Source organism: Mauremys mutica, chromosome 1 (genome assembly GCF_020497125.1).
Source record: "Mauremys mutica isolate MM-2020 ecotype Southern chromosome 1, ASM2049712v1, whole genome shotgun sequence".
Lineage (NCBI taxonomy): Eukaryota > Metazoa > Chordata > Testudines > Geoemydidae > Mauremys > Mauremys mutica.
The window spans coordinates 324818425-325077528 of record NC_059072.1 but is presented as its reverse complement, the minus strand read 5'-3'; the positions used below and the strand labels follow the sequence as shown (position 1 = coordinate 325077528).

General features: G+C 42.9%; 1 protein-coding gene and 1 long non-coding RNA gene across 8 annotated transcripts; one reads left to right on the top strand and one right to left on the bottom strand.

The window, feature by feature from the left end:
* Positions 1 to 43103: 43103 nt before the first annotated feature.
* Positions 43104 to 222545, top strand: ZMYM2 (zinc finger MYM-type containing 2). 7 transcript variants are annotated; one of them, XM_045017911.1, is made up of 26 exons: positions 43115 to 43254; positions 44180 to 44236; positions 82939 to 83020; positions 84385 to 84886; positions 85148 to 85241; positions 92535 to 92820; positions 106784 to 106949; positions 108410 to 108622; positions 135117 to 135267; positions 136261 to 136376; positions 147382 to 147498; positions 154517 to 154667; positions 178553 to 178725; positions 184802 to 184967; positions 186349 to 186383; positions 188192 to 188321; positions 188456 to 188571; positions 191431 to 191602; positions 193595 to 193702; positions 199028 to 199122; positions 205300 to 205468; positions 206754 to 206905; positions 215799 to 215913; positions 217382 to 217633; positions 218025 to 218145; positions 221703 to 222545. In XM_045017911.1, exons 4-26 carry the CDS (start codon positions 84395 to 84397, stop codon positions 221893 to 221895), a joined length of 3783 nt encoding a protein of 1260 aa, XP_044873846.1. In that variant the 5' UTR covers positions 43115 to 43254; positions 44180 to 44236; positions 82939 to 83020; positions 84385 to 84394; the 3' UTR covers positions 221896 to 222545. The 7 variants fall into 7 exon arrangements, 6 of the variants coding, with proteins under 6 accessions (XP_044873846.1, XP_044873808.1, XP_044873816.1 ...); XM_045017873.1 differs by having other exon boundaries at positions 84385 to 85241; XM_045017881.1 differs by having other exon boundaries at positions 82939 to 83050; positions 84385 to 85241.
* Positions 44607 to 70080, bottom strand: LOC123370948. The gene is made up of 3 exons (XR_006579653.1): positions 69878 to 70080; positions 54520 to 54606; positions 44607 to 45223 (listed from the first exon to the last, which is right to left on the bottom strand). It is a non-coding gene; the product is annotated as an uncharacterized LOC123370948 (long non-coding RNA).
* Positions 222546 to 259104: the final 36559 nt, after the last annotated feature.

Sequence of the window (259104 nt, the reverse complement as noted above, 5' to 3'; positions counted from 1 at the left end):
CTGTCCTGTCTCCAGCATTGTCCAATACCAGATGCTTTTGAGGAAGGGATAAAAACACGCTAGTAGGCAGATGTCTGATAAACTGAGAAGAACGTCCTTCTTTACACAGTGAAGGTCAAAAAAAAAAAAGTCAGATGTGTGTTAAGGTTAGAACACCAAGGTGGCCAAGTTAAAGTTCCTGCCAGTATATATATATTTGCATTTTAAATTGTAACCATTTAAAATTTGCATTAACAAACCTTTTTCCATTTCTAATAGTTATCACTTTCTATAGATTTAAAAAAATACATTGCATATCTGATAACTTAAGATAAACATTTCATGTGTTGTTATGGATGTAAACCAGTGGTCTGAATTAGCTCTCTCTTACCATCTAGTGATGAACTAGAGTAAAAGACCCCATGTGTATAGACATACCTACTTTGCCAAGGTGATCAATTTTGCCCATTTTGGATTAAAATTCACCTAAGTGTGGGATGCAAAGCTAATGAAATGTTATCTTTGTTGTGTGACTAAAGGGCATCAGAACTGTACTTAATATGCCCTAAATGAGAGGTCACAATGTCTACACTGCAAGCAAAAAGCAAAAACAAAAACTACTTCTGGCAGAGAGTCTCAGAACTCATGTCTACAAACTCAGGCTCATGGGGCTCATACTATGGTGCTAAAAATAGCGGCGTAGATGCTCTTGCTTGGGCTCTGAAACCCTGTGAGGGAAGGGTGGGTCTCAGAGCCCAAGCTTCAGCCTGAGTGGATGCACCTACACTGCTATTTTATACAGTGCCATAGTGCAAGCCAAAGAGTGTAGATCTGGGTACTGAGACTTGCTGCTGCAACTTTTTTTTCCCCCCAGACGTACACTTAATCATCATTCACTAAGTGTGGGGTACTGAGCCAAATCCAAGTTAAAGTCACAAAGGGTGGAATAGATGTTCCTATTTGGGGGAGAGAGGCTATTTTAGATGCTGTTTGACTCTTTCCAGTGTTTAAAGGAAGAGCTAAATAGACTTAATTGAGAGTCTTTTTTTCATTGACCACTGGAGCTGAAGTCACTGATTAGCCTTAGACCTAGTATGGAGATAGTGTTTTGGTGGAAGACAATGCAGAGGTGGCAATGAGGTACTCTGGGAAATACTGCACCAAAAAAATTAAAAATTCAGTACACGATATTTTAAAATTCTGTAAAATTCTGCAAATTTTATTTGTCAAAATAACACTACATAATCACGCCAGTTTCAATTATTTTAGTAATTTATTTCAAAATACCAGTCAGCAAATATGTCTGTAACAATACAGACACATACAAAAATTCCCCCAGGAGTAGAGAGTTAAAGAAATCCCTATGACAACCCAATTCCTGTTTCTCTGCCCCATCCCTCCACAGAGCTCAGCCGGGAGGCCAGACACCACAATCCCTTATCCCCCACCCCAGTCTTTCCCCAGCGAATACACTTGAACTCCCCCCCCCCCGAGCCCAGCCATGGGGTCCCCCAGCCCAGATACCTGCACCCGGTGACATTGCACCCCATAAGACTTTATGGAAATATGCTTATGAATGTATATAAGACATAACTGGAATATGTTTTATGCTACATATGCCATGTAACATATTTCTGCAAAGGTTATGATCTACTGAATATATTCGTCCTATTTATATGCATGTATAATTTTTGTATTTGAGGTTATGAATATTGGCTGTGTACATGTTTGATTTTAAGTAGCCTTAGTAAGGCATTTGGTCTGCTTCTTAAGAAAGGAATTTGCAAGTTAAGTGCCCAATCAAGAAACACTTAGACAAGGGAACCTTGGAAGACTTAAATCCACATAAGAAGTCTACCTGGGGACGTTCAAGGTAGCATGTAAGCAATGGCTGCCACTTGTAAGGAATTGAGTCATGCATGGCCATGTGACTTGCCAATGTGACTCCAAAACTCCATCTTGGAGCTGGATTCTGCATAGGAGAGAGGAGGGGGTCTCCACCCACAAAAGAAAGTCTATTTAAGCCCTTGGGAGACCCCTCCATTTTGTCTTCAGCTGGCTCAAGACATAGCCTCTCCACCCCCAAAGGATACCTGAAAGAAACTGGACCAAAGGACAGTAACCACAGGGATGTGAGTGATTGCTGGACCCAGACTAGAAAAAGGTAGTCTGTAAAAGAAACTTATTGGAACATCCCTGAGGCTGAAATTTCATCTGTAATCATTTTCTTACTGTATTAGGTTTACACTTGCATGTTTTATTTTGCTTGGTAATTCACTTTGTTCTGTCTGATACTTGGAACCACTTAAATCCTACTTTTTGTATTTAATAAAATAACTTTTTACTTATTAATTAACCCAGAATATACTGAGGGGGGGGGGGGTAGACAGCTGTGCATCTCTCTCTAACAGTGTTATAGAAGGCAAACAATTTATACCCTGTATAAGCTTTATACAGGATAAAACAGATTTATTTGGGGTTTGGACCCTATTGGGAACTGGGTACCTGGGTGTTGGAGACAGGAACACTTCTTAAATTGTTTTCAGTTAAGCCTGCAGCTTTTAGAGATGTGATTCAGACCTGGGTCTGTGTTTGCAGCAGGCAAGCATATCTGGCTCAAACAAGGCAAGGTTCTGGAGTCCCAAGCTGGCAGGGAAAATGGGCTTCGGGGTAGTCTCAGCACATCAGTTGGCAGTCCCAAGGGGGTTTCTGTGATCCAACCGATCACAACCTCCTCTCCCTCCAGAGCCCAGCCATGCCCCACCCCCAGCCCAGACACCCGCCCCCTACTCCTCAGAGCCCAAGGATCCAGAGGGAGAAATAGCCTGATGCTCGATCCCAGGCTTGTGTGGAGTTTCCTGCGCACCACCATCTCCTTCCCTGAGGGCATGTGGGGAATGGCAGCTGCCAGAATCCCTCTAGCTCCCTCCTCTTCGCCCCACAGCAGTCTCTTCTATATGCAAGCTGGGCTCTGCTGGATCCAGTGGCCCCTAGTGGCAGTTAGCAGCACTGCAGTCCATTTCTGTGGGGGAAAGAAAATTCTGCGTGCATAACATTAATTTCTGTAAAATTCTGCATTGCACAGTGGTGCAGAATTCCCCCAGGAGTAAGGAGGTACTCTGCTACCCAGTGAAATTATTAAAACTGAAATCACTAAGAGCTGGACTAGATAGTGGAACCTCAGGACAGGGCATTGTAGCTGAAAGAGGCATGATGAGAGATGCAGCAGCACAAGTGCCTCCTACCCTGCAAATCCTACAGCTGTGATTATTAATAGCTGGGCTAGGTGATCATGGCGCAGTGGAACTGGACTACAAAAAAAGACACAGCAGAGCAACAGCAGAGGTGACAACGGTGAGAGGTGGCAGTAGCAGCAACATCCCTCCCCGAAAGGGGCTGGATGTGAACCCTCCTGAAAGCATCACTGGACTCTGGGACTTTGCTGACCTCAGACAAACCATGAATGAGGTGAGGGAAAGGGGGAGTGGTGTATTAAAGAGGCATTTGTCCATTGGACTTTCACATTGCAAGGTGGAAAATTGAGGCAAGATACTGTAAGGTGGGTGTTTTACTTATGGTTTGCATACTTTTGAATCATTGTTGCTATGTCAAGTATCAGGTGGTAGCCGGGTTAGTCTGTATCCACAAAAACAACAAGCAGTCCAGTGGCACCTTAAAGACTAACAGATTTATTTGGGCATGAGCTTTAGTGGGTAAAAAAACCACTTCTTCAGATGCATGGAGTGAAAGTTACAGATGCAGGCATTATATAATGACACATGAAGCGAAGGGAGTTACCTCACAAGTGGAGAACCAGTGTTGACAGGGCCAAGTCAATCAGGGTGGATGTAGTCCACTCCCAATAATAGATGAGGTGGTGTCAATTCCAGGAGAGGCAAAGCTGCTTCTGTAATGAGCCAGCCACTCCCAGTCCCCATTCAAGCCCAAATTAATCGTGTTAAATTTGCAAATGAATTTTAGTTCTGCTGTTTCTCTTTGAAATCGGGGGGGGGAAGAGGGGGGACTTTGTTTTGTCTGTTCTTTGTCTGTCTGTTGTGTGCTTGTCAGAGTCAGATCAAGAAAGCAAGCAATCCAACTCCATTAGAATTAGATGTCTCCAGCATCAAGGGAACAGTTCCAGGCTGAGCAGGAAGCAGATGACAATCTCCAGGGAGCTTGGATGGCAGCATGGAGTAACCCACCGCCTTCAGCTCTTCTAATCGATCCAGGTTTGTTGTAGAAAGAGGACTTTCATACAAGGAAACTCTTTCTGGTGGACACCAGGAAGACTGGCATCCTCAAAGACAGTTGGTAGTTCCAACTAAGTATCGGGTAAAACTTTTGAGCTTAGCCCACGATCATCTTAGTGGCCATGCTGGGGTGAACAGAATCAAAGACCATTTGGGGAAGTCCTTCCACTGGGAGGGAATGGGCAAGGATGTTTCTATCTATGTCCGGTCTTGTGAGGTGTGCCAAACAATGGGAAAACCCCAAGACTAGGTCAAAGCTCCTCTCCAGCCACTCCCCATAATTGAGGTTCCATTTCAGTGAGTAGCTATGGATATTCTGGGTCCTTTCCCGAAAAAGACACCCAGAGGGAAAGCAGTACATACTGACTTTCATGGATTTTGCCACCCGATGGCCAGAAGCAGTAGCTCTAAGCAATACCAGGGCTAAAAGTGTGTGCCAGGCATTAACAGACATTTTTGCCAGAATGCCAGGGTAGGTTGGCCCTCTGACATCCTTACAGATTCGGGAACTAATTTCCTGGCCGGGACCATGAAAAGCCTGTGGGAACCTCATGGGGTGAACCACTTGGTTGCCCCCCTTTACCACCATCAAACCAATGGCATGGTGGAGAGGTTTAATGGAACTTTGGGGGCCATGATACGTAAATTCGTAAATGAACACTCCAATGATTGGGACCTAGTGTTACAGCAGTTGCTTTTTGTCTACAGGGCTGTACCACATCCCAGTTTAGGGTTTTCACCATTTGAACTTTTGTATGGCTGCGAGGTTAAGGGGCCATTACAGTTGGTGAAACAGCAATGGAAGGGGTTTACGCCTTATCCAGGAACTAACATTCTGGACTTTGTAAACAACCTACAAAATACCCTCCAAACCTCTTTAGCCCTTGCTAGAGAAAACCTACAAGATGCTCAGGAAGAGCAAAAAGTCTGGTATGATAAACATGTCAGAGAGCGTTCCTTCAAAGTAGGGGACCTGGTCATGGTCTTGAAGGCACCTAAGGCCCATAAGATGGAAGCGTTGGGGAAGGGCCATTCACGGTCCAGGAGCGCCTGGGAGCTGTTAACTATCTCATAGCACCCCCACACCTCAAACCTCAAGCCTAAAGTGTATCATGTTAATTCTCTAAAGCCCTTCTATTCCAGAGTGTTAAAGGTTTGTCAGTTTACAGCCCAGGGAGAAGATGATGCTGACTGGCCTGAAGGTGTCTACTACGAAGGAAAAAGTGATGATGGCATGGAAGAGGTGAACCTCTCCATGACCCTTGGACGTATGCAGCGACAGCAGATCAAGGAGCTGCGCACTAGTTTCGCACCGATGTTCTCAGCCACCCCAGGATGGACCGAAGGGGCATACCACTCCATTGACACAGGTGATGCTCGCCCAATTAGAGCCCAATCCTACCGGGTGTCTCCTCAAGCCAAAACTGCTATAGAATGAGAGATCCAGGACATGCTACAGATGGATGTAATCTGCCCCTCTAACAGTGCATGGGCATCTCCAGTGGTTCTAGTTCCCAAACCACCAGATGGGGAGATACGCTTTTGCGTGGACTATCATAAACTAAATGCTGTAACTTGGCCAGACAACTATCCAATGCCACACACAGAGGAGCTATTGGAGAAATTGGGATGTGCCCAGTTCATCTCTACCTTAGATTTAACCAAGGGGTACTGGCAAGTACTGCTAGATGGGCCTGCCAAGGAAAGGTCAGTCTTCATCACCCATGCAGGAATGTATGAATTTAATGTGCTCCCTTTCGGGCTGCGAAATACACCTGCCACCTTCCAAAAACTTGTAGATGGTCTCCTAGCTGGATTGGGAGAATCTGCAGTCTCCTACGTTGATGATGTGGCCATCTTTTCTGATTCATGGGCAGAACACCTCAAGCATCTATAAAAAGTCTTCGAGCGCATAAGGGGCTAACTGTTAAGGCTAAAAAGTGTCAAATAGGCCTAAACAGAGTGGCTTACCTTGGACACCAGATCGGTCAAGGAACTATCAACCCCCTACAGGCCAAAGTGGATGCTATCCAAAAGTGGCCTGTCCCAAAGTCAAAGAAACAGGTCCAATCCTTCATAGGCTTGGCCAGATATTACAGGTGATTTGTATCGCACAACAGCCAAATCGCTGCCCCACTGACAGACCTAACCAAAAAGAAACAGCCAAATGCAGTTCAGTGGACTAAAGAATGTCAGAAGGTGTTTAACCATCTTAAAGCAACACTCATGTCTGATCCTGTGCTAAGGGCCCTAGACTTTGACAAACCCTTCGTAGTAACCACAGATGCATCCAAGCGTGGTGTGGGAGCAGTTTTAATGCAGGAAAGACCAGATCAAAAATTCCATCCTGTCGTGTTTCTCAACAAAAAACTGTCTGAAAGGAAAAGCCACTGGTCAATCAGTAAAAAGGAATGCTACGCCATTGTGTACGTGCTGGAAAAGCTACGCCCATACGTTTGGGGACGGCGTTTCCAACTACAAACCGACCATGTTGCAGTGAAGTGGCTTCACATCGTCAAGGACAATAACAAAAAACTTCTTTGGTGGAGTTTAACTCTCCAAGATTTTGATTTTGAAATACAACACATTTTGGGAGCTTCTAACAAAGTGGCTGATGCACTCTCCCGTGAAAGTTTCCCAGAATCAACTGGTTAAAATCATCCTTGAAATGTGGAAAATACTGTTAGTTTTTATATAGTCAGTAGGATATCTAAAGGTACAGGTGTCTTATTAACTCTGTTTTCTCCTAGAGCTCCAGGAAGAAATCACAGCCAGTGTGGAACCGGCTGCCCAACACTATCTGTGATTTGGGGAGCGTGTCATAAATATAAAGGGAAGGGTAACAACCTTCCTGTATATAGTACTATAAAATCCCTCCTGGACAGAGGCACAAAATCCTTTCACCTGTAAAGGGTTAAGCAGCTCAGGTAACCTAGCTGGCACCTGACCAAAAGGACCAATAAGGGGACAAGATACTTTCAAATCTGGGGTGGGGCAGGAGGAGGAAGGTGTTGTTTTGTCTGTTCTTTATCTGTCTGTTCTATGTGCTTGCTGGAGTCAGATCAAGAAAGCAAGCAATTCAACTCCATTAGAATTAGTAAGTACTAGCGAGGGAATGCGTTAGCTTACTTTTATTTTGGCTTGTGATTTTTCTCTGTGTTGAGAGGAAGATGTATTCCTGGTTTTCTTTTTGTAACTTTAAAGTTTTGCCCAGAGGGAAATCCTCTGTGTTTTGAATCTGACTGCCCTGTGAGATTATCTTCCATTCTAATTTCACAGAGGTGCTTCTTTTAACTTCTTTCTAATAAAGTTCTGTTGGTTTTTTTTAAACCTGATTGGGTTTTTTTAAGTGGTCTAAAAAAACCCCAAAACACACCCAAGGTTAGTTTGTGCTCATCTTGTTTATTCTCAGGCCTCCCCAGGAAAGGGGGTGTAAGGCTTGGGGGAATATTAGGGGAAAGTAGGAACTCCAAGTGGTCCTTTCCCTGAGTTTTGTCTAATCACTTGGTGGTGGCAGCATTACCTAATCCAAGGTACAAGGGAGAATTTATGCCTTGGAGTTTTTAACCTAAAGTAGTAGAAATAAGCTTAGGGGGTCTTTCATGCAGGTCCCCACATCTGTACCCTAGAGTTCAGTGTGGGGAGGGAACCCTGACAGGAGCCAACCTACTTCCCTATAGCTTTCCTTCCCAAGTGAGCTTTTTCAATCTTTATAGATGTTGTGTGTAAGCCAGTGGTCTGAATGAGCTGTCCCCTGCCATCTATTGATGAATTGGGGGGGGGAAGACTTAAGGAGCAGACTGTATTTGCATAGATACAACTACTTTGCCTAGGTAATCAGCAACCATACCTGCTTTGCCAAAGTCATCAATTTTGGCTGCTTTGGGTTAAAAATCATTTAAGCCTCAGCTGCAGGGGTTATGAAATGTTATCTTTACCATATAACTAAAGGACAGCAGAATGGTACTTAACATTCCCTAATTGAGGTAAGTCACCCTAAATGGAACCTCGTTCACTAAACAGGGTAGTGATGCCAGATTCAAGTGAAAAATCAGAAGGAGATTGTTGTTACCTGGTGCTGTGAACTTGTTTAAATGTGTGGGACTTGGTAGAGCTCCTTCCCTACATAGCACAACCAAACCTGCCTGAGGGTTGGGGTGCTACTCCAAAACAAGGATACAGAATTGGCTACAGACTGTTTGGGAGGATTTGAACCACTGAGCAGGTCAGGGGATTAGGCAGGGAACTGGCCTGCTAAGTTTGCAGAGGGAACAAAGAAGCTGTAGTCACTGCAGCAGGATCAGCAACACTGAGATGGGGGCAGAGACAGTCTGTACTAGGAGGTGCTTGAAGGAGAACCAGCTGCTGCAGTGGTGATTGCAAAGGGGACCCCTGCAGACATACAGCCTGGAGCCAACAGGTCAGCTGGGACCATGAAGCTGGAACCACTATTTTTTGCTCAAAGCACACTCCAACATCAGAGTGCCTGGATGGGTTGGACTGACCCAAGGAGATTTGCATTGACACAGGGCAAAGAGTCTGTGTGTGTCCAGCTGGCATGGAGGGATGCATGCTGTGCCAGCATAAGGGAGTCTGTAACCAAAATACTCACCTGGGTTTACTCCTGGCTTTGCCCGAGTTAGATAAAAGTGGTGTTGTATTGTTAAGCATGGTACTTGTTCCAGGAGTTAACTCTGACCCCTAGGGGGAAGGATCGTGTTTGTGCAGAGGTGCAGTGGTTGGGACTTGGGGGATGTGGTCTCAAGTGACAAGTGTCATCACAAACAGGATTTGGGGAGTTAAGGCAAGGCTGGGACAATGTCTGAGGCACAAGTAGTTGGAGGGTCAGGGACACCTTTTAATAGTATGAACTCCAACACTTCTCCCCTCCTAGTGGCCTGCTCTGCCCTGTCCCAATGTTGATGGCATACCACATGGGGACCTGTGCTTACCCTGGTTTACTGGGGATAGCCAGACCAGCTTTCCAGGTAGGGCTGGAATCCACATTTAATATGTACTGCCTCCTTGAGTCAGTGGCAGATTAGCCACTGGTCCAATGCAGTCTGTGCCCGGGGCCCTGGACAACTGGGGGGCCCAGAAAAATGGGTGGCCCCTGCCCCAACCTGCTCCACCCACCTGGCACTCCACTTGCTTTGGCCCAGGACTCCACAAAACAGTAACCCACCTCTGCCCTGAGTACCAGAAGGTGGGGATCCTGTTGGGACAGCTGTGGGGAGCCAGTGTGTGAACCTGGACAGGCAACCAGAATGGTAGAGTCCAAAATATTTTTAAGAGACTGGATTGGATTTATGGACCCATGACCTCTGCCCCTCCCCTAACAGATTAAAGAATTCTTTGCTCAAGCTCAAAAAAGTCTACCAGAGACACTCAGGGACTTTGCCAATAGCCTCCACGTGATCCTCTGCTCCATCAAAAAGATGATACCCTTCCTGGGCCTAGAACAGGACCTGGCATGATGATTGGCAGAAAGGGCCTGTGACCCTGTTGCTGGGAGCCTTTGCACTCCCTATGCATCAAATACCCAAATATGGACTTTGAGGAATTTAAGGAAAAGGCTGTGGAGGCAGCTGGGTTATAAACACCTGAGAGAGAGGGCTGGACAGCCACCCACATGCTAGGCTTTAGTTACTCACACCCAACACTTGGGGCCTGGCTCAGGGTGGACTGAAGCATCTCAGCCAGCATGGAGATCCACAGTATCACCCAAGTTGTCCAGATGCATGATTGAGCTGAGTATGAGATGGAGAGGCAGGAGACACAAATGTAGAGACTGCATTAGGCACATAAACAAATCCAGCAGGGAGGAGGGAAAATGCTCAGTTTGACCAAGATGGCCAACCCATCTGCTGGGAACGTGGGGAAGCAAGCCACCACACAAAGAGCTGCTCCCACCAGGTGATGATGTAAAACAGGGGGTCCTTCGGGCATGGAACTGAACCCTGAAGGAATAACCACTAGGACACCTGAATGAGAACAATCTAGATTCAACAGCAGGTGCCCAATAGTTCTCATTGTCCTCAATGGTGTGCGGATGAATGCCATAGTGGACACTGGCTCCCAGGTGACTACTATCCATAAGAGGACATTTCTCCTGCACTGGTGGCCAGAGGATTTATCAATGCTCCCTACAGCTGGATTCAGCTAGTTGCTAGGACTGAGCTCAGCATCCCTTATGTGGGATACATGCTTGTTGACATACAGCTAGACTCCCAGATGCTTCATCAACAGGGAATCACTAAGGCCTGGTCTACACTAGGACTTTAATTCGAATTTAGCAGCGTTAATTCGAACTAACCGCTCAACCGTCCACACCAGGAAGCCATTTAATTCGAACTAGAGGGCTCTTAAGTTCGAATTCGGTACTCCACCCCGACAGGTGGAGTAACGCTAAATTCGACATGGCTAGCTCGAATTAGGCTAGGTGTGGATGCAAATCGAACTTAGTAGCTCCGGGAGCTATCCCACAGTGCACCACTCTGTTGACACTCTGGACAGCAGTCGGAGATTGGATTCTCTGACCAGCCACACAGGAAATGACCCGGGAAAATTTGAATTCCTTTTCCTGTCTGGGCACTTTGAATCTGAGGTCCTGGCTGGACATCGGGGCGAGCTCCGCAGCACCTGCAACGATGCAGAGCTCTCCAGCAGAGGAGTCCGGCCAATCCAAGAATAGAAAGAGGTCCCCAGCATGGACTGACCGGGAAGTCCTGGATCTGATCGGTGTGTGGGGCGAGGAGTCTGTGCTGTCGGAGCTGCGCTCCAGCAAGCGGAATGCAAAGACCTTCGAGAAGGTCTCCAAAGCAATGATAGAGAAAGGATACAGCCGGGATGCAATGCAGTGCCGCGTGAAAATCAAGGACCTGAGACAAGGCTACCAAAAAGTCAGAGCGGCAAACCGACGCTCTGGAGCCCTTCCCCAGACATGCCGCTTCTACGAGGCACTGCATGCCATTCTAGGTGGGTCTGCCACCACTGCCCCACCAGTGACCGTGGACTCAGTGGATGGCATAGTGAACCTGGACAGTTCCTCCTCGATGTTCGCCGATGGGGAAGATGAGGAAGGGTCTGTGGAGGACGGCGCAGGCGACAGCGAACACAATACCGCTTTCCCTGACAGCCAGGATCTCTTCACCACCCTCACAGAGATCCCCTACCAACCCTCCCCGGCCGTTAACCCGGACTCTGAATCAGGGGAAGGATCAGGCGGTAAGTGCTATAAACATGTAAACATTTATTTTTTATAAAACAGGTATAAAAAAATAGAAATACTATATATAACATTTTCAATGAAAAACTATATGAAAAGTAGGTCCACACATATAGGGATTGAACAATAATCCTCCAGGGACAATTCAAGAAAGGTCTCATTTAGGTCCTCGAAAAGCCTCCGCAGGAGGTTCCTGGGGAGAGGTGCCTTGTTGGGTGCTCCGTGGAAGCACACTCTTCCGCACCAGGACATCCTTATGTAGATGGGAATCATCGCCTCCACAAGCATGGCCGCATATGGTCCTGGTCTCTGCAGGGCTTCCCTTAGCATCCGCTCTTTGTGACTCCGAGGGACCCGCATCAGGGTGATCTCGTTCATGAAATGCTGCATCTAATTAGGGCAATTAGTGTATTGTTACTGTTGTGAATGGTTGACTTTTACTTTGCATAACAATGACCCTCGCTTAACAGCCACGTGTTGTAGGCCACATAGGAAAAGCATACATTGATCTTTCCCGTGCACTGGCGGGAGTGGCTGGAAAAGGGTCAGAGTATATGATTTCCAGATTGCCTTTAGCGGGAGGGCACAGCTATCCATTAACTGATAAGCAGAATGTACTGTAAGGCTTACCAGGACTGTCTGCTAGACGGATTCAGCTGTCTCTCCCCACTTGTCCGCTCTCCTGTGCAATGCCGCAGCCAATGAGAGCGTATTCCGAAATCTCGAACTTGTCCTGAGATCTCGTGAGACTTGTTGCCCTGTATGGTCTTGTTCAGAGAAACTGACTAGACTGTGTTCACTGTTCGTAAACATGTATCTGTTCAAGGAAATCAGTTACTTTTCCCATCACACAGCTGCGGCTCTTTCCCGGACTGCCCCGGCATCCCCCTCGCAGAGGCTGGCGCAGATTAGACGGCGAAAGAAAAAGACTAGGGACGAGATGTTCGCGGAACTGATGGCCTGCTCCAGAGCCGAGGCGGCAGAGCAGAGACAGTGGAGGGAGACCCTATGTCAACAGCATCGCACACACATCGAACGGGAGGACAGGTGGCGGCAGGAAGACCAGCAGGCGACTCAAACGCTGCTTGGGCTAATGAGGGAGCAAACGGACACGCTCCGGCGCCTTGTTGATGTTCTGCAGGACTGCAGGCAGGAGGACAGAGCCCCCCTGCAGTGTATCTGCAACCGCCCTCCCCCGCCAAGAAGTCCTGCCCCCCCCCACCCAAAAGTACAAGACGGAGGGGCGGTAGGGGCCGTGAGAACTGTCACTGCACCACTGCATAGCGCTAATGTACCACACACCTCTCACGCTATAAATTTGTAGAAGTGCTTCCCTTACAGGCTCACCCAGTCCCAAATCCAAGTTTCATTATTAAAAGCTGTTTCCTGTTATTCACTGTTTCGGTCATGTCTTTCGTGTCAGAGGATTTTTTTGTGTATGGGGGGGGATGGGGATTTATAATTGCACGGTATAGCCTACATTACCAGGGTACAGACTTGGGGCCATGATCAACTGCAGGGCACACACACACACTGCAGTCAGTAGGCACCAGGGTCACTCTGTGTGGTGTATGCTGCCCCGGGTCATTCTGTGATGTGTATGCTTGTCCAGGGTCCTAGCGCCTGCCACCCCCTTAATGTTAAGGCACGCTGCCCTTACCATGCACTTCCACCGTAGCAACGAGCCTCTCCGCTGCCCTGAGCCCCAACATGAGCCCTCATCCACGGACAGATACTCACCCTTCCCCCACACCCCTTCCTATGCCCAAACCCGCAGCCCACTGCCGTCATCCAAACCCCTATCCAAAGAAGGCACCACTCGCCCCTTCCTGCAAACCCACCCCTTCCTGCAATCCCTCCCCTTCATGCACAACCACTTGCAACCGTCCCCCACCCCAGAGACCTATGTAGGAGCAGGAGGATGTCATTCCTCTATGGAACAAGCGGTCTGTACATCAGTGCACACCGTGCCCAGCACAGTATGCGTCCATGTTTCAACACCTGAACAGAAATGCAAAGTAAAACAAAGATTTATTAATAATTAGTGTAACAATTAATTTGCTTTAAAACGTGCTTTGGAAGTGGGGGAAACTTTGAGAACGGGGTATGTAACCGCAGATCGAAATCGACACATACAGACACAGGCCCAGGGTCAGTTTCTCTTGAAAGCAAGTGGAGAGTCATAGGTTACCCTGCTCTCCGAGGAAACTTGCTTTCAAAGCCTCCTGGATACACAGCGCTTCCCGCTGGGATATTCTCTCGGCACGGGTGTCTGGCTGAGCGTAAACTGCAGCCAGGCAATTTGCCTCAACCTCCCATCCGGACAAAAAGGTCTCGCCCTTGCTCTCACAGAGATTGTGTAGCACACAGCAAGCAGCAATAACTACGGGGATATTCTTTTCGCTGATGTCCGAGCGAGTCAGTAAGCTCCGCCATCTCCCCTTGAGACGTCCGAAAGCACACTCCACCACCATTCTGCACTTGCTCAGCCGGTAGTTGAAGAGTTCCTTCTCTCTGTCCAAGGCGCCTGTATAGGGCTTCATGAGCCAGGGCATTAGCGGGTAGGCTGGGTCCCCGAGGATCACTGTAGGCATCTGCACATCCCCAACCGTTACTTTGTGGTCCGGGAAGAAAGTACCTGCCTGGAGGCGTTTAAACAGACCAGAGTTCCTGAACACACGCGCGTCATGAACCTTGCCCGCCCACCCAACGAAGATGTTGGTAAAATGTCCCCTATGGTCTACCAGTGCTTGCAGCACCATTGAAAAGTAGCCCTTTCGGTTAATGTACTCGCTGGCCTGGTGGGCTGGTGCCAGGATAGGGATGTGAGTCCCATCTATAGCCCCACCGCAGTTTGGGAATCCCATCGCGGCGAAGCCATCTATGATGTCCTGGACGTTTCCGAGAGTCACTACCTTTGAGAGAAGTTGCTCAACAATTGCGTGGGCTACTTCAATCACAGCAACCCCCACGGTAGATTTGCCCACGCCAAAGTGGTTCGCTACTGACCGGTAGCTGTCTGGCGTTGCAAGTTTCCAGAGGGCTATGGCCACTCGCTTCTGCACAGTCAGGGCTGCTCGCATCCGGGTGTCCTGGCGCTTCAGGGCAGGGGACAGCAAGTCACAGAGTTCAAGGAAAGTGCCCTTACGCATCCTGAAGTTTCGCAGCCACTGAGATTCATCCCAGACCTGCAGCACTATGCGGTCCCACCAGTCCGTGCTTGTTTCCCGGGCCCAGAATCGCCGTTCCACACCATGAACTTGACCCATTGCCACCATGATCTCCACGGCGCAGCATACCCTGCTTTGTGAGAGGTCTGCGCCACTCTGTGAATTCCTGTCCTCACCGCGCTGCCGGAGCCTCCTCGCCCGATTTCTCAGCAGCTGACTGTGGAAGAGGTGGACGATAAGGTACGAGGAGTTGACAACGGCCATAAGTGCAGCGATGATCGCAGCGGGCTCCATGCTCGCAGTGCTGTGGCGTCCGCGCTGTAACCGACCAGAGAAGGGCGCGAACAGATTTCCCGCTGGAGCTTTCAGGGATGGAGGGCGTGATTGACGGTTCAATGACAACAGTTACCCAAAAGCACCCTCGACACATTTTTCCCCCAGGAGGCATTGGGAGCTCTACCCAGCATTCCAATGGGCAGCGGGGACTGCGGGAACTGTGGGATAGCTTCCCACAGTGCACCGCTTCCAAAGTCGACGCCAGCCCCGTTACTGTGGACTCAGAAATTCAAATTAGTGTATTTACTGTGGATACACAAATTCGACTTCATAAGGTCGAATCCACAAATTCGACTTAAGTAGATTCGAAATAGTCTTGTAGTGTAGACAAGGCCTAATAGACACTGATAACTACGCCCTACCCCCTGTTGTTCTAGGCATGAACCTGATCCAGCACTGCTTTGACAAAATGCTAGAGGCACTGAGGGCACATGAGCTTCAGCTACCTCTCTAGGGGAGAAGGGTGTGGTAAAATACCATTAGAAAAAAGATGGAACTAACAGCATCTTGCTGACACCTATGATGAAATTCAAAAAGCTAAGATCCAGGACATCCCCTCTCTGTGTATAGGACTGAACATAGAGACCATTCTCCTGTGCAAGACAAAGACTGGTGTAGGTGGCATTGATTATATCACCCAAGTGAAGCCATACCCTGACACCAGTGAAAACCTGAGCACGGTTGCCCACATCCAGAATGGAAGAATTATTCCACTGATTTAGGTTGATCTACTCTCCACTGTAGATGCAGTTAACTATGTCACACAGGGCAGGACATTTTTCACAGCCCTGAGCAATGTATCTAGGTCCAGCTAAGTTTTAAGTGTAGACTAGACGGTGTGAACAGTGTTGTGGGGAATACAATGCCAAAGGAGGCAGCAGCAGAGAGGTTCCCTACTACCCAGTGAAATCACTGAGAATTGGGCTAGGTGGAGGAAGCTCACAACAGGGCAGAGCAGCAGCAGAGGTAACAGCGACAGCGATGATTCTGAGCAGTGGCAGTGACAGCAGTGGTGAATAGAGAAAAAGATATCATGTGACCATCTCTTCCCCAGGGTGGGAGATGAATTCATCGGAATGCTCACCTGGACTCTGGGACTTTGATGACCTCAGTCAACAAACCATGATTGGAGTGTTAAAAGGACATTTATTAGCTGCAAGGTGGGAAACTGAGGCAAAGGACTACTGCCCAAGATACTGTAAGGAGGGTTTCTTATTGTAATCTTGTACCCTTACCACTTATGAATGAGCTGTTTGAAACAGGGCTTTGGAGCTGTGCTCCGGCTCCACTCCAGCTTCAGGCAAAAACCTGCAGCTCCACTGCTCCAGAGCTGCTCCGCGTCCAGCTCCGGGCTCCGCTCCAAAGCCCTGGTTTGAAAGACTCCACTTTGCCACGGTCTTCACAAAGTTGGACCTCCGTGGAGCTTATAACCTGGTGAAGAGCCAGGAAGGCAATAAATGGAAAGACCACCTTCCATACCATTTTGTGGCCACTGAGTATTTGGTCATGCTGTTTGGACCGCACAACACCCTGACGAGGGCATTCAGTTTGGAACCTATCCTGATTCATCCAGATCGCACTAAACCATTTATGATCGAGGCCAATGCCTCAAACTTTGCCATAGATGCTGTACTTTCTTGTGATGTGGGCCCCCACAACCAGCTCCACCTCCGTACTTTTTATTCTTGGAAGCTAACCCTGACCACAAAAAATTATATTTGCTAAAAGAAACTATTGGCCATCAAGGTGGCTTTCGAGGAGTAGCGCCATCTCCTAGAAGGAGTTTGATTCTTGGTCCATGTCCTGATGGACCACAAGAACCTGAAATACCTATGGACTGTCAGATCCACTGGTTCCTCTTCTTTGCTTGTTTTGATTTTGTTGTAACCTATTGACCAGGGACGAGAAATGGAAAGGCAGATGATCTATCCTGCAAAGATGAATATCTCAAACCTGGCGTGCTCAAGGCATCCAACTTTATCAATGGGACTGTGGACAGCAGTCTGATGGCCTCCATCCACTCCCTGTACCTTGACAACTCATTTGCAACCCAGATCTGCAAGATCCTTAATGAGGCAGGTACTTGACCCAACTCCAAGTTCCAATTACAGAATTGCCTCCACTATCACAAAGCTTGTCTTTATGTTTGGAAGGGGCAACATAAGCTTCAGATATTGAATCTATGCCATGATTTGCTGCTTGCAGGCCATTTTGGCCTATTCAAGACCTAGAATCTGGTCTCAATGAGCTTCTGATGGTGGATTATATAAGGTCCTGCGACCTTTATGCTTGTACCAAGAACCTACAGTCAGTGCCCCCAGGTCTCCTCCAGGCCTGCTCACACCTCTGTAGTCTTGGTCTACTATCTCAATGGACTTCATCATACAACTGCCATGCTTCCAAGGACACTTAATAATCCTGGTTGTCAATGACCTCCTAACAAAGATGCACATTTCATCCTGTTTCATACTGTTCCTAAAACATGGAAAGCAGCTCACACTTCCTGGAAAATGCTTTCAAACTACCACAGGTTACCCACAGGCATAGCATCGAACTAGGGTCCCCAGTTCATTTCCCAATTCTGGTGGGAATTTCTCAGACTCCTTGGCATCAAGTCCCTCATCTCATCTGCCTCCCACCTGAAGACTAATGGGTAAACAGAGAGGATAAATCAAATCATGGAGCAGTACCTCACTGCTTTTTGAACTACCACTAGGATGACTGGCTTCCGTTGCAGTGTTGCACTGAATTTGCATATAATAATGCAATCCATCCCCCCCCCCCAAACATAGCCCATTCTTTGCAAAATATGGCTGTCACCCCTGCTTCCACTCAAGCTTGCCTGTGAGTTCCTCAATACCAACTGCTGTGGATTTCACCTCCCACCTATACCAGGTGCACCAGGAGCTCAAGGAACACTTGCAATCCTCCAGAGAAGCCTATAAACAGAATACCATTAGGGTGCTTCCATTCTGGCCATAGGGGACAAAGTGTGGTTCTCCACCTAGAACCTTAGATTGAGCCACCCATTCACCAAATTAGACTACTAATATCTGGGCCCCTTCAAGATTACAGAGCAGGAAAACCCAGTTGCCTTCAGGTTACAGCTGCCTGAGTCCTTGAAGATGCACCTCATCTTTCACATCTCACTTTTAAAGCCCTACACTGAGAACCTATACCCAAACAACTCCAACCTGCCACCATCACCCATAACAGTCCCTGGACAGGGGGAGTACCTGGTCCACCGAATCCTCAACTCTCATCAAGGCTAGGGGAAGGCTCCAGTATCTAGTGCACTGCAAAGGCCATAGTTTGGACAAGTGATCTAGGGAACTGGTAAAGATCATCCATGCGCCGGACCTATTACAAGAGTTCCATCAGAAGCACCCTGAGAAACTGGGCCCCAAATACCCTAGAGCAGTGTTTCTCAAATGCGGCCAGCATGACTGCATGCGGCCACCTGGGCCTTTTCTTGTGGTCACAGCCTCCTGGGCAGTGACAGAGGGTTGGGGGGGAGGGTGGGTGTGCACAGCAGTGGCCCCTCTCCCAGGGCCGCCAGCAGCAGTTGGGCCCTGCCCCGCTCCGGAGACAGAAACACTGAAGGGGCAGGCAGCTGGTGAATTCTCCACTTTCCCCACGGGTAGGGAAGGCAGGAAGGCTTCAGCCATGGGTCTTCGGGCTCTGTCCATGCAGTGGCAGGCTTTGGTTCAGGCTTCGGCCCCAGGATCACTTTCCCGCCCCCCTCCCCCCATTGTCCCTGGGCCCCACTGCTTCCATGCCCATCCAGGGCTTAATTTGTCCCAGGGCTTGCCGGGGCTGAGCAAGTCTACAGTGAAAAGTGATATTAACAAACATACTAATATCACTTTTCACAGCAGAAGACTTACTAGCTATCAAGTCTTAGGGGAAAAAAAAATGCAACCAAAAAACCAAAAGAAAAGGACAAGAACATGCAAAGCACCTTATTTGTGTTTCTGTTCTGTTTATGTCCAGTAAGGAATAGAGACAACTGCAAATTATTTTTATTACTGAGTCTGAAAAAACCTACATAAATAAATTACAATGATTTGGACATGTATATGCACATATATTTGTTTTTCCTAAAGTTAAATATTTTAGGAAAAATTGTCAGCATGGCCACCAGCCAGAGTTGGTGGCTGCACTCTGAGGTCACCAAAAAATTTGTTGTGAGAACCCCTGCCCTAGAGGCACCCTCAGTGAGGGTGGGGGGGGGATACTGTCAGGAAGCAGGAACTGCAGCAGAGCCAGTCTCCAGGCAACCTAATAAGCACAGCTGGCCTGAAGGAAGTTGCCTAATTGGCCATACTGCCTGACTGGCTGGAAGAGTTAGCAAACCAGTTCTTAAGCCCACAACAGCAGCAGTTCAGTGGCTGCTCAAATAATTTGCCCACGGCTGTGATAGCTCCCAGCCTTGCTCCCACCTTGTTCGAGCCTTGGCCCTAGCCCTGCCCCTTCCTTTACCCCACTCCACATAAGCTGGCTCTGACCCTTGGCTCTAATTCCTGACTTCTGTATTTGGCTCTGCACCTTGGCTCTGGCATCTGGCCTCTAACTCTGACCCTAGGCTCCAATTTGGGCTCCTGACTCGCTTTGACCCTTGGGTCTGGCACTTGGCTTCTGACTTAGGCTTCGGTTCTTGGCTACCAGTGTCTACTCTAACCACTAGGCATGAGTGCCCACATCCCAGTCACTGACACCTTCTCCTCTTAATAAAAGTTTTGTTATTTATAGACTGAGTTGCATGGTTATGGGCATTCCAGGTTGGGGTGTTGGTGCTCTCTAGATCAAAATCAAAACTGTTAACCAAGGAGCAGGGACCCTATGCATTAGTATGAAGGATGGGGATAATGAACTATGGAATATACAGGCCTAGGAAAAAAAAGGGGGGGGGGGAAGGGGGAGAAAAACCCAAAGTTTACCATGTGAAATTACTGAACTCTAGGAAAACTGAGAATTTACATACTTTCTGCTAAAAAAAAAAATCTATATTAGAAGAGCATTCAGGTAGAATGTGCAATATTAACTATGCTTCTTTGACCCTGTCTACACTAGGAAAAAAGGTGACTTTTTAATATGTGAGCTAAACACATGAATTAACATGTTAAAATTCTAGTATAGATACAATAAACAAGCTGTAGTTTTGCCACAGGTTAGCTGGATGAGATAAACCTTAGGAGGAAACTATATATTTTGTCTGTTTGAGGTAAATCGTAATGTATTTTACATATTCTTCTGATTTCTAAACAATCAGTAGTGAAACCATGTAATAACTATATAATTAGGATTAAAGCATTTTAGTGTTTGTGGTCCTGAATTAACTGAAATTGATTTTTAGAAGACACATTCAATTGTTTTTACCCTCATGGTGCTGCTACAAGGCAGAGTTTAAGTGCCCTGACTACATTTTCATACCTTAACAAGTTTGGATTTTTTTAAATTTTACCTTAATTCTGAATTTCCTGAGTTTATTTTGCTTGTATTTGGATAATTACACCATAGCTGTAATGTATTTTACTCTAAATCAATCAACTAATTATTGGGGCATGATTTTATTTTGCATGGCTGAATTAAACATTTTGGGTAAAGGCATATATTCTGAACTCTCTGCAAAGTCTAATAGAGTTTGTGTGACTATATCTATTGGCTGTTATACAGTATTTGTATAATTTACATTTTATAACAGACACTGAATGAGCTCATGGAACCAATTTTGGACCACACTACATGATATATAAAGTTCTTCTGAGGTTAAACTGGTTTGTTTAAAATGTAAGCTCTTGGGGGGCACATAAATAATAATATATCTACATAATAAAATTCTAGGATTGTCATTCTGAAGCCTAAAATGGAAACAGATACACTATGGCTGAGGGCACTTGTTCAGAAAGTCACTAGGATGAATCTTCTGGGGCTTTCACAGTCTATTACTGTCCAATTTTAAGTTCTTAACCATTTTGACTTTACATCTGTGTGACATACAGCTATAGTAAAGGTATGTATCTATACCATGCCAAGAGAGTCGAGATCCTTGTGGTATCAGAGGTAACTGAGCCAATCACCACCCTTACTCTACAACTAGTTTACTAGCCCAAACAGCCATCCACCCAGATCAATACAAATCTTTCAGCACAACCCCCTTAGAACAAATCAACGCAGCCACACATGATCAGTACACACAATAACCAGAAACACACACAACCCCTTACTGCAGCACAAACCCCCATTTGCCACCGGCACAAATCCATGCAATTCTCCCAGCACAACTCCCCCGACACAGGGTGGACTGGGCCTTTTCAGAGGGAACTGCTCCAACCTACCAGTGCCCAGCTTTGATGGGGCCTGATAAAGGACAAGTGTTTCCCTATGACAGGCTAGAGGGGAACAGGAAATATGTAAAGGGACAGTTGGCCCCTTACTAAAAGTTAGTGAGGTTTTTGGTTGTCCATCTCCCAGTACCAAAAGAAAGGGGAAGGGTTGATGGGAAAATCAGGACCCTGAGACTGACAGTCCCCAGGGGCAATGGGGAAAGGCCAGTGCTCCAAGTCAGTCTGATTGAAAGGGCAGGCAGGCTAAGAGGGAGTCAGGAGGACAGGGGGGTCCTGTCCTCCATGAGAACTGGAGCTGCCTGGGCCAGAGCAGGGCTGGGCTAAAGAGAGAGCAGAAGCCCAAGCTGATCTGTGGAGTAGAGCCCTGCTGGCCAGAGCCAGAGGAGCAGCGGGTAGAGGGGCCAGAGAAGGAGCAGATCTGTGCTGGGAGTAGAACCATCATAGCCAAAGCCAGAGGAGCAGTCCAGAGAGCTGCACTGAAAGCAGAGCAAAAGCAGTGCTGAGGCAGAGTGGAGCTGGGGCTGGGGCAGTCTGGAGCCAGCTGCGGTGAGCAGCTGGGGAGAGCAAGGGGGGACCCTGGACAGAGGGCCCAGTGCATGGAGATGCCTGCAGGCCAGACATGTGAGGGGGATCATAACCCTGACAGGGGGGCCAACACTGGGCAGAAGGGTCTTGCCATCTAGAGCCTGAAGGTGTGTGCTGCCACCAGACCCACAGCATCCCTGCAGCACAGCCAGGGCCTGGGAAGCAGGCCTGTCACATGTGAGGAACAGACTGTGAACTTCCCTTACATTCCAGAGATGGCTGGTTGTGATGTCCTCATGCCAAAGAGTGGGGTTGTTTTCCTTGAACCTTTCCCATTTTTTCCTGATTTTTTAAATTAATTGTTGTTTAAGAAATTGTATGATCAGTGGGTCAGGGAAACATCCAGAGATGAGTGAGCACCCTGGAGTGAAGACAGCCTTGCCCCTGTCCTAAGCGACCATGACAAGATTGGAGGTTGAGCTCCCCAGGAATCCTGGGCCCAGCCTTGTTGGGGTTACAGGGACTCTGCCACACAGAAGAATGGTCAGGCAGACCTCTGGGTAAAGGAAGTGGGAGCGAGGACTCTGATCCTTTCGCTAGCCAATTCCACCGGGGTCGTGTATAAGCCAGGAAAGTTCCTCACAATAACAGGACCATTCCCTCACTTACAAATAGGAAGAGGAAGACTCCTGCAAGGAAGAGCCGGATGCCAGAGGACTTTGGAAGCCAGAGCCAGAAGACTGAGCCTCAGCCAGGTAAAGCACGGGAGGGGCAGTTGAATCAGAGGAGGGAAGACACATCCCTTGGGATGAAGGGGTTTAAAATGGGTGTAAAGAAAGGCTTTGTTTTGAACTACCAGGGGAGAGACACCATTGACTTCTGTTCATGACAGGCTTTGTTGCCAGCCTGAGCAGAACTGGTGAAGGGAGAGTCACAGGAATCAGGGAGAAGAATGCAAGCCCCAGAAGGAGGGCTGTGGGGTTCCCTTAGTAAAGAAGGAAGGGTTTTGAACTATTGGAGACTGGGAGCAAGACTACATAAACTAGATCCCACCCAGAAGGGGTAATTTTGTTTGAAATATCTAAGACTGTGCAGTTCTTAAGGGAAGACAGGGTGCTGTAAAGTGACCTCTTACGCTGAGGGGCTGCTGAGGAGGTGACTAACCTTGTTACACCCTCTGGACACAAATCAACGCAACCATCATTCACAACACCACCAAACCCACATAGCCCCTTATTCCTCACACAGCCCATATTGGCCATCCACAATCAGCACACACAATAACCTCAAACATCAGTTTGAAGCCTAGAAGATCTGTTGAGTCAGTGTGAAGTTATGGAAACAGCCACAGAGCTCTTTTTGTTTAGAATATCAGGTTCAATCATCACTGGGATTCGCAGTCTGTTACCATCCAGTTCTCAGCAATTTTGCGCCTTTTTTTTTTTAAACACACACACACACAGGTGACTTTATAAATTACACCTGTGCAACAGCATGGCCTTTCAGCTAGTAGTAACAACATACAAAATGGTATAAACTGGTTTCCACTCTCTTACATAGGGCTTCAATACTACTGAGGACAAGGGGTGGTTCTACATTGCATGAGATGTAGATGTAGCCATGTCAGTCTCGAGATATTAGAGAGACAGGTGAGTCAGGTAATATTTTTTATTGGATGAACTTCTGTTGGTGAGAGACAAAAGCTTTCGAGCTACACAGAGCTCTTCTTTAGGTCTGGGAAAGGAACTCCCAGCAGCACAGCAAAATTTAAGGTAGAAGGGATTTGTTTAAGCATAAGTAGCTGTCACATATTGTAAGGGACCATTCCAGGTGGAGTGGATCCACAGATTTTGAAAACTGTGTTGGGGGAGGGGTATTGATCATTGTAGCAATGGAGATATTTCTCCCTGACCACTCCTAGAACCCCTGCCCCTGAGTGCCTCCCAATCCCCCCTCTCCTTCCTGACTGCCCCCCCCCGGGATCCCCACCCTCTGACCACCCTGACCCCAATCCAAACACCCCCCCCCGACCACCACCCCAAACTCCCCTGCCCTCTATCCAACCCCCCTGCTCCCTTACCGCACTGCCTGGAGCACTGGTGGCTAGCAGCACTACAGCCCCGCCACCACACAGCACAAAGCACGGGCTCTGCAGCTGCGCTGCCCCAGGAGCTCACAGCCCCACCACCCAAAGTATTGCGCTGGGGTGAGCTGAAGCTGTGGGAGAAGGGGAATAGTAGGGGAGGGGCTGGGGGCTAGCCTCCCAGGGCAGGAGGGTCCCACAGGCCATAGTTTGCCTACCTCTGCACTAACCCCTTCTTTTTCTCCTAGGACTGCAGAGGTGTAATATTGAATGGTCCCTTCTAATGTGCGCCAACTACTGATGTGGAACAGATTGTTCAGCATTTCATTTTGCTGTGATGCTGGGAGTTCCTTTCCCAGAGCTGCAGAAGAGCTGTGTGTGGCTCAAAAGCTCTCTCACCAACAGAAAGTTCATCCAATAAAAAAAAATATTACCTTACCTGTCTCTAATATCTCGAGACTGACATGGCTACACCTACATCTCATGCAATGTAGAACCACCCCTTGCCCTCAGAAGTTGGTCCAATAAAAGATATTACCTCACCCACATTGTCTCCTACTTCATTTCAGTAAGAACTGCTGGCAGAAATAGGCTCAAAAATGCCAGTTTTCATTTCAAACTTACATTGCTTCCTATATGTAAAGCCTGCAAGCTGACCATGACTTGCAATGTGAACTCTCAGAAGACTGTGCTGTGCCAAATGAGTGATACTTTATTTGAAAAATAAGCATAAATTTGTGAATACAGACTGCAGTCCAACCAGCCAATATGCATATTTAACTCAGAAGAGCTGCCTGTGAGAAGCACTGTGTATGGTCATAAAACAGTACTCACACTTTTGTACTGGTGACTCCTTTCACATAGCAAGCCTCTGAGTGCTACTGCCACCCCGTTATAAATTAAAACTTTTTTATATATTTAACACCATTATAAATGCTGGATGCAAAGTGGGGTTTGGGGTGGAGGATGACAGCTCATGACCCCCCCCCCCATCTAATAACCTTGTGACACCCTGATGGATCCCAACCCCCAGTTTGAGAATCCCTATTTAAAGCTTTCTGTGTGTTTTATGCTCGCTACATTAAGAGTATGACAAAAATTGCCGAGTTGTTCAGGATCTGTGGACAAGCCACTCTAAGATGGATCTAGAATTCAAATATCAATCCCTTACTTCCCACAGCATGGAACCAGGAGAGCTTCAGGACCATACCTGGGTGCAAACAGGATTAGCTATAAAAAGACAGCTGATCACATGTAGAAACATAGGAAAGCCAATATAATACAAAGGAAAGCAATAAGGCAATCAAAGGCATTCACTGTTTAATAGCACGGATAAGAGGCAGAACAGGCAAACTTATTCTTTGAGTAGTTAAAGTGAGAGGGTGGCAACTTACGTATTACAGAGAGAGACACCCAAAATGAATGGAACATCAAAGAAGAAATAACATGCATCTTGGTATGCAAAAATCTTTTGGATTAAACTAAGAGGGTTTATGGTGTCAAAAATGGAAGCCCCAGTGCAGAAGTGACCCTACCCAAATGCAAACTCTGGGAGTGCAGCTGCTGCCCCACCCTGAAAAAAGGCATGCAATTTCTTCTACAGCTAGCCAGTTCTGCTGACCATTGTGGAAGGGCAAGGCATCCATGGACCTGCCTTTCTCTACCACTCTCGGGAGACTTGTGCTACTAATTGTGCTTAGGTGCATACAAGGGCTGCAGTTGTGCTCATCTCCATTTCAGGAGGCTCAAAGCCACTTGTACTGGGACTGGCCACGATCTGTCCCTCCACAAAGAGAATGTTCTTTCCTCTTTTCAGGTGTATTAGATGCAAGAGCAAATAACATTATTGTGGGTTGCATGGGAATAGCTGTGCAGAATTTGGTTCCCTTACCTTATTTTAGTAAAAGGGGAGCTATATTAACCCTTCTGTGCCACCTCATTTTAAGCTGTGATGATCTCCTGGCTCATGATCATTTCAATAGCCCAAACTCATGCTTATTCTAGTTAAGTATGTAACTCAGATCAGTATTAACTATGGAACCTGTGTCCTTATAATATTATGATGAGAGCATATTCTTGTCATAGTTAAGGTTCTAGCTGGGTTTCATAGTAAGCCCCATGTTTAGATCTTTCTAACTTTAGCTAGCAAATTAGTTTGGCCTGAAAATTAAAAAGTTCTCTGAAAGAAGAGAATTTTCTGACATGATTGAAAAAAAAAATTGGTCAAAGTGGTTTAGAGTTACAGGACACTTAAAAAACAAAATGAAACATCACCATACTTTCCAATATTGGCATCTATTTAACATTACTGTAAAAGGGACACTCACTTCTTAAGCACATCCTACCAGATAGGTGTGGTATTGCAGTCCTTTTCTCACCCCTTGTAGACAGAGCTTGGCGGGGCATCAGTGGCTTGGCCTTCTAGCAGACTCAAAATCTAAATTACCCCCTTCTGGGGTATTAAAGAGTCCAACTAATAAGCAGTTTATCCCCCTTCACTAGGGTCTTCAGCCCCAGCTCTAAGCCCTTTAATTCAACATTTTGTTCAGGCTCCCAAATAAGACTTGGCTCCTTCTTGGAGTTTACATCATTACACCTGGGGCCAGTAGGGGAATCTAGGTCCCTCCACTACTCCATGGTCCAATCAGGGACCCTATACACAGCAGCCATGCACTACTTACTCCAGTCCATCACCTCTATTTCCCTAGGCCTCTTCTTACTAGGCCCCTTTTGTCTCCAGCCCTATTTCAGGACCAGCACCCTCAGGGTCTTCTCTAGTGCAGAAACAAACACCCTTCTTCTCTTCTCCAGTCCTAGCCAGGAACTAAACTGGTAAGCCCAAGCAGCTCCTTTTATCTGGGCCAGAAGGTCCCTGGTTGGCTGTTACTAGCCCCTCTAGTTCATGGAGGACCAGGTCTCACTAGCTTCCAAAATGACTGCTCCAGAAAGTCCTCTCTAGGCAAGCTTGGAGGACTTATCAGTACTGCTCTTTTCTTCTCAGCTTGCTGCTTCTTCGGACGGGGTCTGATCTGACCCTAAAATGTGCGTTAGAAATTGCTATTTCAATGGAGATTACTGCTAAAATTGGCAGAGAGTTGCAACAACTGCATGTAATCTCTGCAACAAATAAACTGTGCAGCAAACAGATAGCACAACATGGAGAACATTCAAAGATTGTGTGTTTTCATTGTGGGACATAATCTCACAAAGCTAAAGGTTGTTGGTGTAAAGACAAACCATGGAGATACTGCAAGAAATTGGGGTATACACAGAAGATTTGCATGTCAGTGGAAAAAATACAAACATTATCTCACAAGGGCAATTTCAGAGAGTTTCAAATTAATCAGATTGCAGATAACATGGAATTCTCTGAGACTGTTGTAGCATTTCTACAACTGTTTGGAAGACAGTAAATGAAGTGTTATTTGACTTCCATTACAAATGGAAGGAGTATGATTTACAATGGAGTTTGACACAGGATCTTCTGTTTCAGTCATTTCTCCAGGGCTGCTTGAGGGGGGGAGGGGCAAGTGGGGCAATTTGCCCTGGGCCCTGCAGGGCCCCCCATGAGAATATAGTATTCTATAGTATTGAAACTTTTTTTTATGGAAGGGGCCCCTGAAATTGCTTTGCCCCAGGCCCCCTGAATCCTCTGGGCAGCCCTGAATTTCTCTGCAGAATTATCAGAGAATACTTAAAACGGTGATGTTGCAGAAAACCTCAGTGCTTCTAACAACATATAAAGGAGGAAATCCTCACTCCCCTGAGTGTAATTATGGTGAAGGTAACATGCAGTAAAACTGTAAACTGCTGCTCTGGTAGGGTTCTGGGTGGCTTCTACAATGGAAGATAGGGTGGCCCAGTAGAGGTTTCCCGAACTGTTTAAAGGGATATTATTCCTCAGTTCCTTTACACTGCAGGCAGAGATTCTGCAAAGCTCTTATGAGCCACACTACAGGGAATAGGGAGAGGTGAGCCTGGGGACCCTGTGGAGCTCCTGAACTCTTGATTGGCTCGTACTTAAAAAACAAACAAAACCCACAAGGAAATTAACAAATTAAAAAAAAATTAAGTTATTTTTCTGTATACTAAGAACTATTCCAATTAAAACAAAAAAATTATCTAACAAAGTATGAAAATGCTGTTTTTGTCTCTTAATTTAAGCTATGGAGGCCCATTTCCTCTTTGACTCCCTGCTCCTCCTTATAATGAAATGTGTATATATTAAATTTAGAAGTATTTGTATTGTATTTATTGTAATTTTGATGATGGTTTTCCCAGTAGAGAAAACCTGGATATAGAACTATAGCAAATTTTGGCTGAGACTCTCTGGCATCCATAATTTCACACAAAGTCTTTGAATCTGATTCTCCACTTACGTACTCTAGTTTTACATCAATGTAACTGTACTTACTTAAATGGAATCACTCCACATTTGTGCCAGTGTAAATGTGAGGAGAATCAGGCCCTTTGCTTTGGTTTGTTGGCTTAAAATGAGAATGAAAGACTGAGAGCCTGGGTCAAGAAAAATGAATGGTTGCATCTTGTATCTGTACATTGTAGATACAATGCATGTACAAAATGAATTGTTTCCTATTAAGTTTATATTCTTTGCAGAATTAAATCATCCCTTGAAACAGAATACCTCACAAAGATAAACAACTCATACTATTCAGCCAACAGAAAACTGGAACCATCAACTAGGAAAAAAATACTGTTATCCCTTTTTAACCCAAGCAGCTAGCCAATATTTGGGGTTTTGTGGGTTGTTTCCATTAGGAGAAGAAATTGATGATAGTTGGGTATTTCTTTGATGAAACCCTATTCTTTACAAAGAATGTACACAAAATCCTGTTTCCTGACCACAGTAGGAATCAAACAACACAAGGCAGTTTCTTTGCTCACAGTTCTAAGCCTCTTTCCAGCCAGCAGTCTGCCCCCAAAGCTCTCTTCGTTTTCTCTTAGGACCATTTTACCAGTGATGCTCTTATTACCTCCTGGCTCTCTGCTTGCTTTTCTCACTGCTTCTGTCTGCTTCAGACACACACAGCTCCACACAGAAATTCCTAGCTTGTACTTTTGCATTCAGTCCCCAGGGAAAATCTTCAGACTACATGGCTCAGCTCCTACTCCAGCCTTGCCATGCTGGTGTCTGATTTGAGTGGAGGGCTTCTATTGTTTCAGTTATTACCAACAAAGGGGCATTCAACTGCTCCGTTATTTAGCCTGAATGAAAGGCAACTATCATACCCATCAGTTTCAATGTTTACTGCCCGTAGGTTAAAGACACATTCCCTGAGAACCAGGCAACCTGCAGCATAACAATATTTTAATAGCAAACCTTTAAAATGGGAAATATATAACACTTTCTTACTTGTATACTGCACGATGATTCCAAATAAGTATCCCACCAAACAGAGATGATTTTGGCCAACATACTAGTTACATTATGGCCTATGCTTGGCATTGATATTGTAAGTTTGTAAGAATCTTTTATCTTTTAATCTTTCATTTGTAGTGAAACGACTTATTCTGGGGTCTAAATGCTTCCTTCCTCTTCCTCTTCTTGATGTATCACTCACCTCATAGTGACAACTAAATGTATAGCAACAGGGAACTCAAGTGTTCCTTTGGCAGATAGATAACACATCACTGAAATGCCATACAACGTTTTCCTCTCTGTCTTCCTAAGTTCTTGGTTTTATTTAAAACCATATCAGCAGGCCTCTACCAATGATATGCAGAGTAATAAACAATAGTTTAACTGATCAGTTTTATTCATTATCTAACTTAAAGTCAGACAACAAGGGAGACATTGATTACACTTTATAACTGTACCAATGGATTCTTTATCAAAAGTACATATAAGCCTAATGACCCTGTGACCTCTTGGTGCTGACTGTCAGAGGGCATAGAGGCACATAGGGTTCCAGGGCTCCCCATGGTCTGGTCTCTACATAATAGTTTGTGAAAGGGTGTCATGTAAGGTTTCTATTGAAAGCTTGTGTCACACTGATCATCATGTACATATGGATAATATGTAAGGAGTTATGTTAAGATCCACAGAAGAGACCTCTGCCACTTGAAAATAAACTAACTATGATAAATAGTAAGTTGTCATCCTCTGTGTGGACTAGCCATTAGAGGTACACATTTTGCCAGTGGATTTTACAGCTGTCTGCTGCTAAAAGAGGATTGCTCAACCTCAGAAATCCTGATTCCTATTCCAGATTCTGAGAGGAGTGTGTTTTAGGGATTACAGACCCTTCTTCTTCTGTGCTGCTCAGTCCAATCCCTTCTGCCCCTGCCCCTCCGGCTTGTCCTTGTCCCAGTCTGAGTCTCCCCCTTCCCCTTCCTCCCTCTGCTCCACATCCTAGTCCCATACTAGCAGACCCTGGGCTCCACATCCCAGTCCCCTACCCCTTGACTCCTTGTCCCAGTTCCAGTCCCCCATTGTGATGGGATCCCTGGGGTGCAGCCTGGGACTGTGGGACTGCTGTGCCCCCTTAACTCTCCAGCCTGGGCTGTCTCTCACAACACTTTGCTGGTGACAAGCAGCAAAAACCCCTGCAGATGCTGTGATCACTCAGTACAACAGCACGTGGAGCCCCACACCCAGCTAGATTGCATGAACCCTCCCAGAGCCACTTATGAATCACATAGAGTAAGACATCAGTCAAATCCCCCCAGCTCCCAGCCTTGTATCTCAAGAATATACCGTCTTGCACTGCTCAAGACTAGCCGTTCAAATTTATTAATGGTTCACTACTTCATCAATGGAAAGTGGATATACACCAGCCTTTGTAAACTTGACCAAACACTTCAGGCAAACTCACTGGTAAAGATAAACAGTTAAACAAATGTATTGACTACAAAAGGTAGATTTTAAGTGATTATAAGCAGTAAGCAAAATGTCAGAGTTAGTTACCAAAAGAAAATATAAGCACGCAGTCTAAACTCTCAATTCTATTAGACTGAGCAACATTTAGATTAAGCAGTTTTTCTCACCCCACTGGATATTGCACTCCTTAATATACAGGTTTATCCCTTAAACCTGGGCCAGTCTCCAATGTTGGAATCTTCAGTCTTCTTCTGAGTGTCTTTGTTGCTTGCAGCATAGGTGGGGGCGTGAGAAAGGGCAAGCATGTGGCCACTGTGTTCTGTTTTATACCCTTAGTCCACGTGCCTAGAGAACACAAGTCCAGTCATATCTTGTGGGCATTGCTGAGTCCCCAGGCAAGGTTGAGGAATTCCCCTGCTGTGGCCTTATGCAGATGAATTGTTGCATGTGCAGGTGAGTAATTGTAGCTCCTTGTATGCTGGACAATGGCTGGTGATTTCTGTTCAGCACCAACCCGGTGGTATCTGGGCGCTTCCCAAACCAACAGCATATTTTAGTGACAATCATACAACACATTCTCATAACTTCATATGCATTAATGATATATATATTTAGATAGAAAAATGACTTTCAGCAGATCATAACTTTTCCCCTGATACCTCACACAGCCTGCTTTATACGCAATATCACAATTATATATAAATGAGGAATATGGGGATAGAGGGAGCTCCCCCAAGGTATAGAATGTCACACCCACACCTTGTACCAGTCTCCCCCATTGCCATTCCCTTGCCCCAAGGTCTGGCTCTTCACTCCTCTGCATTCCAGACAGGCTTCTTCCTCCTTACTGCCTGGGGACCAGAAGGGGTAGCACTGAGAGCACAGGAGAGACTGTCTCCCTGCTCTCAGTTCCTGTGCCTGGCACCATATCAGCCCTACTTGCCTGGAGGAGCAATTGCAGCCTGGCCTGCAGTCAGGGGCGGCTCCAGGCACCAGCATGCCAAGCGCATGCTTGGGGCAGCAAGCCGCGGGGGGCACTCTGCCGGTCGCTGTGAGGGCGGCAGGCAGGCTGCCTTCCGCGGCATGCCTGCAGAGGGTCCGCTGGTCCCGCAGACCTCCTGCAGGCTGCTGCCGAATTCGCGGGACCGGGGACCTTCCGCAGGCAAGCTGCCGAAGGCAGCCTGCCTGCCGTGCTTGGGGCGGCAAAATGCCTAGAGCTGCCCCTGCTTGCAGTCCTAGGTTGAAGGATGCTCAGTAGAGACTGAATCTTTGGAGATTTTAGCTGCTCAAAGTCTAACTAGTCTCTACTGAGCATATGCAAACTGAAATTTTTCAGAGACTTATAAATTTGCCAAATTTGGGTGAATTTTCACAGGAACAGGAAGAGGCATATCCCCAACACTAGGTCAAGTTATCTGCCAAATGTAAACTCCTGTCTCCAAAGCATGAAGGTCTAGAACTTCTTAATGAAAGAGCTGTATGAATTTTAAATCTTTTTTTAGTCATTAGTACCACCTAAAATATATGATAGTTGTACATATGATTGTCACCCTATCATCAGTGCTTCATCATATATTGTTAATCTTTTTAGATTGTAAGCACTTTAGGGCACTATGTTTGTATAGTTCCTAGCCCTGTGCAAATATCTCTGCTTGGTGTCTCTATATACAACAGTATATAATAAAATAATAAGCATATGCTTTGTAGACTGCACTATTTTCAGCTGATTTCCAGATGCAATTCATGGTGTTGAATTTCAAGCCTACCTGGCTAGCATAATGGCAGCTTCTCTCTTCCTAGCAATAAAGATTGGCTTAAATGCTCTTGCTAACAGACTTAGCCTCTACATTTATACCTTTGTGTCTGATGGTAGAGGAACTTTTCTCTGGAATTTATTTTCCTCCACTGATCCAACAGAGTCTAAGTTTCATGACCTTCCAAATATGCAGTAAGGCCTATATGTACACTCAGGCCAGTTGTGCACAGCTGAATTTTTGAAATGGTTAAGTGGGATTTTTTAAATTAATTAGTAGACAAATGCTGTCCCAAGTCATCCCCCTTGTGGCTTGCAATGGCCCTACAGGCACCTTGCCTCAGTTTCCTTTTGAGTTCCCCCAGAGCAATCAAGTCACAGCCAAGATCTTTGAAACAATATTTTCCCTCTCCTGGGGTTAGTTTATTCAACAGCATTCAGTCCCCTTTCTGCTTACCCCTCAGATTTAAGGTAATTTAAGGTAACGATTTAAGTCCTCCTCCTTGGGACTATGTCATTAAATCCTGGCCTCCCTAGCCCATAACTTGCCCCTCAAGTATAGGGGTTACACAGCTATCCTTCCTGGGACTGTGGGCTGGTTAACTTCTTTCCTCCAGGAGGTGGCTTCAGCAGCTTTCGCTGACTGGACTTGGAGCTCCTTTTGAGTCATCCACCCAGTCACCTGAACACTACCTTAATTCTTACCAGGTGGATTTAGGTATAAAAACCCCAAACACCGATCTAGGCTTTCTGGGAGGGAGGGAAGCCTTGCCCCACCCCCTTTATACATTGGCTGATTTCTAGTAGGAATTGTGGCAGAAGTGGATTTTGAGAAGGGATTGGAAGGAGGAAGAGACAGTGATAGCTGTACTGATCAGTTCAGGAAGAACATACCATGAATAAGGGTAATGTGGAATAAAATGTGAAAATGTTTGTGTGAAAGGTGGTGGACGATGTCATTTTTAGTGGGATAGAAAAGGCTATGGAGTGAGGGAGCAATAAAATACATCAGCAAGTAAATAAGAAGTGGCAAATTATTGAGAAGCCTTGAAGATAAAGACAAGAAGCTTGAACTTGATTCAGTGATAAAGAGGGAGCCAGGGGAATATTCAAAAGAGGAATGGTCAGAGCAATGAGCACGGAAGTTGATCTTATGAGCTATGTTATGTGTGGGGCAAGTGAGGTGTTGGGGAGGCCAGTGAGAAGGTAGTTACAATAATCAAGATGGGTGGTTAGAAAGCTGAACAAATTCTAGCTTTCTCTACACAAAACCTAGTTTTCAGTAAAGGAAACATTGTTAACTATTTATAACAGTTATAATATTTTTGATAAAAAGGTGATAAAACTTTCTATTTAAAAATCTCATGAAGAATTTTGAAAAACAGCTCTGTTTCAAGTCCTTCAAAATGAAAACAACTTCAAAATTTCATTTTTTGTGTGATTTTTCTCCCCCAACAAGCTTTAACTATTGTTGATAATTGGCATTCTGGGACCAACCAAAAGAACATTGTGAACCTGATTAACAAAAAGCAGGCAGTACTAGCCCTTCAATTAAAGATACTACCTTCTACCATCTCCTACTAATGTTTTCTCCATTATCCAGCTCTTGTCTTCTCCAGACTGAGCCTTAATCAACTGGCTTTCATTCAAGCCCTGTGTACACAGGGTGACCAGATGTTCCAATATTAGGGCTTTGTCTTGTATAGGCAACTATTACCCTCCACTCCTGTCCTGATTTTTCACATTTGCTATCTGGCACAGGTGCTGGGTTCTTCCGGGCCCTGGGAGAGCTCAACCCACCTGCTCTGCCCCAGACCCTGCCCCCACCCCTTCTCCCAAGCCCTCACCCCAGCTCCACCTCTTCCTGCCCAGTTCTACCCCCTCCCCTCAGCGTATCCTGTCCACTGCTCCCCCTCCCCCCAGGGCCTCCTGCACACTGTGGAACAGCTGATTGTTGCGGCAGGAGGCCCTGGGAGGGAGAGGGAGGAATTGATTGGCCGAGCCGCCAGTGGGTGCCAGGTGCTGGGAGAAGGGGGGGAGCTGGCTGCCAGTGGGTACTAAGCCTCCACTAATTTTTTTCCATGGGTCCACTTCCGGGACTGACGTCACTGGCCAATTGCGCTAGCCCGCAGGGCCCCCCAAAGCATGGGGCCCAGAGGGCTCGTGTGCACCTAGCAGCCCTGTGGCCTGCCACAGTAGTGGTGATGGCTGGGTCCCCGTGGCCCTTTTAAATCACCCAGCCCCCTTGGCAATTGTGTACAACAGGCACTGTGAAAGTCAAAACATAGCACAATCTAGGTTTAAGGAAAATAAATGTTCAATATTATCACCATACTGATGTCACTGCCTCTCTTTCCTTGCAGCACTGAACTGAGAAACACTTAAGAAGATACAGTCTTTACTCTGTGAATCTTACAGCCTAATGTAGAAAGAAACAAGAGTGAAAGCAAACAGCATTTTAGAGAATCATCAAGGAAAACCTAGGACGAAATGGGATTTTAAAAAGATCAAGGAGCTCACTTTGTACACAGGAAGAAGGAGGCTATTCCAAGGCTAGGGAACTGTATGAAGAAGATAGTGGGAAAATGAGTTAAATGGAGCACATGGAGGTTGGAGTGGGGAAAAAAGTGGTTACTCTATACTAGCACCTTTCTCAATCCGAGAATCTGCACACAGTCCCAGAAGATATGGATGTTTCTGCTAAACTAACCAACAATTAAATAGTTAATATTAATGTTTTATCAAGAGACTTCAGAGTCACCATGCTGTTGAGCTGAATAAGAGCATTTCACACCTGTCTTAGATCTATTGGCCCTGAATCTTTTCTCATTTATATTAGTTTTACATTGGTATGACTCCATTGACTTAAATTAAGTTGCCGTACTTATGATTTTACATTTGTGTAATGAGACAGAAATTCATTGTTTCTGTCTATCTGAAAACTCAATCGGATAGCCCTGCATTTGTTTTATATTTTGATCTGTTGCAATCATAAGGTTCAGAAACTTCATTTCTTTTAAACTAAAGCATAACTTCTGCAGCAGCTGATGAGGTCAAATGAAAAATGCTGGTACTGTGTACTACTGCATACAAACTCAATCTGACCTGGGGGAGCTCTAAGGAGAGGGAATTGGTCAGAACAAAGGGGGAAAGAAGGGAGAATTAGATGAAATGTAGGCAGTGATGTAACAGTGCAGAGCATTGAAATTTAGCCTCAGAAGCTTGAACTTGAAGCAGAACAGGAGAGTAAACCATAGATACAAGGAAGGGAAAGGGAATATGATTAGAGTGACAGGATAGGAAGATAACTTTAGCATCAGTGTTTTAGATAGACTGGAGAGAGAAGGCAGAGGTAGGGAGACCAGAGAAGAGAAGGTTGCAATAACCAAGGTAAGAGTTGACCAGGATTTCAGTAGTTGGGACACCGAGAAGGTATACTCCAGTTTGCATTTTATTATTACCATTTTATAGTAGTATCTCTTTATTAGTGCCATTTCTGTTATCAATTTCTTCCATTTTCAATGAGGACTACAAGACTTGTCCAACAAACAAAAAAGAAAAGAAGAAAGGAAAAGGTAACAAAACAAAAATGGTAAAGTTTGCATTTTGATTCTATTTCACAAGTAAATGTAATTTTGACCATTGCATAACTGAATAGAAATTATTTAAGAATATTGGATAGGTGTTGCAATATTAGCCTAGACAATATCAGAATATGTACAGTTGCCTTCTTTGAGAAAGGTGTGTATGTTTGGAACTACAGTTTCTAACACACACTTTTCCAAAATTGAAATATGGGATGTAGTGCAAGGTTATTTAAAGGCATATTATACCATGTAATGTATAGTAACCTACTATAGAGTGCATAATGTCACATTATATGATGTTTTGAGAGATCATTTTTGGTTAAATAAGACACATGCAATGAAAACACTTGAATGTAATATATATTTGGATACATATTAATTTGTTTATAAATATCATGAAATATATATGTAGCTTAAAACTAGGCTTGGCATAATTCATTTTTAATGTGTTTGACAGATAATATTGATATTCATTTTTAAGCATTTTTCTCAATTGGTATTTAGTTAAATTTTCACAGTTGCGGGAAGTTATGGTGGGGTTAGACAATGTGTGTAGTCAGATGATAATTATTTAATGACAGTAGAAGCTGAGATTCAAAAAGTTAAAGATTTGTAACCATTAAAACAGAAATTGTCAATGTCAAATGTCAAAATATACGAAGTAAAGACCGTATATACTCGTTCATACGCCAAATATTTTTGGTAAAAAAGTGACGCATCAAAGAGCGGGGGTTGGCTTATAAACAGGTCTACACCAAAATTTGATGATTTTAAACTCTATGGAATAATTGAATTGAATATCTAATACATTGTCGTTTTGTTTACCTGGAGCGTCTGCAGGCATGGAGCCCCGCAGCTCCCTGTGGCTGCAGTTCACTCTTCCCAGCCAGTTCCCGTAGCTCCCATTGGCTGAGGGGCTCCATGCCTGTGAACGCTCCAGGTAAACAAAACATCCCGATCTGCCAGCGGCTTACCCTGACAGGCTGGGAGCCAGTTTTCCAACCCCTGAAATATAGGGTCGGCTCATGAAAGGATCATACAGTTTTTGCTATTTTTACTTATCCATCTTGGGGGGTTGGCTTATAAATGAACGGGCTAATGAACAAGTATATACATCGTCTTAAATCAAACTCTAAGAAGTTTTCAAACAGCATTTTTCTTACTTTGCCTATCTGTAAATTTCTGTTACTATCAATGGAAATATATTTTTTGTCAGTTTGTGAATGTATGGTGAAATTGATGTTTATCAACATTTACTGATAAAAATCTAATCCTTACAGGCCTACTTAAAACTCATAATGAAAAATACAGGTAATGTATTGTTGAAAGCAATTTCAATTTTTTTCAAGATTGTGTTAGTGCCCAGAGACCCCAATCAGGATTGGGGGCCTATTGCTTTAGGTACTGTGTAAATACATACAAACATAAGATGCCTGTCATGAAGAGTTTAAGTCTAAAAAACAGCTCAAAGGCCTAATGCAGCTCAATTAAACAGAGAAGGGTAGAGGAAATGATTACAGCATACAAACAAAGTGATTAAGGTGAGATGGGCCCATATTGTTAATTGTGTATGTGATGGGTTGCCCCACCTTAAGGTGCCACCTGATGTACAAGGATACCACTGAGCCCGCCTGTTCTGCCAGCCTGGGTCCCTTTTGCTCTGTCTTGCTGAGACAGGCTCTTAAGTCTCCTCTAGCACACACACAGGTAGGGCCACACCCAGCTGCAGAAAGACACAGACACTGAGATCAGCTCTGGGAAGACTCAGCTTAAGGGATTTGCCCCAGCACTCAGGTGCTCACCTTCCTTGGAGTGCAGATCCAAAGGTATATTGTCTTGCGTTGTATAGAAAGATGTGCACAGCGCAAGCTCATAAAAATTCACCCTCTCCCTCAATGTGAAGAAAGATATGCACAGCTTCTTGCCCGCCCCCCACCAGATACGGATTGCACAAACTGGGTTTAATAATAAACAAAAACAAGTTTATTAACTATAAAAGGTAGATTTTAAGTGATTATAAGGCAGTGGTGGGCAACCTGCGGCCCACAGGCCACACACGGCCCATCAGGGTAATCCGCTGGCGGGCCACGAGACAGTGTTTACAATGACCGTCCGCAGCTCCCAGTGGCCACAGTTCGCGGCCACCCGGTTTATAGTTTATTTATTATTATCATTAATTGCAGTAACACCTTTTTCTTCTTCTTCGAGTGACATCTCCAATGTGGAGGTTGTCAACCACCACCTTCCATCTTTTGCTGTTGCGAGAGGCACAGCATTGTAAAACTTCCACTCTTCTTTGGATACCAGCCCATCTGGCCATTTTTCCGATATAGCAGGCTTTCTTCCTCTGTGATCTTGCCTGACAGTCTGAGTGCTGGAATCAAGTCGCTCTGCGATTGATGATCAGTGTGTTCACAGAAATATGTTATTCTCCTATCTAGGATCTCAAGCAATTGTGCTATTTTTAAATTTATCCTTCTCATAATCTCATCTATAGTTCTGGTTATTCAGCTATATTATTTTTCCAATTTTCCAGTAATCGATTGTATACAGGATGCCTGGTCACCCACATCAGTGCACCCAGTACTCCATTTTACACTGTCTTGCCTGGGTACAAGGAAGTGCCGATTGCTAGTCAGATTGCAAGTCTTCTTTGCAAGTTTAATTATACTGTACAACTTTCCATGTCAGGTTGTACTAGTGGGTAGTTTCACAGGGAGGCCCCCAAATATCTTCTATGAGCAAATGTCATTGACCTGCTGGGGATCATCAGCCTTTCCAGAATCCCTTCTGGTAGGTCAATTGCATGCCACTTTGGTTAGGATTGGCTGCAGGCTTATTTAATTGCAGCCTACACTTGTCATGTCCAGTACTGTGTTTGGGCTTGGCAGTACTGCATCAGATTGTCTGCAATTGCTTATTTAACCTGTCTCCCTGGTTATATTGCAGATAGCCTTCATAGCTGACAGCTGTTCCACTATCTGCAACCATGGTTATGTTCAGTGGTAGATGCTGCTGCCCCTTGGAATAATTACCCAGGGCACCTAGGGACCCAAATCATAGACCTGTACCCCATTGTGCTAGGCACTGCATGAACACACAAAAAAAGACTGTTCCAGTCCAAAGGAATTTATAAGCTTCTGTTTCTTCTTTCTTTCTTTGTTTTTATGTATGTATGTATGTATGTATTTATGTACTTAGTATAGGATGGGGTTAGGCTGAGGAATGGCAGGAGTTGAGTAAATTGGAGCAAGAAAGTGGGATAAAATAAGGAAGGGAAAAAGAAACTGAGGAAGGAGAAATGGAAATTAGTAAAGGAAATAAGGAGAGGAAGGAAAGAATGGAAGCAAGGATAGTGAGACTGGAAACAGAGGGATTGTGAGGGAGATAGACAGGAGAAGAGGAAAAACAATGACTTAGCACACAGAAAAGAATTATTTTTGTTACAAATTGTACAAGGGGCCAGATTCTATTTTCACTCACACTAGTCAGAGTATGCTTTATTTGGGTTCCAGACAGATGCTTTTCCAAGCCAGCCTTCAAATCAATTGTAATAAATTGTAGGATTGAAGTCTATGTAGTTTAAAACTGCCTGTTCCCTACCACTTTCCAACTGTTAACATATGCCAAATAGTGGTAGACACTTATTTTATCCAAATATTCCCTCTTCCTCCTTGAAAATGGTCATAGTTCTAGGCTCTGGGCCAGATTCTGTCCTCAGTTACAGTGTTATATATCCTGACAGTGTTTAGAGTGAAGAGGGAGTCATTGAATAAATAGAATATTCACTTTCTAATTCTGGAAAAAGAGTCTAACCATTCGTTCACATGTGTGAACACTTGGGAATGTTGGCGGTAGTAGGAGGAAGCTTTAAACTACATACATTCCAATCTCACAATTTATTACACCTGATTTGAAGCTGTCTTGATAAACTAGTCAGGATTCCTGTGAAAGCCTAAACCCTTTAAAAAATATGTCAAATATCTGATTTTGCCTTCTCAGTGAAAATACATTGGCCTTCTAGTTGCCACACTTTTACTTCATGAGACATAGAAGGATATCACTCTTTACATATGTCATTACTTATACTATTGGTTCAGCTTTGATGAATTTATCTACTTCCAGTCAATAAATTAGAACTTTTGTAGTGACGCTGCTGACATCAGACCTGTCCATGAGCACTGTCGTGTGGAGAGTATAAATACATCAGTTTCACATTCATGGTATTTATGCAGATATACACCCTTTTTTTTTTTGGTAGGGTTTTTTTTTTTTTTAGTTTTTGAGCGAGAGCAAGTGCTTTCAAACCATAAGATGGAATTGATTAATTTTAACGGTATTTTTGAATAAGGTCAGCCTCACCATGGATCTGTGGATGACAAGACAGATAAAACGCGATACAACAATGCTTGAATTGGGAAGTATAGGTGTCTATGCCAAACCTTCAGTTTTCACTGCTGTCAGTTGAAAAAATAATTAAAAGATAATTGGTATATGCCATAACTTTTTTCCAAGTTTGAGTAATGAGACAGTTAATTTAAAGCTAGGATTTGTGATCCTTGATTTGTGATCTTTTAGTGGAATTACGATTAGCAAAACTCCAGTAGAAAATACATACATTTCTAAAATTGCAAGCACAAATGTTCAAATTTAAACATAAACTTTACATTCTGGTGTCCTAGTGATAATGATCTGTACTAATGCGTGAGGGACCCACGTGCCATTGCTAGTTCAGATCTCTTGTTGGGACTTTGTAGAGGCAGAGTGCTCAGTTCTTACTCTTTTGACTGATTAAATAGAATTATGGATTCCATCTACAAATCCTGATTCAGAAAAGCACTAAAGGACATACTGAAGTCCATCCCTATTCAAAAAAAGCACTTAAAATCACGTTTACGTCCCATTGACGTCAATAAGACTTAAACACATACTTAAAGTTAAGCATGTACTTAAACACAGTTCCAGAATAAAGATGTTTTAATTAACGGAGACCAGAGTCATGTTTATCCTCTGCAACTAGAAGGGTGGCCAAAGTATGCAGACCATTGAGGATAAATTTGTTTTGATTCTCAGATACAGAGAACCCATAAAACAAAGAAAACAAAACCAAACACTAAATGTAGAAATGGTAGAATATAATTTTTTTTGTTTAATCTTAAACATTTCTCTGGTTTGTATGTATTTATTTAGCTGAACATTTTTCTGTTTTGGTTCAAACTATTTACAATACAAACTCAAAAGAATCCCTCACTGTGGATGGTGATTAACATAATTAAAAATGTCATCTTTTCATAGTAATTTAGACCTTTTTCATTATCACTTCATTTCTTTCTTGCATCCGACACAAAAATGGCATGTACAGTATGACATCTAGGTGCTGTTAACCATAGGACACGTTGTCCCCCATAGCAACAGGTGTTCTCGTCTTTCCAGGGCATCTATAGCTAGGGTGAAGTGTGCTAATCATTCTTTCTTACCACCACCATATAGTAATGGTGTCACAAAAGTGTTTGGCTTGGGCTGTTGACTACAGCCTGAGTCTCAGGGTGGGGCTGTTGGTCGGAAGGAATTAGTTGTAGTGAGCCAAAAGAAGCATTAATATTTCTAGTCTATCTCCCACGTGAAAATTATTAGCCCAACACACTAAGGGCACGCAGGAGAAGAGCCCAGCCCTTCAGTCACTTCTGCTCCTTCTCACCTCCGCACATTACCCGCCCAGATGCCCCGGCATTTGTGGTTGCCCTGCGCGATGCTTGCAGAGGTGGGATGGAAGTGAGGCAAGCAGCTCGACTGACTCGTGCTCCTTACACAGGCATGAGGCTCTCTCCGGGGTTGTACTGCACAGTGTGGTTGACATGAATTGACGCAGGGTGGAGAGGGATGGTGTTTGCTTCCTTTCTTGGCAGGGGGGGAGCAGTTCAGGAGAAAGAGCTGGATTAACTAGCAGTGCGAGAGGCTGAGCTCTCCAGGTCCTCGAAGAAGCGGGCGAGTCCCATGGCTAGAAAGGGGGAAGCAGCCGCGCAAAGGAAGTGCGCAGCCTCCATTTTGGCAGAGGGAGCGAGGAGAGCCTGGCTCTCGGGGTCTTGCCGCCCTGAGCCCCGCGGACCACCCCAGGGCATTGCCTGGGGCGCCCTGCGTGTGTCACTGCAAGGCAGAGGCGCTTCCAACTGGCCCCTATCTGAGCCTCAGCTTGGCTTGAATTGGTCCCAAGTTCCCCGCAGCAGCTTCCGACAAAATGGAGGACGTTACCACCACTACCACTACCACCACCACCAGCAGCTTCTCCAGGAGCCATGGCGACTGCTGACATGGCTCCCTCCCACAGCGTGGGTGGGAGTCCTTAGTGGAGGAGACTCCTGAGTGGGACGTGGGTGTGGAGAGTCTCTGCCCCGGGGGAGGGGACTGTGCGTTCTCTCGCTCTTCTGTGGGGGAGGGTTTCCATTAGCCACACACTGTCCTTCATGGAAATGGCTCCAGCCCAGGTTCATAGCCCTGCCGGGGGGCGGGGCCCAACCAATAAGAAACTGTGGACGAGCTGTGCCCGCCTTGCCCTCGGCGAGCATGGGGTGATTACCCCCGCCCACAACTGGGGCTGTTGCCCATAAGGACACTGGACAAGGATGGGGTAGGGTAATACACTGTACTCTCCCCACCCCAGCAGTTGTCTGGATGAGTGTGGCCAGTCTTGCACCCAAACTTCGGCAAGCTACTGTCAAACAGCTACACTGGGAACTGGAGCAGAGCCCCCATCGCTTCCCAGACCCAATACCCGGGTATTAGAACTGCTGCTCCTGGTGGGCAATGAAATTCGGGTTTCTCTAACCTGATGGATCAAAGTGGGAAGAACTGTGGGCGTGGTTAGAAGAATGATTGGCAGCTTTTAGACCCAATCTGCTGCAGGGTGCTTTGATGGACGGACGGTCCGTCCAATCGGCTTGCCTACCGCTTAAGCTCATCCTCTGTGGGAGCCAATGGGCGGGTTACGGAGGCCGTTCTTCCCCAAGCTCGGTTGGCCCTGCTCCTCCTTCCCCTCGCTAGCAGCTGCGCTTAGCCCGGGACTGGACCGAGTTAGAGTTGAGGCGGCGGAGGAGTAGCGCGGAGTGCGTGTGACCGGGGGGAGGGGGAGACCCGAGCCTGTGAGCGGTGGGGAGCTGGGTAAGGTGGGGATGGGGAGTGCCGCACCCTAGGGGCGGACAGGGGGGCAGCTGGAGGCTCAGAGCTGCCCCTAGGGCGGGGATGGGAGGGGAGCTGCCGTGCCTCACAGCCACCCGGGCTAAGTGCCCCCCTGTGGCGTCGCTGCTGCCGCCTCTCGTCACAGAGCGGAGCGGGTTGGACTGGGGCAGCCCCAGTGACAATCTCGGTGTGGTGGCGGCGAAGGGGGTAAATCGGAGGCGGGCTGGGGCAGAACCGGGGGCGCAGGGGCATTTGGGGGGAGGGATGTTTCAGTTTTAGCGCCTCCTATTTTAACTCTCTCCCTCCCCCTCCGGGCCTTCGGCTGTTGTTGTGCCCCGCTTCCTCGCCCCCTCCCGCCCGCGGGTGTCTCCCTCCTTTGCCCGGCACTGCGCTCCGCGGATCCTGCTGCCGCCGCCGCTGCTCCCCTCCCGTATTGTTTGGCTGGGTGTCTCTAATGGCGGACAGGAGGCGGCAGTGCTGCTGGCCGACTGCAGGGGGGCAAACCCGAGACCCGGGGCAACTGCTTAGGGAGCGTGCGGGGCGCAAGGGCGTTATTCCAGCACAGAGGGGTAGCTACTGAGGGCTCTGTGCCCCCCGCGGCAGGGGGCTCCGCTGAGGGGCTGTTTGGGCAAGTTAGCAGATAATAAGCCCTCTTCTGCTGCCGGGCTGCCTCTTACTTGCACCTTCCCAGGAAAGGCCCCGGGGCAGATCCGTGCAATCCTTCTTCAGCGGAGAGCTGGATGTCTCTTTGGGGCGATACCCCATAACCCACTGGGAAGGCCATGTGTAGGAGTGGGGGGTGAGGGAAGTAGCGGGCAATGCAGGTAATACCTGCCCAGGCAAAGGGGAAGCTGCTGACTCCCCCGCCTCCCCAGGCCGCATGTTAACCCCCATGCCTTTCCCCTAGGCTCCAGCCCAGTTTGGTGCAGCCTTGGCAGAGACCAGAAAGGAGAGGAGCTCCATTGTGAGTGATATTTATGTATCTATTTCTGCCTCAAGTAGCCCTATCTTTGGGGAGGGGTCAACCCCCTTCTCCGTTGTGGTGTGGGGATCGGGGTGAGAGGAGGAGCGTCCGGGATAGGGTGGGGGAGATGCCTGGGTGCAGCAGCTGCTTCCCTGGGGCGAAGCCCCTGTAATGGCTGTGAGACGGCTCCTCCTCGGGGTGGGCGCTGCTGCTGCAGGCATCGCTCCTGCAATACCAACTCCAGCAAGCAGACGACGGGCTCCTGCCGCTCTCACGTTACTCAGCTGGGGTGGGGGGAGGGCATGTTTCGGCTGCCCTCTAGAGTTTTAGATTGTACATTAAAATACACAACGTGACACATTTAGCCATCTTTAATTTTATATCTTTCCTGTAACCTGCCTGTAGGAGTACGGGGGAAGGCAGAGATCTAAACTAATCCAGTAATTCGCAGAGCCTATTCCAGTGTCTGGCCTTTGTGTAGTTGGATCAGTTCTTGCTGCCTGCGGGTTTGCTTGGGTGATTCTGTCGGGTGCCATTGGGGTTTCACGTGTCACAGCAAGGTTCCCGTGTTAAGCAACCATCTGTCTTGCTCTTTCCCCAAAACCGCTGAGGTCACCTGAGAAACCCACACCTTGTCACTGATCCGTTTCAGTGTCTTATCGGTATGGGATTTTCGAAGCAGATTGTGTTCTCTGTTAGGTGTTAGCTCACCCAAGGAGAGACGACTATTGATCCCTTTTCACTTAGGTTCTGGGTGTAACTTGTCGCAGGTTTGCACCTTTTTAGTAATGTTCTTTTCTGCGCCCTGTGGAATCACGAATTCCAAAATTACAAAGTAGCGCAGTGAAGGCGAAAGTAATATTAGTATCTATAGACACAATGTATTTTGAGAGCTCACGAGTCTGGATGCTGTCGGTGTTGTCGGTCCCCACTAGAGGCCGCTGCAACGATCTATTGATTGCACTGAAACATCTCGTTAACAAAGTGCTGGAGACAGAACAAAACAAGAAGTCAGTACATACTTTGGGCAGTAAATTCGATTTTGTGTAGAAGTATTCCAAATCTGAAAATATTCCTAAACATTTACATCTTGTTTGATATCTTAATATTACAGAGCATAGTCAAAGAAAGTAAAAAGAAAGTTCTTTTCCATTAGCATTGGACAATGACTATGTTGCACTTCTTATTATGTACATAGATACAGAGACTAGGTGGCTCCCTAAATAAATCCACAGCACTAATTCTCTGGCATTCATGTTTGGATTTATTCTGAAATTCTAAAATGAGCAGTAACACTGACCATTAGAACTCTCACAGCCTCTAACTATTAAAGAGCTTGTTCTAATATAATCTCTGATTTGTTGCAGTACCTTATTTTTAATTTTTATGTTTGTATTCTGCCTGTGGTATAAGGCTACCTTCCAGCCTCAGCTCTTTATATATTCCAGCATAATAACTATTGTAGAGTTTGTCTGTAGTACATATTGCTGTAATATCTAAGTTCTGAGTAACATAACTTATGTCAGCATTGCAGAATTCTACTAGTTTTCTCACTCAGGGCAAGTAACCTTTTTTAGAATGAGTGAGTAAACATAATTAGGTTGATTTATCATCATAATCATCACTACCACTATCACAATGGCAAAGGGAAGGCAAGTAGATTATTGTGCCTGGACTAGTACATTTTCATGACCGTCTTGCATGGCCGCCTGCTAGAAGACAAGAATAGCTTTATGCAATACTCTTTCTGTATAAAAGTATAGATAAGAACCAAACATCTTGAACCATCATGGTGTTCTAAAGGCAGATGTATAGAGCAAATCCCTTTTTATAAAGCCTCTATTTAACTGTATTAATAAACTAAGTCACTTTTAATTCTTCATTGATCCAAAATCTTTTGTTCCATTCTACTGTTGCTTTTTCTTTGGAATAAAATGTTGGGAGGGATTGTTTTGACAAGTATATACAAACAAAATTAATGTGAAATTCTGTATCTTCTATGAATTGAGCTCGTGCAAAGCACATGTGAAGGCGTATGGGACCAAGGTCTCAGTTGATTTTTTTTTCCAACTCTTTTAGTAGATTTTGTTGACTCGATCTTGGCTATTTGTTGTGCCTTGTCCAGCACTACCATTTTTACATTGCTGTGGCATCTTTCATCCTCAAAACTTTGTATTGTACAGAGAACTACTGAAATCTATCTTACATCTTTTATGGTGGATGGCAATCAAACAGACACAGTGGATAGTAGGGGAAATGGGAAATTTGATCAAGGGCATTAGGGCCAGTACTGCTACTAATGAAAAATGCTACAAAATCTTTGACACTTGTGCAGAGTAGGCATTTTATGTTAGATTTTCTTCCAAAAGGCCTGTTTTCCTCAAATGGCAATGAATTCTATCTAAAGTACCCTAGAATGATAAAGGGTTGTGGTGCAGGCAGCCTAGTCAGATCAAACCTGTTGGGGAGAGAACTTGTCTCGTCCAGGAAGCTGGGTAAAAACTTGTTTAATGTAGACCTTATAACTGTGTGTTTAGAGTCTTCTTGGCTAGCAGAGTTCAGTTTTGTTTCCTGTCAAAAGCAGTTCACTGCAACTTGTTTTATTATTAAAGCCAAATTTTTGCCTCAGTGATTTAGGTTATGTCTACACTAGCACTTGTGTCAGCAAAACTTTTGTTGCTCAGGAGTGTGAAAAAACATCACTGTGAGCTACATAAAGTTTTCCTGGCATAAGCACTCGTGCACAGCGCTCTGTTGGTTGGAGACACTCTCCTGCCAACATAGTTACCGCTGCTCGTTGAGCTGGGTTTATTATGTCGATGTAATATCGCTGTGCCACTGTAAGCTTGTAAGTGTAGACATGGCCTTAGTCATGTTGCCTTCCTGGAGCCTGTGACTTAGTAGCTTTCTTATGGATGGGAGACTAAGTTCTCTTTGAACTCTGTTCCTTACTGCATGTAGGCTGCCTGCTAGTCACAAATGTTGCTGAAAGTGGAAATTAATATGTCTTTCTGTATTGTTGGTTTCTTGTCCTTTGTGCTCTTTGTGCAGGACCAAAGCTCATTTCCTAGTCACTTAAGTTCTAATACTATTAGGAGAAATCTTTCACCTGAATGAAGTTAAGAAATGGGCTAGGAATATAAAGACACCTATGGTGTATAGTTAACTTTTATGTCCCTTTTCACTTGGTACCTTGATATATTGATTAAACTCAACTTGCATGTACTTAAATAGTGATTTTGTGCAGTTTAAGGCCTCTTCTAGTCTCTAGAAGTGATCAGTTACAAGACAAAATTTAATTAATCTGTGAAACTCAGTGCCACTAGATATCACTGAGTCCAAGAGCTTTATAAGATTATATCCAGTTACATGATAGGATTAAATTTTTTAAAAAGAAAGGATAAAAACTTAATGCTTCAGGACTTAACTCTTGTCAGTTAGTGATTGTCTTAAGAGACTTCTTATAGACCATTATTTCATAATTGTCCACTACAGGGTTTCTTGCATCTTCCTCTGAAGCATTTGGTACTGGTCATGGACACAATAGTGGTTTAGGTGAATCACTGTTCTTATCCGATATGGCAGTTTCTGTGGTCATGAAACAACCAGGCTGCTTTCTGCCAGGTATCTAATTTGGGGCTCTTGTTGACAGCCTAACTTGTACTGGTGTTTGTTCAAATTATTTTAACTGGGAAATGTTTACAAAGTTATTTCTGTTAATGTTTATAATTTAGGTTGTGAAAGTCTTACTAATTCAACATATCCAAAATGAATCAAGGTCATCCAATTCTGTACTCCAAATGAGCATTTTCAGACTGATGCATAGTCTGTACAGACTTGACACTAAAACCCTTTTGAAGTAGAATCTTGTGTGGGTGATAGCTCCAAAGTGTGTGTGTGTGTGGTGTTTTTTTTTTTTAAATGTTTAAACTCCCTTCTGTCCCCATCCTGCACCCAGTCACACTGAATGATTATTTAATGATGATCTCATGCTTTGGGTGGTAGTCTCACTTCAAAATTTACATTCAAGATTTTCAGTAACTTAAATTTAAATCTTCCTTTGCTATTGCACTTCAGGTGTGCACTGTTTTAAATCTCAAGAACATTCAGCATTTAAGTGTATTGCCTTTTCATAGAATGCTTAACATATTTTTGCAGACTGATTTATTGCAAGAAACTACATACATGGAATATATATTTGTTCATTTAAATAAATGTAGCACTCCTTCATTTTTGTCCATCCTGAAAAAGCTTTATTGTTGGGTTACCTGGAAATTTTTTTTTTATTGCGATTGCACCAAAGGTGCTAATCCGGGCTAATCCAGGTATCTAGAAAGATATGGTCCCTGCCGCAAAGAATTTATCTTTTCTCATTAGCATGAGAAGTGACAAATGAATATGGAAAAACAATGTTACCCCCTTTTTTTCCTTCCCCAGTCTTGGATATTATGTGAATTAGCTATGTGCACATTTTAACAATACCAAATCACTTAAAATTATTGTCCTTTTGCTCTGTTCCCACCTGACTTAGTTGTCATTAGTTGGACCAGAAGTAGGTCATTAGAAGAGGGTAGTGGCCTTACATTAGTTTAGTGAGGGCATTCTATTTGCATGAGGCATCATAGTGGAAAGCATGAAGATGGCTGTCAGAAAAGGTCAAACTGGCATTTGAGGTTGGCATAATTGTGGCAGAGCAGAAAGGATGGGGGAAAGTTGATAGTTATAATTACGGTTGCAACAGCATACTGAGGCATAAATTGAACCATCTGCCATCTCTCTTCCCTCCCTCCTTCCCCTTCCAATTAAAAAAAAAAAAAAAGGTGCAAGCTTGAGTTGCATGCTGGGAAGGATTTCTTTGATTTGTATAATTTGGGTGTACATTGCCACCATGGTAATGAATGCTATATACATGCCTATTAAAAAATTACTATGCTAACTTCACATACCTTTTACCTCAGTTCAGGATCAATTTTCATAGCGTTTAAGGCCAGAAAGGACCAACAGATCATCTAGTCTGACCTGTATATCACAGGCCAACAGCACCACCCAGCAACTGCTTAAATTAGATCAAAGTATTACAACTCACAAAGACTAGACTTATGTGTCACAGGCAGAGAATAGCGGGGCCCAAGGTACTCCAGTGCCTGAGGCCCTGCAACGGCAGGGAAATTATTGTTAGATATACCCAGATAATCCTGGCAAGTGATCACGATCCATGCACTGCAGAGAAAGGGGATCACAATCCAGTTCACTGCCAGTGTGACCTGGGGCAATATTTCTTCCTGACCCTACATATGGCAATCAGCTAGGCCCTGAGCATGTGGGCAAGAGCCAAATACCTGAGAGAGAATGCTCCGTGCCACTTCTTAGCCGTGGTACACCCTGCCCAATGTCCCAGCTCCAGCTGTGGCCATCCCTGATGCTTCAGAGAAAGGAGACAAAAAAAAGCTCTCCCCGCCCCCAAATACATTGGGGTGCGCGTGTGTGTGTGTTTTGCAGGCTATCCCTTCCTGACCTCTGCAGCTGGCCTGCTGAAATCCTGAAGCATGAGCTTTTAGGAATGTAAGACATAAACCTGAAGTGAGCCCCAGGGCTGCTGAGTCATACCTTTTATCACAAGCAACCCCATCATACAATCACTCCTATAAATATGTCCAGCTCTCTTAAAAAGTTATTGTCCCCCCCCACTCCTATTGGTAGCCTGTTCCAGAATCTCACCCCTTTGATGATTAGAAACTGTCTTCTAATTTCCAGCCTGAATTTGTTCATGGACAATTATATCCATTTGTTCTTGTGTCAGTACTGTCGTTTAGCTTAAATAGGTCTTCACCCTCCCTGGTATTTATCCCCTGATGTATTTATAGAGAGTAATCATATCGCCTCTCTGCCTTCTTTTTTGCTAGACTAAAAAGGCCAAGCTGTTCCATTCTCCCATAAAATACGCCCTCCATTCCCTTGATGATTCTAATAGTTCTCTATACCTGTTCCAGTTTGAATTAATCTTTCTTGAACATGGGTGACCATAATTGTATACAGTATTCCAGATGAGGTCTTATGATGCATTGTACAATTGCATTAATACTACCTTATCTCTACTGGAAATGCCTCATCTGCTGCATCCTAGGATCATGTTTGCCTCTTTTGCAACTGCATGACAATGGTGGCTCATAATCATCCTCTGATCAACCCACGCACTCTGGTTTCTCTCATCCTCTGTCACTTCCAGATGATAAGCCCCCAGCTTGTAGCAGAAATTCTTATTAGGTTCTAAGTGCATGACCTTGCACTTTGTGCTATTGAATTGCATTCCATTTCTGTCACTTCAGTCTTCAAGGTCATTCAGATCTTCCTGTATAACATTCTGATCCTCCTTTATATTGATGATGCCTCCCTACTTTGTGTCATCAGCAAATTTCATTAGCACATTTCTACTTCTTGTGCCAAGGTCATTTATAAAAATATTGAATAAGATTAGTTCCAAGACCGATGCTTAAGGAACTCCACTAGTAACCTCCATCCAGTCTAGTAGTTCATCTTTCAGCACAACCCTTTGCCTTCTCCCCTTTAGTCAGTTCCTTATCTACCTTACAATTTTTGTACTGATCCCCATCTTCCCTAGTTTAGCTAATAATTTCACTGTGATAGCATGTGAAAAGCTTTATTGAGGTCCAAGTATATTAAATCTAATGCTCTTCCCTTAACTATAAAAATAATTTATTTTCTTAAAGAAGGAAATCCGGTTAGTCTGGCATGATCTACCTTTGGTGGTAAACTCATATTCATTAGATTTATTTCCCTCCATGAATTTAATTATTCTTTCCTTCACAGTTTTAAAGTCTCACATACTATGGAGGTCAGACTAACAGGTCTGAAACTGCCTGAATCACTTTTTTCCCTTTTTTGAACATCGGTATGATGTTTGCTATTCTCCAGCATATGGTACTTCCCCTGAATAGCTATTTATTAAAAATCCTTGATACAGGAGTAGCAATCTCATGTGCCTGTTCTTTCAAGATTCTGGGATGGAAATGATCTGGTCCTCCCAGTTTGAGCGCATCAAGCTTCTAAAGCTTTTCTTCCACCTTAGATGTGATGATTTCCATATCTAGACACTCATTTCTATTAGCTGTACTGCCTTAATGCATGTGCTCCCTATTATCATCCTGAACTGAAAATCGAGGCAAAGTACTCATTTAGTTTTTGGGCCATACCTAGATTAAAAATAATCTTCTTCCCACTCACACTGCATTGTGGCCCAACCTCATCCTTCTTTATCCTCTTTTTATTTATATAACTAAAAACCCTCATGTTAATTTTCTTGGCAAGAGCTAATTTAGCTTGACTGTTAGCTATTCTCACATTATTCCTACATTTTCTAACCTCCACAATGTAGCTTTCTTTGCTGATCAACCCCTTTTTCCATTCCCTATATGCTCTCTGCTTACTCCTAATAGCCTTTTTGAGCTGGTTATTCATCTAGCTGGGTCTGGAGGTGAAGACGTTCTTTACAAGCCTCTCCTTCCCCCTCCCTTGATTGGTATGCAAATTTGATAGTTTTTGTATGGTTGGTGTGAAGAAATTCCAAGTCTACTCCACATTTAAGTCCTTGACCTCTTCAGTCCAGTTAACTTCTGTAATTAATTCCCTTAATTTCTCAGTCTGGTCTTTTTGAAATCAAAACCAGGTCATCAACTGATTTTTTTTTTTTTTTTAATTATCCTTCCAATTTTTTTAAACTGAATCAACTCGTGATCACTCAATCCAAGGTTATCCTACATGTGCTCTTCTATGCTGTCTTCACTGCTTTCCGTAACAGTGTAAAATTGCATCACCTCTTGCTGGTTCAGGGACAATTTGATGAAGAAAACTGTCATCTGTCACATCCAGGAATATGTGGGCCCTTCCAGTATTAGTATAATTTATTCTCCAATTTATATCTGGGAAGTTAGTCACTCATTATGCACAATTCCCAGAAGTATCTCTCTCTCTAATAATATTAGAGGTCTCTATCCATAGCCACATCTGACCCTAGAGGGTCCATAGTAGACCACTAATGCTATTCAAATAGAACCTCTTTTACAATCCATCCCTAAAGTGATTTTGACCTGAACAGACCCCACCACTTTTTACCTTTTTCTCTCTCCTAAACAGCACATGCTCTTTGATACCTGTATTCCAGTCATGAGTGCTGTTCCGCCATGTTTCTGTAATCCCTATGTCTGGCTTGATCTCCTGCACCAGTAGTCCCAGTTCCTCCATTTTATTGCCCATATTCCTTGCATTCATGTACAAGCATTTCAGTTGTTTCTCTTGGACCTCGTCCAGTTTTCTAGTCAGATTAGATATAGTCCTTTCACTAAGAATAACACTTGACTACTACTGAAATCAATATTTCACTTTCTTTCTCCTGGCTGTCCATAATCTTATCTCATAAAGGATAGCGGAACATCACTATATCTTCATTTAGCTGATTTCACACTCCCCCCCCTCATATTATGAAGCCAGGCATGGAGATTTCACGAGTCTCTCCAACCTACTCTCCATATCTCAGTTTTAAAGTTTTTTTTTTTTTTTTTTTTTTTCCCTTCCTTCAATCATGCCAGCCTTGATCCCAGAAGGTTAATACCCCTGGTATTCAAAGTTGAATGCATCAGTTGAGAATAATCTTCCATCAGATACCCCTAAAGGATGAAATACATCCTGCAGCTTCTGCATCTGTCCATCTGCATCTCCTCTCCTCTTTGGGTCTCATAGACTTAAGGTCAGAAGGGACCATTATGATCATCTAGTCTGACCTCCTGCACAATGCAGGCCACAGAATCTTACCCACCCACTCCTGTAACAAACCCCTAACCTATGTCTGAGTTACTGAAGTCCTCAAATCATGGTTTAAAGACCTGAAGGTGCAGAGAATCCTCCAGCAAGTGACCCGTGCCCCACGCTGCAGAGGAAAGCGAAAAACCTCCAGGGCCTCTGCCAATCTGCCCTGGAGGAAAATTCCTTCCCGACCCCAAATATGGCGATCAGTTAAACCCTGAGCATGTGGGCCAGCACCCAGGAATGAATTCTCTGTAGTAACTCAGATCCCACCCCATCTAACATCAAATCACAGACCATTGGGCATATTTACCTGTTAATAATCAAAGATCAATTAATTGCCAAAATTAGGCTATCCCATCAGACCATCCCCTCCATAAACTTATCAAGCTTAGTCTTGAAGCCAGATATGTCTTTTGCCCCCACTACTCCCCTTGGAAGGCTGTTCCAGAACTTCCCTTCTCTAATGGTTAGAAACCTTTGTCTAATTTCAAGTCTAAACTTCCTAGTGTCCAGTTTATATCCATTTGTTCTTGTGTCCGCATTGGTACTAAGCTTCAATAATTCCTCTCCCTCCCTGATATTTATCCCTCTGATAGTTATAAAGAGCACTCATATCTCCCCATAGCCTTCTTTTGATTAGGCTAAACAAGCCAAGCTCTTTGAGTCTCCTTTCATAAGACAGGCTTTCCATTCCTTGGATCATCCTAGTAGCCCTTCTCTGTACCTGTTCCAGTTTGAATTCATCCTTCTTAAACATGGGAGACCAGAACTGCATACAATATGCCAGATGAGGTCTCACCAGTGCCTTGTATAACGGTACTAACACCTCCTTATCTTTACTGGAAATACCTTGCCTGATGCATCCCAAGACCGCATTAGCTTTTTTAAGGGCTATATCACATTGGTGGCTCATAGTCATCCTGTGATCAACCAATACTCGGAGGTCCTTCTCCTCTGTTATTTCCAACTGACGTGTCCCCAGTTTATAACCAAAATTCTTGTTGTTAATCCCTAAATGCATGACCTTGCACTTTTCACTATTAAATTTCATCCTATTACTATTACTCCAGTTTACAAGGTCATCCAGATCTTCTTGTATGATATCCCGGTCCTTTTCTGTGTTAGCAATACCTCCCAGCTTTGTGTCATCCGCAAACTTTATTAGCACATTCCCACTTTTTGTGCCAAGGTCAGTAATAAAAAGATTAAATAAGATTGGTCCCAAAACCGATCCCTGAGGAACTCCACTAGTAACCTCCTTCCAGCCTGACAGTTCACCTTTCAGTATGACCTGTTGTAGTGTCCCCTTTAACCAGTTCCTTATCCACCTTTCAATTTTCATATTGATCCCCATCTTTTCCAATTTAACTAATAAATTCCCCATGTGGAACCATATCAAATGCCCTACTGAAATCGAAGTAAATTAGATCCACTGCGTTTCCTTTGTCTAAAAAATCTCTTACCTTCTCAAAGAAGGAGATCAGGTTGGTTTGGCACGATCTACTTCTAATACTGGCTCAGTAGCCATTGTTGACTTCTCTTCCTAGATCCTATGCAGAAAAACAAACAAACAATGTAAGGGGGGATGGAACTTCCACAGCACCACCTCCTCATTAAAGGATTTTAGCAAGCACTGAAACAAGCCACAGACCTGTAAGAAATCACTGGGCCTTCAGAACACAAAGTCATCACTGTTCTCTCAGGCCAAACTGCCACAGAAACTCCAGTGTTAGCGGTCAAGTGACTCCTGATTTTTGGATGCCCAAGTTGAGAGACCTTAAAGGGGCTATAGAAAAAGAGCAGGTGCTCAGAATTTTTTGTATTAGGCCCTTTTTAGGGCTCACAATCACTATGCCCTGACAATGTGGAGCCACTTTTTCTTTTTTTTTGTTAACTCTTTTGTTGAAAATATTACAAAATATTCTTGCTCTCTTTCCTCTGACTCCATATGCCCTCCTCCCCACAATTGCAAGCATGCTTTTGTCTCTCCCATCTTAAAAAGAACCCTCCCTTGACTCCACTTGTGCCTTCAACTACTGCCCTTTCTCCCTTCCATCTCTAAGCTCATTGACTGCGCTGTTTACAGTCACTGTCTGGAGCTCCCTTGATGCTCTCTATTCTGATTTCTGCCCCTTGCACGCCACTGAAACTTGCTGTCTAATGATTTCTACCTAGCCAAATCTGAGAATCAGTACTCCCATCTGCAGCCATCTTCGACACAGTCGTCTGTGCACTTCTTGGTCTTCCTTGGCTTCCATGACTGTCCTCTTCTGGTTCTCGTCCTGCCTTTTTAAATCACTCCTTCAGCATGTCCTTTTGAGGATCCTCCTCATCTCTCTAGCTCCACTAACAAACTTGGGGGTGGTAGTGCTGTTCTTTTGGGATCTGCCCTTGGTCCTCTTCTCTTCTTCCTATACACCTTATCTCTAGGTAATCTCATCTATAAATACAAATTAAACTACCATCTCTATACTGATAATATATAGATCTTTCTCTGCTCCAGACCCATCTCCCTTTTTCCTCAACTAAAATCTGTCTCTGACATCTCCTTGTTGTCAGTTCAAGCTCAGTGTGGCTAATGCAGAGCATTTAATCCCCCCCCCACCAGCTCTCCCCATTACCTCCTTTCTTGATCATTTTGGCCAACACCACTATCCTTCCTGCAGCTCAGACCCATGAGCTCAGTGATATCTTTGACTTGGACCTCTTTCTAGGTTCTCACATCCTGGCTATATCTAAATCTTTCAGGTTTTCTGCATAACAGCTCTAAGATATGGCCTTTCTTATTCATCCACCCAGCTAAAACTCTTATGCATGTTCTCATCACCTTACATCTTTATTACTGCAACATCTTTATCTCTGGCCTTACTTGGCTCATATTCATTTGGAATGCATGTATTGTTTTCTTAGCCCTTTGATCATGTAGCCCATCACTTTGATCATGTCACCCCTCTGTTTGCATCCCTCTACTGGTTCCTCCTTCTCTACCTAATCAGACATAAACTGCTTGTCTTCATTTTCATGGCCAATCCCTACCCTGCCTGTCATCTCATTCACTATCGAGATGTCCACTCCTGCCTCTCCTCCGACCATGATGGCAATCTCCATTGCCCACTTACTACATTTTTCTAACAAATGTCTTTGATTTCTCCTGGGAGATGCTCCCTGCAGACATCTGTAAAGCGCTCTCATGTTCTTCCTTAAAAATTCTCCTTTGCCATGATGCCTACTGAAAACTTGACAATATTGAGGCTGCTGGGCTGAGACGATTGCTTGTCGTGCTGACCAATACTAGTCAATGACTACGGCTTCAAGGGGCTACAATGATGATAATTTGATAAAAATTGTAATATATTGGTAAAGAACCACGATCAGTTAGATCTGTTTTTGGTGGTGCTGGGGAATAGGCCTATTTTTCTGTAAAACATTCTGTATAATCTTTAATCTCAGATTAAATATTTTAACTTTTAATTGAAAAGTAGGATATTAATAGGCTTTATGCTCAAATAAATTTGTTAGTCTCTAAGGTACCACAAGTACTCTTGTTCGTTTTTAGGATATTAATGTGTGTGTGCTTTATGCTCAGACTAATACTCTAGTTAGTAGTGACATGTACCATTTCACATCAGGTGGCCTGGCTTTTATGTAGGCTTCACCATAAATATAAGACTTTTATTTTTATTTAGGTTAAAAGAATGACAGGTTCTTAGAGTGCTTGCTCATGTTCATTCCATATTAGGTGTGTGTACTCGCCACATGCACCGGCGCCGGAAGTTTTTCCTTTAGCAGTATCCATAGGGGACTGGCTCTGGCACCCTCTGGAGTGGTACCTGCATGGTGTGGTATAAGGGGTGCCGCCGGCTCCCACCACCCTCAGTTCCTTCTTGCCGCCAGTGATGGTGCTGGAACTTCTACTGCTTCGGCTAGCTTTTGCTTAGTTCAGTGTGTCTCACGAACGCTTCTTGTAAAATAGTTGTATGTAGTTTAGTTTTACCCTTAGTGTTTGTTCCAGTTAGTTGGTCCCGGATGGGACTCAGCCTAGGGACGGGGTATGCCCCAGTTCCCAGGCTATAAACTCTGCAATCGTTGTAAGCGGCTCAAGCCCATCAGCAACCCTCACATCAGCTGTTGAAGGTGTCTGGGAGGACAGATAAGTGACAAGTGTCACATCTGTAAGTTGTTCAAACCCAGAATGAAAAAGGGGAGAGACAACTGTCTCAGGGCACTCCTGATGGAGTTGGCGCTGACCCCGGCACTGGAGCAGAGGTCCGACTCAGCCCAGAGCACTGCAGCGTTGGTACAGAGCACCCCGCTGGTGCCATCTACAAGCCAGCAGCGATCCCCCTCCCCAGCCAACAAGCCCAAGAGGTCCGCGAGGGGAAGATCTCCATTTCCCATAAGGGAAAGGAGAGGGCCAGAGGAGAGCCAAGACCTACACTGGGCAGCTCAATATCTCTGTCAGGGAGTTGGTCCCCAGCACATGTCAGGCGGTCAAGCCCCTCCCGTACTACGCCTGCCACACCAGACAGTGATGAGGCCCTCTGTCAACTCAAAATCCCATTGATGCCTGAGGCCCTGCAGGCAGCGCAGGAGATCTTGATGCTACCGGTGCCACCCACACCAGCTCCAATGGTATCCAAACTCACCTTGGGACTGTTCTGAGTGTCCCCGCCTCAGCAGCGCCGCTCCCCAGCACAGGGGACATCCCGCCTGCGCTCGCCCACCCGTAGAGCCGTCATGTCTCAGACTTTGGGAGGCAGGCTCAAAGAACCCCTCTTCGGTCTCTGGACCCTTGAGCACTGACAGCAGGATTCGAGGGGTGGCTTGCTGGTAACCTGGCGCAGACCTGCGGAGGCACGTGCTCCCCACCATGAGCGTCAAGGCCGACCTATCATGTTTCCAATGCCTCGGCAGCAGTCCTTTGACCGATGGGCGGAACGTGGTCACTAGTCACCCGGCCGCTGGTGCCCATCGCCAAGATGCGAACCCCTCGATCAGGGAGATTCTACCGGTGACCGGCCTGCTCCGACTCCCGGTCCCACTCTATATGCTGGTACAAGTCAAGCAGTGTGAGGCTTAGATTGCTAGTCTACCGATGCAGATTTGTGAACGTCAAAGTTCCCTGGGGTCCCGTGGGAGGAACTCATTCCAGTTGTGCAAGTTGGCATTGAGGCATAGTGGCTGGGACCGTGGGGAGGAGGGCCACTGGGCCAGCTGGTCATGGTCACTCCGCAGCGTCTGCTCCGCTTAAGACTGGTGCTGATCAGGAGTCTCTGGTAGCAGGACGGGCCTTGGTACCAGTGGTACCATTAATATCATTGGCACTGCAACTGACCCTGTGGCCTCCAGGCTAATAGTGGCAGCTTGGTACCCCTGGAATCCATGGGGGTTCACCCAGCCTTTCAGGCGGCCCGATCAGTGGCGGGGGCTTCAGACCATCGGCCGCAGCATCCTGCCCTCCTTTGGAAGTGGAGGCCCCACAGGGAAAGACCCCCACCCCGGTCCATGAGGACCTAGAGGAGCAGCCAATTGGACCACGGAGGGGGGGGGCGGAATATGGTGGATCCCTCGACACTGGCTTCATCCTCATCATCACCAGACAAAGCGATTACAAGTCTCCCTCACCCAGTTCCACAAGATGACACCAAGGCTCATCAGGAGCCTTTGAAGAGTGTTGCCTCTAACTTGGGGTTCCAGGCAGAGAAACTTGAGGAGCCATTGGACTCCCTGTTCGACATATTTTGCTCAATGGCACCCGCGAGAGTGGCTTTATCCCTACATGAAGGGTATGACAAACCCTCTCTTCCCTGCCACTCATCTCAAAAAGGGCTGAGCCCAAATATTTTCTGCCAGCTAAAGGCAATGAGTATCTCTATACTCACCCAGCCCCAAACTCCCTCATAGAGGAAGAGGCAGGGTCAATCTGGGGCTATGCCCAAGAATAAAGACTCGAAGAGACTAGATCTGTTTGGGTGAAAAATTTTAGTCTTCCAGCCTTCAGTTGAGTGGCCCACCACCAAGCCCTCTTTGGCAGCTATCACTACAATATGTGGCAGTCTATGGCCAAATTCGAGGTCTTGCTGCCCCAAGGGTTCAGGAAGAAATTCAGGGTGATCCTCGAAGAGGATTGGCCTTCCAAGCAGCCTTGGATGCAGCAGACTCTTCAGCTCGCACCATGGCCTGGGTCATCTCCATGCGAAGGGCGGCCTGGCTGCTCTTCTTGGATCTATCAACGGAGACTCAGCAATCAATGCAGGACCTCCCCTTTGATAGCCAGGCCCTGTTTGCAGAGCAGACGGACAGTAAACTGCATGGCCTAAAGGACTCCCGCACTACCCTGAAAACTCAGGGCTATATGTTACTGGTCCAGCCTGTAAGCGGTTCAAACTGCAGCAATCTCAGGGCTAAGAGAGTCAACCCCGCCAGGAGCCCCCTCTCATAAGAAGAGTAGGGGCTACAAGTGCCACCCGAGTCACCCAACTCCACCCTCTTCCCAGTCGGCCTCAACCTGCAATAAGTAGAGGGACAAGTGAGTGTTTTGATGGTGCGTTCGAGGGCAACCTAGAAGACTGTATCCCAGATCCATCTATTCCGCGGTTCTCCAATTGCCTTTCTTTTTTCCTCCCCGCATGGACCGCTATAACTTCAGATGGCTGGGTCCTCAATACTGTGGTGGAATGTTGTACCCTACAGTTTATTTCTATCCCCCTCCCAACCGCCCTTCCCCATCTCTCTTCAGGGACCCTTCTCACGAGACCCTCTTTGCGCAGACGGTAAAGGGGTTGCTGCAATTGGGTGCTGTGGAAGAAGTTCCTTTTGAGTACAGGAACAAGGGGTTCTATTTTATGGTACTTCTTAATCCCAAGGGTGGTCTGTGGCCCATCCTGGACCTGAGGGATCTCAACAAGTATCTAAAGAAGCTAAAGTTCCACATGGTCTTCCTGGCTTCTATCAACTCCCCGGATCCGGGAGACTGGTATGCCGCCCTCAACTTGAAGGACGCATACTTCTACATAGTGACCTTTCAAGGTCACAAATGCTTTCTCCGGTTTACGGTGGGCTCCCACCACTACCAGTTTGTAGTTCTCCCGCTCGGTCTGGCGACAGCACCCAGAGTGTCTACCAAGTGCACGTTGGTGGTGGCTCCTTACCTTAGGCGTCGGGGTATTCAGATCTACTGTACCTTGACAACTGACTAGTCAAGGACAACTCCCAATCTCAGGTCCCAGAGGATGTCATGGTGCTGCAAGCCACATGCTGCTCCCTGCGCCTACTGGTGAATGACAAAAAGTCTACGTGAGTTCCGGTGCAAAGGATAGAGTTCATTGGAACGGTGCTCGACTCGACCGGCACCAGAGTGTTCCTGCTGCTAGAAAGGTTCCAGACATTGACAGACCTCATCGCAGAAGTCTCTGTTCCCCCCCTGTTTATGGCCAGGGTCTTTCTGGGACTGCTGGGTCGCATGGCAGTGTGCACATATGTTGTCTGCCATGCCAGGCTCTGGATGCAGCCCCGGCAGCAGTGGCTGGCGACGATCTAGTCCCAGTCCAGAGATCACCTGGACAAGGTAGTTACCATTTCCCCCGATGGTATTCGCCTCACTGTGATGGTGGACCGATCACATGACGGTCCTAGAGGGGGTTCCATTCAACACCCCCCATCACTCCCTCAAGTTATCGGACACCTCAGATTTCGGATAGGGTGTGCACCTTGGCGACTTCCAGACCCAGGGTATGTGGTCTCCATAAATGTTACACATAAATGTCAGAGAACTCGGGGCGGTCTGCTTGGCATGCAGTGTCTTCCTACATCACCTGTCGGGCAAGGTGGTGAGAGTCCTGACGGACAACATGGCCTCTGTATTCTACATCAACAGGCAAGGGGGAGCACATTCATTGACTCTCTGCAAGAGGCTCTCTGGGACTTCCGCATCAGCCACGAAATCCATCTGGAAGCTTGTCACCTCCTTGGCGTCAAGAACATGCTAGTGGATCACCTCAGCAGGGGCTTCTCCTCTCACCACGAGTGGTCACTCCACCTGGAGGTAGCCTGCATGATCTTCCAGAGATAGGTCCCCATGAGGAGTTCCCCATTTGCCACCAAGCTAAACAGGGAATGCCACTGGTTTTGTTTGCGACAAGGCCTGCTCAAGGACTCCCTCTCCGATGCCTTCCTCCTGTCGTGGTCAGAGAACCTGATGTAGGTGTTCCCTCCAATTCCTCTCATCAGCAGGGTCCTAGCAAAGATCAAGAGAGACAAGGCGCAGGTTATCATGGTCGCCCTGGAGTGGCCTCGCCAGTGCTGGTTCAGAATGCTCATGAACCTGGCAGTGGCCCTTCCCTGACCCCTGCCCAACCAAACAGACCTGCTGTCACAGTCGTCTCTTACACCCCAACCTCGTCCCTTCAACTCTTGGCATGAACGCTGCATGCCTGAACCCAGAGGAGTGGACCTGCTTGGATGAGGTCTAACAGGTCCTCCTGGGAAGCAGGAAGCCCTCCGCCAGACTGACTTACCTGGCCAAGTGGATGAGGTTTTCCCGCTGGGCGTCCGAGGGTGGCATCTCTCCCTTGTGCTCTTCCATACAGTCTATCTTAGACTACCTGCTTCATCTGAGGAACCAGGGCCTGGCATACTCTTCTCTTAGAAGCAATGAGGAGTCCGGTGGCACTTAAAGGCTAACAGATTTATTTGGGCATAAGCTTTCGTGGGTAAAAAACCCACTTCTTCAGATGGGTGGAGAGAGAATTACAGATACAGGCATAAATATATATTGGCACATGAAGAGAAGGGAGTTACCTTACAAGTGGAGAACCAGTGTTGAAGGCCAATTCAATCTCGCAGCCATCTCCACTTTTCACCCACCGATTCAGGGCCAGGTGGTGTTTTCTCATGACATGATGGTCAGATTCTTGAGAGGCCTCAAGAGACTCTTCTCGCAGGTAGGGACCCCTGTCCCACAGTGGGATCTTAATTTGGTCCTTTCCAGGCTCATGGACCCTTTGAGTCTCTGGGCTCCTGCTGCCTTTCCCACCTTTCATGGAAGGTCGCTTTCCTGGTGGCAGTGACATCGGCGAGGTGAGTCTCTGAGATTGAAGCCTTGACCTCAGAACCGTCAGACACGGTAGTCTACAAAGACAAGGTCCAGCTGAGGCCTCACCCAGCGTTCCTTCCATATGAACCAGGACATCTTCCTCCCGGTGTTCTGCCCTAAGCTGCACAAGACCAGTGAGGAGAGGCGACTGCATGCCTTGGACGTCTGAAAGGCCCTGGCTTTTTACCTAGAACGTACCAAGCCTTTCCGTAAGTCGACTCAGGTCTTCATTGCCATAGCGGATAGGATGAAGGGCCTTCCGGTGTCCTCAGAGGATTACCAACTGGATCACCTCTTGCATACGGGCCTGTTACAATCTGGCGGGGGTCCCGCTGCCTATGATTGTCTGAGCCCACTCGACTAGAGCTCAGACATCCTCAGCAGCCTTCCTGGTGCACATCCCTATCCAGGACATCTCTAGAGCCGCAACATGGTCCTCTGTCCACACGTTCACGGCGCATCATGCCATCACTCAGCAGGCGAGAGACGACGCTGGGTTCGACAGTGCTGTGTTACGATTTACACGTCTGTGAACTCCTACCCACTTCCAGGGGTACTGCTTGGGCGTCACCTAATATGGAATGTACATGAGCAAGCACTCGAAGAAGAAAAGACCGTTATCTTTTCCGTAACTGGTGTTCTTCGAGATGTGTTGCTCATGTCCATTCCATAACCCGCTCTCCTTCCCCACTGTCGCAGTTTCTGGCAAGATATAACTGAGGGTGGGGGTAGCTGGCAGTGCCCCTTATACCATGCCATGTGGGTGCCACTCCAGAGGGCACCAGAGCCGGTTCCCTACGGATACTGCTAAGGGAAAAACTTCCGGCACCGGTGCATGTGTTGAGAACACACACCTAATATGGAATGGACTTGAGCAACACATCTCAAAGAACGCCAGTTACAGAAAAGGTAACTGTTTTTTCTGCAGTTACCAGAAATGCGTTGAATTGATGAGTTGTGTATTACCCTCTCACTCAGTTTTGAAAAAACTATGCCCTCCCAAAGGATGAGGTTTTTTAGAGTAGATTCAGTCTTATGAAAATAACCAACCCATACATAAATGGGGTAGAGCTCTTTTATATCTGAGCTTGGCAGAATTCAATTTGTATTTTTTTTTTATAATTTTGATAGCTGTTTTATGCAAAGTAAAGATCCTTAAACTGAAGATATCAAGCAGCATTTTTCTTACTTTACATATCCAAAAACTGATTATCGATGGGAATATTTTTTTTGTCAGTTTGTGTGTATGGTGAAATGGATATTTACTGACAAATCTAATCCTTCCAAGCCTACACTTGCATCTGATGCATGGAAAAATAAGTTGCAAGAAGAGTTTTTGTTTTGTTTTAGATTTTTTTGTTTTGTTTTTGAAGGATTTTTCAGGAAGGAAACCTGGACAAGTCCTGAGAGACAATGGAATAGGCTGAATTAAAGCTCTTCTCGTCTGTCTAATGACATCTACTATATAACACCGGAGCATCCATAATATCTGTAGCTGCCATATAAGCAACAATCTGGGCCCTCCGACACTGTGTTCAATGTAGCATCTAGTCCATTAGCAGGACCTGCTCATAAAGCAAAAAACTTCTTCTTTAGAAGTACTTAACAACTTGATATGAACAGAATCTGCTCTTATCTCTTCCCTTAACCTCCTGTCCCTTCCTTCCCTAAAAAGAAAAAAAAAAAAGGAAAAGAAAAACTGAGAACCACAGAAGAGAGAAAATGACTGCCTAAAAGTAAGGTCCTGTAACTAGGAACAAAGAATATAGGCCACATATACCAAATGTGGGGGGATTACCCTAGAAATTATGAGAATGAAAATTATTTAAGGAGTCATAGTAGATAATCATTTGAATGTAAGTTCCCTATGTGTGGCGAAGGCCTAAGGGGTAATACATTCCTTAAATGTATAAACAAAAAAATATTGAACAGAAGCAGGGGGGTGATTTTACCTGTGTGGCAGCGAGGGCAGTATTGGAATACTGCATCCAGTTTTGATGCCATTCAATTTTTGAACAATTGGAGAGACTTCTGAAAAGAGCCAGATGAATGATTTGAGGACTGGAAAACATGCTTTACAATGGGAGACTTAAGATCAATCTATTTAGCTTATTGCAGAAAAGCATAAGAAAGGTTTATTGAGTTCTACAAGTACCTGCCTGAGAAGATATCTGATATCAGAGCTCTAATATAGCACACAGAGACATAACAGAATCCATTCCCTTCAGTTGGTTAGAAAAACAAACTATATAAAAGGCACAATTTTTATTTTAATCTGTAAGGGTAATTAACAATTGGAACAATTTACTAAGGGTTGTGGTAGAGTCTCCATCACTTGATAGCTGTAATACAAGATTTGAATGTCTTTCTAAGGGAACTTTGAGCTTGATGCAGGAATTAATGGGTAAAATTTTATGGTTAGTCTGATTTCCTGCAGAACACTGATCGGTTGTCTCTCTGGTCTAAACATTTATGATACTGACTAATACAAATGCCATAAAGTTTACTGTACCTCATGGAGTACTTGGACACCAGCATTAAGAGAACTAAAAATATACATATCTGCTGTGCGTTTAAAAAATTCAAATAACACTCTCCTTTGTACTTTTGGAAGCCTACTTATTTAATCTTAATTTTTCAGTTTATAAATTGGGGACTCAGTTGCATAACCCAAGCCCTTGCCAACCAAAGAATGCAGCTGCAAAAACCTGTCTTGCCTGACGCTCTGGCCACATCTATCCTCTCTTCAGGTTCCTTTGCTAGTTTCCTGTTGGTCTTAGCATCAGACATAGGCTCCTAGACATTAAGCCCTGAAGGGACCATCATGATCATTTTAGTCTCACCTGCTGCACAGTGCCGGCCAGAAAACCTCACCCACAGCACTCCCGTAATAGACACACAAACTCTGGCTGAGTTATTGAAATCTTCAAATCATGATTTAAAGACTTCGTTACAGAGAATCCACCCTCTACACTAGTTTAAATTTGCAAGTGACTTATGCTCCATGCTGCAAAAGAAGGCTAAAACACCCTCCCCCCCAGGGTCTCTGCTAATCTGATCCCGGAGGAAAATTCCTTCCTGACCCCAAATATGATCAGTTAGACCAGGGGTAGGCAACCTATGGCACGGGTGCCAAAGGCAGCACGCGAGCTGATTTTTCAGTGGCACTCACACTGCCTGGGTCCTGGCCACTGGTCCGGGGGGCTCTGCGTTTTATTTAATTTTAAATGATTCTTAAACATTTTTAAAACCTTTATTTATTTTACGTACAACAATAGTTTAGTTATATATTATAGACTTCTAGAAAGAGACCTTCTAAGAGACCTTAAAACATATTACTGGCATGCGAAACCTTAAATTAGAGTGAATGAATGAAGATTCGGCACAGCACTTCTGAAAGGTTGCCGACCCCTGACTTAGACCCTGAGCATTTTGGCAAGACCCAACATCGAAACACCTGGGGAAGAATTCTCTGTAGTAACTCGGAGCCCTCCCAGTCTAGCATCCCAACACCGGCCGTTGGAGATATTTGCTGCTAGCAGTTGCAGATTGGCTACATGCCATTTTAGGTAGTCTCGTCATACCATTCCCTCTATAAACTTATCAGTCTTGAAGCCAGTTAGGTTTTTCACCCCCCATGCCTCCTCTTGGAAGGCAGTTCCAGAATTTCACTCCTCTGATGGTTAGGAACCTTTTTCTAATTTCAAACCTATACTTATTGATGGCCTGTTTATATCCATTTGTTCTTGCGTCCACATTGGTGCTTAACTTGACTCCTCCCTCTCTGATTTATCCCGCTGATGTATGTACGGAGAGCAATCAATCATATCTCTCTTCAGCCTTCTTTTGGTTAGGCTAAACAAGTCAAGCTCTTCGTCTCCTCTCGTAAGGTAGGTTTTCCATTCCTCTAAACTTCCTTTCACTCATGGACAGTGAAACAAAACAGCCTGCCCCTCAACCTCTGTGCTTTTATTTTCCTGCTGTTAATCTCTCTCCCCCTTTGTTGCCTGAATAACCTGTTTCCTTTGTGCTCTCATCTCACTGTTGGCTCCAGGCCTTCTTCCATGTGGTCCCTGATATCAAGGAGTCCCTCCCTTATCCAGTTTGGTGTGCAAGTATCCTGATGTGGGGTATGCCTGCCTTGTAGTGCCCCCTGTTAGCCAAGGGCAGCTCTGCTGGCTTTCTCTGCCTGAATTTCCTTCCCTGAGGTGGGTCTTCTGGGCACCCCACACACCCGGGTCTGGGGGAGAGGTGGCTTAGCCCTCCAGCCAAGTCACAAACAAACTTAGCCCCCCACATCCCTCAATATCAAAAGACCAAACTAAAAAGTCCTCACCAAAAAGGAGGTTTTTTTTTTGTCCTTTGGGGAGGGCTTCTCTTTAGCTCTTCAACTACCACCTGACCCTCTTTAGTCTCACCCCTCCAGGCTGGGAAGCAGTTACTTATGGCAAAGGTGTGGATGGCCCATCTCCCCTTAAAGGGGACAGTAGTTCTGTGACACACCCTCTTAAATCTCTTATTTAAAACTCACTCATTACCAGTGTCCACTCCTCCTTAGTCCTCTTATGTGATCATTGTTACCAGACTAGATGGTAGAATCTTTACCATTCTAGAAAAAACCCAAACAGTGGTGGACACATGCTATACTTAACTGTGCTTCCTTTTTCTTCTGTTTGTGTTTATCTAGTTTTTAAACTCTTGAAGGTAGGGATGGTGGTTTTCATATTTCTGGCACACAGTTGGCACTATACAAATGACATGTTTTTGAATTAAGTCCTATTGATTCATATTATACCTAGCCTATAGCTACAAGTTGGGGTTTTGGTTTGTCCATATGAGGATCCTCAAAACTGTGATTGTGTTCACAATCATGAAAGGCAGTACAGTATCTTTCTCCAATTCTGTGTCAAAATAACTTTCCCTTCTCTGAGCTTGTTGAACCAATGGGAAAAGGTGCCGGCAACGAGTAAAACTTCAGAACACCTTACGATTCAAAACGTCCCATATAGAAAGGTGGTCTCAGACCAGTCTTCAGCAGATGGGTTTCCATATAATTACTGTCATAACTCATAATCTTGTTGATAGTTGTAACAGAGAGGCTGAGAACTGAAAGGGGCATTAAAGCTGAACTATCCCCTCTCCTTTCAAGATGTTCCCTTTCTTAACAAGTTAGTTAACTGAAGCATGTGAGCCAATCCTTCAGAATATCTTTTTGACACATGGAGACAAAACCCAATTATCTAGATAATGAACCCAGGAGGGTTTCACACACAGCCATTGCAGCTTTCTATTTTTTAATCCACTGGACACTTGTCCTTACCTCATAATATATGGTCTTATATCATCAGAGTGCAATAAGGACACCTCTCTTGTTAGTGGCTGAATGAGAAGAACCTCATTGAATCACCAGACTGGATAATAGTGACCACTGAAAGCAATTTGCATGGCTGAAGAGTGCATCTGTGCTTCAGAGTGGGCCAAGAGTGTTCTGAGATTCACAGATTATAAAGACAGGAGGGAACACTGATTATCTAATCTGACCTCCTGTATAACACAAGCCACAGAACTTCTCTGGAATATGCTCTAGTTCAAAAAGGAATTCTCTCTTTAGAAAAACATCTGATCTTGTTTTAAAAGTTGCCATAGATGGAAATCCTACCACAACCTTGGCAAATAGTTGCAGTGGATAATTACCATCACCATTAAAATTGTCTGCCTTATTTACGGTCTGACTTTTTCTTGTTTTAGCTTCCTGCCAATAGGGCTTGTTTTACCTCTGTCTGCTATATTGAAGCATACATTATCAAACTTCTGGTCCCTGTGTAGATACTTACAGACTGTGATCTCTTTTTGTTAAAATGAATAGATTGCGCTCCTGAGTCTTTCATTATAATGCATGTTTTCCAATCCTTTAATCCAGTGGTTCTCAAACTTTTGTACTGGTGACTCCTTTCACACAGCAAGCCTACGAGTGTGACCCCCTTATACATTAAAAACACATTGTAAAAATATTTAACACTATTATAAATGCTGGAGGTGAATCGGGGCTTGGTGGTGGAGATTGACAGCTTGCAACCCTCCCACATAATAACCTTGTGACCCCCTGAGGGGTCAGGACTCCCAGTTTGAGAACCCCTGCTTTAATCATTCTTGTGGATCTTCTCTGAACTCTCTCCAATTTATCAATATATTTCTTGAATTGTAAACATCAGAACTAGACACAACGTTCTAGTAGTGATTTGCACCAGTGCCAGCCTTAGGCAACATAGGCTTCCTAGTCCTCCTTCAGATTTCCTTATTTTATACATTAAAACAAAACAAAACTTTCTCGAATAGCTGTCTGACTTTAGGCAACATGGATTGCTTCATCCTCCTTTAGCCTTATAAATGATCTTTGTTCACATTTCTGATTTTGTCAAAAGTGAAATAGTTTGGTGGTGTCACTTTAATCTTCTGGCCACTTGTCTGTCTCTGACTGACACTCTCTTTCTCCCCCTCCTTAAATTTGGGAATGCCAGAATTAAGGTTTCCTGTGCAATCTTAATTCATCCGCTTGTGCATGTGCATTGTGATAGTCATCTTTAATTGCATGATCACCTCTTATTTTTTTCCATGGTTCCCCTGCCTTATTCTGTGCTCTAGGAGTGAATCAGGGTTGTATCGTGAATGAGACTGTAGGATCTCTGCTGCATTTGGTGTTTTCCCTAGCCTTGTCCTGAGAAAAGAGTGAACCATTTTAGTTCAAACTTAAAGATCAGCTTGAGGAAGACACTCCACTCAGCATGGAAAACTTCACCCTGGACAGTTGGTTTTGCAAAGTTGTATGCAACTTAAAACAGGATATTTATAATGGACAGCGTTGGGCAAACTAAGCTGTTGGGCTGCTACCTATAAAGATGTATTTAAAATTTGTCTGTCTTGATAGTCTGCTCAGAGGACATGAATTGCATAGGGTGATCCGGGGTCATTTCCAGTTGCAGGATTAACTTTTACATGTGGAATGACTACAAACATGGATGGCTTTGCAATTCTAAAGTATAGTGTGACTCTCCTTTTTATGTTAATTGCTTACTGGTAACTGATGAATAGAACTTCTTATGAGAGAGGACTAAATTATTTGAGAAATGGACCTTTCACCTCCTTATTCAGTAATGTCTAGGGCTGCTTCAGTGACCATCACTGTCATGTAACATCTGTTTGGCCATGTGAAATGAATAGTTTCAGTTCAAGCAGCAAAGAATCCTGTGGCACCTTATAGACTAACAGACGTTTTGCAGCATGAGCTTTCGTGGGTGAATACCCACTTCTTCAGATGCAAGTAAACTGAACTGAACTATTTCAGTTCAGTTTCCTAGAAGACTGTAATCCATGTCACATATCACCATCTTACTTGATTCTCTCAAGTATCTGGAAAGAAAGCAATTTGGAGACTGAACTGTTCTCTGGTTCTTGGCGGTGATCTTGACAGAGCAGTTACAAAGTATATCTAGAATTTAGATTTAGTGGCATTGTTCATATTTTTGTGTGTATGGATGACCCATAATTCCCATTTCTAATGGTCATGTTTAATACCTCTTTGTCATTCCCATGGTCTGTGTCTGTCTTAGACCATTCATTTATTTTCCTTTAAGTTATAGTGCCTGTATTTAATCAAGATGGATCAAATAGCAGCTCAGCCTCTTTCTATGCCTTCAGTTCAGCACGAGAGAAGCCAGCAACTCGCTAACCTTTACAGATGGGTTTCAATCACTGCGTGTTTCTCTCAGATTCTGTTGCCTTTTTTGTGCTTTCTCCTCTTGTCATGTCCCTAACACGGTGGTTCTCATCCACACTATCTGTTAATTCTTCTTTTCTGTCTCTGTCTGTCTGTCTGTCTCTCTCAACCCAAAGTTGGTTCAGGTTTTGTCACTGCTCTTTCCTTGGACCTCTCCTCTCTAACTGCTGTGGAATTTTCTAGCTTCATCATTCTGTTTCTTCCTGCCAATAAAGGGGCATTACCTAAAATGTTCTGCTTGATATTTGAATAGCAGTAGTGGGGCAAGAATATTTTTGGTATTTATCCCATTACATATATACTACTTACAGATAGAGGACTTCAGGTTCTAGGTGACCAGTATCTTTTCATGACTGAATTTACATCAAATGTATTGAGTGTGGGGAAATAACCCTTTAATGTGATTAACATGGATACCATGGACTAATTTTGTGTCTATACTAGAATTTTCATCTACGCTGGCCTACCTTGCCAAACACTGCTTGTTCCCTTCAACTGATCTTGAAAATTGATTGTGCTATTGGAGTGGCTCAGAGTCAAAAGTTAAACATTGTAATAGAATGAAGGGGTGTGGCATGCTTTGCTGCAACAGGCATTGAGTGCTGTTGATCCTGTCCACAGAGGCAGGACAGCCATTTCAACACTGGCTGAGAGGGAGCGACACCAAGGGACGAAGCTGTGGTGGGTGTCAGTTGTTCAAGTATACCTGAACACCCAGTTTGGATACAGCTCTGGACTACTGCATTCATACATTGCACTTGACATTAGAAGTGCAATAAAGACAACTTTCATTGTGCATACTACAGGCAGTCTGCAAAGGCATCAAGATATTTAGAATACAGTGAAGTTCATAGTCTCTTTACTTAGCTTCCCAGTGGGCATCACTTTTTGCTTTTTTAAGTAGTTTATCTTTTGAATCAAATTGAAACCTGATTGATAGAATTGCTTTGAAGTATTTTCATTGCATAGGCCTACCCGTTTGTTTTGCTGTTCTGCAGCTTCTCTATATTTTTGCTATTGAGTTTTTTTTTAAATTTATTTTGACATATGACAACCTATGTGTCCATCATATGCTCTGGATGTATATTGTATATATTAACATAAAATAAGTCCCTAACTTAATACATTATTTCAATCCATTTCCCTCCGTAAAAGCCTAGGGAAAAGATGAGCTTTGCAGCACGTCCAAACTTATCAGGTATGGGAGCAAATTCCAAAATCAAGGTCTTCTTGCAGCGAATGGCTTTCCATCTTGTTTATAAAGAAGGGGGCTGAAGCACCTCTATTAGACTCAACTGTGGTAGTACTGCATGAAGAAAGATCCATGCCATTTACAAATAGATAGGCAGGACGGAGAAAAATGACTCAATTTTCTAAATCTGGTTTTTAAACTCAGATATTTTTATTTGCATGTCTCTAGTTCTTTCCTGTGTTTTTATTTTATAGTCTTGAATTGCTAAAGTGAGTATTTTCTACTTTTGTTTAATTTCCCAACTGTTAGTAGAATTTAGGATTTTGCATAGAGAACATTTTTCCCAAGAAGTTTCACACTTACAATGGGTTTCTTTTTCAACATGCACAGCAGTGTTTCATTAATATCCTGTCCATGCTATACTTGCATTCAGCACCATCTTTCAGTATATTGAACTTCCACAAGTTAAGAAAGTTGAAATTCTTTGCCTTCATCAATGTTTGCAGTTTGAAGTCAATGAGTCTTGCTTTTGAAAACCATACCTATAGGCTCCTAAATCCATACTTAAGCACCTTAGGCATCTTTTTTTGTTGAAAGTTTTGGCCTTTTTGTTTAAAAAATTAACTTCTGTGTATGGTAAGTATGAATAACACTCGTTAATTCTGAAGCAATTTTGATTTGAAATGTAAAACATTTTATGCCACTAACACTTTTTAGAATAAAAATAAAATTTTATACCTGGTGGTGCAAACACTTATGATGCATATGCTTAATTTTATATGAATAGTTCCATTGAAGTCAATAGGGCTATTCATGTGGCTAAAGTTACACAGTTGCTAAAAGAACAGGAGTACTTGTGGCACCTTAGAGACTAACACATTTATTTGAGCATAAGCTTTTGTGGGCTACAGCCCACTTCATCGGATGCATAGAATGGCTCATATAGTAAGGAGATATATATATACACATACAGAGCACATGAAAAGGTGGGAGTTTTCCTACCAACTCTAAGAGGCTAATTAAGAGAAAAAACTTTTGTAGTGATAATCAAGATAGCCTATTACAGACAGTTGCTTAAAAGAGCACTCAAGGACGATAAGGCCATTGCGGAGAAACTAAATCAGGGGCCGGCAACCTTTCAGAAGTGCTGTGCCGAATCTTTATTTATTCATTCTAATTTAAGGTTTCGCGTGCTAGTAATACCTTTTAACATTTTTAGAAGGTCTCTTTCTATAAGTCTGTAATATATAACTAAATTCTTGTATGTAAAGTAAATAAGGTTTTTAAAATGTTTAAGAAGCTTCATTTAAAATTAAATTAAAATGCAGAGCCCACCGGACTGGTGACCAGGACCCGGGCAGTGTGAGTGCCACTGAAAATCAGTTCGCGTGCTGCCTTCGGCACGTGTGCCATAGGTTGCCTACCCCTGAACTAAATGAATTCATTGCATTGGTCTTCATGGCTGAAAATGTGAAGGAGATTCCCAAACCTGAGACATTCTTTTTAGGTGACAAATCTGAGGAATAGTCCCAGATTGAGGTGTCATTAGAGTAGGTTTTGGAACAAATGGATAAATTTAACAGTAATAAGTCACCAGGACCAGATGGTATTCACCCAAGAGGTCTGAAGGAACTCCAAATGGAACTACTAACTGTAATCTGTAACCTATCATTTAAATCAGTTTCTGTACCAAATGGCTGGAGGGTAGCTAATCATAGATTATTACGGTTGGAAGGGACCTCAGGAGATCATTTAGTCCAACCCCCTGCTCAAAGCAGGACCAATCCCCAAATGGCCCCCTTAAGGATTGAACTCACAACCCTGGGTTTAGCAGGCCAATGCTCAAACCACTGAGCTATCCCTCCCTCTCTGCGTCCTTCCATCCCTGCCGACCGGAGCGGCGCAGAGCCCTCCCGGCAGGCAGCACGGTGGTCGGGGCCGCGTGGCAAGCGCCCTGCTGAAGCCCTGGCTGCCCCCCTTCTCTCTCTCTCCCCCCCACTCCCTCCCCTTCCCCTCTGCTAGCCGGGGCATGTCTGCAGCGCAGGGAGTACCCCTGCACCCCGGCTATGCTGTGATGACAACTTTTAAAAAGGGCTCCAGAATTATCCCAGCAATTACAAACTGGAAAGCCTGACTTCAGTACCGAGCAAACTGCTTGAAATGATAGTAAAGAACAAAATTGTCAGACACATAGGTGAACATAATTTGTTGGGGAAGAGTCAACATTTTTTTTGTAAAGGGAAATCATGCCTGACAAATCTACTAGAATTCTTTGAGGGGGTCAACAAGCATGTGGACAAGGGGGATGGATATAGTGGATATAGTGTACTTAGATTTTCAGAAGGCCTTTGACAAGGTCCTTCACTAAAGGCTCTTAAGCAAAGTAAGCTATCATGGGATAAGAGGGAAGGTCCTCTCATAGATTGGTAACTGGTTAAAAGATAGGAAACAAAAGGTAGGAATAAATGGTCAGTTTTCAGAATTGAGAGAGGTAAATAGTGGTGTCCCTCAAAGGTCTGTATTGGGTCCAGTCCTATTCAACATGTTCATAAATGATCTGGAAAAAGGGGTAAACAGTGAGGAGGCAAAATTTGCAGATGATACAAAACTACTCAAGATGGTTAAGTCTCAGGTAGATTGCGAAGAGCTACAAAAGGATCTCTCAAAACTGGGTGACTGGGCAACAAAATGGCAGATGAAATTTAATGTTGATAAATGCAAAGTAATGCATATTGGAAAACATAATCCCAACTATACATATAAAATGATGGGGTCTAAATTAGCTGTTACCACTCAAGAAAGAGATCTTGGAGTCATTGTGGATAGTTCTCTGAAAACATCTGCTCAATGTGCAGCGGCAGTCAAAAAAGCTAGCAGAATGTTAGGAACCATTAGGAAAGGGCTAGAAAATATCATATTGCCTCTATATAAATCCATGGTACGCCCACACCTTGAATATTTCGTGACGTTCTGGTCGTCCCATCTCAAAAAAAGATACCTTAGAGTTGGAATAAGTACAGAGAAGGGCATCAAAAACTATTAATGGTATGGAACATCTTCTGTAGGAGGAGAGATTAAAAAGCTTGGGACTTTTCAGCTTGGAAAAGAGATGACTTGGGGGAGGGAGATACGATAGAGGTCTATAAAATCATTACTGGTGTGGGGAAAGTAAATAAGGAAGTGTTATTTACTCCTTCTAACACAAAAACTAGGGGTCATCAAATGAAATAAATAAGCAGCAGGCTTAAAACAAACAAAAGGAAGGTTTTTTTTCATACAACGCACAGTCAACCTGTTGAACTCCTTGCCAGAGGATGTTGTGAAGGCCAAGACCATAACAGGGTTCAAAAAAGAACTAGATAAGTTAATGGAGGATAGGCCCATCAGTGGCTATTAGCCAGGGTGGACAGGGATGGTGTCCCTAACCTCTGTTTGCCAGAGGCTGGGAATGGGCGACGGGATGGATCACTGGATGATTACCTGTTCTGTTCATTCCCTCTGAAGCAGCTGGCATTGACCACTGTGGGAAGACAGGATACTGGGCTAGATGGGCCTTTGGTCTGTTCCGGTATGGCCGTTCTTATGTTCTTAAGTTTCAATATTTTGTGTTTTTTGCCTATAACAGTTTTGTGAATTTCAAATATCCTACTATTTAACGTTTGACACATTGGGAATGTCTGTGTCAAATTCTGAACTCCGTTTTGTTGTGAGAACACCTTTTTCTTTTTAGAGGCTCCACTTTGTACTGTAATCTTCATTTTGGAGGGTAACCTTGATAATATATTGTAACCTTACTTGTGGATTAGAGCAGCGGTTCTCAAAATGTGGGTCGCAACCCCATTGTAATGGGGTCACCAGGGCTGGCTCAGATTTGCTTCAGCCCTGGGCGGCAGGGCTCAGGTTACAGGCCCCCTGCCTGGGGCTGAAGCCCTTGGGCTTTTGGCTTTGGCCCCCCAGCCTGAGGAGGTGGGGCTTTGCGCCCCCTCCCTCTCCCCGGATGGTGAGACTTGGGTGGGCTTAGGCTTTGGTCCCCCCTCCTGGGGTCCTGTAGTAATTTTTGTTGTCAGAAGGGTGTTGTGCTGCAATGAAGGTTGAGAACCCGTGGATTAGAGTATCTATTTTGTAGTAGAGGCTCGACACCTAGTTGAATTACTATTTGGGAAGCTGGCACAGAGCAGTCTATCAACTCTGTCTCTGAGTTACTGGCCCATATACAAGAACAATGAACATTCTACACAGAAGCTTGGCTGCGGGAAAGGGCTGGAGTTCCTCAGACTGGGCATATGGCCAAAGTGGATCAAAGATTATATTTAAGGGGTAATGTTCACAGACATCTGTGGGAAGACAAGGCCAAAGAGAGAGGTGGCAGGAAGGGCCGGGTAGCTGAAGAATGCTGACCAAATCCAGCAGTTATAGAAAGAATGAGATCAGAGAAAAGTGGTGGGCTGCATTTGAGATTTTGTTTTTCAAAGACCGTAACCCTGTAGTGCTGTTAAGAGTAAAATGCCTGTGGTTAAGAAATTCCTTTGTGAAGTCTGTATTCTTTGATTGCCTGCCATGTTGTCCCTGAAGGGGTTAATGGAGAAGATCAGAGCACCCACAGTGAGGTGACATTGAGGTATCCCTTTAGAAGCAGCTGGTGACACATGTATTAGCATTTGGAAGAGTTGAGGCACTGGTTCTGGTGTGTAAGGCAGCAGGGCTACAAAGCCCAAAGTCCCAAGAAAGGGGCACTGAGGTCTTTTGAGGTTAGAGGTATGCACCTGGGAACTAGCCTGAGAAGACCCAGAGCTAGAACATGAGAATGGCCATACTGCATCAGACCAGTGATCCGTCTAGTCTAGTATCCTGTCTTCTGACAGTGGCCAGTGCCAGGGGCTTCAGAGGGAACAGGCAGTCATTGAGTGAACCATCCCCAGAGTGGATGACAATCCCAGCTTCTGGCCAACAGAGGCTAGGGACACTCAGAGCATAGTGTTGCATCCCTGACCATCCTGGTTAATAGCCATTGATTAACCTATTTTCCATGAGTTTATCTAGTACTTTTTTGAACCCTGTTATAGTCTTGGCCTTCACAGCATCCTCTGGCAAGGAGTTCTGCAGGTTGACTGTGTGTTGCATGAAAAAATACTTCCGTTTGTTTTAAACCTGCTGCCTATTAATTTCATTAGATGACACCTGGTTCTTGTGCTACATGAAGGAGTAAATAAAATTTCTTTATTCATTTTCATAGGAATAGAACAAGTTTAAAAAGTACTTAAGCAAATTAGATATCTTCAGGTTACCAGGGCCTGATTAAATGCATCCTAGAATATTCCACGAGCTGACTGAGGAGGTATTTGAGCCATTAGCGATTATCTTTGAAAAGTCATGGAAGACGGGAGAGATTCCAGAAGACTGGAAAAGGACAAATATAGTGCCCCTCTATAAAAATGGGAAATAAAGACAACCCGGGGAATTACAGACCAGTCAGCTTAACTTCTGTACTGGGAAAGATAATGGAGCAAATTCTTAGGCAATCAATTTGCAAACATCTAGAAGATAATGTGATAAGTAACAGCATGGATTTGTCAAGAACAAATCGCGTCAAACCAACCTGATAGCTTTCTTTAACAGAGTAACAAGCCTTGTGGATAGGGAGGAAGTGGTAGACATGGTATATCTTGACTTTAGTAAAGCTTTTGATACTGTCCCGCATGGCCTCATAAACAAAATAGGGAAATACAACCTAGATGCAGCTACTAAAAAGTGGGTGCAAAACTGGTTGGAAAACTGTTTCCAGAGTTTGTGGACGATACCAAGCTGGAGTTGCAAGTGCTTTGGAGGATAGGATTAAAATTCCAAATGATCTGGACAAACTGGAGAAATGGTCTGAAGTAAATAGGATGAAATTCAATAAGGACAAATACATTTAGGAAAGAACAATCAGTTGTTGCACACATACAAAATGGGAAATGAATGCCTAGGAAGGAGCACTGCAGAAAGGGATCTGGGGTTCATAGTGGACCACAAGCTAAATATAAGTCAACAGCGTAACACTGCTGCAAAAAAAGTGAATATCATTTTGGGAGGTAGAAGCAGGAGTGTTGTAAGCAAGACATGAGAAGTAAATCTTCTGCTCTACTCCGCGCTGATTAGGCCTCAACCATAGTATTGTGTCCAGTAAAGATGTGGACAAATTGGAGAGAGTCCAGAGAAGAGCGACAAAAATGATTAAAGATCTAGAAAACATGACCTTTGAGGGAAGATTGACAAAATTTAGTTTGTTTAGTCTGGAAAAGAGAAGACTGAGAGAGGACATAAGTTTTCAAGTACATAAAAGGTTGTAAGAAGGAGAAAGTACAAGAATTGTTGTTCTTAACCTCTGAGGATAGGACAAGAAGCAATGAGCTTAAATTGCAGCAAGGGAGGTTTAGGTTGGATATTAGTAAAAACTTCCTAACTGTCAGGGTAATCAAGTACTGGAATAAATTGCCTAGGGAGGTTGTGGAATCTCCATTATTGGAGCTTTTTAAGAGCAGGTTAGACAAACACCTCTCAGAATGGTCTAGATCAGGGGTCCCCAACCTTTTTAGGTCCAGGGACCGGTTTCGTTTGCCGGACCCTCCGCAGGCGTGCCTGCGGGAGGTCCAGCTGAGCCGCGGGACGAGCGCTCCCTCCGCAGTCGTGCCTGCGGGAGGTCCGCTGCTCCCGGGGCTCAGCTGGAGCTTCCGCAGGCACACCTGCGGGAGGTCCACCGGCTCCAGTGGAGCTTCCGCAGGTGTGCCTGCGGAAGCTCCAGCTGAGCCCCGGGAGCAGCGGACCTCCCGCAGGCACGACTGCGGAGGGAGCGCTCATCCCGCGGCTCAGCTGGACCTCCCGCAGGCATGCCTGCGGAAGCTCCACTGGGTCGGTTCGCGGCCCGGTTTCTAAGAGGCCGCGGACCAGTACCGGGCCGCGGACCGGGGGTTGGGGACCCCTGGTCTAGATAACACTTAGTCCTGCCATGAATGAATGGGACTGGACTAGATGACCTCTTGAGGTCTCTTCCATTCCTATGATTCTATGATTTTCTCCACACCATTCACAATTTTATAGACCTCTATCATATCCCTTTTTAGTCATCTCTTTTCCAAGCTGAAAAGTCCTGGTCTTATTAATCTCTCCTCACATGGAAGCTGTTCCATACTCCTAGGAAAGGTGACTAGTCATGGCTTGGTCTGTGGGGGTGGAGGAGGCTCAGATGACTTAAAAGCATGTGGGATCCATTGGTTGTGTTTACTCACAAGACTGGTGTATGTGCAGAGAGAGGGACCGGGGCAGGTTGTGACAGTGGAATTTTGTGTAACAAAAAAAAAAAAAAAAAAAAAAGCAATTCATCAATTTTAATCTAAAGTTAAAATTGTTTATTTCAAATTAGTTTTACAAAATCTAGTTTAAATAAATGCTTTAAAAAAATAAAAATAAAAAGGTGATTTAAATTGTTCCACTCTGTGGATAGGTTAAAAGTAATGCCCTAAATTTCACCCAGAAACCTTTTGTCGGTCAGTGTAGATCCTAGAGCAGGGGTCGGCAACCTTTCAGAAGTGGTGTGCCGAATCTTCATTTATTCACTCTAATTTAAATTTTCGCGTGTCAGTAATGCATTTTAACATTTTTAGAAGGTCTCTTTCTATAAGTTTATAATATATAACTAAACTATTGTTGTATGAAAAGTAAAAAAAGGCTTTTAAAATGTTTAAGAAGCTTCATTTAAAACTAAATTAAAATGCAGAGCCCCCCAGACTGGTGGCCAGGACCCGGGCAGTGTGAGTGCCACTGAAAGTCAGCTCGCGTGCCGCCTTCGGTACCCGTGCCATAGGTTGCCTATCTGTGTCCTAGAGCTTTGATGTAATACTCCATTTAATGAGTGGACTTCCCTTTTCTGAATAGGTATAGTTTAAGTGGTTCAAGTTAGCTGCATTCTTGCAGTTTTGATATCAAGGTGATAGGGCATATATAATCTATGGTCTGTTTGAACAGTGCTCATGGCTACATCCTCTATCTAATAATACACCTACGTTCTTGCCTGTAGTTGAAATGTTGATTGCATGCTCTGTCAGGAGCCCCCGTATAATTTCTTCCAACTACAGGGTGATGTTTAACATAATGATCACATCACAGCCCATATCTCCTCACTAACTCTTCCAAGGGCCTCATCTGCATGTTGGTCAGGCGGGACTGACAGTACAGACACCTATCTCCTTCATAGGAGAGAAGCCTCAGAGTAGAAGGTAGTGATGTGGAATTGTAACTTTCTGATCTCTCAAAGATGGGACCACTCCAAACAGAATTCATGCCTGCCAGGTCAATAGGTAAGTTAGTGGAACCTCATAGTCAATGATTTCAAAAGCTGCTGACTGATCCAGTGAGCATAGATGTTCTAGGTTCATCCATTTCAAGGAGGAAAATCTTCAACTAATGCTACCAAAGCTGTTTCTAGCCCATACATGTGCTTAAACCCCAATTGGACAGGATAAGGGAAATTAAGAAACCAACCAATGATAATCTCTGGAAAAATATTTTCTTGAGTAGGGGCCTCAATAAATTCTTTAAGAATTACAAGCACGTGCTTCCCACTTACAAAAACTGTTAAATCTCAATCAGTAGTGGCAAGTCACGCTGTAGCTTGAAGCCACCTAAGTATCTTCATAACACTGAGTTTTACCCTCAGCCTAAATGCCAGATCCAGAATGGACCCAACTTTATGAATAGACTGTATGAGCACCTGGGACTCCCTGTGGTATTAGTACCTTTCTGAGCTGATCCATTTCTCCTCTTCTCTTCCACAAGAAAATACCTAAAAATTAATTCTTTGGACAATGTCGGCTTTGGCATTGAATGCTGTTTCACCATGCTTTTCTTAAAGAACTTTTTCACATCCAGTAACTTTGATTCGCTGAGATTGGTAGGTCCAGAACATGACTGATTTCGTTTCTACAAAGTTTGGCAATTCTTCTAAAATAAAATGTTAATATTCTTGTGTTTAAAATAAGAAGAAAATCCAAACATAGCCTTTCAATACATACAAGGGGCAATCTTACAATCAATGGGGTGTAAGTGCACTTCAGTTCCTCCTCTTTGAAGTTGTTTATAAGTAATAAGAAATGTTATACATCATGCTGTTAAACTGGAAAATGTTCCTTGACAGCATCATACAGTAAAACTCTAAAATGGGCTAACTTTTTGAGAGAGTGAAATTCAAGAAGGGTCAGACAATGAAGATGCATAAGAAATGAATGTCATTGGTTAGAAAGAAATGAGAGGAAGTTGAATTAAGGGGATTAAAGTGTTTATGTGATTAGTGGACCACCTGGTTTCAAGCCTGACTAATATAGCGAAATGACTTAACAGACCCTAAGTTGGCCAAGGGAAGTATCATCTGTAACAATCTTGTAGTCAAAAGCCAAAGTTCAGACCTGGGGTAAGTGGATAAAACTTCATTGACGTTATTGCAGTTTATGTACCTACACATGTGTAGGCTTGGGAGGATTTGATTTTAATTGATAAACATTGGTAAACATCTGTTTAAGATGATGCACTGAAATTGAAGGAATAGAATATTGACTGTATAACAGTTGGCAGGATCTCCCTACAATTTATAAACCTCTTCCTAGCATTGAAAAATCCACATCCCTTGAGCAATGCAGCTGTACTGACCTAACCCTCGTGTAGACAGCGCTTTTTCGATTGGAGAGTTTCTCCAGTCGATGTAGCTACCACTTCTCGTGGAAGTGGATTGACTATGCTAATGGGAGAAGCTCACCTGTCCGTGTAGTAGCATCTTCATTAAAGTGCTTCAGCAGCCACTGCAGCTTTTTAGATGTAGACTTGCCCTGAGAGCTGCTTGAATCTTAGTACCCTTTGCTTAAAATAAGAACGGCCGTACCGGGTCAGACCAAAGGACCATCTAGCCCAGTATCCTGTCTACCGACAGTGGCCAGTGCCTGGTGCCCCAGAGGGAGTGAACCTAACAGGCAATGATCAAGTGATCTCTCTCCTGCCATCAATCTCCATCCTCTGACAAACAGAGGCTAGGGAACACCATTCCTTACCCATCCTGGCTAATAGCCAATTATGGACTTAACCACCATGAATTTATCCAGTTCTCTTTTAAACGCTGTTGTCGTCCTAGCCTTCACAACCTCCTCAGGTAAGGAGTTCCACAAGTTGACTGTGTGCTGTGTGAAGAACTTCTTTTTATTTTTTTTTAAACCTGCTGCCTATTAATTTATATTTGTGACCCCTAGTTCTTGTATTATGGGAATAAGTAAATAACTTTTCCTTATCCACTTTCTCCACATCACTCATGATTTTATATACCTCTATCATATCCCCCCCCTTAGTCTCCTCTTTTCCAAGCTGAAGAGTCCTAGCCTCTTTAATCTTTCCTCATATGGGACCCTCTCCAAACCCCTAATCATTTTAGTTGCCCTTTTCTGAACCTTTTCTAGTGCCAGTATATCTTTTTTGAGATGTATGCAGTATTTGAGATGTGGGTGTACCATGGATTTATATAAAGGCAATAATATATTCTCAGTCTTATTCTCTATCACCTTTTTAATGATTCCTAACATCCTGTTTGCTTTTTTTGACCGCCTCTGACACTGCGTGGACATCGTCAGAGAACTATCCATGATGACTCCAAAATCTTTTTCCTGACTCGTTGTAGCTAAATTTGCCCCCATCATATTGTATGTATAGCTGGGGTTATTTTTTTCCAATGTGCATCACTTTACATTTATCCACATTAAATTTCATTTGCCATTTTGTTGCCCAATCACTTAGTTTTGTGAGATCTTTTTGAAGTTCTTCACAGTCTGCTTTGGTCTTAACTATCTTGAGCAGTTTTAGTATCATCTGCAAACTTTGCCACCTCACTTTTTACCCCTTTCTCCAGATCATTTATGAATAAGTTGAATAGGATTGGTCCTAGGACTGACCCTTGGGGAACACCACTAGTTACCCTTCTCCATTCTGACCTATTCTAAGAATTTACCATTAATTCCTACCCCTTGTTCCCTGTCTTTTAACCAGTTCTCAATCCATGAAAGGACCTTCCCTTTTATCCCATGACAGCTTAATTTACGTAAGAGTCTTTGGTGAGGGACCTTGTCAAAGGCTTTCTGGAAATCTAAGTACACTATGTCCACTGGATCCCCCTTGTCCACATGTTTGTTGACCCCTTCAAAGAACTCTAATAGATTAGTAAGACACGGTTTCCCTTTACAGAAACCATGTTGACTATTGCTCAACAGTTTATGTTTTTCTGTGTGTCTGACAATTTTATTCTTAACTATTGTTTCATCTAATTTGCCCGGTACCACCTGCTTTTAATAAACATGTCCGTGTATTTGTATAGTATCAACTAAAATGCTCTCCAATTACAAACTGTGCCTAGTGTAAAATCTGGAATGTGTACCTTCTGGGAGAGATGACAGCTTCAGTTCCCAATTTTTGCCTAGGACAATCTAATAGCGTAATCAATTTTATCTATCATCCAGGAACAACTAAGCTGATATTAGTGCGTTTTGTTAGTAGTATATGATTGAACTGTTACGTAATAGTGCATTACCCACCCAGAGAACAAATAATTCTAAGTACTATGAGCTAGACAGCACCTCTTATTCAGAAGGATGACATCACTTTTAAAAAAAAGTCTTTCTAAACTCTCTCTGCCGGTGCGAAGGAAACAGACTTGTTATCCTGGTTGGTAAGACTTTGGGCAGCAGTGGGGGGTGGGGGAGAAAAGAACCTGTTATATATGTTAGGATCATGAGAGTTTATTTTTATCTCTATTTCAGGACATTTCAACCAAAGGCATCAAGTTAATTGGTATAAGAGGAATAGACCCTATACTGGAGCACTTGGGATCAACTTACTAAGGTAAACAGGCTGCAGTGGATTTCTGGATGGGTGAGTATTGGGGAAGAATACTCCCCACCCCTTTTTTTTTTTAAAAGGTTACTTGCAGAAATCCACAAAGACATTTTTCCAGCCTTGAATAATCTTCTGTCATAAAGTATACAAAGATTTAATGGTATCACACGTGCAAATTCAGGTATGTGTTTGAGTATACTATTATGCAGTTATCTTGAAAGTCTTCCCAGTGCCTGCAGTAGCACCAATGCACTTCATTTACCAACAGCTGCTGTGAGCTCTGTTTCTATTATGTCCTTTCCATTGGCCCTTGATTATATATTTAGTCTTTTATAATAAATAAAAGCAAATATCCAGGGCTAAAGTTTCTTTTGGTGTATTATAAATACAATTGTACTCATGCCAGTATCCACAAGAATAAACCCAGCAGCCTCCCCAAAACCACAAAAAGACCAGCTGAAAACAAAATGCCATGTGTAAGATGAGTAGTGGATGAAGGAACCTGCAGCAGCATCTGATGTTGAGAAGAGAGGAGATAAGAGATTCACTTCCTACAACTTGTTAAAGAATATTAGAGAAGGAGCTAGGATCTCAAATGAGCCTCCTTTCACTGCTCCCTTGCAGTGGTCAGAGTTGAAGGTTGACAGAGTCAGTTTTTTCCTTTCTTCCTTTAGCATCCAGCTATTCCAAGGCTCTTACCCTCATTTCCTTCCCCCATCACTCTTCAACTGGTCTGGGATCCTGTGATGGGGGTTATGCTTTCTAATTCAGACTGTGAAGTAGTCTTGGTTAGCCTACACCTTGTGAGCATGAGTCCATGCAAAGCAAGTCCTTTACTAGGCACGTAATTTGTGCATTTGCTGTTGAGATGTCTTCATGCCATTTTAAAAGGAATAAAAATGGACAACTTTAAATATCTGTGCTCTCGATCTTGCCTTGCAGTTGAGCAGAGGCAATGCTATTTGACCTATTGTGCGTACAAAAGAGGTGTGGGGTATAGGGATAGGAAATTAAGCCTAAGTAGTAAATGGCAACAAAAAGGTGACAATTGTGCTAAATTCTGTTGATGTTTCCAACATGTATCTTGCTAAACTTAACAGCACATAGCTGTTCTATTGGCAAAAGTTCTGTGAAACTGGTAATGGACCTCCGTTCTTACTAGCATGTTATGATGTGGGAGTGGTGTTAGGTAGCATAATGAGTAAAAGTTCTTCTAAAAGAGAAGGCAGATAGAAATCTTGAGCTGTCATTAAGATCTAGGTAAGAGAAAATAAGTAGACGACTTTTTAAATGTTATGGAATACTTGGTATTTAAAGAAGTTAAATCTTGTACTTAAATTACTTTTGTTTCTCTTTTACTTACAAAACAGCTTATCTGGAATGGACAGAAGTTCTCTGGGAGGATTAGAACTGTCTGAACATACTTCTGGTTTACTAGGAACTACTGCCATGGCAACTGGTCTTGCAAATATAGGAAATTCTTTTGGAGGGCCGCCTAATACTCTAGTTTCTAGAACTAATAAGTTCCAAAATTCATCTATAGAAGATGATGATGATGTTGTTTTTATTGAACCTATACAACCTCCACAGACTTCTACATCACTGATATCAGATCAGAGAAGCATCGCATTTATTTCATCAAAAAGCGATGAGCTTCAGGGAAATGATTCCAAAATGCTTCCTCCTTCAAAAGACTTAAGTTCTCAAAAGGGAAGTATAAGCGAGACTATTATTATTGATGATGAAGAAGATATTGAAACAAATCAAGGACAAGAGAAGAATGCTTCCAGTTTTAATGAGCGAAGACTTCCAGAGTGTAAAAATAGATCCAGCGATATGGAATTCTCAGCTTCCAGTTTTTCAAGAAGTAAGGTAAATGCAGGAATAGGTAATAGTGGTATAACCACAGAACCAGACTCTGAAATTCAGATTGCTAATGTTACCACATTAGAAACAGGTATGAGCTCTGTGAATGATGGTCATTTAGAAAATACTGAAGGGCGTGACATGAACTTAATGATTACACATGTAACATCACTGCAGAATACCAACTTGGGAGATGTGTCTAACGGACTGCAGTCAAGTAATTTTGGTGTTAATATACAAACATACACCCCATCTTTAACTTCACAGACCAAGACTGGTGTAGGACCTTTCAATCCTGGTAGAATGAATGTGGCTGGAGATGTGTTTCAAAATGGAGAATCTGTGACTCATCACAGTCCAGGTAAGTCATACCTTTAAATATTTTGCTAAGCTTATAAAATGTGTAAAATGTGAACAGTCCAAAATATTAATGTGTTTAAATATATACAGTACAGAGCTACTAAAATACACACATGCACACATACACTCTTAACTTCATACTTAAAAAAAAAAGTTGCTTTTCTAATGTCATCTCAATCAATGAGATTAAGTGTATACATAAGTAAACTTGTCTTGCATTAGCAACTAGCAAACAAACTGAATTCCCACCACCCCAACCCCAATAATTAATACTTTGTGTATAACTATCTAATTGTTCAAAAACACAATGCACATTTTTATGTGTAACTGATTTGGGATGCATGGAACCCAGTGTGCAGTCAAGGTGGCATGTGTGCACCTAGATAATTAGTGCACATTTGTTCATGGACTTAGTATTTGAGCCAGACTTCTGTTTCTGAAGTTCTGTGGCTAGTATTATGCATCAAAGCCATTTTCCCTCAAAGTGGAAAAGTGTTAATATACAGGTTTTTGTTGTCCGTGCTCTTTTAATAGTATTTGATATGCAAAAGGATTAAGTGAGAGACCCTAGAATATTAATCAAATCATCATAGTAGCAGCTGGCATTTTAAATTTAAGCACTGTGAAGTATGTAATTTTTGTTTATGTCTGGTACATTTGAGGTCCTAACCTGCTTGTGGCTTCTAGGTATTAAGTATTAATAGTTATGTGTGTTATCTTTTTGCGCTACCGGTGCTAAAACTTATATGCTATATGCTGTTGGGGTAACTTGTTTTTGTTTAGGACAGCAGGAATAGCAGTAAACCTTACTTAGCTAATAACAAATTCCACTAGAAGCGCAACTGTCCCATTTTAACTGCAGTTTTCTAGCATTCACATTCTGCAGAATTTAAGCTTTCACCTAAAACGTGGTGGGGAGGGATAGCTCAGTGGTTTGAGCATTGGCCTGCTAAACCCAGGGTTGTGAGTTCAATCCTTGAGGGGGCCATTTAGGGATTTGGGAATTGGTCCTGCTTTGAGCAGGGGGTTGGACTAGATGATCTCCTGAGGTCCCTTCCAACCCTAATAATCTATGATTCTATGATTTTCTATGGTAAATACTGAAGCTTTAATCTTAAATTATGAAGATGAAGTTCTCTCAGTGTCAGTGCACTGCTGCCCTATTAAATTAACCTTGTAGAAAACCATCTCAAATGAAGCCAGTAGCAAAGGTATGAATGCCCCTCATTTCCCTATGCAGGTAATAACTTCGGAGACTAGTTGGGAACATTTAAAAGGTGATCTAAAACATTCAGTTGGAATCCAGATGTATTAGAACCTAGCACAATTTGCCAGTATGTTAATTTTATAATTCTCAGATACATTGGTAGCCTTTATCTAGATCTCAACAAGTATCTTGATAGCAGAGTTCTCTAGTCCATGTATTACCAAAACTTACTTTTCAGAGAGTATTAGTACATTTTATAGAGTACTGCAGCAGTATTAATATAAAACTAAATACTTCTCTCAAAATAAGAGCAAAGGAAATGCTATGTTTCCTGACTAACTTGCAAAATTCATGTCAACTTGACAAGTTCTGTAGTTTGCTGATGGCACTGTCCATTCTTATGAATCAGTCATATCTATTGTAACAAAAAAGCAAAACTCAAAACTGAAGAGTTTGTTTTGTGTTGAGTCTCTAGATAGCTTGGACGTTCACCTCAAGTTTTAACTTCATTTTTGAAGAATGCATTCCCATTTTTGTGAAATTTGCTGGTGATACTTGATACGCTAAAGACATGAAAATGCATTGTTTTTTGTGACATTACAAGTAGAAGACATGGGAACTTCTGGTACCTGTTAATGCAAAATAATGCCTTTTGTATGCCTTTCAAAACCAGTGCACGCTTTTGACCAAGGCACCAGAAAATTCCTCCTTTTACTGCTGGCCCAGAAGGCTTTTTGCATGTCTGCTAGTTTGATTGACAGGTCAGGTGCATACTGAAAATCTGAAAAACATGGAAACTGGTACACTAGCAGCGTGAAGTAGAGTGAGTTCTGGCAGCGTGGATTAATGGGGAAGAGAGGAGACAAGGTTTCTTTGGGATTCAGTGAAGAGGGCCAACTATGGGAAGGAAGAAGGAAGGTTGTTGCAGAATGGGGTGGGAGCTGAGAGCGTGTTGCGAAAGTCTGTATCTGTTGCACTTTCCAAATGTTGCTTGTCTTCTGGAGGGAATAAAAAAGGTCTTTTCTACGCTTGTGGTCCTCACACATGAAAAGAGCACAGTGAAGGGCAAACAAAAATAGGGAGAAGCGGGAGCAGAATGGACTACCACAGATAAAAAGGGGGAGAGACAGAGCAAGCGAAAAAAGGAACAAGACAAGTGAGAGCAGGAGCAAAAGAAGAAGAAACGAGAGGAGGAAGGAGGGGGGAGAGAGAAGAGAGCTGTAGTGGAAACTACTTGTACAGGAGAAGCAACTGAAACACGGTAGGTGTGGATCTCTTATAGGTTTTATTTACAAAAGTAGGGGAAACATTTTCTGGGTAACTTGTTTCCGCTCTCCTTTTCATAACCTTTTTTTTTTGTGCTTTTGGAATGACCCTCCAGTGAATACTTGTCAGCATTTTATCTGCCAAGCTAGACCTGCCTGATCAGAAATCTGTATACTATGAAGCATTTCAATCTTAAGTATAGCTACCAAGGATGTGTTCCCCAACATCCTGTGGTGCAGGGATAGGGTGGAAGCAGTGGATAGAAGAATCTTACATGCTCTCGGATATTACCATCTCCCCTAGTGATTGCTGCTCCTGACTTTCACCATAACTGAAAACTTGGCACAAAGGATATTGTTTCCAGCTACTGCCGTAGTTTTGCAAATCTTATGTCCAACCCATTGTTGTATTAAGTCCATTGTAACTCTAAAGCAGGGTGGTCTTAAGACTTGAAGTAAGTCTATTGTCTCTGGGGAGCAGCCTTTAAAAAAGAATGCTTGAGAGCCATAAGCTCTAGCAGTATCAGTCTGAGCACCCATAAAGCTTGTCACTCCAGGAGGGCATTACAGAAGGAAGACTGTAAAAGAGGATGTTGGGGAGGGGAGGAGAGCAACTTGAAGAAATGGAGACTTGGTGACAACATGGGAACGAACCAAAGAAGGGGAGACACCTTTTTTTGTGCTGAGATCAGGCTTTAGGAATGGTTTTGAAGAAGGGAAGGAAGGTGGTGGGATACAAGGAATGATGAAGGAGGAAAAAGCGGTGAGACTCAAGGATGTGAAGAGAGTTGGCAGAGAAGGATAAAGTGAATGGAGTGCAAATATGAGGGAGAAAAGAGTGGAATAAAGAATGAAAGAAAAAAGAGGAAAAAGCAAGAAGTCCCATTTTAAGATTAAACACTTACTGTTTCTACATTTTATGGTATTTCCCCTGCAGAAAGGAGGGAAGTCCACTTGAAATTTTAAGGTGTGAAGGGACTCTCAAGGCCTCGTGGAAGGGGCTAGGAGGTTTGAGTGGCAAGTTGGAGTCTCAACCAAAAACGAAGTGTGCAAACCATAGGGCCCATGAAGCATCAGTTAAGTAATGTTGATGGTATAGTCGCATATACAGGAATCTTTCTGGGCATGTGCTTTCTTGTTCTGGATGGAATGGAACCAGTGTGGACTCCCATTCCAAACACACATGAGAAAAGGGAGTGTGTCAATATTCTGGCTGATTGAGGTATTTTCTAGAAATGTATCTGTCAGTCTAAGGTAGTTGACAAAAAATGGAGCCTACATTTGCATGAGTTCCTTAAACTGTAAGTACTGTGGTAACATATCTAGATTTGTCAGTGTGGGGCATATTCTTTAATTTTTTTTTTTTTTAAATGGTCTGCCAGGTCAGAAAGAATGTTTTTGCGCTGCTTCTCCTGTCCTCCCCATAACCCTTCCACTTTGTTAATTGAAGCTTTCTAATAGTCAACTTACATTTAATGCATCTTGCATGCCTGGGAAATAGGACGTCCATGGCAGCTGTCATGACAGACAACAGGGCAGGCAAACATGCAATCTCAAACAGTAACCTGGATTTCCAAACAAGAACATTGGACTCCTTGGGTATTTATAGAATAAATTTTAGAGTCCTTGAAACTTTTATCCAAGAATTGTGCAGCACACTTAGTAAAGCTTGATCTTTGGGGTCTCTTCTTAGAAATAGAGTGCCTTTCATTTCATTGATTGATGGATTCCTTAGAAAGCATCAAGAATAGGCTGTAGTCATTTTCACCTAAAAACTGCAGGGATAAAGAATCCAAAATCTTCAGAATTTACACACAGATTTTTTTTTCTTTTTTGTTTCTATATGGCTATTTTGATACCAGCTGTTTTAAGGTGCAATGAGAGTCACTAAAAACGTTTATGCATTTAAACTGACTTGCTGATACTGGACCAAACTAGAGAGATGCCACAGAGCTTTTAAGGTCCTGCAGTGCAGTTTGCAGGATGTCAGTGCTTTCAGCTTATAGGTTAGGGTAAATGCCACATTAACTTTAACTTGGGGACCATGGCAAATGCATGTTATCTAAGATGAGATTGTTTATACATGCTGGGCTCTAGCATTATTTCTATGAAAGATTCATTTAGAAGATGGAATGACAGGATCAAAAGATAAGTTTCGATGCTCTGAAGTTACTGGTGATAGTTGTCATGTTGTTGGTATTTTAAGTGAAATAAATTGGGTCATTCAAATATAAAGGAAATACACTTATAATGAAATTTTTCATATTTAAAATAATACTTCTTACTCTTGGCATCCTATAGAACTTTTTCCATTGTCAGGGCCTAAAAACTTAGTTGGTCCAAATGGAAGCTTAAATTCTGGAGAAATGCCTAGAAATAGGGTTTTATAGAAGAATAGTTTTGCCAGAACTTTGTCTTCTGAACCTAAGTTAGATATTAAAAATTGAGTTCAGCAGACACAGGGATGCTATTTTTTTTTAGTTCTTTTCCTGTGAGAGAAATTAAATTGTGATGCAAACGGCCCTGCAACATATTAAACTATAAAATGACTGACTGTCTCTGTACTCTTGGATTGTGTTGTCCAGAGCTAGGTGGGAGGAGGGGATGCTCTGAGGAAGTGCTTAGGTACTGGAAGGACTTGGACTATTAACTTCTAGGTTCATTGTTCCCTACTGAGAAGACCAAAATCTTGAGAACTCATCAGTTTTTGCTATTCTGCAGATTTCCATTGTTCTAATTGGTAGCCATTGCATTGAATTAGGTTTTAGAGTAAAATAGAAATTGTTTCCTATAGGAACCATGATACAGATAAACGTGATGATTGGTGTGAATTTGTTTTGTCTGTCTTTAATTGTAATACAAAAATCTTTTGGGCCAGACTTTGGGCCAGAGACTCCGGACTGCGAAACTACTTCAGAAGTTGCAAATCTACTATTTTTGTATGTAATACCAGAAGTTTTAAATCAAAATAGTTTTTACCTTATTCTAATCTCTGTATAAGTGAACTTTCTATCTACAGAAAATCCAGGGTTTTGCTTTTAAAATAAAAACATGAAAAGTATCTTTTGATAACCGCCTAAGTCTGATAAACATTTGATTGGTCCAAATTTATAAACCTCTTCAGTAATATTTTAGAAAATAGAAGTTTCTAATAGATGAAATCTTCAAAATGGAAATTCTGCTTTGACTTCTCTGCTTTGAATTTTTAACTGCAATTGGCACAATTTAATATTTGTCTACAGGTTCTACTCCTGGGGGAATTCTGCACCAGTGCACATGTGCAGAATTCATGTCCCCCGCAGATTTCTTTATTTCCCTGCAGAAAAATGACTTTCTGACAAGGAAGTAGAGCGAAGCTGCAAGAGCAGTCACACACGATTCCCTAGCTGCGCAGGTACATTGTTTCAGGCAGCCGGTGGTGACGTAAATCACTGCAGGGCTGGAGACACCTCAGCCAGTGGCTCCTACCCAGAGGAGGGATCAGCTGCTACTCCTGGCTGGGCTGGAGGCAGGAGAGGACGGGACTTTCTCTTCCCCTACAAGGAGTGGCTGGGGCTGTGTTAGACCCACCCCCAGAAACCTCCCCAGCTGCGGAAGTTCAGCATTCTCCCCGCCACCTCTCCCCAGCTTCCTGCCCCCATTGCTCCTCAGCTGCAGGGGGAGGGGTCACTGTATGAGGAGCTGCTCCACCATCCCCCCAACCCCCGCCAAGCCTCACCCCATACACCCAGAACCCCCCTAGCCCTGCATACCCAAACCCCACCCCACTGAACTTCAGCCCTTGCATTTGGAGCCCCCCAGCTCCAAACCCCCTCCCCTGCACCCAGACCACCCCCCACTGAGCTCCCTGCACTCAAACCTTCACCCTGACGAGCCCCACCCTCTGCACCACCCTGAGCCCCCCCCACCCCATCCAGACCCTCCGTGCCACCCCCAACTAACTTGACTCAGGTCCCCACCCCACCAATCCCCATTTCCCCGGCAGACCTCCCTGCAGAGACCCCCCACAACCAGACCTCTCTGCTGAGCCCCAACCACTTTCACTTGGAAGCCCCTCCAGAGTCCCATTGCCCCTGCTCCTGGAATCCCTTCAACAAGCCTCTGTGCATCCAAATCCCCCCACACCTAGACCCCCCACTGAGCTGCCTGCATACAGATTGTCCCACACTGAATACTCTCCCCTCCCCTCCCTGCCCTCGGATCTCCCCACACTTGGATCCTGCCTGGTTGAGCCTGCCTGCCCCACATCTAGTGTGCCTGGCGCAAAGCCCCAGGGTGTTTCTGGGGCAGTCCCAGGTCTTGTGCTGTGTCCGGGTCAGGTGCAGCCTCACCACTGAGTCCGTGTCCCGGGGGTGAGGAGGCTGCAGGGTGATCCCCACCTTTGTACAGCCAGTGGCCTGTGCTCCCCACTGCCATGCTGGAGCCTCTGCATTTATTTATTGACAAATAAAACATGCAGAATTTTAAAATGTGTGCAGAATTTTTAAGTTTTTGACACAGAATGCCCTCAGGAGTAAGGTTCAAATGCCAATTTGCACACAAACTACAGGTGTGTTAATCACTCTGGTGTCTCCAGGCCTAGGAAATGGGCACCTTGAGATGCTCCCCTGTTTTGGGATTTCCTGTGATGGCAGAGAACAGTGCCATTGATCTAAATATACTGACTGATCATGTTCTTTAAATTGTTTTACGTATACCTCCAAGATAACCAGTTCTCCCTCTTAGGATAATTTGCTAACAAAAGTGTTTAATATAATCAAATCTGTTTGTATATTGAAAGAGGTCTATTCATTTAATTTTCCATGTATTTTGTATTTTTAAGATTCCTGGATATCCCAGTCAGCTTCATTCCCTAGAAACCAGAAACAACCAGGTGTGGATTCCTTGTCACCAGTGGCCTCACTTCCTAAACAGATTTTTCAGCCGTCTGCACAACAACAACCTTCTAAACAGGTTAAAGTCACATGTGCAAATTGCAAAAAGCCCTTGCAGAAGGGACAGACTGCATATCAGCGCAAAGGATCAGCTCACCTGTTTTGTTCCACTGCCTGCCTTTCATCATTCTCGCATAAACCGGCTCCAAAGAAACTCTGTGTTATGTGCAAAAAGTAAGGGATATTTTAATCTTTGTTCCCTTAATACTTACATGCAAAAATATATGCTTTATGATTGTTAAGGAGCATTCTTCTTCGAGAGATTGCTCATGTGTATTCCACAATAGATGTGTGTGCTTGCCATGTGCACTGGTGCCGGAAGTTTTTCCCCTAGCAGTACCCGTAGGGGAGCGCCTTAGTGACCCCTGGAGTGGTGCCTCCATGGCATGGTATAAGGGGTGCTGCGCTGCCAGTGAAGGTGCTTCGGAACTGCTCTGCTCCAGCTCTGCTGTAGCTTGTCCCCAAAACTGCTTGCTTGTTCAGTGTATGGTACCTGTAGTTAGCTTAGCTAGAGCGCCCGGGCCAGAGCATGCCCTGTGCCCCGGGTTTTAAGTCATGCAAGACTTGTAGGTGACCTATGCCTGTGAGTGATCTGCACATGGACGGTTTACTCTGTTTGGGGGAAACCCATCTCCGCGATCGCTGCAAGATTTGCAAGTCGTTTAAGACTTGGACCAAGAGAGAGAGAGACATCAGGCTCCGGGCTATTCTGATGGAGTCAGCGCTGACCCTGGCTCTGGCGCGTTGCTCTGAGTCAGCACTGGGCACTGCGGTGTTGGTGTGCGGCGACCCTTCGGCGCCATAGACTAGTTGGCGTGCCCTATGGACGGGAAGTGGTGCCAAGAAGATTAGGAAGAGGCCTTCTTTGCCCCATCACTGGAGTAAACCTGGGACAGAGGCTAGACCCATGTTGGGTAGTCCTCGATCATCACCAGCCTCTAGGCCTCTGACTCAAGTCGAGCAGAGTAGCCAGGCCCATTTGAAGCAGGCCTCCCCAGATGTCTGGATGCCCTCCACACAAGGACCTGCAGGCGGCCCGGGATGTTATGTCCATGCCGGTACCAGGAGCACTGCCGATGTTCGGCCCCATGCTCCAGAGGCAACCTGCCGCTGGGATCGCCGCAGTCACCCCCAGCTCGATACCGGTCTTGGTCGAGGGAACGCTCCCGACGCTGTTCCCCGCCTCGCATCCGTTCAGGGCAAAGTCCACGTGGATCGCCCTTGACGTTCACCAGGCTGTCTGGTTGGGTTCTGTTTGACCGAGACTCTTGGCACCGCTCCGCCTCAAGGAGCAAACACCGACAGGACCAAGGCAGACAACGCCAAAGGTCCTCGTCTTGGAGGGGCTATTGCAGCCGGTCACGGCACGAACGTCGATGTCGTTCCTGTTCATCGTCCCGCTCCAGGATCCCAGCATGGCACCACCTCCGCAGCCCCGGGCATTGATTTCCGGAGCTGATCGCGGAGCAGCTGTTACCTACAGTACCGGTCCTCCATGTTGGGATTGCGGTCCCATGGTCTGCATTGCTCACAGCGCCACCGCTCCTTCCGATCCAGGGACAGTGGCAGGTCGTATGTCAATCCGGCCTCCCTTTGTAGTCGTCCATTGATGAGCCAGGCCGAACAGCTGGCTCCGCTGGTGCCACAGCAGGTGCAGTGGCATTGAGCCCCATGGACAGCCCAGTGGTACCAGTGAGCACTGTGGCCCCTAATGCAGCCCCTGGTGGGGGCTTGCTCGGTAGCTGGAGCCTCAGAAGGACCATCGGCCTCCCTCTCCAGACCTCCGAGCAAGGAGTTGGTGGGACGAACATCCTTGGCACTGTGCCCAGAGACCGACCAGGTGGTGGACCCTCCGGTGCCGGTGGTGACACACAGTACCGCACTGGCCTCCTCACCTTCCCTGCATGAGGCGATTACAGCCCCTCCGTCCCACAGGAGGACTTTAGGGCCCACCAAGAACTCTTAAAAAGGGTGGCATCAAGCCTCCATCTCCAAGCAGAGGAGATGGAGGAGTCCTCGGACTCCCTGTTTAATGTACTGTCCTCCTTGGCACCGGGCAGAGTGGCCTTGCCTCTCCACCAAGGGGGTGGTGAAAATTTCAAATGCCCTGTGGCAAACCCCGGCCTCATTGGCCCCCATCTGTAAGAGAGCGGAACACAAGTATTTTGTATCTGCCAAGGGGCATGAATACTTATACATCCACCCTGCTCCTAACTCCCTGGTCGTCGAGTCGATCACCCACAGGGAACGGCAGGGCCAACCAGCCCCTACCCCAAAAAATAAAGATTCAAGGAGGCTGGACTCATTTGGAAGAAAAATGTATTTGTTCTCGAGCTTCTAGTTACGGGTGGCAAACCACCAGGCTCTTCTGGGCCGGTATGAGTTCAATCTGTGGGGCTCCCTGCCCAAGTTTGAGGACTCCCTCCAGGAGCGCAACAGGAAGGAGTACAAAGCGCTGGTGGAGGAGGGCACAGTGGCTGCCAGGGCAACTCTGCAGGCAGCTTCAGATGCAGTGGACACAGCTGCGCGGTCTATGGGCTCCGCAGTGTCCATGGGAAGGGCATCATGGCTCCTGCTCTCCGGGCAGTCTGGAGAGGCGCAAACCTCTGTGCATGACCCTCCTGTTTGACGGCAAAGCCCTGTTTGTGGAACAAACGGATACAAAGCTGCATGGCCTGAAAGCCTCCCGCATGACTCTCCAGACTCTGGATCTCTATGTTCTGGCTCTGGCTAAACCTAAGTCCAAGCTGCAGCAGACTCCCGCTCAGGCCACCCATTCAAAATACGAGACTGCCTCTTACAGTCCCATGACTTCTTATAAGCAGTCTTGACCTGCGCCCCCCCAGCCTACCTCAGGCACTGGGGGGTCCAGATCTTCCCCTATCTGGACGACTGGTTGGTCAAGGGTGGCTCCTGGTCGCAGGTACAGGATCACATGGCGCTCCTTCTGTCCACATGCACCACTTTGGGCCTATTGGTAAACAACATCAAGTCCATGTTAGTCCTGGTACAACACATAGAGTTTATTGAGGTGGTCCTGGAGGCCTCGTCGGCCAGAGCCTCCCTCCCATCGGACAGGTTTGAGACCCCGAAGGGGCTCATTGACACGGTCATGCGGTTTCTGAGGACAACAGCCAGAGTGTGCCTCCAGCTCTTAGGTTATATGTTGGCGTGCACATATGTGGGCCGTCATGCCAGACTCAGGATGAGCCCTCTCCAAGTTCTCTCAGGCCAGGAACAGGATGGACAAAGTCCACACGGTGCCCGAGCCAGTGATCACCTCCCTACGGTGGTGGTCCTCCCTGAAAAACATGCTCCAAGGGATCTTGTTAAGGGGCAGGGCCCCATTGCTGGAACTGGTGTCTGATGCGTCGGACCTGGGATGGGGGGCCCATGTGGGGAACATTCAGACCCAAGGTCTGTGGTCGGCTCAGGATCTGACCCTCCACATAAATGTCAAGGAGCTCAGGGCGGTATGGCTGCCATGCATGGCCTTCCGCTCACACCTGAAGGGCTGGGTGGTCAGGGTCCTCACAGACAACACGGCCTTGATGTTCTACATCAACAGGCAGGGCAGGGCCCGATCCTCTGCCGTGAAGCCCTCAGGCTGTGGGACTTTTGTAAGGCACATGACATGCCTACAGGCCTCCCATCTGCCAGGCACCTGGAATGCGCACACGGATCGCTTGAGCAGGGACTTGTCTTCTCAGCACAAATGGTCTCTCCACCTAGAGGTGGTGCACAGACTTTTCCAAGTGTGGGGGACTCCCCAGGTGGACCTGTTTGTGACTCAGCACTGTCGCTGTTCCCCGTTCTGCTCCAGGGAGGGGGCTGGGATGGGGCGCCATCTCTGATGCCTTTCTTCTGTCCTAGTCAAGCCAGTTTCTCTCTGCCTTTCCCCTGTTCCCGCTGATTGGCAAGGTCCTGGAAAAGATAAAGACAAGGCCTGGGTCCTTCTGATTGCCCTGGCATGGCCCAGGCAGCATTGGTACGGGACCCTCAGAGGCCTGGTGGTCACCCCACCGTGGCAATTGCCTACTCTCCCAGGACCAGGGTTACCTCCTCCACCCTAACCTAGCGGCACTCCACCTCACGATGTGGCTGCTCAGTGGTTCGGTAGAGAGGAAAGGACGTGCTCAGAAGGGGTTCAGTGCGTCCTCCTAGAAAGCAGGTGGCCCTCTACGCACCAAGCCTACTTGGCAAAGTGATCTCAGTTTTCCAGATGGGCAGAAGAGCAGGGCGTTTCCCCGTGACCTCCCCGATCCAGTTTGTCCTGGACTACCTTCTTCACCTTAGAGCCCACCTTAGGGTAGGTGGGTCTCGGAACTCAGGGCCCTGACCTCCGAACCCTCGTACACGGTGTTTCATAAAGATAAAGTCCAGCTCTGTCCACACCCTTCGTTCCTCCCGAAGGTGGTCTCCACCTATCACATGGGTCAGAACATTTTTCTGCAGGTCCTCTGCCCCAAGCACCATGCGTCCAGTGAGGAGCGCCGCCTCCACACGCTGGATGTGAGAAGGCCTCTGGCCTTTTATCTGGAGCGGACTAAGCTGTTCAGAAAGTCCTCGCAACTGTTTATCGCCTCAGCCGAGTGCATGAAGGGTTGGCCGATCTCCACTCAGCAGCTCTCCAACTGGATCACCTCGTGCATCCGTACCTGTCATGACCTGGCGGGAATCCCTCCGCCGTCAGTTGTGAGGGCACACTCGACTAAGGCGCAAGCCTCATTGGCTGCCTTTTTAGCCCATGTCCCCATTCAGGACATTTGCAGGGCTGCCCCATGGTTTTCAGTTCACACGTTCACCTCTCACTATGCGATTGTCTCCCAGACCAGGGGCGATGCCGGATTCGGCAGGGCCGTACTCTGTCCTGAGAATTTGTGAACTCCTACCCACTTCTAACAGATATAGGTTGGGATCACCTATTGTGGAATACACATGAGCAATCACTCGAAGAAGAAAAGACAGTTACCTTTTCCGTAACTGGTGTTTTTTGAGATGTGTTGCTCATGTCTATTTCACATCCTGCCCTCCTTCCCCTCTGTTGGAATTGTCTAACAAGAAGGAACTGAGGTTGGGTGGAGTGTGCAGCACCCCTTATACTGCACCATGGAGGTGCCATTCCAGGGGTTGCTAGGGCACTCCCCTATGGGTAGTGCTAGGGGAAGAACTTCAAGCACTGGTGCACGTGGCGAGTATGCACACCTGTTGTGGAATAGACATGAGCAACACATCTTGAAGAACACCACCAGTTACGGAAAAGGTGGCTGTCTTTTTCTAATAACTAAGTATCTGACACTTGTAAGATCTGACCACAAAAATATTTTTCCCCACAAAGTGTAGGGCCTGCTTAAATTTGGTTGAAAATGGCTAATCCTTTATATGTTACCCTTTATGGTTATAGCATGTCTAGAGACAATCAAGGAAACTACAATACCTCTCCTTGACTGTCAACTCTCTAGTTCAGAATAAGGCAGGATAGGGGAGTTTCTTCTCTTTAAAGATACAAATCAATAATTTTGGTTGAGTGATTTTTTTCATATAAACAGTTTCTAAGAGTTTATAAAATGCCATATTGTTTACTGTACTATAAATTCGCAAGAAAAAATAGTGAAAACATCTTATTATATAAATGCTTCCATTGTGAGAAGGAAAAGGTGAAATCAAGGGGCAAATGCATAGGAGAAAAAAATATTGAGACTTGGAAAGACATGGCAGAGAAACATAGGAAGACTGTTCCATCTACTAGGAATTATGGGGGAAAGCCCTGGCCTAGGCAATGGCTGGAAGGGAAAGGGAGAGTAGCAATAAGCTGGCAAGCCTATGAGAGGGCCCATTGCAAATACACCTCTACCCACTATAATGCAGTCGCAGGGAGCCAAAAATCCCTACCGCGTTATAGCTGAACCCCCATTATATCGGGGTAGGGGCGGCAGGGCTCTGGCGGTGATTTAAAGAGCTCTGGGCTCCAGCCGCTGCGGGGAGCCCCAGGCCCTTTAAATCGCCGGTGGAGTCCTGATGCCACAGCCCTGTGGTAAGGGCGGCAGGGCTCCAGCAGTGATTTAAAGGGCCCGGGGCTCCCTGCAGCAGCCAGAACCCCATGCCCTTTAAATCGCCGGCGAGCCCTGCTGCTGCAGCCCCGGGGTAGCAGTGGCAGGGCTCCAGCGGGATTTAAAGGGCCCAGGGCTCCCCACAGCAGCTGAAGCCCCAGACCCTTTAAAGTGCCGCCGGAGCCCCGCTGCTATTGTGCTATACGTGAACCTGTGTTGTATCAGGTCGCGTTATAGCAGGGTAGAGGTAGGTGTGTGTGTGATATATACAGTCAAACCTCGCAATAACGCTCCCCGCCATAACACAAAATCGCATATAACGCGATCACAGGTTGGCTCCCCTTTAAGGTATAATACAGTACGGTACTATACCAATGATCCCCAATACCATGGCAGGGGAGAGACGCTGCAGCCCCGCACCTGCCGGGGACAGAACTCCGGGGCTGCGGGTGCCGGTGCTTTCTGTCCCCGGCAGGCGCGGGACCGCGGCTTCTCTCCGGCTTCGAGAGGAGCCGCGGCTCCCCGCCTGCTGGGGACAGAGAACTCCAGGGCTGCAGGTGTCGGTGTTCTCTGTCCCTGGCAGGTGCGGGACCGCGGCTTCTATCCCGCTTCAAGAGGAGCTGCGGCTTCCCGCCTACCGGGAACAGAGAACTCTGGGGCTGCGGGTGCCGGTGCTCTCTGTCCCGGCAGGTGCGGGGCCGCGGCTTCTCTCCGGCTTCAAGAGGAGCCGCGGCTCCCCGCCTGCCGGGGACAGAGAACTCCAGGGCTGCAGGTGTCGGTGTTCTCTGTCCCTGGCAGGTGCGGGACCGCGGCTTCTATCCTGCTTCAAGAGGAGCTGCGGCTCCCCGCCTACCGGGGACAGAGAACTCTGGGGCTGCGGGTGCCGGTGCTCTCTGTCCCGGCAGGTGCGGGGCCGCGGCTTCTCTCCGGCTTCAAGAGGAGCCGCGGCTCCCCGCCTGCCGGGGACAGAGAACCGGCGTCCGCAGCCCTGGAGTTCTCTGTCCCCGGCAGGTGGGGAGCTGCCGCTCCTCTCCCCTGCTGGGCACTAGGCGGCGCACATCAATGCACCGCGTTGGGGACCACTGACCAACCCCGCTATACCGCGACCCCGCATTTAGTGCAATCAAAGTTTTTGGACCCCAAACCGCGTTATAGCAGGGTTTTGTGTGTGTGTGTGTGTACACACACATATATATAAAAATAAAAAAAAACGGGTAGGCAGCCTATGGTACGGGTGCTGAAGGCGGCACATGAGCTGGTTTTCAGTGGCACTCGCATTGCCCAGGTCCTGGCCACCAGTCCAGGGGGCTCTGCATTTTAATTTAATTTTAAAAGAAGCTTCTTAAACATTTTAAAAACCTTATATAAAGAAAATACAACAATAGTTTAGCTATATATTATAGACATAAAAAAAGACCTCCTAAAAACGTTAAAATGTATTACTGGCACGCAAAACCTTAAATTAGAGTGAATAAATGAAGACTCGGCACACTGCTTCTGAAAGGTTGCTGACTCCTGATATAGAAGGTCTTAAAAAGAAGCCTGGGAATTATGAATTCAATCCTGAAATCACTCAGGAGCCAGATGGGTCACTCTTCTCTGTATGTGTGAAGGGGTGGGCACCTGCTGAAGAATGGGGCCTTGTGGAAGCTATAGAAAGCATAATTGAAATAGTGAAGGCATGAATGAGGGCTTGAGGCGTTCATCCCATTTTGCGGTCAAGGCAGTGTAATATGGGCAGTATTATAGAGGTAATTAAATATATTTATACATAGTGTTCTGCATTTTTAGTTTTTACCGACTTTCACCGCTAAATTATCTTTTTTTTAATTGAATCGTTCAGTTTTTTATTAATTTACACCCTCATCAATCCACTCAATATTTTTTTCAGGTACTTATTTTTGTTAAGCACTTATGCTTTACATAATTGTTGTGTCCTGCAGCTCTGAGACTGAAGCAGTTACTCAGTGTAAAACTCAGAACACACACACAGTGGAGATCAGAAAATCAAACAATGTTAATATTGCGCTATGATTGGCTCACAAAGACATGCTGCCTACCTATTGTCTTGCGTCAGTTTAGAGCAGCACTAAATTTAAATAATCAGTTCTCCATAGATAAAGTAAAGAGGTAAACGTGGGGCAAAAACGCAAATCTGAGCCTGAATACCAACAAACGATCAGTGCTAAGAAATTTTCAAGGAAAGTAAAGATGGGAGTGAAGAGGATGCATTGCGCTGCAAGAACTGCAGCACTGAGGTCAGTGCTCGTGCTGACAGAATAAAGGAGCACGTCGAAAGCAAGTGACAAGAATCTGACCCCTGAAGTGTTTGGTATTGCACTCCTTCCTCAAGGTGAATTTTGTAGCAGACTGTGACAGTTGTGTCAGAGTGTTTCAACCATTTGCCACTAAAGATGGAATTTCAAATCTAAGTTTACTATTTACACGAACATGCCTAACCTGACAATATGAAACTGGATGTGCTGGCTTTTTGGGACAGTCATCAAAACAAACTTCCTGACTTCAGCAGAGTGGCATGACAAGCTTTGAGTGTACCGCCTGGATCTTACTAATGCAGAGCGTTTATTTTTAAAGTTGGACTACCTCCAAGACAGCAAGAGGCTCAACATGAATGAGAATACTTTGAAGAAAATTATGTGAGCATACACAAACCAGGATTTCTGGAAAAACTATTCTCTTAGAGAGACAAAAAATACCTTTTGTACATGAAAAAAGTTTAAATTATACTGTAGTAAAATGTGTATATTATGCAAGTTGTTTTTTCTCCAATTTTTTTTAACCCAATTTCATCCTAGTTTTAATGTTTGGAAAATAAAGAAGAAATCTCAGAATCTTTTTTTTACAAATAAAAACTGAAAATGCAGAACACTAAGCATAAATAAAGGTCATAGTTCATCTTGAAATTTATTATTGATTCATTACTCAGAATGCCATTGAGGAGCTTAAGAATTGTACACTAATAACATAAGACTTGCAAAATAGTTATTCTTAGGGCTGTCAAGTGATTTAAAAAAAGAATCACAATTAATCACACTGTTAAATAATAGAATACCATTTAAATATTTTTGGATGTTTTCTACATTTTTAAATATATTGAATACATTTTCAAATATATTAATTTCAATTACAACACAGAATACAAAGTGTACAGTGCTCACTTTATATTTATTTTTTATTACAAATATTTACACTGTAAAAAGCAAAATAAATAGTATATTTCAATTCGCCTAATAAGTACTGTAGTGCAATGGCTTTATAATGAAAGTTGAACTTACAAACGTAGAATTATATACAAAAAATAACTGCAGTCAAAAATAAAACAGGGTAAAACTTTAGAACCTACAAGTCCACTCAGTCCTACTTCAGCCAATTGCACAGACAAACACATTTGGTTACAATTTGCAGGAAATAATGCTGTCCACGTCTTGTTTACAGTGTCACCTGAAAGAGAGAACAGGTGTTCGCATGGCACTCTTGTAGCTGGTGTTGCAAGGTATTTATGTGCCAGATATGCTAAACATTCATATGTCCCTTCATGCTTCAGCCACCATTCTGGAGGACATGCTTCCATGCTGATGATGCTTGTTTAAAAAAAAAAATGTTAATTAAATTTGTGACTGAACTCCTTGGGGGAGAATTGTATGTCTCCTGCTCTGTTTTACCCACACTCTACCATATATTTCATGTTATAGCAGTCTCACATGACCCAACCCATGTTCGTTTTAAGAACACTTTCACAGCAGATTTAACAAGAAGATACCAGTGTGAGATTTCTAAGGATAGTTGCAGCACTCAACCCAAGGTTTAAGAATCTGAAGTGCCTTCTAAAATCTGAGGGGGACGAGGTGTGGAGAATGCTTTCAGATGTCTTAAAAGAGCAACACTCCAATGTGAAAACCACAGAACCCGAACCACCAAAAAAGAAAATCAACCTTCTGCTGGTGGCATCTGATTCATCATGATGATGATGATGAAAATGAACATGCATCGGTCTGCTCTGCTTTAGATCGTTATTGAGCAGAACCCATCATCAGCATGAACGCATGTCTTCTGGAATGGTGGTTGAAGCATGAAGGGACATATGAAACTTCAGTGCATCAGACACGCAAATATCTTGCGATGCCGGCTACAGCAGTGCCATGAGAGCGCCTGTTCTCACTTTCAGTTGACACTGTAAACAAGACGTGGGCAGCATTATCTCCAGCAAATTGTAACCGAACTTGTTTGTCTGCATGATTGGCTGAAGTAGGACTGAGTGGAAGTTCTAAAGTTTTACATTGTTTTATTTTTGAATGCAGAAATTTAAGGCACCCCCCCCCCACATCTCTCTAGAGCGGAGTTGGTGATTGGGGCAGGGGCAGCGCGCGGAGCCCCATGGCCCCCCTGCTTAGAAGCCAGACCTGCTGCTGGCCACTTCCAGGGCACGGAGCAGGTAGGCACTAGCCTGTCTTAGCTGGCCAGCACTACCAACGGAACTTCTAACGTCACGGTCGGCAGCGCTGACCAGGGCGACCCAGTGCCTCACATGCCATGACCTAGTACTGGGTCGCGACCCGAAGTTTGAAAAACGCTGGCGTAAGGCATATTTCTATATTCCTTGATAAATATGAATCTTTTATTTTCCATGCTGTACGTTCTCTGATGAAAAAGGTCTAAGTATGTTTTGGGGAACACTCGCCTCTTGTGAGTCTGACCAAGTCTCACAGTCAAAATGTATGACCCCCTTCTGGAGTAGCAAAGAGTTTAAAAAAAAAAAAACTGTCAGCCCTCACTAGGGTCTTCAGCCCTGGCTCTGCTCCTGTTCTAATCCAGTCCTTCTCGGGGTTTAGGCCATGATCCCAATGGCGGAACCTGGGCCTGTATACTAGTCCGGGTTCCAACTCTCAGGGACCCTATAAACAGCAGCCATGTATAGCTACCACTGTTGTGGTTCCTGGCCTGTTCCCCTGTAGTCCCTTTCTCTTAACCCTTACCTCAGGGCTGAAGTTCTCAGATTCTCTTCCTCCTTGCTGAATGCAAATACCACCAGAACCAATCTTTTGATTCTCTCTTAGCTTCTGTGATCAGCAAGGAGCACCCTACCTTGTTCCTTTGGATTAACTACAGCAATGAGAGAATCCCTCCCATTGCTATAGTGAGTTGTCTACAATGAAGCACTACAGCGGCACAGCTGCAGCACTGTAGCTGTACTGATGTAGCGGTTTAAGTGTAGACATAGCCCTAGTCTTCAACTGCTCAGTAAATCTCTGTATTGAAACCAGGGCCTGGACAAAGTTGCCCTTGTTTAACACTGCTGTAGCTTCATGTCTAAACAAGAGCAGAAATCTATGCTACCTATATTTTTTTGGTTAGTGATCCTGTATTTTCTGCACTCCCCTCCTCCACCATCCCCTCTCAGTATCAGATTTACTGGATAGGGAGTAATCTTGCTGCACTGTGTCAATGCCATAGCTATGGGAAAGTTGGCCAGTTTCCCCCCCAGTTGTAAGATGGCAGTACCATCTGTTCTGAGCACATGGTAAAAAGTAGGAAACTTGATGTTGCATGGTGAATTTAGTGTTGTTTTGATAGAACACACTGTTAACTTAAGTTTTAATTCAGGTTTATAATGGCTGTTTTGTAAATTGATATCAACTGTCTTCTAAAAAAAGATGAAATTTAGAGAATCTGGCAAAGATTTGCTAGAAGTGATGTGATTTTGGGTGTTCCCCATAAGGCCCCTTAGAGGGTTTTTTTTAAATCCAGCTGTTTAGTAGGTCTTAAATTGGGCACTCAGAAATTTAAGGCACTAAAAATTGTTAGTCACTTTCTGACAATTTTGGCTAATGTGTTAGAATTTCATTATTTCCCCCCTCAAACTTTTATTAAAAATTGCCATTTTCCCCCTTTTTTGATGCTCTTACTTCTCTCTGATCATAGTCAGTGAAACTATTTGTGCTAAAAGTTAAGCATGTTTGTAAATCTTGGCCCAGTTGGTGCCACAGATTGTAAGCTTGTCACAGCAGTGATGCTGGCGTTCTGTTTCTGTGGTAGTACACAAGCAAGTTGTCTTGTCTTGTAGTCCTCTTGCAAAAGGCCCAGCTTCATGCTGACATCCTTCCAGATGAGGGTAGATCTGAAGGTGTCTCACTGTACAGGCAGTCCATGCCTTTTCCAGAATTAATCTTTAAAGAGTAGCTGTATCCATACAGAGGCTGTATGTCTTCAGTGCTTTCAGCTCCTCCCAGTTTATAAACTCAGAACTGAACGTGGGATAGACTTTCTGGGGACTTATCCATCCCCAACATGAGAATATAACATGCTGTCACTTGACCTCCAGACCTGCCCAGTCAGTTCTTGCTTTATACTGCTGAATGGTATTTCCATTGCATCAGTAATCAAAAAAACAAAAGCTGTGTGACTGTAAGGAAAAGGGAGATATTTTTCTCTCTCATAACTTCCATGGAGGATGTGTGGGGGAGGGGAGGAGAGGGAGAAAAGAATCCTCTGGTCCGTGTGTATAGCAGTCCTTTGTGCCCAATGCGCGGATGATATGGATGTGCTACAGCCCCAGCTACAGAATCTGGCTCTTTAGTTTAAACTGTAGAGACTCTCACTTTTAGTTTTATGAGAGTAAGGTTCTTGTGAAGTAACAGCAAAATTCACTAGCAAATATCACTTGTGTTCAAAGCAGTTAAGCTAATCTATTGTCAGTTGAGTTTGCTTCTTATTCTGTGTCTATTATTAACCACAACTTTCTGATGAATATCTATAATGTATGATGGATTTGATTTGGAGGGGGCTCTTCATTTTAGCAGTTGGAAGTATCTCTTAAAAACTCTGCTGCCATCTGAAAACCAAGTAATCTGATGTGTTGAAATAATTAGATTCACGGACACCCTACAGTTAATACTGACTGACTTTAAACCAAGCTTACTTTAAGAACATTTTAATGAAACTTTAGATGTCTAATTAAACCCAAAGTTGATAAATTGGTTGTTAATATTATTATTATGCCCTGCTATTTTTGCAGAGATGGCCAAACAGCAAATGCGGAAGGAATAGCATGCAACAAGGCATACAACTGAGATTATTGCAAATGTTAAGGTGCATAGTGTAGCATGAGGCTGAAGAACAAGTGTATCTAGCACTAGCCACAGAACACAATAGTGCATTTGACTTTTAATTAGGAGAGGTGTGAAGGACTAGTTCAGAGTAATTTATTACTGTTCATTTGGTTAGTCCAAAAATAATCTTCTGTCTCAATTGTATGTTTAATCAGTTACAGCTAGGTAGTCCATATTCAGATTGGTGATTTGGAACTTCTTTAGCCAACTTGATTACTTTTATAAATTGTGCCTATTTTTTATTCAAAATGATGCATTGTAATATCCAAGCACAGCAGGCAAATTCAGGGTGGAGTTTTGCTCTTAACAAAAATGTCTGGCTACAGTTAAAAAGACAGCTCTTCAGTGTCCTATTTCAGAAGAAAAGAATCTCCAAAAATAATAAAATAAAGTGCTGATATTAGTTGTAGCAGTGTTATGGGATTTTGAGGAGCAGGAAATAAATGTTTATTGACTGAATTAGTTTTTTTTTAAATACCTTTTTTATTGTTGGGAAGCAGCTTTTGTTTAAAAAAAAATCCATGGCTTTATGTTTAAAATTTTAATTTTTTGCATGTACCAAGTTAGGTATGCACAATCAGTAACTGCTCGTTGGTAAAACTGTTTTACAAATACTATCTTCAGTATTGGAAGTAATGTAGGAAAAATATATATAGCCTGATATTCTTTTGGATATATAACAGAAATTGCTTTGTTTTAATGGTCCGTTTGCAGTGTTAATGTAAAGTTGCTCATAACTGTTTATATTTTAGCAAGTAGTATTAAACTCGAGAAACAAATGCAACAGATAGAATGATTAATTGACGTCAGTACAGTGGGACTGTCTTGAAAATAGAATCGAACCAAAAGCTGTTTGGAATCTGAGAAATGAAATGTGCATGGTGAGGGGGGGAAACAGAATCAATTATTAAAATACAATTTTTAAAAAAAGTTTTATGCTTTAGCGCTTTTGTCTTTCAGAGATATAACAACAATGAAAGGCACCATTGTTGCTCAAGTTGATTCCAGTGAGTCTTTCCAGGAGTTTTGCAGTACATCATGTTTGTCCTTCTATGAAGACAAGCATAATCCTTCAAAAGGAATCTTGAATAAGTCAAGATGCACTATCTGTGGTAAACTAACTGAGGTCTGGTTGAATTTTTGGTCTCAACTCTTAAATTACTTTCTAATAGAACATTTATTAAAAATTTGATTGGAAAGAGTGGTAAAATATCTATTTTTCTAAAGTTGTCCAGGTTTTTTGTATTTCTACACTTATTAGGCTTAATATATTTAGCAATTTTATAGCTCTTGCCATCTTCAGTCATGCTTTATAATGGTTGGATAATATTAATTTCTGGAAATTTCTTTATTGCATATTTAAATTTAAGAAATCTATGAAGACAGTTGTGTATTACTAACATTTTTGTAGTCATGCAGCTAACATTTTGGAGTTCACTTTCATTGTTGATTATTGCAGGCAAGGCTTTTCTTTAGACAGCTAGTAATTTTAAAAATTTTATGTTGAATTGTTGAATTGATCACTGTTGATCTCCATAAGAGCATAAGAATGGCCATACTGTATCAGACCAATGGTCCATCTAGCCCAGTATCCTGTCTCCTGACAGCGCTCACTGCCAGATGCTTCAGAGGGAATGAACGGAACAGAGCAGTTAGTGAGTGATCCACTTCCTGTTGTCTAGTCGCAGCATCTGGCAGTCAGAAGCTTAGGGGCACCCAGAGCATGGATGACCATCTTGGCTAACAACCATTGACAGCCCTATCTTCCATGAACTTCTCTAATTATTTTTGAGCCCATTTATATTTGTGGCCTTCACAGCATTGCAGGACAATGAGTATTATAGATTGACTGTGTTGTACTTCTGTTTGTTTTGTTTTATTAATTTCATTGGGTGGCCTCTGGTTTCTTGTATTCTTAAAAGGGAGAAAACTAGAAACAGTTACTGCTCCTTTCATATTTGATTTTTCAATAACTATTTTGAGGGCTCTCAAAGTATAAATCATAGTGGTTGATACTCATCAGTACATTACATACAAATGTTGCCATCAAAACAATTCAGGATTTTCTCTAGTCTAATTGCATGTTTTGGAGGATCCTCCTGAGTAATGAATAGATGGTTTGTATAGTAGAATATACTCTTATTTAAATTCTACTAAATTGGGATTACTACATTCTGGATGCAAATACCGGGCCCAGCTTACATAGCCATCTATATGTATCCTTTTAGCCCCAAGACAGCCTTGTAAATTAAAAGCCAAATATATTAAAAATCCTGCTCGCTGCCAACAAAGCGTATAAAGTGCAGATGGGGAAAATGATGTAAATTAGCTCCCCATTTTCTTGATCAGCCTTGTGTGAATCCCACCCTGTGACCTTGGATTGGCTTCCAGGCTGCAAGAACAGCTGGGGTTAGGTTTTTGCCCAGAGATTGCAAGGAGACAGAGTTTGCTTTGTTTGTTATTATAGTTATTTCAAATGCATATGTCACAATATTATCTAGGGTTCCAGTTGAACCAGATATTGTTTTTTAAGTTGTGATTGTCAAGTGTAGTGCACTGATGAAGAACCTTCATTGTTTTTTTTAGATTCGCCATGAAGTTAGCTTTAAGAACATGACTCATAAGCTGTGTAGTGACCACTGCTTCAATAGATACAGAATGGCGAAGGGTTTAATAATGAATTGCTGTGAGCATTGTGGGGAGTACTTGCCCAGTAAAGGAGCTGGAAACAATATCCTTACGATTGACGGTCAGCAGAAAAGATTCTGCTGCCAAAACTGCGTTGGTGAATATAAACAGGTAACTACTTCTATTTATAAAAAATGAAATTTAGCCTATAAATTAAAAAACAAAACATACATTAGTACTGCTAAGATGCTTTCTGTTCTTGATTAACTGATTTTCTTGGGACTGTGTAAATATAGAATACGAACAAACCTCAAAGACTCAGCTGCTTAACCTATGTGAATTTGTATGTGCATTTGTGGGAGTGGAACTCCTACTCATAAATTATTATTGTAAAAGGAGACGTGTATCTTAACCAAAAGTACTATTGATTTAAAACAATTGAGGAAGAAAAGTCTATCTCTTTAGTGAAGGCTTTAATTCTTAACGTACTTATTTATGGTGGGCATGACAACTACATACCTACTGGACAACCCACTGTGCTTGGTTAGATATAGAAGCTCAGTTAGTTGCACTTTTAGACATATACGTAAAGTTAAAAATTTATATGGGCCATGTAGTCTGGATATGGCTGTTGACTCTCTTAATCACATTGTTTACCTGTACATTGAATATACTTCTAGTTCCTTTTCAGTGTAGACCATCCCAAGTCCAAAGTCCTATATTCCTTCATGAGTGAAGGTTTGAAGGATTTTGTGTCCTCCTTTACTTAGCTTCCGTGTGCTCTTGAAATTATTATAGCGTTTGAAACATGTCTTGGTTTTTTACATTCCAGTCTTCAGACAACATTTGCCCCCTGCATTTACTTTAGGAGGCAGTGATGAGCCATCACTTCACACTAGTGGGGAGGTTGGAGTGCTGTTCAAACTATTTATGACCTAGCAGGATAATTCACAACCATCGTTATTTATTTATTTTTTGGGCTGGTCCACTGTAGAAATTTAGTTTTTTCTATAACGTGCATCTTTTATCTGAGATGTCATGGTGGCCTCGTATATGAAGTGTTATGCATCTAGGGACTGTGTTTTAGGACTTCTGAAATGAATGTTCCACTTGTAACATATGCCTATATTTTCTGTAGTTTTGGAGTAAACCTTTATATACGTGAGATGTTACTTTACCAAGGCTTCTTTGAGATGGTTGTGCACCCAGCTGCATTGAGGATTCTTCATTTCTTTTCACTTTTTGAAGCTGGTGAAATACAATCAGTCAGAGGGAGCCCAGTATTGAATTAACAAAGCTCCATTATATTTGATTAATAAAAAGCTCTATAATGTTTGATCTCTGTTCTATATTGCTATTCCATTTTTGAACATCAAGTGCTGCTTACCTTTACCCTTTTTGGACTGCTTCTTTGAGCTTGTACAGAACTCAAACAGTATTTCTGGGAATGTATACATGTATAAACAGCACAACTGAAAGCATAACATGAGCCTTATTGTTTTATCATACAGCAAAACCAAAAAAGGGCAAAATAGGTTTTCGAGATACTAAAATGTAGGCATAGACAGAAGCCATGGAAAGACGTGGAAAAACGTTGAATAAGCACTCATGAAGGAACAAAAAGACACAAGATTAACTTTGAACTTGGGACTGTCCCACACAACCTAAAAACTTGCATTGATGAAATGCCATGTGAGCATGGAATTATGAGAGGTGGAACGACAATTCTGTATCTATTATACATTCATTGCAAAGTGTACTTTGTCATCTGTCTCTTTAGATATTTTTGTACTATTGTGTTCAGACATTAAATCCCCATATGTTAATGAGAGGATGAAGTGGCATGGGATTGGTAGGATCTTGTACTCTATTGTGTGCTGGGGAATTGCATTATTAGTAAACGTCACCATTAGTAGTGGGTATTATGCAATAGCATGCTGATCCTGAAGTGAATCTCTCTCTCCTTGACCTGGATAGTTTTGTTGCATCCATTGCCATTGGCAGACTTTGTACCAGCAAAATCTCTTACGTTGTGAAAGGATTATTATGTATTTGATGTGGAGGGGGGGGCTGAATGGCTTATGGAATGGTAATGAGCTGTGAAAAGATTAATCTCTAGTGCCTGTTTGCATCCACCCAGGTTATTGTGATCAAATGTAATTCATAGTAGGTTTTCAAATATTATTGACAGTGAATGGTGGATTTAAAATTCTTGTTTAAACGAGATACATTCCAAAAGAGTATAATTGTTCTGATGGTGTATGGTGTGGGTGCAAAATGTCTCAGGCCATAATTTAATTTTATAATGACAAATCTGTCTAGCAACGTGCATTTACATTTTTAACTTGAATTTGAAATTATTTGAGGAAATTTTGGAAAATGATTATTAACTTTTGTTGAGTGCTTTGGGTGCTTCTTGTGAGAAGAATAAATGTATAGTCTTGTTCGGTAAAGGGTTTTTGTATGGAATGTATCTATCAATTTAATCTTTTAAAGGAATTTTGACCATGAAAGCTCAATCACTGCTAGCAATAGGTAATTATAGATAAAATATATTTACTTTCTCACAATAGTACTAGACCTCTTTCTGGGGATTTTTCTCTGTCATTTTATTTTAAACGGGAGTGAACCATAGGAAAGGAGGGACAGACTTCTAAAATAATATAGAAATAATCCTCCTTTTGTCAAAACAGTAATACAAGGCTTGATGGGGAAGCATTTGGCTACATTAGTATTTTGTTTAGCGGGTTATCATCCTGTGTGGTATACCTAAAACTTTTAATGACTATATTCCACTTATGTGCAAGCAATTGTACAGTAAGTGGGGTCTATCTTTTTGCTATGAGAGTTGTATAAAACTAATATGTCATGTACTGTAATTGTCATATAACAATTGGTCTTTTATAAATATGTAGTACTAGTAAACTAGAATTGACACAATATTTGTACCTACCTACTTAATCCTTATGTGTGAAATAAATATTACTTAAACATGTTTGGAACTAGTTTTCATAACATATGTACATTTTTTCTTAGGATTGAAGTGAAATTATCTGCAGACCAAAATATTATGCCTTTTGGCAGGGAGATTGGTGGTAGAGAACCAGGACAAATGGGTCATGATTTGGTGTGGCTGATCGTTCATTTTACATTGGTTGTGGAGACAGGGAAAGAGGAGACAATGCTGTTTTTGAATTAGAGGGACATTGGATAAAATAGTCAAAAGCTCTTCTCTCATTTTCAAAACTATGAATGCACTTAAGAGGTGAATTCCCATCGACGTAAGCTCCTAAATAGACATGTCATTTTTGAAAATGGGACTCTAGGGCCTAGGTACTCTTAAAAATTTCATCTTTCATAACTAAGGAGATAACTGGTCCTTCTTTTATATAGCACTAGTGAAAGTGTACTGTATACACCTGGATGCATCAGCACTTGAAAGATATCTATTAAACTCAAGGATAGCTGGGGAAAAGTTACAAATGAATAGGCAATGGAAAGATGAGGAATGCTAAAAAAAATCTAAATAAGAATACCTTGACCAAACTGTTTAGGTATGATTATGTAAAGTGTGTTGACACACACGAGGGAGACCTATTATTTATGGTGGCACAAGTGTGTATAATCAAGAAATGGAATGATATTAAGTAAAGGGCAACTTAGGTTAAATGTCAGGAAAACTTTTTGGAAATGTATGTTAAACATGGAAGACACTTCCAAGTGAAGTAGACTCTGAACCCTTACCTATCTTATTTGTTATTGAAGTACATACTCTCCAGCACTGGGAGAGTTAGGGAGCAACTCAGAGAATGATCCTAGAAAAGTAAATTAATTACCAGAAGAAAACAAGATATTATTTGAGTATATGTAGCCGTGTATTTCACTTATGTGTGTGGGTGCCCAGTGCAGTGGAACCAGAGAATTTTGCCTACCAGTAAAGGGGGGGGGTGAGGGGTGCTTGCGCCTTGTGGCTGTAGCACCTCCCCTGGTTACCTGAGGTGGTTCCCTAAGTTTCTTCTTATTGCCTGTGGTGGGGTTTAAACAATGTCCCCCCCAACAGCGATCCCCACACTTGGTGCTTGCTCTGTCTTGGTGAGGCCTACATCAAGGAGCATTGTGTGATCTGCAACTCATTTAAGAAATGGACTCAAGTGGCTTGAGACCTTTGACTGAAGAAGCACCTGTTTGAACAGGCCAGGCAGCCTGCATTGGTACCAAGGCCCTCATTGGGTCGGAGATTGCCCTTGAACTTCAGGAGAGCTGCTGCTTCACATTCTGGAGCAGGTGCCTTTCCAAAGAAATGGAGAAGCCGTTCCTTGTCAACTGTGCTGAGGAAAAGATTGCATAAAACCAACTGAGATTGCTCTAGGTCTCAGGGTGACTCTTCAACCTCCCCAGGAAAAGTGTGGACAGGCACAGAGTTGGTGCTGGCATGTGTGATGGTGCAGGTATCTTAACCCTTCCCTGATACTAAGTAGGGAGGGTAGAAACCCTGTACTGTTGACTCTGAGTGTCTGTTGAGTCCAGTACCGATGAGGGAGATGCAAGCACTGACTGTTTCCACATTGGCAGCATACCAGACAGCTCCTCTGCCTTTCGGTCCTGACCTCTCCTTTTGTCCAGGACTTTGCCACGGGTGCACCAACTGTAGCCCCTTTGACTGAATGAGCTGCTGAACCTTTGGGTCTGTCAGCACTGCAACCCAATGTTCCCCTTCCACAGGTTGTGTAAGCAGGGCTGGTACCAGGATTGGTATAGAGGGCCTTCATACCAGGAACCTCCTTTGCGCTGCTGCAGTCACAACCACAAATGCTTCCATGGTGGCTTTCACCACCCTCGACGTTGGTATTGTCAGACGCTTTGGTACCGCTGTTCAGTTTGGGACTGACACTGCTTCCAGCACTGGTATGCTTGGTAACCAATGGTACTGTCTCCATCAGCAGCCCTGCTTTCTGTCTTGTTCTGGGTGACAGATGAGTCAGACTGCTTCCTCGTTCCCTCTTGTCTCACTCCTCCCTTATGTCTGTGATCCTGAGGCTCCCCTGCATCTGAGTCAGGGTTGTCATCCTCTCACTCTCCATTGCCCAACCAGCATTGAGGGCTGCTGATGGACCGTTATGGGTACCAGAATTGGCATGCATCTCATACTTGGGATGGAGGTCCCTGGCCCGGTGCCTATTGGGCTGGCCACCAATGCCATATCCATGTCATTGGCCTCCTTGGAATCAGGAAGATATATACCTCCTCTTCTTTACAGATGCGAATCGCTAACCAGCAAGCCTCACTGTCCAGCTATGATTTTTTTAAATTGGACAGCTATGTCAAAGTTTGCAGACCAGCTGCCTGAGACCTCACCAGAGGGAGGAGTTTTGGGCATTTGTCACTGAGGGCTGCTTGGTGGCTAAGATGTCCTTGCAGTCTGCACTAGACGTCGTGGACACCTCATCTAGGGTGATGACCTCCACGGTCACCATGAGGAGAAGCTGCTTGGCTGCAGAATCTGGGTATTTACCCGGATGCCCAGGAAGCCATTGAGGATTTGCCTGTCAATGGTCAACAGCTGTTCACGGACAAAATTTACAAGACATTGCACTCCTTCAAGGACTCCAGGGCTACACTGCACTCCTTGGGGGTGTACATGCAGGCAGGGATTTGGAGCAATCAAATTTTTGAATTGCTCCACTCCAGCTCCGCTCTGGCACCAATAGTGACTACTCCAGCTCCGGTCCGCCCTCCGACTCAAATTAATTTTCAACTAAATAAAGTGCATACTGTACTTTTGAAAAAACATTATTTTTATTCAGACTTCTAAAATTTAAATGTCATCTGGAATCATTCATAATTCATTCTGTAAAGAATTATTGCAGCAATCAAGTTGTCTTTCATTTAAAATTAACTTTAAAGCCGAAAACAGTCGTTCTACACTAGTTTGAATTGTTGGCATGCTCAAAGCAATTCTAGAGGCAGCCTGAATGCGGTGTGGGTAGCTGTGAATGGTCTCAAAAACAGACTTGGCTTTTAGCCTACCGATAGACTCCATCGCCTCACAATCTTCCTAAAAGTTTCTCTCGAATAATGCTTCATTACAATTATGAATCGCAGAAACTTGCCGGCGTCTTTCTTGTTTATCCAATTCCTTTTCGAAGTCGTCATCTTCAGAAGAATTGATGCTTGAATTATCTCCGTTTCCCCGTAATGGCTGAAGACATCTCGGGGATGGATGCTCGAACAAGTTCAGAATGGAGATGGAAGTTTGAGAACAGCCTGCTATTTCTGAAGGATGTGAATTTTCCAAAACCATGAATTTGATTGTTGATGACCCCTTTTGTTGTTTCATTTTCTTCAACCTCTTTTGCCGAGTTCAAATGTAGTAATAGATTTTGTTTTTCGAGTCGTCGAGCAATATCAAGGAGCCCTTCCTTTGCCTTTGTATTTCCCTTGAGGTAAGAAGAATTTGATACTGTAGGTCAACATAAACTCCAGCAAGGAAATGAATATTGTCAAAAAGCTCCTCTTTGCATTTCTGCATGGAGGATAGAATTCCTTCTGCAATTTGTCCACCATTTTTTTTGCAAGAATTTTGACAGTTTTCGCCATTCCTTCATTAAAACTCCCAGGGTTACATTGACAGGTTGAAGATTCATGGTTGTTTGGTTTGGCTTTGCCAAGAGGTCTTGCAGGTTCTTCACTTCGTCCCATTCAACTTTTGTTAACTTGAGTTCTATTGTTCCAGCAGCCACTTGTTCACAGTAAGATTGAAAAATGAGACGTCAATCAATCATCGCAAATGTTGAACCCCAGCGAGTCACAGTATCCAATGATTGAGTTACCTCATGTAGATCAAGCAGAACACTTCGAATACTTGAGGTTTGTAGTTTGATAACAACTTGTCGAATTTTTGCCAGAAATTTCTTTTCATGTTCTTTGTTCAGTCCATCCCAGATTGCCACCTGAAGAGTGTGAATACCACACCTCCTCAGTTGGATTTTGAGTCGTCCTCATGAAGCCATGTTGGAAATATGAGGCTAGGGTCATTATCCCATTTTGCAGCAGCATCCATGTTGAGTTTGATTTCATCCATTTCTTTAGTTCCTTCATCAGGCAAAATAGAATCATAGAATATCAGGGTTGGAAGGGACCTCAGGAGGTCATCTAGTCCAACCCCCTGCTCACAGCAGGGCCAATCCCCAGACAGATTTTTGCCCCAGTTCCCTAAGTGGCCCCCTCAAGGATTGAACTCACAACCCTGGGTTTAGCAGGCCAATGCTCAAAGCTTCAGTTCTGTCCACATCCCTGTTCTCAGAGGTAGAAATGGTTTCATTGCCCTTGCTGAAATTTTTGACGGCACACGTCATGTTTGCTGCATTGTCAACGCAGAAGCTCAGCACTTGCATTTCACTGATCTCAAATTTTTCTAAAATAGCTTTTACTTGACTTTTCATGTATGAAGAATTGACACCCTTCAGTGTCGATTTTGTCCAAGCTTTTTACAACCTGAGTAAATTATACAAGATAGAGCAAATAACAGGTTCCAGCCTGATGAAGGAAAAACATATTTCCGAAAATCTGCTTTCTTTACTAAAAGGATTGTGCTTGCAGTTTGAATCCGCTTTCCTGTTAAACTTTATTTTCAACCTTGTAAGGTGTAGCCTCATTACTTCCCAACAATTAATGTTATAGAACAGCGATAGCACGTAATAATGCTATGGCACATACCAAATTTCATTGATGGACATTTTCCAATCACTCTGGAGATATCACAAAAATCACTTCTAATTTATGCAAAAATGTTTACTATATATTTATATGGCTGCTGCACGTGACTTTTTCAGTAATTTTAAAATTACAAACAGCGCTACCAAAAGACTGTGGAACGGATGACATATAAAATAAGTCCACCAGAGTGATACGGGAGCATGTACAATGTACCGGTAACGGGAGCCCATGCTCCATTATTTATTTATCCAGGTTTTTACCAAATGCATAGTCATTGTTACGATGTGTCTCAGAAAGAAGGGAATTCACGTTTTCCCATATCTGGACAACCAGTTACTTAAGGGGCAGCTCCATAGAGCAAGTTGTTGCTCATGTCGGCACCACACTGTGATTGCTCGACTGTCTTGGTCTCATCCTGAACACCAGAAAGTCAGCCTTGGCTCCCATGCAAAAAGTCTAGTTCATTGGGGCCCTGTTAGATTCCACAACATTGGGAATGTTTTCAGACAATTTTCTACCTTTGCCTTAGTCTGCAGTCTGTCTTCCACGACTGTTCAGACATCTCTGTGCCTCTTCGGTAACACATCTGCTTGCATGCAGGTGGTCCAATTTGTAAGGTTGCACCTTTGCCCCTTTCACATGTGGCTAAGGATGGTCTACTGTCCTGCTGTTCATCCTCTAGACAGACTGATTCATCTTCCTCCACAGGTCCTGGACTCCTTGCAGTGGTAGATACATCCAAAGAACATGCCATGGTGTCCCCTTTGTCCAGCCCTCTCCAGCCAAGTCAGACGTTACCAGTACCTCCCTGATGGGTTGTGGGGTGCACCTGTGGTCACTGAAAGTACAGAGACTGTGGTCAGAGTAGGTTGTTTCACTTCATATCAACTTGCTGGGGCTTCAGGCCATCTACAGTGCATGTAATGCCTTTTGGCACTGTATCAGAGACACTGGTTCATGTATTTACCAACAATACCACTGCGATGTATTATTGAACAAACAAGGTTCAGGTTGCTTTGCTTAGAGGCAATCAGGCTGTCGAAGTTCTGCATTGTGGAGAACATTACTCCAATAGCTGTTCACTTGCCCAGGGTTCAGAATCATCTCGCCGACCATCTTAGCGGACCTGAAGACAGGTATTCTCTGGGTCATCTTCAAAGCTTGGGCATTCCAGCGATTAACAGGAAATGTCTGTTTTGCTCTCGATGGGGCCTCAATCCAGGCTCCCTGTCCAATGCTTTTCCACCTCTGCTGGCAGTCTGCTCTCCTTTATGTGTTTCCCTCATTCCCAGTCATCCCTTAGGTCATCCTGAAGATCAAGTTGAACTGGTCTAAACTCATTCTCGTTGCCCCTGGCATGGCTGAGACAGTGCTGGTTCTCTGACTTTCTCATGCTGTCTGTTGAGCCTCCCATACTGCTTCCTTTCCATCCTGATCTACTCACTCGTAATCACAGCCCCACCTTGCATCCTATGTACAGCTCCCGGCATCTCATGGTGTGGCTGCTGCATGAATGAGGAGCAGGAAGAGCAATGTTAAGCGGCTGTCGAGCAAGTCCTGTTCAGTAGCAGAAAGTCGTCTACCATGATAGCCTATTCAGTGAAATGGAAGTGGTTTTCAGTGTGGTCATTAGCCTGCATACTCCAGCCGATGTTGGCTTCTATCTGGGACATCTTGGAGTACCTGCTTCATCTTCAGTTGTTGGGGCTTGGGCATAGTTCATGGAATGTGCTCTGACAGTGATACTGGCATTTCATCCTCCTGTTCAGGGAAGGTCAGTCTTCTCCAATGCCATGGTAACAAGATTTTTAAAAGGGCTTCTTAGCCTACATCCTCTGATCTGAGAAATGGTTCGCCAGTGGGACTTAAACATGGTCCTAGTGGCTCTGATGGTCCTCAAGTCCCTAGCATCTTGTTCCTTGGCAATCTTGTGTCGGAAAACTGATTTCCTGGTAGCGATAACATCCACAAGGAGAGTGTGAGTGGTGCAGGCTCTGATGGAAGAGCCTCCTTATAAACAGTTCTTCAAAGGTGGCTTTATGATCACACCTCAACATTTTGTCTAAAGTGGTCTGTTTCATTTGAACCAGGCAGTATATTTACCAGTGTTTGTTTGTTTGTTTTTTTCCCCCCTAAGCTGTCTTCATAGCTGGAGGAGCACTGTCTCAATATCTTAGATGTCAAGTGATGTTTAGCCTTTTATCTGGACAGGACTAAACAGTTTCATGCTTCACCTTGTTTGTGTCTACACTACAATCTGTGAAGGGTCAGGCAGATTCTTCACAGATCATCTCTGAATGGATAACATCCTCCGTCAAGATGGCATATGAAGTAGCTTTGGCTATGCCCCCTCAAATTATGAGAGCTCATTCTATGAGGGCATAAGCAGCGTCCATAGTGTTCCTCAGTGATGTTTCCTCATTAGACGTATGCAGGGCTGCTTTGGGGTCCTCGATATATGGGTTCATAAATCATTATGCCATAGCCACAACTTCCAAGGTGGATGCAATCTTTGGTAGATCAGTCCTGCAGTCCCTGTTTAATTAGACTGTGAGCCCTGCCTCCTGGGAGTGGGAGGGGTTATTGTTAGCGAGTCACCTAGGTGGAATACATGGCTGCATCTATTTGAAGAAGAAACACAATGTTATGTAGATGTGTATTACATGACCCATCCTCCATCCCCTCTGCATTAGATACTCATTTCCAAGCGTATGGTGTGACGCAACTAAGAGAGGATCAGGGTAGTGCCGCCTCGTGTACCCTGGAGAGTGGCCATGGCCACAAGACACACGCATTACCCATCTACAGGTACTACTAGGCAAATTTCTGCAGCTCCAGTGCTCTGGGTACATACATACCTAAGTGGAATATGTGTGCCTGCATCACGTCTCGAAGAACCAGTTACAGTAAATTGGAGCATCCTTGACAGATGTAAAATGGTTAAAGTAATGATCACAGAAACTGAAAGGAAAACTGTTATTACACTGAGTTACAGTGCATGCAGTTAAACATTTTTACCTTTATTACTGGTTTGAGCAGGTGTTCCCTGTAGTTATAATGAGGAATATTACCAATTCTAGTATTATCCTTATCTACAGGTTGAAACAACCCCCGAATATGTCCATTGTATAACTATCTCTAACAAGAGAAGTGACATCGTATTTTGGTTCTTGTTAATTTGTACCTGTGACCAATATGTCTTCCTTGTTTCCACAAACCAATCAAGAGACGATCCTCTCAAGGAAGTGGCAGTGCCTGGTTGTGCCTAGGTTTGCGGGTGGGTTTCAGGGACTGGCCTGGCATTCTCATCTTTGGTCACAAACCAGTGCAGTTATCTTGGTCATATCATCAACCAAACCTTTCATCTTAGCCAGCTCAGTCTAAGCTTGACTGAATTCAGTATGCCTGTTTTTTATTAGATTGCATCTGCCATTGTAGCACTATGGCCCTGTTTACACTACAAAGTCATGCCAATTGAAGTTAAGTCTGTATACAACTGCCATAGTTAGTACTTCACTGTGTACGTGCATACTTGGCTCCTTGTGTCAGTGATGCACATGATCACCAGGACTATCAATGCAGAGTGCATTGCAATATGGGCAGGTATCCTCAGGCAACTCACCACTGTCTGTCGCACTGGCTTGTTAACCTGAAAAATGAATTTTGGGACTCTGCTATAATAACCTGCCTATTGTCTCCTTAATCTGTTCTTCCCAAGGTAAAAGTTTTTAGGGTTGTTAAGGAAATACTAAAGGACACAGATATAACCTTCTAATAAAGTAATTGACACAGCCAGTGTTCTTTCCAAAACAAAATATCTTTTTATTAAAGTGACTAATAAACCCTGCTATAATGTGATCTAAAAATCCTAAACAAAGCACAAAATCCCTGACACCAATCCCTTATTACAAATTAAAGAGCATTCAAACTACAATAACATATAGCAGGGGTGACCAGACTTAGACTTTCCGAGCTACATACGATAATCTTCAGAAGTTCCCGAGGTGGGCATGTCTGCTAGGGCTCAGGGCTTCAGTCTCTCTCTGGTGAAGCTCTGAGCCCCGGCAGATGTGCCCCACAGGGATGAAGCCCCAAGACCCATCATCCTGCTGCAGGGCAGAAACCCTGAACGCTGCCGACCTGACCCCTCTCCCCCCCTCCTCCCCGGTCTGGTAGGTGGAGAATGTGGTGGGGGGCGGTTTGTAGAGGGTGGTCTGCAAGCCACACTTTAACTGTAAAAGAGCTGCAGCCATTTGTTAAAGTGGCCAGTTTGTAACAAATTGCTGACAGCAGATCTTAAAATTTACTTTGTTTTACATAAATAAAATACAATTAAAATATACACACACACATATTCTGAGCATACACATAATAAATACTATACTAAACATATCAAAAACTGGCAAACTTACTTTATAAATCCATTGGTATCCCTTTAAAATCACTGTTGCTGCTTTTAAAATTTTTAATCACTGTTGCTGTTCAGCTCCTGGTCAGTCAGTTTTGCTCTGCTCTGGTTTTCTTCTCTCTCTTTCTGCAGCAGCTTTTCTGTCTTCTTTACAGCAGCTTTCTCTTTGTTGGCTTTCAGTTCTCAGTCTTCCGATCGAAACTCTCCTTCTTTCTCTGGTCCGGATCTTCTTCTTCTCTCCCCAGCAACTGACTTCTCTCCTCTAAATGTCTGCCTTTTTATACTGTGCTATTGGGACTTCCTTATATACCCGTAAGCAATTACCCATTTGCACACGTTCAGTACGAACTGTTACCTCAGAATTATGATTGACAGCTCTGCCCTTTCAAAACAAGTTGTGACCGGTATGAGTGGGCTGTGACCAGCTAGTGGCTCACTTAACTCACCTCTCTATCATCCCTTACTGCACATGCTCCATAGCCAGCAATCTTGCACATGTTCACTGTTTTCATTTACCTCAGAGCTGTGATTCTGCCAATCCACACATACATATACCTAACTCTTTGCCAGGGCACCATTTTAGAAATCCTAAGTTCTTGAAGAATCTCAGGCTTTGCAGCATTCATCTCAGGGTGGAGTGACTTTTGCTTATTCAAAACAAAGATTTAGAAAGGCAAAGTGGAGACTGGAGAATTTCTCTGGTAATAGGCATTTGGAAAGTTTTGGCAGTGCATGATGGGGCTGAAATGAGTCCCTCAGGGGTGACTGGGAGCATGGGGTCAACTTCCCAGTTGCAGCTGTGTCCATCTCATTGTTATCTGTATCCCATAATTTTAGACCTTTTTCTCAAAATCCTACAATCCCACATGACCATCCTCACTGTCCACCATCTCTGACAGAAGCATGGAGCTTACACAGCTCTGCACTATTGTCATGAGCATTGTAAGCACCGGATGCATGATCTTGGAGTATTTGCAGAGCCGCAAAAAGAACCGAATGCGTGGGGAACATGACTATTCCTTAGAGGACAGGTTGCTGTGGGACATAGCAAGAACCAAGGTTGTTGGTGGCATTCACAGAGCAGCTTCAGATGGTAGAGTGCTGCTTCTGGCCCCGAGAAACAAGCACTGGCTGGCAGGTTCGCATTGTAATTCAGGTTTAAGATGACTAGCAGTGGCTGCAGAAATTTTGGATGTGCAAGGCCACATTCTTGGCTGCACTAACAGTGGAGAAGTGAATGGTGATCAGTGTGGAAACATGCAAGGCCCGATTGCCACTGGAGTCAGGAAATCCACCCTGGAGGGCTATTGTCATGCAAGCATGCAGGGTCATTAATTGCCTCCTGGACTGTGATTCTGGGCAATGTGGAGGGGACATAGTGGATGTATTTACAGCAGTGGGGTCCCCGAACTGCAATAGAGTGATAGACTGCACACACATCCCTATTTTGCCACCAGATCACCTTGCCACTGAGTATGTCAAATGAAAGGGCTACTTTTTGATGGTTATGTACGCATTGATGGCTCACTCATTGACATCAGTATGGGCTTGTCCGGGAAGATGTGTGATGCTTGCATCTTTAAGAATACATGGCTGTCAAAACAACAAGCAGGGACTTTTTCCCCAACCGGTGGATTACCATTGGGAATATTGAAATACCAATAGTGGTCCTGGGGGACCCAGTTTACCTCTTGCTCCCTTGGCTCATGAAGTTGTACATTGGCCACCTCAACAATACCAAGGAATGATTCAGCTACTGGTTCAGCAGGTGCAGAATGACAGTTGAATGTGCTTTTAGTCGTTTTAGGGGGCCCTGGTGTTTACTTAAAAGATTGGACCTCAGTGAGAAAAATATGCCAATGGTTATAACTGCCTGCTGTGTCCTGCATAATACCTGTGAAGTAAAGGTGGGGAAGTTTCCGCTGGGGTGGAGGGCAGAGGTGGAGTGGCTGTCTGCTGAATTTGAACAGCCAAACACAAGGGCTATTAGAAGAGTTCAGAGAGGCTATACAGCTCAGAGAGGCTTTAAAAGACCATTTTAAAAGTGAGACAGAGTAATTGCATTGCTGTAGTGTGCTCTATCTGGGCCTGCACTTTTGTGGCCTGGTAGGAATTGTGTAGTGATTATCGTACATATAGGAAGATAACATTGTCAGTGCATCTATTAATTTTGTTTGTGACTGATCCTCTGAGTTGTGTAATGGTAATTGGTTACTTTCAGAACTGCTGAGCGCTCAGCAGCCTATGCTGTGAACTATAAAAGATTATGTTCCAAACAATAGCATTTTGTTCTGTAACAAAATTAGTGCAAAAAAACCTGTGCAATTAAAAAAACAACATTCAAAACATAATAAAACTTAATAGAGCAGAACTTACCCAAGGGGAAAGAACACTCATGTCCATTTCAACTACAGAGACACCAACCATGTCTTTCACTTGTATTTGAAGCTGTGATTGTCTTCAGTGTCCCCTGGGGTGCAGGGATAGGGGTAGTGGAATGTTGTGGGGCTATGGGGAGGGTCCCGATTTTGAGTTCTTAATGGGTTGCAGAGGGAGGTGAGCCCAGTATTGTTGAACCTGCAGGTCCACCAGAGGCTGCGGCATCTGTCTGTGCTGCCTGAGAAGCCCCATCCATGTCCTGGTGCATTTCCCTATGCTTTTCCTGCTGAGACTACAATATTCATCCTCCAGGCCCTTTGCTCGCAGTCCAGTGCGGCACTGGCTTGCAGGATCTTATTGAACATGTCATCCTGAGTCCTCTTCCTTCTCCTTATCTGGCTGAGGCATTCTGAGGGGAACATCCTGAAGACCGCAGTGGTGATTTTAGCTGATATCTCACTCTAGAGGATAGCAAAGGTAGAGAAGAGAGCACAGCTGCTGCTGGCATCCTGAAGCCACCCACACACTGCAATGGTGCCTGCTGAAGTTACCGCTGAGTGGCTTTGGAAAGTATCCTAACACAAAGGAAGAAATAAGGCACCCCTCCTTAAATCTTTGGCAGCAGATTGCAGAGTATCTCTATGAAAGTTTAATTGAGATCTCTCAGAAGGATTCAAGGGCCCCATCACTATGTACATAAAGAAACTGGGCTCCCCTGCCTAACTCTAGAGGGGAATGAAAAGCAGATAGCAGCTCTCTTGGTGGTACCAGTATGTCTTCAAGTCAAGTAAATTAATGAAAGTCAAAAGCTATATCCTGCTACTTTGGGTGGATCCATCCCTGTAATTGAAAGTTTATCTACACACTGACCCAAGGTTCCTTCCTTGCATTGGCCTAGCCCATGCTCGAATGGCTAGACTGAGGTGGTGTCAAAAACAGTTTATGGCTCACTGCTTACTGGATTTCCCCCGATCACCCAACCCCCATATGCTGCCTCCTCTTCCTCATCCCTCACCACCTCCTCAGCCTCACTGTTCATGGCAGGAACCTGTGATTTGGGCTCCTTGGAGGTATCTACTGTGCTGGGGTGTGAGTGTTTGTGGGGGTTGATGGTGGAGTCTCCACCAAATATGGCCTGTAGCTCTTCATAAAAGTGGCAGGTCTGCAGCTTGGCACTAGATCAATTGTTGGTCTCCCTAGCCTTCTGGTATGTCTGCCACAGCTCCTTGGTTTCATATGGCACTGCTGCTCTCCTCCTTTATATTTCTCCTCCTGCATCCCGTGAGCAATCTGCTCGTAGATGTCAGTGTTTTTGTAGCTGGTTTGGATCTGTGCCTGCACAACTTCTTCTCTCCACAGGCCTAAGAGAGCTAATATCTCATGTCTACTACAGGCAGGACCCCATCTGGAGTGTGTAGGCAGTGTGGTCAACTGGCCTTTTGCACTCTATAATGTAGAGCTGCTAGGTGTGGTTGCTAAGCCAGGCAATCAGGAAAGGGAATTTCAAAAATTGGTGAGCAGTAGAGTTCACAATGATGACCAGAATGGTCAGTATAGGACACTGTGGGACAGCCGCTGGAGGACAGTTAGAGTCAACGTAAGTAACAGTATCTACATGTACTGTGTTGACCTAAGTACATGGATCTTGGCTCTATGCTGCTCAGGGAGGTGGTGATACTGTGTCGGCATAATGGGGTTCTTAGAGTGGTGGGAGATTAAGTGTAGACACATACACAACTAGGTTGATGTAAGCTGTCTTTCATTGGCCTAACTTTGTACTGCAGACCATGCCTATACTCTGGCCTGAGTACCAAGTTCGTCTCTCTCTGCCTTTCCATCACATGAGTTAACATTTGATCCCTTTTCCAGGTCAGAACACCCCTTTAGTGTCTTGAATTTGGCTTCTTTTTCTTATGCAGAGTACTCTTTCTTTCCCTGCCCCCTTGTTAGAATGTGCATTTTTGGACCTAACTCTCTTGGCTGTTTCCCAGGAATCGTGGTCTTGGTATTGCCAACCAGCAAGCAATCCTCAGCTACTACAATTTTAATTCTTGGAATGCTCTGACCAAGTTTAAAGAGTTGCTTCCAACTAAATCCAGGCAAGATCAAGAACCTCCTTGCAAGCCTTTCTAGACTCAGTGGACTCAGCAACCCGCACTATCTCAACCGCCATAGCTGTGAGAAGGAGCTTGTGGCTGCAGGCTTCAACATTTCAGACTGGAAAAGAGATGGCTAAAGGGAGATACGATTGAGATCTATAAAATCATGACTGGTGTAGAGAAAGTAGATAAGGAAGTGTTGTTTACTACTTCTCATAACACAAGAACTAGGGGTCATCAAATGAAATTAATAGGCAGCAGGTTTAAAACAAAAGGAAGTATTTCACACAACGCAAAGTCAACCTGTGGAATTCCTTGCCAGAGGATGTTGTGAAGGCCAATACCATAACTGGGTTCAAAAAAGAACTAGCTAAATTCATGGAGGATAGGTCCATCAATGGCTATTAGCCAGGATGGACAGGAATGATGTCCCTAGCTTCTGTTTGCCAGAAGCTGGGAATGAGTGATTGGGGATGGACCAGTTGATGATTACCTGTTCTGTTCTTTCCCTCCGGGGCACCTGGCACTGGCCACTGTCAGAAGACAGGATACTGGGCTAGATGGACCTTTGGTCTGACCCAATAGGGTCATTTTTATGTTCTTTTGTCCAGCAAACAATTCAGGACTTGCCCTTCAAGGGCTCAGGGTTGTTCTTGGAGCAAACAGATGCCAAGCTCCACACTTTCAAAGACTCACGAGCAACACTAAAATCTCCGGGGCTTCATACACCAGCCCCACAAAGGAAACATTTCAGATCACCGCATCCTCCACGCTTCTACCCTGCTCATCCTAGACAGGATTACAGCAGGAACTGTTTCAGAGTGGTAGCCGTGTTAGTCTGTATCAGCAAAAACAACTTGGAGTCCTTTGGGCATAAGCTTTTATGGACTAGAGCCCACTTCATCAGATGCATGGAATGGAAAATACAGTAGCAGGTATATATATATACATAGTATATGAAAAGATGGGAGTTGCCTTACCAAGTTGGGGGTCAGTCTAATGAGACAATTCAATTAACAGTAGAATACCAAGGGAGGAAGAATCACTTTTGTATTGGTAACGAGGGTAGCCCATTTCAAACAGTTGACAAGAAGATGTGAGTAACGGTAGAGTGAAATTAGTATGGTAAAATTAGGTTTTGTAGTGACCCATCCACTCTCAGTCTTTATTCAGGCCTAATTTGATGGTGTCCAGTTTGCAAATTAATTCTGGTTCTGCAGTTTCACGTTGAAGTCTGTTTTTGAAGGTTTTTTTGTTGAAGAATTGCCACTTTTAAGTCTGTTATTGAGTGACCAGGGACGTTGAAGTGTTCTACTGGTTTTTGAATGTTGTAATTCCTGATGTCAGATTTGTGTCCATTTATTCTTTTGCGTAGAGACTGTCTGGTTTGACCAATATACATGGCAGAAGCATGGCAGGAATAATAGGCTAAGGCCACCTCAGCCCTCTTTCAATCAAGGCCAGGGCTCGGCGAGGCAATCTTTGGCCCCTAAGCAAAACGTTTGAAGGGGCGCCCAGGGGCGACGCATCAGACCAGATCCCGGATCCTTCCCACCGTTTTGTGAACAATCTATCCCATTTCTACCATGCCTGAGCCCGGATCATCTTAGACAATTGGGTCTTGCACATGGTAGAATTGGTATATTCTCTTCAATTCTGTTCGCTCCATTTCTCTCTCCCAGTTGTCTTCCCGGTCCCTCTTCAGGGACCCTCTTCACAAGCCACTTCTCATACAGGAGGTGCAAATGCTCCTAGAAGTTGGAGTGATAGAAGAGGTTCCTCAGAAATTCAGGGGCAAGGGGTTTTATTCACGGTATTTCCTAATCCTGAAAGCCAACGGTGGACTCAGGCTTATTTTAGACTTGGAAAACCTCAACAAATTCATGAAAAAGCTGAAGTTCCGCATGGGCTCCCTGGCTTCTATTATTCCTTCCCTGGATGCAGGGGACTGGAATGCCACCCTTGACTTGAAGGACACGAACTTTCACTTGTTGTTAGTCCTGTCGGACAGGCGGTTCCTCTGCTTCGTGGTCAAAACACCCATTATAAGTTCAAGGTTCTCCCCTTTGGCCTATCGGTGGCCTCTCAGGTGTTCCCCAAGTGGATGTTGGTCGTAGCCACTTCCCGAGGAGGCAACAAGTACAAGTAGACGACTGGCTAATTAAGGGCCGCACCAGGGCTCAGGTGGAGGAGCACATGAGCCTGATAAGGTCAACTTTTGACAGGCTCGGACGAATACTGAATGTGACAAAGTCAACTCTAACCCCCACTCAGATGATAGAGTTCATCGGAGCTCTCCTAGACTCTGGTCAAGCCAAAGCATTACTCCCAGAATCTCATTTTCTGACAATGGGCGCCATCGTAGAGGACTTAAGGACACCCCATTACTACAGTGCAAAATTGTCTGAAGCTGCTTGTTTGTATGGCAGCTTGTACATATGTAGTACAGCACGCAAGACTATGGCTCTGACCTTTTCAGGCCTGACTGGCCTCATTGTACAGACCAAACCGAGACCACCTAGGCAAGATAGTCACACTTCCTCTACCAGTTATTGAGTCCTTCCCTATGTTGGCTCAACTCACAAGTGGTGTGTGCAGGGGCACCCTTTTCCAGTCACGGACGCATCAGTGATGGAATGGGGGGTGCATGTAGGAAGACTCAAGGCCTCTGGTCCCAAGCAGAACTTTCCCTGCACATCAACATCAGGGAGCTAAGAGCAGTTTGCCTTGATTGCCAGACATACACATCTGCCCTCCAGAGGGATTTGGAATCGGTATTGACCGACAATACAACAGTGATGTTCTATATAAACCGACAGGGTGGTGCTTGCTCCGCTCCCCTATGACAGGAAGCCCTCAAACTGTGGGATTTCTCCATTGCCCACTTGATACATCTAGAGCAGGGGTAGTCAATAGGTGGACCATGAAACAAATCCAGACAACCAGATGCTTTTGAATGGACCCCAAAATCTTTTTATTTACTACTTATTATCATCATTAGTATTTTTTAAATTATTTTCTCTGGAGTCTGGACCTTGATTATACCTTGACCAAGAAATTTGGACCTTGACAAAAAATAGACTATCCCTGATGTAGAGGCGGCATACCTTCTGCGCTCTTAGAACAAACTGGCTGATCATCTCAGCAGGTCATTTCACAATCACAAGGACCTGAGAGGTCCTACTGCCTGCATGTCGTGAATATCTTCCATCAGTGGAGAATTCCCAAAATAGATTTGTTCACAACAAGGCACATTGGAAAATATCAGCGGTTCTGCTCCTTCCTGAATCACTGCCCACGCTTGCTCATGGACACTTTTCTCCTCCCTTGGAAGGACCACCCGCTATATGTGTTCCCGTCGTTCCTTCTTGTACACAAGGTCCTGCTAAAGGTCAGAAGAGAGAGAATATCAATGATATTAATAGCACCAGTGTAGCTGTGCCAGCACTGGTTCACCATGCTTCTAGACTTGTCAGTGGACACTCCAGTGACCCTGCCCCTGGTCCCAGACTTGATCATGCAGGACCATGGCTACCTCCAACATCCCAATCTAGAGTCTCGGCAACTCATGGCATGGAAATTCCATCGCTAAACTCCTTGGAACTGGCATGCTCAGACCCTGTTAGAGAGCCACTTATTTGGCTACGTGGAAGAGATTCTCTATTTGGTCATTACAAAAGGACACTCCACCTTTGCAGTCATTGATTCCCTATATCCTGGACTATTTACTACACCTGAAACAGCAGAGCCTGTCAGTGTCATCAATAAAGGTGCACCTGGCCCCCATCTCAGCTTTCCATCCAGATTTGGGCGGCCAGTTGATTTTCACTAACCCCATGGTCGGCCATTTTCTGAAAGGACTGAATAGACTGTACCTTCAAGTAAAGCAACCGATCCCCCTGTGGGATCTCAACCTGGTATTCTCAGGACTGATGGGGCCTCCCTTTGAACTCCTAGCAACATGCTCACTTCTCTACCTTTCCTGGAAAGTAGAGTTCCTGATGGCTATAACTTCAGCCAGGAGGATGTCTGAGCTTAAGGCCTTGACTTCTGAGCTTCCATATATTGTCTTCTGTAAGGACAAGGTGCAGTTGTGGCCCCACCCTGCCTTTCTCCCAAAGGTAGTTTCACATTTCCACGCAAATCAGGACACATTTCTCCCAGTTTTCTTTGCTAAACTGCACTCCAGCAACTGGGAGTGAATGCTTCACTTCCTTGGACGTTAGGCGAGTGTTAGCTTTTTATAGTGAAAGAACAAAGCCATTTTGAAAATCAACACAACTCTTGGTTGAAATTGCAGAGTGCATGAAGAGACTTCAAGTGTCGTCACAAGAAATTTTCTCATGGATCATGTCTTGTATCAGGGCGTGCTACGACCTAGTGAAGATACCTGCCCCCGTACTGACAGCACACTCCACAAGAGCACAGGCATCCTCAGTGGCATTCCTGGCGTAGGTCCCCCAGTCAAGACATCTGCAGGGTAGCAACATGGTCATCAATCCACACCTTTACGTCGCACTGCACCATTGCACAGCAGGCCAGAGATAATGTTGTATTTGGTAGAGGGGTGCTGCAGTCTGTGACTCACTGATCTCCAACCCCTCTTCCTAGGAGATGCTTGGGAGTCACCTACTTGGAATTGACATGAGCAAGCACTAGAAGAAGAAAAAATGGTTACTTACCTTCCTGCAACAGTTGTTCTTTGAAATGTGTTGCTCATGTCCATTTCAACACCCACGCGACTACCTCTCTGTCGGAGTAGTCTGGCAAGAAGGACCTGAGGAGGCGGCGGGTCGGCAGGGACCTATATATAACGCCATGAAGGCAGACTCCAGGGGCCTCCACAGCCAGCCGACAGGTACTGCTAAGGGGAAAACCTTCTGACAACTCTGCATGTAGCGTGCACACACCTACTTGGAATGGACAGGAGCAACACATCTTGAAGAACAACAGTTACAGAAAGGTAGGTAACCGTTTTTTTCCACTGAAGGAAATAGGTGACTGGAAGGATTCTCAGTGTTTGTTCACTCTACAATTGTAAAGGTTCATCAATGGACTGGGACTTCCTCAAGTAACAACCCCTCACTCTCAGTTGGGATTTTAATCTACTTCTCAGAGGTCTCACAAGACCCCATTTGAATCAATGGTGACCTGTTTCTTAATGAACCTCTCTATGAAGATGGCCTTTTAAATAGCTATTAGATGGGCATGAAAAGTTGGAGAAATCAGGATTTTGATGACAGATCCTCATTTACAATATTCTTCAAGAACAAGGTTTCCCTATGTCCACACCTTAAATTCCTGCCTAAGGTGTCATCTGAGTTTTGCCTGAACCAGGCTATACATTTACTCATCCCCCACTCCCTGAAACCACTTAACTGAGGGCAGGAAGTTGCTTTCTATATCTTTATAGAATCATAGATTTGTAGGACTGGAAGGAACTTCTAGAGATCACCTACTCCAGTCCCCTGAACTCATGGTAGGGCCAAGTATTATGTAGACCAGGGGGTCTCACAACCCAATTTTTGGTGGCCTCAGTGAGCCATCAACAGTTGCTTGTGGCTGCGCTGATAAATTTTCCTACTTTACTTTAGGAAAAACAAATAAATATGCACATATACATGTCCAAATTGTAATTTATGTAGGTTTTTGCAGACTCAATAATACACAGTTGTATTTTGGTGCCCCGACCCCCACTGTCTTGCCTGGCCCTCCACGGATTCCACCTGGCCCTTGCCGCCTTCCTTCCATCAAGCATGGGCTACTTGACAAAATTAGGGAACAGATTTTATTCCAAGTGCTTACAGATACCTAAAATGTTAGAAGGGCTTCATCCAACTTGGTGATATATGAATCAGTAATCCTTCTAAAATGAACAGTGAAATAGTGATGTTTAAAGTCACCATCAGTTTTAAAAGTTAAGAAGTTCTGTTGTATTCCTTCTTACCCCCTTTATCACAAGAACGGCCATACTGCGTCAGACCAAAAGTCCATCTAGCCCAGTATCCTGTTTTCTGACAGTGGTCAATGCCAGTGCCCCAGAGGAAATGAACAGGTAATCATCAAGTGATCCATTCTTTGACACTTTTAGCATAATTGCATCGGTGCTTCCAGATTTTGCTTAGAACCTTTGAGTGGTTATCTGCATAGACTTTGGAGTAATTACTCAATGCTCTTAGGTCTTTCTTCCTAGATTCCAGTCCTCGATAGACTCTACCTTGAGGTCTTTACTGTGCTCAGTTTTTGCTTTACATGGTTTCAAAAAGTGCTGCTGTGAGATATTCCTCACAGGTGAGCATGACTTTTGCATTTTGTGCTTGGGAGTTGAGGCAATTGTGTGGGTGTGTAGTGAGGTGGCCTGGCTCCCGGCGGCCCCTGAGAGAGAGGAACCAGAGCAGCCACCCCAGTGGGCGGAGCTGCCGCCACCTGTTCCCGCCCCCCGGAAGTCAAGGGGCGGGACAGGAAGTATAAAAGCCCGGCCCCAGCGCTCAGTTGGAGCCCAGCGGCCGGAGAGGACAGACGCTCCTACTCGGGCTCCTGCCGGACCGAGCCTGCCCCGAGCCAGGTACCCTGACACAGACGGACCGAGCCTCCCTCGAGCCAGGTATCCGGACGTGGACCGCCCGAGCCTCCCTCGAGCCAGGTACCCCGAGGTGGACTGGCCGAGCCTGCCCCGAGCCCGGTACCCCGAGGAGCGGCCCGAGCGTCCCCTTGACCCGAGTCCGGAGGAGCGGCCCGACCTAGACAGCCCTCAGCACGCCGAGGAGCCCATGGTGTGGGACCCCGCTGCCGAGCCCCGCGATGAGCAGGTACCCATGGAGGGGGAGACGGGAAGTAGCCCGGGGGTAGCTGACCCCAGTCTGGCTACGACAGAGGAAGAGCCGATGTCGGTGTGTTTCGGTCAGGACCCCACCGACACAGCAGCAGACTGACTGCCGCTGGTAGGGCCCCGGGCTGGGACACAGTGGAGTGGGTGGGCCTGTGTCCCCCCTGCCACCCCACTTACGGGTGGCAGTCTCCCCTTCACACCAGCGTTCAGGCATAGAAGCCTGCACACACCTGCTGTTGCTCAGCTCCTGCCCGAGGACCTGAGCCCCTTGAACTATTGGTTGCTGCCCCGCCCTGACCTAGGGCTTGGGCTTACAGACTATCATTGCTGCTCAGCTCCTGATGTAAGGACCTGAGCCCTGAACTATCATTGCTGCTCAGCCCCTGCTGTAAGGACCTGAGCCCTGAACTATCATTGCTGCTCAGCCCCTGCTGCAAGGACCTGAGCCCCCCTGGACTCTTGTGTGTTGCCCCGCCCTGACTAAGGGCCTGGGCTTCCTGACTTGGTTATTACTGCTCAGCTCTTACAGTAAGGACCTGAGCTCTGAGACTAGTGCTACTGCCCCGCTCCTGGGGCAAGGACCGGAGCCCTAAACCTAGCACTAAGTGTTTGGTGCCCCGCCCTGATTGAGGGCCGGGGCTTAGCGTATTGACTGTATGGGTGCTCAGCCTGCAGACAGGATCTGAGCCCCTGGACTCTTGTGTGCTGCCCCGCCCGGAGCTAGGGTTAGGGCTTATTGACTTGGTGTTTGCTCAGCTCCGGCTGCAAGAACCGGAGCTTAGAACTGGTTTGCTGCCCAGCCCTGACCGAGGGCTGGGGCATTGCAGTGACCGTGTGCCTTTTGTTTAGCCCCTGCCTGAGGGGCAGAACCCGAGACCTTCAGAACCCGAGGACTGATTTGGGGCCGTGTAGTGAGGCGGCCTGGCTCCCGGCGGCCCCTGAGAGGGCACGGCCCCCCGTACCGGACTATTACAGGGTGTTATATGTCTGATTAGAAATGTCACCCATAACGTGCAAACTTTTCAAGAGGCACTTCTGAAAATTTCCAGTAAGATGGGCATAAAATTGTCCTGGAATCCTTCAAACGATTGATTCTCTAAATAGAAGCCAGAGTTGAATCCCTTCTTCTTGGTGCTAGGATTGTCCACATCAGCACAGACCCAGCCACTCTTGAAGCAGAACGGATCGACAACACAGGTTGCCTCAAAGTGGCTTGCACAGGTCATGAAGCCAAACTCTCTGGAGTACCGTGAGGCTTTATCTGTTGCAAATTAATTCACCAAATTGGGGTGTGTGCGTGTACATTTCACAGAGGCAAGAGAATATTATAGAGACTGCTCTGGAAGAACTGACCGTCCACAAGTTTCTCCAGTGACTGCATAGACGTCTGGCTTTGACTTAGTCACTGATGATAAATCCTTAAAGACTAAGAGCCAAAAGTACCCAAACGAGGTTCCCTCTGCAAACAGGATAATTATGCCCTTACATCCTCCTCTTGACTGACCTGAAGCAGAAACGGAAGGGCCCGTCCACTTCTCTCCCCTGGACCTAGGTGTCGAATGATTTGGGGAAATTACTAGGAAAAGTTGCTTCAGAAAATCCCTCTTGAAAAAGTCTACCATCAAGCATGGGCTACTTGGAATAAAATCTGTTCCCTAATTTTGTCAAGTGCTTACAGATACCTAAAATGTTAAAAGGGCTTCATCGAACTTGGTGATATATGAATCCGTAATCCTTCAAAGGAAAAATTCAAGATGGTCACCTAAGAGCAAGTATTACTACTACTAGATAGAGAACACAAAGCCAGTGACCTCTATCTTCTTGATGTTTTGTGTACATTTGGATCCTTACCTAACTGAGATCTGTATCAAATTTGTATAAAACATCAGCACTATCCATTTTGTGTATTGCCTTTTGTGTTGGCATCTGTATTGCTTGTGTTCACTAAGTGATTACCTTGGCCTAGTTTGGCTTATCTGCATGGTTTGAGAGTGCTTTTGTGGGGTGGAATGATACTACTGATGGGGGTGGGGAGTATCTGAAATCAGTCGGTCACCATCACGGTGTTGTAATTACCTAGAGTTCACTCAAAGTCTCAACTTGTCATTGGGTGATCAGTTGACATACATAGAAACTCTTCTAGACATGTAGACATGGCTCAACTGCATCAAGACAGGAGCCCAAGATATTCTAAAGTTAAGAGAAATCCACTCTTCAGGATTTGTCAGAGCCAGGAATTTTCAGCTCTAACAATATTAATGTTAGCTCTGCTGGCTGCAACAGTATTCATAGTAGCCATGATATATCGTAACATCAGACAACCTCAGTGGAGCCTTTGATCCACTGAAAGTATGTTGTATTTCACCAGTAATTATTTTACTACTGATAGTTTTATAAGAATCATTCAGGGTGGAAGGTTAAGTAGAGAGTATTTCTATAAGATACTGGTGCACAAGGGCTTGGCCATTTTGTATCTCAAATTAAGTTGGGAGTGGTTTAAGATGAAACCAGTCTTACTGCTTACAAAAGAACATAAGAACGGCCATACTGGGTCACACCCAAGGTACATCTAGCCCAGTAATCCTGTCTTCTGATAGTGGCCAATGCCAGGTGCCCCAGAGGGAATGAACCAAACAGGTAATCATCAAGTGATTCATTCCCCGTCGCCCATTCTGAGCTTCTGGCAAGCATGTCTATAAACAGCTGAGAGATCCCATGTATTTTAGTTCAACTACATGAAAGCATTTTTAATGTTTCTTTTTTAGCATTTAACATAAAATCCCACTTTGCATGTATCATACTGAGTTCTATTTTGGTGTCTAATTACTTGTGCCCTTTCTTCCTGCATGGGTGAAGTCCTTTTTGGAGCCTAGAGTATCCCTATCTTAAACTTCAGTTCTCCATCCCACCTCCCTCCAAGAAAAGACTCTCTTTTCTCATTACACCATTTATCCGCTAGCAGGAAGGGATAAATATGAGTACCTCCAAACTATTGTAACCACTCCGACTTACCTAGGCTCTAACACAGTTCACAAAATTGTTTTCAGTACTCTTGAAATTAAAAAGTATATATTTATTTTTAGCCAAGCCATCCTTTCCTGCCAAAAGAAATGTTCTAGATCTTTTATGTAACACAGGAAGATTCTAATGAGGTGAGAATAGCAGAAATGTGTACTTACTGTAATATAACTTAGTCATAACTAATGCCTTGTTTTGCTTTGTTTTATGTTTTAGAAATATGGCAAATTAACAACTTGTACTGGTTGCAGAGCTCAGTGCAGGTTTTTTGAAATGACTCAGTGCATAGGACCTAATGGATATATGGAGCCATACTGCTCAACTGCATGCATGAACACACACAAATCAAAATATGCAAAATCACAAAGTAAGTGAAAAGGATGGTGGCTTTTCGTCACTGATAAGAGTAGACTTGAATTAAAAAAAAAAATGGACTTCCATGTTTTACTTCTGCTTATTTCTCTGGTGAAGAAGAAAAGACATAAGTTTTGCAAAAGGAGTCTCACTTTGTATTAAGATTGTTTTTTCTATTTATAATATAAATTCATGTAGGTTTTAAAATTACACTCATCACTATTGTATCTGAGTGTTTTGCAGATTTTAAAGGAAAAAACAAACTCTCTTTTTTATATTCTAGACTTGTAATATTTTAGTCCCTGCTCCTGGTCATCTTCCATTTGGAATATTGCAACCTTCTCTTCCTTTTAGCTTATTGATTCGCAAATTGTCGCTGACCCCCCTCCCCCCCGCCCCCGTAAAAAATGTTTCCCAGTGTATTGAGGCTTGTAGGTTACTGGGGGGGAAATGTTGAGACATAATAGTGTACACTAGTGATGCTACAGAGTCAGATATAGTACAGTCTTCATGCATGTAGGGGGTACTTTTTTCATATTTGATACCATCCAGTACTGAATAAAATTCCGTCCATATGCATGAGGCATTGCAACTGTGTCTCCTTCACAAGATGCGTCATTTAGCCAAGACATTTATTCTGGGAAAGGGGTGTATAAATATATCAAGATTTCTGAATGGGAAAAGGAGACAGAGTGAATTAGCTTGATCACTAAATAGGAAGTACTAATAAGTTTTTGATAGGAACACAAAAATACTTTAACATTGAGGTTTAACAAATAAGATCAGGAAGAACTAAAATGTGTATTTTTTCTGGTGTGTGTGTGTGAGAGAGAGAGAGATTTTCAGAGCCTAATAGTTTTTTTTGGTTTGTTTTTTGGTAAGAAAATTTAATTATGAAGTTTAGCTTTTACATTAATAAAATGAGGGGAAGTGGTAAATTATAACCCAGTAAATTTCTACACTACAATTGTATTTACTTTCTGTGTAAACTACATTTTTCTTTTAGGTATGGGAATTATTTGCCACTTTTGTAAACGAAACTCTTTACCTCAATATCAAGCCACAATGCCTGATGGAAAACTGTACAACTTTTGCAGTTCCAGTTGTGTAGCTAAATTTCAGGTTAGCTGTTGTGTTAAATCTTTTGCTCCCTGAAAAATATATATATATATATATTTGTTTATGCGTGTGTTAAATATGTGCATATTAAAATATCTGGCTTTTATATAGCTTACTTTGATTTTTTTACTAAAACTAAAAAAAGCCTATCTTGGGCCACAGGCAACTTTGACATAATGAGAAGTACAATTTCATAAAGAATAAAACTCACAACCTAAAAATCTGAAAATAACCAATTAAAAATATATATCCCAGCAATACGTGGGCACACCCACCAATATCAGTCCTCACCACATCCTTCCCCCCCAAAAAAGTATGTGTACAAAGATGAGCACATGCACTGAAGGACAACAAATTTTGGATCTTTCAGACCAAGTGGGGGAAGTGAATTCCAAAGTTGAGGGTCCTTCATGTTTGAATACCTACCATATGGGGCTCCACTGACTGCAACTACAGCAATATGTCATGGGGACAGAGGTGCTCTCTGAAACTGTTACATCCTGTGCCATTGAAGACTTGCAGATGAAAATTAACCATTTAAACTGCACCCAGAAAACAAATAGGTTGCCAATGCATATCCCAGAGCACCGATACCCTGTTCTTCTGGTGGGATACGCTACTTACGAAATGGACTGTCATGTTCTTCACAAGCTTCAATTTCTGGTTTAATTTAAGGTGTAGCCTCCATATAGACTTCATTGCAGTAGTTAAATCTTTAGGTGAGAGAGGTATAAATGACAATAGCCTAGTCTTCATCTGAAAGAAATTGTTGCAATCTCCAGATTAAATAAAAATGGAATAAAGTCTTCCTAGTATTGTTGCTATATGATTGCCCAACAGTGACTGGGGATCCAGCAATACCCCCAAATGGCTTCCTACATGTCAGTGGTCCCCAACCTTTTTGTGGCCAATAGCACATTCATGTTTTCAGAAAAGTGTGGCGGGCGCCAACAATTTTTCAAGGCTTATTTTGCATTTGTACATTAAATAATACAAAAAACATCATATTTACTATTACATAATATATTAATCCATAAGATAAAAAAGGTAAGTTTACATATAAAAGGTATTAATTAAATTATTCGGCAATTACTCTTTCACTTTACCATGTGAATTTCCTCTTTTTTTACCTACCTGTAAGAAAAATTAAGGAGTTTTTACAAAATAAATATCATAAACAGTTTTCATCTTATTTATTTTTAAAAAGTAAAATGTTGAACTGCTGGTCCAAGTATATTTATTATTCTTAACTTTAACATTGATAGCCAGTTACGGTTAATTAAAAATATTCTTTGTATTGTTACTTGTATCTGGATTTCAATAAACAAACAAATATGAAAAAAAGTTAAACACAAGTTAATCATACGTGCTCATCAGCACTTAATGGAAAATAGGTATCATTAATTCATGTGGTTCTTCTAATAAAGTCAGTGTGATTTTTGGCACTGCATTTCTTCAACCAATTTTTCGTAGTTGGGAGAGTAGGATGATATTCCCGTTCGTAAGCAGTTGTCAAGATGGGCAACTGTAAGCTAAGATCTGTATTTTGATTTTATGATGTTCATTGTTGAAAAAAGAACCTTGCATAGATAAGTGGAACCGAAATAAGATTTTATTTTGTATGCTAAATTTTTTAAGGCAGGAAACTTTTTTCGGTCTACCAGATTCCAGAAGTTTTCATCTGTTGCACAGAATTTTAGAACAATATCATTTTGAAGGTCCAAAATCTTCAGTTTCACGTCTTCTGTTCTTACTTGAATGAGACTTGCAATTGATGTAGCCATTTCTCTTACTTCTTTTTGGCAAGTAAAAGGATTCACAGGAAAGGCAACTACACGCTCAATGATGGTGAACTGTTGAAATTCTCTTTTCAAATTGTTCCAGAAGTGTTTGAATGTGGGTAACAAATGGTGATGGGTTAAAATCACTGTCACATACCATTTCCTTCATATTTGGGAAATGTATGAGAGATTTCATCATCATTTGTGACATCCACAAGATCAGTTTTGCTTTGAGTAATTTTACAGAACCTATCATTTGAGCCACATGTTTGTCTGTCTTTTCCCTGGAGCTCAGGATTTAAAATGTTCAATTTGTCAGTGATGTCGGCAAGAAAAGCCAAGTCTGTTAACCAGCTGTCGTCTTCTAGTTGCTCGAAGTTCTGATTTGTGGACTTCAGAAATTCTTTGATCTCTTCAGTTAGGCTTAAAAAACATGCAAGAACTTTACCTTTGCTCAGCCAGCGTACTTCTATGTGCAAGATAAGATCAAATTGTTTGTCATCAACATCTTCCAACAGGGCCTTAAAAAGGCGGTGTTGCTAAGGTTTCGCTTGAATAGAGTTAATTATTTTAATAATGACATTAATGATGTGTTGAAAAGAGAGAACTTTGATGCACAAAGTTTCTTGGCGGATAATGCAATGATAAGACAAAGTTCGGAAAGGATTCATTCTTCTTGCAGAGTGCAATGAATCCATTGGCCCTGCCCATCATCGCTGGTGCCCCACCAGTGGTGATTGCACACAGTTTGTGTAGTGGCATACTAATTGATGTTGCGTATGATTTGAGTAATTTATAGATGTCCTCACCCTTTGTTTGCCCTTTCATAGGCAGTACTTTTAGTAACTCTTCTTTTATGGTGAAGTCGCTAGCTACCATCCTTACCATAACTGCCAACTGTGCTGTATCCAGTATGTCTGTCGACTCATCGAACTGCAGTGAAAACCAGTCACATATTTCCAAGTCATCGTTTAGCTGAGTTTGCATGTCGCTTGAAATTGCACGTATCCTCCTCGTAACTGTGTTGTCTGATAACTGCAAGTCTTGTATTGACGACAAAAATCTCATTCTTGTTAGAAAATCCTTGAAAGAGGCATTCAGCACCAGTCAAAAATGTTTCCTTCAACAATTCACCGTCTTGAAAGGGTTTTTCTTCTTTGCGAGCAGATGAGCAATTTTAAAGGAAGCAATAGTAGCACTTTTAGACTTTACCACTTGTCTAATGAAAACAGATTGCTGGGCAAATAGATTTGATTTGAGTTGATTAATTTTCTTCTTTCTCAACTCAGATTTAAGTGGATGGCTAATGTCAAAAGAGCCGTGATTAGTTTGGAAATGGCGTTCAACATTGTTTTTTCGGCACTGCAACAATACCACCGCACAATAAGCAAACGCAGTTCCCTTTATTTTCAATAAAATAATAGGATTCTTCCCACTCTGCATTGAAATAATACATACGTTGTCTTTTATTTGAACCACTCATTTTGGGGCAAAATGTTAAAAATAATAAATCGCAAAGCATGAGAAAACAGCAGTATCAGTGCAGTGGAAGAATACTCACATAATATACGGAAACATGGGTCACTGACATCCCACTGCGTGCGCAGGCGCAAGCAGGAAAAAAAGAGTGGCGATACATGAGTGACGAGAGGTTGGAACCAACAGCACGCATGTGAGACAGCCTACATCTGCACTACCATGATACTACTAAATCTGGTAGGTTGTTCTGGTGAACGAAAATGAGACCAGTTTGTGTTGGGCAGCGCAGAGAGAAGCTGCAGCCCTGCGCCTACCGGGGACAGAGAACATCTGTCCCTGGCAGGCACGGGGCCGTGGCACTACTTTTCACACCTTGTCATTAGGCAGGCGCACATATATGCCCCTGTGGGTGCCATGGCGCCTGTGGGCACCATGTTGGGGACCACTGCCATATGTTAAAGTTTGCACATTTATGGGAGCAGATGTAATCCCCCCCCTCTGCTTTTTCTGGTTGCTTCTAACAAATCTACCAGCATCACATCAATCTTCTCCAGATTGAACTTCAGTCAGATAGCATTCATCTGTGCCCCAGTCTATATCAAACATCTGGTAAGGCATCTAACAGCACTGTCTAGATTGGATGAAGTAACAAAATAGAGCAGGGTGTTGTCAGCATGTTGAGAACACTATAACTCATGCCTCTTGCTAACCCTCCCAACAGTCATGTATATTTGTCATTCCCACATACCCCTCATTGTTCAGTAAGATGGAATCCTGCAGAATTCTACATGTGAGAGCTCTTGAGACTGAAAAGCAATTGCACAAAACAGTTCGGTATCTTTTGAAAGAGAAAGCTACTGAAGGATAATCCTGTTTGCTTCTGCTTGGCTTTGCAGACCAGACAGTGTTTCATCCACAATACTGAAAGCAGCTGCTAGATCTACAAATGTCAGCATGTGTAGCCTGATTTGGAGTGTGTTAGTAGTGTTGATTTAATTTATCCACTTAATTTAATTTTATTTATTTAATTTTTAATTAATACTATTAATAATTAGCATGGGTTTGGCTCTCCAATTTGTTTGATCAGAAGATAAAGTTCGTCCTGATCAGGCTTCACAGAGTTTATAAAAGGAACTTCGGATTTATGACAGGAGCTTACACTGAGACAGATGTAGTCATAAAGACCTTTTTATTAAAATCAATGAAATGGTAAGCAAATGGTAAAACAGTTAGGATTACAGAGTTACAAGTATCACAGTTCTTTAAGAGATATATCTATGGTAATACAATATTATAAGCTGCAAACATGCTTAATACTCACACACTGTTTTAATAACCTGGTGCTGAAAGATACAGGCCACGCCTGAGGAATTTCCATTTTCACACCTCTGGCAGAGGAAGCTACTGTGGATTTGTTTGCTTTCTTATTTAACGCTAAGTTTTAACTAAACTAAAACATAAGGGAAATTAAATCCCTTTACACTTAGAGTTTGAAAAGAAATAATATGGCCTATTAATAGTTAATAGCCGTTGTAGATGGGTAGCATCGAGACGTAGTTGAAGGTGGAGGCAATAAAGAGTAGACGGGAGCAGATAGATGGGTAGATTGCCTGCTTAATGGCGAGCTGCCTCACCTTTTTATAGGGCATTAGTCGGAAATCCTTCCTCTGTCCAAATTTCATCCTTCCCCCACGGAAATGTTAGGGTACACTTGCCCCATAGGCTAGTATGTATGTGTGTATGAATGACAGGTATGTACGCATTTGTGGTGTACTTGTTATATTTGTGGGCAAAAATCCCCTTTTTCCACCCTTTACTGTTATTGGTTCAGTCAAAGGTCTCTAGACATCTGCATAGGTATTTTGTCTATTATTACTTTTCTGAGTAAGGGTCCCAAAATGTGCTAAAGTTGCCTTAGCGTCACATACAGGATGTTTGGCCTGTAGGTCTCTTGCATTACAGCCAAACTTATTCTTAATATAAATCTATAAGCTTATTACATGCCATACTCAAATTTATAAGAAAGATATATTTATACAGACCAGCAGATTAATCCTTAGGGCTACACATGGCTACCGGCTTTTCCTCTTTCATAGGATATCAGCCAGTGCTACCATTACAGTGTCTGTGCTATACTAAATCTGTGCCCAGCTCAGGTTAACGTGGACTAAGATGATCTGAGGCATCCACAAATTGTCTTGGCGCAATCTTTTAAATACTTTTAACCAGGGATGGAAGGTCAGATACTTAGTGATAGTTGGCGAAATCGTTCACTTCAGGTGCTGACTTTTGGTCATATAATCACTTACTTAATAGAAGCCAACTCCTTTGAAGGAAGAGTTGATATCTATCAACAGTTCACCCATGTTCCACCCCTCTGAATAAACCTCGAAAGGAAGGACAGAGATCTGAAGCACAGGTTGTGGCATGAAGTATTCCCGGCATCTCTAATACCAGAGTGAACAACATGGTACTGAACTTAAGAAGAGGAAACCAGTTTTTTTCACCTTCATCAAGATGTTGCCCTTCATCTATGGAAAAAGACAATTAATTCTGAATCTGCTTGATTTTATTCACAAAATATGAGATTTCCTGACAAAATCGAGAGACAGCCACCAAATGCATGTGCAATGCTTCAAGCAGTGGGTGATGGATTTACTTATTTAATGAACCATGTGAGCAGCAGTACTACAAACCATGTGATGGATTAAATAATTGACTTAATATCATACTCCGAATATTCTTAATGTTTGCTAATGTAAATTTAGCTTCACCTTTTACCCATCTCAACAGTAGTAGCTAATATATGCCTAGTAGTGTACTGTTTTTTCTTTAATAGTTTTTTTAAGTGAATCCTCTCAAACTGGGATTTACTCAGTTAAAATGAGTTTGACATGAATTAGTATTAACTATTATCCACAATTTGTCATCCAGCCACTCTGTACAGTTTGCTTTTACTCCTAAATGGCTGAAAGTTTTGCAGAAAGGTGTGAATATAGGGTTCCACCAGTGATTTTTATTTCTACTAGTCATGGGTGGTTCAGCTCTGTTAAGAGAGAAAATGCAAGGTGATACTTTGATCAAATCCCTTTGATCCAAGATCTTATTCTTTCACTCTGCTCTTAAAGTAGGTTGCTATGTTTCCCACTCTGATAATATATCTTCTCTTGAATAATCCTTTCATTTCCAAATAAAAATTACTTTAACATATTAAAAGCATTTGAACAGTTCACTTGAGGTTTAGGCTATGGCATTTATGCTACTACCTAAATATTGTTCTCCTTTCCTTGAGCAGTTGAATGTAAGCATTCATCCTTGTGACTGAGAGAAGACCGGGCATGTTTACCTAAGGCTGTTGTTCCATAAGTGGTTGCTGGTGAAATGCTCTGCAAGAATGTCTAGCATTCCATATATCCTAAACATACTGCTTGGTCTTCTGAAGCTAATAATGTTTCAGGGTTAAGTATAAAGTTATTCGTATATCATATTAATGTTTCCATCCAACATTGTGCTGCCATTAAGAACACTGGGACAACTGAAGATTTTTTCTTTGTCATGTCTGAACTTGATACTTAAGGAAACTGAGGCTGGAAATTCCTTCTTTCTGAAGATGTGATGCTGCAGTATGAGCTTGCCAGTAGCATCAGTCCTGAATGGGCATGAAGTGCCTTACTTAAATAGTCTTATCTTGCATCATGTCTCAACATCTGTTTTCCAGTCTTCCAGTTTTTGAGTGTGCCTAGTGTGTTTCAGACTTCTTTAAGTAGAACATCTTGTAACTTGTTTCCGATTTTGTTGGTGGCCAGGTAGTATGGTGTTCTCTCTTGTCCTCTACCGTGGAATGCATGTAATGGGAGGTTGGCATGTTGGTGGTGGAAATCCATGCTATGAGTCTGATAGTAGTAGAGAAAATATTTGACATTCCTGTACAGAGGCTGTAATGGAGGTGTTTTTTTTCTTTCCCAGTGCTGTAACGTTGTTGAGATTTGCTTATGGAACAATCCTGGGTGGATGAGTGACTGATAAATTAGCTCTTCTAAGGAGCAGACACATTTTATGCACTTTTTTACATTATTTCACTGATTGGAGCAATTTGATTCTTTCTGGGTTCATTTTATCTTTGTCAAAACCAGAAAAACTTGGTGTGCTAACTGCTGTTTGGACCTCCTAGAAGACTTGTAACACATGCATCCATATGTAAAATTGCTACTGCAATTTGAACTGCCCTTGCTCAGAGCAACCCTAACTTTCATGTTATTCAGCACTTTATCATGTTCCACCAGTTGCAGTGATAGTGTAGAATGTAAGGGCTGGGTTTAGCAATTGCATTAGTGCTTCAGTCCTCCCAGTGCAATCCCAGACTGTTCCTGTTCCACTCTTTATTGACAGTTTGACAGCTCAGAGCACTGGCTCTGTCACCTGTTAAGTTGCTTGGATGGAAGCCTGATCGTGGTCTCTGATGGTCTCATCTGTGCCTGGCACTTCCTATGTCCTCTGTATTCAGGGCAAGCCCTCGAGCAGCTGCAACGAAACATGACCATTCTTGGCTCAGATGAGAGCTCAACAAAGAAGGGAACAAATGTATAATTTAAAATACAACTTTAATACAAATATTAATAAAAAAAAATAACTTAAAGGTGTCTGGAAAATTTTTTTAAATGGGTTGTGCCTTTTTTTTTTTTTTTTTGCTGTTTGATTTATTTATTCTAACTGTAGTACACACTATGTTTTAGACGCTTCCCAGACATTCAAGAAGGATGTTCTCTTTGAGCAGCTTGCAATGTAAGGATAGACAGAGTTAGGGGAAAAAACAACAATAGGCAACTTATAAGTACACTCAAAAGTTAAAGAAGAAGAAATTAATTGTGAGTGGGGTAGAGGTCTTATAGATGGGCTCAGTGAGGTATTAAAAATGGCCTGAAGGATTATTTTGATATTTAAAAAAAAAAATTCTTTGCTTGTTTTTTATTTTAGAAATATCAGGAATGTAAATCCTGGTCTTCCCTGGCAATCTCTGGTAGACCTCTGTGGTGCTTGTTGTGAGCTGTTTTTTAATTGAAGATGTGTGTATATTAAATCTCGTAAACAACAATTTCCATTATTATCAAAAATGTTAGTCATTAAACTTTAAATATTAATTAAAAACAAATTTTGAACTGTCTGACTAAAAATCCCCTCCATTCTCAACTTTTCACTGTTGTCATGTAACTATTTTGCTATTTGTCCGGTCACTTGTCTTCCAGCCTAGACAGGACCTGAATTTCTAATATATAAAGAAGAGCAGGGGAACATTAAATAAAATCCTTTCAGGACTTTTATATATCAAAAGAAGCTAAAAAGCCACATAACCAGTTTTTAACATTTAAAAAAAAATTTCCTTTGCCCTCCCTTTTTAGTGATTTTTTTTTTTTTGAAAAAACAAAAATGACAAAAGTCAGTAGTCAAGAACACACACCATTTCTAATGTACTTATTGCCTACGGGTTGTCACAAGTGCCTGTCAACTGTTTTAGCAACATCCAAAGCTCTGATAAAAAGGAACCACATACCTCTGCATGTTGCTTTACTGCCTGCTCATTTCCCAACCAGTGCAACTCCCTAGGACCTTCCCTACACTTAGTGAGGGAGTGTATAGTGGGGAGAGGAACAGAATGGGGAGTTGAAGGACCTGGAGAGAGAGCTTCTCTCTAGACTCAGACTACTCCTCCCTCTGGATCCTGGAGAGAAAAATGCAAAAAAGGATTTTCAGTAATAAGACAAGGGAAAAAATCAACAGAACAAGAAAACTTAAACTTAAAAAAAAAACCATACTCCTTGAGCACCAACACCCAAAGGCATGATTGCTTATCAGAATAAATTGTGGTCACCAGTCCAGTAATATCTGTCGGGGGAGCTGCTGACTTTGTCCTGGCATCTGCAAGTATGAGGATGTAGCAAGTTGTAGTTCCTACTCTTCATAGCACTTGCACAACTCCCAGTGCTGAATAGAACCATTTAAAGCAGGCAATAGAACAAGCCAAAATGTGATCAAGTTTTAATAAACCCATTACATAATACTGCAAAGATCTGTGCTGGACATAATGTGACAGGTGTGAAGATTGAGGCCCTGAAATGCTTGCATGGAGTACTGTTTGTGGACATTGCACAGGGTTCAAGTTATAATGAGACAGTGGTCTGAAGAAACAAAACGTAATCTTTTCTGTTTGAGGTTAGGCCAGTTTTACTCTGAGGCCTCATCTACATTAGTGCACCAGAGTGAAAGCTTATGCAAACTCCTGATATTGCACTTGTGCAAAGTTGGGTCTTGCAGCAGTCCAGTGTACGTCAGTATGTTACTTGATTAAGATGCGCCAGTGTTGGTCAGTTTTACGCCAGTGAAGCACACCTGTATGAACTTGAAGTTTCAAAGAGAGCTGTCCTGAGAAATGTGAGTTAAACCCTGAACCGGCATGGCTTTTGAAATCCGCTGGAACAGTGGTAATGAGTCCATTATTGTTTGAAGTTAAATCTTATCCCAAACTTTGATTAGTTCCCTACTTTTAAAAATAAATAAATGTTGCAAACTTTGTTGTTGTCCTGTTTATAATCTTTCTCTTTTGGGAAAGGCTATTAAGAAGGTGGGTGTGGGGAAGGTAGTGTTGTCTCAGATTTCTGTGATCACCTTTCATTGAGACTCTGGCATGACCACAGCACAGAGAATATGCCAATCTAGTTGGTGGTTGATTTAGTGATGGTTAAAGGCTGATGTCCATAATGGGTCTAGAAGACCAATGGAAAGTTTCTGGTATAGAATAGAGTTTTTCATCTAAGTGGTATTTGCTGCAGGGAATATTTTACATCTGTTCTTGAGCTGTGATGTTGGCTTCCTATACATCTCCAGATGCAATATAAGATGTCTCCTTTAATCTAAAAGCCCTAAATGGCGTGGGATCTGGTTACCTGAGCGAGTGCCTCTTCTTGCCATGGCATTTAAGTCCATTGGGACACAGCTTGTATTCCCAGATTTTTCTAGGAATTGGGTGCAGGGTATTCTCAGTAGATTGCCCTCTACTCTAGCATTTATTTCCTCATCTGATCTGCTAGAACCCAAGTTTGACCATTTAAGACACTTCTCCATTCTCAGGCTTTTTTCTGAGGGCAGGGTAGTGTTAATCTGCCTTGTTTTTTCTTTTCTTTTTTTTTCTTTGGGAGGGGGGCACACGGGGCGCAGCTGGGGTTCTTTATAAATATTGCTTTGTCTAGTTCCTTTCATATGAAACCTCTGATATAAATGATAGCTTGATAATTCTAAATGAGAATGTTTATTTCAAGTTACATGACTGATTAATTGTGTCAACTGATCAGTGGTGGGTGGCGTAGGGGGAGGATGCTCTTCAGCTTTATGCATGCACACAAGGAGCAGCCTAAAGAAGTCCTTAACATTGAGTACAGTAGATGGGAATGTAGGAGAAACAAGACTGAAGATCATCAGAGGTGAAACAAATGGATTATAACAAGAGCAAGAGTAGTAGATTGTGAAGATGAGGGAAAAGACCTGTAAAGCAATTGAGGGAGTTGGGGAGAATCAGTCAAAAGTGGAAAGATTTATCTATTGTGCCTTCTACAAGGAAATCTTCTGAATTCAATAATATAAAAACCCATATTGTCGTTAACAGTGTAACTTTAATGAAACATATTTTAATTAAGAAAAATGTAAATTTGTAGAACACACTTTCTACAGTGATGTGTATATGTTTTTATATTTTTCAGACTCTTAGTGTGCAGTCTTCAACCAATGGTCAGTTTGTGTCTCCAAGTGACATTCAGCTGAAATGCAATTATTGCAAAAGTTCTTTTTGTTCAAAGCCAGAAGTACTGGAGTGGGAGGTATGTTCCTTGATAATACTGAAGCAGAAGTAGGGACTGGTTACATGTACTTGCCAAAGAGGTTTTTAAACCTATATTGTGTTTAAATGTGTACCTCTTAATAATGGAGTAGTCCTTAAAGTTTGAATAACTTTTCTTTTTAATGTTTTAATTAGCAAAAAATGGGTATTAATCATGTTAAACCTATAATTTCTGTTTTACTGATGGAATCAAAAGGTTTTGCAAGAATGAGTGTGCGCGCACATGTGCATGTACTCAAATACTATATTATCTATAGCAAAAAGGATCTAGAATTTAAAGTAAAAGGTAATTCTCTTTTCTCACCTCAGCTGTAGAGGTTGAAGCCTGCTTCTTCTTTGAGTAGTTGCAGACATGCATTCCACTTAGATGTGTGCATGCCAGTGCTGGAGAACTTGGTTTAGTAATATCAGTTGGGTGGTGCATGCTCCTTTTGGCCCCTTGTAGCTCCTCCTAGGGCTTTTTAAAGGTGGTGCCGCCCTAACCCTCCTAGGTTCCCTCTCACCACCCACGGCTTGAGTTAAAGCATTTTATGAGGTATTTACCTCATATATTGTAGTCTGAGAGTTTTCTCTTTTTTTTTATATGTAGTTGACCCGTAGTGTTAGATTAGTTAAATAGTTGTTTTTTTGGATGGTGCAATGCCTTCACAAGGTTTCCAGCACTGTCCTTCGTGTGAAGTAGTTACCTCCAGTAGCAGTCCCCATTATCAGTGTGTATTGTGCCTGGGAGAGGGGCATATTAAGGAGAAGTGCTCCATTTGCAATTCCTCCATCCATTTTAGGCAAGCAATCAAATTGGCTTTTCCTGTGGAGGTCAACATACCAGTCATCAACTTCCATACCAATTCCCTGCCATTTAGGGACAGATTGTCCCTTTTCTACAGTGGTTAGGAAACAATAACCACAGATGTATGGATTCTAAGCATGGTAGGATTGGGTTATGCCATCCAATTCCTGTCTGTCCTCTCACCCCCACTTCACACACCCCAACTTTGTTCCTTTTCAGGGAACCCTTTCATGAGTCAGTGCTTCTACAGCAAATTGAGACGCTGCACTTTGGGAGCCATAGAGGAAGTTCCCATTCAGCATCAGGGAAAGGGATTCTACTCCCATAATTTCCTGATCCCCAAACCCCATGGAGAGATGAGACATATTCGGGACCTCTGAGGTCTCAACAACTACATCAGAAATATGAGATTCCATATAGTAACCTTAGCTACAGTTCTCCCGACATTAGAGGAGAATGTCTGGTTTGCTGCCCTCAATCTTCTGGATTCCTACTTGCCATGTTCTCTTCGCCTGTCCTCCAGTGACCAGGACTATAATTATTGATGCCTCCACAATGGGTTGGAGGGTGCATTTTAGGGACACTGAAAGTACAGGAGTGTATGAACAGAATAGGAAGTTTCCCTTCATATCAGTGTCCTGGAGCTTTGAGTGATTGACAATGCATGCCTGGCCTTTTGGGATTAGATCAAGGGTGTGCAGCGATTCACATACTTAATGACAATACCACTACAATGTACTATGTGAACCGGCAGGGAGGAGTTGATTCCAATCAGCTCTGTTAGGAAGCCATGATGTTTTGACGTTTTTGCATTGAGGAAGACATCATTCGCACAGTTGCACACTTAACAGGTTCACAGAATCGGGTGGTCAATCATTCTGCAGGAATTTCTCCCAAAGTCACCAATGGTCTGTGAAGGGCTGTATGCTGAGATTCACTTTAAAAAAATAGGGCATTCAGACAATTGCCCTGTTTGCAATGAAAGACCCCAAGAAATGCAGTCAGTTTTACACTCAAGGGGGTCTCAGTCTGTCTCATTAATCAATGCCTTCCATTTGAATTGGGTATCAACCCTGATCCCCCAGATCCCACTTGTCCCTCAGGTTATTCTCAAACTGAAGTTGGGATCCTGTCAGACTCATTGCACTAGTTTGGCTGAGACAGTGCTGGTTTTCTGACCTTCACAGTCTGTTGGTTCGACCTCGCAGATCTCTTCCCCTCATTCCTTACCTGTTGAAACAACACCATGGTCAGATACAGCATCCAGTGCCAAGCAGTCTGCACCTAATCGTGTGGGTATTGCATGGTTAGATGAGGAGGAACAACAGTGTTCTCAAGCAGTGCAGCAAGTCCTATTTCATAGGAGAAATCCTTCTACTGGGTTTACCTAGTTTGGTCATTGGCTTGGGGAATTCAATTGATGCTAGCACATATTCAAGAAGTTTTGGATTAGCTGTTACAACTTAGGTCCTCAGATCTATCTTAGCTCGAGCTCAGAACTTTATCCTCTGATGCAAGGGAAGTTGGGATTTTCCAAGTACATGATAGTTATCTTTCTAAAAGGTCTTGTCCTCCTCTTTCCAGCTGTAAAAGAGATGGTTCCCTTGTGGGACCTCAGTACTATACTGGCTGCCCTCATGACTCCTCCATTTTGAGCTACTAGCAACTTGCTCTGTGTCTTCCCTTTGCCAAAAGACAGCAATAAAAATAAAAAGCTATAATTACTATGAGGAGAGTTAGTGAACTGCAAGCCTTAATAGTAGAGCCTCTGTATCCAAAAGTGGTGTCACAGTTTCACCAAGCCTCACTCAGATGTGAATGAGCAGCATCTTCATTCCTTGGAAATGAGATGAACATTGGTATTGGATCATTTAAGGCATCACCTCAACTTTTTGTCTCTTCTGCAGATCAGATGAAGGGTCAAAAGGTTTCCACACAGTTAGATTACTTTCTGCATTACGACAGCACATGGAGCTGCTCAGAGCACATCTCCATGGAGACTGGTGGCTCATTTGTTGAGGGCCCAAGTGACTTTGGTCGCATTTCTCAATAACGTTTTTTCTTCAAGTGCTAGTCCCTCTATGTAGTCCGCACATGGGTACACATATGTGCCATGCACCTGAGTCTGGAAGTTTTTCCAAGCAATGTCCATTGACCCTCACATGTACAGTCTCTCCCCTTGTGCTTTCCCGGGAGAGTATAAGGGGTGGTGCAGGTCAACACCACTCCAGTTCCCTCTTACCGCCACGTGGCCTGAGTCAGAACCCTGTTTCACTTTGCTCTTCTAATCTTTAGAAAAGTTACTGTATATATTTGCTATAAATAGTTATCCTGTAGTTTAGAAATCTTAGTTGTACAATGGCCTCATGCACATATGACAGTTTTTGCCAGGCTCCATTTGCGATGTCTACAAGCCTGGGTCCACTCGACCTAGCAGGCATCACATGGATTCCTGAGTCACTGCTCCCTCAGAAGTTCTTGCCTTTCTTGGTTGGTAGTCCAACCCAGCCAGGGTCATGGTGGGGATCCATACCAATGGCCTCCCTTACAGGAGGGGTGCTCACCTGGACTGCCATGCAGCCGAGGGGATGAGGACACCATGGGAAACCAGGCTGCATATAAACTTGCTGGAACTCAGAACAGTCCACCTAGCCTACAAGGCCTTCCTTCCCCTCATACGTTCCCTCTGCTTGCAAGTCCTATTAGACAATATCATCATGATGGTATATATAAACTAACAGGGAGGAGCAAGATCTTGTCCCCCTCCTGCTTTGAGGTAGTCATACTGTGCCACTGGTGTGTCAGGAATCGGGTTACCATACAGGTCACATACCGCCCAGCTGCTCAGAACTACCTAGCGGACAGACTAAGCAGAAATCTCTACTTAGATCATGAATGGGAAATGCACTACACAGGTCTGACCAACATCTTTGCGCAGTGAGGTACTCCCTTATGGGATCTGTTTGCGTCCCAGATAAACAGAAAGCTGCCCAAATACTGCTCCAGTGTGGCAGTAGGCAGTGACTCAGCGATGCTCTCCTTTTTCCCTGGACGGGCAGCCTCTGATATGCCTTTCCCCCATTCCTCTCAGACCACAGGTTCTCTGGAAGATTTGCCAAGATGAAGCTTCCATCCTTCTCCTAACATCCTATTGGCCAACACAGTTCTGTCCACACACCAACCCATCAGGATTGGCCTATTCCAGGTTCTCCTGACACAAGACTGCGGGAGGCTCAGGCTTTCCAACCCGAGCTCACTACACCTCACGGGCTAGGTGTTTGGGTGGGTGTCAGACACAGCACACTCATACTCTGCCTCGGTCCAGGTAGTCCTTAACTAGAGCAGGAAAGAGTCTTCAAGAACATACTACAAACTAAATGATGCCCCTCTCCTTCTTGGCTGTGCCGCTACCACCATTCCCTCACCACGGTAGACATTCTGGTTATTCTTGATTATTTCCTTGCCCTAAAAACACCAGGTTTATCCCTTAGCTCGCTTCGTGTACACCTACCAACATTTAGCACTTTCCTTCCCCTGGTGTAGGGATGCTCTGTCTTCATGCACCCGATGACTGTACTCTTTATGAAAGGCTTAATCAGAAACTTCCCACCCATCAAGTAGTCCAGGCTTCAGTGAGACCTTAACATCATCCTGTCAATTCTCCCAGGGCAACCCTTCAAATCTATGGAAACCTGTGCCATGGCCTACTCACCATGAAAGTAGTGTTCTTAGTAGCCATCACTTTGGCTAGGAGAGTCAGTGAGCCATCAGCCATGATGGCAGACCCTCCTTTCACAGTATTCCACAAGGAGATGGTCTCCCTTTGGCTACATCCCAAATTCTTCCCCAAGATTGTGTCCGAATTCCATATCAACCAATCAGTTCACTTACTTGTATGTTTTCTATGGGTATCTCTACACTACCTGCCGTATTGGCGGGCAGCGATGGATCCAGTGGGGGTCAATTTATCGCGTCTAGTCTAGATGTGATAAATCGATTCCCAAGTGCTCTCCCATCGACTCCTGTACTCTGCCACCGCGAGAGGTGCAGGCAGAGTTAATGGGGGAGTGGCAGCAGTCGACTCACCGCAGTGAAGACACTGCGGTGAGTAGGTCTAAGTACGTCAACTTCAGCTACGTTATTCATGTAGCTGAAGTTGTGTAACTTAGATTGATTCACCCCCTCCCCCCCCAGTGTAGACTAGGCCTAAAACCTCATTCCTCTCCTGGGGACAAGAAACTGCACTCCCTTGACATCAGATATGCCCTGGAGTTCTACCTGCAGAGAACTAAGCCCATTAGAAAGTCTCTGAGGGCAGGTCTACACTATGGGGGAAAACCGATATAAGATACGCAACTTCAGCTACGTGAATAACGTAGCTGAAGTCGAAGTATCTGATATCGAATTACTTGCCATCCTCACCGCGCGGGATCGACGTCCGCGGCGCCCCATGTTGACTCCGCTACCGCCGTTCGCGTTGGTGGAGTTACGGAGTCGACATGAGCGCATTCGGGGATCGATATATCGCGTCTAGATGAGACGCGATATATCGATCCCCGAGAAATCGATTGCTACCCGCCGATACGGCGGGTAGTGAAGATGTACCCTGAGACGTTGTTGCAATAGCAGAAAGATCAAGGGGCCTAGCCGTATCCTTCCAGAGAATTTCTAAGTGGGTTTCAGGATGTATACTAGAATGCTATAAGATAGCAAACCTTCCCCTCCTGGGGGTGTTACAGCTTACTCGATGCAAGCCCAATCAGCCTCCACAGCATCCTTATCAGATCCCATTGCAGGAGATTTGCAAAGCTGCAACTTGGTGATCTCTCCGCACGTTTACAGCACCCTATGCCCTGACTCAAGTGACAGCTGCGGATGCAGCAATAGGAAGGGCTGTATTACAAACAGCTCTGCTACCAGCATCTGCGCACCCTCTTCCACTCTGATCACTGTTTGCAAGTCACCCATGTGTGAAATACCCATAGGGACCAGCACTTGAAGAGGTGGTTACTTAACTGTAACTCGAGGTTTATTGAAATGTGTGGCCTCTTTCTGTATTCCACTGCCTGCCCTTCTTCCCCTCTGCTTCAGACTTGATTATATTGCAGTAAGAGGAGTAACTGGAGTGGCATCAACTCGCACTGCCCCTTATACCCTTCGTCAGGAGCACAAGGGGAGATACTGCGCACGTGTGGGTCAACGGACGCTGCTTGGAAAAACTTCTGGACTCAGGCATATGGTGCACGTGTGTACCAATGTGTGGGATACAGATAGGGACCACAGATCTAAAAAAACCTCCAGTTACAGTAAGTAAGTTGATATTGGATATTTTCTGGAGTGCAAGCTTGTCTTCCATACATCCTTTTACCAAACACTACACTGTTAAAACTGCATCTTCATCAGATGCAAACTTTGGAAGGGCAGTTCTATAGTTGCTATTAAGAAGATTCTGAGCCCCATCTCCTTCCATTACTGCTTGTGAGTCATCTTGGTGGAATACATGTCTGCAACTACTCAAAGAAAAAGTGGTTATCTACCTGCTCTGTAACTGTTGTTCTTCGAGATACGGGTGCAGACGTGTATTCCATGATCCACCCTCTGTCCTCTCTAAACTGAAGTCTCCAGTCTTGGATTCCAATGCAAAGGAACTGAGTGGGGTCAGAGTGGTGCCAACCTTAAATAGCCCTGGGTGGGCTATGAAGGGCCAGAGGGCATGTGTGCAGCCCCGATGGGTACTTCTAAGCAAATTGCTTCGGCGCACTGCTGCATGCATATGAGTGGACCTCACGTCTGTTTCCACATCTTGAAGAACAACAATTATAGTACAGGTAGGTTACAGTTATCTTCATCTCTTATTCAGCTACTCTGCTTTAGAGATTATAGCTGACCTTAGACCATCTTGAAACTTGTCTGTAAATTGAAAAAAAGGAAATGTGCTGTTTTTTAAGATCCACCAATACGTATTCTTTCCTGGTTGTCACTTTCTCCATGTGAAATACTTAATGACAAATAACTTCTGTAGCATTGAGTGTCAGTTTAATCAAAAGCTTTTACCTCTATTGGTAAAGATCACACTACCTCGTATATACTTGCATCTTTGCTCATGACACATTTTTAAGCATTTGAGTATTAAAGGGATATTCTTGTTTAAAAGTTGCTCTATACCAATCTTAATACTTAACCCCTTTTTTATACTTTATTTTATGTTTAGAACAAAGTATACCAGTTCTGCAGCAGAACTTGTTCTGATGATTATAAGAAACTGCACTGCATAGTTACATACTGTGAATACTGCCAAGAGGAGAAAACACTGCACGAAATGGTGAATTTCTCTGGTATCAAAAGACCATTCTGTAGTGAAGGTATGTTTTTTCTTTTTTTATGGTTTTGATCTCATTTATTGTATTTTTACTGTAGTCTGTTTACCTTTGCTTATTGATGATGGAAGTTTTCACATTAAAATATATATAAAATACTACCGTATTCAGCAGTATTGAGCTGGAACAGCCCCCCCCCCCCAACCCCTCCTCCAGTGAGTGGGCCTGTTGAAGCCCTGAGACACTCCCATGCATTCCAATCTGTTGAGTTTCTGCAGTGCTCATTTCAGGTTGAAGAAGACTGGGCCAAGACTCTTTTTTTCTTTTTTTTTAAAGCTCTTCAGTGCTCTACACCCCTCTCCATCAAGAAAAGTTGCTTTTTAGACCTGGGTTGGCCCCTGTACAGGGGCTGAACAAACTTTCTGTTTAGCAGGGTGGATAAAATTCGATGATTTAAAAATAAATAGGTCTTTTTTATTCAAATTAAATGCAAGTTTATTTTTTAAAAATAAAAATTGACAACCTATGTTAAGGCCTAAAATTATTATAATTCTATTAACATTGTTTGAATTAAGTATGAAAAACAATATAAGCAATAGATGTTTGCTGTTAAATTTTAAAGAAAGTGAAACCACTGAACTGATGGAAGTCACTGGCTACGTACCTGAAACCAGAATTTGTTGAAGTGCTAAACTTGCTTTTGACAGCAGTATTCTCTTCTGTAGATGCAAAGAGAATATTTTCTTCCTTTCAGTTTATTCAGCTAATTCAATTTGATGACTCATTTATTCATAGTCGACAAACCAATTGGGTGTTGAAAAAGCAGAAAATCTTGTTTTCATCTTCCAGTCTGAATAAAATATAGGTGTGAGAGGATGCGATCTACTAGTTATAAAATCTTGATGGAGATGGTGGCCAGAAACAGTCAGTTCAGTTCGCTAGCTATAGAGAATACTTTCTTAAATCATTTGGCTTTAAATGCAAAACATGTTTTGAGAAACCTTTTTTCTTATGTATCCAACACATTTAAGGTATTGTAGTTTTATTTAATAATCATTTAAAAACATTTAAATGCTGTTTTTGTTCATTTTTAGTTCAATTTGAATTTCCATTTTTTACTTACAAATCATAAGTAAAAAATTAATAATTTAGTGAATGCTAAATGCATAATTCACCATTATCTAACATAACAAATGTGTAAAAATTAAGAATGTGAATAAAAGTAAGTTAAGATGTTTAAATGTGTATAGAATATAAGTGTATCCTTCTGGTTAGCAAAAAGAAGCACCAAATTTAGTGCAAATCAACATGTTTTAATAGTTGTTAGCCAGTGAAAATCAACCTTTCTTTAGGAAAATAAGTTGTACAAATGAAAAATCACTTTATATTAAGGTTTTCTGATTTAAATCATTAAAATTGGTAATTTAAATTTGGTTTAAATCAATCCACCCTGTTCAGACTTTTGAAAGAAGGTAGGTGAGGTAATATCTTTGACTGGACCAACTTTTGTTGGCAGAAGGTATAAGCTGTTGAACTTCAGAGAGCTCTTCCTTTTCTTCCCTATGAAGCTCGAAAGCTTGTACCTTCCATCAACAGAAGTTGATCCAGTAGAAGGTATTACCTCACCTACCTTATCTCTCATCAGGGGCGGCTCTAGCAATTTCACTGCCCCAAGCACGGCGGCACGCCGCGGGGGGCGCTCTGGCGGTCGCCGGTCCCGCGGCTCCGGTGGACCTCCTGCAGACATGCCTGCGGAGGGTCCGCTGGTCCCGCGGCTCCGGTGGAGCATCCACAGGCACGCCTGCGGGACGTTCACCAGAGCCGCGGGACCAGCGGACCCTCCGCAGGTACGCCTGCGGGAGGTCCACCGGAGCCGCTTGCCACCCTCCCGGTGACAGGCAGAGCGCCCCCCGCGGCATGCCACCCCAAGCACACGCTTGGCGTGCTGGGGTCTGGAGCCGGCCCTGTCTCTCATATCTCCTGGGACCAACACAGTTACTACAACCCTGCAAAGAAAAAAGAAAAGTCACCAGAAAATCATTTTTACACAGAAATAAATTATGAAAGTCCCTTTCAAGCTATAGTTTGCTGTCTTGATAGGTATTCTTTATCATTCAGTGGTGGATGGCACTGCCTGGGGAAGATGACCCAGAATCTGTGCACTGGTTGCTTGTTGAGGATGTTCAGCTTATAACTGATCACTTCACTTGGTCAGTCAATCATTTTAGTTTCACAATCAACCTGAAGAAAACTGAAGTATATTACCAGTCAAAACTGGGGAATGGACATGTCTACCCAATTAAGATCAGCAATGCTCCTCTCAAGTCTGAAGTTTTGCTACCTAGGGAGTATGCTGTCACAGAATGCCACAATTGATGAGATAACCCATTTGGAATGCTGTCACACCACCTATGGAACAATAGGGTATCAAAATAAACACTAAACTAAATGTCTGTCAGGAGTCATGCTCCAGCGCTTCTATATGGTTGTGAGACGTAGACTAGATCATTAGGATTTAGAGGCATATTGTTTCTTTGATCCTTTGATGCAGTGATCAGATTTAACCCTAAACTTGCAAACCCCGTCCAGAATTCTTTCTCCAAGTAGAGCAAACAGTAGGATTCAAATTTCAGTTTGTAGTAGAGCCCTTTTAATATAAAATCTTCAAACCAAACCAAAAAAATCTTGCTGTTTCGTCCTTCTGTTCCTTGTGCCATTTAATCCCTCATACTGGTACTATTGGGGCATCCCGGATTGGCACATGAACTTTAATTACCATCTATCAGAGGGGTAGCCGTGTTAGTCTGGTTCTGTAGAAGCAGCAAAGAATCCTGTGGCACCTTATAGACTAACAGACGTTTTGCAGCATGAGCTTTCTTCGGACTTGCATCCGAAGAAGTGGGTATTCACCCACGAAAGCTCATGCTGCAAAACGTCTGTTAGTCTATAAGGTGCCACAGGATTCTTTGCTGCAATTACCATCTACTGGCCAACCCCAAGGAGTCCAGTTGGAGTGTTCGGAGGACAAAGATGATCCGGATCTAGTGGTTCTGGGAGCAATTTCATCATCTTCTCATGAGGCAGTTACCCCATCTTCACGGTCTCTGGTTGATGAATTCAGGCAATATCAGGAACTCCTCCTGCACAGGGTGGCGTCCAAGCTGCAGATATAACTTGAAGTTCAGGAGCTCCAGCATAGATTGTGAGGCATTTTACAGCACTCAGGCCCCAGTCGAGTACCTGCCTGATAAATGAGGTCATTGTGGATCGAGCAAAAATGGTATGGCACATTCCTGCATCTTGTGCTCCCACCTTAAAGAGGGCCTAGAAGCAGTACTTTGTTCCATCCAAGGGGAGAGAGTTCCTATTCTCGTACCCACCGTCTAACTTCTTGTTGGTACAAGCAGCCACTGAAAGATCCAAGCTGCAATGCCCAAAAACGGTTCCCTCAAAAAAGGGTGCCAAATGGCTAAATCTCCTGGAGGAAGAAAGATCTTTTCCTCCATCTCTCCCCAATTCAGGATTTTGAATTTCAAGGCTCATCTAGCTAAATATGATTTTTACCAATTATATGAAGTTTTTAGATTTTAATGACAAGCTGCTTTAGGAAGATAGAGCCCACTTCCACTCCTTAATTAATGAGGGCAAATTGGTGGCCAAGACTTCCCTCCAAGCGGCAGTATATGCTGCAGAAGTTGTGTTCACAGGGATGACTATGACCTTCCTGGTTACAATCCTCAGGTTTCCCTAGGGAGGTACAAAGCACCATTCAGGATCTGCCTTTAGATACAGTTAATTTGTTCCAAGAGAAGATGGATGAACCTCTCCACTCCCTCAGGGACTCAAGAACAACTTTTCACTCTCTGGGCATTTATACCTTTGCCTCTATGAGACAGCATTGCAAGGATACAGAGTGAGACAATCCCCTCAACCTTTTTACTACCAGCACCATCAGGAATCACCACATAAGTGACACAGCGTGCACAAGCCCAGACACACAGGTTCTGCAACATCCACTGCCTCACCTCACTCTAACCTTCAAACAAAGAATTTCTTTTGATGAGGCTGCTGAGACCGTATCTCTTTATTGATGCCACATCATCCTCCCCTCTCAGTTTTTTGATGGCCGCCTTACCAAATTTGCCTGCAAGTGGAGGACCCTAACAACCAACATATGGGTACTGGAAATGATTCATTGTGGCTGTCTGATTGTGTTTCTGTCAACCCCTACCCACAAACCCCTGCCCTATTTCCTTTTCAGGAACCAGTCTCATGAGGAAATTCTTTCAAGAACTGGATTCTTTTCTCTACCGGGGAGCCATAGAAGAAGTTCCACCTCAACATCAGGGGAAAGGATTCTACTCCCCATACTTCTTAGTTCTCAGAAAGAATAGGAGATGCAAGCGTATTCTCAGCCTGCACTGATTAAATATATTCATCCAAAAATTAAAATTTTGCATGATCACATTGGCATAAATAATTCACTCCTTGAAAGAGAGCACATGGTTGGTGGCTCTTGACATGAAAGACACATACTTTGTGTAGCTTGAAAGCTATTCTTTCACCAATAGAAGTTAGTCCAATAAAATGCCGCCTTGTCTTGGCATACTTTCACATAGACATTTGCCCATCCCACTGAAGGATCCTCAGGTTCCTCTTTGGTCAAGACCATTACCAATTCTGGGTTCTTCCATTTGTACTAGCCACAGCACCCAGAGTCTTTACAAAAGTTTTTTTCAGTGGTGGCAGCTTGGATGAGAAGGAATGAGTTCACTGTCTTCCCATTGGCTCCTAATGAGCAGATCATATGAGAAAGTCCAGTTGTCAGCCTGATTCCTGTTCCGCCTATGTCCTTTTCTAGAAGTTTGTGTCAGCTATGAGAAGTCCATGTTGACTCTTACGAGGGCCGCAAACATCATAGAAATGACCTTGGATTGTACCGCAACAAGAGCCTTTCTATCGAGAGATTCCATTCCCTGGGTCACCTTCAGGCCCTGGACATCAGTCAGAACGTGCCCGTCCCTCCTCGGCCTTGTGGCCTCATGCACACATGTGAAACATTTCTCAGGCTGCATCTTTGTCTGAAAACCTGGTTTCTGTCTGCCTACTCACCATAGTGGGGCAACATCAATGCCAAAATGACAGCTCTGTTTAAGGTTCCAGAGTCTTTTTTCCAGTGGATAAAGCTGAAGAAAGTTTGAGTGGGGATCCCTTTCCTCACACTGACACCCAAGACTACCGTAGATTCTATGGAAAATTTGTCATGACAGAGCTTGAGTCTTCCTTATTTCATCCAATTTACCGAAACAGTTCTGGTTCACAGATATACTGAAGCTGTCATATTGTTGGCCCATAAGAATCAGTCCATTTCTGGACCTTCTGACATAACACAAGGACATCTTCAGGCACCCTAACCCAGAACTATTGCAACATGTTCTAGAGTGGTGCAATCTATTTTCAATTAAAGTAGAAAAGATTCTACCAGCAGATGTTTTTCAGATAAATGAAAACGTTTTTCTTGTTGGGGTCAATGATAACTGGGATCCCTTATATTCTGGCATATCTACTTATCCTTAAAACTTTGGGTCTTTCTTTAGGTTCCCTTTGGATTCATTTGGCAGCAGTCAGAGTTCATTCTCCATGAAAATTTGTCACGACAAATTTTCTTTCTCCTGTTGACAGCCACGCTACACTCTCTTTTCTCATCCTGCAATAACTAGATTTTTGAAGGGGCATCTTCGATCCTTCCGACCATTGGTGAAACTCTCATCCCAATGGGGCCTCATTTTTGTTCTTTGCTCTCTCACCAGACCTCCCTTCAAACCTTTAGCCTGATGTTTTGTGTCCCATCTTTCATTTAAAGTTACTTTCCTACATGCCAAAACATCAACCAGAAAAGTCAGTAAGCTGTGATTACTCATGACAGACCCACCACAAGCTACAGATTATCTCCTTTCATCTTTACTCATTGCACCTACAACACTCGAAAGACAAAGGAAGCACCATTGGACTGGGAGGGATCCTGGCTGAAAGATCCAGCCAGTAAGACTGCAAGAGAACATGTGCTGAGAGAGAGACCCTTTTGCTTTGTTCACTTAACTTGTTAAATTAGGTATTAGTTTGTATTTTACCTTTTATTTCTTTGTAACCAATTCTCCTCTTATGCCTTATTACCTGTAATAATTTAAAATCTATCTTTCTGTAGTTAATAAACTTGTTTTATTGTTTTGTCTAAACCAGTGAATTTGGATTGAAATGTTTGAAAAACTTCGTTTGAGGTAACAGGATTTGTGCATCATTTTATTAATAGAAAGTGATGTGGACTTTCTATGAGCTTGTATTTTCCAGAAGGAAAGAGCTGGGCAGTACAAGATGCATTATTTCTGGGGACAAGTCTGGGATTGGGATTTGCTGGTGTCACTCTGAAATATAATTCATGAGTGGCTAGCTAAGCACTCATGCAGTATAGCTGAGAGTAATTTACATGCTAGAGGCTGTGTGTGAACAGGCTGGGGTGGTTGCTCTCACAGTGAAGTAATGTAAAAGGTTCCCCAGATTGGAGAATTGAGGGGACACAGCTGTTCAGTAGTCCAGATTGTAGCTGGATAGTGTCCCAGCAGCCAACATGTATGTTATAAATAGAGTGTGAATACCCAAGTAGAACAATCAGATAACTTCAGAAGTCCTGTTTGCTCCTAAAGAATAGAAAGGTCAATGTAACTTTGGTAAACTTAGGTGCAGCTACTGCTGTTCAATTGAGGGTATGTCTACACTGCACTATAAATGTGGTTCTGTGGGACCTGCGCGTGTGGTTCTTAGTGTTCCAAGCCCACACTTGAGCGTTCACACTGCTTTTTAAACCTGGGTTTACAATTGCTGGACCCAGGTTTACAGCCATGCTAATATTGCACTACTTAAACCTTCTGACCTGGGTCCGCAGCTTGAGCTGCATCCATGTTGCAAAATGACAGGGCTTGGACCCAAGTCACAGTGGGATATGGGCTCTGATCCACCCCTCTCACAGGTTCCTGTGACCCAGGTCCTGAGTGCTTGCAGAACTGAGTCAAACTGATTTGTATGTGGATGGAAGCAGGGCTTGGGCTCAAACCTGAGTCAGAGCCCAGGCTTAATGTGCATTATAGACATATCCCAAAACACAGCTGAATCCTTAGAGGGGGAATTCTTACTCAAGGAGTCCCTGAACAGGATGATTGTGGGTAGGAGGCCATCCTTGAGAGATGATTGACTCTAAAGGATCTTCACTACAAGCCTCTACCACTTCATACTGTTCTCAAACTAAACTGGCCTGACTGATGAACTGGAAGATTCTATTCAACCAACAAGTAGAAATTAAAATTAGTTCTTCTGGATATATCTTTGGATGCCTCCTTTACAGCAGATGAATTCTGGGGCTCATGCTGCTTGCTCTCATCAGTGGTGTCCAGTATATTGGGTTAGGAAACATTGCTGGCTTAGACTGTGGAAGGTAAATGCATATACGTAACAGTTAAACTGCCTCTAAATATGCAAGCAAAAAACTGCACAGGGAAGTAGAAGTCAGAGCTGTAATGGAAGTGATGGATATGTATAAGATGCTACCTGCCTTCCATAAGGCATCACAGAAGGAATTTAAGTAGTCTTTTTCAGAGAAGCAATCCTTTTATGACCATTGCAAGTGTAGCTGTGTTCCCAGCAGGGGCTGCTGGAACAGGAGGAAGGGGCAGCGGGGGAGGGAAGGTAGGGGGGGAACAGACTAGTCTCTTGTATCAAACAACAAAACTCAGAGACATTTCTTAGGAAAGAGATGTCAGAAATTTGCTCATGTATGAGGGAGGGCTAACTCAAACACAGGGGTAATCAAGAGTTTTGAGGGAGGACACTCATTGGCACAAAGACTAAAAGACAAATTGTTATCCCTCAGAGTTGCAGGACAAGCATCCGTAAACTAATCCGAGCCACTCCCAACTACTTTCCCTGTGGTGGTGAAAGGCTCAGGCAGTGGGAAGGCAGCGGGATACTACATTGTTAAACATGGCAGTGTCGACAGAAGAGGAATTACTTGGGCATGTAGAGAGCTGTCTAGGGTATGTACCCAAAGGATTCATGTGTCTTTACTTGCCTAAGCAGTGCTTCGCTGTCTATAGTGTTATCTATGCCCCTGCTAGGGGGGCATGCAGCGTATGTACTCAGCGTGCTGCCATAAGGAATGTGAAATATAGACATACATGCTGTCAGTTGCACAACTGGTACAAATAAGATTTCTAAGATAGGCTCAGGGCATGCTTTTATTTCTTCAGGTGGTATGATTCCCTAAGAGAAAGCTGTAAAGGTGCAGAGCTGCTCATATTCCATCCTTAAGTACAAAGTGGAGGGCCGCCACCTTAATGGGCCCACAATAAATAGGAGGAGCCACCCAGAAAAATTTAAATCAGCCTAACTTCTCAGTGTCAGACTGTTGCTGATAGTTCTGATGATTTCTACAGAGGCAGCACGCATCCGTGGTACCATTGGAGCAATGCTAACAATGAATGCATGCTTCCCCATAGAGATAATCTGAACTACCAAATTACACAGGGAATGTAGGCAGACCGAGAGTCGAAAAAGGAACATAAACTGGTTGTAACTTGGGGCAATCCAACTTGTGCTTAAATTCTAGATATATCTGTACCGTGCTCGCACACTAGTCATAATTGACAACACTGAGGTGATGGTACATAAGTTGTCCACACTACACAATAAGGACAGTAAACTGTTGAGCTGGGCAGAAGCCACGTAAAATCAATTTGAGTCCTGTATACCAAGGATAGGGTTATCTTCGTTGGTGATGTCTTGGCAGGATTAGGAGCCAGTAGTGTTGTCCAGGTCTTTGACTCGGGTGAACAGGTCAAGTCAAGACTCCAAACAGACTCAATTTTTTTTCCCCTCAACAAGCAGAGAGATCCAGTGACAGTGATAGATCTTCTCTTCCAAACATCACCTTTGTTATAACTGTACGTCTTTCCTGGGAATGACTATAAAAAGATTGCAGTAGAACAAGCTGTAATGATGCTGATTGGCCCCAAAGGGCATGGAGGCAGTGGTTCTTGGACATAATCCCAATGCAGATCACCCTCCAGTAATTGGTCCAATACAAGGCTTCTGACATGCGGGGTGGAGGGGAGTGGAATCGTGCACTAAATTCTAATACGCTATGATTAACTGAGACTTTGTGAGGGATGAATTGGTGCTCCCTTGGATAGTCACAAAGATACTAACACATTCCTAGCTTCCTGGAAGAAATTAAAGTCATTGAAAGAGAAAATATGAACAAAGTTCAGAAACTGGTATTATGAAAGACTTCTAAGCAAAGTCAACAGAAGTTAAACACACGGAATTTTTGCAAGGCTGCTTATCTATGGGTTTCAAAGCAAATGCTGTCAAGAAACACACTTTGTCTATTATGCACTTAATCAGCTACAAAAAAAATAAAAAACAAAAACTTTACTGGCTGTGCTAGCCACTGACATGATTCCATATTCCCGAGGGCAACATGTTTGTTGTTCACATTCTTTGGAGCCTTAGTTATTTTTTTAAGGCACTGAGATACCCATTCATGCTGCTGAGGTCAGTCTCTCTGTACTTTTACTTCCAAATCTTGCTTCTTAATCAATATGACTTCGACTAGGAGAGATTTGGAAATATATGCAATATCCATGGAATGAGAATACCCAAACCTTCCACTCGGATAAGGTCGTCATCAGATCTCTATCCAAATCCCAAGCACTCCAGGGAAGTTGAACGGCATGAATTGACCAGTAGAAGAGCTATGGAAATCTGTCTACCAATGACTGGTGGAAATTAAAGTAACCTCATAGTGCGTTGCCACTTTGCATTCTAGGGGAAAAAACCTTAAAAACCTCAGTGACAAGCCATTGCAAAGGCTGAAGCAAGAGGAGCAGACCCAGTTGTGGATATTCCTGTGCTCTCAATCAGATAGGTGGCAACATCGAAGACAAAATGAACAAATATGAGGAAATTTGCAGAACAGCAACTTAGCCATCAGTACATGTTTTCTCTGAAGTGCCCTGAGAACACATCCAGTCGTGAACAGATTGCTACAAGCTGTGACTCCGTAACGTCTTTCCTTATGGACTCACAGGCTGTGTCTAAATAGCTAGTTAGTGCACAGCAAGCTGGGCAGTGAATGTTCAGCGTGTGAGACTGACAGATGCTAACTGACCATGTCGATCCCGTTTTGCTGTGTATCAGAAGTTCCCTAGCGCATGGCAACAGGATTCACATGTTCAATTAATGTGTGGCAGGCCTGGCTTGCTGCGTGTTAACTAGCTGTGTAGATAAGCCCAGAATCTGTGTATAGTTAATCTTTCTTTCTCTTGGAGATGGCACTCACAGCTATTAACATCACACTGTTATATGTCTTAACAATCTAGAAGAAGGAAAGCTATATTCTTATCTGGGAATTTTCTTTTTAAGCAACTTCATGTCTGACCTATCCTAAAAGGAGAAAGCTGGATGAGGTTAAAATAGTTTAATTCTCTGAAGTTTGATTGAAGGCTTTGTTTCAAATGAGTAATACTGTTAAGTTTAGAGTGTGTACTGCTTTGATATTTGTTGTTTCTGGGGCCTGGTCTACACTACGCGTTTAAACCGAATTTAGCAGCGTTAAACCGATTTAACCCTGCACCCGTCCACACAACGAGGCCCTTTATATCGATATAAAGGGCTCTTTAAACTGGTTTCTGTACTCCTCCCCAACAAGAGGAGTAGCGCTGAAATCGGTATTGCCATGTCAGATTAGGGTTAGTGTGGCTGCAAATCGACGGTATTGGCCTCCGGGTGGTATCCCACAGTGCACCATTGTGACCGCTCTGGAAAGCAATCTGAACTCGGATGCACTGGCCAGGTAGACAGGAAAAGCCCTGCGAACTTTTGAATTTAATTTCCTGTTTGCCCAGCGTGGCGCTCTGATCAGCACGGGTGGCGATGCAGTCCCAAATCCAAAAAGAGCTCCAGCATGGACCGTATGGGAGATACTGGATCTAATCGCTGTATGGGGAGACAAATCTGTTTTATCAGAGCTCCGTTACAGAAGACGAAATGCCAAAGCATTTGAAAAAATCTCCAGGCTATGATAGACAGAGGCCACAGCACAGTGCTGTGTGACAAGCATAACGGAAAGCCAAAGAATCAAATGGACGCTCATGGAGGGAGGGAGAGGGTACTGAGGACTCCAGCTATCCCACAGTCCCCGCAGTCTCCAAAAAGCATTTGCATTCTTGGCTGAGCTCCCAATGCCTGAAGGGTCAAAAACATTTTCCCGGGCGTCTGCCAGGGCAGTCCAGGGAAAAAGGGCGCAAAATGATTGTCTGCCGTTGCTTTCACGGAGGAAGGATTGAGTGACGACATTTACCCAGAATCACCTGCGACACTGTTTTTGCATTGGGATCTCAACCCAGAATTCTAATGGGCGGGGGAGACTGCGGGAACTATGGGATAGCTACGGGATAGCTACCCACAGTGCAACACTCCGGAAATCGATGCTAGCCTCGGTACATAGACGCACACCGCCGAATTAATGTGTTTAGTGTGGCCGCGTGCACTCAACTTTATACAATCTGTTTTACAAAACCAGTTTATGTAAAATCGGAGTAATCCTGTAGTGTAGACATACCCTGGGTAAGGTTTCTGAGCAAGGGATGTCTCCTCTTTCTAAGCCCTTTGTAGGGTCAAAGCATTTGCCTGAGTTCAAATTGCTAAGGAAGAAGAGGATACACACTTTTAAGATTGCTGAATATTAGGGGTCTAAACATCAGAATACTCAAGAAATAATGCTTCATCCCTACTCCCCCCCCAACATCACTCAGGTATAAAAATTGTGCAAATAGGAGATTCATGTGATGTTTCTGTAGCTGCTTCAGCCAAACAGAATCCAGCTTACTTTAACAATATTGTGTTGGTTTTTCAGAGCAAACAGGAGTAAAAAAAAAAGTATAAACTTTCTCAGAAAACTAAGTGGCTTTGACACTGAATACTTACTGGCTGCACATCCATTGAGTAACATACTGCAGTTTTAACACTTGTTTCTAACCATAAATCACATTTAACCATAAGATCATTCAGATTTTATATTTCCTAATAGTCTAGACCCTCAAGTTTTAGTAGAATGCATAATAAAATGTTTTGAGTTGTGACTCTATAGACCTCTTGTCTTTTACTTAAGAAATCTTAGATTATGTAAATTAAAATCAAAATACTGGAAAGACCTTAAATCTCTGTATTTTAATTATCCACAAGAGAGGGTGTCAAAAATTCAGTGTTTTATTACAAAATGCTTGCAAATTTATTGATGCAGGAATAGTTTTTTGTCATTAACTTTGTTAAAAATATCATAGCTTAAATAAAATGATATAGCAAATGATTCTGCTTATGGGTTTTTTTCCTTGTTTTGTTTTTTGTTTGACCACTAGATGGAGAACTGTACTGAGAAAAAGTTCGTGTGCTGTATTTTTTTTTCTTCTTTTTAAATGCATGCTTGACTATAAAATTGTAAATTATAGGGATGAAGACAACTGCCTGGCTTGTGTACATTATTGCCTTGTCTTCTAGATCTCATTGTCAGACTTTAGAAAAAGTTCAAATTAATTTCTTTGCTTTTTGTTTCAATTTTTCCTTGTTTATATGTCCCATTGCCACCTTAAAAGGAATGCTGTCAGTGTTTTTAATGCCAATAATGTACCTTTTAAAAAGAATATAAATGCCATGCAGAATCCTGCTACTGCAATGTTAAGGTTTACACTTTAATCACACCAAGATGTTTAGCATTTTAATTTCCATAGCAATTTTAATTCTTTTGCTATATTATCCTTTAAATGTCACAAGATATATATGAATATAACATGTATTTTATAGATAAAAGGCAATTCTTGTGTGTATGGTGTTTGCCAAACAGTATGTCATGTTTGTGTCTTGTTTATGTAATGAAAAACCCTACTGTAATTCTTACTTAACTCTTCCCCTTTCTAAGTTGTTCTTAGCTTCTGGACATTTTGCATTGTAGCCTAGCATCTCCCACAATTCTGTGGTGTGTGGCGCTGTTCCCTTCTCTGACGTTATAGAGTTTAGCTTTGCAGAGTAGCCCCTACACAGCAGTTAGTCATGGTTTGTTTTGATCCTGTTTGATTCCTTTGCCAGTTTAAGGCAAATACGTACTAGCCAAATCCCAGCATGAGACAGCAATTCCCCTTTACATTTCCTTTGATGTGAATGGGAATACTCTGATGAGGGGAGGAGGCATTTAAGTGGAAAAGCATTTAAATAACTACAAAATGCAACAACCAAAAAATACCCTCACAGAAATACCAAGAGTACATGCTGCGGTGGCATCCTTAGTGAAAGATATGATGATACCATCATACAGGGATTTCTTGTCCAAAGGCACAACACTCTTTGGAGCAATTTTGAGGCTTCCTCAGCCACTGTCAGAGCATCCTTAGCCACTACATGCTTTGCAAGAGCTACAGTGTTCTGATTGGATGACCTAAAGCCCCTGAACAACAGGGACCATCCTAGCTTCATGTCAACCCTTAAAAATAACCTTAGCAACCACTTTTGCCATAGATGCCTTAATGGACACACACTGGGGTTCTCAGCCAGCGCTATGGCATCTAGTTCAACATCCAAGTGCACCACATATGTCTACACTGCATTGTAAACGTGTCCTGTGCTTTTCTAAGTTCATAGGCTCTGTCTCCTACCTGGAGAGAAACTGGATAAGATAATGGCAGACAGTACTTCCAAACTGAAACAGTCTCTCCCTTCTGCACACATTGCCAAAAGAAGGGGGACTACAAGTCCAGCAGTAGGCAGAGAGACTCCTTTTGTAAATCCTCATCTCAGAATTACCAGAGGAAGGATGGCAGGTATATCCGAAGAGAACACCGGAACCATGGAAAACGCAGCAAAACCAGATGGGGTAGCCAGACTTCACACTTCTCAAATCTTATTGTGATTATGAAAAACTATGCCTCTGGCCTAGTCTGAGTCTAGGAGGCATAATATCCCACTTCTCAAATGAATGTTCCCTCTTTACAATGGGCAAGTATGTGAAAGTAGGAGTGAATTTTGGTAAATTCTCTCAAACTAAGGCCCCCTCTACTCTGTTTATCCAGTTATCCATCTGTAGCAACCATACGAAACATGAGTTGATGCTGAACACGGTCTCTCACCTTCTGGATATAGGAGAAGTAGAACTGGTTCCCTTGGAAAAAAGGTTATTAATTTGTGATGAACAGGAAAAGATCCCTGATCCTTTCCACAAAGAAAGCTTTTATGGGAGTGCATGTGGATCCATCAGTAGCCAAAGCCTATCCCTCACTGGACACATTTGAGAAATTACAGAAATTGACATCCAGGCTCACAAGGAATCGAAGACTGTCCGTATCCCAATGTCTCTGGCTCAAAGGCCTGCAGGTTTCATTTATTGTTGTTACACTTGGGGCAAAATTCCACATTAGGTGGCTTCCAACTTCTGCTGAAGGTGGGGACCACTCACCATAAGGCATTCAAGATCAGGTGCCAGTCCCTTCCCTCAGATGGCGGACAAATCCAGGGAACATCCACAGGGGCTTTCCAGTTTGCTCTGCAGAGTTCCCAATACTCACAATAGAGGTCAGCCTACTGGTATAGGAACACAGAACAGCGCAAAGCATATAGAGCTCCTTAGACAGGAACAAGAGCATCAACTTCTTGGAGCTCAGAGCAGTGAAGCTAGCCCTCCAAAAATTCATGAACCATCTCCAGGGTACTCAAATCTTTGTTCAGTCACACAACACCTCAGTGGTGGTGGTGTACCTCAGCAGCCAAGGGGGAATTTGAAGCACAGTCCTGTACTTGAAAGTGATGGCAATTAGTGGAATGGGCAGAGGGGAATATGGCTTTTCATAAGAGCAATACAGACAATGGGAGAACTCAACCGTAAGGCAGACTGCGTCAGGAGACACTCAGTCAATAACTCAGAATAGTGTCTGAATCAGGAAGTCTTCAACCTGATTTCACAGAAAATCACCCTCCCTGGCAGATGGTGTTTGTGCCACTTACATGACCAGAAAGTTGCCACGTTATTTTACCAAGGAAGCAGATTCAGGTCGCTGGGGACAGATGTATTTCCATTCAGGTGACTTAAGGGCTTGCTTTATGCATTCCCACCACTTCACCTTGTAGGAAGGTGATTCAAAAGATAAGTCATAAGGAAGCAAAGATAATAGTTTTTCTGTGTTTTTATAGTTAGTATTGTTAATTTAGTTATTCTCCCCCACCCCACCCCCTCCACCACCCAAAGTTGCGGGGTGTGGGGGTGTGTGGAGAGTTCTTGCTCTGAAGAGAGACTATGCTAAGACTTCGAAGGTTCAAGAACTGTCTTCTGCCCTGGTTGCTTTTCTGCCAGTGACAAACACTAGTTCTGCCTTTACTGCCTTGGGGAGGATTATATAGCTACCACCTGCAGTATCTGCTGCTCCTTCCCTCCCTGAACTTGTGAGAGACAAGAGCGCCATCTGCAGAAGCATTTCATGGAGCAGGCTATGAAATCCCATTTGGATTCAGGCTGGGGAGACCTCCCTATTAGAACTACCTAAAACAGTGAGCAGTGTCCCTCTGAGCACAAGCTCCAGAGTTGGGGCAAAAACTCTTAAGCCTAAGAAACTGTCTCATGAGAGTAGGGGATGTGAATGTAGGCATGAGAACAGATCTCTGTCCAAATCTTTCTAAGAGAAATGATCTCTCCCTGTCTCGGTCAAAGTTTAGTGAGCCCTCACATGTGGGTTGCAAAGAATTAAGGCTACATAAACCTTCTGTCCAAGAAGGAAAGGCAGTGGGGGAGGTTTAGGTTGGATATTAGGATAAAACTTTTTCACTAGGAGGATGGTGAAGAACTGGAATGGGTTACCTAGGGAGATGGTGGAATCTTCCTTAGAAGTTTTTAAGGTCAGGCTTGACAGAGCCCTGGCTGGGATGATTTAGTTGGGGATTGGTCCTGCTTTGAGCGGGTGGTTGGACTAGATGACCTCCTGAGGTCCCTTCCAACCCTGATATTCTATGATTCTATGAAAAAAGAAGAATCCGATGGTACTGGTACTGGCTTCGCCCTAGGAACTTAAGGAGTGGTACCCAACAGTTCCATCTGTGACTTCAGTGCTCAGATCCTATCTGACGGCTCCAAAGCAGTATATGCGGAAACCTCTGAACACCGGACCATCAGATTACTTGGATCCACCTAGTCATCTGAAGGAGCACCCCACACTACAGGGAGGTCCAAAATCACCACCTTGCTGGAGGGTACCATTGTTTTGTCCTACCCACAGTTTCCCCTGCTATCAGGTCTGGTTCTTTTTAGAAATATCCCTACACTTGTGGAAACCACCTTGAGGGGAAGAATACCATCCCCTACCACAGCCGTAATTAACATCCTCCTGCTAGTTGTTCTGTCAGTGCCACTTGTAGAACCAGGAGCCTATCATCTCACCAAATGAATCTGATGCTCCTGCTGAGACTTCCCTCTCCAAAGGAAACAAGCCTGGTTGGAAACCCAGGAGGGTAGTGGACCCTACCCATCTCCTTCCAAATGTGGTTATGCAGGGGATTGTTGATAGGTACTGTCTTGAGGTCCTCCTTCAATCAATCCCTACTGGTTTTACTTGGGTCTGTAGGATCTATACCAATGGTTCTCAACTGGTGGCCCAATCAGCACACAGCTGCGGCCCATGTGACATCCTCAGGGCCATACAGGTAGTGTGTATAGATATATATTGTGTGGCTGCAGCCCACATAACACAGAAATCGCTGCATATTTGGCCCACAATGGTAAATAGGTTGAGAATCACTGATCTGTACAGTAGAAGCCTGGGATCCCTGAGGGAATCGCATTGATCCTCCTCTGCTAGCCAAATACCAGCCGGTTCTATCAGAATTTGCAGAGAAGGAAGAGATCGAGCCGGTTCTGACTGGCGTGGCATATTGTTTTCCTCTCCAGATGAGGCAATTGCTCCTTCATAATCCTGTTCACCTGTCGACCACAGACTGTACCCACTGTTGCAGAGAGTGGCGTCACATACCTCTCAAAGAGGTCAAAGACACATAATAGGCCTGTTGGACATCCTCCAGCCCTCTGGCCCTTTGAGGGTGGCCCTTCTAGTTAATCAAGCCAAACTGGAACCTATTAGATTGGTGTGGCACACCCATGGCTCTTGTGTCCCTACATGAAAAAGAGCTGGCATAAGGTATTTCATACTAGCTAAAGGGGCTGAGTTCTTACTCACCCATCTGGCACCCAACTCCTGAGTAGTGCAAGTGGCTACAGAAAGATCCAGGGCACAGTACTTCAAGACTACACTAACTGATAAGTTGCTAAACACCCCTGCCTTTTGGATAGGAAGGTATTCTCATTGGCTAGTCTCCAATTGAGAGTTGCTAACTACCAGGCATTGTTAGCAAAATATGATTTCTTTTAATTACACCAGATTTACAGAGTTTAAAGACAAACTTTGGCAGGAAGACCGGGCCCAGTTCAAGCCTGCACATGGCCAGACATCACTTCAAGTGGCAGTTGCCACATCTAATATTGCCTCTAGAGCCATTGCAATAGCTACAGTCATGAGGCGTATGTCATGGTCACAATCTTTGGGATTCCCCAGAGAGGTCCAGAGTACCATCTAGGACCTTCCATTTGAGTCTAACCTTTTTAATGCAAAGGCTGATTGCATACTCTAAAAGACTCCAAAACAAACCTTACGTTCCTTAGGGATTTATACCTCTGTCCTGGAGAGGAAACATCATAAGCAACCCCATAGACCCAGACCACCTCCTTAAGCATTCTATCATCAGTGGTTATATGAACTCCTAGGTAAGAGGCAAAGGATTCAAAACCCCACATATACGGCTTCCTGTGCTTCTACAACCACTGCACAACCTCAGCCACCACCCAAGGGATCACAATCACTCAAGATTTCTCAGATCAGACTGGCTTGCTAGACCTGTGGTCAGACTAGTCTTTCCTAAGTCACTTTTGCTCAAAGCCCTAACTTCCCACCCCTCTGAATGGTTAAGTTGCACCATTTTTAAATCAAAACATGCTGCTTGATCAGTTTCCTGTTTTCAGACAAGTCTTGGTATTAGCTGCTTTATCCATGCAGCAACCACATGGCATGTTCTATAATGAAAAGGTGGTTCAAACGAGCCCAGAATTTTTCATATCAAAAGTGATTTGTCGTTTCATGTTTCCTGGGAAGTAATCTTCCCACCAATGTGTCCAAAGCCACAGCATCCTACTGAAAAGCTGCGGCATAATCTGGATGTACATGAGTTGCCTCAAGCACACTAATGGACAAGATGATCAGGTTCCTTGTTTATGTCCTGTCCCCTGAAGTGCCAAGGACTTCCAGCATCAAGATGGATTGTTATGTTTTGTGGAGGCATATAAATTGTTGGGCGAACCTATCCCTGAAGGAATCGGAGCCCACTTTACAAGATCACTAGCGACATTGTGGGCAGAAAAAGTGTAGGAACATCTAGGAATAAAGAATGTAGGCCATACTTGCATAAAGGGAGACTGTATCCTGGGAAGCAGTGACTCTGAAAGACTTGGACATGGTGGATAATCAGCTGAATGTGATCTCCCAGTGCAATGCTGTGGCCAAAAAGGCTGTGTGAGATCATTGGATGCGCGAACAGGGGAGTAGGAGTAGAGAAGTTGTTTTCCCTCTGTATTTGGCACTGGTGCAACTGATCCTGGAATACTGTTGAAATCCTGTGTCCGTAGTTTGTGAAGGATGATGATAAATCGGAGAGAGTTCAGAGAAGAGTCATAAGAACAATTAAAGGATTAGAAAGCCTCATAGTGATAGACTGAAGGCATTTACTTTCAAGGGGAGATTTGTCTACTTCAATCTGTTTCTTTATCCAATCTTACTTAATGTTCACTGCTTGCTGCTTCTCATGTGTCTCATAATTGTGGGAGATGTTGAGCTGCAGAATGGAAAATTTCTTACCTGGTAAATTCCTTTCTGCTAGCAGCATCTCCCACATTTCTACCCTCCTCGGTGTGACTTCAGTAGTCAAGGGACAATATTTATTTATGTGTATGGGTTGTGAGCCAATTAACCTGCTGTGCATAGGGCCTAGCTGGCATTGATATTATTGTTGCCAATCATACTGTGATGGTTTCTACACAGCTGTGGGAATTACCCCTTTCTCCAGCTTTCTACCAAAAGAGTATGTGGCCAGCATAGTCTATGCTGCAATGCTGAACCGCCTCTGGAATTGCAGGGGGGATGGGAACAGCCCCACATGTCACAGATTTGTAGGAGAGACTGCTAGCAGAAAAGAAATAATCAGGTAAGAAACTTTCCACGACTGAACAGTTGATTAGTAAATTATGAATATAAACACTGACATCTTCAGGGATAATGCATTGGATTTATTTCTGTTGAAGAGTATATTTTCTAAACCAAACTACTTAAGTGACGTATCCCATTTTTAAGGAAGAATTATGTATTTAGTAACTCAAGTATTTGTAATTATTGTTTGTTTCTAAATCATATCACATTTCCATAATCTCTTCTATAGGTTCTGCTCTCTAATTATTTTAACGCAGACATAGCTTTAACAAGTCTGCATAGAAGGCAATTACTATCTCCAATATTTTTAGTGATACCCCTTGTATATTTTTGGCGACAGCATCACTTCAAGATCATGTCTAATTTATTTGCAAGCAGTGTTCTAAATTCTTCATTGCATAGCTGTGTTCTAAGCAAGCTGTCTGTTTTATATTTTTGCCAGGTATTAGAATTCCATGATTATTCAATTTTTTTCCAAGGTGCTGAGCACCTGCAGTTCCCGTTGACTTCAGTGAGATTTATTTGTGCTCAGCACTTCTAAAAATCATGCCAACAACATATTACATGTGCTGATAGAAACTAAATCTTTCTATTGCTGTTTGCCTGTGTCCTTAAACTCCCAAGATTTTCTATAATCCATCTCAGATGAACTTGATTGCCTTCTAGTGAGAATAAATTAAAAAAGTGATTATGTATCTGTACTATATTTGTCATTCAGTGTATATACAGCATATTTGGATTTTAGTGAAGCATTTGATACTTGTTAGACTATAGATCAGGGATCGGCAACCTTTGGCACATGGCTCGCCAGGATAAGCACCCTGCAGTGTCTGCAGGTTCGGCTGATCGTGGCTCCCACTGGCCGTGGTTCGCCGCTCTAGGCCAGTGGGGGCGGCGAGAAGCGGCGCAGGCCGAGGGATGTGCTGGCCACCGCTTCCCGCCACCCCCATTGGCCTGGAGTGGCGAACTGTGGCCAGTGGGAGCCACGATCCCACTGATGTAGATATTCAGGCCTGCCTGTAAAGGCCTATACTTTAAGAACTTACGTGTATTTTTATCACTTAGCTAGTTACAGAGGTATAAAACAAAGAATCAAAATCATATGTCTGCCTGTGTATGGGCCTTCTCTCACTAGGATAGTCTGAGGCCTTGTTCTTAGGCTAAGGCCTTTGGCTAAGCAGCTGGGGCAGCCATAAGCTGGAAAGCACATGGTCACATCCTCGCATTCCAAACCAGTCACATTGAAATAAAGTAGTATTGGGCTGTTAGGAAGACGATCCTGTCCTGATGGTGCCCATCACCACCAGATAAAGAAACAGATCTTAAGATGGTTAAAGAAAACTTAGTTTGATAGCATCCTGTTGGGCAGAAATCACTTACCAGTGGTTGTGAAACCCTCATTTCTGTATTGTTTTATCTTTATGGCCCCTACTTTTCTATTGTTAATCTATCTAGTTCTCTAATTGTTTCTGTCTGCTGTTTAATTTTGCTAGATGTAAGTTAATTAGGGTTTTGGCATATAATTGGTTAGAGAATTATGTTACTATATGTTAGGATTGGTTAGTTAAATTTCAGTAAAATGATTGGTTTTAAGGTATAGCTGAGAATTTTACTATATAAACTGGGGTCAAACAGGAAGTGGAGGGAACGGAAATTGGAATCATGTTTGCTAAGGGTGGGGGGAACGGGGAACAGGCAAGGCTCTGCGGCGTCAGAGCTGGGTAGGGGCACATGAGGTAAATGCTCTGCAGTGTAAGAGCTGGGAATGGCGCACTGAGGAACAGACTCTATTGGCCTATCGAGATAAGCCCGACTTGATGTGAAGGGCTTCAGAATATGCTTGTTTGGAAACTAACGTCACATTGTCTGTACGTCAGACTTCTGGTATTTTGCTGTCTGCGTGACAAGAACCAGGGAAGTGGGAGGGTGACGGGAAAGCCCTCTAACAGTACTGTTTAATGAAATCATAATATCTCAAAAATAAATCAGTTTATCTTGGGTAGAAACATTGTGGATTTGAGTGTCTTATTACAGTCTGAATATAGTCTAAAAGACCCACAGCATAGGTGCAGCTGGCCCGGTTCAGCTGACTTGGGCTCACAGGGCTTGCATTCCAGGGCTATAAAATTGCATTGTAGACATCTGGGCTTGGGCTGGAGCCCAGGCTCCAGCACAGTCCTCTGTTGCGGGTTTTCAGATTCCAGGCTCCAGCCTGAGCCCAAATATCTACACTGCAGATTAATAGCCCCTCAGCCTGAGCCTGAGTCAGTTGACCTGGGCCAGCCATGAGTCTTTTATTGCAGTGTAGAAATATCTTTAATGACTCATTAGATAAAAGATAATGATAAATGGTAATGTATCAAAATTGGTGGAAGTGCCATAAAATGTGGTTGTACTCCTGTAAACTGACTATAAAAATGTAATTGTGGGGCCCCTATTTACCTTCAAAATCAGGGCTTTAAGAGAGAACCATGTGATCCAATGTCACCAAGTCACACTGCAATGCACAACCTTGACTCAGTCATCCAATGTAATATTGTTTAATAATTAAGTTATAATAGCATTTCCACATTATGAACCAGAGAGAAAACACGTTTTATTACATATTCAAAATTTCTTCACTTACTATAAGCACAAAGTTCTGCTGTTTACTACAAGGCACTATGAGGAAGTATGGCCTAAAGGTCTCAGAATAGTTGTGTTATAATTCCAGTGCTGCCACTGGCCTGTTTTGTGATCGTGGGCAAATCACTTTGCCTTTGTGCCACATTTTCCCCTTTAAGTAAAATGAGGTTAATGATACTGACCTCCTTATAAAGGTCTTGAGATCATCTGATGAAAAACTTAGGTAAAAAATGTATTCTGCAGCCATTGACTCCATCTCTTGGTTAATTTTTGCCACAGAACAGTGCCCTTGTGGTATTGAAAAATAACTTGAAAAATTTGAACTGACTGTAGAACAATGCAATGTTGTTTTCCTGAGTCTGCAAATCGCCTGAACAGTGTGATAGATGTGAATTTTCAATCATCTCAATGGATTGTTAACTTTGGAGTGTGAAGATGACCATTTCATTGTTAACATTAACTATTTTAGTGTTGATCATTCTGGCAGTTGCATGCAGCTGATGCATTTATACAGCAATCCCAAACTCCCACCTTTGCTTCCCCAGGTGCCAAAAGCCCAAATGTCCCCTACTCAGCTGCCAAAACCTCCAGCTTCCCATGACAACTTTTATGATGCATTTATTCCTTGTCAGGACAGAAATCTGTGGCATATTGAAAACTGAAAATGTGGGGACAGCATAAAAGGTAGAATTTAATATAAAAATAAACAACATAATGGCTGTTGTCTTAGTCTTTTTCATATTTAAAGCATTAAAAGCCTCCTTTTAATTGAAATGAAGACAGAATTTTCTAGTCTGTTGCACCAGATGACTGAAGAATCCTGGTCCAGCGTGCTGTTAGAGTACTTTGAGCTGTGGCTACATTATTAAAAAAAAAATCTAAAGTACTATAACATAATAAACAAAACCATATAAAAATTTTGTTGTTAATTCATATATTCATACAGTTTCATGTTTATACTGATAATTATATGACAGAATAACCAGTTGCCAGATTTGAGTTCAGATTATGTATTGCAATGTGATTTTCAGTTCTTGGTTCTGTGTATTGAGTGACAGTACTGTTAGACTGAAAATGAACGGGTTACATAGATTATTGGAGTGTTAATGTGGGTGAGTGTAGCCATGATAGCTAGCTGATGCTTGAAAATCACTATATTGTATAAGGTGTGAATATTGTTTTAGTCTATGCTTTGCTTTTTATTGTTTGCATTCTAAGGAAATGCACCTGAGCAATAGTACCTCTAATGGTATGTCTACACTTTGGTGATAAACCTGCAGCACTGAGTCTCAGAGCCTGGTTCAGCTGACTCTGGCTTGCGGGACTTGAGCTGCAGAACTATAAAATTGCAATGTAGATATTCAGACTTGGGTTGGAACTTGGACTCTGAGTTCCTGTCCCCTCACTGGGTATCAGAGCCTGGGCTCCAACCTGAGACTTCAACATCTACACTGCAATTTTATAGCCCCACAGTCCAAGCCCCGTGAGCCCGAGCTGTATGACTTGGGCCTGCTGTGGCCCTGCTTGGGAGTCTTTTATCATGGTCTAGACATACCCCTAGCCAAGGATTTTTGTGGGGGCTTATGTAGAAGGCAAAAACTAAATAGAACTCCATGGCTACTTGTGATATTCTGAGTTTTTAAATGCTGATAAGCAGCCACAGCGTTACATATTGTGAGATAAGAATACAAAGAATTATATATAACCTTAAAGTTGTGCATGGGTTATATTCAGGTAAGTTTGATAGTAAGATAATAGTGTACAGTGTAACCTGAATTTGTCTGAAGCACCAACTTTTTGCTATTACCGCTGTTTCAGTTTTAATATATCTTGTAACTTCAAATGATTCTGAAAAAAAATTCTATAAAAATGACTCTGTTCCTAAGCATTGTTTTAACTTTTAAAACTTTTTTCCAGGATGCAAGCTGCTATATAAACAAGATTTTGCAAGACGGTTAGGATTGAGATGTGTTACTTGTAATTACTGCTCACAGCTCTGTAAAAAGGGAGCTACTAAGGAACTTGATGGTGTAATAAGAGATTTCTGCAGTGAAGAGTGCTGTAAAAAATTTCAAGACTGGTACTTCAAGGCAAGTAATTTAGAATTTTTGCCAAGAGCTCCAAAGTGTAAAAAGACAAAATGAACTTGAGGATATGTTCAAGGACTGTCTAGGAAATATGGCTTACTTCAGCACATCATTTGCAACACAATAATCAAATGTTCTTTCCATCATTTCAGTTTTCTCATAACTTAGAGCAGCATTTCTACCTGTCTGTAACCCAAGTTTCCCTTGCCAAGTGGTTTACTAAAAAAAAACTAATAAAGAACTGCAATATGTTTGTTACTTTACAGTTGCAAAAAAAGCTGCTTCGTCCACAATTGATAGAAATACTTTAGTCAATCAAAAATTATTTTAATTTATATTCAAAATGTTGGTAAAAAAACCAAACCCCATTAATAGTAGCTGACTGGTACCTCAAATAGACTGATGATAGAATAGGTTAATGGAGTTCTTTCTCTTTGTTCCTGTTTTTGCCTGTCCCCTTCTTCCCCTGTTTGTGAACTTCAGAGGCTTTAATTGTTCAGTATTTCCCAGTGCAAAGGATGCCAAAGTGGAAAAATGAGACCAAATGGATTTTTTATAGACGTGTAAAGCAAATGTGATGACTTCTTTTTTTAATTCCCTGGACGTTTAACTACTTTGTCGTGCATAACCAGCCAAGATTATGCCTTAAGAGCTTTTGGAAAAGACGTTAAAGTGCAATTGGACTGGGTTTAACCTGCCATTGGTACCATGGATAAAATATTTGATCTCTGGTGTGAACAGCCTGGAAAACTACTTTAATATACCAAAACAAGAGCTACACTTGTGGATGCAATGCAAAAAACAAAGGATTACAAAATTCATCACCTTTCCAAAACTGCCTACACAGCCTGGAAGTAAGGCAATAAAAAGCATGAAATATTAGAGGTCCGGGTACAGTCCAGTTATCCAAGATAAGTCTTCCAAATAGAACCAAATCTGAAGAGATATTTGATATTTTTGACTGGCAGTTTCCAGAGGTTTTACAGCCAAATGTGTACAGTCTTTATTTAGAATAAATGCCACTGCAGGCTACAGTGTTGATGTTTTTCCTATGCTGTCTCATGTAAAAGATTGAGGCTAAAAACTGGCTGCAGGTTTAAAAAAAGTCACTACAGACATTATTTAATACATTATATTAATTGGATGAAGAAGTTTTTAAACGGATTGTAAGGAACTGAAATTTATCCCATATATAAGAAATGCCTACTCATATGAAAATCTATTACAGCCCTGCTATACTTGAACCAATCTCTTGGTTGGGCATTCACCTGAGTGGCTTAAAATATCCAAACTTCCATGGAGATGGGATTCTGATTTGGGTTTGGGAATTACTTAAACTATTACTTCAGATGCACTTCTGTCTGTGTGATAAGGATATGCCTTAAATGGGCCAATAAGTCTGCTTAAAAGAATTGCTGTACTTACTGTGATACAAGGAACTGAAATTTTCATTATAGTGGCTTTGCCTTAGTACCGTGGTGTGGCAAAGGCAATGTAATTTAAGTAGCCTTATTGGTAATTAGATGCTTTTGATAGTATTGTTGGTTTTAAATTTTGTCAGATATTTTTATATTTTGGGATCTTACACTTCTGAGTGAAAACTAGTGTTATGTAACACTGTTGAATTGTTCATTGTTGCAGTTGCATTGTGTTTTGATGCTACTTAATTCCTTTTCCTAATTCAGTTATGGTTATAAAGTTTGGGTGTTTTTCAGTGGGGAAGACATGCATACATTCACAGGTTTTTGGAAATTTGTGCATCTTGCTGACAGTCTCTCTCTGCCTACACGTGCCAAATGCCTTTTTTTAATTAAAAATTTAATTTAAAAAAAGGCCACTGCATTGTATCTTCCTTGCTTTTTTTGCCTTCTAGAGTTACATGGTATACATTTTAACTGTTAGTTAATATCCTTTCCTAACTAAAGGATAATTTTAAAGATAATTTTAAAATGTGAGAAGAAAGAATGGACAGATGTTGACCCCTCTCTCCCGATTTGTACTTCATTTGCTGTTTTGTCTTGAAAAAAGTTAAAAGAACAGTTATTTATGCTTGAGTTGTTAGTCTCACTTACGCAATGTCCAATGTTATACTGGAGTTTCAAGAAATTTAAATATATTTAGTTAGTAAAATAAGTAGTAATGACCTAATAATGTTTAATACCAGCATTATGTTCATTAAACAAGAGTTTATTTCCATTTTCTTTGTTGTCTACTTTTTTAAACTGGAAAAATCTCATGTGTATTATAATTAGCAGGTATGGGGCCTCTTAATTTTTACATGAAATTAATGCTCACCAGAGGCCTCAGAATAGCAACCTTGGAGGATAAAATCCTCTCTTCAGATAGCAAGTATGGCAAAGGCAGCTGTATGTTAAGGTCCCTACCCTGTCCAACTCTATCACGAGTCAGCCCAGATCTAGAGGTTTGAAGGGTAAGAGTAATTCAGCCCTTGTCATTCTTTGCTGAGAGACCTACAAGCTTGTCAGTGCCAAATGTAGTGATAGCTCTTGCAATATGGATCCTTATCTACTCAGAAAAAAGTGATCTGAAAGTGAAGGATTCTGTATCCTGAGACCAGCTCCCTACATTATTGAATCCCTTTATGCTAATATATCAGTGTAATTACATCTATTGATACAAAATCAGTGGTTTGGATATCATTCAAAAGAATAGCTGTGTAGATGAGAAATATAAAAGGTAATCTTACTTAGTTGATTTGTGACATTTGGCCGTAGTTCCAATAAAGTAATTTGATTTTACTGTAAAAGAGCACTGGCTGAAAAAACTGAGGATGATAACTTAAAGGGTTTTCCTCAGTTCTGAGGGCTAGTCTACACTGGCAATGTGGCTTGTGTAGTTGCAACAGAGCACTAGGAGAGAGCTCTCCTAGCGCTGTAAAAAAATCACCTCCACAAAGGGTGTAGCTACAAATGCTGGGAGTGCGGCTCCTATTGCTGGTGCACTGTCTACACAGCGCTTTACAGCACTGAAACTTGCTGCGCTCAGAGGGGTGTTTTTTCACATCCCCGAGCGAGAAAGTTGCAGCGCTGTAAAGTGCCAGTGTAGACAAGCCCTAAGTTAGGAATAAAAATGGTTTTTCTTTGACTATAGCTTGTGCCCATATTTAGAGGGTGACTCAAATTTACCATGGGTTAATGATTGGACTAATCATGTATAGTGATAACATTGAAGGTATTGAGAGGAATTCTTTCAAATGTTGACTGAGTATACTATACATCACAACTTTTTTGTGTGTGTGGTCTTTCATACAAGCAGTATTATAAAATGCTTTAGAGTTGAATACAGTTTACAGTGTTAAATAAAAGTAGGTAGAAAAACAGGTCGAAATTTTAAGCTTAGCTAAGGGGGAAAAGATACATGTTGTTGAACTGAGACTTGAAAGGAGGTTGAGAGTTGCAGGGGCAAAGACATAGGTAAACTATTCCAGAAGGCAAGATGTCAGAGAGAGGAAGTGAATGTAGCATGAACAGGGGGAGGGGGGCAAAGAGACTGAAGGACCCGAAGCAGTTTGGAACAAGTTCATGAAGCAAATTTGTTTTTTAAAAGAGAAACTGAAAACTATTCTCAAGCCCAGTGAGGACAAGTATAGTTTGACACTGGGGATAATAATGTGTTTACACTTTGTACACGTGAGAAAGCAGACGACAATGTTTTGTACATGCTGGAGTTAGAGAATTGGAACTTGGGGAGGGAGCTATGACAATCAAGACAAGAAGGGAGTCAAGAATGGATAAAGATTTCAGCAGAAGTGGAGCCAAGGCTGAGGCATAGATGAACAATATTGGGAAAGTGATGATAGGCAGATACGCAAATAGTTGTGGGAATTCTTGGTCAAAGATGCTAATGTTCTAGATAAAGCTAGATGGAAGGAAGGGAAAGGGAAGAGAGAGGAAACAGAATTGTTTGAGACAACGGTGCAAATTTATTTGGTTCAAGGAAAGGGAAAGGGTGTTTATAGGGAGGAGTTACTAAAAGTGTAGAAGGCTATGTGGGATTGAGTAACTAGTGTGAACGAGATAGCTGAGGTGTGTAAAGATAAGAGAAGGTAGAAAATCGTGGAGATGGAAATTGAATCTTGAGGAACACTATGAAGAAAGGCATCTTGGGACAAAGTTGGAGCTACTGCCAGAGACAGTATAGCTCGATAGGTAGAAGCAGAAACAAATGTCTCTGCATAAAGTAATTATGGGGCAGTCCTAGAGGGTAGAATGGTCCATATGTCAAAGATTTCGCGGAGGGGGAGAAGAGCAAGGAGGGAGAAATAAATTATCAGCAGAAAGAACACTTCCACTGTATTTCGCAAGATCTTGTTCCTTATATTTGCAATGAGGAATCAGATGGGGAGAAAGAAAGGTGTGCTGCTATCGTCAAGCTCCATCTACAAGTCCAAAGTAGATGGATATTTCTACTAAACTGGTTAGCTGAGAAGTTAGTGTAGTATTAGAGTAGTAGCATTAAGAGGCATATGAATTAACACCTGTTGAAGAGAAATGGAGCAGTTTGCAACTCTCAGAACTCTCAGAATGTTTCAATCTTTCTGTTGACTCTGAAAGAGAGTGCTTGCATTGAGTCACATCTAGAAGGGTTAGAAACACTTTTAATGCAAGTATTTTCAAAAACAGATGCCTAAAATTCAATTCCTAAGTCCATAGATAAGCACCTTAATATTTCAAAATCTTGGCTCAAATTTTATATTCCACAGAAATTCTCACAGGGTCACTAGAGAATGACACCAAGCCACTAATTCAAGCAGAAGAGACTAAATACTGTACCTGATACACATACACGCTATACACATAAACACACACCACTTAGTCTCTTTTGTGCTTTAACTAATTGGCCTGGTGTCATTCTCTCATTATCCTGTGAACACTAATGGTGCAAATTTCAATTCTTCAGCAATCAGATCCTCATATGTAACTTCAGTGCTACGTGTCTCTTTACCAATTATCATATCTGTTGCACCATGTACTGCTTTAAATGGGTTTTCCAGTGTATCTCATTCAACAGATCTACCTGGTTTAAGTACCCTTAAACCTTGTATTTTCCCCCCTCTGTTTTTAGTATCATGTGGCACGCAGGTGTCAACAGTTGGGAAGAATATTGTGGTTATGAAGATTTGCTTGCTTGCTGAGGGACTGCAACTGGCACCATCAACATTCATATTATATCTTAGTGTGACTGATTCACTTCAATGGAAGCTTTATTTATTAGAAAGGAAACCTATCTTTTTGGGTGGCATAGATGCCCAAGTAAAGTTGTCATGGCATCTGATGTAGACATAATATAATGCAAAGCTAAGTGTGGAGACCTACAGGATTCCATTTAGGAACTTCAGTTATGTGCTAATCATTGAGTTCCTGACCAGAAACATTGAAATGGCAACTTGAGCTTCCTGTTAGATTTGCAAAATATATATTTGTATTGCTCTAAAACTGGTGAAACTTAAATTAAACAATCATATTAATATTTATTATTTATAACAATTTTACTACTACTGCTATAGCACAAAGTAGGGTCCCTTCACCAAGTAGGGTCCCTTCACAAGGTCCCTTCACCAAGGAGCTCACAATATAATTCAAATACAAAACATTGGACAATATTGTTGCTTAATTACTATTTCATTGTGGGTTGGAAAGAATCCTTACGGAGGTCTCAATCTCTGTCCTTCTCTTTTGTTTTGCAGAATGTTTCAGTGGACCTTGTTAAAAATGGTTCCATGACGCATAGATATCTTGCTGAATATGCAGAGATGAGCTAGTTTTACAGACTTAAAAACATGTAAACAAATGGCGCCTGTTGATCCTTTTTTCAGTTTTATATAGTTGAAAACCAAATGACTAATGTGTCTATACATACAGATCAGAAGGTAACACAAATGTTGTGGAAGTGGCAAAGAAGCTGTCTCAATTGAAAATGAAACTTAACTGTTTAAAAGTACTCTAGAATCAATGATAAATAGCCTCATCATTAAGTATCCTTTTAAAATGTAAAGTGTTTAGTTCTTTTTTTGAGGTTTCTTTCTTTAAAAAATGTCAAAATCTCCCTTTCTGTTAAGGCTGCCAGGTGTGACTGTTGTAAGTCTCAAGGAACTCTCAAAGAGAAAGTGCAGTGGCGTGGAGAAATGAAACATTTCTGTGATCAGCACTGCTTACTGCGTTTCTACTGTCAACAAAATGAACCTAATATGGCAACACAAAAAGGACCTGAAAATTTGCATTATGGTATGTGATGTTTCAGAGATCATAAACAGCAGAACTATACATTCATTATTCTGAAATGACTTTTTTTTTATTTACAAATTTCAATTGCGGCTCAATATTTTTCACTCAGCTGACATCTACAAGCAATATGAACTTGTATTTACAAAGGAGAGACTTCTGTTAAATGAGAAATCAGAAATTGATGAGATTATATATTTTTCTTGCGATAAATCCTAGAGGCACCAGCTCCATTGTGCTAGACACTGTCCAGACATCTGTTTTACTGTCAGAAATTTGCTTTTTGTGCCATTTGTATTGGATTTTTAATGTTAGCTTTTTGTTTTATTGTCTGTTTTGAGAGTGAAAAATTCTGTAACTTGTCAATTAATAATCTGATTCTGTGGACAGGTATTCAGTACATTTCATGGGTAGAATTAAATACACAATTTCTGTTTAATGTTAAAGAAAAAAGAGACTAATTCCCAGCGGATCATGCTAAATAATTGCCCTTTACTATATGTTTGTTCATATAGAAAACTTACTTGTACTACAAGAGTCACAGTTTGAAGGTCAGCTCTGAGGCCAAACACTGGTTAAAGAAACCAAGTAATCTCAAGAGGAGAGGGAATAGTAGAACACACTTACACTCATATTACCTTCTCTTCAGCACCAGTGTAATTTTGCATTTAATATGGTGGATAGGGAGCAGGGAACCCTCTCTTTCTCCCTCACTTCCAGTTTGTCTTTGCTTGTACTTTGGGGTCTTTTCCTTTCCAAGTGTCCTTAGATCATCGGGAGAAGGGGGATACCAGGAGTTAGAGGTGAAAACATTAAAATCATGTTTTTCTCACATGGGATCTCAACTTGCAACATCTTTTTGAATTGCACAATGCTCTCTTGCTTTAATACAAGGAGACAGCTAGATCCTTAGAAAGAGCAGGAAGGTCATGTGCATGTGGAGATCATAGTGATACTTAGGGGCTTGTCTGCACACAGAAATGACACCAGTTTGGTTAAATCAGTTTTTAAATCAGTTCATTCAGATTGGTGCAGCATCTTTGTGTGTACACTTTTAAACCTGAGTGGTCGCTATTAATTAAGCTCAATTTAAGGTAAATTGATATAAGGTAGTCTTAAACCAGATTGAGAGTGAACTCACATGGGTATTGCACTGATTTAACTCAGTGGATTTAGAAACCTGTGTAGTTAAAAGGGTGTAATTTCTGTGTGTAGACTGGGCTTAAGACTGAACACAACTGTCATAGACAGTTGTCTGTGCTTGTCCGGTAATATTGTGATAAAGTAACCGTCTTAATTTTTATTGTTGAAAATTTATTTTATGTGCCTTTTATATAAACTGATAAAATAAGCACTGTTAATTTTGAATCTCTTTACATTTTAGATCAGGGTTGTCAAATTTCCCGAACAAAAATGACAGTAAGTATATAAAATATAATTAGATATATTAAAATGACATCTTGAACTCTTAAAGAAACACCAACAAAATAAGTAACATTTTTAAATTATTAAAATAGAAAACATTAATCCAACTTTGGGGGTTTTGTTGTTTTTTGTCATCATGATCAGTGAAACTAAATTGGCTAGCTTAAGTTATATTAAAAAAATGTATTCATGTGTCTTTTTAAACCACTTCCACTAAAACAAACTACTGGGTATTTTCTTGCTGAATTATGTGAGAGTATCCCTTTAAAGATAATTCACAAGAAAATATAGTTTTTGTATGTTTTGTGTTCCTAATGAATAGGTGTATATAATAAATGTACAAGGAAAAAAACCCACTGATTAATTTTCATTTTAAGGTTATGACCCATTTTGGAAAGGCAGAAAGTCCCAAGTTAAGGCCTCTGATTATGCAAATAGTTATTATCAGAAGTACAGTCACTGCTGTACAGAGTCCCATTGACTACATTTAGACTGTATGTGGGAATCACTGAGTAACTTTTTGCAGGAACCTGGTGCCTGTGTAGCGGAGAGCCAGGCACAGGCTGAATGGAGCATGGAGTAACCTAAGTTTGAATTTTACTAGGTTGTATCAGATTTTCACAAAAGGGGGGTTTAATAATGGTCTGTTCTTTAGAGGTATAATAATCCATAATGAAAAGTCTTCAATTCTAATTTTTATTTTTAATTTCAGCATTCCACTGCTTTTTTATCCTAAAAATATGCAATATGGGCTCTATAGCAGTAATCCAACTCTATTTCTAGAAATGTACTAAAAATGATGATCAATAAATCAAGGTGGTTTTGCATGACAGAACACTATATAAATTTCAACTGCTGTTAAAAATAAACCTCCTGATGAACAGAGTTCTCTTCAAAACAGATTTTCACCTATACATGGCAGTGTGAATTAAAATCAGTAGAGGAAATACTTAAGACTTACAAACGGATATTATAAAATAGTAAAATATTCAAAAAATACTACAATAGTTGGCAATGTACTTCCTAAAAAGTAAAAGTTAAGTAATGAGGGCTTTTAGCTGCTTTTTATTTTAAACCTGTGGACTGAATCAATGAGTCTAGAAGCAGTTTTCTATGTATGTGCTCAGAAATTTTAATCCAGATGTTTATGGTTGACATCTTCCATTACTACAGAAATCCCAAAAAGTTTAACGCATACACATTTATACATAAACTAAATATAAATTAAGATACTTCATTATATATGTCTAACATTTATCTCTATACAAGCCTAAATATATTTTTCTATAACAGTAAGGAATCTGAAGGAGGTAATCTAGTCTAGTTGGAAAATAAGCTTCCCAAAGATCTCAACAAGAGAGAGAAAAATAAATTAGTGTGAAATTATAACAAGATAATCTGGAGGAACGTCAAATTTTGAGCCTAGAGCCTTTCAATTGTGTTGTTTTTAATGAAGTAGTTTAAAGCTAGAGCTTTTAAAAGTTGTAAACCAACTAGTCCATTTCTTTATGCTTTCATAATGTAACAGCAGTGAAGTCAATGTTGTAGTTTAAACTAAAATTTAAAAGTTTAATTCTGGAATAGGCAGTTATTCAAATAAAATACAGGTGTATTATGCTTTTGACAGAAGAAGCTCATTTAGAAATACAAAACAACTTTTAACTAAAGAGCAGTCACCAGTGCTGCTGTGTTTTGCTTTCTTTTCCAGGACTTGTCTATGTTTAGAACACACATATTGACTGGTATCTGAAATCAAAAGCTGTAACAAATCAATAATGATGCAATTGTTTGCTTGTCTGTAGGGTTCAGTGCCACCCCCTTCTCCAACACTTAACAAAGAGATGAAGAACAAGGCAATTCTTTGCAAACCTTTGACAATGACAAAAGCTACATACTGTAAACCTCACATGCAGACAAAATGTTGTCAGACAGGTAACTAGTGAATATTAGTAGAAGTAACAGTTCGTTCATTTCACCTTTCATGTATTTGAATTATATTGACTTGGAATATGCTACAGAAAGTTTAACTTTTAAGTGCATATCTGTAATTTGGCTTATTTTTATAGAAGATGACTGGAAGAAAGAATATGTCCCAGTTCCTGTTCCTGTACCTGTTTATGTTCCGGTGCCTATGCACATGTATAGTCAAAATGTTCCTGTTCCGGCAGTGGTTCCTGTTCCAGTAAGTCATGCCTTATTTTTGAGCTGAATTGCATTCAACTTTAGTTAAGAGAATAATTTGTATTATTAATTATTTTGCATGTTACAGTAATTAATACTGTGTTGCTTGAGTGGTGCTGCAGCACTTTTTTTTTTTAGGTAGAACAATACTTATTTTCATAGATTCTGGGACTGGAAGGGACCTCGAGAGGTCATCGAGTCCAGTCCCCTGCCCTCATGGCAGGACCAAATACTGTCTAGACCATCCCGGATAGACATTTATCTAACCTACTCTTAAATATCTCCAGAGATGGAGATTCCACAACCTCCCTAGGCAATTTATTCCAGTGTTTAACCACCCTGACAGTTAGGAACTTTTTCCTAATGTCCAACCTAAACCTCCCTTGCTGCAGTTTAAGCCCATTGCTTCTTGTTCTATCCTTAGAGGCTAAGGTGAACAAGTTTTCTCCCTCCTCCTTATTACATCCTTTTAGATACCTGAAAACTGCTATCATGTCCCCTCTGTCTTCTCTTTTCCAAACTAAACAAACCCAATTCTTTCAGCCTTCCTTCATAGGTCATGTTCTCAAGACCTTTAATCATTCTTGTTGCTCTTCTCTGGACCCTCTCCAATTTCTCCACATCTTTCTTGAAATGCAGTGCCGAGAACTGGATACAATACTCCAGTTGAGGCCTAACCAGCGCAGAGGAGAGCGGAAGAATGACTTCTCCTGTCTTGCTCACAACACACCTGTTAATGCATCACAGAATCACGTTTGCTTTTTTTGCAACAGCATCACACCGTTGACTCATATTTAGCTTGTGGTCCACTATAACCCCTAGATCCCTTTCTGCAGTACTCCTTCCTAGACAGTCTCTTCCCATTTTGTATGTGTGAAACTGATTTTTCCTTCCTAAGTGGAGCACTTTGCATTTGTCTTTGTTAAACTTTATCCTGTTTACCTCAGACCATTTCTCCAATTTGTCCAGATCATTTTGAATTATGACCCTGTCCTCCAAAGCAGTTGCAATCCCTCCCAGTTTGGTATCATCTGCAAACTTAATAAGCGTACTTTCTATGCCAATATCTAAGTCGTTGATGAAGATATTGAACACAGCCGGTCCCACAACAGACCCCTGCAGAACCCGACTTGTTATACCTTTCCAGCAGGATTGGGAACCATTAATAACTACTCTCTGAGTACGGTTATCCAGCCAGTTATGCATCCACCTTATAGTAGCCCCATCTAAATTGTATTTGCCTAGTTTATCGATAAGAATATAATGCGAGACCATATCAAATGCCTTATTAAAGTCTAGGTATACCACATCCACCGCTTCTCCCTTATCCACAAGACTCATTATCCTATCAAAGAAAGCGATCAGATTGGTTTGACACAATTTGTTCTTTACAAATCCATGCTGGCTATTCCCTATCACCTTACCACCTTCCAAGTGTTTGCAGATGATTTTCTTAATTACTTGCTCCATTATCTTCCCTGGCACAGAAGTTAAACTAACTGGTCTGTAGTTTCCTGGGTTGTTTTTATTTCCCTTTTTATAGATGGGCACTATATTTGCCCTTTTCCAGTCTTCTGGAATCTCTCCCGTCTCCCATGATTTTACAAAGATAATAGCTAGAGGCTCAGATACCTCCTCTATTAGCTCCTTGAGTATTCTAGGATTCATTTCATCAGGCCCTGGTGACTTGCAGGCATCTAACTTTTCAAAGTGATTTTTAACTTGTTCTTTTTTTTATTTTCTCTTCTAAACCTACCCCCTTCCCATTAGCATTCACTGTGTTAGGCATTCCTTCAGACTTCTCAGTGAAGACCGAAACAAAGAAGTCATTAAGCATCTCTGCCATTTCCAAGTTTCCTGTTACTGTTTCTTTCTCCTCACTGAGCAGTGGGCCTACCCTGTCCTTGGTCTTCCTCTTGCTTCTAATGTATTGATAAAAAGTCTTCTTGTTTCCTTTTATTCCCATAGCTAGTTTGAGCTCATTTTGTGCCTTTGCCTTTCTAATCTTGCCCCTGCATTCCTGTGTTGTTTGCCTATATTCATCCTTTGTAATCTGTCCTAATTTCCATTTTTTATGACTCCTTTTTATCACTTTGCTAGTGATACTTCAGCTTCCTCATCATTCTTCAGTAAGAAACCTGCCTGCTTGCAAATATATAAGCTCTTACACTGCTGTTTTGCTCCAGCAACAGTTTTGACTGGTGCATATCTGCTGGGTGGTCAAAGATGGGTAAGTGAAAGATTGTGAGGGATGGCAGAGTCAGACCAGCAGGAGGGAGTAAAAGCAAATAGGGAATGACAGGGTTGCAGTGGAAACCAGGATAAGATTTGGATTTCAAAATTTCTAGCAAATTAAGCTTCTTAATAGTTACCATTTACATAGCATTCTACATCTTCCACGTGATTTACTCAAGTGATAATCCTCACAACGCTTCTTTGACTAGGAAGGTAAAAAGAATTTTCCACATTTTACAGATGGGGAAATTGAGGCCACCAAAAGAGGGAATGACTTGTCCAAGGCCACAAAGAGTACGTAGATAGAGTCAGACCTGGGATTAGGAGTCAGGAGTCTCCTACCACTGTTATTTATTCTCACCACTAAATTGTACTACAGTACTTCTCATAGCATTTCTGTCCCTCTTTTTTTTTCACTCTGGTCATCTGTATTCTTGGTTTTTCAACCGTCTTATCAACTGTTGGCTTTTTCTGCTAGACCTTAATGAGGGCACCGTTTCCTAAGCCCTGGACTATTGAGTCTTTTAAAAGATAGATGTAAAGCTTCTGCATTTAACTCTACATCATTGGTAATCATTTGTTAACAATGAAATTTTTAAAGAGTTATTCATTCGTATCTGCTTAGGTGCCAGTTCCAGTTTTTCTGCCCACTACTCTGGATAGCAATGAGAAGATCCTTGCAGCAATAGAAGAGCTGAGGGGTAAAGTTCCTTCAAATCCTCTGGAGGCTGAGCTACTGACTATAGCTGAGATGATGCCTGAAGCTGATGGAAAAACAGAGACTACGGATCTGAACAGTATGTTTTATTGCTGTGGCCTTTGAATCCATGTGTTCTTACTTTTGTGTATATGTATCTATAGTGTTCTTATATTACAGTAATTAAATACAAAATTGCTATTTGTGAATTCTAAAATTAATTGGAAACTTTACCTGTTTAAACAAATTTCTAGAATATTTCTTCGTATTTGAGAAGCAGATAACTTTTAGAAATCTGCTCTGTGGCTTGGCTGGCAGCCGTTTACATGCTGGAATCCTCCTCACTTGCTCCTAGAGCCAGGAGGATGACAAATTGTCACCCAGAATTTTCTCACTCTATGGGGCTCCTTCCTTTACATCTCTAGTTTGACTGCTGCTTCACTTAAAAAAAAAAACACAAATGCAGGAAAGTGACTTCTGCAGCTGGGTCCAACCACCATTTATCTATCAACCAAAGGAGGCTAAAGAAAGAACAAATTAATTGTTGTTCTTGCAGTAGCACTTTCCTGTAGACACCTTAAATTATTTATTAGCTGAGGGAAAAATTCACTATCTCAGTGGAGCAAGGCAGTGGCTGCAACAGTTTTTGCAATTGTGATGAACAAAATCAGCCTCTCAGGGTGCCTAAAGACTCATTATAAGGGGTAAATTTTTAACGGTGACAGTAATTAACCATTGGAACAGTTTTTACCAAGGTTTATGGTGGATTCTAAATTTTTAAATCAAGATTGCATTTTTTTCTAAAACATACACTCTAGGAATTATTTGGGGGAAGTTTTATAGCTTGTGCTATACAGGGTGTCAGATTAGATGTTCAAAGTGGTCTCTTCCGGCCTTAGAATCTATGGAAACCTGCAAAAGCAGAGTCTCTTGCTGAAGCAGAACAAGGAAGCAGTTGATGCAATTTCTGGGGCTGTGACAGGGGAACTGCTTTCCCACCTTCTTCCCATCCTCCCTGTCAGCTTACCTGAAGGGGGGGAGAAACTCTCTCTAAGGCATCCTCAGATTCTGAGGATGATATGATTCAAGACTTTCACTAGGAGAGGAATTTCTGCAAACTTTCCTGCCATGCACACTTTTTTTTTCTCCCCACATATCATGATATGTTTGTGGCTTCCAAATTTTACCAGAAAAAAACCTCTCCTTCAAACAGTAACCTAAAAAGCTTTTGAGAGGTCTCCAGAAGCTTTTTTCCTAGACTTCTTCAGCTGTTTCCTCAAATTATCTAGACACAATATGGACAAATGTTTTATGTCTGGGATACAGGAGGCTTACAAAGCTGCAGAACTTCCATGTCCATTAAAACTTAGCACTCACGAAACCAGAGCTAGGGCCACCACCTCAGCTGGAGAGTTGAAGGTGTTACTGGACAAGCTTTGCAAGGTTGCCACCTCAAGTTCCCTTTGCTCTTTCACTAGATACTGTTGACAGAACATACAAATGTCTGCAGACAGAGCCCTTTGACTGTGGAGCGCTTGTGTGCTCTGCGTTTTACTGTGGAGAACTTCTGTGTGCTCATAGAAGCTCCACCTCTGACAGAAGTTGGGGAAGAGGTCAAAGATTCCTGTTTCCTTTCATCTCCCCTCCCTTTTCTGGATTATCCTCTTGTTTTCCCTCCGTGTTTGTTTTTGATAAGGTCGGCTATAAAGAAGCCCAGGATCTGTGCTGTTGCAGGCAAAGCCGCAGAAAGACAAATTATATTCCCACTTTATGCTAATTTGCTTTCTGTGGCTGGTTGAGACAGCCTAGATCACACAGTCTTGAACTTTACAAACCTGGACTTCGACAAGAGATTCTCCATAATTAAGCAGGGCAGAGTAGGCTAACAGATCTCTTTCTAGCTGGGAAGGAATCATACTGGAGAAGCAGAATCGAGAGCTCCAGAATTGGAAAATCTGGGTTGGTGATTTGACATCATTCTCCTGGCAGTGAGTATGTGAGGAGGAATTCAGCATATGCACTGTCTTGGCAGAGCCACAAAATGAAAATTAACTGTTAAATGGTAATATAATTTTATTTAATTTAATTACAGGTGTAATAATTGAAACAGACTTGCTAAACTCTGGTACAGAGATGCAGACAAGCTTGCCTGATATTCCGTATGAACCAGATCTCGATATTGAAATTGATTTTCCAAGAGGTATTTTTGCTATTCTTTCAACAAATGTTCTGAATGAAATAGTCTTTATGGTCTGGCTTTGTAGTCATACTATTATAACATAAGAATACTCATACTTGTCCATCTAGCTCAGTATTCTGTCTCTGACACTAGCCACTGTCAGATGTTTCAGAGGGAATGAGCAGAACAGGATAATCTCAAGTGATTAATCCTGACATTCAGTCCAGGCTTTTGCCAGCTGGAAGTTTAGGGACACCTAGGAGCATGGGGTTGCGGAGAGAATTCAGGGGCAGGCCACCTCCAGTCAGAGAATCTCAAAGTGGGTCTCGGGGTGCATTACACTCTGCTATCAATTGTTAGGGCAGTCCCAACCAAGTGGGATAGGGGGCCATTCCATGAGAGCGCAATCATCAACTATGGCCATGCTCTACAAAGTGGCCTCTATGGACATATGTAAGGCGGTCACGTGGAGTTTAGTACATACCTTTTCTTCTTATGCTCTAGGCCAGGGATCGGCAACCTTTGGTACGCGGCTCGCCAGGGTAAGCACCCTGGTGGGCCAGTTTGTTTACCTGCCACGTCTGCAGGTTCGGCCAATCGTGGCTCCCACTGGCCGCGGTTCACTGCTCCAGGACAATGGGAGCTGTGGGAAGCGGCACAGGCCGAGGGATGTGCTGGCCACTGCTTCCCACCACCCCCATTGGCCTGGCGATTGGCCGAACCTGCGGACGCGGCAAGTAAACAAACCGGCCCGCCAGTGTGCTTACCCTGGCAAGCCACATGCCAAAGGTTGCTGATCCCGGCTCTAGTCATTCTGTGGCAGATGCTGTGTTTGATGTGGCGGTCCTCCGTTCCACGGTTCTGTCTTCTTCCTCACAACCTCCTCCTATCTAGGTACTGCTTGTTAATCACTCTCAGTGGAATACCGTAGGGACCATCACTCAAAGAAGAAGGGGAGGTTATTTACCTAATAACTGGAGGTTCTTTGAGATGTGTGGTTCCTATCTATATTCCAGTCTCACCCTCCTACCCCTCTGCTGCGGAACTGGTCGATTTTTTTGGTGGAGAAGGAACTGAAGGCACAGTCATTCCGCCCTGTCCTTTATCACCTTGGGCGAAACCATGAGGCGGTATGATGGCGCATGGATGGACCCACGGAGTCTACTATTTTGAAAAGCTCTGGCTCTGGGCCCGTGACTCATGCGCATAAATCCTCAGTAAAATACAGATAGGAACCACACATCTCGAAGAACCTCCAGTTACAGGTATATAACCTCATTTCCCCCTTTAGTCATCTCTTTTCTTAACTGAACAGTCCCAGTTTTTTAAATCTCTCCTTGTATGAAAGCTGTTCCATTCCCCATACCACTTCTTTGTTCTACCTTTTCCAATTCTAATGTATCTTTTGAGATGGGGTGACCAGAACTACACTCAGTAATCAAAATGCAGGCATACAATGGCTTTATATAGTGGCATGATGATATTCTCTGTTTTATTATCTATCCCTTGTTTTTTAACTTTCTGTTAACTTTTTGGACTGCGATTGCACATTGAGCAGATGTTTTCAGAGAACTATCCACAATGACCAAGTTTTCTTTCTTGAGTGGTAATAGCTAATTTAGACCCCATCATTTTGTATGTCATCCCTTTAAAGTTTACTGGCTTGCTTCTTTGGGTGGTTGGTTGTTCAGCTTTGGCAGACTGAGGGTGTATGTGAGTGAGTTCCTCATCCTTCGAAAGAAACTTTTCCAAATAGAGCGCTACAGTCTGGCTCCTGGAAGGAGCGGGTCTAGACAAAAGAAGGTAGGTGCACCATTTGGCTTTGAGAGTGGCCTCAGGGGAAAGCATTCTTAAGGCTGCCTCAGGGATTCTGGACACACCCTGGCTCACATTCCGGAAGATGAAAATGAAACATCCTCTATAATGCCAGATGCATGACCAAGAAGACACACCTTGTACTCAGACCTGCTCAATCTCTCCATACCACCCCCAGTCATGCTTCCAGTAGTCTCAGGTCTTCTGGCTCAGAATGGAGGTGAGATGCTGCAACCAAACCTCCACTCTCTCTATCTAACCATGTGGATGCTTTCTGGTTGACTCAAGCAGAGAGGTCTTGCTTGCTGGAGGTGCAGGAAGTGTGATAAACAGCATGTAGGAGTTAACAAGGACAACTTATCTTTTGAAATGGATGAGATTCTCCAGCTGGGCCCAGGGGTACCATATTCCCCCCTGTTCAGGCAAGCATCCAGGATACACTGGAGTACCTGTGTCAATTAAAGCAAGTGAGTGTTTCCTAAGGCTCTTGGCAGGTGCACCTAGTGGCCGTATCAGTTGACCATCCATCTGTTGATTGACCATTCCTTTGTATTCTTACACTCAATGGCAAAGAGATTCCTGAAAGGCATCTCTAGACACTTTCCACCAGTTAAGGACCCAAACCCAGCATGGGACCTTAATGTGGTCCTCTCCAGGCTAGTGGAAGCCCTTTAGGGCAATGAGCCTGTTGCCAGTGGCTCAATCTCACCATAAAAGTTGGCAATCACATCAGCCAGAAGGGTTGGAGAGACTCAGGCATTAATGGTGGGACCCTCCAGGTACCATCATATATAAGGATGAGGGGACAATGAAGCCCCACCCAAAATTCCTGAAAAAGTAGCGCTGGAATTCCACATCAGTGAGACTATCAACCTACCTGTGTTCTTCCTGAAGCTTCATGCAGGGAGAGCAGAACAGAGTTTGCACGTGCTGGACATGCAAAGGGTGCTGCTATATTACTTGGACAGGGTCAAGTCCTTCCAGAAATCACCCAGACTCCTCTTTTGCTTATAGGGAAAGGGTTATGGGTCAAGTAGTACCCACTCAGAGACTATCTGGCTGGAGCATCACATCATGCTTTTGACTCGCAAGGATGCTACTTCCATACAAAGTGTTAGTGTGTTCCTCCATATACAGTCTCTATCAGTGGCTTCTTTGGTGTGCTTTTCCATCAGTGACATCTGCAGAGCAGCAGAGTGGTCATCTGTCCACACACTTATGAAGGATTACACACTGGTGTAGGTGACCAGGGATGAGGCCAGATTTGACAGGACTGTAAGGACTACTGTTTGGAAGTCACCAGCTGTGGAATTAACGGACTATCAAAATAAAAAAGCTTACTTACCTGTACAGTAACTGATTTTCTTTGATCTATGTAGTCTGTATATGTATTCCACAACCCACCTGCTGTTACTACTACTTCAGAATTGCCCAAGCCCTGAACTTTGAAGGTGGTGAAGGAACTGAGGATGATGAGGTGGCTCTAGGCTCCTCACTGGAATGCTTTAGAGTGTAAGGGTGCATGCAGTGCCACACAGACGCTGCAGACTAGAAAGTTTTCTGGCACATGCACTGCCCCTGCAATCAAAAGCTGTGGAATGTAATTTGGACTACACATCTTGAAGAATATCAGTGACTGAACAGCTGAGTAATCCTTTCCTTGGATGTGTGGCATAAGGCTGTTCAGCCCCACTCTGAACTCAGTCAGTGCGTGGTAGTTAAATGGGAAGTCAGCCTCCTTTTACTATTAAGTCAATAAAGTTACAGCCTGCAGCTTTAAATCCAGTGTCTTCGTTTTGCTGTGTGTCCTGATCAAAAATTGGTGGCTTCTTTCCACTTCTCAGGGATTAATCAGAGATGCAGTATTGGGGCCTTACCTTATAATTATAATAATTTGTATTACCATCGCTACTAGGAGCCCTAGTTACAGACCAGATCCCATTGTGTTTGGTGCTTTACAAACTCAGAACAAAAAGACTGCCTGCTCCAAAAAGGAAATCTAAGACTTAGTAATGTTAACTTTACATTTTGTTATAAACAAAAAAAATGAACAAAGTACATTTTGTAACGTCACCCTAATTTGTTTTCTACTGTTTATTCACTAAGGGTATGTCTACACAGCAACTAGATACTCCACAGCTTGAGCCCTGTAATCCTGAGTCAGCTGGCACGGGCCAGCCGCAGGTGTCTAGTTGCTGTGTAGAAATACCGTTACTTGCTAATTCACACAATGGGATCACAGGTCTGATCCAAAGTTTGCATAGGTGAAAGAAAACCTGCAAAGTGATGTGTTATGTGCCTCTCTTAATAAAACAGAAGAATGGGCATTACTGGGTGAGACTAATGGACCACCTACCCCAGTATCCTGTCTTCCAATGAGCCGGTGCCAGTTGCTTTAGAGGTAATGAATGGAACAGGCAGTTTATCAAGTGATCCATACCCCATTGTCCAATCCCAGTTTACAGCAATCTGAGATTTTAGGGATGTCCAGAGTATAGGGTTGCATCCCTGACCGTTTTGGCTAATAGCCACTGATGGCACTTTCCTCCATGAACATATCTAATTCTTTTTTGAACCCTGTTACACTTTTGGCATTCAAAACATCCTCTAGCAATGAGCTCCACAAATTGACTGTGTTATGTGAAGAAGTACTTCCTTGTGTTTGTTTTAAACCTGTTGCCTATTAATTTCAGCAGGTTCTTGTGTTATATGAAAGGGTAATTGTTGAACAGCACTTGTCCCAGTACAGATCCTTGGGGAACCTTGCTATTTACCTCTCTCTTCTATGAGAACTGACCATTTATTCCTGCTCTTGGTTTCCTGTCTTTTAACTAGTTACTGATCCCTGAGAGGAATTTCCCTTTTATCCCATGGCTACCTACTTTATGTAAGAACCTTTGGTGAAGGACATTGTCCAAAGCTTTCTGAAAGTCCAAGTACACAATATCAGCCAGATCATCCATATCCAAATGTTTGTTGATACCCTCAAAGATTTCTAACGGATTGGCGAGGCATGATTTACCTTTACAAAAGCAGTGTTGGCTCTTTCCCAACAAAGTGTGTTCATTTGTGTGTCTGATAAATCTGTTCTTTACTATAATTTCAACCAGTTTGCCTGTTACTAAAGTTAGACTTACTGGCTTGTAATTGCCAGGATCATCTCTCGAGCAGTTTTAAAAAATCGGCGTTACATTAGCTATCTGCCAGTCATCTGATGCAGAGATAGATTTATGCGATAGGTGACATACCACCATTGTAGGCTTACACCATCTTAGTGATGTAACAGACCACTTGAAAATTTTTCTTCGTCATTAAATTGCTTTTGAAATTGATATTTCATGTAAAATACCAAAACAGAGTGAATTGCCTCGTCTGAAATCCTATACTTGGTACTGCAACAAATGTTAGCAGAACATTATCATCTGTGTATTCTAATAGACTCCTTGTATTAGTGGATATATAATAATATAACCTTGGACCATGTAATCTCTCAGAAGTTTTAGGAAACTTAAGTTTCTAATATATTTGCAGCGGCTGAGGAGCTTGATACAGAAAATGAATTTTTGCTGCCTCCTGTCTTTGGGGAAGAATATGAGGAACAGCCAAGACCTCGATCCAAAAAGAAGGTAATAGATCATTTGATTCAAATACAAAAAAACTTAGTACACTGCAGGTTGACTAAATTTTAGATCACTGTGAGAACTGAAGTTATTGCTTATTAAAATATTAATATGTCTAATTGCTTTGGAATGAAATAGTACATTTGTTCAAGTAGTAAAATTAATTCAGTGCCTTGCAATTAATTCAGTGTAATACTTCAGATTTGTCATCAGGCAGAGTGAGTAGGAGAGTGGTTGCCGTTAATTTCTGGGGTTTAATCCCATCTTTGCCACTGACTTGCATAGCCTTGTACAAAACACTTTACTGCTGCCTCAGTTCCCCTATTTGTGAAGTGGAAACGCTAAGTCGGGGTGGCCAAACTTACTGACCCTCCAAGAAATTCCATTGAGCATAGAGCTTTACTTTGCTCAGCCAATTATATAAATGTATTAGCTTACTGGAGCAGCCACTATAAGTAACAATTATAAGTAACTAACCCAGGAACCTATCCTTGCAACAAAGCCTGTTGCCAACTCTGTCCACATATCTATTCAGGAGATAGCATCATAGGACCTAATCACATCAGCCACACTATCAGAGGCTCGTTCACCTGCACATCTACCAATGTGATATGTGCCATCATGTGCCAGCAATGCCCCTCTGCCATGTACATTGGCCAAATCGGACAGTCTCTACGTAAAAGAATAAATGGACACAAATCAGGCGTCAAGAATTATAACATTAAAAAACCAGTTGGAGAACACTTCAACCTCCCTGGCCACTCGATTACAGACCTAAAAGTCGCAATATTACAACAAAAAAACTTCAAAACAGACTCCAACGAGAGATTGCTGAATTGGAATTAATTTGCAAATTGGACACCATTAAATTAGGTTTGAATAAAGACTGGGAGTGGATGGGCCATTACACAAAGTAAAACTATTTCCCTATGCTTATCTTCCCCCCCTCCCAGGTTCCTTATATCTTCTTGTCAAGTGCTGGAAATGGGCCATTTTCATTAGCTCACCTTAATTGATCACTCTCCTTATAATGTGTATGGTAACACCCATTGTTTCATGTTACCTGTGTGTGTGTATATATATATATCTTCCTTCTGTATTTTCCACTATATGCATCCGATGAAGTGAGCGGTAGCCCACGAAAGCTTATGCTACAATAAATTTGTTAGTCTCTAAGGTGCTACAAGTACTCTTATCCTTTTTAAGTATTTTTCAATCGCTCAAAATTTTCCCAGACTTTGTTTCCAGTCTGAAATTTTCCAGGTTTGAAGGCTGAACAAGTTTGATTTTTGGTTTTTAAAATCTGAGTGGAAACAGTTCTGATGATTTTAAGTGAGAGTCGGGGGAAAATACTTTCCCTCCCTATTTTTTGAAAGTAAGATACATTTTTTTTAAAAAGCTGCTGCATTTAGCAGTTCTAAAGACAATGATTGGGTATAGAAAAGCTGAAGTTTGGATCAAAAAAGTCCTCGCTGAGAAATGCCTTTGAGCGTTCTGGTAAAAATTGGTTTTGATTATCAGTTAAGATTTGTCAAAAATTGTTCTTAGCAGATGCACAGTATGTTTTGCACAGATTTTTTTGCTAAACTAAGTGCAAAACTAAGACTGCGCTGTCCATGTGTGCATGGGAGAAAAATTTAGTAAAATTCCCTGTGTATCTTGTAAATCATATGGGACCATTGAGATTGTTTGTTTGCTTGGTCTCTTTTTAAGAAGGTGCAGTGTTTGGGTTGCTCTTTTCCTACCTTCTTCTTCGAGTAGTATACCTATGGGTGCTCCACTCCAGGTATGCTTGCATCCCTGCACTGCCGATCGGAGAACTTTGGTAGCAGTGTCCATTTGGCCCGCACATGCACTGTCCCCCCCACCCCATGCTCTGCCATGAGGCTAAGCAGCACTCACGGGCAAACTCCTCTCAGTTCCTTCTCAGCATCCCTGGCTAGAGATGGAGCTATTAGCAGTCCATTCTTCAGATCATCTCTCTTAGCACTTCAGTAGTTAGTTAATATTTTTCTCTTAGTTGTAGAACTTTCTTTAGTTTCTCTTTCTTAACATCCAAGGACTATGGGTCAAAGAAAACAACAGTGAACCCCTCACTTAAGTCTTCAAAAAAGAGAGCTGTGAGCCCTGAGCTAGCTGAAAAAGATCACCGGCACATTTGGTATCATCGGTACAGAGATAGTCCAAACAGTACCCATAGCCCTCGAGGGTCTGAAGTGGCAGGTACCATTGATGTGCCTAAAGACCTGATGGGCATAAGCACCGAAGCAACAGTACCAACAGATAAAGGGAAGGACAGAGACTGTGTCACCGCTAAGAAGACACTGCCAATATGAGTAGTACCATCGGCACCATCAGCAGCGAGCCATCCAGCCTTGGAGCACTCAGTACAGCCAAGATCCCTAATCCTCTCTGTGCCGCCGGCCCCCCGACAGCTGCCATTGGCACCAGTTAGGTCTGCGCCACAGGAATTCAGACAGTCTAGAAAACTCATGGTATCTGACATACCAGAGTCTCCCTCATTTGGTACCTGGGCTCTGATACCAAGTTTATTTTGGGCACTGGAATCTTCACTAGCACTGTGACATGCACCTCCAGTCTCTTGTGATGAATCAGATAGTGAGTAGGAGGAGGTTGTCTCTCACCCTTATGGTGCTCGCTATCAACCTGGACCCCCTCAGTCAAACCCTCCACCTGCTCCTCAACCACCGTGGTATGGCTAGCCATGGGCATCACCACCAAGACCTTTTTCACTGCACCAGTTGCCCTACTGGGATCCACTGTGAACTTTTGAGGTGCTCTCCCTGAGCCATGGCATCCAGAGCCTCCGAGATCATGGAGGAACAGGCAGGAGGGTGGATTCAAGGAGGAAGTCACACCACAGACCAGCATGTCTTCCTCCTCCCCAAATGAGGCAGTTATGCCTCTTCCACCATCTCTAGCCGATGAGTTCAGTTATTTCAAGATCTAGCTAAAAAGGTGGCAGACACACTGCAGATACCTCTTGAGGAGGTAAAAGATACCTATTATAAGCTCTTGGACATCTTGTACTCCTCCTCTTCCTCCAGAATAACCCTCCCCATCAATGAGGCCCTTCTGGACTCAGCCAAGCTTATGTGAAAAATTCCAGCATTGGTCACGCCCACCTGTAAATGGGCTGTTAAAAAAAAATTACATCCCAGCTAGGGATATGGAATTTTTTTTCCCATTCCCCTGCTTCCCCAATTCTATTGTTGTGGACGCAGTAGACTCCTGAGGTCTCCAACACCAAGTGAAGTCCACCTTTTATGATAGGAATTGGAAGCGCTTCAGCCTGTTTGGAAGAAATACCTATTCCTCCTCCACACTGCAGTTCAGAATTGCAAACTATCAAGCTCTAACAGCAAAATATGACTGTCAATTATACCAAGCTTAACGCTTTTATTGATCAGCTCTCAGAGTTGCACCATGAACAGTTTTGGGGCCATTGTTAGTGAGGGACAATTGGTGGCCAAGACAGTGTTCCAGTCAGTTCTTGATGCAGCCGACACAGCAGCCTGGGCCATCTCTACAGCTGGGGTTATGCAGCGAGCATCCTGGTTGCATCTATCTGACTTCCATAAAGAAATGCAGATTACTGTAGAGGACTTTCCCTTCAAAGGCACCAAATCGTTTGCCAAGAAGACTGACATGTCCCACCATACACTTAAAGTCTCCAGGGCCACTCTCCGGTCATTTAGTCTGCAGTCTTAGACATAAATCCTGCACTCCACATTTCCCAACTCAACGCTATTATGAGCCTCAAAGGAAAAATCCAAATTTTCCAAATGTAAACCATCAGGCCATGGTCTTCCTTGTCACAAACATCCACCTCAAAACATCAGCTTTGACATCTTGGTCGGGGCACTGACAGACCTCTCCCCTCAACACAAACTGCAACTGAGCTACCCATCACATACATCTGGGTACCACCTTGCTTCGTTCCACAACAATTGGGAGTGAATAACATCTGTCCAAAGAATCCTTGAAATCATCCATAATGGGTACTCTGTCCATGTCACCTTCCCCCAGCACCCTTCCCTGTCCCTCTTCAGGGACGCTTCTCACGAGAGTTTATTACGACAAGAAATAGATCTCCTCCATCTAGGAGACACAGAACCTGTACCTCTAGATCTACAAAGCAAAGGTTTCTACTCTTGTTATTTCCTGATACCCAAGAAGGAGGAAGGTGGGAGGCCCATACTGGGCCTAAAAGCACTGAATAAATTTGTCAAAGCTCAAAAATTCAGGATGGTCACACTAGCAGTGATCATTCCATCTTTCGAACAGGGAGATTGGTTTTCAGCTCTCGACCTGTAGGATGCCTATTTCTACATATCGATCCTACCTTCCCACAGACGATTTCTCAGATTTAGGCTATGTCTATTCTAGAGATCTTACAATAGCACAGCTGTACCAATGTAGCTGCACTGCTATAAGATATCCCGTGTATCTGCTTTGTGCTCTCCCATCAACGTAATTAAACCACACTCCTGAGCGACATAAGTTATAACAACAAAAGTGCTAGTGTAGACATAGCCTTACACTGGGCCAGGACCATTACCAATCGAGAGTACTCCCCTTTAGCCTCTCACTGGCTTTGCGAGTATTCTCCAAGGTCTTCTCCATAGTGGCGGCTCACTTACACTTTCAGGGGATTATGATTTACCCCTATCTGGATGATTGTCTCCTCAGAGCCTGCTCCTTCAACAAGGCCCACCAGGTTACCCAAACAGCTGTAGACTTGTTCACAGAACTGGGTCTCCAGATCAATGCCCAAAAATCAATGTTCATCCCCTCTGTAGCACTTAGAGTTCATAGGAGCCAATCTTGACTCATTACAGGCGAGGGCGCTCCTGCCACAGCACAGGTTGCACACACTGGTCACACTCATAGAGACAGTACAGATCAGCCCTCAAATATCAATCAGACACTGCCTCCACCTTCTGGGATATAAAGTGACAGGCGCATCCATAATACCTCATGTCAGAATTCACATGAGGTGCCTCCAGATGTGGTTCAGCTCTGTCTACATGCCGACAAAGATAGACTAGACCAGGGGTCCCCAACGCGGTGCCTGCGGGCGCCATGGTGCCCGCAGGGGCATCTAAATGCGCCCGCATCCTGGCTGGCGGTCAAGCATCCGCCGAAATGCTGCCAAAATTCGGCGGCATTTTAGCGGCGACGCCTCTGGATGATGCCGCTTGCTGCCGACAAGCGACGTCATCCAGAGGCATCGCTGCCGAAATGCCGCCGAATGCTCGACCGCCGCCACGGGCCTTCGTTTGGCGCCCACCAGATGAAAAAGGTTAGGGACCACTGGACTAGACAAACCTTTATCACTGCCTGCCAAAGTCAAACACTCCCTCGACTGGTGGAAGGACCCAGCAAATGTCTGCACAGGGATCCCTTTCTCGCAAACTCCCATCGTTACTCCTCGCCACCGATGCATCCCTCATAGGATGGGGCACACATCTCAACAGTCTTACGAGACAGGGCAAGCGTGGGGGGAGGGCAGGCAGGCAGGGAGCCTGCCCTGCTCCCGGTATACGTCAGGCTGGAGCCGCTCTAGGTAAACACTGCGGGAGGGCGGAGGGGGTCGTGAGGAGCTCACGGGCCACAGAAAATAACCTCAGCCTGCGGGCCGCGTGTTTGAGACCCCTGGTTTACTCTAAATCTCACCGTGACAACAGGGAGCCTATTTGGTTTGCAAAATGAATGATGGACTCAGCTTTTAGTTGCACCTCTAACTTCCTGATTTGCATATTTGCAAAATGAGGACTTGAAAATTAATCTATAATCTTACTCTGTGAACTGTGGTGCCAGGAGTGTGTGTTTCTTAGTGTGATTCACTAATGTAACACTTTCTTTATAATAAAAAAAAGTCCATCTAACTTCATCTTAGATACCACTTTAAGTGTCTTAGAGGTATCAGAGTCAGCACAGGTAGGACTGTTTTTGGAAGTGTCTTCAGTATAAGGACCCACATACTGATTGTAGCTGAATGAAACAAATATTGTTACTTACATTTTATAATTCAAAATCTGGCTGACAGTTTGTTATAGTTTGCTTAGTTTCTATGTTTTTAGATAAGGGTAATATTACTGACTGTAAGTTAGATCAGTTTAATAAGCAGTAATATTTACAGATTTATTTCAATGACAGGGAGTGAAGAGAAAAGCAGTGTCAGAATACCAGTCTCATGATGATAGCTCTGAGAATTCAGAGTGTAGTTTTCCTTTCAAATATGCATATGGTGTAAATGCGTGGAAACACTGGGTAAAAACTAGGAGTCTAGATGAAGATCTGCCAGTATTAGAGGAACTGAAATCAAGTAAGTATTGCCCACATATTTGTAATTCATTTTTATTTTTTATAAGAACTTTTATATTTTCATGAACTCTTCACCTTTTATAAACTAATTCTTAATATAAAATATTAACTACTGTTTTCAAGTTTTAATCAAACCCTGTGTACAACAGAATTATTTATTTCTGAAAATGGCTGCTTAACTCTTTTTCCAAGTTCCCACAAACATGGCTTTTCCTAAAGATACCTTCTGCACTAGATTCTGAGTCCTGGGTCTTGTGCTCCTGGTGTGAAACAGGATTGACCACCCTAGTTGTCAGCATTTATTGTGGCCCCTTGGTTTTCTAGCAGCCCCCTGGTTCTCCTTATCTCATAGCCAGCCCCAGAGTTCACATCTTAAGAGGTCTTCAGCTGGGGACCGAGTTGGCAGTGCAGAGCTTCTAACCTCTACCTGTTTGTGGGGCTCTGCTCAAGTGGGCTTCGGAGCTATGGAATGCAGCTGTCCTTCCTGCAAGGCTCTTCTGGTATCAGCATTTACAGTGGCCCCTGGGGCCACTAATCTCCTCTTCTGCTAGTCTCTCATGTGCCTTAGCACAGCCATATACATCAGAAATGCAGCCATTCTTTCTGAAACCTCCCTCCCCAACTCCCTGTATTTAAATTAATACCTTGGGCTATTGTCTTACTCCACCTTTTCCTCAGCCTGGAATTGACAGTAAATTCTCCTCAGTGGGTGATAATCTTCCCATCATGGCACAGTGCAGTGTAGTCAATTAACATAGCCTTGAATCTGGTGGCTTTGCTGTGTAATTTAGGTCAAATATATCAGGTACAACACTGGAACTCACTTATTAATCTGTGCAGAGAATGTCTAAACCAGTAGTTCTCAGCCAGGGGTCCAGGGGGCCTCGAGCAGGTTTCAGGGGGGCCTCCAAGCAGGGCCAGTATTATACTCCCTCGGGCCCAGGGCAAAAAGCTGAAGCCCCATGGTATGGGGCTGAAGCCCAGGTCCCTGAGCCCCGGCACTCGGGAATGAAGCGGAAGCCTGAGCAATGTAATTTGTGGGAGCCCCGTGGCATGGGGCCCCAGGCAGTTGCCCTGCTTGCCACCCCCTAATGCTGGTCCTGGCTTTTATATGCAGCAAACCAGTTATTGTGGCACAGGTGGGCCATGGAGTTTTTAATTGTATGTTGGGGGGGCCTCAGAAAGAAAAAGGTTGGGAACCTCTGATCTAAACCATTTCCTCTCCCGTAGCAAGTAATGTTAATGTTGTTGTGTAATGTTATATTTGTTTTATCTTTATTTTACAGCAAAGTCTGTGAAATTAAAGGAAGATCTGCTATCGCATACCGTAGCCGAGCTAAACTATGGCTTGGCACGTTTTGTCAATGAAATTCGAAGACCGAATGGAGAGAACTATACACCTGACAGCATCTATTATCTTTGTCTTGGGATTCAGGAGGTTAGTAATCTAGAAGATGCAGTAGACTATAGAGCTGATGATTTGACTCTGATATATGCTTTAATGAAAGAATGGGGATAAGAAAATGTGGATTTATTGGTTGATAAGTGGCTAGTAGGCATTATGAACATAGGAGCTGTGTTAATTTGCAATGCAGAAAGATCATATAAATTACATAATGGAAAGGTGTGTGTTTTGATGATGAACTGCAAATACATCTGGAAATTTGAAAGAAAAGTGGTACAACATGATACTTTTAAACCTTGTGCTAAATAAAGGTAAGGAATGAGTTGCCTTACATTCACTTGTCTGACAAAAACAATTTTTCAGATGTTGCAATTTGTGTGGATTGCCTAAGATTTAATGATAAAACAGAGTGAAACAGTTAACTGTATCTACACATAAAATGAGAATTTTCACAAACTCTGGAAGCAACATTGATAATGATGACTAATTTATTCATTAGTGGATGAAGGGGACAGCTGTGTGGTGGAATGCTTATTGGGCAGGGCTGCCTTTGCTGAATACTGAGCACTATTAGCCTGCCTTATTTTGTGGAATGTAAAAAGGTTTAATAGTTACACAGTGATTTAAAATTCTACTAAAGTGATCTAAAATACTTCAGATCAGAAAAGAGCCACTATAATTTCATTGCAGATAAAAACAGTAAAAGACCATTAGATTCTTAGATAAAGAAGTAAAGGGGCATCTCAGGGTACGTCTACACTATGGGATTATTCCGAATTTACATAAACCGGTTTAACAAAACAGATTATATAAAATCGAGTGTGCGCGGCCACACTAAACACATTAAATCGGTGGTGTGCGTCCACGGTCCGAGGCTAGCGTCGATTTCTGGAGCATTGCACTGTGGGTAGCTATTCCGTAGCTATCCCATAGTTCCCGCAGCCTCCCCCGCCCCTTTGAATTTCCGGGTTGAGATCCCAGTGCCTGATGCGGCAAAAATCATTGTCGCGGGTGGTTCTGGGTAAATGTCGTCAGTCACTCCTTCCGCTGGGAAAGCAACGGCACACAAGCATTTCATGCCTTTTTTCCCTGGATTGCCCTGGCAGATGCCATAGCATGGCAATCATGGAGCCTGTTTCGCCTTTTGTGACTGTCACCGTATGTGTACTAGATGCCGCTCACAGAGGCGATTCAGCAGCGCTACACAGTAGTATGCTTTTGCTTTTGCATGATAGCATAGATGGTTACCAGCCATATTGTACCATCTACCATACCATAAATTGGTAATAAGATGATCGTGGCTACCAGTCCTTTTGCACTGTGCCATTTGCTGCTGTCATAAGTGCCCCTGGCTGCTCTTAGCCAGGGGCGCAAAAGCCAAAATTGGGAATGACTCCCTGAGTCAATCCCTCCTTTTTGGTATCTAAAAATAGAATCAGTCATGCCTAGAATATGGGCAAGTGTACTAGAGAACCACTGTATCAGAGAACCAGAGAGCACAGCTGCTCTGTGTCAGATCCTGCATAGATTATGAGCTGTATGCTATTCACAGGGGGTGCTCCTGCAACAACCCCACCTGTTCATTCCATTCTTCCCCAGCCTTCCTGGGCTACCAAAGCATTGTCCCCCCACTTGTGTGATGAAGTAATAAAGAATGCAGGAATACTTGTTAATGAGTGGAAGGCAGCCTCCAGTTGCTATGATAGTCCAGATAGGACATTAAGGAGTGTGGAGGAGAGAAGCCCAGCATCCTGCTGCTAGTCCAGGGGCAATTGAATCTTTTCTTTACACATGAAGAGTGGGGGCTGATGAACCTCAGCCCCCTGTTGCTATGATGATGATGGTTATCAGCCATATTGTACCATCTACCAGGAAAAATTAGGGCCAGGCGCCCTTGATTGACCTGACGGATGCTAGTCAGCATGGTTACCAGTCCTTTTGCACTGCCCCATGTGCCAATAGGCTGATGATGACGATGGGTATCAGTCTTATTGTACCATCAGCCACCCATGGCGGGGGGGGGGGGAGCAAGGATGTTGGTGTTGAGTGCTGCACCATCGCGTCTATCTGCAGCATTCAGTAAAGATAGGGTGACATGTAAAAGAGTCAAGAGAGGATTGTTTTCCCTTTCACTTCTGGGGGTGGGTGGGTGTGTGCGTAAATTGCCTAGCTATGCCCTGACCCACCGCGGACACTGTTTTTGACCCTAGAAGCATTTGGAGCTCAGCCAAGAATGCAAATGCTTTTCAGAGACTGCAGGAACTGTGGGATAGCTTGAGTCCTCCAGTCCATGAGCGTCCATTTGATTCTTTGGCTTTCCGTTACGCTTGTCACGCAGCAGTGCGCTGAGTCCCTGCTATGGCATCTGTCTGGAGATATTTAAAAAAATGATTTTGAATTTCGTCTTCTGTAACGGAGCGCTGATAGAACAGATTTGCCTGCCCTTACAGCGATCACGTCCGCATCGTCCATGCTGGAGCTCTTTCTTTATTTTGATTTTTAACTGCATCACCACCCGTGCTGATCGGAGCTCCACGCTGGGCAAACAGGAAATATTCAAAAGTTCGCGGGGCTTTTCCTGTCTACCTGGCCACTGCATCCGAGTTCAGATTGCGGTCCAGAGCGGTCAGTGGTGCACTGTGGGATACCGCCCGGAGGCCAATACCGTCGATCTGCGGCCACACTAACCCCAATCCGATATGGTAATACCGATATTAGCGCTACTCCTCTCGTTAGGGAGGAGTACAGAAACCGGTTTAAAGAGCCCTTTATACCGATATAAAGGGCCTCTTAGTGTGGACGGGTGTGGCGTTAAATCGGTTTTACGCTCCTAAAACCGGTTTAAACGCGTATTGTAGACCAGGCTTCAATTTTATTTTCTGTTTGTGGTGCAGAAAGCAGTCTGTAGATTAAACATTCTAAATTCCGAGCTGAAAACGATAAGGCTGAAAATTTCAGTCAGTCCAGCATCATTTGTATATGTGTCTAATATAGAGCACCAGCTCTTCTTTAACCAGCTATCACCCTAGCTAATCTTTCTTATTGTTAAGGGAAGGGACTGGAATGAAATAAGGAATCCCTTAAACAATCTAAAATATTTTAAGAAATTCTTCTCCAACTATTTAGTTTCTAGTGGGAGAGCTAGCTGATAACTTTCCAAATATCAACCATGAGGAAAAGACATCATCCTTTATTTGGCAAAATATACAACATTTTAAAGAAAATGTAGTTTAATCTCAGGTAGCTTTCCACCACTGTCCTTGCATGATCTTCTATCACTCAGACATCAGAACTTATTAAATTTTTTTTAAAAATCAGATATACAGTACTGAAAAAATAAGCCATCTGCTTATAAAACAGTGCTCTCCCAATAGTTGTACTCTCTCCAAATTGTTCTTTTATCTCCTCTACCCTGCCTATTTTTCTGTTGCAAATATTAGGCATATATTTAATTTTAAGTTTATAGTAAATGATTTGTCTTACATGGATATGAATATCAGGAACCCTAATACAAAAATAATATATTGTGACATTGGAGTAGCATTCTTTATTGATCCTGCCATTGCAGCTATTGCTTGTATTTGTGTTTCATATTTCAATTGGGATAGTGCCCATAGATCCCAGTGGGATTTAGGGCCCAGTTGTGCTAGATGCTGTTCAAATACATAGGAAGACATGGTCTCTGCACTGAAGAGCTTAGAGTCCACAAACACAAAAATGAGTTGGGAATTAGAGGATATACACACATGAGCAGTCAGGGTGACAGCAAGTACATATCTTACTAATGCCAGATTTTGTTCATTTTAAGGAAGTATCCTCAAGTGCCTTTCCCCCTTCCCTGGAAGCAGAAGCAGGTTCAGACTTTATCCTGGGGCCTAGCACTGAGAATATTTTTAAGTGACAATGTACTAAATGTGATCCCATTGTCCCTATGTGAAACAAAACCCAATTCACTTCTTAGGTCATTACATCCCTTCCTCCCAGCAGACAATCCTAGACTGGAATCCATGGAATGGAGAATAAATATAACTTCCAGGAAAACTGTTAAAGGACTTAATCTGAAGGGGCTTTGATAAGCTAGGAAGGCTTATGTCAGATATTAGTTGTTAAAGGATTTTGCTAGTAATAAAATTAATATGAAAAAAAACCCCTCAGACTTATATATTCAAATAAACCAGATAAGTACTCTATGGAGGAAAACTAACTTGAGAGATCAGTATATTACGGAAAATTAAGATTGCAACAAATTTTACAAGAAGTGTATGCTCTTTTCAGATCAAAAGAGTAACATTTATATTGAGGAAGAAAGCTGAGAAATTATCAAGGCAGGCAAAAAAAATCCTAATGAATTAAGAACAGTGTTAAGCCTTCATTCAGATACAGTGGAAATTCCCATGGATCTAAATATAATCAGCAGTGTTTTAGTAACTTGTACTAATAATGTACGACAGGTTGTTGGGGAAGGCGGAGGGAAGGACAGAGAACATTGCTTCTCCCTCAATAGAATTACCATAGTTGTTGGGACTAGATAGTGTTGCTGTGATGAGCCTTATTCTCTGTTAGATATAGGCTTTGAGCATAATGGGGGTTGTGTAGAAACCTTATTTGTATTAGTTTTTCTGACATTGATATATTTTGAAAGCACATAAGAATATTTTTTTTAAAGGGACACTTGGAAAAAAGCATCAATATGTTCAAGACCAGGTAAATGTGTTAACCAAAACAAGGATAAAAAATAAGTGAAGGGATCCTCTTGAGATTTCTTATACAGACTTGTTGCATTATCTGATTTAGAATTGTAATACATTCAAAATTGCATATCTGCAGCATTGAAAATATTTGTAAGGGTTTTAAGTTTTCAAGAAAGCATTTTTGTAAATGTATCCATTCCAGATCAATTCTCTGAACTAACGTACTGTGTATTCAGAAACTTAAGACTTCAAAGAAAGTGTACAGATTCATTTTTCCTTATTATAAAACTAAGTGCAAAGATAAGGTAGTCAAGATATGCTGAACTTCTGCTTAATACAAATGAGTGCTGTGTTTAATGTTATTTCAAGGATGTGTACAGAAATAGAAGCCATTTCCAGAAGTGAGCACATGTTTTATTGTATTCACTAGCAACAGGCTTGTTTTCACTAAGATAATATTGAAGTGGAAGTTTTAAGAAGCCAATACTCCATTTCTTAGAAATGTCTCCAGCGAGGATAATGTCTAATACTAGTATAGCCCTCATAATTAATTCTTGGTCAATGTTCAAAAGAGCAACCACTTCTGTCTGTAAGATCAAGAGGATTAAGATAATTAGACATTAGACTGCAGAATATTCAGGCGCCTTGCACAGTCTAGCAGTTTTAGAATCATAGAATCATAGAATATCAGGGTTGGAAGGGACCTCAGGAGGTCATCTACTCCAACCCCCTGCTCAAAGCAGGACCAATCCGCAACTAAATCATCCCAGCCAGGGCTTTGTCAAGCCTGACCTTAAAAACCTCTAAGGATGGAGATTCCGCCACCACCCTAGGTAACCCATTCCAGTTCTTCACCACCCTCCTAGTGAAAAAGTTTTTCCTAATATCCAACCTAAACCTCCCCCACTACAACTTGAGACCATTACCCCTTGTTCTGTCATCTGGTACCACTGAGAACAGTCTAGATCAGCGTCAGCAGCCTTTCAGAGGTGGTGTGCCGAGTCTTCATTTATTCACTTTAATTTAAGGTTTCACGTGCCAGTAATACATTTTAATGTTTTTAGAAGGTCTCTTTCTACAAGTCTATAATATATAACTAAACTATTGTAGTATGTAAAGTAAATAAGGTTTTTAAAATTAAATTAAAATGCAGAGTCCCTCAGACTGGTGGCCAGGACCCGGGCAGTGTGAGTGCCACTGAAAATCAGCTCACATGCCACAGGTTGCCTACCCCTTGTCTAGATCCATCCTCTTTGGAACCCACTTTCAGGTTGTTGAAAGCAGCTATCAAATCCCTCCTCATTCTTCTCATCTGCAGACTAAATAATCCCAGTTCCCTCAGCCTCTCCCCATAAGTCATGTGCTCAAGTCCCCTAATCATTTCTGTTGCCCTCCGCTGGACTCTTTCTAATTTTTCCACATCCTTCTTGTAGTGGGGCCCAAAACTGGACACACTACTCCAGATGAGGCCTTGCCAATGTCGAATAGAGGGTAATGATCACATCCCTCTATCTGCTGGCAATGCTCCTACTTATACAACTTAAAATGCCATTAGACTTCTTGTCAACAAGGGCACACTGTCGACTCATCCAGCTTCTCGTCCACTGTAACCCCTAGGTCCTTCTCTGCAGAACTGCTACCTAGTTGCTCGGTCCCTAGCAGTGCATGGGATTCTTCTGTCCTAAGTGCAGGACTCTGCACTTGTCCTTGTTGAACCTCATCAGATGGCTTTTGGCCCAATCCTCTAATTTGTCTAGGTCCCTCTGTATCCTATCCCTACCCTCCACTGTATCTACCACTCCTCCCAGTTTAGTGTCATCAGCAAACTTGCTGAGGGTGCAGTCCACGCCATCCTCCATTATTATCCTCATTATTGAAGATAGTGAACAAAACCCTCCCCAGGACCGACCCTTGGGGCACTCCGCTTGAAAGCGGCTGTCATCTAGACATGGAGCCATTGATCACTACCGTTGAGCCCAGTGATCTAGCCAGCTTTCTATCCACCTTATAGTCCATTCATCCAGCCCATGTTTCTTTAACTTGCTGGTAAGAATACTGTAGGAAATCGTATCAAAAGCTTTGCTAAAGTCAAAGAATAACATGTCCATTGCTTTTCCCTCCTCCACAGAGCCAGTTATCTCATCATAGAAGGCAGTTAGGTTAGTCAGGCATGATTTACCCTTGGTGAATCCATGCTGACTGTTCCTGATCACTTTCCTCTCCTCTAAGTGCTTCAGAATTGATTCCCTGAGGACCTGCTCCATGATTTTTCCAGGGACTGGGGTGAGGCTGACTGGCCTGTATTTCCCCAGATCCTCCTCCTTCCCTTTTTTAAAGATGGGCACTACATTAGCGTTTTTCCAGTCATCTGGGACCTCCCCCAATCACCATGAGTTTTCAAAGATAATGACCAATGGCTCTGCACATCTCCCAACTCCTTTAGCACCCTCGTATGCAGTGCATCCGGCCCCATGGACTTGTGTTTGTCCAGCTTTTCTAAATATGCTGAACCACTTCTTTCTCCACAGAGGGCTGGTCACCTCCTCCCCATACTGTGTGGTCCAGTGCAGTAGTCTGAGAGCTGACCTTGTTCGTGAAGACAAAGGCAAAAAAAGCATTGAGTACTTTAGCTTTTTCCACATCCTCTGTCACTAGGTTGCCTCTCCCATTCAGTAAGGGGCCCACACTTTCCTTGACCACCTTCTTGCTGCTAACATTCCTGTAGAAACCCCTCTTGTTACTCTTAACGTCCCTTGCTAGCTGCAACTCCAAGTGTGATTATGCCTTCCTGATTTCACTCCTGCATGCCTGAACAATATTTTTATACTCCTCCTTGGTCAATTGTCCAATGTTCCACTTCTTGTAAGCTTCTTTTTTGTGTTTAAGATCAGCAAGGATTTCACTGTTAAGCCAAGCTGTTCGCCTGCCATATTTACTGTTCTTTCTACCCATTGGGATGGTTTGTTACTGCAACCTCAATAAGGATTCTTTAAAATACAGCCAGCTCTCCTGTACTTCTTTCCCCCTCATGTTATTCTCCCAGGGGATCCTGCCCATCAGCTCCCTGAGGGAATCAAAGTCTGCTTTTCTGAAATCCAGGGTCCGTATTCTGCTGCTCTCCTTTCTTCCTTGTGTCAGGATCCTGAACTCAACCATCTCATGGTCACTGCCTCCCAGGTTCCCATCCACTTTCGCTTCCCCTACTAATTCTTCCCTGTTTGTGAGCAGCAGGTCAAGAAGAGCTCTGCCCCAGTTGCACCAGGAAATTGCCCCCTATACTTTCCAAAAACTTCCTGGATTGTCTGTGCACTGCTGTATTGCTCTCCCAGCAGATATCGGGGTGATTGAAGTCCCCCATGAGAACTAGGGCCTGTGATCTAGTAACTTCTGTTAATTGCTTGAAGAAAGCCTCGTATACCTCATCCCCCTGGTTTGGTGGTCTATAGCAGACTCCCACCACGACATCAGCCTTGTTGCTCACACTTCTAAACGTAATCCAGAGACACTCAGGTTTTTCTGCAGTTTCATACTGGAGCTCTGAGCAGTCATACTGCTGTCTTACGTACAGTGCAACTCCCCCATCTTTTCTGCCCTGCCTGTCCTTCCTGAACAGTTTATATCCCTCCATGACAGTACTCCAATCATGTGAGTAATCCCACCAAGTCTCTGTTATTCTAATCACATCATAATTCCTTGACTGTGCTAGGACTTCCAGTTCTCCCTGCTTGTTTCCCAGGCTTTCTTGTAATGCTGCATATCTTTACCATGAGTAAATATTTTTCTTTGCTCTGTATTAGAAGTAAAGGTAATTCTGTCATTTGTATTGTTGTCAATAATCACACTTTACATTTAAAATGTAGTCCTGCTAAAAATATATCTACTCTGAAGACCTAGCTGGAAATGAAAAATAAGTGTTGGTGCCATAACTAAATACTTTGTTTTTTAGAGACTTTTTTAAAAAATCCTTTTCATTGATGTGAATTAGGCTTCTAATTAAACCAATATTTTTATCTTTAATATTTTCTCCAATACTTTTCTCTTTAATTTTGTTGTACCCAATATTACATGTTATGTGACTTAAATGCTATACTACTTTGTTTTATAGCCAGCCTACAACTGCTAAACTATTAGAAAATTTCATTGTTTTGTGAGAAGAAATGCCGGCTCATAACATACGTTGTTTTGTCACTAATTCTCCCAACACAGTAAATATTCTTTGTTTTTCTTGTTTTTAGTACTTGTATGGAAGCAATCGAAAAGACAATATATTTATTAATCCAAGCTACGAGACATTTGAGCAGGAATTAAATAAAATCCTTAGAAGTTGGCAACCAAGCATACTTCCAGATGGTAATTTTCTTTTTTGTTGTGTACAGTCTTCTGTTAACAGTTCTGTACTCTTAAACAGGCAGATATACACAAACAAATAATTTGTGCCTTGTGATGGTGATTGATAACATTAAAACAAATAAATAAAATGGTATGTGTCATTCACCTCGCCTACCTGGTCCCTGCTACCCACCCACCCCAATCATTGCAGGGGAAGAGGCCAGCCTACTGAGCAGAGCTCTGCAAAGAAGATGTAGCAGCACTAAGACAACTTAGGAAGTGACAGGGAAAGGTGAACCTGTATCCCTTCACTCCTGTAAGACATCTGGTACAGTTTAGGGGAGGAACACCCGCACTAGCCATGCTCACCCAACAGAGGAGAGAACAGAAGGCCTAGGCGGCATCACTTGTGCTGCCTCCTCTCTGCCCAAAGGTATCCGGGTCCTTTTCAGAATATAGGGGATGAAACAAACCCCATTGTTCCCCACCCCAGGAATGGGAGAGGTAGCTCTTGGGGGCTGTGAAGGAGCATTTGTGGTCATCACTCCCCCTTTGAAGCTGGAGCAGCCCTGAGAATAAGAGGAGAAACAACCCACCTCTGAAAAGATGGGAGAGAATTTGGTATGTGTGAAGAGCATTGTAGGGTGTTCAGTGGGGCTGGGAAGTTAGGCACTTTGGTTACTGTGATGCACCTACCCCCATAACCTCTCAGTCTCAGCAGGAGTGGGCAGATCTCCTGTGATGTGTCTTGGAGTGTGTGTGTCAAGGGAAATATGAGGTGGGAGAGGAATTCATTTCTAGTCTCCTCTGCCCTCTCTCCCACTATATCAGAGTGCTGCCAGGAGAGACAAGCTATTTCCCTGCCCCTCTCCTTTCTTCGCTCTTGAGATTGTGGGATGTCAAGTTGCACTAGAATTTTTTTACCGCAAACCCATGAGAAGGAGGCAGTGCACCTTTCTTCTCTCCCTTTCTTCCAGTGATCTTAGTTCTGGTGTAGCCTCTTTAGTAGCAACTGTTGCCCTAGCTGACTCCTCCACCTAAAGTAATACAGGAGTCCTTTCTGGATGAGGCTTCTATCTGCAATCAGAAAATTGAGAGGGTCAGTCAGGGGCCCTTACATGTGCCAAAAAACTCAAAAATCCAACCCAAAAACATGAGTGTTTTTTTTATGAAAGGACCCAAGGTTGGTCACTTTCTCTGCCCTTCACTTTTTTATGATGTGGCATCAGTTATGAGAGTGACAATTTAAGAATCCTGTTGAAATAGTTTAACAAAAAAAATGTTGTTTGTGTGTCTTGCTTATGTGGAAATTGCTGTTTTCTCTTCCTGAATCAGTGGGTTTCAGTTTCTCCTCTTAGGGATGTGGGCAGTTTTCCATTGAATATTGAACATTTTGTTTGATTTTTTGCAGTTGATAGAAGTTATTCTTTTAAATGTGGGTTGTTTGCCTCATTGTATTTTCTCTAATACATTTTTCCCCCCCTTGAAGGGTCAATATTCTCTCGTGTTGAAGAAGATTATCTTTGGAGGATAAAACAGCTAGGATCACACTCTCCATTTGCTCTTCTGAATACACTGTTCTACTTTAACACTAAATATTTTGGCCTGAAAACAGTGGAGCAGCACTTAAGACTTTCCTTTGGCACTGTTTTTAGACAGTGGAAAAAAAATCCTCGAACAATGGACAGCAAAGCTTGTCTTCGATATCAAGTTTCTTCCCTATGTGGAGCTGATAGTGAAGGTATTATTATCAGTTTCAAAATAAGTATTACAGAGGCATCCAAATTTTGCCCAATTGAGGGCCACTTTGGCACCTTGCCAGGAGCCTGAGGACTATACCTCATTTGCATAAAACTGAGCAGCTTGTAGCTAGTGGATCTTTAATATGAATGTGTGGTCTGCAGCGACTACAAGGTCCCTGCATTAAATGTTCCATCTTGATCCAAGTAGCCTCCATGTCAAATGCTGGAACCCTGTCTATGGGCTGCATCTCCAGTTTAGAGATGCAAGTGACTGCATTGCAGTATTCTGGGTTGTACTTTTGTTCACCCTAATCTAATATGTTAAATATAAAAATGAAATTACCTAATGTTTTCAAGTTTGGGCTTAGGTGGGTTTTTTCCTTTTTAAAGATAAAATTACTACTGGAAAAAGGAAACATGAAGATGATGAGCCAGTGTTTGAACAAATTGAAAACACGTCAAATCCTGCTAGATGTCCCGTGAAAATGTTTGAGTGCTATCTGTCTAAGAGGTAAGCGTTTCATGGACTAGTATAAGTATGTTTTTTTAGAGTTGTGAGGGTGCAGAAGGAGAGACTATTATGGTGCAATGTGAAATAGTGTTTACACAAATAAAGTGAATGTAGTGCTTGGGGAAAGAGGCAGATTGAAAGCACTGAAATTTTCAGCACAAACTTCCTCCTTCTGCTCTGCAGAAAGGCACTCCATCTAGGGGTGAGAGTATGGTTTGGTTTCTATATCTATTAAATCATGAGAATCTCAGACTTGCCAACAGGAGACCCAGTTGATTCAGATATTGATGATGTGTCTTGTGGTGTGCATATCTGTTCACTAATTGGACTGCAAAACAGTCTTATTTTATATAGGCCTTCAGGAAGTCACGTGATGGCAACAACTTTCAGTTACTACTGATTTCTGGATTTGGTAACCTAGGCCTATAAAGCTCAATTATCTTTTGATTCCCTTTGTTTAGATGTTAAATAAGAATGTGAATGGTGTAAAAGAAAACCACAAGGTATTTAAACTTGGAGAGATTCAAATACCCAACACCAAAGTAGTGCCTTTTATTTGTGGTGATATGTTGTTATTCCAAGCAAATATTCTCTATTTTTGTTGAAGACAAGTATTTTAAGTTTTTTCTGTTACTGATTGAAAGACTCTCAAACAGCTGTAATTCTGCTGTTAACAGACTCCAGCTGCATACTAATATTCTTTTGGTTTCTTCAGAATGAAATAAATATTAGTTTGAGCAAACATAATCATGTTATGTCTTCCCCTGCATTCTTTATATTGCTTGTAAATTGATGAATTGGTGTTGAGGGCCCAATTCTGTAATTCTCAAGTCAGGCAAAAATCCCACTGAAAATACGTTGCACATTAGTTACAATTTAATGAAAAGTTCTATTATGTAGGTAAATATTATGGAGTAATTTAAAAAAAAATATTCTAGAGTTTATTCTCATTTGAAGACTGCTGCTTATATGGTAGATTTCAAGTTCAGATTGTTTTGTTGTAGTCCAGACAGAATACATGCTTCGAATTTTTTCACAGTGAGAAAGAGTAATTTTTTCACTAGCCCATGACTTAGAAATGGATGAATGGTTTTTCAAAAAGAACTATTTAATTTAAAAAGAAAAAAAAAAAAGCTTTGGGCAGATAAAACTTAGAAACTTTCATTTCAAAGGTTGAATGTTTTGGAAATGTATATGTGGTAGAAAACTGAAGAACTTAAAATGGGAAACATTTTACAACTTTTAAATAATCTAAGAAGTTCCATAGAAATTTCACAAAGTATAATATAAAGCCCAAAATGTTTTAGCAAACTGCACTTTATCCCTAAAAAGTGAAGATATACACCTCTACCTCGATATAACGCTGTTCTCGGGAGCCAAAAAATCATACCATGTTATAGGTGAAACCATGTTATATCAAACTTGCTTTGATCCACTGGAATGCGCAGCCCTGCCCTCCCCGGAGCACTGCTTTACCATGTTATATCCGAATTCGTGTTATATCGGGTCGCGTTATATCGAGGTAGAGGTGTAATTTGAATGTATGGCAAAAACAAAGTCCAAGTATAGAATTTACCTCTTTGATTTCTCACTGTGGTTTTCAGTGTTCTATTAAATATTTGAAAACAAGTTCCCGTTAAATAGTCCTTGCCCTGCTAAAATATGTTTGCTTAGACACTAGAATCACACACCTTGGGAGGATTGTATGTAATAGCACATTGTGGAGGTAGATTTTTGTTAACTACTGCAATGTAGCCAATAGATGGAGTATACAAAACACTTTCAAGAAACTTATTTGAAAATAGTGAAAGGAAAGAGGAAAAACAAACAATTTTAGAAGCTTTCATAATAGCTCATCAGTTCCTAATAATGTCACAATTTTAAAGTACAATATCTTAAAATAGGTCTTGGTCATTCTCCCTACTGCAATTGCAGGCTCTCTCTCCTGGTCTTGTTTGCTGCCACACCTTGTTAGTACCCTGACCCAATGGAGGAGAGGTTTCCTGCACAATTGAAGTTATTTTGTAAAATATCTCTTTAAAACAACATTTAATTAAAACTGTTCTCTTAATTTTCAAGTAATGGTCCCTATATTCTGTAAGTGGGTTTTGAAACTGGTACTTGAGAATCAGCTGACAACCTGCAGCTGACATTTTAAAGGGACACCTCTCACTTTCAGCTGCTGGCATCATTTCGTAGCCTGCTTAAACAGAAACAGGTCTGATTGTTGAGAATCAGTTGAGGATATTAAAATGTTTAAATGTAATATTTCAAATCTAAACAACTTCCAACAATGATGTCTGTTTGTATCAAAGTAGGAAAGTAGCTGCTCTTGCAGCTGAGTGAGGCTATGTCTACACTACCGTGGTAAGTTGACCTACGCTACATACCTTAGGTCGAGTTACCGCGGGGTCTACATTGCGAGGGGTCAATGGGAGAAACTCGACTGGAGAGCCATCTGCTGTCGATTTGGCAGGTCTTTACTAGACCCACTAAATCAACCGCCAGTGGATAAATCTCAGAATGTCGATCCCAGCTGTAGTGTAGGCCTGCCCTGAAAACTCAGTGTCTGCAATCTGCAAGTGCCAGTCCAGAAAAGCCAGCTAAATACTTTCAGCCAAAAAGCATGTCCCAGTACTAATGGCTCTTAAAATCTGTAATATTTAAGGGGGAGGAGAATCATTTACAAATATAATCGTAAACTAGATGGGCAGCTTTGTGTTGAGAATTTCCTTAAGAATCCTCTCCACTGTCTAAGAATGCTGAGATGCATCTGAGCCACAACAGCACCAAGTTCACCAGATTTGCATGGCTCAGTAGGAAACTGCAAAGCAGCTTCATAGGAGAAATAAGAGGAACCATATAATAGGGACCCAGGAGCTAAGGGACCAAGATAGTAAGGCCTATGCCAAACAACCAAACCTTGGAGCGAAAAGGCAGGAAACAGGTTTTTGAGTTTCTCTCTTAAGACCGGCCATAGTGGGTCACACCAAAGATCCATCTAGCCCAGTATCCTGTCTTCTTACAGTGGCCAATCCCAGGTGCCCCAGAGGGAATGAACAGAACAGGTAATCATCAAGTGATCCATTCCAGGTCACCCATTCCCAGCTTCTGGTAAACGGAACCTAGGGACACCATCCCCACTCATCCTGGCGAATAGCCATTGATGGAGCTATCCTCCATGAATTTATCTAGTTCTTTTTTGAACCCTGTTGTAGTCTTGGCCTTCACAGCATCCTCTGGCAGAGAGTTCCACGGGTTGACTGTGCGTCAGCCTTTTTAATTTTAAGGAAATATACAATAGTTTTTAGTTTATAGAGAGCTACAGCACCTTAGATCGAAAAGCAACTTCAGCTGGACAAGAATGCTTGAAGCCATTTATGCCACGATAAGGTCCCATTTTCAAATCAGAAGGCATTATTTTTCCACATTAATCCTCAACTCCTAATATGTATATGCACAATTATAGTTGTACACACAGGATGTTAAAAATCAAAACCTGTATAGATTTGTCATGTGAAACTTTGACTCTTTTGACCATTTTTTTTTCCTTTTAGCCCACAGAATCTTAATCAGAGAATGGATGTGTTCTATTTACAACCGGAATGCTCTGTTTCCTCAGATAGCCCTGTCTGGTATACTTCCACTTCACTGGACCGCAACACTTTGGAACACATGCTCGTACGGGTTCTTTTAGTAAAAGATATTTATGATAAAGACAATTATGAACTGGATGAAGATATAGATTAAAACAAACTTCCAAAAGCTGTCAGGAAAAACAAAACAGCATTAGATAGTCATGCTGCTAGACCTTTATTATGGAAACCATTTCAAGTTTACTCTTCGTTTTGAGTTTTGTAGCAGTGTACCCTGACCTGGGTATTACCATGTAAATAATCCGTGAGTGAAAGTTGCCATTATCCTCCTACGTAGTGGTTTTAGGATACTTAACAAACACATTCAAATTCTTTTTTTTTATTATTATTTATTTGATTAGGTATGTTTGTAACTTTTTACATTGCGAAATATCAATGAGAATGTGCCATGTGTAATTTTTTTTCTTGTAGTAAGAAACATCCATATTGCACAACTCTACTGTTGCAAGCTTCCTTGAAAGGAGGCTCTTTTACTGGGTTCTTCAACCAGATGGTTGTGTATGGGTAGCACTACTAAAGTTTAGAACTTTGCTGTGTCTTTCAGAATTTTTAAATAAATTGTAAACTAATAGGTTTTTTACTTTTTAGTTACTGAAGCCTTATACGGTTATGTAGAGAGATTCCATCTTATGTACCAAAAATAGACAAAAGAGAATGCTGTCAATATTGGTGTACTGTAATGTGAATCTATACTGGTGAAAACAACTTTTTTGTTGCCCTTATTAAAACCTTTAGTGTCCTTTCCTTATTTGTGACTCTCTGAATTGCCCCTTCAAATAAAATATATATTCAAAATGAGTGTAAGCGTAAGGCATGTGATCATCTAGACATTTATTTTGTAAAAATGTCTGATGGCAATGCTATAATTTTCTTTTCCATTTTTATTTTGCCAAACATAAATGCTGGTACCCCATATTGCTGTACATCAGTCCTTCATAGCCTTAGCAAAAGGGACTTTAATGCAGTATTACAAAAAGTAATACAGTATACTACATTTTTAAACTTTTTTTCATTTGTCCTTGCTATGCTGTACTTAAATACAACTAACATTTGATTATGGGTTGTGAGAGTTCTTTTAACTAATGTCTCTATTATAAAAACAGAAGACACATGAAGTGGCAGAAAGTCAAGACAGTTTTTAAAAAAATCTGCTGTCCTTTGTTCAATATATTTATTTTGCATAAAGAATCTGATTTCCAGATGTATATGTTCAGCCTCTAAAGTTTTGTTTGTTCCCTGCTCTTGTTTGACTAATGCAGACAATATGGTGGTTTGTGCAATGATATTTCCTGTAGTACTCAAGAAATCATAGTACAGCATTCTACTATAAAGTAGGTAATTGGTATGGTATTCCTAATGATTTAAGAATCTATTGATAACAATTACTGAGATGAAAGAAAAAAAATTGTTTTTATATATCTTATCGCCATGAGATTCATTTCCTGCAAAGATGCACTACTTTTTCATTTTCCTTATTATAGAAGAAATAAAGCTGCTAGTGCTTTGTTTTGATAAAGAAATTTATTTAAATTTTTGCTATTCTCTTCTGACCGTGAGTATGTATTAACTTTAGATATACCACTAATAGAAAAGCAGATGAATATACACATTTTTTATTTCTTTATTTTGATTGGCTGAATTGGCACCAGTTGTTCCATTGCCTGGAAAATCAGGCAGCGTTTCACAGCACTAGTCAATAGATTATCTAACACATAATGCTCAGTAATCTGTTGACTGTTGCTGTGAAATGTTGCCTGATTTTCTAGGCAATGGTGCAACATTCAGTAACTAAAACATTACTTAATGCCTGTTTTTTCAAGCAACAGCAGTATAAAATACTCATGAGATAGAAAAGGTACTTGATTGTAAAATAAATTTCAAACACTATAATCACAATTTTAATTTTTCTATGTTTTGGGAACTAAGTTTCTAATTCTGTGAAGTACTTAAGTACAAACTTAACTTTAAGCAAATGAATAGTCCCATTGAGTTCAGTGGGACTACAATATTACTAACCTGCTTAAAGTTAAATGTGCTTGAAACCTCAGGTCGGCAAAGCACTTAAGTATATGCTTAACCTTGAGAGAGAAATTTAAACTATAAATGTTTAACTAGTTAAGTATATGCTTACGTGGTTTTGCTAAAAGCAGTAAGAGACCCAATTTCAGGAAGGTCCATAAACATGTGCTTATGTCCATCCCTGTTGAGTACAACACTTTAGCACTGATTCAAGAAAGCACTTAATGTTTGACTCTGTGCTTAAATTAAGTATATGCTGGCATGTTTTGCCTGAATCAGAAGCTAACGTAGTGTCCTCAAAATCTGATTATGGATATCCTTTAAGTAAATAAGGACTCTTGTTAATATGACATACTGGGGACTAACCTACATTGTTTTTCTATTTCATAAGGAAGTGATGACTGAAGTCTATTAGAAATCAAATTATTGCCATAAATATCTCCCATTCTCTACCCTAGTTCCACTCTCCAATAAAAACACAACCATAATTTAGGCAGGCTTTAAAATAGAAGTTTTTACATATAGATCCAAGTTGGTAATACAAAGATGGCTGACATGAAAATAACTTATTCCAGAAGATGGAGCTATTCCATCATTAGCAATAATGTTTATTCAAGTAGTGTGTTTAGATCAAACATTGTAAACTGTTGGGATACTGTAGTCAAGTACACATCATGCCTCAATGTATACATGTTATTACATAATTTCTAAATTTTAATGGTGATGCAAAATGCAATAAACAGCCTTAGCTTTAAAAAAATAAATAAATGCAATTTTGTAATAATTAGGAGTTGAGGGCAAATACTTTTTTCTTTTTAAAGATTGTTGCTAGTCCAGTTCTTGACTATCTTGGTTCCAAGGAACAACATGAAGAAATAAATTAATGTGTAGGAATGTATAGCCGACTTGTTTCATACTGGGTGTCTAGGTTAATGGGAGAATTAGAGTGGCAACACTAGGCAGGATGCAATGCAAATACAATTTATGGTGAAAATTTCATACAAAGGAAAAGTTCCTTTTTGAAAATTGTAAGTAATATTTGTTTTTTTTATTAAAATGATGATTGCTATGCAGTGGCATTCTGGGCATGGAAAGCAAATGTATATTATATAAGTAAACCCAGGCTTTTTTAATTATTGGCTTATGATATAAAGCACAATGAAGACTTGTAAGAGTTAACTTTTAATTAGGCAAAAAGTAGTTGTGTAGAAAACCTCAACATTTAACATATCAATTTGAGAAGGATTTTTAAAAGACTAAAAACATAAATCTAGAATGCAATAATAATTTATTTGTATTACTGTACTGTTCAGGGCTCCATTATGCTAGGTATGCTGTGCAAATATATTTTAAAAAACCATGATTCCTGCCCTCCAAAGAGTTTTCATTCTAGAAAAAGGACATAGACAAAAAGCATGTGTATGGAGAGGACGAAAGATAACATAGAAGCAGAATGATGCTAGGCACACATCTTAGTTCAGTTTTTTTCTTGTATAGATTTTAAAATTTTAGCTTATTAACTACTTTTGGCTATTCTGTTTTTTATTAATTTTGGTCTAATGTTCTTTTAAATTGACAAAAATAAAATTTCAGATCTCTTTAATCAATTTTATTTCAAAATAATGAATCTTGTAGAGAACGTAGATTGGGGGCTGCTGTTCTCCCACTTGTAACATAAGTGAATTACACAGTAGCAATGAATTATACAGTAGCAGTTTAAAAACCGATAAAGTACTCTTTCCACACAACACATAATTATGTCAGTGAGTTCCCGAATCTAAATTGTCATGGAGGTGAAGAATTAGCAAGATTCAAAGAGGGATTGGACATTAATATGGAAAACAGACTATCCAGAATTATAACTAATACTAATAAAATTTTGGAAGGGATATTAAACGTCATTCTTAAAACTTTAAAACAATCTCTAACTATTAGGGTTTAGGATGAGACCTTCATCAAGGTAGATGATCTCAGAGCTGCCAGGCTGCAGGGGTGGTTTTTTGTTTTGTGTTTGTTTGTTTGTTTTTTTGCACTTCCCCATGAAGCTTCTGGTATTGGCCACAGACAGGATATGAGACTAAATGGACCTCAAGTCTGATCCAGTCCGGCAGTTCTTAATTTGCCAAATTTTCATGAAAGGCCTCTGCTTGAAAGACCTTGCATGATATGCAGATTATACCAAGAATCCCATAATCCACTGCTCCAGTGCACCCAATCTTGGCGTGAAATGTGGCAAGTGTCTAATAGTGCATAATAACACTACAAACTGCTTGACAGAGATTAATATTTACTCTTTCTGAGCACCCAGAAGTATGTTAGGAACCTCACAAAATTAAGTGGCGGTGTGGGGGTTAGATTTTCAGTTCTGCTCTGCTTTTTGTACTGCTCAGGTGGCAGAAAGAGAATTGAAACTGCCTCTTGGAGATTCCAGGTGGGGGAATGCCCAGTGGGTATACAGCACCCCCTATTCAGTATAAAAGGCAATGGCTAGGGCATGCTGTACACCAGTTATCCTCTATTTGTGAAGAATCCATGGAAATAGATGGGATAGATTAGAGCAGTTTGGAGGTTGTCTTCAGTTTTGTTTTTGTGAGGTGCTGAACACAAGTTTGGAGCTTGAAAAATAACATGTCCTGAATTGTGTGTAGTGTTATAAAATATTAGACAACTTCAGGCTGCTCTAACTTAATTCAGCATCTGGGCAGAAAATCTGGGCATTGTAACAGTTTCCATGACGTCCCTTCCTCTTCGTTGTGCTGAACAGCTCCTGGCCACAGCAAAGATTTTAGCTTGTGGTCCACGCCCAGAAAAGTAGAAATGTAACATGATACAACTGAGGTTCATCAACAGACAAAAAGGGGCAGATGGAAACAGGAAGGACCAGCGTGATAACCTCATCTGTTCCTTAACTCAGGGCTAGTCTTCGCTACCGGAGTAAGTCAACTTAAGTTACGCTACTCCAGCTATGTGAATAACGTAGCTGAAGTTGATGTAGCTTAGGTCAACTTACCCTGGTGTCTTCACTGTGCTGTGTTGACGGAAGACACTCTCCAGTTGACATACCATACTTTTCTCGGAGAGGTAGAGTACTGGGGTTGACCAGAGAGTGCTCTGCCATCAATTTAGCAGCAGTGTCGATCTCCCCGGTAGTGAAGACAAGCCCTCAGTAAGCTATCATTACATCTTGGTGTACCTTTTGTATATAAACTCCCTCCCCCCTTTCAGTTCTAGTGGATAAAAAGGCAGAATTGAGTTTTTAGGAGGGATTTGAATGAGACTGGCTGGTGTGGCAAACAGGTTTAGGGATGCAAACAAGGTATTGAAGCTGGTGGCATTGATAGACAGAGGCAGAGGGATAAATGCAAAAGGAGATCAGTCAGAGAAGATTCTAGCCATTTTGAACAGCTAGTGGAATTTAGGAAGGCAGAATTCATTAACCAATTCTAAAGTCAGAAGGAACCCTTAGAGCATTTAGTCTGACCTCCTGTATGTCACAGCAAAATAATTTCAACCATTTACCCCGTATGCAATCACTGGAGTTGGAATTAGCTAAAATATCCATGTAATAGTGTCAGTTGTTCAAAAGAAGTGTCAGGCCAGTTAAAATTTTTAGTTTTCAAGATTCACAGCAATGTCTGTGCTTCCAAACATGAATAGCAAAAAGTCATCTGTCCAGGGAATATTTTTACTTCTTGGACTCCAGATTTGTTATGTATCTCCATTCAGTAAAGTCACTGATATAGTAACAATGGTGTGCTTCTCCATGCACAATTCTAGCTGGTTGCGATGCAGTTAGATCTCTAACTGTCCATGAGTCTGGAGAATATTCAACTAGTTTGTCTAAGTATACTTCTATTTGCAACTGAGTTCCCTAGTTGTCAGCTCTCAAAATGAAAGGGAGAAAAAGGTCTCCTAAAAAGATACGATTTGGGGTCTTCAGTGGGCAGATCTATCATGAGACCTGTCAGCATAGTTTTGTGCCTACAATACTTCACTTCTGCTAGTATCAGACTGTGCCAATAGTTTGCAAAGAAACAGCAACCGATACTCTTTGTTTTGGATAAACTCACTGGGAAAAGCGAGGAGTCTACAACTTCTTCCTGAACCAAAATTTGTCTAATTCCAGTGGCAGGTCTGAACTTTGACTTTATGAACATGAAAAGCAGATACAAAAGGAATTTCTAATTCACCAAAAGGAGCTGAAGGGCAAGGGCTTCTATTCCCTGTATTTCCTGAAGTTCCACATGGTCTCTTTGGCCTCCATTATCCCTTCCTTGGATCCAGGGGACTGATGTGCCACCCTTGACTTGAAGGACACATACTTTCACATAGCAATCACACTGTCCCACAGAAGATACCTCAGGTTTGTGGTCAGCCACAGCCATTACCAGTTCACAGTCCTCCCGTTCAGCCTGTCAGTGGCGCCTCGAATGTTTACCAAGTGCGTGGCAGTCATGGTCGGTACGACTCCACAACTGGCTGATCAAGTGCCGCTCCAGGGCTCAAGTGGAGGTACAAGTCGCCTTCATAAGAACGACGTTTGATGAACTGGGTCTTCTCCTGAACGTGGGGAAATCTACGCTGTCCCTGGTTCAGCGGATAGAGTTTATAGGGATGGTACTGGACTCTGCGCAGGCCAGGGCATACCCCCCGGAATTGAGGTTCTGGGCTCTGGGCAATATTCAGTCTCAGGAAGTTCCCCACCACCACAGCAAGGAATTGCCTGAAACTCCTGGGACACACAGCCGCTTGTACCTATGTGGTGCTACACGCCAGGCTCAGACCGGCCATTCCAAACGTGGCTGGCCTCGGTGTATCGGACAGCTTGAGACAGTTTGGACAGATTCGTGACTCTGCCTCGCCCAGTCCTCATCTCCCTCCTGTGGTGGCTTGACCCGCAGGTACCATGCGTGGGGGTCCCCTTCATCAGTCCTCAGCCATATCTCTCACTGGTGATGGACGTGTCAACCTTGGGCTGGGGCACACATCTGGGAGACCTCAGGACACAAGGCCTCTGGTCTCAGGCAGTGCTCGCTCTCCACATCAATGTAGAGAGCTGAGTGGTGCACCTAGCATGCCAGACTTTCCGAGCCCACTTGACAGGGAGATGTGTATCAGTTGTGACAGACAGCACCATGGCAATGTTTTGTATCCTTTCCCCTGTGCCAAAAAGCCCTCATGCTGGAGGACTTTTGTCTAGCTGATTCCATACACCTGCAAGCATCGTACCTCCCTGGAGTTCAGAATGAGTTGGCAGACTATCTCAGCAGTCATTCCACGGTTACAAGTATTTCTGTGCCCAGACATCGTGAACTCCATCTTCCAACGGTGGGGTTTTCCCTGGATAGACCTGTTTGCCACACAATGCAACAGGAAGTGTCAGTAGTTTTGCTCCTTCCTGAATCACAGCCCAGGCTCCATCCTGGACATGTTCCTCCTCCTGTGGGGAGACCACCTATACATGTTCCCTCCCATCCCTCTCGTTCATAAGGTGCTCATCAAAATATGGAGGGAAGAAGCTTCAGTGATATTAATAGCCCCCGCCTGGACCCGCCAACATTGGTAAACATCTGTCCTGGAAATGTCCGTGGAAGCTCCAGTCACCTTGCCTCTCTTCTCAAACTTGTTAACTCAGGATCACGGCCGTCTCTAGCACCCAAACCTTGAGTTGTTGCACCTCACGGCATGGAAGCTCCATGGCTGAACCCGATGGAGCTCACCTGTTCGGACCTAGTCAGACAAGTCCTCCTTGGCAGTAGGAAATCCTCCACCAGGGCTACCTACCTGGCCAAATGGAAGAGGTATTCAATCTGGTAGGTGCAACACCGTCTGCCTCTGATGCTTGTGCCCATACCCCTTGTACTGGACTACCTTCTCCATTTTAAGCAGCAGGGGCTGTCCATGTCATCAATAAAAGTTCACTTGGCCGCCATTTCTGCCTTCTATCCAGGCGCAGGGGGCCAGTTGGTCTTTGCCAACCCTATGGTCAGCCGTTTCCTGACAGGTCTCAACAGGCTATACCCACATGCCAGACAGCCAGTCGCAGCCTGGGACTTCAGTCTGGTCCTTTCCAAACTGATGGGACCACCCTTCGAATCCCTGGCAACATGCTGTCTGCTCTACCTCTAGTACAAGGTGGCATTTTTGGTAGCAATAACCTCAGCCAGGAGAGTGTCCGAGCTCAGGGCCCTAACATCAGAGCCTCACTACACTGCTCTGCAAGGACAAGGTTCAGCTAAGACCGCATCCAGTGTTCCTCCCTCAGGTTGTCTCCCAGTTTCATGTCAACCAGACCATCTTTCTTCCAGTTTTCTACCCTAAGCCGCACACAAACAGCAGACTTTCACTGGACATTCACCCAGTGTTAGGCTTTTACATCAAGCAAACCAAACCATTCCCGACATCCATTCAGTTGTTCATCATGGTAGCGGATAGAATGAAAGGGCTCCCGGTCTCCTCCCAAAGGATTTTGTCATGGATCACGTCCTGCATCTGAGAATGCTATGACTCGCTGAAGGTGCCTGCCCCTCTGTTCACAGCACGCTCCAGGGCACAAGCTTTGTCAGCGGCGCTCCTGGCACACGTTCTAACCCAGGAAATATGCAGAGCAGTGAGGTGGTCCTCCTTTCATACATTCACATTGCATTATGCCATTACCCAGCAGGCCAGAGATGATGCAGCCTTTGGTAGAGGAGTACTTGAGTCAATGAACATTTAAGCTACAACCCCACCTCCAAAATTTAGGCTTGGAAATCACCTAATTGGAATTGACATGAGCAATCACTCAAAAAAGAAAAAGCGGTTACTAACCTTCTCGTAATTGTTGTTCTTTGAGATGTGTTGCTCATGTCCATTCCAATATCCACTCTCCTACCCCTCTGTTGGAGTAGCTGGCAAGAAGGAACTGAGGGGGTGGTGGGTTCGCAGGGTCCTATATCAAGAGCCATGAAGGTGCGACACCAAGCGATGTGCAGGCCGACCCAATGGATACAGCTAAGGGAAAAATATTCTGGCACACACACACCTAATTGGAATGGATATGAGCAACACATCTCAAAGAACAGCAGTTACGAGAAGGTTAGTAACCATTTTTCCTAGGGCCAAGAACCAATTCCAGCAGGACCCCACTAGAAACCCACCTGCTCAATGATGATTCCCTATTTAAAATTATATTTTGAGACCTATCAGCCAGTTTTTAATCAATGTAATGTGTGGCATATTAATTTTATATCTTTCTAGTTTTTTAATCAAAATGTGTGGTACCAAGTCAAACACCTTACAGAAGTTTAAATATATTAAACCAGCCCTGTTACCTTTATCAATAAAATCAGTAGTCTCATCAAAAAAAGAAAGTTTGACAGGATCTATTTTTCATAAATCCATGTTTATTGGCATTAATTATATTACACTTCTTTAATTCTTTGTTATCTGAGTCCTGTATCAGCCACTCCATTATTTTGTCTGGGATCACTGTCAGGATCACAGGCCTAAAAATACTTGGCTCATCCCCTTTACTTTCTTTATGTATGGGCACAACATTAGTTTTCTTCCAGTCTTCTGGAATTTCCCCAGTGTTTCAAGAGTTATTGAAAATTAACATTAATGATCTAGTGAGTTTCTTGGCCATGACTTTTAAATCTCTTGGGTGCAAATTATCTGAACTTGCTGATTTAAAAATGTTCTAGTAGCTGCTGTTAAACATCCTCCTGAGTTACTATTGGAATAGAAAGTGGTTCCTCATTATAGTATAACTACATTTGCTTTTTTCACCCATATACAGTACAGAAACATTTATTGAACACTTACACCCTTTCTGCCTTTTTGGCATTTATCCTGACACTTTCTCCTTCCAAAAAAAAAAAAATTAATGGGAACTCCTCAGATTTTACATCTATGTAATGGGCTGATAAGGAATGCAACTCACTTATTTAACGAAATAATCCTGAAAAGAATGTCTATCAAAATATTCATACAACTCAGGTGCATTGGAACGTAAGAGACTCAGGGTTGGTCTTCACTATGGAGAGATCAACGCTGCTACAATCGATGCTGCAGGGGTTAATTTAGTGGGCCTAGTGAAGACCCACTAACCTGACCGCAGAATGCTCTCTGGTCGACCCCGGTACTCCAGCTCGCCGAGAAGATTAAGGTAAATTGACGGGAGAGTGTCTCCTGTCGACGCAGCGCAGTAAAGACACCAGGGTAAGTCGATCTAAGGTATGTTGACTCCAGCTAGTTATTCACGTAGCTGCAGTAGCATAACTTAGGTTGACTTATCCTGATAGTGAAGACAAGTCCTCAAGTGCTGTCAGCCACGTGAAAAACTTGTTTCACCTTTTTTAAGAAAAATAAGATATGGATATGCAAAGTGCTATAGATTGATAAACTATTTTCAGGAGGAAAAAAGTGTGAATTTTTCACTCTGCTAGAGTCAAAGAAAACTCATAATGAAATAGACCTATGAAGTCACCTAAGCCCATACTGTTATAAATTTTTAAAGGTGACGAGGCACCTAAAGATACAGTTAGGCATCTAGTAGGATTTGCTTTGGGAGTCACATGCACAGGCACTTTTGAAAATCCCACTAGGCACCAATCTATATGTTTAAGTGCCTACATATCTTTAAAAATGAAGCCCTATGTCTATCCCGCTTCCAGTGCAGGATTGTTCCTTACAGTATAGACATGTACTTATGGCTCTCAGTCTCCTCCCCAACCTGCAGCCAATGGGTTGTGCTCCTACTACCATACTCAAGAAGCACTCCAGACTAGTGATTGAGGCTTGAGTGCTGGGTCACACCCCATTAGTGGTTCATCAGAACCTCTGTCTCAGGTGGAGCAGATAAAGCAGCAATCTAGCTTTCTAGTCTGTAAACTTTATTAGTTGGCTTTTACAATGTAACGGCCAATAATGAGTGATTTTTTTTCTGTCTCAAGATATTCTTCAGCTTTCTCTCTCTCATCTCTTTCCATCCTACATACTTACTAGTGAGGAATTCCCTCTCCAGGAACCAGCCAAGAAGCATCTGCTGAGGCCTGAACTTCCTCCCACCAACATGGCAAGTACACAAAGAAGCAAAAGTCCAAGCCAAAGTGATGTTCTTTTTGTAAGGACACCCTCTTTGGCTCCACTGTGGGAGAGCTCTGTCACAATGACTCCTAAGGAGCAAGGTCTATGTACCCAGTGTCTCCTTTCCCTCTGCTGGTTGACTCCCTAAATGAATTGTATTCGGATAGAGAGATAAATAAATTATATTGGTACCAGCAGGCTGTGAAAGGTAGGGGTGGCTATTTGTGAAACCTGAATTACTCTACTGGTTTTCACAGCTTTCCCCTATCCAGTTTAGCTGAGCTTGGCAGCCTGAGTATTGAATGCAAAGGCCCAAGAAGAGTGTGGTTTATAAAAGGTTATGAAAACTCTGCTTCATACAAGGCCTTCTACCATCTCAGATTATGCCAAACTCTAGGTGAGATCTGAGTTGCCAATTCTCATGAATTTTGCAATTTTAGGTTCTCTTCAGCTTTTCCTGGTAGCTTTAAGACTTCCTTGTGATCTTTTCCCCTTACTAAAAATGGTCTTATCTTCCATTGTTCTCAATGAGACTGAAGCCAGGCTGCCCTTACCCAAAGTGGCCACCATTTTTCTTCATCCTTTGTAGGTGATGGTGAGGCTGCATCTAGAAAAAATGCCTGTTATCTGCCATTGTTTCCAAGAGAGATTGAAGCCAAAATATTCTGCAGTGAGAAGACTACCTACTATTTACCATAGATGCCTGAGATTGCAGAAAGTGAGGAGATGGGAATGAGATTAAGGGAAGGGGAATATATGGGGTGGCAGAACGGGAGGCTGAGAAGAGCATGGGAATGCAGTAAAGTAGGTAGAATGGGAAAGTATGGATTCTTTGGGGATAAAGGAATGTGGGGAGGTGCCAGGAGGCAAAATGTTGGAGCACAGCATGCTAAGGGGCACATCTGCCTACACAGATCCCCCAAATCCAGCAAACCTCTCCCCCCCAATTTTCCTTCATTCCCCACCATTATTTTTCCCACCTTCCCCAGATCAGATTGGATTTTTTTTTCTAAAAGATATGCTGTAATTCACACAGGAATCCGTTCAGGGAAGTCCCATGGTGTGTTAGATGTGGGCAGATCACAGTATTCCCTTCTGGCCTTGGAATCAATGAATCATTCATTCTCCAGCTCCCTGTAGTCCAATTAATTCTCTCCCAGCACGTGCTAAATGTTTGTAAAATCTGTGATGGGTGGGAAATACAAGCTATTAGTTTTTAAAACTGAAAGGTCCTTATGTGTTGTGTGTTTGTCAAAAAAAAAAATGTTGGTATGAAATTAATAACTGTTCTGGAGTCTTTATAGTAAAACTATTGTATGTGTGGTTTTCCTGTAGAATATACTCTTATCTAAAGTAATAGATATTAATAATTAAAATGGAATATAGTTTTGTTTTATAAACAAACACGTATGCAAGATAATTTTGAATGCACTGAAATCATAATGTTGCTCACAATAGTTTGACAGGCCTGGGCCCAAATTTACAGGAAGTAAAAATTATCCAAAAACAGAAAGCAGCAACAGAGACACAGAGATCTTTTAGAGCATCAAGATCACACAACACCTATCTTACAAAAGCCAAAGGATAAAACCAAGAAATGCAGTAACAAAAGATACTGTTCACACAGCACTTGCTCCTTAGCAGTAATAATTTCAGTAAACTTTGACCAATTAGATTATTTGTGATGGGCTATTATGTACGTAATCCTTGGCTGAATCAGGAAGAGGCTAACCGCCTTCACTGCACTTAAACTATAGAGACTGCCTAAGGTGTTGGGCCTGTAGAAGAGATGACAGCTGTGGTCCACTACTAAGTCTTTTGAAAGGTGGAGTTGATGGCCATGCCTCATGATGTGGTAGAAGCCCCCCTCCCACTCCGCCCCCCTCCACCCCAAAATAGCACTGGCTTGCAGGAGAAGAGTGTTCCTGGGAAGGAAGAGTGTAACTTCTAGGCACAGAGGTGATAATCTGCTTTTGGAAGGGGGACAAGGCCTCTCATTTTTTCTCCCCTGCAAACCAGAGAAGAACCAGGACTATGTGGGCACCGTGCTGAGATGGGAAACCTACTTCCCTTATCATTTGTTTATCTACATGGACAAACTAAAAACTGAGAGATTACTTGCCTCCCAGGAAGGAAACAGCTTGGAGAGCTGTTTTGTGATTATTATTATTTTGATTTGTTTTTCTGCTCATCTTTAAAGTAGTGGTGACCCCAAGCCTGTGGGGTGGAAGCAGTGGCCTTAATATATTGCACGCAAAAACTGCACCATTCCAAAGCAGATTCTTTTGGAGCCATGATGGCAGAAGATTGATAATTATGTTAATATTTTTCTAATTTATAAGCTCTCCCTACAAAAATTGGCACGCTATACAAAATTAGTATTATTTTTAATAATGATGTGGCAAATGAGTTCAACAAATCTCCAAGTGAAAGAAAGCACTTTCTCCAGTTTTTGATAGAAATGCTTTCAAGGATATATACTATGCACTAGAAAAATGGAGAGTGGTATGCATCCTAAGCTCAAAAAGTCTAAGCAAAAGTGACTGGGCATTTAAAAAAAAAAAAAAAAAAAGGGAATTTGTAGCAACGGGTAAGTGGGTGGCTAGTTTAAAAAAAAAATACATAACTAAGGGTGTTGTTAACTCAAAGTGAAAAAGCATAAAAGAGTATTACCCTCAAGTACAATTTGTGCATTCAACCAAACAAGCCCTTCAGCATAGCCACAGTGATGCAATGTCTGGCACATAATATGGGTTGGTTTACCACCACAGATACACCCTGTTGAAGATCTCTGAGGTCTTGCACTAGGACACTCCCCCCTTAACCCCTTCCACACTCTAAATGTCCCTGGAGATATTGGTGTAGAAGATCTACCTCCAACCTCTGATGTGTTTATGTAAAGTCTACAAATGCAGAAAAGGTTCATACAGTACTATGAGGAATTCTATGCTAATATGAATAGAATTGACTCTCTAGTGGAGTGATCCAGGACACAACAACAGGGCCATCTCCGCCATCCCTACCCAGGTTCTCTCTACCCCACGGCATGGTAGTTGGATGGGGCTTGCATATAGACAACACATGTTCCTCTCCTGTTCATGACATCCTTATACACAGTCACCACCCATCTACTAGAGCATGTTACCAAGCCAAATGGCACAATTTTATCACCTGGGCATGGCGCTGCCGGCTCTCCTTAGACTCTATCTCCATTCCCACCATTCTGGACTACCTCCTCCACCTCTGACAGTCGGGTCTCACTCATTCCTCTGTCCATTTGGTGGCGCTCAGAGCTTTTCTTCCTCCTGTGGATGGGTTCTCCATCTTCACCCATCCAGCTACCTCCCTCTTCCTTCACTGCCTCCTTAGTGCCTTCCCCGTCATACGAAAGCCTGTTCACCCTCCTTCCCCTCTGCTCTGTGATCTACTGCTGGGTAAAAGGGAACTTGAGCGATGTCGACCTGTGCTGCCTCTTAAAGCCTCAGATGCGCTATATGGCCGACTAATGACGCACACACGGGTAAACGGACAGTACTATGAACATTCTGGCTCCGGCGCATAGTGTGTATGCGCATCCACATTTGGAATCCAGATAGGGACCACACATCTTGAAGAATTTCCAGTTACAGTAAGTTACCTTGTGATGGTCCCTATGTGTATTCCACTCGAGGAGTGCATGTGCCTCAGTGCAGGGGGCTGGACTAGATGACCTCTCGAGGTCCCTTACAGTACTACATTTCTATAATTCCATGTGTGTGATGTATTACTAATTCCTATAATAGAAAGCACACTTCAAAACTATTAAATATTTAATTTTTTTATTATTTTAATCCTTTTTCTAATATACAAATTACCTGCATAATATAAACGTAATATATATTCTATTTCACGTATGTAAAAAGTGTATATTATAATTGATCTTAATGGAGTTAATATGAGCCTGTTTCAATGCCTATTGAAGTTGGTGGAAAGACTCCCTTTGACTTTAGTGGGCTTTGGGTCAGGCCCTATGCACGTATTGTTGTGATTATGTTCCTCTACTATAATAAGACCCTAAATTGGATAGGTCTTTGCTGTAGATCAGGAGCACAATTGACATTTTTTTATATCTATTGCTATTGTCTCTGCTGGGTTTGTCTCGCATAGGTTCTGGTTCAAACAGAGTTCAGCTACCACATATGCAGAAAAAACAAACCTGTCTCACTATAAACAGACAAACATGTCAGTTGAATACCCATAATACTATTGCATACCTTGTATGCATTTGTCAACAGCATTTGAAACTGTTCAATCTCACAAGTGTTAAAAAAAAAAAATTCTTACCAGAGGGTGTCTGGGTTTTATTTTTATTTTGAGCAGATAAAATAGCTTGTGAATTTATTAACACAAAATACAGTGCACTTTTTACATATTTCTCAGCTAGCTGAAAATGTACTACAAACAACGAAGGGGAACATTTTCAGGATTCTAGAAGTGTTTGTCTGCAATTAATTCATTTTAAATGCAAACCTCATAGGATTAAAATCAACTCTCTGAATAGTAGCTAGTGCTATAAGTGGCTAAATTAACATTTTTTCAGGGACATGAAAAAGATAAATGAACTATCAGAGGTGTTTTTATTAAGACATATTCTTCTCTAATGAAAGGTAATTGTTTAAAATCTTTTTTTTTTTCAGCAAATTTGGTGATGCTGACAAGAAGGGAGTCTCTCTGTCTATTCCATTGTATTACGTGTCTGAGACAGTCATGTGACAAAGCTTACAGTCAATACATAACAAAGACTACAGCCACATAATTGACACCACATACAATGAAAGGTTGATGTAACCACATTTTTGTTAACTGCATGAAAACTCAGGAACATTAAGCGAAGCAGGTTTCAGGGAGTTTCATACTAAAGTAAAATGTGATGCATGAATTCTTAGATGTTGATGTCAACAAACAAGTCTTTAAAATCCATTTATTTAAGGAAGAGTGGGAAAAACAGCAATTCTATTTTTAAACTTAATTTGCTCTTACCTTGCCTGTTAAGTCCTTAATGTATTTAAAGAGCTTTAATCTGATGTGCAACTGAACTAACATGTGCCTTACTTCTGTTTGAGTGATGGTGGGAGATCTCATTGCTAATAAGAGCTCATGAAAAAATGTGGCCTTTGTGGCACACACAAAGCTTGGCAGGAGGCCACTTATCCAGAAGAGTGTTTTGGTTTTCTGTGTCCTGGAAGTCAGGAAGGGGGCAGGCATGTGCCATGGTGAATAAAATTGTTGTGGCTTCATTTTGTATAGATTAAATAGGGGACAAAGTGGGCATTTGGGAGACCAGGGCAGACAAGGTTGCAGGAGAGAAATAAGCAGGATCTGGACAAGGGCCTTTTCTGTGATAATGGAGATGGATGAGTGGGAATTAGAGACATCTATGTATGTCTATTAAATGGAGTTATACACAGGACCATTTTGGCAGAAGGAGAGAGTAGATCTGATAATGCCATGATCGGGGCATGAAGAACAAGGAGGTAGTGGAATGAAAGAGAAGGCTAGATTGGGGAGGTCATGGAAGGACGGATAGGGAGTTCAGTTTTTACTGTGTTAGATCTGAGTCAGTGGTGGAAGGAAGTGTTATTAGAAGTCACTAGGAGATGCAAATCTGATGGCGGGTGATAGATTAGGGATGGAAGAGAGATAACTGTGGATCTCAGCAAAAGGATATGGTTTAGATTGTGGAAAGAGGCAAAGGTTGAGCCCTGAGTGACCCTGACAGAAAGAGAAGGAAGAGGAGGAAAGCAGGTAGGAGATACTGAAGAGGCTATTGAAGAGAAAGGAAGTGAAAGTGGAGAATAGTCAGTCTCTGAGGGCTAGTGAGGCGAGAGTTTCTGAGAGGAGAGAGTGATCATCCAGGCTGGTTTTCTTATTGAACCACGTTCATAGTCTCAGAGATCTGAGGTTGAAAAATGAAACAGAACAGGTCACCAAACAAACATACCCAGATGGGGGAGGCTTCTTGGAAAAATATAAGTGTTTAATGGTAGCCAAAGCATTAAGAGGGATACGAGGGTCAGAAAGCAAATCCACTAATAAATGAGACAAGCGATGAGACTGACTCATGGGGGAGATTTATTATTTATTTTTGTGGTGCCCAAAAGCGTGCAGGGCACTTCACATAACAAAGAGAATGAAACAGTTCCAAGGAGTTAACAATTTTTGACAGGATGTGACAAGCAAGAGTGACAGCAATAGGCAGAGGATGGGGAAGAAGGACCAAGGTAACAGCAATAAGCTCAGTTACTTAGTCTAGGTGTGTGCACAACTGGGTGGTTCAATGTATTTTTTTAAATGTATTATTAGGGATACTTCTCATGGGCACTGAAAAACAAGTAGGAGTGAGAGAATAGCGATTGGGTGGACTGGAACTGGGAGGCCATGCCATGCCTGGAGGTTGGTATGGAAAAATGCTTGGAGATAGTCATGGGAATAGCAGACACACAGGGCACTGAGGCTGGTATAATTAGTGGGGAGAAGGGAGTGAGAGGTGGTGCAGTGTGAGCCTAGGTCAGATATGTTTTCAGAAGCAGAGATATGTAGGACTTTGAAGGTGAAGATAAGGTGTTCAAACTTGATATGGTAGGAAAGGGGCATTCGATAGATGGATTAGAGGAATGGATGATGTGATCATATCAGCATAGGAAAATAATCACAGTACAGGTCGGTCACATCTTACACTGGGGTTACGTTCCCCAGTCAGCGCATAAAGCGAAAATCGCATATTGTCAAAACTCCATTGAGTGTAATGGCGGGTGGAATCGCCCGCACTACAAGTACAGTATTAAATTGTTATTTTTCTCTTTTTGCCGACTGCGCAAAGCTGAATTCACGCATGTTAAATGCGCATAAGATGAGACAGACCTGTAGTGGTATTTTGAATGGACTCCAGGGATGCAATGTGGTATCGGGAAAGTCAGACAGGAGGGAGGAAGAGGCTGATTAGTCAAGACAGAAGACAATGGGGCATGGACAAGAGTTATAGCAGTGGGGAAAGAGAGGAAGGACTGGGTCTCTGAAATGTTTGAGGGGAAGAAACAGCAAGATTGGACATGGCCTGTTTGTGGGGAGAGGAGCAGAGAAGTTATGAGCCTGTGCACCAGGGAAGTTGGGGTGATGTCAAGAGTAATAGTAACAGGGAAAGGAGGAAGTGGAAAGGGCTTTGAAAGCAAAATATGGTGCTCAGCTCTGGCTACGTTAACAGCTTGACATCCAGGAAGAAATGTCAGAAAGACCCCTCAAAATTCCAGAGTGGACTAACAGAGACAGCTCAGGAGTGCACAGGTAGATATGTGAGTTGTCAGCATAAAGATGATAGTGTGTGGAGGAAAAAGCAGTAAGGGCCAGGAAAAGAGTCCTGCAGGACCCCTTCACAGAGTGAAAGGAAGGGGTGGATCTAGCCAGGGGACCCTGAGGAGGACTCTGCAATAGCAGGCACAGAAGTAGGAAGAGAACCAAGATAGAACTGTAGCATTAAAGCCGAGGGAGGACATGCTATCAAGGGGGAGAGAGTAGTCACTAATACTGAAAATAGTGGAGGGTGAGAAAGGCCTGAGTTTTGGCTTTTTTTCACTTAGTCTTAAAATTATTTTCAATAAGAAAAATATTAAAAATGTGAAAAATCCAGTAAAAATAATTAATTGATAAAAAGCAGGTAAGGGCTACTTTGAAAATCTGAGCAAAATCCACTGATTCATTTGTAATTATACTGTAGGGAGACGTTGTTGCATTAGCAGAGGGATACTCTAGATAATCTCAATTGGATTTCCATCACTAACATTCGAGGATTCTATTAGGAATAGGAGTTTTTAAATTATTTTTGTTATTGTTGTAGGCTCTTATTAGAAGTTTTATGCTCACAGTTGTCCAGGACATAGAACTGAAGTTTTGTCAGTGATCCATGGGGCAACTGATTTGACTTGTCAGCTTACATCACAGCTCCAAAGAAATGAACCTATCAGGATCTGAGCTCAAGCAACCTTTGTTTCTGATTTGTTCATGGTAATGCCAGATTTGAGTCACTCTCTATTACTTTCTCATATGCTATTTTGTCATGTGGTTCTCTTAAGAGGAGGGGGAAAAAAAAGGTCTATTTGTGTTTCTGCAGAGTGGCACCTAAAACAAAAACGCTTTTTTTCCTAGGGCATCACTTTCTGTTTGCACTAGTTGGACCTGTACCATGAAGGTTCTGATTTATTTGTATACAAACCTCCCCCAGTTTTGGAGAAGGCTTAGTTTTCAAATGAACCAGTCTGTATTTAAATGAATCCAACATTGGCTATTACTGAACAGTTCTTATAACCCATAGCTTGCTTTTCCAGCTGTTGGGAAAAAGTAAATGCACAAACTGTAAAAGAGCTTTCTTTTATAGATTGCTTTCTTCCCCAAACTGTAAGTCAACACCACATTGTAGATATCAATCCTTTGATACTAGTCAGTACCATATACTGCTTATATGGCAAAAAGAGAATTAACCATAGTAAGAGGTAATGCTGTATGCAGTATGTAGTTGATATTATATTAAATCAGGTTTGTCTTGAGTGGATGTCCTTTATCTCTAAAAAGGCATGTATTTCTTCCCTGGTTGGGTTGTTTTAATTCATTTTAAACACATCAGAAAGGGGTTTTTTTGGAAGATGGAGATTTCTGTCAAGTGGTGTTGGCCAGACTCCAGATTTTTTTCTATTCATCTAGAGCTATAACAGTACTGAACACACAGCTGTGAGCGTGAAAGCAATTTTCACCCCTGCATTTTTTGTTTCTGTTCAATCCCTTGTCCTTTTAGTTAGTATAATAGAAGTGCTTCAGTAAGCAGGGTCAAGTAGGATATGCCAGTGAGAAATGTGAAAATGAGACTATAGGCTGCGATTATGGGCTCTAATGTGTGATGAATCCTTTTTAATCACATGATATGAACTAATGTCACCATTTATTATAAAACAACAAAGTGTCCAACTACAGAAGGAATAGAATGGATGACAACTGCATTTTTAAATGTTCTTTTAACATTTAAATGTTTTTAAATGTTCTTGTTTAAGCAAGTACAGTATGATCATTTTAGACAAGGAAAAAACAAAGTTAAAATAATTGCAAGTATTTTCAGTGAGTTTCATTTTAGGACTAGTGTTTCGTTTCTTTACAGTAGGTTATAGATTCAGTATTCTTTACAATTCTTTCACTCTGTATGGATCATAGTATTTGGACTCAGTAGGGAGAAGTGAAAACTGAACTGCGTTATTACAATCAAAAGTACATCATTTAATTTATTTAACTATTTATTGAACTCCAAGGTTCAATACTAGTGTGGATTAAAAAGCACAAGGCACCAGCCATAGTTAATTTTTTTGATTTTAAATTATTTTTAATTGCTGCCCATCTATTAATTTCTAAGCTACGGCATTTGCTCTCTGCACTTGGATAATGCATTAACCATTTGCTATCTGACATCGTCAGCTAGAAGATCAAAAGATTCAAATGCATCATAAGATTTTGGTATGTTTCTAAATATTGACCATGTGCTGAGACACTCAGAAATTTGTGGTGTTAGAGGGGAAAACGCACAGTGTGGCAGACTGGTACAATGGAGTTGCTCAAATACCACGAGGAATGTGGTATAAAATCTGGGTTCTGATCCCTCCAGGCACTACACCACTGACTTCAAATGGACTTTGCTTAGCCGTAAGAGTCCAGCCATATGGATAAGATTGCCTTGCGAAGTTAAACAGCCATCTCAAAACTCGGTGACTAAACTGCAACTTGTTGTACGTGGGCAAATGCACGCAGACCCATTAGTATTCATGGGGTACCATGTGGATGCACAAGTCTGTCCACAAACAACACATTGCAGGATTGGGTCTTTAGGGCCTGATCATGCACCGATTAACGCAATGACAAAACTCCCACTGACTTCAATTGTACAGAAGCCTAGTGATGAATGTGAACTGGAAGAAAGAAGTGGCTTCAGTCTTTTCCAGCCAAATGGTAGACCGATAATGGTGACAGAGTTCAAATATCACATTGACTTCATATTGCTGATTTAAAGTGGGAGATCTTTTTCTAAGGCATTGATCTTTCAAAGACTTAAAGCACATGCATAATTTTACTCATGTGAGTAAAATGTGCTTAAGTCTTTTCAAGGTCAGGGCCTAATTCTGCAAGGCAGAACCAGAGGAATGAGATATGAATATTTAATAAAGTACGTAGAATATGTAATTCCATTACTTTGAAACATTTGATGTTAGAGTAACTTACATGACAAATGTGACACAAATATCAATACAAACAAGTCAAAGAATGTAGCAGCAATTTGTGCAAAAAATAAACATATGAAATATATGCATTGTTAGATCAGTTTTAATTAAATAATTAGAATGATGATGAACACCTTGATACTGAAGTTTTTGCGGAATTGAGAACTTAACCTGGTATATGCCTGGCTACAATTGTCTAATAAGAGCAGAAATATATAATTCTAAGATGACACCAGAAATTAATATCAATATAATAGATGTACATTTCAAATCATATTTTTGTTTTAAGTATATTTCTAAACTGCTGTAACCAAGCCGCTGAGGGTTTTGCCAAAGTGTGTTTGTATTTCTGATTGTAATCATGATTTTTGTAGAGATCAGCAGAAAAGAAAGTGAATTCATACTGTACTTAAACTGAATTGAGGAACCATGTATGGTGGCATAAAGATAGGTGTTGGGACAATAACTGGATAAAATTAAGAAAAGAATAATTTGATTGGTTTTCAGGGAAAATATCCTGAAATAACCAGTGGGAGAACACTTCAACCTCTCTAACCACTCAGTGACAGACTTGACGGTGGCAATTTTGCAACAAAAAAACTTCAAAAACAGACTCCAAAGAGAGACTGCTGAACTTGAATTAATATGCAAATTAGACACAATTAACTCAGGCCTAAACAGAGACTGGGAATGGTTGGGTCATTACACTAATTGAATCTATTTCCCTATGTTAAGTTCTCCTCACAACTTCTATGGGTCATCTTAATTATCACTTCAAAAGTTTTTTTTCTCCTGCTGATGATAGCTCATCTCAATTGATTAGACTCTTCCTGTTGGTATGCATACTTCCACCTTTTCATGTTCTCTGTATGTATAAATATCTCCTGTCTGTGTGTTCCATTCTATGCATCCGAAGAAGTGAGCTGTAGTTCACAAAAGCTTATGCTGAAATAAATTTGTTAGTCTCTAAGGCCTGGTCCACACTAGGACTTTAATTCGAATTTAGCAGCGTTAATTCAAATTAACCGTGCACCCGTCCACACCAGGAAGCCATTTAATTCGACCTAGAGGGCTCTTTAGTTCGAATTCGGTACTCCACCCTGACGAGGGGAGTAGCGCTAAATTCGACATGGCTATGTCGAATTAGGCTAGGTGTGGATGCAAATCGAACTTACTAGCTCCGGGAGCTATCCCACAGTGCACCACTCTGTTGACGCTCTGGACAGCAGTCCGAGCTTCGATGCTCTGAGCAGCCATATAGGAAAAGTCCCGGGAAAATTTGAATTCCTTTTCCTGTCTGGACAGTTAGAATCTCATTTCGTGGTTGGACATCGGGGCGAGCTCAGCAGCACCGGCAGCGATGCAGAGCTCTCCAGCAGAGGAGTTCATGTAATCTCTGAATAGAAAGAGGGACCCAGCATAGACTGACCGGGAACTCTTGGATCTGATCGGTGTGTGGGGCGAGGAGTCTGTGCTTTTGGAGCTGCGCTCCAAAAAACGGAATGCAAAGACCTACGAGAAGGTCTCCAAAGCCATGAGAGACAGAGGATACAGCTGGAGTGCAACGCAGCGCCGCGTGAAAATCAAGGACTCCAGACAAGGCTACCAAAAATCAAAGCGGCAAACGGACGCTACGGAGCCTGCCACCACTGCCCCACCAGTGACCATGGACTCTGACGATGGGACAGTGTCGACGGCCAGTTCCTCGGCGATGTTCGCGGACGGGGAAGATGAGGAAGAGTTTGTGGAGGACGAGGCAGGCGACAGCGCTTACAACGCTGCTTTCCCCGACAGCCAGGATCTTTTCATCACCGTCACGGAGATCCCCTACCAACCGTCCCCGGCCATTAACCCGGATCCTGAATCAGGGGAAGGAGCAGTCGGTAAGTGCTTTAACCATGTAAACTTTTATTCTTAATATAACAGGAAGCTGAAGTATGTGAAAAGGAGGTCTCTCTATATATGGGGATAGAACAGAAATCCTCCTGGGAGATCTCCACGAAGCTCTCCTGGAGGTAATCGAAAAGCCTCCGCAGGAGGTTCCTGGGGAGAGCTGCCTTATTGGGTGCTCCGTGGTAGTACACTTTTCCACGCAAGGCTTTCATGAGGTACTCAGGGAGCATTGCCTCCCCGAGCACGGCTGCATAGGGCCCTGGTTTGTGCTGGCTTTCACGCAGCATGCGCTCTCTATCTCCTTCAGTGACCGTCCTCAGGGTGATCTCACTCGGAGACTCCTGCATCTAATTAGGGGGATTACTGTAATGTTACGCCTGGTCCAAAGTATTTTTAAAAAATCTCCGGACAGACGGCATAGCAGAGACTCAGCACGCTGCTGCGTGACGAGCGTAACGGAAACCCAAAGAATCAAATGGACGCTCATGGAGGGAGGCGGGACTGAGGACGCAAGATATCCCACAGTTCCAGCTGTCTCCGAAAAGGATTTGCATTCTTGGCTGAGCTCCAAATGCTTCTAGGGTCAAAAACAGTGTCCGCGGTGGGTCAGGGCATAGCTCGGCAATTTACGCAGCCCCCCACCCACCTCCAGAAGTGAAAGGGAAAACAATCCTCTCTTGACTCTTTTACATGTCACCCTATCTTTAATGAATGCTGCAGATAGACGCGATGGTGCAGCACTCAACACCAACATCCTTGCTCCCCCCACGCTATGGATGGCTGATGGTGCAATAAGACTGATATCCATCGTCATCATCAGCCTATTGGCACATGGGGCAGTGCAAAAGGACTGGTAACCATGCTGACTAGCATCTGTTAGGTCGATCAAGGGCGCCTGGCCCTAATTTTTCCTGGTAGATGGTACAGTATGGCTGATAACCATCGTCGTCATAGCAACAGGGGGCTGAGCTTCATCAGCCCCCACCCTTCATGTGTAAAGAAAAGATTCAATTGCCCCTGGACTAGCAGCAGGATGCTGGGCTCCTCTCCTCCACACTCCTTAATGTCCTATCTGGACTATCATAGCAACTGGAGGCTGCCTTCCACTCATTTCTCACTAACAAGTCACTGTGTCTTATTCCTGCATTCTTTATTACTTCATCACACAAGTGGGGGGACAATGCTATGGTAGCCCAGGAAGGCTGGGGAAGAATGGAATGAACAGGTGGGGTTGTTGCAGGAGCACCCCCTGTGAATAGCATACAGCTCATAATCTATGCAGGATCTGACACAGAGCAGCTGTGCTCTCCGGTTCTCTGATACAGTGGTTCTCTAGTACACTTGCCCATATTCTAGGCAGGACTGATTCTATTTTTAGATACCAAAAAGGAGGGATTGACTCAGGGAGTCATTCCCAATTTTGGCTTTTGCGCCCCTGGCTAAGAGCAGCCAGGGGCACTTATGACAGCAGCAAATGGTGCAGTGCAAAAGGACTGGTAACCATGCCCATCTTATTACCAATTTATGGTATGGTAGATGGTACAGTATGGCTGGTAACCATCTCTGCTGTCATGCAAAAGCAAAAGCATGCTGCTGTGTAGCGCTGCTGGACCGCCTCTGTCAGCGGCATCTAGTACACATACGGTAACAGGCACAAAAGGCAAAACAGGCTCCATGGTTTCCACGCTGTGGCGTCTGCCAGGGCAATCCAGGGAAAATGGGCTTGAAATGATTGTCTGCTGTAGCTTTCCCGGAGGAAGGGATGACTGACGACATTTACCCAGAACCACCCGCGAAAATGGTTTTTGCCCCATCAGGCATTGGGATCTCAACCCAGAATTCACAGAGACAGACTAGACTGTGTTCATTGTTTGCAAAAATTTATCTTTGCAAGGAATTCACTCCCTTTTTCCCATCACACAGCTTCGACTGTCTCCAGACCTGCCACAGCATCCCCCTCACAGAGGCTGGCAAAGATTAGGCGGCGAAAGAAAAAGACACGGGACGAGATGTTCGCTGAACTTATGGGGTGCTCCCGAGACGAGGCGGACCAGCAGAGCCAGTGCAGGGAGACCCTCTCTCTGTACCAGCGCTCACACAGCGAACGGGAGGAGAGGTGGTGTGAGGAAGACAAGCAGGCGACTCAAACGCTGCTTGGACTAATGAGGGAGCAAACGGACATGCTCCTGCGCCTTGTGCATGTTCTGCAGGACCTCAGGCAGGAGGACAGAGCCCCCCTGCAGTGTATCTGCAACCGCCCTCCCCCGCCACAAAGTCCCATACCCCCCTCACCCAAAATAACCAGAAGGAGGGGCGCCAGAGGCCGTGTAAACTGTCACTGCACCCCAGCAGAGTGCTCAAGTACCCAAAAGCTCTCATACCCTAAATTTTGAGAAGTCCTTTCCTTCCCGCCTCACCCAAGCCCCCATCCCAGTTTCATCCCCTAACTGTCTAGTTGATAATAAAAAATACTTTTCTGTTAATTACTGTTTCCGTCATGTTCTTTTAGAGGAGACTGTGTTTGAAGGGGGGGAAGGGGGTTGGTAATTTGACAGGACAATCACCTTTACCAGGGTACAGACATGGGGGCAGGATCAGCAGCAGGTCACACACACACTGCTGTCAGTACGCACCCTGGTCGGTATGGGAGGTGGTTTGCAGGTTCTGTGTGGGTGGGGGGGTACGTGACTTTGTAGCGGGGTAGGGGGGTTACAGATCTTATGCAATGGTCCCTGTCCTGGACCACAGAGCCACGCAGCAGAGGAATCTGTATCCGTCCTCCCCCGCCAAAAGGCCACATAGCCCCCGCACACAGAGTCCCAAAAAGGAGGGATGGCAGGCTCCGTTGAAACATCCAGTCCGGCACTGCAGACCGCTCTGGGAGCAGGAGCCTGTCATTCCTCGAGTTTACAGGCGGTCTTTACATCACTGCACACCCTACCCAGCACAGTCCGTGTCCCGGTTTCAACCCTGTAACGCAAAGTCATCAATAAAGAAACCTTTGTAAAGTTACAGTGGAACATGTATTTTATTTTTAAACGTGTGTTGGAAGTTGGGGAAGCGGGGTGGGCGGGGTATGTAACTGCAGATGCTAGTCAACAGTCACTTGGTAAAGAAACAGGGGCAGGTTCAGCTTCTCTGTAAAGAAACTGAACAGTCACAGGTCACGCTGCTCACTGCTCGCTGGTACTTGAAGAGTTCCTTGTCGCTGTGCAAGGCGCCTGCACAGAGCTTCACGAGCCAGGGCATTAGCGGGTAGGCTGGGTCCCCGACGATCACTATAGGCATCTGCACATCCCCAAGACTTATTTTGTGGTCCGGGAAGAAACTACCTTCCTGCAGGCGTCTAAACAGACCACAGTTCCTGAAAACATGCACATCATGAACTTTGCCTGGCCACCCGACGTTGATGTTGGTAAAATGTCCCCCATGGTCCACCAGTGCTCGCAGCACCATTGAAATGTAGCCCTATTTCTCAGCAGCTGACTGTGGAAGAGGTGGACGATAAGGTGCGAGGAGTTGACAACGGCCATAACTGCAGTGGGATCCGTGCTCAAAGTGCTGTGGCGCCCGCGCTGTCACTGAGCAGAAAAGTGCACGAACAGATTGCCCGCAGGCGCTTTCAGGGAGGGAGGGCGTGATTGACGGTTCAATGATAACAGTTACCCAAAACCCCCTCGACACATTTTTCCCCCCAGCATGCATTGGGGGGAAATCCCAGTATTCCAATGGGCAGCGGGGAGTGCGGGAACTGTGGGATAGCTTCCCACAGTGCACCGCTTCCAAAGTCGACACTGGCCCCGTTACTGTGGACTCACACAGTCAAACTAGTGTATTTAGTGTGGATACACAACTTCGACTTCATAAGGTCGATTCCACAAATTCGAATTAAGTTGATTCGAAATAGTCTTGTAGTGTAGACATACCCTAAGGTGCCACAAGTACTCCTGTTCTTTTTGCGGATACAGACTAACACGGCTGCTACTCTGAATCCTGAGAGTGACATCTTTTAGACTAACTCACAATAGAGCTTAAGGCCAAAAGGTGCTGCATAATCTCATTTGGACCCTTGGCAGACACTTTGGGGGTTTTTGTGTTTGCAGAAACACTTCCACCTGTATTGTTTCCTTTTAAAATATCGTAATATAAGTGGTTTAGTGTATGTTGTCTGATTTATTGCCTATAACATGGCCTGTTGTAGCAATTCAGCCTATATCTGCCCTAATGCCTATCACCATCATCTCTTGCAATACTAGACACAGAATTTGTGTAAGTGTAGGACTAAATCACTTCAGCCCATCCTTCATTTTAGCTGTCAACCTTCACAGAGTTACCCTGGTGATCATATTCCAGGAGAATTTTCCCAGGTCCTTCGGTAGCTCTATTATTTGGGACCAGTCTGTGCAGAGAGGAGTCTTGCATTGTGTCTTAGTACCGAGATTTGAGGCCTCTCTCAACAACCACATCCTCCTCTTGAACTCAAGAGCTTCACCCTAGGGACTGTCATCCCTGTGAAACAGAACTGCTGCAGTGAGATGGAAGAGGGCGTAGCATGGACACAGCTCATTAAGGATACAATAACTGGGTTTTTTAACAATGATTTTTCTTCATAAAATGGCCTCTTCTGAGAAATGAAAACTTTAATGATAATTTTTCCCCCTAAATATATATTTTTTCAACTAAACTTGTAAAGGAACATCCCCCTTGCCATTTTCTCCCTCCTTTAAACCCCCTCACACCTTTTTTAGTGGAAAAATGGGGGGGAAAATTACATATGATGGCAGCCGCTTTCCAAATATATAGTCAGACCATGTGACTAAATAAAGGTCACAGAAGGATTTGGTTCTAAACCTGGCATTAGTCCTTACCTCAGAGTCCTTTGTTTAGTTTAGTGGTTTTTAACCTGTGGTCCATGAACCGCTGGGGGCTCCGCAGATTATGGCTGAGATTTCCAAAGTGGCCTGCACGTCCATTTGAAATTTTGTAGGGGTCCACAAATCAGAAAAGGTTTAAAACCACTGGTTTAGTTCACTACACCATGTGGCCTCTACACCAAGCTACCACTCTCTGGGCTAGAGGTCATGGCATCAACTCAGCTGTAGCGTTGGCTCAGCCCCAAGCAACCTGCTGCAGCCCTGGTTCTATCTGCAGCAGCTTAGCTAGTGCTGCCCCCCTACAACTGTGAACTAACCTGGGATCTTTGAAAAACTCAAGGGACCTATCGCTGTGGTTTTCTGAACCCCAAAGGCCTGCCCGGGGTTGCTGTGAGGAACAGCAGCAAACTTTCAACCCCAATGAAGAGTTTCCATTCAAGCCTGCCTTCATAAGGAAAAGAGAGAAAGCTACTTTATAAAACTGAAAGTTGAGATTCTCTTTTTGTATTTCAAGATCTTTTATATTAGAGAGAATCACATGGGAGAAACTTTTTAGCTCTGCAAAGACCAGCTCTACCGGGAGACGCCCTAAGGGAAAAGTCTGGTGATGCCAGTCACCAAAAAGAACAGTTGGTTAGGAGTGAAACCTGGAAAGTGAGCTATTTGAGACTGCAGAAAGAAAGTCATAATTAAGGAAATCAAAAGCACCCCTTGAGACGAACTAGGAAAAACAAAGTTGGGATTATGAGAGTACAATATTTTTATATATAAAGTCCCAGCCTCTGACACTTTTTTGTACCAGGGTAATGCACTTTCAACATATTCTCGCTCTGAGAGTTTCTACACAGCACCGAACTGATGCAGCCCTGTCCTTCATGTGGTAGGCCCATTGTAAAACATAACAGTGTGGTCTCTTCATTTGCTCCAAAGACCTGGTGAGAAATCTGGGAGGACCTTCATACTGTATTATCTTCTATTGTCCTAATAAGGATTTTTGTATCTTTTTGACTAGATTGTATTGTGTTAAATTATTATTGTCACTTAAAATGCATTGATTTAGGCTAAGTAGCTGCATAAATCTTCCTTACATGGAGTTGTAATAGATAGTTGAATAGTTTGTTTAGGGGAGTGTTGAAAGTTCTATAACCTGGGAAATTTAAAACTAGTATTGCATACCACTAGAATGTGGTGTGGGGAACAGTCTTGCAGTGATAGGTGAATAGATTGTATAGGTTTCTTCTATGTCCAATTTTTGGCAGCAGGATGGGGGTATGTGTTATATGAGCATCTTCTCATACTTAACAATGAATATGGTTATGGAAGGAATCGACAGATAGTGCTATTACACATTGTCTTACAAGTTCTTTTTCCCAAGGTGTGGGCAAGTTTTTAGTGTCTGAAGAAAAGCTATATTATTGTTAATTTTGTTGTTGCAGGATCTTTCGGGACAGCTGTGGGAAACAGCAGGAAATTTGAGTTAATCTTGCTAATTAGAGTGTATTCCTGAGGCAGAGATACTCCCTGGGAACTGGGCACTGGTTTTTGGGCTGAGATCCCCAAAAAGGGGCTTGCCTTCATGCTGTTTGTGACCACCACTGTTCCAGGACTGATGTTTAAAGAAAAACAAGTTATGCTAAGAATATATCCTCACGTTACTAATTTCTCCTCCGATGGGAAGCTGATCTGAAAGTCCCCAACATCTGCTACCACTTGGCAGAGGACAATATGATTTGTTAGTGTTAAATTAGTGCTTAGCTGCTCCTACCAAGATCAAGGCAATATTATGCTTGGCAGCATACAAACACATAGTAAAAGAGTCTAATTCTCAAGGAGCTTACAGTCTAAGGCCTGGTCTACACTAGGGTGGGGGGTCGAACTAAGGTACACGACTTCAGCTACGCGAATAGCGTAGCTGAAGTCGAACTACCTTAGTTCGAACTTCTTACCTGTCCAGACGCCGCGAGATCGACGTCCGCGGCTCCCCCGTCGACTCCGCCACCGCCGTTTGCGGTGGTGGAGTTCCGGAGTTCGAACTATTGCGTCTAGATTAGACGCACTCCGAGAAGTCGAACGCTACCCGTCGACCCGGCGGTAAGTATGGACGTACCCTAAGTATACAAGAGAGATAGTGGGTGAGAGCAGTGGTTACAATAAAATTAATTCCTTCCTGGTATGGGAAGGGCCACATGACTCTGCCCCACACGGGGCCCCCAGGCTCTTCCTCTCCCCTCCCCATCCCATGTTACCTGCGGGGAGGGAGGACTGGGGCCGGTACAACAGCCAGAGGAGCTGCCGGCATTCTACTCCTTTCCCTGTTGCCCCTCCCAGCGGGGAAAAGAGCAGAACCCCCAGCCCCGCCCCCTACGCTTCCACCTGCCTCTCCTCCGGCTCTGTACAGCGGCAGCCCTGCCGGAGGACAGGGCGAGGGGTTCTGCTCCTTTCCCCGCACGCTGCTGCCACTCCCGGAACGCCGACAGCTCCTCCAGATGCGGTACCGCTCCCAGCTCCCCCCCTCCCAGTTCTCCTGAGAGGCAGCTCTGTGGAGGGGCTGGGGGCGGGATGGTGTCTTTCCGGTACACTGTACCAGCTATAAATAGCTTGCTGGTACGGTGTACCAGCTTACTTGCCCAGCTTAGGCCACTTTCTTACCGGTACGCCATACCGGCCTGTACCGGCTTACTTTCACCTCTGGGTGAGAGAGAGAAAATATGGTTATCCACATTTTATAGATGGGGGCTGAGGCACAGACAGACCAAGTGACTTGCCTGAGGTCACACAGGAAGTCTGTGGCAGAGCTGGGAATTGAGCCTATGTCCCAGTCCAGTGTCTTAATACCTTAACCACAAGAGCATCCATCCTGTCATCATCATCATTAATAAACGTGAACCTTTACTAAAGTTATAGTGACTATAATTAAAATATATTTTAAAATATATTTACAAAGTTTGCTGCATACGGAAGTAAGATCAAGAGATATTGCCACAGATTTTTTTCAGCTTTGGTGTTGTATATGAAATTCTAGCTCATTAAATACTAGGGTAATACTGGAATGTAGAGATGGGCCTGAGCTGACATTCAGGCCGTAATGGCAGATACTGGAGTACTGATCCCTGTCAGGTGATGGGCATATTGACCTTTATATTCCTCATCCAGCTCAGGTGACTGGGGCCAAGCAATAAAGTTCACAGCACTCCTGTGCATCACACCTTTATTACATATGTATGGTTTTGGGTCTGGGGTCTTGGTTCATCTTTGTCAGAATTTCAGACTATGAGCATCCGGCAAGTGCACAAAGTAATATTCTGTACTGTACTTAAGTGACAGAAAAGAAAGCATTGTGAAAAGTGTAAGTGAAATGATCAAGAATGCTGCTGATTGCTAAACATACAGTATTTTCTGTTCACTTATATGTTTTCTGTCTCTCTTCAGTGATGACAGCAGTGGGAGTTCAAAACGTGGCCATTGTAGAGCAGAATTATTCTCACACTGCTGTGCTGGAAGAGGAGGGAAACTAAGGTCAGCAAGAAAGGAACGCAACAGAACTTTTTTTCAGTGATTTCTAGTACTCTCGATCTATATGATTCTTATTACTGAGTTAACACAATAATACCAAAGCATGTCTACATCCCATCCAAATAATTATGATGGAATTGTATCATGCCTTAAACGTATAAAGTTTAGTACACCAAAGGAAAGATCAGTCTAACAAAAGCATGTTATGAACATGTCTGTTTGAAACTATAGGATGAACCTAGAAGGGCACTTAGCAGCAATGGAAGAACATGTGGCTGATCATGAACATTAAAAGCAAACCAGACAGAATTTAGGTAAGTACCCAAGAGGACTTCTTTCCTCACCGGGTAGTCAGTGTTGAGAATTCTCTTCCCTTAGAGGAACTGAGAGAATCAACATTTTAGGACAAATATTACCCTCCAAATCTGCAGGAAGGGGGAAACTTCACAGGAAACCTGTTTATACATGTGGAGTTTTCTGTTTGTTCTCTCGTCATGGGGCAGGGGTTGGCTTTTTTTAAAATAGGAGTAAAGCCCAGCAAACCCAGTAGAGCCTGTTTTGGCTCATATATATGTATATATATGCACCGCTTTGTGCTAAACACAGATTGATCACAAAACCTATCTCCTCCCCTACTCATTGCTATGTAAGGCATCTTCATAAGTATTTCCATGAGTGATCATGGACTGGGTAGCTAATATATTCTGTATTGAGGGAACTAGAGATTTCTCTTGCTAAGGGATAGTCTTGGTGAGGTAAGGGGCTTTTCTATCTCTAACATCTGTGATCCAGTATCAGTATTAAGTAGGGTAAATTCCAGTACATGTGGTTGTGGCAGAAAATGTCTCTATAGAGGCAGATGACTAGCCTCAAACTATAAAAAGTATACAGAGTACATTTAAGAATATTATAGCGCTCTGCTTTGGAAGTCTCAGCTGGGGTTAGCAGCTCTTGAAAGGAGGGACTAGCAGGCTATTGCTGCTGCCTGTCATAGTCTGAGGGGAACAGGAGCCCATCCATTCTGAGTTGGAAGATAAGCATGCAGAAATTCACATAGCAGGTAAAATTCTTGTTTACATTCTAAGTATGTAAGCGTGTGGCTCACACACATCTTTGGTGATGGATGTGGTAGACCCTAAATAGAATTGATTGTATTTACAATAGTGTTCTAGTCCCAAGCAAATAGAAGTTATTAGTATTCAGAATCATGCAGTAGCTTACTGCTGGTGTATAGTGTCAAGGTAGAAATTTAAAAAATAGAAAAAAAAACTGTTTGAAGGCATCTTTCATCCATTTTAAAGTAGCGTCACAGTCTTTTAAAGAATGCAGCTTTGGGGCTTGATCCAAGTCCAGTTTGAGGGCTCGTAGAAGTCAATGGAAAGACCCTCAAGACTTTTTGGCTCAGATGCACATACAGTAAATTCATTCATTGAGTTAAAGTTGATGCAAGAGTGCACCCATCTGTTTCCATGTTGGAGCTGGGCAAATAATTTTGTTTTGGGTTGACTTGAAATGATCTCTTGGTCATTCCTTGAGATTCCTTTTGGTGTTAAATGAAACATATCATTTAATATGAAATGTTTATTTTCGATTTGAGGTGGTTTTTTACGTGTGTGTTTTAATATATATCTAGCTACACTTAGAAATGAAATATCATTTTGAAATGAAAAGTCAAAACATTTTTTTGAAAATGTCAAAATGAAATGTTTAGACTTCTTCCAATTTTTCCCCATTTTTTCCAGCCAAAACTATTTGCTGAATTCAGCTTAAATTTTTGAACAGTTTCAGTTGAGCCAAAACTGCATTTTCAGACCAAAAAAATGAAAAAAAAATTGCCCATCTCTATTCATTATACACTTCCAAGACAATAACAGCACTGGATGCATTCATTAGAAGTTTATATTTTATTTTGACACTCACTGTAAAAGAGCATCCCTAATTGGTATATTTTTGGTAAGAAGTCAATTGGTTTAGATAATTTATAGGGCAAAAAGCCTCTACTTTTTATCTAAAGTATTCCTGTGTCTTCATATTCCCATGTCACATAACTAAATGATTATTTGGATTTCTGTCGCTTGTTATATAAAGAAATGTAAACTGTAAAAGATTTAAAGCCTGGGCTTTCAAATACATAGCTATGTCTCTCATGCATGTGAGAGGAGAATCATGCCCAATACCTTTACATCATATAGACTTTTTGTCTCTCCAAACCATTTCATGCCAGACTGACACAGCATAAAACTATCTGAATCTATCAGAACTTTAAAAGCATTTTGGTTTTGATAATACGAATGTTGGCAAATAAATGGTGCAGCCTCCAATTTTTAATCAGGCAGATTTAGGGGTTTCAAATCTATTCTTCAATAAACTGGAATAGTAAATCTTGAGAGGTGATGGGGCAGATTACACTGAGGAGATGCTGAGTGCAGCAGAGTGGCGTGGGGATGAGGAATGGAGGAGACTGTCTGTTTTATAACCTCCTGCTTCTCTACCCAGGCCACAATCAAGTAGGAATGGCTGGAGTACCCCTAATATGCCCCTCCCTTCCCACCTCTGCCAGGAAGCCACAGGGAGGGAGTTGTGGGTGCCCTCTGATGGCTGTATATCTGCTAAGGACTGCCCCATGGCAGGGGTATCTCCAGCAAGGGAATTCAGGGTGGGTTCCACTCCCTTTGCAATTTCTGAGCAGTGCTAAGGCAGTGGATCAGCCCAGAGAATCTGCCCCTCTATGTCCAGTCTCTTTAGGCAGAAATAAATTTAAATTTTTGTTTTATTACTTTCATATAGTATATGGGAAAATGTGATAAACTGATCAAATATCAACTTCTTAGAAAAAAGGGAGCCATTTATATTTTATACAAAATTATAGGGACTGTGATTTGTTTAAGTGCTGACTTCATTTTAGGCAAGTAAGGGATAACTTGCTCCACCTAAAAGTCTATTCTGAGATTAGCAAGAATCCTGTTTAAAGTCTGTTCACAAAAGCAAGGAAAGTCAGTGGTAATTCGTATTTCTAAGTCAAGTCAGTCTTTGCTAGAATGACAGGTCAGGCAGCTGGAAGTTGACTCAGGATTTGCTCCCACAATCTGTCGGTGATTTAAACATTTATTTTACAGCCTGCAACAGGGTAGTGGCGGTAACTGTAGTAGTAATCTCTGTTATGAAAACATGAGGAAGTGAATTATAAGCAGCATGATATCAGTATACAAGCTGTAATGGCTGCATAAGGATCTTATTTTTACCCCACTGGGGAGTATTTTTTCCCCTGATCCCCGCAAAATACAACAGGCTCTTGATTTCTGGTCTCTTATGGAAATGCAGCTCTCAGATCAAACATGCTGATATCTAACTTGCCAGCATTGCTTTGTTGGTATCCGTGAGCATCTCACCAGTTGTTTTGATAGATTTCACACCACCTATTGGAAAAAGTTAAAGATAAGCTAACTTCATATTTCTGCAGCATCTGTTTTTTTGGGTGTGAATCACTGATGACCCTGTTCATGTGACATAGTGCCAAGAAAACTGATAGTTTCCCAATGTTTTAGAATACAGTAATTTCATAACAATGTGTTGAAAGGGTTTTAGCTCCTTCTTTGTGTTGGACATTTCTTTCTCAAGTTTGGTTTAGCATTGATGAGAAGTGTCAGACTGATAATGCTAGGCATTGAAGTCCCCCACTTCTCAGTAGAACAGGTAAAGCATGAGATCAATGGTACAAACTTCCCCATCCAAAGTGCCTTCAACGATGTTCTAGTGAGACAATTTACCCGAGGAGAGAGAAGGGAATTCAGTTTCTATGCCCCTTCAGTGCTTAGCCTTTTCGCTCTGATGGTGGTTTTTGTTGTGTGAACATATGCACAGTAGAAGAAGACTGAGACTGCTCACTCATTCAGAAAGGCTCCAAACAGCCATCAGATGGTCAGAACTGTCAGTCACAGTGACCTGGGCTGGATTCATACCAGTGAGTTAGAGGTGAAAGAGTCTATATTCCATTACCAGTTCCCTGAGCTATCCTGTTCTGTTGATCAGAAAGGCTGCTGATTGCTAAACATAGTATATTTTCTGTTCACTTACATGCTTTCTGTCTCTCTTCAGTGATGACAGCAGTGTGAATTCAAAACGTGGCCATTGTAGAGTAGAAATATTCTCACACTGCTATAACATGAAATATGTGGCAGAATGTGGGTAAAACAGAGCGCGGGACATACAATTCTCCCCCAAGAAGTTCAGTCACAAATTTAATTAACACATTATTTTTTTAACAAGTGTTGTCAGCACGGAAGCATGTCCTCTGGAATGGTGGCCGAAGCATGAAGGGGCATACCAATATTTAGCATATCTGGCACGTAAATACCTTGCAATTCCAGCTACAAAAGTGCCATGAAAATGCCTGTTCTCACTTTCTGGTGACATTATAAATAAGAAGACAGCAGCATTATCTCCTGTAAATGTAAACAAACTTGTTTGTCTTAGCGATTGGCTGAACAAGAAGTAAGACTGAGTGGACTTCTAGGTTCTGAAGTTTTACATTGTTTTGTCTTTGAGTGCAGTTATGTAACACAAAAAAATCTATATTTGTAAGGTGAACTTTCATGATAAAGAGATTGCACTACCGTACTTGCATCAGGTGAATTAAAAATACTTTTTCTTTTATTTACAAATATTTACACTGTAAAAATGATAAAAATAATATGCACTTTGATTTCAATTACACAGAATACAATATATATGAAAATGTAGAAAAACATCTGAAATATGTAATAAATTTCAATTTGTATTCTATTGTTTACCAGTGCAATTAATCATGATTATTTTTTTTAGTTAATCATGTGAGTTAACTGCAATGAATCAATAGCCCTAGTTTTTTTCCTTCTAAAAACTCTGTCCAGCTAAAGGGAAAGGGAACAAGAGATGTGGTTAAAAGGAAAGCCTCATTGAATACTTTACATTTCAGATGCTTTAACCGGTTTTTCCTTCTTTCCTGTATTGTTAATAAAAGGTTAAAAGGATTTTTAACAGTGTATTTGCTACTGTGCTAAGCAGGCCGAGCTCTCTGTATATGAAACCTTATTTCATACTGTTTAATATTGAACAGTGACAGTCTCGTTAATACCTTTGACTGTGGGTCCATATAACCATCTAAATTACTTCAATGCCTCCACCCAAGAGAGTAGCTGAAATCATTCCTGTACAACATACCTAATCCATATATAGTGATGATCATCTGTAGATATCAAAGCACTTTACAAAACAATATAAGTATCTTTATCCCCACTTTACAGATGGAGAAACTGAGGCACACAGCAGTGACATGACTTGCTCAGGGCCATGTAGTAGAGCTAGTAATAGAACTCAAGTTTCTCCACTCCCAGGCCAGTGCATTAGACCCTGGACCATGCTGTCTATGTACCCTGGAGTCAACAATCCTGTGGGATCCTTTTGGGTGAAAGTCACTAAGTATATGCTGCTATTCTTATTTCATGTAAGAAATATAGTAAGTAATGATATACTATAAAAGCTTCCACTACTGTGTGAATCCAGGATTGGCAGGAGGTCATTTTTATAAGAGGTTACTGTAGCCAAATCACATTCCCTTAGAAATACAGGGTTTTCATCTATGGACAGTCTGAAATTCCTAACCTTCATGTC

Bases quoted from the DNA above. Each gene is read 5' to 3' on its own strand.
- ZMYM2 (XM_045017873.1), top strand. From the start codon at position 84,395: ATGGACAGAAGTTCTCTGGGAGGATTAGAACTGTCTGAACATACTTCT. The intron at 136,377-147,381 runs GTTAGCTGTTGT...TATATTTTTCAG, and splicing joins GTTGTGTAGCTAAATTTCAG to ACTCTTAGTGTGCAGTCTTC. The intron at 188,572-191,430 runs GTAAGTCATGCC...GTATCTGCTTAG, and splicing joins CGGCAGTGGTTCCTGTTCCA to GTGCCAGTTCCAGTTTTTCT.